The sequence below is a fragment of the Gymnodraco acuticeps genome, unplaced genomic scaffold (assembly GCF_902827175.1).
Source record: "Gymnodraco acuticeps unplaced genomic scaffold, fGymAcu1.1, whole genome shotgun sequence".
In the NCBI taxonomy this organism is placed as follows: Eukaryota; Metazoa; Chordata; class Actinopteri; order Perciformes; family Bathydraconidae; genus Gymnodraco; species Gymnodraco acuticeps.
The window spans coordinates 2992799-3235298 of record NW_022990235.1 but is presented as its reverse complement, the minus strand read 5'-3'; the positions used below and the strand labels follow the sequence as shown (position 1 = coordinate 3235298).

Genomic DNA, 242500 nt, shown 5'->3' with positions numbered 1-242500 from the left:
TTCAAGGCAAATAATAATGTTACGTAAGATAATGAAGTCTATAAATGTGACTGATCAAACAGTGTTGTAACTATATTGCAAAACATTCATATGAAAACAAACAAATGTATTTAGTCATGGGGAAATGGATATAAGTAATAGAGTTGTTTCTGGAAACACTTAAAACAATAGTGATGCAACTTCACCTAAGTGATGCCTTGCAGACATAATATATTAACCCTGTAAAACTGAATGAATGATTTGTTTGATTTTGTGTCACATTTTCAAATCTGGCTGGGGTGTGAATACATTTTTACATTATTTAATTTTCAGCTCAACATGTGACATGAAAGAAAGACGGAAAAGGGTTTTATTGGCTCTGAAGCTGGCCAGCAAGTGTAGAGTGTCAAACAGAGTTTCAAACAGCATCACTCGACCTCATTAATCATGGATTTATTTCTGGAAAAACGTGAAAAACGTATAGCAAAACGTTGTACTCCCTTTGATGTATGCTTTGACATTAATTTAAAAAAAAAGAAATTGTTTTATAGTAAGTCAAAATGGCGTCTTTTTTATCGCCTGAACAACATTCATAGTGCATTGAATGTCCTACATCTTATCTATTTAGAAAGGTTGTCCATGACTTTGCAAAAACAATTCTTCACACTCCTTTCCAAACAAAAAACCCAATGTCGCGCCTGTCTTAACTTAAAAGTAGTTGACACAGTGAAAGAAAAGTTTGTTCTTGAAACATGAAGCAAGACTAAAGCCATGCCAGCCTCTCTGTGATGCTGTACTTTCAGCTTACACAATGTAAACTTACTTTAATGCCAAGACACTTATACGCAAACCACATTTTGACACTCAAAATGTTTCATGTTACCGTGCTTAAATCTGGTAATTAGAAATGAACACAAAGTACAGAAGTGGCTGATGGGAATGTAGTTTTTCTTGTAACAAGTCATCAATTGACTTACAGGATACAATCTAAATAGATATATGAAAAGTTAGGCACCACCGTTTTTAAATCTCATTCTGAGGGCATACACTTCTTATGGACACACTCCTGTGTTTGATTTACAGTCAAATGTTTGTTGACATTTTGACTAACCGCGACACTTAATTTTTAAATAGTACATAGTATGCTCATTTTAAGGTTCACACTTGTATTTTTGGTGCATGTTTACATATACCGTATATATATTTTTCTCATGCTATGTGTCTGAACATACCTGTATTCACCCACTGTCTGAAAGGCTTAGTTTTAGTGCCTGTCTCTTTAAGCCCCCTACTGAGAAGCTCATTACAGCCGGGCAATGAGCACAGCAGTGGCACTTTCTAGATTTTGTGAAGTTGTTACATAACCACTTTGGGGATGTTTGCATTTTCTCAGTAGATTGGGCATGTTTGATACTCTTACAATATTTAGATAGCACCTACGCATGCTTCATTATAAAAAAAATTGAGATTACAATAATTCGGGTCATTTACATGTTGCAGGTTGCCTACGTTGGATGGACGTTTCTAAAAATACGAGGATAACAACAAGTGACCAATGTTTGTAACATGTGACCTGCTATAGACTCTCTTTACAAAAAGAGGAACAACAAAGAAAGACACAGAAACAGCAGGGTGCCAATGCACCTCTGGTTTTTGTGACTCCAATAAAAAGGGATATTAGTTAGTTAAAGACAGTTGAAAATTGAACTTACTCCCAGAATTCTGTTGCAGGCGTTGTTGCGTTTGCTGTCCAATTGGATGATGTGTTTGTTTTACCAAATTCAGCACAGGTCTCTGAGATAAAAACAGGAAAAAATGTAAAAGTGTAGATACATATTTGAAAGCAAAGTGCACAAAATACAAAGTAAACATATATTAGAAATTTGAATAGTGATCAGCTGATCAAGAATGCAAGCAGTTTTCAAGAAATTACCAACATTTCTGTATGCATTTCACATCAAGCTTGTGGGCTTTTTTAAATGCTGTTGAATGAAGATACAAGGTAAAGAAATAGGTACACAAAGACACACGGTTAATTTCTCTCTGCAGGTCTACCTGTGTTCCAGAAGTTCCTGCAGCTTGCCCACGGGACCTCAACGCTGAAGGAGGAGAAGAGGTAGAAGAAAGCCCACGCCTGGATGACAATGTATGACACGGCCGCATATGCAATCACAACCTGGGTAGCATAGCCAATCCCTGAGAAGAAATAAAGAGTGTGGTCAAAGTAGATAATGGATAATTATGGGCAATACAATACAAAATAAAGCAGAGATAACGTCTGAATCCTTAATAATACTCTGGTGGTTGTTGTTCTGTCAGGGTTTTGGTGGTTGGTTATGTTACTTAGATGTATTTGTGTGAGGATAAAAGGTTGAATCTTACACAATAAGTACTGCTAAAAAAAATCTGTTCACTTTTATACACAGACCTTCAAACAAGGGGCAGAAGTGGCGCCAGCAGGTGATACATCCTTGAGATGTGTACTGTCCCATGGCCGTCTCCAGGAGGAACATGGGTATACCACATGAGAGCAGAAACAATACGTATGGAACCAGAAATGCACCTGTAAAAAACATGAAAAACAACTGTTTCCTCTTTGAATCTGATAAAGAGCCACACTACACATGATCATCCCTGTTTTTGTTTATCCTTGTTTTGAAGCTCTGAGACTTTGATATCTTATGAAAGAGAGTGTTTACACAATCAATGTTTTAACAGGAAGAATGTTATTCATGTCTTTTATGGTTTTGTCCTTTCCAGGGAAACATCTGGTAACCACTAGTGGGCCACGTGGGTTCCTATAGTATTTATAACATAAATCTAAGAGGAACTAAAAGAAATCTGACACATATGTGACTTTAAAAGATCCCACACTGCTGTAATGTGGCTGCAAAGTTTAAAGAGGCATAGCAAGACTTTCTAACCAATGACATTTATAATGCCGTTTATTTTATTGGCTATCTTCCAAAAAAGAACACAAACAATGGTCTCCTTGTTGTTGCCGGAGTTGCTTTCAGTTACAGGAAGAAAAAAAGTTACTGACAACAAAAAGCTGCTATATCGCCTGAGCAATTCCTTATCAGCAAAATCTATTTTAACGTCACAGCTCTTTTTCCTCATCCCTTGACATCACTTTGATTGGGTGCAGCAGTTCCACCTTGCGGGAACAGGAAAAGTATGTATAATTTTTGTAGTTTGGAAATCCTGCTTACCTCCCCCATTTTTGTAGCATAGATACGGGAACCTCCAGAGGTTTCCCAGCCCAACAAGGGTCCCTGCTACGGCCAGAAGAAACTCTACCTTGTTTGCCCATTGACCTCGATCCAACAGCTGAGCCTTCTTCAACTGACTGTTATCCTGCATGTCAATGCTGTTTCCTTTGTGCAACTCTCTTGACATGCAAAACAAGTAGGAGATTAAAAGAAATGTCCCTCTTTCCTCCACATTAACAGGAAAAAGGACTGTCAAAGCTGTGTAGCTCTGGGTTATGCAGACACAAACCTACTCAGCTGATTGTTTCCTCATAAACTTTGTTTTTTTATTTGTTGAAGTTAATCTTGTGGGATTATCATGAATGGAAAGTTTTCACAAGCACGTGTTTATCAGAAAGCTGCACTTATCAGAAGACATTTTAGAATTAAAGTGATGCATTTAGCAGCCCAGTGCAAAACAAAAAAAGGTACTTACCCCTCCATCTCAAAGCCCCCTCTCCCAAGAGTTGCTTTCAGCAACAGCAAACTGATCAGTATTCCTCTCAGCTGGGTGCACCACAGGATCTCTACACAAACAACATGTCATGAGCAGAGCCAGAATGAGAAACAATGTAGCTATGGTTTCCTCTGTCCCCTCTATTACCTAATTATCCGTCGGATTGGTCTGCCCACCATGCCGTCTCAAGTGGTTGACAAAAAAAAGTGGTTGGCCCTGACAAAGGTCCAAGGTATACTACTTCCCTGCTGTATTTTTCCACTGAGACAGAGGCAAATGAGTCATCAAAATTAGCAGTTTCTAACAACTAAACCAAAGCAGCTGAGCCTGTTATATTAGTGCAAACAGGCTGCAGTTATGTGTAGCTTGAGCATATAGACCTGGGGTGTCAAACTCAATTTCATCGTGGGCCACATTCGCATAAAGGTTGCACTCAACGGGCCGGTTGTAACCAGTGCTTGAATTGGAATGAAAAAGGTGCCAGTACTCTAAAATCAGCAACTTTTTCAAGTCAATTTTATATATACAGCCCACAAACAAGAATTTGGCTACTATAATGCTGGTGGGTTTGTCTCTTTACTACTGTATATTTTAGAAAGGATCACTGTACTTAACATTTTTTATGATAGGCAGCGGATATGGCTAAAGCTCAGTAAAGTCAATATTAACTGAAAATATAGCAATCAAAGTCTAGATCTTCTGCTGAAGACACATGAAGCAGAGACCTTTCAGGTGAGAGCCCCTCTGGTGGTGTTCAACATTAATGACAAGGAAACAAAGCTCTGGTCAGAAGCATTTTTTATAAAAAGCTTTAACAAAATTAAGTATTTCTGTACATTTTGAATGCAATCTAACTTTCCAACTCAGAAAACGAAAAACGAAAAAGTGCCAAAAGTCTTCTCACATGGCTGAGCTGCTTTGCAATATACTTCACCACTGAAGAATACAAATACGTATAAAGTAAACTATGATGCAATCTAACTTTCCAACTCAGAAAAATGATAAAGAGCATGAACAAAGAACATGTAAAAACAAATGCAAAATTTGCACAATCTAAAATGAGAAACTGTAACTGCAAGTAACAAAGTCTGAGCCATGGTAAAGAGTTACATTGAACACCAAGCTGATCAGATAACTCCCTGGTTGGTCTGAAGTCCTTCTATCTCCAGGATCTGTACAAATCGGCACATTATGCCAAAAGTCTTCTCACTGGGTGAGCTGCTTTGCAATATACTTCACATTGTTAGAAAAGGCTCCAGAAGGCCTTGGGGACATCAGTATCAGGGGCTGGAGCTGGACAGGCTCTTTCATCAGCACTTCTCCTTCCCTTTGCCAGCCAGGACCTCACATACTGTTCCGGATTGAACTGTCCTAGTGATGGTCCATTACATTTAATGAAAACCAGGCTGGACAGTCGGCTGACAGAGAGAGCATTCCTTTTTGCAGTAAGGATATCGTTCATGCAGCTGAATGCCCGCTCACACTCACTAGTGGAGACAGCGATGGTTCGGACTGCTTTCAGTAGAGGCTCCATGGCAGCAGGTGTACGGGATGCCCTGGTTTCCTTGTATTCGCGAAAGCCCTGAACAGTCTCTCTTCTGTCCACTTTCAGCACTTCGCACAAACGTAGCACCTCTACGTCCCCATACTGTACGTCTAACTCCTCTTCAGGCCAACTTCCAGGATGGATAACTTTCATGTCCTGGATTAGCTGATTGTCCCGGGCCTCCCGGCCATGTAATGGGATTTCTCTTGTGCTGACATGAGAGGAGGTTGTGGAAGTCATTCTGTGTCTCAGATTCTCTACCATACTGCGGAAAAACTGACCTGCATGAATCTGTACAAGCCTGCCATTCTCACGCAGGGCAACACCCTTGAAGGACTTCTCAGCTAGAGCTGTATGAACTGTAGTCATGTGTGGGCCAGGCATGGTGACCATGGATTCAAAAACTCGTATTTCTCGAGTTAAGAGCCTATCTGCTGTAGGCAGTGTCATCTCTCTTTTTTGGAGTTGCCGAGAGAGGTCGCTGAGCTCTGTGAGCGCATCGTACATCAGTCCCAGATTGCTGACAAACGTTGCAGATGTGAGCACATCATCCAGGCCCTTGTACTTTGCTCTGTCTCTGGAATCCCTGCTCGTGTCGTTTGCAGCATTTGTGAAGTGATCATGAAGCACTCGGTAGTTTTCCCAGACTGCTCTGACGCTCCTTTCACTTGAAGCCACCCAGCGGATGGACAAAACACGCCCTATCACCAGGAGACGCTGTCCGACTGCTTGCGCACACTGCGCTAACTGCCTCTGATTTTTGGGGGAGGCATGGAACAAGGAATAGAGTTTGTCAAAAAAGATCTGGAAATGATTGAGCCCTGAGACCTCCTTGACCACATCCCCAACTGCCAGCTCTAGACGATGATTGGAGCAGTGCCACACAAACAGGCTTGGGAATTTACTACACAACTGGGTAGCAACGCCTGTTCTCTTCCCTAGCATGACTGAAGCCCCATCACATGCAAAAGAAACGAAACACTGACCTAAAAAGTCCTCGTTAAAATATCTTCCAAGACACTCCATTAACGCCTTTGTGATGTCATCAGCCGTTGTTCCATCCAACTCGATCAGCTCCCAAAAAAACGTTTCGGGCTCAGCATCAGCTAATGCTGAGCGTAGACACACAACAAGCACCGTTTTACCACTAATAGTGGTAGATTCATCGACCAAAACACAGAGTTTTCTTTGGTTTTCTGTAATGTCTTTTGCCATTTTTTTCTTCAGCTCATGAGCTATGTGGTCGATGATTTCGCCACAGGTTTTATTGGAGTGCAAAACCCTGCCCACGTTCAGCCCATTCAGTTTCTGTACATTCAAATCAATTGGCATGTCTGTGAATGGCCGGCTATGTTTGCCAATTTTATATGCCGTTCGAAAAACTCTGATAGTGGTGTGTAATTCAGATTTATGCATAGACTGCACTTGATGTTGAATAGTTTCACGTGAAGCAGATGTAAGGATGTCAGCAGCTTTTACATGGGCTTGCGATTCTTTATGTTCTTTGATTTTTTTTCTCAGGCTAGCTTGTTGTTTGCCCTTGTCAACACCGAAATGAGACACTGCACACTCACCCCATTCAGTTGACAGTTTCAGTCCTTGTCCAGTGTGTATTCCCAAAGATTTGACATCTCTGCATATCCGACATCCTAGCTTCTTATCTTTAAGAAGGAGCCATGCATTGGTCTTGCAAAAATATTGCACCTGGTCCGTTGTCCAGCAGTCAGGTGCATCGCTTTGCCCGGTGTTGGTGGTGGCAGTTGCGCCAGCAGCAGCTAACATTAGAGGCTCTGGAGGAGGCGGCGGAGCTAGTGCTAATGCTAATGCACTAGAACTTGGAGCAGGAGGATCAACCAAAGAAAGCTCCCCATCAGACACAATTTCCAACACAGGCACAGCATTCTCTGTATTTGAAGTTTCTTCCGGCAACAACCGCTGTCTTTTTGCACTTTTATTAATCCACGCTAACATTTTAGAAATGCTAATTTGTGACGTGACTTGCTTTCCTTCTCTCGGGGGCGTGCCTGCTCTGTTCTATCACTCTACATAGCCACCCACTGGGTGGGAGTTGCACTGCATAAACACAACACACGTGCATCTAGGTATGTAAATTGTAAAGCATTAAAACATGGTTTTACTAACAGTTTTCAGTATGTTGTTACTTCGGCATTATTATTATTATTATTTTGAAACGTGTATTACTATTAAATCACGGTCAAATAGGTTAATTTTGACATAGTCGTTTCCACCACAGTATTTACATGGAGAAGATAAGCCCCGCCCCCTCTCCAGCACGTTCTGTTTGAATGACAGGAGTAAACAGCTGACAGCCGCTGTGAAACTCCAGCGGTTAGAGCGATGAGAATGTCCGTTCGGCACCTCATGACGCATCTACTGAGTACCGGGCGGCTGTATATATATATATATGGATGTATAATAAGAACGGCGGGAGAGTGTTGAGTACTGGCACGGTGCATGAGTACCGGAGTACCGCCAGCATGCCGGTACTGAGCAAGAAGTGCCGGTACTCCATGGGTCAGAACCAGAAGTGCCGGTACTGCGTACCGGTGAGTACCGGCCCAATTCCAGCACTGGTTGTAACTATATAAATATATAATATATAAAATAATGTATTATATTACATTATTGCCTCTGAATTGGATTATTATCGGATAGGAACATAGTAATTAACTACGTCTGAAAGCAGAAGTCCAGGGCAAATAATTGCAAGTCTCTTCAGTGCGCATGTCACAAAACGAGATGCATTGTGGGACCTGCTTCTGTAAATCGGCATGTAACCATATAATAAACGTATTATATTCTTTGCAAGCTCTTGCGGGGCCACATAAAATGAAGTCGCGGGCCGGATTTGGCCCCCGGGCCTTGAGTTTGAGACCCCTGATATAGACAAAGAGTTATAGATATTGTTGTTCAGGTCTTTCCCATGCATGGCATCCTATTACTGCTCAGCTTTGAAATGTACATATGCATCTCTTGAACTCCTTCTATATCCTTGCAACATTTGCACATCTTTATTCTCAAATTACTAGGGCAAACTATTATTTATTTAGTTTGAACTGTATTTTTTTTTTTAATATTACTTATTAACATTATTCCTATTTTTTGTTTTATGTTATTGACTTATTTGTAGTTTTTATAGTCATCCACTTTACTGTACTTCTCTTTCTACTGTACCACCTTGGCATCAATAAAGCTTCCCTTATCTCAGCATTATAAATTACATCCAAAATAAAGACTGCGCTGTTGCGATAAGACTTTTTAACACTTTTACAGCAGTTGATTATAGGGAGACAGTAATGTGTTGCATTTAAACAAAGACAATAAATGGATGGATTTCATTTTTTGTTTGTTTTTACAATATACTGCATATGTTATCCAGTTTAAACATTTAAGCTAAAGTTACTCTTTGTGGATGGATCAATCAATCAATCAATCAATGTTTATTTATATAGCCCAATATCACAAATGTTACATTTGTCTCAGTGGACTTTACAGTTTGTACAAAATATCAGTATGACAATACGACACCCTCTGTCCTTAGACCCTCACATCGTACAAGGAAAAAATTCCGAAGAAAACCCACAGTTTAAAGGGAAAAATGGGAGAAACCTCAGGGAGAGCAACAGAGGAGGGATCCCTCTCCCAGGACGGACAGACGTGCAATAGATGCCGTGTGTAAATTGAAAAGATAATACATTTGCAACATAGGTAGTCCAAATGTTTGGAAATGCATGTGTGTATAATAGGAAGATGAATCCACGAGGATATCCATCCAGGACCTATGATCCAGGACCACAGCCACGACTCAAGATCCAGGGCTCGCGATCCAGGACAGAGGAGCGCAGGATCATCCATGACTCCGGATCCCGGCGTATATAGACACCAAAAAGAAAGAAATTTGGGGAAGCTGGGTTAATCGGAACATGAGAGTACACAAGTATAGACAGAGAGAAGGAAGAAGTAAGATGTCCCCCGACAAACTAAGCCTATATCAGCAAAACTAGGGGCTGAATCTAATCAGCCCTAACTATAAGCTTTATCAAAAAGGAAGGTCTTAAGCGCACTCTTAAAAACGGATAGGGTGTCTGCCGCCCTAACACAAACTGGAAGCTGATTCCACAAATGTGGAGCTTGATAAGAAAAGGCTCTGGCTCCCAATGTACTTTTAGAGACTCTAGGAACAACCAACAACCCTGCATTCTTGGAACGCAATGACCTAGTAGGACAGTAGGGTATAATGAGTTCTTTAAGGTAAGATGGCGCATGCCCATTAAGGGCTTTGTAGGCGAGAAGAAGAATTTTAAATTCTATCCTGTGTTCTATAGGGAGCCAGTGTAAGGCAGCCAGAACAGGAGTAATGTGGTCCCTTTTCCTAACTCTGGTTAGTACACGAGCTGCGGCATTTTGAATCAGCTGAAGCGACTTGACTGACTTCTTGGTACACCCTGATAATAAAGAGTTACAATAATCCAGCCTTGAAGTAACAAATGCATGGACTAGTTTCTCTGCATCGTTTTGAGGCAAGATATGCCTGATTTTTGCAATGTTACGTAGATGGAAGTAGGCGGTCCTTGAAATTGATTTTATGTGGGCGTTAAAGGATAAATCCTGATCAAATATAACACCAAGATTCCTTACAGTCTCACTGGAGGCCAAATTAATGCCATCCATAGTTAATATATCCTTAGATAATTTGTTTCGTAGATTCTTCGGGCCAAGTACAATAACTTCAGTTTTGGTCGTGTTTAACATCAAAAAGTTTAAGGTCATCCACGTTTTTAAGTCCTTAAGGCAGTCTTGAATTGTATTTAGATGATTAATTTCATTAGGCTTGATTGATAAATATAGTTGAGTATCATCCGCATAACAATGAAAATGTACAGAATGATTCCTTATAATATTGCCTAACGGAAGCATATATAATGTGAACAAAATAGGTCCGAGCACTGAGCCCTGTGGCACTCCATGGCTAACTTTGGTTTGCGTGGAAGATTCATCATTGACACGTACAAACTGAGAGCGTTCAGATAGATAGGACCTAAACCAGTCTAAAGCAGTTCCCTGTATGCCAACTAAGTGCTCTAGTCTTTGCAATAGGATATCATGGTCGATAGTATCAAATGCAGCACTGAGATCGAGCAAAACAAGAATAGAGACACGTCCCTTGTCAGAGGCTATTAGAATGTCATTTGTGACTTTAACCAGAGCTGTCTCTGTGCTATGATGTGTTCTAAAGCCAGACTGAAAATCTTCAAATAAATCATTGTTTTTTAAGTAATCACACAACTGTTTTGCGACCGCTTTCTCAAGAATTTTTGAGAGGAACGGAAGATTGGAAATAGGTCTATAATTGGCTAAAACCTCTGGATCGAGGTTGTGCTTTTTAAGAAGCGGTTTTATCACTGCTACTTTGAATGATTGTGGAACATAGCCTGATAATAAAGACATATTCATAATATTTAATAAATAAGTGCTAATTAATGGAAAAACTTCCTTCAACAGCTTAGTTGGAATTGGGTCTAACATACACGTTGATGGTTTAGAAGAGAGAATCATTAAATTTAATTGTTCAAGGTTTATGGCTGAAAAGCATTCTAGTTTACTATCTAGTGTAATATTAGAACTTACGTTTCCGGGAGCTGTTGATAACACTATACTGGTCAAAGGCAAGAGGTCATTAATTTTGTTTCTAAGAGTAACAATTTTATCATTAAAAAAGCACATAAAATCATTACTACTGAGTGCTATGGGAATAGAAGGCTCAATCGAGCTGTGGCTCTCTGTCAGCCTGGCTACAGTGCTGAAAAGAAATCTTGCATTATTCTTATTCTCATCTATTAATGAAGAGTAGTAGGCTGCTCTCGCTTTACGCAGTGCTTTCTTATATTCGTTGAGAGTAATATGCCAAATTAAACGAGATTCTTCAAGTTTAGTGGAACGCCATATCCTTTCAAGTTGTCTCGACTTTTGCTTTATTTTGCGGGTTTCGGCATTATGCCATGGAGCTAATCTATGTTGTTTTATTTTCTTCTTTTTCAAAGGAGCAACAGAGTCTAATTTTATTCGCAGCGCATCTGTAGCACTATCAACAACATGATCAATTTGGGGTGGTGTACATTTTGTATAAGTTTCCTCCCTTACATGCAGACATGCTATCGAGTTAAGTATTGGTGGAATCTCTTCCTTAAATTTGGCTATAGCACTAACAGATAGGTTTCTGCTGCAGGAGCTTTTGACTAATGCTTTGTAGTCTCGTAACAGTACTTCAAAAGTTACTAAGAAATGGTCGGATAAAGCAGGATTATGCGGTTCGACTAATAGTTGCTCAATTTCAATACCATAAGTCAGAACAAGGTCGAGAGTGTGATTATAGCAGTGGGTTGGTTTATTTACACTCTGACAAAACCAACAGAATCTAATATAGAGTTAAATGCAACATTAAGGCTATTTTTATCATCGTCAACATGAATATTAAAGTCACCTACGATAATTACTTTATCTGTTTTAAGTACCAAAGTTGATAAAAACTCAGAGAATTCAGATAAGAATTCTGAATAAGGACCTGGTGCACGGTACACTGTAACAAATAAGATTGGCTGCAAAGTTTTCCAGGTCGGACGCGTAAGACTAAAAACGAGACTTTCAAAGGAGGTATAATTTAATTTTGGTTTAGTATTGATAAGTAAACTTGAGTCAAAGATTGCTGCAACTCCACCTCCTCGGCCCGTGCCTCGGGCAATATGAGTATTGATATGGCTGGGTGGAGTGGCCTCATTTATGCTGACATATTCTTCATGTCTCAACCAAGTTTCAGTGAGACAGCATATATCAATATTATAATCTGATATTAAATCATTTACCAATATTGCTTTAGATGCTAGAGATCTTATGTTTAAGAGACCACATTTAATATTCCTGTTTTGTTGCACTGTAGTAGTTGTTACATTTACTTTTATTAGGTTATTATGTATGACACCTCTATTAGGTTTTACCTTAACTTGTCCTTGGGCAGACACACACACCGCTAATTTGTTTTTACATGATTACATCCACTTTGATTATAAGTAGTATATTCTGGGCAGGTTGTTGAGCTAGACAGCTGTAGACACTACTTTGAAAAGTGTTCACACAGTAACATAACTCCTCTCCTCAGGGTACAGTTATCCATCACAAAGCACTTTGTCTCAGAGGCTGGAGGATGATTGACTGACCACAACGGTGTGGGTATGACACACATCTAAACAGGTCACATCTGTCTTCAATGTTTCTTGAGATATTAATAAATACACCAGAGCAAACAAAGTGTTTCCGCTCTAAGTGATCAGGTTTGATCAGCCCAGAATGGACTGGTGTTCGTATATCTGTGTTGAACTGACCTGTGTGTTAAAGGATTAATAGTCTTGTTAAACAGCCTGTTCTGGTATATTCTACAAAAATATTTTACAAATACCTTAACAAAATAGCTTGTAAACCTTGTAATACATGTTACTGAAGAGGTGCATGATCCTGGAGGGGAAACCTTGGTTTTACTCAAATGCATCTATTGATTCTTTGAGGTTTGACCTAATGAACAAAATAGACACTGTTTAGTGCGCAATAAGATATTTTCATAGCTTCATTTTAATATTAGAATTACATTTACTTTTACATTTTGGACAAATCCACACTATAATTCAGGGTAAAATTCACCAAATGTCAGGCTCGCTTTGTTTTGGGACAGGGTGGGATGAAGAGTCAGATAACATATCTGTGAGGAATGATTCAAGAATGAAAATGATCCAAATGTTTCTTTTTGACACTCCAACAAATGAAGCAAATGTTTTATATTCACTGCATAATCATTTATAAGCAATGGGTAGAACCACAGAAACATACAACAAAAATGTTGGCGACAAAATAAAAAATGTTTCCCTCTTTCAGCAAAAATATTTAGCAAGATTCTACTTTCAGCTGTGCATTCGTATCACAAAAAGACTCTACAACAGCAGCGAGACTCGCATCCTCAAGGTCCATGTTTTTATCATGCTTGAGCATATTTGGCACTCAATTTGAAAATTGATATAATAGTCACAAAGATAGGCCAATGCAGACTGTATGCAAATGCACAAGCATGTACAGCTCAGACCTGTACATATGCATCACCCTCTGGTGGTGATCACATCCTCATACCAGACAAAAACAAACAAGATTTAAAAAAAACATATAATAATAAAGAGATATTACAGTTTTCTGCTACTTTCAGTATTTTAACAGAGATATATCTCAAAGCATGGGCAGGAAGTTGAGGTTTTACAATGTCACTAATAATGTTCTGTATTAAGAGAAGAAGATGGAGATGATAATGATGATGCTGATGAAGATGATGTGTTGCACTATGGTGCAAACCGAGTTGCTGGCCTTTGTTTCTGTTCTTACCATATTTTTGTCATCTGATTTATGCAAAACATTTGGAATTGTTACAAATCAGAAAAAAAAGATCTGAAAGGAATTTTATTTTCACATACTTCAGCACTGAGAAGGCAGCTGATGAGGAATCATGCTGTGCACCACAGCCACGTGACTTTATAATGAAAAACACACTGTATCACTCATCATTTATGTTATTTGCTACAGGACAAAGTGACTTAACACCTTTTCAGTCACACTGAGTTTGGCTTTTTTCACTGTATCCCCTAAACCGATTGTACCAAAGACCTTGACGCATGTAATCTCAAAAAATGAGAACTCATTGATTTTTTTTGCTAAAAACCCTTAAGGAATAGATTAACATTTTTCTCCATCTTGCAAAGACGAATGATAACACTGACATTTGGAATCAATGAAATAAAAAATGTTGTAAAGAATTCGATGTAGAGGTAGGTCTTGATAAATATTTGATCAGTATTGATATAATAAGTATGTGTAAGCCTTATTGTTGATTTAATCATTTGCTTATAGAGGAAAAACCTTTCTACCAAGACTGTCTCTTCTTTCTGTTAGCAGCGTGTTTCCTGCTGAGGAATTCTTAACGGTGACATTTCCATGTGAATGTGTACTTGGGGTGACAGAGTATAAAACCAGATATAACATGATTTACGAAAAAGTCTTGCGAGACTGGCTGGCCAATGACCACAAGGTGCGCAATTCGAGGGTTAACACCCACCCTGACTTTTCTCCTGATTCCTGTCTTTAAGTTATCCCTCTGTGAGCTGAGCCCTATATTTAGCAAAGAAACATGAGTGACATTGATTTTATCTAATGCATCAAGAAAGCATGTTTCCGAAAATGTGCAAACATTCATCTAAACTGACATTTTGAAAATACAGTATGGTGTAAAACAATCAGGTGTTGGCACTTCTTTTCCAATACAATTTAAAGTATGAAATATAGCTTGAAGCGTAAAACTACTTTGACTGAAGACTCTATTGGATTTGTCAATCTGGAAACGTTCAACAAGCGGTGTTTTGTTCTTTTAAACAGGCCGCACTCACAACCGTTTTTCGAGCTTGAATATGAAAGGCACAGTGAGACATTTCTTGATATGGACTACATGGCTTCATGTTTGTACAGTAGACACAGAGCAAGCCCTTGTGTTCAGCAACCCATTCCATAAATTCAGTTTGAGGAACATAATGACAGGAGTTGCTATCTCTACTTGTTGCTACTTGACCTGCCATGATTAACGCATGATTAATTAATCTCAGAGAAAGCCGTGTGAATAACTCCCATCAATAATAATGAGATGGGAGCGCACTTGATTTGAACTCAAGTGAAATGTCACATTTCTTTGAAAAACAATTATTTAACTATATATTTTTGATTACTTTCAGTAAACATAGGAATGTGTTAATGATGCTGTGATCACTGTTAACATGTTTGGGACGTGGTGAGGCTACTGCGTTATAACAAAGATAGTTAGCACATTTCAACATGGAATTTCTATAAAAGACCATAAAACTACATGTAACAATATTCTGAGAAACTAGATGAAACACTTTCATATTCTTGTATGAAAAATTGCCACTGATTTCAAAGGTTTAATACAATAAAATGTAATTGGATGGCACTGTTAGTGTGAGTTTAAGCAAACACAGTGTCAGACAATCAAAGAAAAAAAACAAGCATCTTTTTTTTTTTTACTTTCAAAGATGAAATTAAACGTAAAAGTAAACATCATACCTGAAAAAAAATAAGACTGCTGACTCACAGAAGAACAGGCGATTAAATACATAAAGCCCACAGTTTTATAGACTACTATTTAAATGCCACACTTTACACATTGGTCTGATTTGAAATCCACAAAAAAATAATTCACGTATTATTGCAAAAATGTAAACATCCTTCGAATGTATAATGACAATATCTCTGCAAATACAGTCATACATCTCTGCTTGAAAAAGGGCTTTTTCTTATTATAAGAGGCTTATTTCTTTAAATGTCATTTTAAAGTATGATGATCAAACCAAAATACAAACGATCAACCTTTGATTTGGGGTTATTTAAAGCTTCTGTGGGGAAGTGTCACATTGTTGTTGCCATTAAACAAGAAAGGCTAAAATAAGTCAATACTCAATTTAGTTTTTTCGCTTGTCAATTATATTTAACATTCTTGTCAATAAAATATTTTGTGATTTTGGATTGTTTGTCAGACAAAACAAGCAATATCAAAGACATCACCTTGGGTTTAGGACCCAACATTTAACCAATAAATCCACAAAGAAATTACGAGGCTATTAATTAGCACATGAACATATTTGTAATATATTGGTTTGGAAACCATCAAGCACAAACACCTGCTGGCTGCATCTTATTTATGAAGATTTCATACATTAGAAATGTACTATCTTTAGATCAGGAAACTGCTGTGCATTATGGGACATGTGATTGACTGAAAAAGTCAACTGAGATTTTAACTTTTATACCGCAAGTAGTTTTTCTAAATAAATTATCGATCAGAAGCAAGAAATCCTCTTTGATTTGCACCTGATGTAACACAGAAACCATAAAACCCTCCTTATCAGAAGTTGAGGATTTGTATTTGCGTCAACAATCTCTGCAAACTACAGCTTAATGCCACAATCTGAAAATCTAGAACATTTGGCCTTCCTCCGTCAGCTGAAAGTATCCCCTTGATATGAGCACTCGACAAAAAGATGACAGCATCAGTGCGCCTGAGCCCCTCCACTGCCACACAGCCAGTGTCAAGAAAACAATTGACAAAATTAAATATTGGCCAAAAGAAACATTCTCTGAAATGGTACATTAGATTTTTCTTCTGCTCAGAAGACAACAATGCTACCCCTATTAGCTATTAAACAACATGGTAAAAGATCTGACATCGCATAGGTTCAAACACACAAGCTTTCATTTTGACGAGTCGCTGTAGCTTAAACAGGCTACTGTTAGTATGTACATGTAGCAGCATAAAACCACCCTGGCTGTGATTATCAGACTACAAGATTTCCATTCTTATATCTCACTCCCAAATGGCTGTCGATGTGGATGAGGTGGAATGTGCAGGTTTTGTAGTTTGAATTTATCCTTTAAAGTTGGATTTCTTTCTTCTTCTTTTTTTTAAGTGTGTCTCCCGACCTCTATAACCTCATCATGCCTCTGTTATTGTTTTCTATAAATCCTAATGGCACAATTGATTTTATTTATCATACAGTTTGAAAATAAGTTTTGGCACTTAAAATATAAATAGTCTTCCTTTTTCTTTTATATATAATTAAGCACAGTTATTACAGCAATACACCAGAGCCCAGTGATAATTTGAGGTGAAACTTTGGTCTCTGTTTTACCAACTGGATTACAAAACGCTGGTCGTCACATGGATAACAAAATTATTACAATTGGAAATAAAAGAATGAATAAATAAATAAATATCTGACTATGGTTGATAAATAGCCTCACAAAAATGTTCACTGTAGACTTGATAACTCTTTAAAAAAAACACACACCTGATAACTGACAAATTATAGATTCAGCTCTTTTTATGTGAGGTTACAGCTTAATGCCACTATTTGAGGTTGTTGATGTCTCCATCAAAACACGTAAATAAATCCCATCTACGATGCTGACTAAGAATGTCCATGAAATATTTGGCCCCCTGCTTTTGGTAAAAAGGACACGATCGTTTTAGTGGCCAAGGGTCAAAAGTGCAACGTGACAAGCGTAAACCATGTGGACCCCCTGCAGGTCTGGGATGATGTGCGGGGGGGGGGGTGATCGAAGATGATATGCTACCTTTTTATTTGCTGCATGTGAATAGGAGGGAGCCAAAGCTCGTTTAATCCATGTGTGCTACTTTTACCATAGTTTAGAATAATTCTGCAAATATCACCATCTCTTTTGTCCATTTAATCCAGTTTTTCTTGGACTGGACACATCCATTCCTTAAAATATGATAAAATACAATTCCATAGGATTGTGTGCAAAATGCTCTTTAGGCATATAGTATCAAATAATGGTCTCTTCTACTAGTCACAATGTAAGACTTAGATGCTTGTGATGAGGTATGAATATTGGCCAGTACCTTGGAGGAACCATTACCCTTCCTTCATGCCAACAACTACTATTCTTCTTCTGTGAAAATAATTAAATGAGTGACTCATCATATTTAAGTAAAAACCACATGGATGTATAATACTTAAATGATATAAACACTAATGTGTGTGAGTGGAGATGGGTTAATGAATTTCAATTTGCTAAAACAATATGGCAATGACTGCTTCCGCTGAAAACAGAGATCTCTGCTTTAAGTCATAGCCAAGCACAAAATCATATTTATATTTATGATTTTATGCTTATGTATAAATATCCAGCAAACCGTATTTGCAGTCAAAACTGCCAATTTCTTGAGAGAGCTTCACACCACATATCTAATAAATAACACAGAATAAAATGGCAAATTCTCCTCAGAGATTTCTCATTTCCTTTTATATTCACAGAAGTTTCTAATTAGGTACCTGTACTGTATTAGTCAGCCCGACAGTTGAATGGATGGATGACAGTGAAGGGTCCAGTGTGCTAAGATGAGGATAAGCCTTCATCTGTCTTCGTCGCTCCTCTTCAGTTTGAACACCGTTTACAGAGGCAGGTCTGTGCTGTTGTGGCGAGTCTTTCTGGAAGTCCCATCATCCCTGGGCAGAGCTTTCTGCAGGTTGGACATAGCAGCGGTCTTCTTTAGGTCAATGACTGCGTAGCATTCACTGCGCCGGGGTGCCTGTGGGCCACATTTTTTGGGTGGTAGGCGCTGGTGCTGTGGCTGTGGCTGTGGCTGTGGCTGTGGCTGGGCACCCCCACTGCTGAGGGCTTGGCAGGGAGGTTCTCCCTCTAGGTCCACCTGGATGTAATTCAATTGCCGCGATGGAGGCATGTGGCCGTGCTCACAGCCTCCAACCCCTGACCTTGACCGTCCGCGGAAATCAAAGCTAAATATTCGCCCCCCTCTGTCTGGCTGACACGACCGCGGATGCGGGGGGCAAGCGTGTCGAAGCCGGGGCGGCTGGACCTGCTCTGTGTTGACGTAGTTCTGCAGGGCGTCTCTATGGATGCCACGACCATCCTGGTGGTACCCATTGGGTGTCCCAGGGCCTTCTGAGAACTCATACTCATCAAAGTCTTCCTCTTCCTCCTCGTATTCCTCCTCATCCTGCTCATCATCTTCCTCTTCCTGTTCATCATCCCGTTGCAGAGCTCTGTACTCCCACACCGGTGGTAGAGAGGGAAGGTTCTCGTAGTTGAGCAGAGCTGTCCGACGATGACCTCCGCCCATGCCCCTCTCACAGGGGTATCCCTGGGGGGGCAGTGACGAGGGGCCGAGGGCGTGTGGGTGCAGGAGGGAGTGGGTGTGACTGTCCCCGGTGCTGCTGCTGCTGCTCGAACCCACAGACTGCGACACGCTGCTGGGACTCAGCCGCTGCTTCCGGACGCTCCTCAGCCCGTTGATGTTCTCGTAGGTGAGCTCGCCGCTCTGGCAGCTGTCCGTGTGCTCCAGGCCCGGGTGCCGGTGTGTGTGGTGATGGAAATGGGGATAGGAGTGAGAGTTGCACATGTGCATGGTGGGCTCGTCTCCCTCCGTCTCTGAGCCTGTGGCACCCTCTGCTGGCTGAAGGCTGTGAGGATTGTGGCCATGCCTGTCCCTCTCTCTGTCCCTCTCTCTGTCCCTCTCTCTCTCCAGCAAATGACGCTGAGCCGGAGTAGGGCCCAGCATGAATTTGACCTCCTGCGAAGATGGCTGTAAGAACACCTGAGGGTCATTATGCTCCTCCAGGGGACAGCACCGCAGGTTGGGCTGCGGATTTCCTTGCACCCCGACAGGCATGGCTCCTCGGGGTGTTTCAGGGAAAGGGTTCGGTCGCACCTCGGGCAGAGAGTGCACACAGTGATGCATAGAGAGATCCCCCTCCATACTAACAGTATTTACATAGGTGTGGGTCTATTGAGGGAAATACAAACAGTAGTAAGTAAAGTTGTGAACTACCACAAATGCAGTGAACCTTAGGTAACAAGAAGAGGCCTTACCTGGTCTTCCAAACCCATGAGACCATTTCCGTGGTCGTCAGCAAGAGAGGGTTGGGAGGATTCCCCTCTGATTGGATAACCAGGGTATCCATTAGGAAAAGCCTGAACAGGGAACGCTGGAGCTAAAAAGTATTAGCATAAGTAAGTATAGCTTAATTTATGTAAGACTTCAATCAATTAATTAAGTAAAAATACAACATAAAACACAGAACAATGAGACAAACCAAACAAGAACAAATAAAAACATTAAACAGGGATGAGATCTGAAAAAGACCTGTCTATAAAGACTGGTTTTAGAAGACACAGAGGGTCTAAAGCAGTGGTTGTCAAACTTTTTCTGTCAGGCACCCCCTTTGGAGAAAAAAAAAAGTCGGCCCCCCCAACACAAATAGTCACGTAATGGGCCAAGTTAACATTTATTAAAATACATCAATATGAACGTGCGCATTCCGTTGCTAGAACAGTGATAATAAAACAATGCTCCATAAGTCTGTGTGGTCAAAAAATACATAATACAATTGTGCAATCTCTTTGCTAGAACAATAAGTTATAATACTTTGCAATCTGTGCAAAAAAATGAAAAGAAAGAAAATGCTGATATTTGGCAAATAAGTGTGTCTTATCACAGCATTAGTGGCAGCAATGAGCCTGTTTTGCACTGCACATTTCTTCAAAACGGAGTTGCAGGCTCAGTGGCGGTGCCAGAGATTTATTTTGGGGGTGCTGTGGGGTAGCTTGACGTTGAGTTGAGTTTTGTATAACTATAATGATCATATAAACGTGTGCCTCGGAAATAATTGTTTACATTAATCGTGACTAAAACGTTTGAGACCCGGCCATTAGCTCGCTAGCACCAGAAGCTAACAACAACGATTTCCGGTACCGGTGCGCTCTCTTTCTCGCTCGCGCACGCAAACAAAATGGCTCGCTACACACAGAGCCGAGCTTGAATGAAACAGAGACCCAGACGTACTTGTACTGTACTGTATCATATTATTTTTTCGAATCAATAATCTTTCAAATTAGTCTGAAGCAGCCCCCCACTTTGAGAAACACTGGTCTAAAGCAACACAGAAGCAGGGGATGGATAAAAGGCCAATATATGAGGATCAAGAGGCAGACAGAGTTACAAGGAGAACAGAAATGTATCTTGGAGCAAGATCATTTACTGCCTTATATGTAATGAACAGGATCTCAGAGTTAATTTTGAATTTCCAGGAAGCCAGTGGAAGGATGCAAAAACAGACGGCTTGTTCTTGTTAAAAACCTGGCAGCTGCATTTTGATTTAGAGCAGCTTGACTTACGCACATGTAGAGTGAATAACAATAACATAGATGGGAGAAAACCAAAGTGTGAATTCTTTCAGAGAAGATTTTCATCAGCTGCTATATGTTTTGCAATCCACCAGATGTCACTCTGTTTGCTGCATTTGAAGCCCTTAAGCTTCTAATCTCTTGCTGTACAAACAGAAAGAAAGTTCAGTGTTTTTCCAAAGCACTTGTGGACTAGAGGAGCTGGGGATCAAACCACCATCCCTAATAATATTCTCTACCTCCTGTGCCACAGCCGCTGGATACAATTCTACTTTTAAACAGGTAAGCTATAGGATCAAAAGAATCTCAAAATGAAACATTTTTACCCACACAGGGGTCCAAGACCTTCTTGAACTTTAAATGAAAAGACTTTCTAAGCCAAATCTTCTCAAATAGTAACATTTATTTTGACAGCAATCAAGGGGAATAACAGTTACAACACTGAAAAACAGTGGCACAGAGAAATAAATAACACAAATGAAATGTCCATTTTTTAAAACTTTTAACAGTCAAGGATTGTTGCAAAGGATTGTGCATGGTTCCCCATGGGAATACAACCTTCCAGAAGATATAATAGACATAGCTGCAACTTCCAAGCACGAACAGGCCATTTGAAGCGCCCATGGCCGTTTCTGCTTTACTTGGTGCTTAAGAAAACTTTTATTCCTGTGACTCAGTATATTTTGTTTGGCTGTGTTGATGAACAATTTTAAAAATTCTGCTAAATTGCTGCATTGCATGCATTACCTACAATTAATCTCAAGTTTATAATTAGCTTTTCTTGTTACTCGTGCATGTGTGTGTATGTGGGGTGTGTGTGTGTGTGTGTGTGTGTGTGTGTGTGTGTGTGTGTGTGTGTGTGTGTGTGTGTGTGTGTGTGTGTGTGTGTGTGTGTGTGTGTGTGTGTGTGACTCACTGTTGGGAGTCTGTGGTGTGCGAGACATTTCCATCTCTGGTGTGTGACCGCTGCGACTCATCATCATCGACTCTTCCACCACGTTGATGCTGTTACATTGCATCAGCTCCTGAAGTAGATTGAAGATCTCTTCTGCCCGGGAACACTTGAATGCAAATATTCCTAAAAGAAAACGGGATAAACGAGAGCATTGGTAGGTTGCACTTGACCACCAGTAACATTGAAAAAGACACGGGAAGCTATGGCTAAAGGATAGATGTTATAATAGTTCAAATAATGTCCTTAATGCTGATAACACACCATATTTGCTTTGTGTTTAGAGAGTTACAGTGGGGCAAAAAAGTATTTAGTCAGCCACCAATTGTGCAAGTTCTCCCACTTAAAAAGATGAGAGGCCTGTAATTTTCATCCTGGGTACACTTCAACTATGAGAGACAGAATGGGGGGAAAGAATCCAGGAAATCACATTGTAGGATTTTTAATGAATGAATTGGTAAATTCCTCGGTAAAATAAGTATTTGGTCACCTACAAACAAACAAGATTTCTGGCTCTCACAGACCTGTAACTTCTTCTTTAAGAACCTCCTCTGTCCTCCACTTGTTAACTGTATTAATGGCACCTGTTTGAACTTGTTATCAGTATAAAAGACACCTGTCCACAACCTCAAACAGTCACACTCCAAACTCCACTATGGCCAAGACCAAAGAGCTGTCAAAGGACACCAGAAACAAAATTGTGGACCTGCACTAGGCTGGGAAGACTGAATCTGCAATAGGTAAGCAGCTTGGTATGAAGAAATCAACTGTGGGAGCAATTATTAGAAAATGGAAGACATACAAGACCACTGATAATCTCCCTCGATCTGGGGCTCCACGCAAGATCTCACCCCGTGGGGTCAAAATGATCACAAGAACGGTGAGCAAAAATCCCAGAACCACACGGGGGGACCTAGTCAATGACCTGCAGAGAGCTGGGACCAAAGTAACAAAGGCTACCATCAGTAACACACTACGCCGCCAGGGACTCAAATCCTGCCAGTACATGTCTAGGCCCGTCTGAAGTTTGCTAGAGAGCATTTAGATGATCCAGAAGAGGACTGGGAGAATGTCATATGGTCAGATGAAACCAAAATAGAACTTTTTGGTAAAAACTCAACTAGACGTGTTTGGAGGAGAAAGAATGCTGAGTTGCATCCAAAGAACACCATACCTACTGTGAAACATGGGGGTGGAAACATCATGCTTTGGGGCTGTTTTTCTGCAAAGGGACCAGGACGACTGATCCGTGTAAAGGAAAGAATGAATGGGGCCATGTATCGTGAGATTTTGAGTGACAACCTCCTTCCATCAGCAAGGGCATTGAAGATGAAACGTGGCTGGGTCTTTCAGCATGACAATGATCCCAAACACACCGCCCGGGCAATGAAGGAGTGGCTTCGTAAGAAGCATTTCAAGGTCCTGGAGTGGCCTAGCCAGTCTCCAGATCTCAACCCCATAGAAAATCTTTGGAGGGAGTTGAAAGTCTGTGTTGCCCAGCGACAGCCCCAAAACATCACTGCTCTTGAGGAGATCTGCATGGAGGAATGGGCCAAAATACCAGCAACAGTGTGTGAAAACCTTGTGAAGACTTGAAAACGTTTGACCTCTGTCATTGCCAACAAAGGGTATATAACAAAGTATTGAGATGAACTTTTGTTATTGACCAAATACTTATTTTCCACCATAATTTGCAAATAAATTCTTTAAAAATCAGACAATGTGATATTCTGGATTTTTTTCCTCATTTTGTCTCTCATAGTTGAAGTGTACCTAGGATGAAAATTACAGGCCTCTCTCATCTTTTTAAGTGGGAGAACTTGCACAATTGGTGGCTGACTAAATACTTTTTTGCCCCACTGTATGTTAGGGCATTATACCCTAGAAAACAACATTCCTGTTGTGTCATTTAACATCTTAAATGAACATTATGTTATTTTCAGCAGCTAGCGGTCTCTCAATGAAAACAATAACAAAAGGATTTCTGTGGTGTGGTGGAGTAGCGTGGGATCATGAAATATTTGCAGAGAACTCCTCCTTGTTAGAAATCAATTGTACATGTTAAAAATCTGAATTTTTACAACTCTGTTAAGCTGTTGTGACCGTTTGCTCAGCTTGTTTCTCCAAAATCCTTTTCCTCTGTTAATTATATATCTGAAGCTGAAGACCTGCTGGCAGACAACCACAACACTACTGCATGTGCAAATGATATGCACTGTTACCTTAATTAATAAGAATTATCTACAAAGATATCAACAGACAAGCAGAGAAACAGTTGCTTACCCTGCCCAGTCTGACAGCGACGACCGCTCTCGAAAGAAAAGAGGTTGGAGTCGTAGCCGTAGCGGCGCAGGCAGAGATATGGCCACCGGATGGCGTCTCTTTTACGTGTGTGGAGAATGAGTTCTGTCTGGGTGAGCTCCATGATCCCAGATCCCAGCTCATTGCCCTCATCGTCCACATTAGTGACCTAGGACAGGGAAAGGGAATATAACATAGATCATAAGAGATTGTAAATGCAGATCATTGCATTACTATGTAAATTACAATGGGTATATTGATCTGGATTGATTAACGATGCAATATCATTGACACAAAGTGAAAACATCAATACATCTCATTATCTTTGAGATACACCTTTATTTTTAAAAGGTCCATGGCACGTCTGTGTCACCATTTCTGCCCAAACTCGTTTCCTACCTAAACATTCAAACAGTGTTAGCATCCAAGCACTAGCCAGATAATGAACAGCAGCCGTGAAAAAGACAAGGAGGATGTGTACTCCCCTCTTGGAGATAAATTAGCGGTGTGAAAACAATTGGGATTTCAGGGAAAGGGCAGCAAAGTACATGCCATATGCCAAAAATTGCCCTGTGAGATAAAATACTTAGGAACCATGACTAACCTGACCATTAAGATACAAAAGAAACATCTGTGCTTGAGTTATATAAACAGTTGTACTTAAACATTAGAAACGGTGGCAGTTTATATTAAACAACAAGGTGTCATTTTTATTCTCTTTGTTAAAAGGTAGATAGGTAGGTAACTTTCAGACCAACTTGTAGTTTGATAGCAGGCCCTTGAAATGAATTGATTCAAAAGTGCATAATATGTCCAAATATTTTATTGCTGTCCAAACATTTGATGTGATAAAATGTGTTTTCACACCCCTATCTAAATGATTAGTTCATGACAGCATTCTCGCACATGAAAATAAATGCTAAATGTAGCGGTGGTAAACAGGTGGGTACCAGACCAATGATCACAATACATGATCACGCATCAGATCCAAATAAATGCGTTGAACTTAAATTTACAGTAGGATTGTTTACCTTAAATTTGGTAAGATGGTTGTCTCGGATTGGGTCTCTGTACAGACAGCTCCAACAGCTCCCCATAGCTTCAGCAGGCCAGCTGAAACCTGACACAGAGACAAAACTCATCATCAACTGCCACCATTATCAGCAACTTAATGCCAGTTATCCATCCCAGAAAGCACTGAATGTGCAGCTTCAGGGAACAGGCACACACAAACTTCTTACTTAGTCCAGGCCATCAGTTTAAAGGGATTTACGGATCAATCCCAGGATCTTCGACTGGGCATCGTCGTTACAAGCCAGTTAGATTGTTGGACAGACATCTTCAAGAGAAGCTTCATGTTCTCCCCCCTAAAACCGTCAAAACAATTCTGCATTAGCCAAATGTACAAATACTAAATGTGTATCTTATTTTGCAAGACTATAGGTGGACACAGGGAATCCTGAACCTGTTGCATATCATCATTCCTCTTTCTCACCTATTTTACAATGTTCCTTACCTCTCTCCTATCGGATGTCAAAATACGAAAAATGATCATTAGAACAATAGCCTATCGTTTTCTTTTTTTGAATAGCCTACGGTGACTTTTTTCACAAGTGATTTATGGCAATAACAAACTATGTATTTGCATTTTTAAATGAATGAAACAAAAAAGAGCGGAATATCAGGACACATTTTCAAAACAATCTTACACACTGTGTTTTGATCTCTAAAAAACTAAAACACACACACAACAACATCTCATGTATCCTTTGCCACACCAATGACTATCCTGTGATTTATAAATCTCCTGGCCACTCGGCTCACAGAGCTATTCAAACTGATTTCAGATCAACACCGCCGCATTATGTGTGCTCTAACCTGGGCCTCCCTCCACATCTGACTGGAGATGCCAGGCAGGACTCCACACCACCAATTCACAGCTACCTTCAATCAATGTAGAAAACAAAAATAAGAATGGGATAGTTTACAGTACACACACTTATCACACAGCCCAGTGATTAAATGGGCTTTCCCTCTATCTGGGCTATTTACAGCACGAAAATCACAGCGTTTGGCTCAATTAGCCAAGCCGACGCAGAGCCCCCCAAAACAATCCGCCAGCGAGGCTCCATCTGCGGCGTCAGAGTGCGGGGAGCCCGGCTCAGCCACCGTGGAAGCAGCACACTGACACTAAATGCACAACAACACGATTCAATTACCATTTGTTCGCATTGGTGTAAGGATACAATAGCGTGTGAGCACATAGCAATCAGGACGACAGCGATGGTTTGCTACTCACATGTCTGGCACGGATTTTATATTAGCCTAATGCGAAATAAGCATTGAGACTGCGATTAGGAATCGGCGGCGGCTGCTGCTTCTGCTGCTGCTGGTAGCGGGATGTGGCACTTGCACGGCAGAGACGCGGATAAAAGATGCAGTGAGAGCAGTACAAAAATGTTGTTATTTTTTCCTCCTATTACGCCCCCCTACTGCAGCACGGGCCTCTGCCTGTATGACATTTCCCAAGCAGCTGGGGTGAGAGTTCACCGCCAGACAACGAGGCTGAGAGCCGACAAGAAGGTAGGAAACGCTGGAGGACCAGAGAGGAAAGGTGTGCCTGGCTCACTGGAGGAGGGGCGAAACAGCAACAGAGAACTGTGGGGAAATAGCCCCTCTCTCTGCCCGTGGTTTAACTGTAAATATAATCCCCTCATGAGTGTGTGCATTATATTTTTGATTCAAAGCTTTCTCTCTTAATAAAAATCTTTCCCACTTAAAATTAGGTTTTGCATATTTCTGACCTTCACTATAAGTGTTTGATGTAAAAGGCTGGTTTCCCAAGGAAATGTTTTTTTATTACCCAAAGCAACATCTGTCCCATCTCAACACCATTTAAGTCAAACAACTCTGCCCACTTCTGGTTTAAAGTCATGAGAAAACTATGTGACATTTTATATTTGTTCCTCCCTGTATGAGTCATTATTGCACTGCTCAGAGACATCTCTGCTCTACAACTTTCCATACACTTCAAAGCTTTCTCATTCATTTAACTTATCAAGATAAAATGTACAGGTTGTTTTTCTTTTAACGACAATATTCCTTAATTTCAAAAGCTTTCGTTAAAATAACCATGTAAAGTTTATTTGTTTATGTTCGTAAGGACTAGTATCAGAATCAGAATTGTATTGCAGTGGGTTTCACGTGGTTGGATGTATTGATGCCTAACTTAAACTAATTGATGAAATAAAAAAAAATCAAGATACACAATCAAGAAACAATGAATATGGATATATATAAAAAAAGAATATGCAATGTACAGAAATATAGTCACAATATGTACGATAATCTAACAAACATATGTGAATATGTAGACAATATGTGTTTTTAAATAAGCAAGAACGAGTATGTTCACAGTGTGGTTTTGGTGATTTCCCTAACGCTCTTCTTCCACCACTGCTTAACTCTGGATTAACTGTTTTGTACACCTAAAGCAAAATAATTTAGTTGCAAAATAAATATTATTGCCAAATGTTATTCTTCCTTTAGTGATGCCTCAACAGGAAGAAAAGTTGATTCACTAACAGAGTTTTACTTGAAATTTAAACAAATAACACACTCAAAGAAAATTGTTTCGTCAATTAAAGCCTTGATGCATTTGTCATGGGTTTGTCAACCGGTTGATCTTGATTTTCTAATAGGTTTTTAATACTTTAAATGTGTTTAATCCAGCAACCAATCATTACTATCAAGTATACTGTAGTGTTACATATTCTCAATCATTTGATATTTCTATGACGCTGCATAGGTAACAGATGAATCGTTTAATAAAAATACACATTTTGCAATACTATCTTATTTCAATGAATTTGTTCTTGAGACACTTGTCTTTATTGGACTGAATTAATTGTATTGTTCGTGTGAAGGGGCTCACTGTGAACAGGAGACTAAGAATCCTGCACACCTGGTCGTTAAAAAATCACTGAATTTAGATTTGTATCTTCTTAAAAGTAATTAGTAAATAAAGAAGAGCAAACCGGAATATGTTCCTCCATTTCCTTAAAATGTACACTTGATTGTTGCTTTTAAATGGTCTATTGTTTTTATGGCTGGTAATATTTTATTCACGATTACTTTAGTTTTTACCTTTTTTATTTGTATTTTTACTTATTTTACGGTTTGTGACTGGAGCTGTGTGATTTTTGTCATTTCTTTCTTTCTTTCTCTGTACAGCAATTTGGTCTTAAAGGTCCCATGCAGTGGCGTAACAAGGTTGTGATTGGCCCGGTGCAAATATTATTTTGGGGCCACCCCCCTCCATCGCCCCAAACATAAGCGCACGCTGATGCGCTCACACACGCACGGACATACACAACCACTCAGAAGCGCCACATGTATCAGGTTCAGGTTCAGGTTCAGGTTCAGGTTCAGGTTATTTATTTGTACCCGTAGGTAGATTCTGTTTTCAGAGAAAAAGACAAGGGTTCCATCCTGACACTAAAAATAAACACAAACAACAGACACATCTCTAATAAAGGACTAGTAAAAGTACAAGTACAAGTATACCCTGCTCAACCAAATCTCAAAATATTAAAAAAAAAAAAACATTTTAAGAAGGAAAAACACTAGTACAAACATGGACATTCAAAATTCACAATTAAATAAATAAATAAAAATAGGCATCTGTGTGATGCTCCTATGATGTGTTAATTTGTGCAATAGCTGCTGGGATAAAACTGTTTTTATACCGCTTCGTTCTACTCCTTGGGACAAGTAACCTCCGGCCCGAAGGAAGAAGCTTGAATTCTGAGTGCAGAGGGTGGGAGTCATCGTCTAATATGGAGCTGGATAACCGCTGTAACTGCCTGAGGTACAGGGTCTCCAGGTTTAGCTGTGGCTCACCAATCAGTCTGCTGGACCACTTTATGATCTGACTCAGAGAGTTTCTGCTCTTTAAAGTCAGGTTACCAAACCATGACATTAGTGAAAAAGACAGAATTGACTCGATAAAAGCACGATAAAACATGATCATCATGGTTTTGTCAATGTTAAAATAGGACAATTTCCTAAGACAGTACAAACGCTGGTGCCCCCTTTTGCACACAGCCTCACAGTTTGGATCAGAGCTCAATTTTGAGTCAATAATTGTCCCGAGATATTTGTATGATTGCACAAATTCTACTTTCTGATTCTGGATTGTTAAGACTTCATGTATGTGGGGATGTCTTCTAAAATCAATGATCATGTCCTTGGTTTTGCTTATGTTCAGTTGTAGATAGGACTCCTCACACCACCTGACAAAGTCATCAATGACAGGGCCGTGGCTGGTCTCATTGTCCTGGAGCCTACTAACAATTACAGAGTCATCTGCATACTTTAAAATAGTCCTATTTTCCCACCTACTTTGACACATGTTAGTGTAAAGTATAAATAATAGTGGTGAAAGGACACATCCTTGTGGGGAGCCAGTGGAGGAGCGGACTTGATCAGATAAGGTCCCATTCACCCTCACTCTTTGTGTCCTATTGGTTAAAAAATTAAGAATCCAGCCCATAAGATTATTGCTTATTTCAAATTGTTCTAAAAGTCTGCCAATTAGAATATGAGGTTGAATTGTGTTAAAAGCAGAGGAAAAATCAACAAATAAAAGTCTAGCATGAGATCCAATTCCCTCCAAGTGTTTAAAAAGTAAGTCAGATAAGGTGACCGTGGCATCCTCCACTCCTCTGTGTGGCCTGTAAGCAAACTGCATGGGATCGAGTGCATGCTCAGTCTTCCTTAACATTTCTGCTCTGACTAGTTTTTCCAATGTCTTCATTAGAATGTATGTCAGTGCAACTGGTCTAAAATTGTTAAGAGTTTTTGGGCCTCTGGATTTGGGGACAGGGACTACCACAGCATCCTTCCAAACCTTTGGCACATGCTGTGTCTGTAAAGACATATTAAAAATGTAGTGGAACACAGGGCTAAGTTCTTTTGAGCAAAGTTTAAGTAAACGACCGCAGATGTTGTCAGGTCCATGACTCTTATTTATTTTTACTAAACGAAAGGCCTTTTCCACTTCCCTCTGATCTATGTTAAAATGCTTATTGTCTTCAAGTTTGAGCTTCAGTTCAGATATATTATTACTGAAATCAAATGTGTCAAATCGAGAAAAAAAGTGATTTAGGGCATTTGCAAACTCAACATCTTAATTAAAGCCATCCAGAGTCACATGGCAGCTATTCTTTGTTTCCCGGAGGCCTGTTATGGTTTTCATGCTACTCCAGACTGAGCCAAGGTTGTTTGCAGCCATTTTGTTTTGTAGTTCAGATTTAAAATTCTGTTTAGCTTTCAGAATTTCTATTTTAAGTTCCCTATTAGCATCATGCAGATCAGAGGCACTTCCCTGTTTAAAAGCTTGTTTCTTTTTCTGAATGCTGGACTTAACCGCCTTGGTCACCCATGGTTTGTTATTAGGGTATATTTTAACTTGTTTACACGGAATAATCATGTCTTTACAAAAGGCTGTATATGAGCATGTTACATCAACAACTTCATCCAAGTCGGCACCACAAGACTCTTTGAACATATCCCAATCAGTGCAGTCATAACATTCCTGCAAACAGGCTATAGATTCTTCTGTCCAGACATTTATGTCCTTTGTCAATGTTTTCTCTCGCTTCAAAACTGTAGTGTATATGGGCAGTAAATGCACACAGTTATGATCAGCAGAGCCCAGTGGGGGTAATGGGACTGACTTATAGGCTTCCTTTACTGACCCATAACACAGGTCTAATGTTTTATCCCGCCTGGTTGGACAGGAGACATATTGATAAAAGTTAGTGAGTGTCTTTTTAAGGGTCACATGGTTAAAATCCCCAAGTATAAAGTTTGGTGCGTCAGGTGAAATTGACTGCAGTTTTTGCACCAAATCAAAGATAGTGCTGGAGGCAGAGGTGGCATTTGCCCTGGGATGGATGTACACTATTGTTATAAAAACTTGGGGAAACTCACGGGGCAGGTAGAAGGGACGCAATGAAACAGATAAAAGTTCAACATCTGGGGTGCAAATGCGTTCTCTGACAGTCACAGAGCTACAGTACTGTTTGTTTACGTACAAACATACTCCGCCCCCTTGAGTTTTTCCTGTCACTTCTGCCTTTCGATCCAGACGAAAGGGAGCTCCAAAACCGTCAATAAACAGATCGTTGTCCTGGTTACAGTCTGTGAGCCATGTCTCAGTGAAGGCCAAAACACAGCAGTCCCTGAAATTCTTCTGAAACCGAACACTACCCTGAAGCTCGTCAACATTGTTCCTCAGCGATTGAACGTTCCCCCACTGATTCGCTAGCTGAATAGCCAATCAGAGTGATTGTTTGGTCCGACTGCCAGACCCGATGCATGGCCGATTCATGTTGAATCGGCCATGCATCGGGTCTGGCAGTCCAAATAAGGCGTGTCACGGTCGACGGTTCGGGACACACCAAATTGAGTTTGGGCGACAGGACACGCTTCGTCTCCCGACTTACGAAAACAGCCGAAATCGGCCTGGTGTGTCAGGGCCTTTACGCCGCCGCGTTTACCCCGCTTCCTCCTCTGGTGCCCCGTTGCACCAAAGGTTTCATTTGGATTCCTCCGAATAATGTCCGGTAACTGTAACGTGGTATCTATCACACGAGCCAGACTTGCCATGTTCAGTTGTAGCAGCACATCTCTGGTGTACTGTGTCCTCTCCCGGATGACAGCCCCATTGACATCACATGCCAAACATTGAAGGAATACGATCCACAGAATCACAGAATAAAGAATGTCCATTTTGACTAGCGGCGCAGGGAGCATTCAATCATACAGACGCTTTATCGAATAGGTCGGTGGCGCATTAAAAACCTTTAAAACAAACACAAAACAAACAAAACGGAGGACACCAAACTTTTCCCTGCCGATCGCAGCGTGCGCATGCGCCCAAAGCCAAAGTTTATATAGGCTATCAACAACAGCCTGCCCTGGCCTCAGACTACCACATCCTGACAAAGGCACAGCAAACTAAGAAGAGGATTAAACCTGTTTCCTTGATGTTTGTTTCTGGGGAATGGGCCGGTAGGCCTACATAGACCGGTTGCTATAGCTTTTGATCTTGGCGTTGGGGGTCTCAATAGCGCCATAGTGTCCCCTATCCGTTGGGGCCCTTTACTGTTGGACCACCGCCGGGCACAGCCAAATCCAGCCTCTCCTCCTGGCTGGCTGGAGAAGAAGGTTGCACAGCCACGACCACGGATACAGCTTCACTTGTGGAGCTAGATGGCAATGATGGTGGTGAGGCAGGTGAGCTATCGTTAGCCTCCGGCTCCGGCTGCCGCTGCACTTCAACATTGCTAACGTTAGCGCTCGATGTAGCCTATGACAAAAAAAAAGAAAGGGAAAAGCGCTGGTGTGAAAGCCGCAACAGATGCGGCTTTCACACCAGCGCTTTTCCCTTTCTAGCTCCGAGCTAGAACTTTTCTGGTTCAGCTCCGGTTTCCCTTTTCTGCTCCCGCTCTGTTCACACCGCCCAGCACCCGACTGGTGCTGTCGCTGCTGCGTCATGGCGTCACCGTTTACATCGCTGATTTGCTCCCCAACGGCATTACGGCGCTCACAACAACGGGGAACTGCGTCGGGTCGATGATCGTGTTGCTTTTAATCACACGAAGCGAGAATAAATTGAATAACGACTTCTCCAAACTTATACTTTGCTCCAGAGTGCCGTGGTTCATTGTTTATTAATGTGTTTCTGCAGCATTTACCGACCGCTGTAGTGTTGGCTGCTCTTCCACGGGAGTTTATTCTCCTCCGTTAGCTCCCGGTTAGCTCACACTGCAGCGGCCGCTCTAAAGTATTCACTGTCCGACTCACACAAGCAGCTGATACATATCCCCAGTTCCCCTTAGCCTAAGTGAATGTGTGTCAGTCTGAATTGACGCTGTTTGGCATCACAACGCTGTTATGAAAGTTTCTCTGGTATAAAATGGGTGATGTTAGCATAGCAACCGAAGCTAAACTGACTACTTGCTATTGCTATCCTATTGTGGCATAAACCGTTTTCTACAGGCGCATTTTACCGGCGTATTTGTATTATGATTCTACTTGTGATAGTCGGACACGACAACCTGTGCAGCCCATGTATTGATTCCATCCGATAGCTGCTATAATACAAAACAAAACGTCTGCCTCTCTCCACAATGATCAATAACAGTGAACGGATGGTCAAAGTAAGGTACAAATAAACAGAATCACACGAAGCCTGGTTAGTGTTGCCTGACTTTATAAAGTGTGTTTATTAAGCACTACTGCTTGTAGGCAGGCATGACAGTCGACCCATGTTCAGGGGAGGTGGGTTTAGTTTCCTGCACGCCTCGACGTAAGAGAGACGTAAGCGACGCCACCTCTTAGCTCCGAAGCTCTTGCCTCAAGACCGACAATTTTTTGGAGCTGGAAGTGAACCGGATTCCGGAGCTAAGAGCCGGCGCCGCTGCGGTGTGAACAGGAAAAACCGGCGCTTTTCAGGCTCCAGCTCCGAGCCGGAGCTGAAAAAGCGCTGATGTGAAAGGGGCACAAGGTATCACATGACATGAAAGGGAGCAAGGTCATTTGACAGACAAATTACAAATTAATTTAGGTTGCTTGGTTACTTTGAAGACTGTGTGAACCGGTCAATGCCATTGGGGCCCCAACAAAAAAATATCTAAAAAGAATATTTAAAAAATATATTTAATTCTTTTTTTGCATGGGCCGGCTGCACCGTCGATACGCCACTGGTCCCATGTCATGCTTTTCCGGTTATTACCGGGTCTGTGTGTGGCCCGGTCCGAGCACACACACAGACCCACAGCCAGGCTGCGGGTGTGTGAGTATGCTGCGGCCGAGATCGGGCCGGGCCTCGCCATGTCCCGCCGTCCCGCAGACCTCACGCAGCAACCAGGAAACAACACCAAGCCAGCTCATGCTGTCCGCTCCAGCAGCGAGCCCCGCAACGTCCCGCCAACACGGCACCCAGACCCCACGCAGCATTCTCATCTGTTTGTCCTTACTGGTGTCATTTTCTGGTTGCTAACGCCATTGTAACACATAATCACTGATGTTCCGCTGTAACAGTGGTGGACTCATCAGAACAGAGTGGGCGAGCTGACCAATCAGAGCACACTGGGCTCACAAGGAGGGGGGGGGGGGGCAGGAGCTCCAACAAGCCGTTTAGGACAGAGAGTGAATACACATGCTATACAGCAGTGTTTCTCAAACTTTTTCATACCAAGGACCACTTAACCAATAAAAAAATACTCGCGGACCACCTAACTCCACAAATATCCAAAAACACATTGTTTTTTACAAATCGCCTGAAAATGGTACAAACAAGTGGCCACATGTGTGATGAAGGTGTTGCGCTGGGCTATATCATGCAATCGAAAGTGAAACTTAAGCTCGCTCCATTGCGGAGATATTCCCGCGAGAGTGCGGAAAACTTTAATTTATTTATTTATTTCAAATGTGAAATGTTACCAATATACTCACGGACCACTAGGGGGCGCTCACGGACCACCAGTGGTCCGCGGACCACACTTTGAGAAGCACTGAGAGATGCTGTATGAGAAACCAATGTGAGTTTGGAAAATTGCACAATATAAATCTATTCTAGTAGACCTCAACAATGGAATTATGATCAGTAGAAATGGCCATGTCATGGGACCTTTTAAATGCTTTACAAATAAAGCTGTATTATATTGTATTGTAAAATAAAAAAACTCAAGTGAATTACAATTTCTTTAAAGTTGAGCACAGTACTTGAGTAAATGTTAGTTACTTCTTACAAATGGTCATTGGATGCAGGGGCGGACTGGCCATTGGGAATACCGGGAGTTTCCCCGGTGGGCCGGTGCTGTGTGTGGGCCGGAGGGCCAAAAAAAAAAAAAAAAAGTTCTTTTTTTTTTGCCTAAATCCTACCGGCCCACATTTGTATGTGTTCCGGCCCAGCCCAGCCCAGTGGGGTGTGGCCAGGGTTGGGTTGTAACGGAATACATATAACGGTGTTACGTAATCAGAATACAAAAATCAAGTAACTGTATTCAGCTCGCGGTAATCTGATTACAGTTACTTTCGTAAACCTGAAGTGAATACATTTTGGATTACTTATTGGAATTATTGGTGGAAAGATTTCCTCACAACATTTAATATTCATTACTAAAGGTACAGCCGAATCATCACAGCGCACAAAACCGAGCAGATGGAGCAAAAAGGGGAGCGTTTGAAAAAATTGTGCGGGTCCGCTCAGTGAAACAATAACAACGTAACATGGAGGAACAAAAGTCTGTGTTTAAATCGTGTGTGTGTGTGTGTGTGTAGAGGTGTGTGTGGTTAAAACACATCAGCCACACCGCTCTTTAGCCTTTCTAATGATTCTGAAGGTAAACACAGTGAAGGCGGTGCGTGAAAGGCGGTGCGTGAAAGGCACTGCGCGCTCCTCTTCTCAGAGGCTGAGTTAACCCTCCCGCTGCCTCCTGGTGCTGCAGAGATTTCATGAAGTGAAGGAGGTTTTCCTTCTATAAAACAGCTGCGGGCAGCAGATACTGTGAGAGTCACAGACATGAATACATAGATCAAGGCAGACTGGTGCACACACTCTCCTGTTTTGCCAATCCGGTGCTTAAACAAATATAGCTCTACACCCCTGGCCGAAATGTCCTTAAAATGAAGTCCGAGTTCGACATTTTAATTAATGTCCTGCCAACACTGGCAGGACAGAAGGCGACACGCCCTTTCTAAGCCATGTCCTCACATCCCAAGCTGCATCCCCAAAATGTGTATTATGTTGTTACAACAGGGTTCAGGGGGAGTGGCTGTACGGCTGTACCCGTAGGATAGAAAAGGGGGAAGTGATGTCTGACTCAGAGGTCGCACGGCTGTGGAGAAGAACATGTTGCCCACATTCTGTTACTGAGTTTAGGCTAGTTAGCTAGCAGGTTTATTGTTTTGGGTGCAGTCACTTTTGCCTCGACTTGCTGTTCAAATACATGTTGAAAGAAAAAGTTAATCTGTTTACAGTTCTGTTTTATATGGGTGTTGAAGAAGAAGAAGAATTGGGAGGGATGAAACCCTCTTTAATGGTCACACATGCAGAGCACACAGCACACACAGTGAAATGTGTTCTCTGCTTTTAACCCATCCTAGTACCAGGAGTCTAGTACTAGGAGCAGTGGGCAGCTATTGCACAGCGCCCGTTGAGCAATGGGAGTGAGGGGGGAAGGGGGATGTCTGGTGCCTTGCTCAAGGGCACCACGGCAGGAGGTGAACTGGGACCTCTCCAAGTAGAAGTCTACACTCCAAATAGGTCTGGTCAGGGACTTGAACCGGCGACCCTACGGCTCACAGTCCAAGTCCCTACTGACTGCCATAGATTTAGTCCCTAATTTTGCTCTCAAAATGGACCAGATTGATGCATTTAACTTCAACATTTAAAAAAAAATCTTCCTTGCCCCCGGACCCCCCTAGAGGAGGTGAGGTCCACCACCTGCCCACACCCCCTGTTAAATTGTCTCACCCACATTGAGGATGCCCTCCTACGCCCATGTTTTATTCCATGTGTCAAGTCAGGCAAATTGGGTCAAAATGTTATTGCATCAATTATCTGTTAACATTAAAATCACTAAATATTATGCCGTAACTATTTTGCTCTAGGCAACTCAAGGGCTCAGGTAATGTGATTACTATATGAATAATTGTCCAAAATAACATAAAATGCATAGGGTTTTTTGTTAAGTAACATACTTTCGTCGCCGGCCGGCCAATACATGCCGCGCATTAAGTGGGCCTGTCTGTCAATTAATCCCCGGGCCACTTTTTCCTCCCAGTCCGCCCCTGATTGGATGCATTGTTGAAATAAACATGTTTATGAGAGCAGCTTTAAGTGAAAGAAAAGATCCAAATTCAGTAGGGGCTTGGACTGTGAGCCGTAGGGTCGCCGGTTCAAGTCCCCGAACAGACTTAAATATAGAGTGTGGACTGCTATTTGGAGAGGTCCCAGTTCACCTCCTGGGCCCTGCCGTGGTGCCCTTGAGCAAGGCATCAGCCAATGGTGGAACTGAGTACATACACAAATATCCAGCATAAGTACATGTATACTGTATATAAGATTACATTCTAGGTTACCCAGCATACAAAGTTACTAAAATTCACCCCGCATTAAAGTACTACCACAATAAAATGCCCTCATATCAGAATCAGAATCAGAAACGGGTTTATTGCCAGGTAGGTTCACACAAACGAGGAATTTGACTTGATGTCATGGTGCATACATAAAATATAAAACAAAGAATCTCCATATAAAACAAGAAATCTAATATAAAACAAAAAATCTTTAAGGACACTGTAATACAATAGTTAAATAGCAATAATATAAAGCAGTAATTTACAGCAAAATGGAATGCAATGAGTTATAGAATATAAAATATGAAATAAGAATATGTATAGCAGTGTTTTTCCTACAGAATTTGATTATATTTGTGGGGGCACCGCACCAAGTAAAGGCCCCTCAACCTATTCGGGTGGCCCACGCATCAACCCCCCCCCCCTCAAATAAGTAAATACATGCAAGTTCATGGCTACTGTAGACAACGTTCTTGTTGCTCTGTGTTGCATTGTTAATGAGTGAGACACACCGGAGTTGAGGATCTGTGGGGTTTATTCTCCCAAAAATATAATTTAGGCATTAAGCAGACGCCTTATTCCAAAGCAATTTACAATGACTGATTACAGGGACATTCTCCCTGGAGTAACTGAGGGCTAAGTGCCTTACTCAAGGGCACACTAGTAGTGGTGTTCCAGGCGGGATTTGAACTCGCAACCTTCCCATCATCGGCCCACCTCACTATCCATTAGACCACCAAAAAAAGAAAAATAATCAATGTATGGGAAACGCTGAGTAGGCCTATGCAGTATTTGAACATTATGTGCATTAATGTAATGCATAATAGTCTACGTGGTGTCAGTGGGGGGGCCGGGCCGTGTTTAAGAGGCCGGTAGCGGAGGGGAAGAAACTGTTCAGGTGGCGAGAGGTTTTGGTCCTGATGGAGCGCAGCCTCCAGCCAGAGGGGAGGGGGGTCAACAGTTTGTGTCCAGGGTGGGAGGGGTCGGCCACTATCTTCCCTGCCTGCCTCAGGGTTCTGGAGGCGTGCAGGTTGTGGAGGGATGGCAGATTACAGCCAATGACCTTCTCTGCAGAGCGGATGAGCCGCTGCAGCCTGCCCTTATCCTTGGCTGTGGCTGCAGCGTACCAGATGGTGATGGAGGAGGTGAGGATGGACTCGATGATGGAGGTGTAGAAGTTCACCATCATTGTCTTTGGCAGGTGAATTTCTTCAGCTGCCCTCAGGAAGAACATCCTCTGCTGTGCTTTTTTGATGAGGGAGCAGATGTTCTGCTCCCATTTGAGGTCCTGGGCGATGATGGTGCCCAGGAATCGGAATTACTCCACAGCAGTTACTGCAGTCACACAGAGTGATGGAGCTCCAGGTGGTTGTCCCTACACCAGGTCACCAGATGGTCCATCTCCCACCTGTAGGCAGACTCGTCCCCACCAGAGATGAGTCCGATGAGGGTGGTGTCGTCTGCGAACTTCAGGAGCTTGACAGACTGGTGACTGGAGGTGCAGCTGTTGGTGTGCAGGGAGAAGAGCAGAGGGGAAAGAACGCAGCCTTGAGGGGAACCGGTGCTGATGGTCCGGGATCAGAGACATGTTTCCCCAGCCTCACGTGCTGCTTCCTGTCAGACAGGAAGTCTGTGATCCACCTATGTATTTGTTTGCGATAAAAAGAGAATACAAAATAACTATACATAATAGCCTACATAACACATGACATATTGAAAATACTATAGGCTACACCTAGTTTTTCATATAGACTAGCTCTACTTGTGAAGCACTTGTGTAACACAAGTGGGGGAAACTGGAGGCTATTATGTATCCAAATTGTGTAATACTGTGACGAAGGTAACTTCGTCACTGTGGACTGACGGCTTCAGGCCTTGTAATATTGCACATGTGGTTTGGTTTGGGAGTGTTCCCCAAACCCGTTTTGTCTGTTGTTCCTGATTGTGTTCACCTGGTGCCCTGTGTTGTCTCCTCCCCCCTCACCTGTGTCTTGTTGGGTTAATTAGTGTGGGTAGGCTCTGTGTTTCCTGTTTTGTTTGGTGTGTGAGATCCTTGTGTGGCTGGTGACTGTGCTCACGTGAACAGCAAGATTGAGGCTGTGTCATGTGCCCGTGAGTAATAAATGCCCACACCGGGTTGTATTTTGGACGTTCAGCCTCTGCCTCCTTGCTTGGTCGGGCCGCTCAACGGTCAGCTTCACAAATACACTTACACAACTTTTGTTATAATAATTACAATTATACAAATAGTCTTGTCTATTTCTTTAGCAGGATATGTCCAATTTTTTTGTTCTAATTGTTATGTCCATTTTTTCTTTACAGAATAGGCCTACATTAAGAAATTCTAATTGAGTCAACTTCATGATACCTTTTCCACTATAGTTGTGTGCATAATTATCATTCTAGTGACCTCACATGTTTGTACGTTTGCTTACTATTTTAACATATTTTTAAATGTTACTAGCAAGAGGCATATTTTATTAAAGCTTTCCATATAACCTGAGATTTTTTGTTTTATATTAGATTTCTTGTTTTTTATATTTGATGTATGCACCATGACATCAAGTCAAATTCCTAGTATGTGCGAACCTACCTGGCAATAAACCTGTTTCTGATTCTGATAAACTTAGTACACACTGGAACAAAAAGCTACCCATGAAAAGAACACCCCGGAACTATCTCGACGCTTTCATAATCTTTGCTGTCCATCCCGGTATCCAGACCAGTTGGGTGTGTGTTTTGTAATTTTTGTGTAATTGTGTAACCGCTCGAAGAGGAAGGACGGTAAGCTAGTGTGTTTTGTGACCTTATTGGGACTTTCTACAACTTAATTATTTAGCTACCGAAACACTTCACCACCAACCGTCAATCTTCTCTCTCGTCCTTTCGACCAATACCACACTGTGACGTCACGGTGTTTGTCTTTGCACGGGGAGTGTCAGTAGTACTGACCCCACTGATAAGATAACACACAGCCCAGCCTGCTACACAAACTAATATCACAATACAGCAGCATGCATGAGGTGTTCACTGTCAGTGTATAGTATAAGTCAACGTTAGTCCGATACAATAATACATTAGCTTTGCTGTGCTGAGGAGAAGGCAACTGAGTGAGAGGTGAGTAGCTTGTTATATTTAAACTGCATATTTGACCTAACGTTAGCTAGAGCTTATCAGTCCTGTGACATTATTACTGCTACAAAGCGAAACACTACATATTTGCTTTAAACCTACGATAGCATGTCTTGCTGTTGTTCTGAAACATTCGGATATTTTGTCGCATGTTGACCCTCAGTCGTGACTCGTGACTCTGTAAAGTGTTGCCAAACAACCATGCATGTTAACTGTTTGATTGAATCTAGGTTAATGGTTGCAGTTTTACACCTTAATTAGCCAACGTTTTCCTTTAAGGCAGCATGAAAATAAACTTCAGGAAACACGAAACAAAATTCGCAATTTGTTAACATCATGTGATTTTGAATCAAACAAAAAACGCGTTTGAAGGATGATGCTGAAATTGCTATGCATTCCACTGCACTGCTGCAAACACTGGCAGAATTAGAAGATGATCTGCTTAAAGTTACCTGAAGAAGCTTAGAGCTGAATTACATTGCTAGTAAAGCTGGAAGATAGGTCATTTGAGTTTATACACACATTAATGTACTTAAAAGGCTTTTTTTATTGGGTAAACTGCCAGTCATGTAGCTCTGTCAAGTTTTGCTAAACTGCCATATCTGTACCTGTTGTATACGGCTTATAAGTAACCCTAGGTTTATGACTGCAATTGTACATGTTGTTATCTTTATGCCATTGGACGTTATGCTTTTTAGGACAGGGATTTTTCAAGAAAGTCTGCTTGCAGTAATAACTGACAAAAAAATGACCTTAATCATCCTAAAGGTACCTAATACCTTAAGCACCAATTTTGGATTACTGAGGCAGATACTGATATAGGTATTTGAGGGTTTAAAGCATCTGTAACATACATCTCTCATATTAACAATGGATCACGTAAACACTTGTATGTGAATGGTTTCCCAAAGAGTATTATCACCTGACTCTGCAGTTCTCCTCATCTCTTTGGTGCTTTCAGTGTGTCCATAATGTTTTCCCGTTCTTATCACAGAACATGTGGCTGCCCATGATTGGGATGACCGCCCTGCCGCACCTGGGGGGGCTTTACGGTGGTTTCATCACACGCAAAGAGGTGAAGAGCTGGTACCCAACCCTGAAGAAACCCTCATGGCGCCCACCAAATGCTGCATTCCCTGTAGTGTGGACCTGTCTGTACACAGGCATGGGGTAAGCATCGCGTTGACAGACTCCTACAGCTGCAGTCTTTCAAGCTCCTTTCCCACCAAAACCTGTCTTTGTACTCTTTCCACTTTTCAAACTAGTCTTCCAGTGCTAGTCTGCACGTCTGTGAAGTCGAAAGTGACCAACCTAATTAACATAGGGCATACTTGTCTATACTGGCAATGTTTAAGGAGTCAATCGCCTACTTTTCCCGTGTTTAAAAACCCTCAAATAACATCGTATCTTAAAGGTGGGGTATGTAATTTATTTCAGAAACACTTTTTGTTATATTCCATGGAATGCGATAGCAATGAATATATTAAATGCTTTGACCCCTGGAAGCCGTGGCGCTGTAAAAAGCACGACCAATCATTTTAGCCGGCCCGGCTAAAATAACTGGATGCCTACCTGCCTGTCTGCCTTCCATCTGTGCACAAACTTATCTCGTGCCCTCATTGGTCATGTGCGCATTCGTGTGTGTTGGAGGAGGGGCTCTGGAAGGAAGTCTGAAGGAAAAGGCAGATTTTTTCCGGTTGTGTACTTTCAAATTCTAGCGCACTCGAGCTGGTTTCTCCAAAATTACATACCCCACCTTTAATAATCGTTTTTACATGTTATGTAGGTATAGCTCCTACCTGGTGTGGAAGGAGCTGGGCGGTTTCACTGAGGAAGCGCTGGTTCCTCTGGGACTTTATGGGCTGCAGCTTGCTCTCAACTGGATCTGGACTCCCATCTTCTTTGGTGCACATAAGCTGAAATTGGTAAGTTTCACACATAAATGTAATTATTTATTTACACTGCGAGATAACAGCTCAACGGCCCTCTCTCTGCCCATATAGGCACTCGTAGACATTGTGCTTCTCACTGGGACTGTGGGGGCCACCATGGTGTCTTGGTATCCTATCAGCAGAACGGCCACTCTGCTGATGGCCCCCTACCTGGCCTGGCTTTGCCTCGCCACCTGCCTCAACTACCGCATATGGAGAGACAACAGAGAGGAGAAGGAAGAGTAGCTTTTTTTTTATTTGAAAAAAAGGGCTTTTTTTGTATGCATTCATGATTAAGAGTTTTGTGTTGTAGTAACTGCTATAACTGAATTAAAAATAAAGATTTATATCCAATCTATCACTCTTGAATACATTCCTTCTCGCACAACAGGCCAACAACTCAAGTTTTATTTTTTTAAAGCTTGGAGGCTTTAAATGCTGCTGTGTAATGTGTTGAGCACCAAGCCTTTCCTCAGACACTTTAAAGGGGACCTATCATGCAAAATGCACTTTTATACATAAATATGTGTGTCGGGGAACTCACACAGCGTCAGAAAATAAAACCCTCTCTCTTTTCCTCCGTACCCAAATCTCTAAAAACAGGGGTACAACAGAGCTGATCCAGATTTGCGTTCGATATTACGTCAAATCGGCAATGCAGACCCACAGCACTATCAAACGTTGCTATCAGAAACAATGCCCGACTGTTTTGGACGTAATATGGTCGGTGTTTACGTTAGCATCGCTAACACTCAGAGCTAACCTGTACTGGAGAGAGCATGTGTGTGAAGAAGCAGGAAATAAAAAGGAACTCACCTTGTGGTATAACCGGCAAGAGAGAAAGCCTTTGAGTTCCATACTGTTTCAGAAATAATCCTTGATAATCCATGATATGGCATTTCATCACGGCAGTATCTGCCGGTAGAATCTCCCGTATGAGCAGGCTTAAGCTCAGCCCCTCTTTTATCATTTAAAAAAAAAAAGCTTTATACCCAAAATCAGCACTTTTGAAACAGGAAGTGAAATAGAGGGATATGAGGCATGGCTAGAATGGGTGATCTGTTTGGTATTTTGAGCAAAACACTTCTTAGACATGTTTTTTATATATTTGTATATATCTGAGACCTATTGCCTAAAAATAGCATGATAGGTGACCCTTAAATAACATACTTATAGTCATTGGTGTTGAGACTTATGTTCCCAAATTTGTCACCCAGTCCACGACTAAAAGTTGGAGACAATTATAGGATACATTTGCAATTTTTTTCCTTTAAGTGTATTCTGTAGGGCATGAGAACATAATGAAAAAAAGCAAAGAACATCCTCAACAAGGCGGAAAAAACAACTATTTAGTCCAAGGGCCACAACTAATAAAAGATTTAAAAAACTGCTAACACATGTGAACAAACTAAAGAAAATGAACAGACAAACTTTCTTGGTGAAAGTAGAAATTATGTATCTATTTAAAAGTATTTAGAATGTTATTTATGTTTTTGGAGAGACTTTCTTGTTGAAGTGTTTTGATCCCTTCAAATGTGAAACCATTACCATCTACATAGTTAAACGTTTGTAATAACGAACAACATGGATAGTAAAAACATAAGAATCCATAAAGATATGAACAATAAGCTTTATTTATTATACATGCATGAGACAAGAAAGGAACAGTCAGAAAAGATTAAGGGAAGTTATTTTTCAGGGGCTTTCTCTGGAACCTCTTCGGGGGATTTGGAAAATCTCTCCAATAGTTTCTTCCACAATCCCTTTTTCTCCTCATCCATCTGGTGCAGATTTCCTGTAAGTAAATATAAAGTTAACTGTAATAAAAATTTCTTTCATAATTAGTTATAAAGATAAATGCGATATTGTGGATTCTTACCCGACAAAAGCAATTTACATTCTTCAACCGTAACGCCAGTAAAGCTTGTGTCTCTTACACGAGGAAACTGAGAAGATAAAGACATGTTTGCATAAAATAAGGGTAGGTTGGATACATAAAGTTTTCACCCAGAAATACACACTCATAATGTAATAATCACAAATATCTTTTTTGAAAGGAGTATTTTTTAAATGTGACTATGGTATTGGTAATACGTAACAACCTCTGGACTAATCATAAAGCATATTATTATCCGCATTAAAGAATAAAAAATGTTGTGGTTGGTTTTTCTTTATAGTATCGAAGATGACAGAAACATGTTTCCTCAGCTGATACACTTCATGCTACACACAGATGTTTTCAGGCAAGACATTTTTTTATTTATAGATGCTGTATAGTTTGGCATTAAACCAGGTAAAGTGTGTTTAAGATTATGGAGTTTTTATGTTTGAAAATGATCATAAAGAGAACCTAAGACAAACGTAATACAAATTATGTTAGACTTGCACACAGAAACACTTTGTACTAAATGTTTTCAATTGGTTGTGTAAAATTTTTTTTTGTTGTAACGGGCATCTTTGGATAACGGAGGGTTGCTCCGTTATCCAAAGATGCCTGTTACAAAAAAATATATTTTTTAGACCAGTTGTTTTACTTCTTAGAAACTTGCCAAAATAAAAATGGAGTAACTTCAGTCCTATCCGTCCTACTTGTTCAGTGTAGTTCACTCAATTTCGCAGTGATTTGTCACTGGGTTACTTGCAATTGAAAACAATGAAATTATATTATATTAAAATGTGTTTTATAAACAAATTGATGACAGCATTTTTTTAGACCAGTTGTTTTACTTCTTAGAAACTTGCCAAAATAAAAATGGTTTACTAAACAACATTTAAAACTGGTAGATTATTGTGGGATGTGTAGATAAATCAGTCAATAATTGTGGACACAACTTTGGAGTAATATAGTTTCTCAGTAGCAATATTTAGGTTATATTGTAGGGAAAAAAGCATTTTAAATAACCGTTTTTTGGAAGTTGTGAATCAATTATACTGTACTTACTCGTTGTCTGTAGTAGTTGCTGTTAATGCGCGCCAAACTTTCATACATCTGGTCACACTTCTCTGGATCTGAGATCTGGCGGGAAGCATGGATAAATTGGACAAGTTTCAAATGCTAGGTACAAAACAATGTATTATTGATAACAATGAGAAGGCTGGTATAAATTCATTTTACAAGACAATTGACCAATAAATAATATTTTTTGGCAAAACACTAAAAGCAGTTAATTGAAAATAATCAGCTGATCAATAATCAAAATATTAGTTATTTGTAGTCCTACTATAAGTGTTAACTTAACAGATCAGATATCAGTAGTATTATAATCAATTTGGTGAATACAAAGTATAAACATTTTTTATGAAATGAAATAAAGGATATATTTTAAAGTTACAACCAAACAGAACTAGTAGGATACTTTGAAATAGACCACAGTGATGTTGGTTTTAGGTTGGATATTTGACAAACAGCTGTATTAATTTGAGGTCACATGACACGGAAACTACTGAAAAAGTATCAGAAATGTCAACAAAACAAATGCTTAATCTCAATAACATTTATAAAAAAATAGGAAAGGGACTACAATTCTAAAAATAAAAAGAGATGTGTTCAACTGAAGCCATTGGGTCACATGACATGGAACATGATGAAAAAGAGGCATTTAATGTTCACAAAAGATCCTCCTTGTCCTGTGTGGTTACACAATTCTACATTGATATGGAGTAATTACATCACTAGATATGGAAGCTATTGAAAGGAAATATATGTTTCAATAAAGAAACGGCTGAATTGTCATAGCAGTGTATTCATATCAAATCAAAATAGCAGTCAAGTCCTATCTTCAGTCCTATCCGTCCTACTTGTTCAGTGTAGTTACTCAATTTCGCAGTGATTTGTCACTGGGTTACTTGCAATTGAAAACAATGAAATTATATTATATTAAAATATGTTTTATAAACAAATTGATGACAGAAAAGGTTTGCCACATAATACACATTTAAGCATAATTATTTTACCATCATTTGAACCAATATGGGAAAGTTAACCAGGAGGACTTGGAAATAAAATTGCTTATGAGTCTGTCATTTGGTGATGGTTCCTAAATGGAACCCGGAGGTTAAGAGCAGAACTTCACCATAAAAGTGTACTTGTACCACTGATACAACACTGTTTACATAATGACAGCTTTTCTAGCTGTCCTATCAAAGTTATGTGATGAGGTACAAACTTAAGCCCAGATAAGTATTGCCTTGCAGAGCTGCATGTATAATGTTAAATACAATAAATAGAGGCTCAATCCACGATCTGTGCAGACAAGGTCGGCAGCGGTTAGCCTTGTTATCCAATTAGCTTAGCTTGCTGTGTTTTTGTCTGTAAAACTAACCTGTGTGTTTTCACCCTCACGGAAGGCAGAAGCTACTCTCTGCCGCAGAAACGTTCCCAAATCCCGGGCCTTCTTGCCCTCGTCACGGGGCCATTCCTCACACAGCTTCAGGAACCGACGGTACCTGGTGGTAGCCATCTTTGGATTTTAATGAATATCGCCTTTGGGAAATTTGAGCTTTATCGCACTCCGTACTTCTTGTGTTACATCTAAAGTGTTCCCCCTGCTGTCGGTGTCCCTTGCTTTTTCTGCTTCTCTCGTTACGTTCCACCGCACGTTATCTGCAAGATGAGCGGAGTAGGCGCCAAAAAGGGTCCCACCGCCAGTGTGGTGGAGTGGGTCGGTTCAGCTTGTAAATTCGCAACAGACAGAACCGACTTCAGAAGGTGAGATAATGTGGATATTAAAAAATGAGTTTAAATGTGTGGTCATTAGCTGTGTTGCTAACGTTAGCACACGCTGCGTCCGTCAGGGAGATTTGCCCTTGCCTCGTCCAGTCCTGCTTTCGGGTTTCTGGACCAGTCAACCCGCTTTATTTTTGCCTGTTTTGTACCGACCAAGGCTGGGTTGAAAAGTAAACTTAGTGGGGAAAGCCCCAGGGACCCAGTAGTACCAGGGCCACCTAAAAGCTCCTGGCCTACTGTATGTAGACTGGTACTTTATGGATTTGAAAGGGAAAGCTGCACCACTAGGTGAACTACCACTAATTTGTTCAACATGATACAGATTCACTATACAGTTGACAGCTTACAGAAATAACAATAACAACAGATACAGTGGCAAATCACACTAGATAAAGATACTATAAAACAAATACATTTTTAAGTTTCTTGATAGCCTCATAGTTGGGTTTGAAAGCAGTTTAACATTATGCTGGATATCATTGTATTTATGAATACCTTGCCAACTCCTTTATCAATTTAAAAAATAACATGTATCTTCTTTTCATTTAGTTTTTGAATAAACCAATCACGAAATGTTCCCATAATAAGGTGAGCTCATTAAATATGATGCATCACAAGGTATTTGACATCATTTCTTTGTGGGAAGTATATTCAAATGCTTTATTACTTCGATCTTATGTACCCTGTTTCTATATCTACAGTGAGACATTATCTCTCTGGGTTCATCTTCAAATTAGTGACTGTATTCTGATGTATCATTGTTTTTATTTTGCCTCAAATACCCAGTACTGTTCAAGCTATGGCATTTATAAATGAATGTGTTTTTAAAGCTTTAATCTTGTAAGAATAAATTGTAACTCAGTGCATATCTTATCATATTCATCTTTCAGGAATCTTCTGGTCAACCTGGGTCTGTTTGTGGCGGGTGTCTGGGTTGCGAGAAACCTCTCAGATTTCGACCTGCTGGTTCCTCAGCCCTTGGCATAACTTACATAACTTACAACCAGGATAATGGTGAGATCATCTTTATCAAAGACAGAGGAATGTGTTGATACGTTTACAAAATGATGTGTATTAAGGTGCACTTCTTCCATCATGAAAATCTCTGCTTAAAAGTTACAATTGTTATATTTCATATGCAAAGTGATAATTAGCTTCAAGAGATGCGTGTTTGTAATTAACATAATCTATATGTTCCTTTAGGCGCCTTCGACCAACAGAGAAGAAACAAGGGATTTAAATGACAAGACTTTTCCATTACTAGTTTTATTTTGAAAACAAATCATCTTATCAAACCAAATCAGCTTCACCTTTATGTCGATCTTTTTTTGTTATTGTTGAATCAGTACCTCCTTACTTTGTCCCATAGATTGTGAAATAGCTCTTATTTAACTTTCACATTTGAATCTTGTGAGAGGTGATTTCAGCAGCTATGTCCACTCGGGAGCTCTTTGTGGCTGCTGCTCGTAAACATCTGTCTGCTGGTAGAAAATCTCTCTCCGTCCCTCAGAGTCTGGACCTGGCGGCTCAGGTCTTGGCTGTTGATCTGGGATTGAAGCCCGCTTTGTTGTATGACAGCAACGGCGCCGGTGCAGATCAGCTGCAGCAGTATTTGAGCTCTTTGCAGTGTTCCCAGCTTGTTTCTAAATCACTTCTCACACTGGATTTAAATGGAAACACTCTCATTGTTAACCCTCTTACTGTCAGGGCGAAAGTAGAACAGATTATTCATGATAAAAACGTGGCTATTATTGACATCTGCCACTCCCTGGAGAAGCCCACCATCGTAGACCCGCTCAGAGGAGAGCTGAGGAGCCTGACACACGATATACTGCTCCTCCTAAAGAGGTTGGAACAACTGAAGGAGGCTGAGAAACCGTGTTATGTTGGAGAGAAGTCAGAGGAGTGGAACCTGTGCACAGTGTTTGGTATTTTATTGGGTTTCCCCGTCACTTACTGGTTTGATCAGACGAAGAGCTTTGAGAACTGCCTGTCTCTGACTCCCCTGATGGTGACTGCAGCGTCAGCATCATGGCAGGGCGACTCCTCCGAGCACAGATGTTGTCTTTACTCCTTCAGCGTCCCGGCTGCTCTGCTCCAAGCTGTGCAGTCCAGCCTGGAAAACTGGAAGCGGTCTTTACAAGAAAGATTTCAGCAGCAAAATGTCTTTAAGGATCTTACAGTTCGTCAATCTACAGTCACTCTGCCCTCTGTCTGTTTGTGATGCTACCATGATGTTTGTCTTAAAAATAAACAGTTAAAAAATGATGTGGGTTTTTACTTTATCACTGCATTAAACATCAAAATAGCAGATTAGTTCTTAACGTCAGTGTTATTCAAACTTGGGTTAACCAATACCACTGGTCAAGACAGTACACACACACACAGCCTGTCTGTGTGGGAAAATCGAAACATTTAGGAGGACACATTTGCTTAACTTTGGGCATTTACAAGATTGTTGAGGGGTGCTATTAATAAAAACAATTGGTCTACTCAATAGAGTGGTGCGGTGACGCATCCTAAAACCCGGAAGTAAGCTTCTTCCGGTTCCCTCGACAAAAAAGCAATGCAATTTCTCCATAGGATTTTGGAAAATAGCTCGAAATAAGGTCTGGTTGACACACATTTAAGAGACTGATCATGTTTTGTTCATTCAGATAATCTCCACATTACTACCCTACTTTTATAATTTTCTAATCATAAATCTATCGATTAGATTTATGATCCGGGTTTTAGGATGCGTCACTGCACCACTCTATAACGTTACTTTTTTTAATATGAAAGTATCCCAGTTTTAGAAACATACAGGATACCTTGTGCCACATGAATACATAGACATATTTCTGGTGTCCCAAAGATACGTGTTTGAGAAAGAAAGCAGAAGAAAGTCATGGCAATTTCAACTTTTTGAGAATAATAAAAAAGATAATGGAATCGATATATTGAACATTGCATTGTTGGTTATTGGCCTGACTTTTCTGCCAGGTATCGTCACAACAGCGAAGTGTGAAGAACAGCGCTGTTTGAGTCAAACATATGTATTTTAAAATCTTTGCCCCTTTTATACAGTTTTTAGGAGCATTCCGATATTTATTTGAGCATTTTTGCCATACCACATTACTGACAGTTCATTTTGACTGAAGTAACAGTTGAAAGTGGCCAACTACATTTCAATCTCTTTCAATGTGTGAATTTAAGATACAATGCTTTAAAATGAATTATTTAAAAAGAACATTGTCTATTTTTGTAGTTACATAACACGTTACATTTGCATCAGTTGAAACATAAGCCTTGCATTGTTAAACAAATTGATAAAAGGTCAATTCTATTGATTGTTAGTTTAAAATGTACACCTGTCAATGTTAGCACCATTATATAAAAACATGAGTATAAATCATTCCAGGATAGCACAGATTACACCTTTTAAAATCAGCTGATTGCAGTACATTATGTATCTTTTAAATATGTTTCCAAAAACATTGTCGAATAACCTTGTTGGGTTTAATGCAAACCAGAAAGCATATTTAAATTGTCACGTTTAGATGATTTAATTTAAATCAAAACAGCATTAGGGCACAACAGTGCCTGGGCTTCCAGATGTCACGACACATACTTTGTGATCTACTGCACATTTTGTATTATGCCAAAAACCCACAGCAGCAATACTCACAACAGACTTTCTGTTTATCTTGGCTGAGACATTGATCGTGTGACACCAATCTGATATGTGCAGAGAAATCGAATCTTAAAGACAACTAGACTTTCCTTTTACTTGTAAACTGCATAAAATAGCTGATAAGAAGTTTCAGGTTTTACTGTACTGATGTACTAGCAGATGTAATAGCAGCAATTTCCTTTGGAGGAGAAGTGGAAATGCCTCTTTCTCCTTTGACATTACACAAAAAAACATTCAAACCCGTTTATGAAGTGAATTATGTTGTTGACATGTTTAAGTCTGAGGTAGTTCTGACCAGCTGAAAGTAGCAACAGACAATGTGGTTGCAGGGGGGTTGAAAAGTAGTTCATTGCCATTTTAACGTAGAATATCCAAACTGCATGTCCACGACAGTCAGACAGAATGAATAGCTGACAGCACTTCACCGCAGCGGCCGCTCACTTTCAGTTCAGCCAGGTGATCTGCCCTCGTAGGCCCGATGTTCAAGATGGCGACCGACATCTTACGATCACCCGCTGCCAGTAAAAACCTGTATCCTGAATATACCTTAAACATAACAGAGAGGGTCACAATTAAATAAAAAAAAGTCCAGAAGAATTGTGTTGTAAACTGGTGATATTTCAACCAATCCTACCTGTAACGATGACCCTGCGACGAGCACCGCATCTGACTCTGCCAGCCGGTCGCGCACAAACTGTACTGTTGCTTTGTTCACATTGTCTCCAAAAAAGGTGACCTCGGGCTTCAGTATCCCTCCACATGCCTCACAGGAGGGGACTCTGAAATGGAGCACCTGCTCGTCCTCGATGAACACATCCCCGTCCGGAGCCACGCCGCTCGTCTGCGCCCTCCATTCTGGGTTTAGTGCAATGAATCTCGCCTGCAACTCCTCCCTCTCTGAGACTGCTCCACAGCCAAGACACATCACCCTTTGGAGGAAGAATATCAACACAAAAGGTCAAACAATGGTAACAAAAACATCCATCCCAGTTACTGACAGTTTAGTACAATAACATTATGTTTTTGTTTAAACCAAATCCTTAGATTTATAATGTACCTTAAAGTTACAATTATTCCTTTTCCACTTTCCTGGAGCAAATAGGAAGACCACAACCTTGATTATTATGTATGGAAGACTTTAAGGGCCCGGCACATAGTAAGGGGAAATAATTATGTTGTTGCTTTGATATATAATTTGGAGTGTTAAGTCTTATGAATTCAACCTAGTAGTTCCACATTTATTATCAACATTTCTACCTATCCTCAAAAATAAGAAACTAATCGTCCTCCCCTAATTTTTCCACTTATGCCTGACCCTAATACTCTTCCGTAACTCTCAGAGCAGGTTGATGTGTCAGGTGTTTTCTCACCTGTGAGCACAGCCATGTAGCTCAGTCAGTCTTTTTTGTCCGGCCTTAGAATGAAGAGAATCCACATTCTGTGTCACCAGCCAGTGCAGCTTCCCCCTCTCCTCCCACCGCTGCAGGGCCCTATGTGCAGAATTTGGCAGATGTGAAGAGAACTGCGGCCACCCGACAAAGTTTCTGGCCCAGTAGCGTTGGCGGGCCTTTGCACTGCGGACAAACTCTGAATACTGCATGGGTCTTCTGTCAGTCCGAGCATACAGGCCCACACCCTCTGAGCGGTAATCAGGGATCCCCGACTCGGTGGACAGTCCTGCTCCGGTGATGACAAACAGGCGTCTGGCTCGGGACACAAAGTCCTGCAGGAGCTCCAGGGAGTGGGCGTCAGCCGTGCTGCAGGCCGGGACAAAGCTCACCATCCCTGCAGGGACCGAGGAGGCCCTCCTCACAGCGTGCATTGTGAGGATCTGCCGTGGCAATCTCATCTGGACAGGCAAACAGATGATTAGAAATAAAAACAAACATGTTCTGTACACCTCCTGCTCCATTTTCCTCTGCTATAGGTGTTGCCAGAGCACAAATGGAAAACTAAGACATTTAGAGACATCACCTTGGACATTGAGAAAATTGAAAGGATATTTTTCATTTTTTTTAAACATTTGACTAACCACACAATTTATAATTAATGTAATCAAAAAAGAAATAACTATAATGACAACACAAAATCTACCGAAATGAAAATATGAAAGTATGTTAAAATAACATGAATGGATCTTAATAGGATACAAGAAGGCAGCCTATGATTAACAATATTAAAAAAAGGTTACACTACAAGTGAATGCTAGTCTGACAGCTAAGAAGCTACATACAGCAAACACACTTTGTATGAGGGTCAATAACGAATAGTGCACTGTGTCACCGGTAAATTAGCATTAGCCGGTTTAAGTAACAGTCACTATGAAAGATTGTTTTTCTATTATAATATTACCTTGTCTACCGGGAGTTACGGTGGTGGCCACACGTTGTTGTTATTGTTAATAACTGGAGCAACAACAAACAGTCGGCAGCTCCACGGCGTGGGTTAAATAACAGACTGATATAAGATGGGAACCTTTGTCCGAGGGACAGAAACAGGAAACACCATGTTTTACGTAACACCAAACACACACGCGCTGCAGTCTGGGAGTAGTAGTCAACAACTGAAATATCAGGATGGTTTTCAGCTTTATTTGCTTAAAATAAACTCGTTTTTAAAAAAACATATAAGGTATACCTGCAATTCTCATCGATACATCAGCTCTGGCTTGAATTATACCTTTAGTAAGTTGATAATGTTCAGTTCTTGTTGACTTTGTCGGGATATAGTAAATTATTGCCATTTCAATACAACTCCACCACTTTGACCACAGTGGTTTCACATTGTATTTGTTTTTAGGTAACACATTGACAGTATAAGAAACACACATTGTAAGCATAATAAAAGTAGATTCATTTATTTATGTTTTTTTTGTTGTTGACATACTGTGGCACAAAGATGACTGAATAACCTTGCACCACCTTAACTACATTACATACACCGCATTACATGTTAGTACAAAACATAGATTGTGTTAACTAATTTGTGCAAAATGATGTATACATTTCTATATATATATATTGCAGTAGTCTTAGATGTTTCAGCTGTTTTTATATTCTACACACACTGTTCTATCGTATTATCTTAACTTTGTTGTTTGAGCCTTTATGATTGCAAGATGCTGTGTTAATGATTAGATGTGTGGGAACCACGTGTTACAACAGTAACAGAGTACACAACCTGTATGTTTATAATATATTTTTCACATTTTGGTAAGGTACATTTCGATTCTATATTTGTGTTCTCTACTTTTCTGTATATCCTACTTAAACCATATTTTGATTTTAATTATTTTCAGGCCTTAAAAGTGTTTTGTGTTTTTGAAAGACACAGATGATTCACAACATTTGATGTTGAATTGGCATCTAAACGCTCAAATTCATCGGTTCAGTCAGGCAACAGTGTTTTGAAATTCATGTCGGCTGTCAACCAGGGATGGTTTGTAGTTGAGATTCTGGATGAAGTATTGATCCACTGAGCAGCAGAGAGAAATGTGTCCTTTAGAATATGCTGCACACGTCCCGATTACAAAACTCCAAGATATCTGTTGAAAGGGAAATTAATGTGAACACATTAGCATTATCAACAGGAATGAGGTTTAAAATCATCTAGTGATTCATCAGAGTAGTACCAGAGTGTGTGCAGTTGAAAGCCGCTTCCGCCTGACTGTAAAACTCCTCTCCTAGGATGGAGCGGGGGTCCATGTGGCCCGTGTGGACGAAACACTGAGTAGCGTCTTTGAAAAGCAGATCACTCTCTCCATATTCCTGAGACTGAAAGAGCTTGAACTCTGCGTTTGGGTTGGCGGATAAAGTTTCCTATAAGGATACAAAAAAAGTAAATATGCGGTGGAAAGTAAATATAAAAGTAAGCAAATATACTTAAATATAATTTTCGATACTTGTCCTATACTCAAGTAATACCATTTTATAAGTTTTAATCCTCTATATTTATGTGTCAGTCACTTGGATATTTCAAAATAAGGTAATTTTGTCAGTGTCCAAAATGCCATTTACTTTAGATTTTACCTGACTATGAATGAGTATTTATTCCAATTCCACTTCAAACGATCCAAACTGTCCCTTTGAATTGGGGGTGCAGCTGAGCAACAATGCGAGACAACTTGAAACATACGTCTTCATGCAAAGTCCCATGTCTTCATTGTGTAAACGTAAAACCTGATTTAAAACAGTGTTCACAGAAGCTGACCTGTGACTTCATGAGGAAGTCGTACACTCGTGCTGTGAGCACCGGCCGCGTCATGACGCTGTTCGGGGGGATGACTCCCAGGTTGCAGCTCTCCCACTCTGCCAGCGGGGCCCGACGACCGTCCCCACACAGCAGCTCGTAGTCTGACAGCGTCCAGCCCTCTGCCCAACCGCTGGAGTTCAAACCTGAAGAACAACATGACGAACAATATAATGAAGAATACTAAACATAGAGTTCATGTCTGCACAAGTGTGTGTGTGTGTGTGTGTCAAAACGTTATCTTATATATCTCACTGAGGATGTTGTCAAGAAGGGTGTGTTGCTCGAGGAAGGCCACGTCACCATAGCTTTTCCCACTGGGATCTCCAACCAGACACCTTTAATAACAAGTCAAGATTAAAGATTAAAAATGGAGGTGGAGGCTGGACAATTCATATTGAAACTACTTTATATGAAAAAAATAGTCCTATGGCATCATAGGACTATTGAATGAATGAACGTCAACATTCCTTCATTGAATACATGTTGAAGTTACTCTGAGGCTGATTCTTTGCCTACTATTTATACAGTATATACAAAGGAAGCGAAAAAATGTCAAGTCCTGTGTTTACAGGTTCCCCAATGTTGCCAAAAAAAGCTGGTATTTTGAGTTTACATGCCATTTAATAAAGGCTCTGAGCACCAACCAAATTCCCTTTATATCAATTCTACTAGGCGAGTGTCATATATCAACAAAAATGTCTTACAACCAGGTTGAATAAACCAAAACGATCTTAATGTTCCCATTTTCTTGTACTTAACCTCTGACTACAGGCTGAGTTCAGCATCTGGCTGCCACCTGCAGATGATTCCTCATTCCCTCAAGTATTTCATATTGAGTTGCTCAAAAAAGAAGGGAAAATATAAGCTTTCCACTTCAGCAAACCCAGATGAACAGAAACTAGTTCAGGGGAGAGACTCCACGTACCTTAATGCCCCAGTGTTGCCATAGTAACGCTCATTGTGGTTGTCAGCGCAGCGTTTGGTGGCGGCCTCCCCCGTGCCTCCCAGACACACTTTACACAGATTCCCCTGAGAGCCCGGGAGGCAGCCTTTCCAAAACACGTCGTTGTACACTGAGGAAACACAAAGCATGACACAGCAGCTGAGGCCTGTCAGAACAACCACTTCGTTGGATGATATATTGTCCTAGAAATAATTGCGGATAACTATCTTGTTTTATTTAAGTACCATTATATTTCACTGATATAATGATAAAATAATGGCATATTATTGCAAGTTAACAGAACAATTGACAAAACAATGAATAAAGTGGACTCTCAGAATCTGTTCAAACGGTGCAATAAGTGCACAATGCACATTTCCAAAAGATAGATGTCATTATTTAAAAAAATCCAAATATATAACATAAAGTTCTGCTTCACTCGATATTTGTTGTCGGCCCTTGTCCTTGCTGCACTTAAAGGAAAGCATGCATTTATCCATTAAAGAAAGCTACTTTTGTTTTGTCTTACCGGCTTGTGTCTGCTCTTGTACTTATATGTGACACTGTTTTTTTTGTACCTGTCCTGAAATTAATATATCACTCAATAAAAAGAAAGTTGATTTAATAAAAAAAGATTGATTAATTTAATTCAGTTAATCAATTTATTCATACAAAAATAGAGATTCAAAACGTTATTCTAAAACCTCAGCAAAAGCTTTGAAAGTACGAAAGAAAAGGAGACATTGGGCTCAGCATTAGTTCTGGTTTAGTAAAGTGCAGCCCTGCTTCCTGTGGTTGTCTGTACTGCACTGCTCCTAACACTAGGAACCGGTCAATTGCAGAATGTATATTTCCCCTCTGTGGGACGATTAAGGGTAGCCTTAATGGCTTAAGGTTTAATATATTAAAAAAAAGTATATATGTGAGCAGTACCTTGGTCGGGGCCACAGGGGGCGCTGCTGTTGTGCTCCAGGCTCAGCGGGTGTCTGTAGGGCAGCAGCCAGCCGGCCGGGCTGTACATGTGTCCGTGACAGGAGCGCCGGCCCCCCAGGTTCCCCATGAAAACACTTTTGCTCGAGCGCCTCGCCACGGCCACGGCAACCACTGAGGGCAACACTGAGGGGAGAGAGGGGGGAGGTTTTAAAGACAACACTCACATCAGATACAAAGATTATTTCATGCAGTTTGTAAAATGTGCTGTGTTACCGTCCGTCTCCAAGTGGGTCGATCCCTCAGCAGGCACACACCTTTCTCCTGAGAGTCCAAGAGAACACAGAGGAAACTGATCAATGTTTATTTTTAATGAATGAAGACTTGTACTGCAACAAATGCACTATATTTTTTATTATTTAATCAATTTATTTATAAAATGTCAGAGAATTATAGAGAATCAAAAGTGAATACCGTATCATATCCTTATTTTGGATCTGAATGATTAACTATCTCTACAACAATGCAAGAGAAGAGTTTTTGTTAGGGACAAGTTGAAATACCTTTTGAAATTAAAAGAGAATACATTCAAATAAAAAATATATTTGTACGGAGCACTCCACACACTAAATGATGCCTAACTAAATATATTTTTGTTACAATATTGTTATACTCCCAGACTACTTATTTTGATTGCTTTTCATTTATTCATATCTATTTTTGGGGTTTTATTTGTATTGGTATGATTGTTGTGTAAATGTTGTTGTGCTTGCTTAGATCTCCTACTTGAAAAGCCTTAAATATGTTTTGAGAATGCTCACAGTCTTACCATAATATTCTGTAACTACCGGAACAAGACCACATTTTCCTGCGATGAAAGAGTGAGTAGCATCCAGCGAGACGCCGTCCACCTCGTCCCTCTGTGGGAGACACAGGCGGGTACTTGTTGTCTTTAAGAGTGATGGAACTTTAATATTACTAACAGTCTGTAATTATACTTCTTGAATGACTTACCTTGATTTTCTCGATACAGTCACGCATTGACACCGCTCTGACACACACCAGAGGGTCCGACTTTATATTGAGAGCCCACTGCTCACATTTCTTCTGCTCTGCATGGCTAATACAGCACCATCGCACGACACTGTCCTCCAGGGAGCTTCCTGCACACAATCACGCTGTAAGAGGTCCCGCTTAATGAGTTTTGAATATACAACAGAACAATGTGGGTGTAAGCACCTTCATGTCCAAGACCTTTGAGCAGCGCCACATAATCCAGCCCCAGCAGCTGGCTGACGTCCATGTCGTCTTGCAGAACGGCCAGTTTATCCGTCGCATCTTTGAAGAGAAGGTCGTTTTCTCCAAAAGAAGAGGAGTTGAAGAGTTGGAAACGCTGCCTCTCTTTTCCTCGTTTACCAAACAGCATCTAAACAACAATAAAGAATCCCTTACGAATCTTATATTCAGGCACTATGGGCACGTGAATCTGAAACAAAGTGAGTGATGTGTGCAGACAAATGTGGGAAATGATTGAACAAATGAATATAAAGCTACCTGCACCGTCGATAGGAATTTGCGAGCAGTCTTGCGCAAGTTTAATCTGGTGACCATGCCGCCTCCTGGACCCCGGCCCAGGTTACAGATCCTGTAGTGGCTGAGAGGAGCCTGTGAGCCGTCTGCACACAGCAGCCTGAACTCATCTCTATCACTGTCTGAGAGAACAAACTGAATATTAGGAGGGAGCTGATATATTTTCTACTAAATGTTGATTTTAAAGTGTTTTCAGGGCATTTTTCATTATTAAATAGGCAGAAAAATAAAAACTAAAGAGAGGTGAGGGGCATTTAACACAAAAATCCCTGCTGGTTGCCCTCAGAAAATATCATTAAACAGCAGAATATATGAAATGGAAAACATTCTAGAAGTCTATGACAAGAAAGCTTACCTTCAATACTTTCAAGAGCTAAATGATCCACAAATGCAACATCCCCGGCCCCCCTCCTGAGACATCTGTGACAGGGCGAAAGATGTAATAGGAGAAAGGAATGTCTATGCTGTTCAGACCGTGTACATATTATAGAATATAGAGAATAGGTTTAAAGTGAAGTTGTTGAGTTCGACCTGAGGGCCCCCTGGTTGTTGTAGAAGGGCTCATTATGGGATGTTTCGCAGTGGTAATTCTTCTGGCGAATATATGACTTCTGGCCTTGGCACAGAGCGCACAGAGGAGGGGCAATGGCAGCAGCTCCGGGAACACAGCTGGCACTAAAAAAAGTACTGACGTCTGCTCGAGAGGGGAAAAACAAATCAGGCACCATAAAACCATTAGACCATAAATGCCAAAATATAAAACATTATGAAACACCCCTCACACGGCTCTGTTTTCTCTGGGAGCTCATAATAATAATGTGTTTACCCTGACTGAGCGGCTGCTCCTTGGACCAGCTCAGGTAGTTTCTGGAGAGCAGGAAGCCGAGGGGGAGACTCCAGCCGGCCGTCCACCGGACCCCGCTGTGGCAGCTCCTGAGGCCCTTCAGGGACCGGACGTCCAGACTGATGTTCCTCACCACAGCTACAGATAGAACACAGCCTCCTGCAGACACACACAGCTCACTGACACTCTGACACTCTGAAGTCTCTCAGAAAGCTGAAGGGAAACCTACCGTCGCTGTATATCTCCTTGGCGATGGCTCTAAGGCCAAACTGCTTCACAGCAGAATACACTTCTCCTGCATCCAACGTCACGATATCAGCACGGTTCGCCTGCAGTAAATATGAGTCTTTATGAACAGGTGGTAGCCAGTGTTGGGAAGGTTACTTTTCAAATGTAATGGGTTAAAGATGAACTGGTACTCTGTCAAATATGTTGAGGAATTTTATTTATTTTGAATTTCCTCATCAAAGTAATGTATTTATTACGTTTGATTATTTTTGATCAAGCTAAAAACTTCTAACCTAAACCAGGCAGTGTTAAACTCAAAACACTGATTATTGTAAAAGAAATAAAAAAGTGTTTGCACTGTGCCTCATCCAAACAATCATTCGTGGTCTATTCAATCGATGAAAGTCTCTTTTTATGCATTTGTTAAGCCATTGTTATTATTTATTTTATGAATATAAGCTGTATTTCACATGCAGAAACACACATTAACATGAACTCATGTGAGTGCACTCTGCTAGTTAGTTGTTTTGCTTGTTTTACAGGTTATAAACCAGAGCTAAAGTCACGACACTGCATTTAAGGTAAAGGTTGCTCACCCTGATCCGATCGATGCAGTCGGTCGTGCTGGACGCTCGGATGCAGGAGAGTCTGGCGAAAGCTGCCACAGCGGCCGGCGGCAGCACGGCCACCAGAGCTTTAGCCAGCTCTGCACACTTCCTCTGCTCAGGATCTGACACTGTGCACCACCGCATCTTCTTAGCTAACATGGAAGACATCATTCAGAAGATCAGATGAGGAATGAATATTTTCTATTGAATTTCATTTGTGAACATCTTAGTTAATGATGTAATGAATTTCTATTCACTCTTAACAATTAAGAACATCTAAAACCAACTTTGCATTTTGTTAAACTTTGAAAGGATTTTACAACGCTTAAATTCTTTGTTTCAGTTTTAATAATGTCCACAAAAAGCTCCAGAAAGACAGCAGCAATCTTTCCAAAAACAACCAAAAAGGATAAAACACTCAACAACACAAACAGTCAGAATATGAACAAGAAATAACTTAACAATGGACATAAATAAAGTAATTCAGAAACATAACTCACCCCTGATGCAGTTGATTAAGAGTAAAAAGAGGAAAATGGCATAAACTCCACGCATTCTGACCTGATGTTGATCAAATATCTGGACACATCTATTGAATATAGCCTGCAGAGCTCAACAGACAGCAGTCCTTCCTTTGAGTCTGAATCCCTGAAACTCCTGCAAGGAAGTATTACAGCCGCTGGTACCAACGGATAAATAGAAAGACTCTTGTGCAAGGGCAGTCTCTCTGAAAACTGTAAAGTGACTACACATGGAAAATAATTATCACCATCTGTCTCAAGGACGACCCCTATCCAGTGTTTTCGCAGATTTCAGGTGTGGAAGTAGCCGTGAAAGCAGCTGCTGTAAGGAACTTTGCTTTAGTGCTTTTGGATTTGCTCTGTCAATTTTACAACCATTTACATGATAGTCAACAGGAACACAAATTCATACGTGTATTTAAGGATATCAGTCTTTTCCTCAAAGCTGAGTAGAAGTTGGGTCCAAAATATGTATCGGCCGGTGAGCTGTTCTCTCATTCAATTCTGAGGTGAGTCTTAGTGTTGTTTTAAGAGATGTGATCCAGGCAGATGAACGACAATCAGCAGGTTGAATCCGTTGTGAGTGTGAAGCTCTATTTCTTCATGTTGTAAACACAGAGGGATCGGTGTCCGTCTCGTCTGCTCTCCGACGGAGGAAAGAAACTCCTGAGTCCTGGAGGGCGGTCTGTAAATGGCGGATCCTCTCCGCATGCAGCCGCATCGAGGGTTTACGCTTTGCCAGTTCAGCGGACAGCCTGTCAATGCGTTCCTCCAACTGTTAACATTAAAAACATTGACTGTGATACATGTCAAATTACTTTGAGTTTTATACTGCTTCCCCTCATGTGGCCTCTGTTTGCAGAATTGTTCACAGCCCATCACTTATCATTTAAACGAGACCTCCAAAGAATGCATGCCAAACCTAAGCCACCAGTGTCAGAAAGTTACCTTTAAATAACTTGTTTTAAGATCAGGACCGAGCCCTGTCTCTTTCCTTAATATAAGAAACATGTACTATTACAATTACTACAATAGAGCTGCATCCATTGAGGCTCATCTCCTTTGTTTGGATACAACATGTATTTCTCTAATCTACTGTTAAGTATTTGTTACTCAGTTGGTTGTAGTTATAAGTGGTCTAACACTTTACATAAACATGTTATAAATCATGCTGAAAGAACCGTAATAACCATGAGATAATAATGTAGTAAAAAATAAATGTTTGAACAAAATGAAGACACACTTTATTAATGTTCTCTTTCTGGAGATTCAAGTTGTTGCACCTAAATCAGTACATCAATCATCAATACAGTATCTTCACTCAAGTGTTAATACTAACTTACCAGTTTACCATGATGTGAGTGCTGAAACGTTACGTTTTGATTTAATATAAATACAATGACAGAATTCTCTTCACTTCTTACCTCCTTCAACTCTTCACAAACTGCAATTCTTTCCATTTGTTCACCCGCTCCACTGGTCTGCACCCAACTCTGTAATACTTCTTTCAGTTTTTGCCATGCCCTGAGTTCAAACACACAATCAAACATTATGTTAACGGAGGGCTGTGTTCAAGAACGTGAGAACAAATGGATACCACAGAATTTGTACCGGAGCTGTTTCCTGTCCCGTTGGTATGTCATCATGTCCAGCTGGATGCCGAGCAGCTCTTCAGTGAGAGCGGAAGCTGAATCTGTCGCTGCATCTTCTAAAGATCCTCCACCGGTTGCTCTCTGACATACGTCTTGATAAAGCAAAACAAATACAAATCTTGTCATTTGTGATGTTCTGAGTAATCCAAGCTGGACAGGCATCATGTTTTAAAGTCAATTTGTACAATAACACATGCAGGTGAAGAAAAGTGCAGGTAACATACCTGAATGAGCTGACGAGTGTTCAAACGGAGGAACAAACTGATGAAGTGAAGCATCTCCAAAACCTGAGCAGTTACTCTTCCCCAACTTTTGAAAAAAAAGAAGCCCAAGTCAAGTTATTAAATGTAGCTTTTATCACATTGCTGATATCTGGTGAAATCGAACAGGTGATTATTACCGTTTCTTCGGCCCCAGTAGTCATGAAGGCAGAGGGGGGTAGAAGAACGTCTTTATTTTGGGTTCGGTGTTCACAGGGTGACACATTAGATATGATGGTGCTCTGATGTGTGGAGGGAAAAGAGACGGGAGGAGGATGGAGGCAAGACAACGCAGTTTGATGGCCTTCTGGTGCAGGAAGGCTGAGAAGTGAGGGGTTTGGAGCTTTGGTGACGGCCATCTTCCTTTGGGTGCTAGGAAAAAAAGACAAAAAGCTTCTGTTAGGGCTTCCTGCTGAGTTTATTCTCATTTGAAATAAATGCTTAGTTTAAAAAAAATGAATGGTGTATTGATTATATTGAAAATGTACTTTATTGTTATTGTAGACTCAAACAGTTCCTTGCAGCGTCGTGGCTGACGTCGATGCCCGCGGCTGAGTGCAAAGATAAAGAAACAATCTGTCAGACCGAGGCTCACTGAGGAACACAGGTCCCCGGCCTGAGAGGGAGTCAGACTCACAGCTCGCTACGCCCTCCATCTTCAGCTTCCTGCCCCTCTGAGTGAGACGGGGAAACCCTCTTCAGTCCAGATGTAGTCAAACAGAAGCTAACACTCTTCTTCGGTGGTTGATCTTTGACCTCTTGCTCTCTTCGGGGTGTACACAGCGCCCGCTGCTTCCACCGCATCGCACAACGCCTCACCACTCTCTGGAGGTGGCGGGACCGCTGCAGGACGCAGGCAGACATGATGATCAGAATCAGAAACGGGTTTATTACCAGGTAGGTTGACACGTACGAGGAATTTGACTAGCTGTCGTGGTGCACACATAAAAGTAAAACAACAATTAAAAACACAGATAGAAAACTATTTTAAAGGTGCCCTATTATACTGTTTTTCATCGATATATTATAGGTCTCAGATAGGTCTGAAGTGTTATAACAAAACAAAAAAATACCAAACAGATCATTGCAGCATCCCATGATCCCTCTGTTTCAGCCCTGTTTCAAAAGTGCTGATTCTGTGTCTGTTACTTTAGATGAAAATAAGGAGCTACCCCCCACGCCCCTCTGAGAGAGATTTGGTTAAAAATAACACAATGGTGCTCTAGGAGGAGATTCAGGTGATAAGGTGGGGGGGGGGGTTACCTTGGTTGGCTTGTTATTGGCTAATGGTGACACAAGCCAAAACACCGTTATGACATCATAAAGTGGCCAAAATCTGATCAGCTCATTTTCAGACAAGTTTTTATATAAAAAGATCAGGACAAAAAGAGAGCGAATCTTTTTTCCTGAAACTTTCAGAATCTCTTTCCACAGAGGGGACACATGTTTATGTATAAAAGACATGACAAAGTGGATTTTGCATAATAGGTGACATTTAAGAAAACTATAATAACATTAAAAAATATAGTAAAATACTGCGGTATTTACATTGAAATGGAATTGGAATAAAATATGTGCAGTAATAAAAAAACAAGTTATTTGTAATGATACTCAATGTAATATCTGAAATAACACAAAATGAACTCCCACCTGCTCTTGGCTGTGCTGTGTTAGGCTCGTTGTGAGGTTGTTCATGTGAGCAGCGTATGTGAGGATACATGTCACGCCCTCCCTCAGCAGCTGGTCTCTGTACACCTCTGCAGCTCTGACCGCCTGCTCTTGTTTTCTGCGCTGCTCTGTCACCGTCTGCCTCCACCCGTACAACACCTATAGCAAGTTCACAAAACAACATCAAGACCATGAGTAGGGCTGCTCAATTAATCATATTTTAATCGCAATTACGATTTTGGCTTGCAACGATTATGAAAACAACATAATCGAAATAAAACGATTTTATTTATTTTTTATTTCAGTTGAATTATACTTAAAGTTCAGGGTAATCAACTGTTAAAAACATACAGTTCACATTTTGTTTTTCAATAAATTGATGTTTTTAAAGTAAATGGATAATCGTTTTTAATAATCGTGATATCAATTATTGACCCAAATAATCGAGATTATGATTTTTGCCATAGTCGAGCAGCCCTAACCATGAGGACCAACGGTTTATTTTTCAAAGGTAGAAAAGGTTGCATAGGCAAGTGTTACCTTGGCCTGAAGAGAAAGGGACCAGTGCCAGAGCGCTCGCTCCGTCTGCTTCGCTTCTCTCCGTCTGTGCTGCAGCTGTTTAGTGGGAAGGAAACCAGATTCAATGCCAGTTTAAACTGAACTAAATCAAACAACATATATTGTACATTTGTTTTATCTCCATGTGTAGCAGCGATAAAGAAGCTTAAATGTTTAGGTGTTAAAAAGAGACAAACCTTTATTCTCCACTGCTCAAAGTACGTCTGATACATCTTCAACCTCAGCAGGAAGATTCCCTGTCTTCTCATTACCTATGAGGTAATCACATTTTTTTTAAAAGCCCGACAAAACAGATTGGCTTTATATAACAGTTGAGGGATAATAAAGTAACAACCTTATTTTTATGATGTTGATTGTGATGCTCATTCCAGACTTTCAGTGCTTTAGAAAGGAGTTTGGATTCATGGTACCTCCTGGCTCTTTCCATGCATCGCCTCTCTCTCCGAGCCTCCCTGGTCTGCGTCCTCCAGTGTCTGAAAGACCGCAGCAGCCGCACTACACACAGAAAACATCAAGCTAAAAGTCTAGAACAATTTAGCAACACGTGCCTAATCTTAACAATATTTTTGACACAATATCTTAATGTCAAATCTGAGGTGTAATGCTATGACAGCAGTGATACAATGGACACAAGTCGATGACTTTGACTGGCATTTGGTTTTGGATACAAGAAAGAAATTAATGAAGAATTGAATTATTTAGAGAAAATAAAGACATTTTGTATTACATGTTTAAACCTTCAAGTTTCATTTGTAATACACTGTTTTAGGGGTCTTTATGATTTGAGTTTCCTTGTGTGAGAGTCTCTCTTAAATGTAACCTTGTGTTGTGTATTATTTTTCAGCTTTCGGACAAAAAAGTAAGAGCAAATCAAATCACTTAAAACTAACACTTTCCAACTGTCAAGCTGTAGGTGTAAGAAATATACATTACGACCAATAATCTTATTAAACAGTAACATTCAGGGAGCTGAAGGGACATTAACATAAAACATGATCTGCTAACAGAAAATAAATGTTAAAATGACCTGAAACAAACAGCATATGGAGTTTTGATGTTACCTTGATTGATGGACCTCTGAGCCTTGTCGACTGCTTCCCCCTGCTGGTGGCGCTTGGACACTGAACATGCTGCTGCCTCCCTCCACGCCAGAAACACCTTAGAAGATTTAGTGAAAAGACAGCGATGAGCAAAGTCTCCCACAAATGTAAAACTATGATATTTAGGGATATGAGGGAAATGGACTGCTGAACAACCTTAAGTAGAAGAAAATGCTGGAAGTGATTTTGTGCTCGTTGCTCCTGGAGCCTGACCTCTGTCAGCAGCACGGCGTTCTCCCTCCAAACACACAGGGCTGTCCTGGAGAGACAGCATTGAGACAGAGAAGAGAAAGGTGACACGGGTCATATGGAAGGAAAAAGTAAACGGGAGCACATGCAGATGTAAGAGAATGTCAGGGGGTGTCTTTCTAATTCTTAATCGACTTGCACATGTCAAATTGATTTTCTGTACCAAAAAAAAGAAATGTAACATGAAAGCAGTTTAGGGGACTAAGACCATACAATTAGCTAGTCAACTAATTGACAAAGAGGGGGTAGTCATAGAGAATATAAACAACATTTTGTGTTTGTTACCTGAGAAAGTTCCGTTTTTGTTGTCTGTGAAGTCCCTCTGCTTGTCGATAGGTCTGAGACATCTGCAGGTGGTGCTTCTGTGAATGCAGCATCAGCCTTATATGTATTACTCCTCATCTTAAGAAATCCTGCGATAACAAATGCTGACGTACCTTCCAGGCCACAAACGTGCGGTTCAAAAGTTTAACTTCATAGATTTGCTGCATCTGCTTCAGTCTGCTTTTCTTCTCTCTCTGGCTCTGAACATACTGACCGAACACACAAGTGATTATTTCATTATTTTCTTTGAGCTGTTTAACTGAGTATCTCGATATAGTTGGACTTGTTGTTATTAGTCATTTTCTACACATACACACCATTTGTATTTCAATAAATACAAAAATTGGATTATAAACCCATGTGAGCTGTGTTACAGTCCAGTGATGAGCTTTCAAATGAGCTGCATGTGTAGGTCATTTGACAAACAAAAAAGAGAATGGTTTCAAGTCTACAAGTTTCCAGACCTAAACAGGTTTGTCCCTCTTTACACCTTGAAGCCAAAACAACAGACGCCTCAGATATTGTGTGAACAGATGTGAACAATAACCACCTTTTTCCAATTTTCCACAGCCCATCTCAAGCAGCGCATGTCACCCCGACGATAAGCCTGCTGCTCACGATTTCTCCTGACATGCAAACAAACGTGTTCAGCAGTAAGTGTTAGCCAACAGATCGGCAGGTTACATCACTCTACTCAAACTTCTGTATCCTTTCACCTGTCTTGCATCTCAGTGCTGTTGTCCTTCAGCTGTTTCATGGTCTTGTCAAGAAGTCTGTGTCTGTAGAGAAGCTCTGAAGCTTTCCATTTCTGCTCTTCGTCCATTTGCTGCTCTGTCCGCAGCTTCCAGCGACTCCAGGCTCTCTGCAGGAGGCAGCGCTCCTCGTGTAGGATAGCCTGACAACAGCAAGTTCACAGTCAGTATGGGATACAGAGCAGCCCTCCTCATTAACGACATGCAGCAGTTTGTGTTTCTCTTTACAGCCGACATACCAAACGCTCAGAAAGCATCTGCCCTTTGTGTTTCTCCGATTCCCCCCACCAGGTGTAAAACACCAACGAGTACTGACGCTGCCTGAAAACACAGGAAGAGACGACACACAGTTAGTTTGTTGCTGGTTTGGAAATGACTAGCTGATTAAATTATAGTCACTCCACAGAATTATTTTGCTAAAAATCCTATTTATATTAAACGGAATACCTGTTGGTTTTGGACCAAAGACTTACGAATATAAATATATATATATATAAATATTTCTCTATTTTTTACATTTTATAGAACTAATGACTAAAACAAAAGATAATCATCGGATTTTTTTATAATTAAAATATGTGTTATTAGCAGCCCAAAAGTCATGGGGTTGGTAACTCACCGATTATAGACTTCTGCCTTGTGTTTCCTCTGTTTATGGAGTCTTCTCTGCAGAGTAAACTCAACCCACGAGTTGAAACAGTGAGGCAACATGCGTTCAGCAAACCAAATGTCTGCACGGTGCTCCAATACCTGCAGAAAAGCATGGTGCGTTTGAGTTGGCAATTCAACTGTGTTTTAAGAGATAGCATCACACAGATACAACCCATATTCTCACCTATTGTTTCCTACAGTTTGAACTGATTTATACGTTTTCACATTAGGTTTCGTTTTCTCTATTCTGTTATTGGATCCCAAACAAATACCTGCATGCGTTGCAGTTTGGCAAGTTTCTCTCTCCAGCGTTGTAAACAGCTGCTCAACAGGGACGTGCTGTAGAGAGAAGTCCAAATGCATACACCAATCATGCAACAGGAAAAATCTTTACATCAAATAAGCAACATGTTTGAAGCTCGGAAGCAACAACTACAAAGCATTTCATATATGCAAAAACACGTGGGTTTGCTATCCTGGCTCCAAAATGGTGGAATGAGCTCCCCATTGAAATCAGGACAGCAGAAAGCCTGCACATCTTCCGGCGCAGACTGAAAACTCATCTCTTTCCACTCCACTTCGAGCGATATAACTATTAACAAGAACTGCTAAAGCACTTATATACTAATAAAGGACTGGCTTACCTAAAGCCAGTTGAGTAGCACTTGAAATGTTTGGCTCTATGAAACCTGATGTACTTATATGATTCTGTTTTCTTCAAGGTTGTGTCTTCCTGGTCGAATGTACTTATTGTAAGTCGCTTTGGATAAAAGCGTCAGCTAAATGTAATGTAATGTAATGTAATGTTCCACTCATATGTAAAGCACCTGTATTTAGTCAACGCCATTTTTGTTAGTGGTTGAAAACTCTTGTCTTCAGCCTCCTCCTGATGGTCCCGCCACAGATTCCAATACCTACATGTCATCTAGGAAAAACAGAAGCATTACATCTTTGCAAACGTTAGTTAATGTTTGGCATTGACACTGTTGTTGTAGGGATGATTGTTTGTTTATTAGTTACAGTTTGATGGCAATGTTGGACCGCCATGTTGTTGTTCAGACGGTGTGTTCTGTTCCTGATGATGTTAACAGAAAGGCCCTGCAATCCAGCGCGCTGCAAAAAGAGCGCACGATGAACAACACAATGAATGATTGCACACTCTATTCACATGCAGTTGCTTAATTTACTCTTTTTCTTACCAGTAGCTGATGATGATGATGTTGACTTGCAGTCCTGTGTCTTTCAGCCTCTTCTCTACACAACGACACATCTGCTGACAGGCTCAAGTATCAAACTACTTTACTGAGAATCATAAACACTTACTAGTCTACTCATAATGCAGTAGCTGGATGAAAATGAAAGGTATGTTTATTTTAGGTTTGGACTAGGATACAAGCTCTCCAGCGCTTCAATGTTCTTCGCTGGGTGCTCCGTATGGCCAAATGCTCTGCGGTTTGCAAACGTCCCTCCTCATTCCGTTTACGATCCAACGCACTGCTCCATTCACACCAACATGTCATCATCAGGCGGAGATCAAAGGCACGCTGAGCCAAAGCTAAAACAAAAAGACAATGTAGTTATCACGTTTAAAAAAGAAAAATGTGAACATGAGACATATCGATTGAATGTGCTTGTGGTTATTGTGAAATGAAGAAAGACCTTGTGATGTTTTCTTGGTTTGGAGACACAACACATCACTTTTCCAACGAGCTAGTGTTTTTCTTTTCAGTCTGAGGATGAAGTGAAGTGCCGCTTTGGATTCTTTCTCTTTCTGGCAACAAGCAGCTCTGTGCATGTCTTTCCACTGAAGCCAAGTCTATAACAAAAAAGGCACATTGCCACATGAAACACAAAAGAAGGAGACCAGCCTCGTCAAAATGTTGAGAGTATGTGATTCATGGATGCCTTTACCCTGCTCTGTAAAGTTAGTGCCCTCTGTTTCAGAGCTTGATCCTCTAAAGTGTGAAGGTCCTGATATCGCCGCAGCAGAGCCTGCCACAAGCTCCACGCTGAACTGAAGAGGTGAAAGACACACAAAAGCATTACAATCAATAATCCACAAAGCATTACAAGTCTGAGTCAGGTTTGTAAATCAAATGATCTTACTGCAGGCTTGCGAGTCTGTTCCGCTCAACGGCCGATTCAAGCATCTTTCTCTTCTGTCGTCTCGTTTCTACGAAAACCTTCCATCGTTCCCAGACCAGACTCATCTGCTGCCGGTCAGCTAGTTAAGGAAATCATAATGATAAACAGCTGCTTCTGATATCTTACAAAACATAAATCTGTCATGATAAGTAATTTTGCTGCATGGTATTAGGGATTTTTTTATCCTAAAGAAATAGAAGATAAATCGCATAACACAAAAATGTTATTAAAAGGACTCTCTGTTAACAACATTTGCAGATAAATACATAGTTTACATTTGGCCCATTTGGGTTTAGAGAAACATTCATTCCTTAACAAACAATTAACTTCCATTCAAGTGAAATATTAGTTAGACATATGGTATCCCTCCCATTTTTTTTAAACCGAAAATGTTCCCACAGCAGGACTGTGTATATAACAAAAGATTGAGGTCATGATCATATACTGCTGCCATAAGTCCAATAAAGTAATTATCGTGAGAGGCCTACTTTTAGAAATCCTTTCATTTTATGTGCATACCAAAAGATTGAGCTTTTTGGACTTTGCTTTTCTTTTCCCTCTGCAGCGACAAAAACCTTCGCCAGCTATGGAATACCAGGTTATACAGATAATACCTGAAACAAAAATGGCATGATTAGAAGACAAAACTACAATCTATATCTGTGATCAGCAGACAGTGTACCTGTACCTGTAGTGACACTCAGCCCGCACTGAAAGACTCCACTCCCTCCTGGAGGTCCACCACTCGTCTCTCCATCCCTCAAAGGCCCGTCGCAAAACCACGCTGTCACAGTGGGACCTGCAGCGTGTCATAAAGAATATTAACTTGGATTAGAGAACTCAGAGTCAGAAAGGACATTTGATATCAAAATAAGAATCTGGTTAGTTGCAAAGTAGTTTTTTACAACTTATGGAATGGCAAAACGTTACATTATAGATATTTAAAATGACAATTTAAACTAAAAATAATGCACAATCTAACTGTTTGGAAAGAAAATAGCCCAGCATTAATGTACAAACATATAGGCCGATATACACAGGTTCACAGTATTAAGAATGAAAATAAAGTGGGAAACAGACTGTGCTCCTATTGTTAAACAATACAATTATTTCTTATTTTAATGACACTAGTTTTCAAAATGAATGTTACTTGGCTTTATGAGGAAGAATTCGGCCAAAGGTGTTCTGCATCCATATCCTTAGAAACTTCCTTGCCAAGTGCCTGCAATACATGAAAAATAATTGTTCATTATAAAATAAGGAATGGATCATAATTAAATGTACTGTCTATGTATGTTTCAATTTGTATATGTTGTTATATAAGATTATATAAACATTTATTGATTGAGAAATGTAGTTGTAGCAGTGACAATACAACAAAGTTAGGTAAGATCACAAACCAAACAAAGAAATTAGAAATTACGATAAAGTTAAAACAGTGAGTAGCTGGTCCTAAATATATGTATTTAAAATGTAAATAAGTGAACACGTGTACAGTCCATCAAAACATAGCTGTAGGTTTCTGTCATGGACTAACAAACATTCCTCTGGAACAATATGTAATTGAATAGAAGTGGTAATAAAGTAAATTGCACCTTATTCTCAGCTCTTTGAGTCTTCCGCCTTTGTTCCAGCTGTATCCCACTCTGTATGGTATCTTTCTGGTATGAACTTTGCGGACTTGTTTTCTTTCAGCACCAGAGCTAACACGGCTGCTCGTATCTCGCTTTCTGCCAACGGAACTCTGCATGATATTCACTCAGACCTGTGGCTTACAGAACGAAAGAAACCCGACATCACATCTGAATTTTTTTTTGGAATACTAACACATTGCGGAGTGATTATTATTTAGGTAACTGCCGCGCATTTGTTTTTCCTTGTCACATGACAGGGGGTGTGGCGTGTGGGTCGTCAACGGCAACAGTTGTACACTGCGCTGAGTTCACTTGGTGGTCGTTAAATGTGTGTTTTCACACTGTTTAATAATATTTCCTTCTGAATACAAGGCAGTGGCTATATGAACTTATTCTATAAACAATACTATTTTAATTACAAGATATCTATATTGTCGCTGCCCCCGGGGTCCTTCCATAGTAAGGTCCACTCGTAATGTCAGTCCTGGACAGCTCGCAAGGGCGGGTTATCACAACTACACATTTATTTGAGTTATAGAAAGCACAAATTAAAAGAAGTATGAAACAGATGCATATCTAGACTACATGGAAATACAAATATTTAAAACAAATTGTAATGTCTATTAAATTGAATGTAAAGCTTTTTAAAACATTTTTGTTTGTCTTTTCTCTGTTGGCATATCATATGGTTCAATATATTTTCAGGTGAGACCCTACTTACCCTACCCTACCCTACCTACAAATTAATATATAACAATGTAAACATTTTCAAACATTTTCAAACACTTAAATGTGGTTGATTAGAACGATTAGAACGTGCAGTATTTATTTGTGTTGTTGTTGTTGAACCTAGCTTAAAAAACAACCCATTTCTCAAAAACAAAACACAAAATGACAGACAGTAAATTCAAGATAAATGTGCAACTATGTTGCCTCAGCAAACAGGTAATGACTGTGTATATTTCCAGAGCAGACGGAATTTTTTTTCACAAAGAATCACCGCAGACGGATATTACTGAGTAACAAATCAGGCAAACAATGAGAGGCTGCCCAAAACAATGCCTTTTTAATGTCCTTACATTTAGTGTGAGTTGTACTCCTTCAAAGCAAATCCGACTTATTTTACCAATTTTTATCAAGACTAACACAATTATCTTACTCGTAACATACAATTTATATATCACAGTGTTAATATTAAAATACAACAAGGCCAATGCACACCACAGCATATACAATTATACACAGGCGCGAAGGACACAATGTAATCTTTCCGAGGACCTTCTTAAAGCGGTGATCAGAGGAAAATTGGTGCTACGACTTAGAAAACATAGATAGAGCAGACAATACTTTGAGATTACACAGTGTAAATTAATTTGTTATTTTGACCTGTTTTGTTTAGTTACCCCAGTTAAGTGTGCTTTTACTGAAATAACTGAAACAACTCGGCCGGCTTCGTATTTGGTACTCGCTGGGTGGGCTTTATCCCCATTTCCCAGCTAGTTAGCTAGCTAGCTGGAGGTGCTAGGTTAGCTAGCTAGCTAACTAACTAACCGTGAACTGCAGCTGCTCGACCGTTATCAGCCTGTATTCAACGCATCATTTGAACTGAGTGAGTTGACTGTGTTTGTTATCAATATGTTTGCAAGCCAGTCGATTGTACACAGTTTACATTGATGTATAGAGTTAACTGTGTGGGACGCTAGCTTAGCTTTCCAATGTTGTAGCTAATTGTTAGCTCATATTTCCCTTGAACGGTAAACAAAATATTAATTCAGCAGAATTAACAATAACTGTCTGTAATTTTTCTAGCCGGAGATGTATCTCTAACGGTTTTATTCACAGCCCGGATATTAACTTTGCTGGCAATTAACGCTAAGGCTAGGTATATTATTTTAATTGACGTGTCACTTCTCTTGTCACCGGTCTCTGGCTGTTGTCAATTAACTTCCTAATTAGTATACAGCGTCCCAGTTTAAGTTAGCTCGACGTTGTATAAGTGTATTAATCATTTGTGTATAATTGTTTGCTTTTTGTTCACGTTTGAGGCATTAACTTATCCTCTTTGTTTTCGTCTTTCCATGCAAAAAGTAAAAAAATATCGGCTCTTTTTTTCCGCAGCAAAACGTTGATTTAAATGAGACGTTCTGGTGCGTTATTTAAAGACTGCTTGTATTGAAATATCAATTTACGTTTTTAAAGACTTTAATCTAACACACACTAACACAACAAAAGAGCTAGTGGAGCAATTGTATTAACCTAGAAACGTTGCATGTGTTTCCAACAGGAACAGAGTCATTGTTGGTCTGGAGAAAGTTTGTTCTGTGTCTGAAATCAGTCATGGAGAGCGATGCTGGCTTAGAACAGAAGAATGGAGATGTTGCCGTGGATAAAGTTGAACAGTCAGCAGCCACGACTCCTTTCAGATACTCCAAGGTGATGAGACATGACTAAAATGACAACAAAATAACCATGCAGAATTTTTCCTAACACAAATAAACCAATATTAATTATTATACAGGAGGAGCTTTTGGAAATAAAAGAACTGCCAGTATCCAATGAACGGCCAGACTGTCTCTCTGATAAATATGACAGGTAAGAATGTATTTTCTGGATGCATTCCATATCATAAAAAAATCCACACCGTGTTGTTTGGCTAATTATGTAAAATGAGGCTGCCTCGATTTGCATCAATAGTATATCATAGCGTGTTTAGTTTTTACAGTAAATGACTTAAATAGGTATGTGGTGAGCTGATTAGAATACAAACCCTACAGCAGGGGTCACCAACCTTTTTGAGGATGAGGGCTACTTTCAAAAAATAAAACAAGTCGGGGGCTACTTTTTTTTGCATTTTGCAGTGTATATATTTAGCACATTTTAACATTATGATATGCTGACCTTTAACCTTTGTGTGCTGTTTGGGTCTGTGGGACCCGTTTTCAGTGTTTACTAAAAGAACATGTATGCAATTTAATTATTTTAACCTGCTTTATTTGGGGGTGGGCTTCACCTCCTCTAGGGGGGTCCGGGGGCATGCACTCCCGGGAAGATTTTATTTTTTAAATGTTGAAGTGAAATGCATCAATCTGGTGCACTTTGAGCACAAAAGGAATTTATGGATACAGCTCTCAACACTCATATGAAAGGGAGCTGTATACTTTTCACTAACCCAAACATCTTTAGAATATCACAACCAATAACAAATCATTTAAACTTGTTTATTCATATCTTGTGTTACCTAGTTAGTGTTCTTTCTTTTTATTTATGCATATTTTTACTAATCACTCCCCTTTTAAACAGTTTTCTGTACTGTCCTATTGTACACATTGGAATTATCTCTCTCTCTCTGAGTGCTTCTCCGTGGCGATGACGGCTTGCGTTAAAAAAAAATTATAAACATATTTGTAAAGTGGGGGAACACAAACGGGATTTCGAAAAGTGCTGGGGACATGTCCCCAGTGGAGTTTACGCCGTGTGTGTGCGTCAAGTGGAATACATATATATATGCAAGTTACAACACACAGAGTAAAACTCTGGCCCTCATGTGCTGTATAGGCTGGCATGATAGGCTGTTCAATGGGGCTGATGTGTTGTGTAGATTCTGCCAGAAGGGAAATCAGCGGGGAGGTGCCACATTGCTTTTCTTCCCGACTGCAACCTGGTCCCGCAAATCAAGCAAGAACGTGATAGGTCGATATTCATTGTGGGGGTGGGGGGAGGAGGGGTGTTAGATAGATATAGAGTTGTAGATAGAGTTCACTATGATTTAGGTTTCGTTTATGCATGGGGTAGATTCTTTTAATTACATTCCCTTTTTTGTTTTGTGTATTTTCTACATTTTGGATTTTCTTGGCGAGCTATTTTTAGAACGTGCCCGGAGGGCGCCTCACGTTGCCCCTGCGGGCGACTGAGTGACCGCGGGCACCGTGTTGGCTACCCCTGCCCTACAGCATTCATTCAGAATGTACAACATCAGTATCTTTTCTTGGCCTGAGTGTGCTGGAAAGCCATATTGATGGACAAATCATTTGTAATTCTGGGACAAGTTTGATTATTAAAAACTAACAGATTCCATTACAAGATTTATGTTGCTTTTCTGGGGAAAATAGCCCATGTTCTCACATGCTTGAGGTTCACTACGTCTCAGCATGGAGATCAAATTATGTATATGCAAGTAAAGATTTGTCTAGTTGTATATGCCTTTAGAAGTGTGTAAAGGGTATAGGAGCAACATTTGTCTTATTCAATTAACTTGTAATCAATGGTTTTATGAGGTAAAGCTGTTAGGTTTCTTACACACGTCCGAAATAATTAATACACAAAAAAATGAATACCGTCGGGACCAGCTGTTTTAGTTTCATTAACTTCTGAAAATATTGACCACGCAGTGCTACAAGTAGTTAGACAAAGATGTGTTCTGATGTTAGCTGTTGGGATTTCTTTAAAAATAATGTCACACACAAAGCAAGTCTTTGGTCTGCATATCACTTGTATTAATGTAGTTTTATGTGCTCTAAAAGCTGTTTAAGATAAAAACATCACTTAACAAATGCTGTCTTTCACAATTTTGTATTTAAAGAAAGCATTGCGTAGCTTTCAGATATGGAGCAGATTTTCAGGACATCTGCTGATAAAATTCAATATTCTGACCTTCCAAGTCTAGCAGTTTGAAATGCCAAGCAAAGCTCTGCTTATGTGGCAATCTGAGAAGTACTTGTAGTCTTGTCTAACACCTAATCATCACCCGATTTGTGTTTTCTACTGAAATGATTGTCCTTTCTGCAAAGACCTTATTTTTTGAATGAGTGTTTAACACATGATTAATATTAACACTTAAGTCAAATGCATATCAGAACTGCCTTCAATAGAATGATACAGAACACAAGAAATGCAGCGTTAACTGTTTTGTTTTGAACTTTGTTTTTTGAAATGGTCTTTTGGTACAGTGAAGGTGTCTGGGATCCTGAGAAGTGGCATGCCTCCCTGTATCCCACGTCAGGGCGTAGCTCTCCAGTGGAAGGTTTTAAGAAGGACTATGTGGATGACAGAGTTCCTTTGAAACGAAGAATCCCAGGTAAATTACAGAGAGCTAGAAACTTGACGATTAAGGTTCAAAACCAAACATGGTGCATAAAATGATACTACTTTCCATTAGAGGAAGTTTGTCAGAAGTGATCTACTGATATGTTATGAAGCAGTACAATTATCAAGAAAAGTTTCTGTTACTGTTATTTTCAGACCTCCTAATCATTCAGCAGCCTCGAATGATACTTTAACACATATTTGAATAAGAAGACAATATAATAGAGGCAGGAATTAAATGAACAATTTCTCTTGAGAAAGTATTTTATGTAGGCTGACTTTGGATTGTTGGTTATGTGACGGAGTGTTAAACGAGTACATCATCTAAAGCCGAGCCATTTTGCTGCCCTGTTTTCAGATCCTCGTGAGCGGTTAAAGGAGGATGATCTGGATGTCATACTGAGCCCACAGCGGCGCAGCTTTGGAGGTGGATGTCAAGGCAACGCTGCACTTGCACCCCATGTCCGTCGCCCAATCAGCCCCCTGGAAAATAAGGAGAATGAGAGTCTCCGTCTAGGAGGAGCACGCAGGATCGGCAGCGGCCGCATAATTGCTGCACGCGCATTTGAGAGAGAAGCCCGGGTAGAGAAAGAGAGGGAACGAGAGAGAGACTTCAAAGATAAAAGATTCCGGGTTGGTGTTCTTTGCTTTTAGACAAACATTTGTTCCCAGTTGATTGAGATTAGCATTTCTTATAAATGCTAATGTAAGTACGATTGCTCATAGATATTTCAAGATAAATTCACATTTCAAAATGTGCTCTCTACTTAAGAGGAACTCAACAGTCCTGCTTCATGAGTGTGCTTGGTTCATGCAAAAAGTTTATTTCAGCAGACGTCCCTATAACAAGCTTGTGGGAGTTTAACAGTCATTATGTTTCTCTTGTCTCATCCTTAGCAGAGGGATTTTGGGGACAAACGTGTGTTCAGTGAAAGGAGAAGGAATGACTCTTATGCAGAGGAGGAGCCCGAGTGGTTTTCAGCTGGTCCCACCAGCCAGTCGGAGACAATTGAGCTCATTGGATTTGACGACAAAATCCTTGAGGATGATAGGCGCAATAAGTCCAAGCGATCAAGAAAGCGGGCAGAGTCCATCAGAGAAGGCATGAGTTTTCAGAAGTTATTTAATTGCATGGTACTATTTGGATAACTAGCATACTTCAGATGGATATTTAAGATTTTGATTTTTGTTGTACAGCTGTGGAATGTAACGGTGGACAGTCAGAAGAGCAAGATTCAGGATTGCGTCCTACTGCCGATCAGGAGGTTCCCCACCCTGATGTCCTGCCTGAGCAGACCACTGGAGACTTTGACTTCAATGAGTTCTTCAATCTGGAGAAGACCATGCCAGGATTGGCCTCTGTAAGTACTGGGGTGCACTGTGTGGAATGTTGGGTGATTTTATATTCAGTGTGTGAACATCACAGATGGGATGGCATTTATAACTCCTGTATCCTGTTGTAGTCTTCCAGTAAGTTGAACTTTAACAGTAGAGGTTTTCAAGCTACCCCCACACAAATCTGACCTCACAAATTACATGATCTTATCATACGGTCTTCTATAATTTTAAAATAAGTAATCGAAGTATTGTGCAGATTCTTGTGAGCACAGCATTACCTCTGCTGCACCGGCTTCAACTCACTAAACCTGATCTGTGGTGGTGGGTTATGTCACTTAAGGGTTAACTTTTCTAAATATTTTAGTCGGCAAACTATTGCATGGGGGTTTAAAAGGTATCATCAATCCAAATGTATGCCCATCATGATAGCTACATTAGACCTGCAAATGAGCCAGTATAGAATCTAAATAAGAAAGGATTCGTGGCATTAAATCAACACAAGGCCAAACAGCAGTGTTTTGAAAGTCTTCTATCTTCTGGCACATTTTGTGCTAAATCGATGGAAAAACGCCCAAACGTAAGTGCCAGCTCTGTCCTTGTACCGTTCGGCCTTCAGTTATTTGTGTTTCTCACTCTGTTTCACAGGCGCCTTTTTCTGTCTTGCAGATGATCGAGGATGTTTTGGGGGATGGACCTGTATCGGCTAGCCGCTTCAGTCAGTGGTTCTCCAGCAACCTGAGTCCTTCAGGCAGCCGGTCCAGCAGCCTGAGGTCCACTCCCCACGAGGAGCTGGAAAAACTTGCAGGTAAATGATTCGATTTTTGCCAAAGAAGCTAAATCTCATTATGTCGATTCCATCTCACTGTGTAGCTCAAAATGGCTATTGGTTGAAACTAGGGCTGCTCAATTAATCATATTTTAATCGCAATTACGATTTTGGCTTGCATCGATTATGAAAACAACATAATCGAAATAAAACGATTATATATTTTTTATTTTACTTTTTGTTTTTCAGTTGAATTATACTTAAAGTTCAGGGTAATCAACTGTTAAAAACATACTGTTCCATTTTTTTCTTTTCAATAAATGGATGTTTTCAAAGTAAATGGATAATTGTTTTTAATAATCGTGATATCAATTATTGACCCAAATAATCGAGATTATGATTTTTGCCATAATCGAGCAGCCCTAGTTGAAACTGTGTTTTGACATGCAAGTTATGAAAACATTAACATCAGAGACCCTGGTAACCCTAGTTACATTTCAGGGGGCAGTAATGCTGCTTGCTACTCTACTTGTGTTTCTGAAACATTTTAATTTTCAAATAATGCAGTAACTTACTCACTGTTCATAGTCTCAATCACCAGGGGGTCAAACTAAATGCCCTTTCAAATCTTATTGTGTGGACACCAAACTCCAGTTCTATGTGATTACTGGCTTTGTGGACGTAATGTTCATGCCCCAAACCCTGTTTCTGTGTCAAATGTACTGAATGTTTGGACTATTTGCTCCTCTGAAGGGCTGGAGCCACGTGGCCCGTCCTCTAGCCAAGGCCCCGTCTCATACTTCACACCTATTCAATCATCGGAGTGCAAGGAGAAGGTGGACATCCTGGAGCTGCTGCACAAGGCCAAAATAGACCTGAAGCCTCTTCTTTCCACCCTGTCTGTGAACAAGGCGCGACTACGGGAAAGCAGTGAGTGAAACTTAACTTAAACATGTTCACAGTAGAGTTATACCCTCACACAATTTAGCTAGAACTATAATGTGCACTAGACATCTTGTTCATGTATAGTTGGGTAGTATTGAATACGTGGCTAATATGGTACACAATTGTAAACACTTGGATGAATAAAAAAAAAAAGTCTTTGCAGCTGTTTAGCTGAAAACTGGACTAAGAAGACAATCACTTTGAATATTGTGGATTGCAAGGCTGGCCAAGACACTGTCACTTCTCTTGAAAGTGAAATGCTATATATCTGTCCCCAGCTAACTGTGGAGCGGTGCTCTCTCTGGAGGAAGTGGAGGGAGGGATGAAGGGGATGAAGCTGAGCTCAGAACCCCAGGTGCGAAAGGTGCCGCCTCCGCAGAGAGGAAACGGCACGCCCTTCATGGCGCAGCATCTAGAGGAGGCTTTGACAGGGGCCCCCAGCGTCCGGCCCCGCTCACGTGACACGGACATGTCAGCCTTTAATAATCTGGTCAGCAGCATGAAGGCAAGTGGAACTCTGCCAACTCACCCCAAAACCAACACAAACAACGTAAGTATTTTATTGATATGGTTTTATCTTAACACAGGCTTTCCCTGGATTCGTAACAGACAAATCTGTCTGAAGCTGCATGCAAGCTTTTCCAGCTCAACTTGGATAGGTCACATTTATAACAAATAAACTGACAATCTACAGAGTGATGGGCATACATTTGTTTACATATCCTTTGTTTGAGTGATGTATACAAGCTGGAGGTTTCCTTTATCTCTAATCTAGTTTTGTCTTTATACTGGGACAAGAAGTGTCAGCTGTGTCATTGTGCAAAGATGAAAATATTGGGTATCCGAAGGCAGATCCGACTTGGCTGAGGGACATTTGGATTACAACTCTTGTGTACAAATCCATCGCAGTGGGTTTGCAGTTGAAAGGGTTTCACCAAATTCTGTAATTGATACAGTTCCACATTTGATCAGTTGATACCTGAAGGCCTCTATTCCAATTTGTGTTTTGACACTTCTAAATGTCCACCACGAGCTCTTTCTGGGATGGATTTTTGCAGGGAAACTGTTGTTTTGGCTTGCATTGCACGTGCCACTAATTGTTTCTCCCCTGTGTAAAGCAGCAACATTCAGACCCAGCTGTGATTACACTGTCTGAAGCTCAAGTGCAGCAGCAGCAGCAGCAGCAGCAGCAGCAGCAGCAGCAGCAGCAGCAGCAGCAGCAGCAGCAGCAGCAGCAGCAGCAGCAGCAGCAGCAGCAGCAGCAGCAGCAGAAGAACATATTCCAGGTGTGTATGTTCACTGTCCTCAGGCCAGGGCTGTTAAATGTTTAGTTTGCTAGAGGTGCTCAATGTCCAGTAGGTAACTATATACAAGAACAGAGCCAGGTGCAATTATATTCAGTCCAATCTGGTCTCAGTAGGGACACGCTGTATTTAAGGTCCCTCTTCCTGTGATTATTATTCCTGTTCCCAAACTAAATAGTTTTTGCAGTAGATGAAGTCTACATGCATTCAAGAGTCAACTTGAATGCATGTAGATGAAGTCTACATGCATTCAAGAGTCAACTTGAATGCATGTAGATGAAGTCTACCTGCATTCAAGAGTCAACTTGAATGCAGGGGGAAATGCTGCGTGTTGTGGCCCTTTTCAACAGCGGCTGCTCAATGAATTGTGGCTCAATTATTCTGCTCCCAGTGTTTTTGTATTTGAAACTTTTGTATTGGGTCCTCGAGACTATTTTCCAATTTCCAACCTTACTACAGGCTGCCTAAGATGTCCAATTGTTGTGCAGTTGAAATGATTGTATGTTCCCTGCTGGGAAGACGGCTATATGCACTGAGGACGGCAGGTGTACTAGCCATTAGATGCTGCCACATTTTGTGAAGCGCTCTGTAGACTCTCAAAACTTTGTCAGCAGCTGACAGAAAAGTGTAAAAAGTCCTATAGCGGTCAGACAGAAACTCATTAATACTGTTGTAAAAATGATGTAAACGCATGAATCCACCTTATTGCTGAATACAGTAATGGTCAGAAGAGAATGAATAAGAAACTATAAATGCACTTGTTCTCTTTGTGTGTGCTGTATCTAAAAGGGTTCCTTCACCTGAGCTCTTGGGGGAAGTTGGCACATAATATATAGGTTATATTTAATGGGGCGGGGGGAAAATTCCTTCCTACATTTGTATAGCTCATAGTTTGGCTGTTGATGCTCAATGCTGGATTAATCACATTAAAGTGAATTGTGACATTTTGAAATGTGTTTATATTGTAGGAGCTCCTGGGAGGGCCTCCTCGTAGTAACTCCCCTATACTACTTGGACATCTATTGGGAAACTCTCAGGGCCCAACTGCACCGCCCCCTCTACATGGCCTGCTGCACAAAGGCCCATCACCCCCTCTCTTTCCACAGAGGGCCCCCTCACCTGAATACTACACCAGTCACCTGCATCCTTCAGGAGGTAAGTGCATTGCATGTTGCAGCCTCTTTCTATCAATGGGCTTTAATCCATCCAACATGTGTTGGTCCAGTAGATAATATCTGTCAGACCAGCAGAGTGATTCTTTTTTTCCCCTCAAATCCAAGGCTTCTCTGTTAGTCACCAGCCCATGCTGCCAGAACACTTTGATGTACACAGGTCTATCAGTCCGGGATCTGCTGTACAGCAACAGGTAATTTTAACAATGGAAATTGGTTGATAGTTACTGAAAGAGCCAATTAGAGCTCATGATACAAAAGTAAGAACCACTGTTTGATTGTTGACTCTAGTTCCGTAAACAGTTTTTGACCACATACACACATACGATGTGGTAAAGTTCGCCTACTGAAGTTATTGTGGTGTTTTTTTCTGTATGATAGAAATCTGATTCAAGTTTAATGGACTAGTTAATGCCGAAACAATTTTCATTGGACTTTCATTTACCTGGCAAGCTAAAGCTTGCACATAGCAGCAACTTCTGTTCTTTGTTGTTGCTATAATAAAAATCAAACATTTTCAAGAAAAGTATCCCTTCAGCAGTGTTTTATTCGTTTGACCAGATGAGGGCGCTCTCCATGCCGGTGAATCAGGCGGATCTGGAAGCTCTGGCCTATCAACAGGACCTTGCTCTACATGGCCACCACTCCTTCCATCCTGGCTACAAGCAACAACAGGATAAATTATTTCGCAATAGGTATGTTTAAAAAAATATATATATATTTTGCATTCTATGTATTTAAAGTGAAATGATGAAGGTCTGAATATAGTTTCTTTGTTTCCGTCAAAGAGATTTTAGTTTCTTCAACAGTGGAAATGTTTTTTTGTTTCTTTAAAGACAAAATGGCAACCAATATAGATTGAGGCTAGAGTTTCATTTTAAACAAACTTATTTTTAATAATATGGCAGTTTTATAAGTGTTGCAGTGCTCGCGGAGTCGATGAAGGACAAGGTGGACTATTGCACTCATTCATTAATAACATAAATGAAGCTTCAACAAGTTGGTGAAGCCCTGAGCCACACGACACCTTTCCAGCGAGGAAAAGGCCTTCAGATGAGGCAGTGTGGCTGAGGAGGAATAACTGGCACAAGCGGCCGAGATGGGTTTTCTCCGCAGGGTGGCTGGTGTCTCCCTTAGGGATAAGGTGAGAAGTTCGGTCATCAGGGAGGGACTCGGAGTTGAGCCGCTCCTCCTTCGCGTCGAAAGGAGCCAGGGAAAAGAAAGTTTGGGGCTCTCTGCTGGAACTGCTACCCCCGCGACCCGACCACGGATAAGCGGAAGAAGATGGATGGATGCTAATGTCGTGAAGGAACACTGACTGGAGACTAGTACAGGGGTTTTACTTCAGACATGAACAATCTTTCTCCGGAATAGCAGACTTCAGCTTTACAATGCCTCCTTAGCTAATCAGTGATATTGATACTCTATAAAGAACTCATTCATATTGAGCCGAGTGTCTTGCTTGTTAATTTCAGCAACTGTTATGAATCGCAAATACAGCTTGGTGTATTTCATGTTATTGCTGATGTGCTTGTCCTTCACAGACTGCAGCATGTCACTCGCTCCCCTGGTCCAGGCCCTCAGCCTGCTGGAAGAAACTCTCCAGGCAACCCTGTCACCAGCATGGTGAGCACACACTTTATCTGTCCAGCTCTCCTGGGAAGTTGGACTTTTCAAACCGTTTTTTTGTAACCTTTACACTTCTTGGCATTGCAAGTATTATTGTTTTTGTTCACTTATTTTTGTTTTTCTTACTACAGCTGTCTCCATCATTTACACCAACATCTGTGATCCGCAAAATGTACGCTACAAAAGAGAAAAACAGAGATGAACAATCGTGTCGTTCGGATAACAAGGAGGACCAGGCAGGACACTCTCTGGAAGGTACGAATAAACCATTTCCTAATTTGAACATGCGTCAAAGTTCTACAACACTAACGCTGATAATTGGTTCTATGATTACAGACTGCAGCTCCCCAAATCTATACCTGGAGGCGATGGACAGGAACAATTCCCATTCTGGGGATTCAAAGGTGGGCTCGCATAACATGCCAAGCAAGGACCAGGATCGTCTCAGGCCTGGCTCCGCTGGACACCATCCTCACAGCATGGCTCCACCAGGACCCTCATCTTTCCCTCGTCCTATTTATTCGGTACCGCTGCTCCCCCATGTACCGATGGCGCGCCCTCCTCCCCAGCTCCACCCAAACGTGGTTCAAAGGATGCTGGCACAAGGTATCCAGCCCCAGCAGCTTGGACCTGCTCTTGTTCAAGCAGGTAATTGTTGGTTTGTATTTTTCCCTGTACTTTATTCTTAATTGTAAATAAAATGATGTTAAGACTCTTTTTGTTCCCACCAGGTATATTCCCACAACACATTGACCTTGCCCAACTCCAAGGCTTGCCTCCTGCCCTGCTTGGACAACAGCTGTACCCTCTAAGTGCAACAGGGCATCCCCTTCTACCTCCCAGAACCAATACTCAGATGCAGTTAGCAGCAATGCAGCTTCAGCAACAGAGACCAAGTGAGTGGAAGTCAATTGTTACGACTGAGTGTGGGCATGTATTTGTGGCAGCCTTACCTCCCCTCATAGGTATAAGTCACTGAAAACTGCCACAGGAGTAACCTAAAATAAAAGGTCCGGGAAAAAGTAACGAGTGTTCCAGGACAAATATATATATATATATATATATATATATATATATATATCCCATTTCTAGCCTATATATATATATATATATATATATATATATATATATATATATATATATATATATATATATATATATATATATATATATATATATATATATTCTAGCCTATATATATATATATATTCTAGCCTATATATATATATATATTCTAGCCTATATTTATATATATATCCTGGAACATTCTTTACTTTTTTCCGGACCTTTTATTTTAGGTTACTTACTAATCTATGTTTTTGTCTCATCCTGCAGTGCATCATGGTGTCCCAGGCTCTCAGACACAGAGCCATGGCCCTCACCGGACAAATGGCCCCCAGCAGCACGGAGGCCCTCCCCCTCCAGGCCTCGCCCAGTGGTTTGGGTCAGACATGCTGGAACAGCCACTCCCTTCCATGCCGGCCAAGGTCATAAGCGTAGATGAATTGGAGTTCCGGCCATAAGAAAATAAACACTGCTGGATAGCAAGATCTTTTTTTTCCTTTTTGCCCGTCTCCACCTCCTCGTTATCGTAAAAATGTGAACTTTAATTTGAATGACGGTGCACAGACCATGACAGTCTAACCATGCCATGCTTTGTCTTCAACCTTGAAGTCACTGCTTTTTGAAGAAGCTTATCTGCAGGAAAGGGAAGACGAGTGATGGCCATTTGCTTTGCCGACTGAGTGAACATTTTTCTTTTGTATTAGGCTTTGCGCGGTAAATAATGTATAGGCCCAATTGTACAGACCATGGGAAAGAACCTTATTCTCCCTGTATATAGATTTTTTTTTTTTTTTTTCTTGAAATGGGGAAGGTGAAACTGTCTCTCACAGGTTCCAGTTGAACTGCAGGATAGAGTCCCCAAGAGTTGGTAGCATTCCTTTGTCTTGTCCAACTTGAACTGCACTGAGGAAGGGCTACTGCTAGTGAAACATGTTGGATTGATGAGTAACTCCAGTGTATACTCTTCCCCTTTTGTGGCATGGCTAGTGGCCCTTTTCTGTAGATGTGACTGGCTGGAGCGTTTCAAGACAACTCCGCGGGATGCAGCGAGCGCTGGTTGTGCCTTTCTTTGTGTTTTTTTTTTTTCTTCCGTTTAAACTGTATCCTCTCCCATCCATCCTGTCACTGAGGGGAGCAGCATTTGCTCACATTGTCAATTTTTTGAGGGTGGTTGGGATTCAGTTTGTTTATGTGCTATTAAGTTATAAAAAGCACAAATAGAATTAATAAATAAATTCAGTAAACACAATTTGCTTTTTTCTTTTAAATGATTTTGAATTCCCGATATATGTACCCTCAGTGGCCACTTTGTTAGGTATCGTGTACAATCCAATATATAACAGCTCTCGCATACATTGGGACTTTCCCTTGTTGTGCTTGTTACAACATGTTTAGTAAAAATGTATTTTAGTACAAAATCAGACTACCGCTGCATTAATAACAAAGTGGCCACTTTGTGTTAATCTAAACTGTACAAACTAGACGTGCTCGACAGTAGAAAATAGACTGGTCAAATGCACAGGAGAAATACAAAAAAGTAGTCTTGCTCGCTTTCTAATATCAAAATGAGCCACTTATTGCTTGAATGTAAAGGTACTCTGCACTTATCCTTGAGCTGCTCAAGACATTTAACAAAGTAAGTTACTTGGTTGTTTGGCAATGTTTTATGTAGAGTGCGAAAAATGTATTTGGAAGCCAGTATTGGCTTGTTTGAGATTCTACATCATCGGAACACATTTGGGTCAAAAGGGCATGTCCGTGCAGTAATATCAAAGGGAAATATTGTCTACTTAAAAAATGAACATATTTGTGATCGTGATCTGTTTTCCATTGGCATCTCCTTCAAAAACCTGTTTGATCAGGCAAGTCTTGAGCCGAAACAGTAAGTTGATAAATGGACAAAAAACATAATTGGTAACATAATTGGCAACTTTTGTGTATTTCAGTCTCTTTAATTTTTTTTGCAGTATTGGGACTTTTGGCCAAGCAAAACAGCATATTTGAAATGTCATGTTTGCCTCTGTGCACCTGTGGTGGTAATACCTTTTTTACTATAGGTTAAATTATATATTTTTTAAATATGGATAATGAAAACAATTAGTTGTTGCAGCCTTAATCTAGTTCAATACAATGGGCTGCAATAAGGCATATCTCAGTGAAGGTAGTTGTGTTCAGAATGTGTTGATACTGACAGGTGTTGATTCACTTATTTTCTAGCCTGTGTCACACCTCGGGTTAAGTTTATAATATTCTGCCCACCCCCTCCTTAGATGGGAATGGACCAAGTGTAATCTCTATCTTGTTATAGACACATACGTGTATATATATATATATATATATATATATATATATATATATATATATATATATATATATATATATATATACACATACACATATACACTAACAAGTGGATCTGAACCCTGTTCAAAAAGCCCAAAATCTCAATTTATTGAAGCATTATTTTAATTTTTACAATAATGCTGGATCGAGCGTTTGCATTGATTTTCTTGTCTCGTCAAACCACAACTTGACTCTAGTGACTTGTACAATACAATGATGCTTGCAGAATGCACTCGTACAGAGGAAGGTTTTTTCCTCTTGGTATTACTGTTTGGTTGGGGGAGGGGTTTTATAAACAGAACAGACAGGAAGAGACCTGCGTGTTAACGTTTTGTAAAGAAGATGCGAGAGGCCCCTGCTTTGCTGGGGCGCTACTCCTCTGACAGTCATTACAAAGAGAGAAATACAACAAAAAAAACATATTCAATATCAAACCCAAGAGAAATATTTTCCACCGAACAAGAGCGACCCCCACCCCTCAAGAAACCAGGGTCAAAGTTCACAGGAAGCTGGGGGGCTGCCATTTTCCCCCGCTGCTACTGCTAACGTTTAACGTTAGATGCTAAAACGACGGGGAGGGGCAGTTGGTTTTGTATTTTGTAGCTAACTGCTCGAGACATCACACACGAATCTGCTGTTTCTCCGACCTTTGACGCTAACAACCATTGTTATTGGATGAATTCGGCATGGAGAAGGTAGCGGAGCCGTCTTGGACTTCTTCGTACACCTATCAGGTGAGCAAGCACAGTGCGGAGATGCTACACAACCTCAACGTTCAGAGGAAAGATGGAGGCAGGTTCTGCGATGTGATCCTACGCGTCGGCGAGGAGAGCTTCCCGGCACACAAAGCTGTGTTAGCGGCGTGCAGCGAGTATTTCGAGTCGGTATTCAGTCGCCAGACGGATGGCGAAGGCGACGCCAGAGAGCTGGAGATGCACACAATCAGCCCCAAAGTTTTTAAAGACGTTTTGGACTTCGCCTACACCTCCAGGATCGTGGTGCGACTCGAGTGCTTCCCGGAGTTGATGACAGCTGCCAAGTTCCTGCTGATGCGGTCCGTTATTGAGATATGTCAGGAGGTAATCAAACAATCAAACGTCCAGATCATGGTCCCCACGTCGCGGGGAGGAGACGCCAGCCTCTTCCAGGCCACAGCGGCCGCGGAGCTGGGTTTCCCGGTGGCGCAGCAGGATCTGGTGAACGGCACGGGGCTGCTGGTGAACGGGCAAAGCTTTGCTAACAATGCACAGATGCATGTGGACGGGAGTGAAGACCCCCGTATTGTGTTATTGGAGGACGGTGGCGATCCTTCGATGCCACTGTTGGAGCCTGTCGATGGACTGTCCGTTTCCCCATCAACGGAAATACCGGGGAACACGTTCCAGCACGACGCTGCATCCCCAGGGTCGAAAAGAAACCGGGGGAGAGCAAAGAAAGCTAGCGGGGTTATGGAGGCTGTACACTTTAATCACAGCACTCCAAAAGACATTGGGCTGTTTCCATGTGGGACATGCGGTAAAGCGTTTACAGAGGCTTCCCGGTTAAAGAACCACGAAGCGCAACACGGAGCACACCTCGGTGTAAACAACGTCAGTGACAGCCTGTCAACAGCGGGCGGCATTTCTTTAATGTCTCCGTCTGCTCTGGAGGAAAACGGCGTGCAGTTACACGGAGGGCTGGACAACGGTCGCAAACGGGAGAGGACCAGGCGGCATGTTGGCTGTGACATTTGCGGTAAAGTTTTCCGCGACGTTTACCACCTGAACCGACACAAGCTCTCCCATTCCGGGGAGAAGCCGTACGCATGCCATGTGTGCGGACTCCGGTTCAAACGTAAGGACAGGATGTCATACCATGTTCGCTCCCATGACGGCTCGGTCGGCAAACCTTATGTGTGCCAAAGCTGTGGTAAAGGTTTTTCAAGGTGAGTTTAACTTTATTCACATTGACAGCATTTCCTGTACAGTGTTGCTGTCACAATTATTAAATCCCCCTACCTGGACATTGTTTGTTACTATGCAGCTCTGTGTATCTGTATATAATACCTAAAGGACAGTACTAGCAGGCATAACGTGAGTACTCACAATCACAAAACTGTAAAACCACATATTTGCAACAAAGCAGAAACTAATGAAAGCTGACAGCCTTGCTGTTCAGAAAGCGGTTAATCTGCTTTTCAGGTATACACAGAAATACAAATTATGCTACTTTAAACTTTAGAATAGATCCAGATCTTAGGTCCAAACACAGCAAAATTAGTTAAGCAATAAGAAGTCATTGTGTGTTGATGCCAGTAGAGGTTGGGGTTCAGTCTCTGAAAGGGTCTGAGTGAAAGGCTGTATTATTAGCTAGTTTAAGACCACTAACTGCAAACCCTGACACTCTTAAGTATTGTCATACATACACATTTTGGTTAGTGTTGCTAGAAAGCTGCACATCCGTTACAGTGACCTGTGGTCTGAGTCATTAGTCTTCAACCACACAAACCAGTTTCCCAGCTCTCAGGCCCTGCTTTAAACTCACTGTCACCACCTACTGATTAGGAGGTTAAAATGCATGCAGCTAATGGGCTAAATCATTCTCAAATTGTTGTAATGATGTAGCAAAAAGTCCAAAAATGAGATGAGGGACAGTTTCGAAATATACATTTATGACAATGTGGACATCATTCTATGCTCACAAAGCCGACATGAATTACTAACAATTGGTAATAGATGGGAGTTTTCACAAGATTATAAACTTGCACAAAAGTAGTGCATGAATACATGCTTGCTAATGTTGAGTAATTAATACTTATTTCCTACAATTTGAAAGGTGGGATGCTTATGATAAGACACCGCACGTTGAGCTGTGTAGAAATATCTTAGAAATGGTTCATATCTTGACAACACAGACATAACTTTTGTTCTTTTGTCTCCAGACCAGACCACCTGAATGGACATATCAAACAGGTTCACACAACAGAGAGACCCCACAAGTGCCAGGTAACAATCAGGATCTATATGTCAGTTCATGTCAAAGCTAGTGATGCTTTTTAAAAGATGATATTTGAGTGTTAATGTCTTACCAATTTCTATATTACAGATTTGTAATGCCTCTTTTGCTACAAGAGATCGCCTCCGGTCACACCTTGCATGCCATGAGGACAAAATCCCCTGCAAGGTTTGCGGCAAGTTTCTGCGTGCTGCCTACATGACAGACCACCTCAAAAAACACAGCGAAGGGACGCATAACTACTGTGGCATTTGCAACAAAGGTAGTCATTTAAAATACTTCAACATACTCATACGTTGCTCAGAGGATACAAATGTGTAACATCCAGTTTTGGTATTTAACTGGCTTTGCTATGTCTCTGTGTTGGCGCCTCAATTCTGTCTATTTTCTGCCGAACACAGGAGGAAGCCCCTGAGACTTACTAAAGCCTTGTCCAGGGTCTGTTGTCTCATTTCAGGGTCCTGTGCTACCTGATTTGATGGTGGCCCTCAAATCTATTGTTGTGTCTTTAAGGGATAGGTTGCATTAAGGTGTACAACATATGTATTATAAGTTGTTTGTTTGGTCTGTGGGAAAGTTGAAATGCACATGCTGAATGTGACAAATCCTTCAGAAAGATGGCTTTTACCTTGTTCATACAGAGTCCAATACCGTTGGCTGGTGTTGACATCTTGTGGACCTGCACATGCCTCAAAAAGTACTATGATTGGTTCTTAAAGGACATGTCTAATGTGCACCTCCCTTTGTTTGCTTTAAACTGGAATTTAGATTGATGCTGTCTTGTCTATTAGAAAAGTAATGCTCTTCAATGTTGAGAAATAACACCCCCTACAGTAATCTCTAGTGTTCAAGACTTATTCTGGTCAAACCATTTAAGGTATCTGTCAGATCATTAATAACAAATAGCCAGGGTTCCCTTCGACATAGTCAAGGCCTTGAGTTTGTCAAACCACTGCCTTGTTCTTTGTTCTTCTGGTCCCAGGTTTCTCCACTGCGTCCTACCTTAAGGTGCATATAAAGACACACCATGGCTCTCCACTGCCCCCCTCCGCCACAATGCACGTCTTCCCTGAACCACGGGGGGAGCTGCAGATGCACAACGGCACCCCTTACCACATGGGACGCCAGTGCTCGGTGGAAGGCAAGCAGCCGCCCGCCCCATCCCAAAACTTCATGTTTCTGGCTTTCATTTGCTCTGCTGCTATTTGGAGAAACATGCTGCTGCATCTTTGGTATAAAGCACAAGCATATCACAACCTCTGCTGCCAAGCTTTGCGCTCACACTATTGGTGCAATTTCATGTGCTTGTTGTCTTTCTGCTAGCTGTCAATGTCTTTCAGGTGGTGGCTGTATATACAGAACCTTCCTTTGGTAATCATATAGAAGTTGAAGTGTTCCTCACCTCTGAGGGAATTTTTCTAATTATTCTCGTAATCTGCAGATTTAGTTATATATCATAAATCCATCTGTTGTTCCACACGCTTTTGTGAAAAAGCTATAAAAAAAATTGACTTATTGAACGGGAAATTAAAATGTAATGCAGACAAATTCTTAGTGCCTATCTTCACGCACAGTATTTTAACACATAGACGTTGTCTGGAGACTTCAAAGTTGACAGTTCTGCATGTAGGAGCAGTAAAAAGTCACTTGATTTGGTGTGTGTCTGTCGAGCATGGCCATGGCGTCATATGGTGTCTGTTTCTGTTTGGCTGGTCCATCAGCAGTTGTTCAGCAATGCATAGTGCTGCATGAGTGTCATAGTTTGCTCCGTTTGCCCTGAATTCATCATCTTTGTAAAATCAGTACCATAAATACAGTGAGCCACAGTTGATTTCATGGAAGACAATATTTAAATCTGTAGAATTGCTCTGGTATCTAAAATCCTGTTATCATAATAATAATCAGAAAAGCTCATGTGTACAGCGATTAAAACATATACTGTTTGGCTAATTCCCAAACTGACATTGACTATCAAAACAACTGAAATTAATCACTTTTTCCATCTGCAATCAACAAAATATTAACAAATATAAATATGTATTAATTTTCCTTTTTTTATGTATTCAAAAAAATCTACAAGCCTTTTTCTATGTAGTGGTAATATCGTTTAATCAATAAGGATTTATAACCACCATATTTGGGATTAAGTTGAGAAATCACCTTTAGCTTTTGATGTTAAATGTTTCTCTGTAGTTTTTCTCTTACACAACAAATACATGAATACAAATAATGAACCTTCTGGCCTTGCAGGTGAAAATAAATTAACTTTTTAGGAATCAGTACATTTCCTTTGAATTCAGGAATGTTAAAATCAATATTGTTTGCCAGCAGGGTTTTGATATGTCATGTCACTAAGCAATGGCCGCCGGTCCTCTGGGCAGCATTTTGGTGTTATCTGCGTGCTCAGATTATGGCTGGTTAGAGGACCTTTGATACCTCATTCTCTGCTTATTCCCCCCAATCCTTCACTGGTATAAGTATCACTAAATGAACACACCGCTCTTTGCAGTGATATCAATTATTGTTCCATCAGCAATGCGACAGTTTAACTGATTGTCAAATGGCACGTCACATATATATATATGTATTATCTCAGCAGTTATCAAAGTGCTGCTCATGTTCCAGCAAAGCTAATTACTGAAATTGAAAAAGACTGAATATTTGAGTAGAAACAAGAGACACCAATAACTAATAAAAGTACACCTTCTTTGTGAGCAAGCTTGCAAAGTAGCAGTTAATATACCCATACGTAATGGAAATAACTTAGTTGCTGTATGCTTGGTATTACATTTTTGCATCTCATAAAATACACCAAGTTGATAATAATAATAATGATAAACAAGTTACAAGACGCATGAGTTTCTAAACTTAAAAAGTGGCTAATAGCTTAAATTATTTGTTATTGTCTGCGCACTCTGTCCGCTGTGCACTTGTTTAAAATAAATTGATTAAAAATAAATGTCCACAGGAAGTAATATAGAAATACTTAACTTTCTAAAAACAAAAAGCCGATTATCTCAAATAGCTTTTTTGGCATTAGTCTTCCATAACCTTGCTCTTACAATCTAACACACAATTTATAGATCTTTATAAAAGAAAATATTTAGTTATATGAAGGATTTTCTTCCTATAGATTTTTGCAAATATCTAATAGCTGTTTCAGTAATTAATTACACCGCAAGCTACTTGAATCAGGAATGTGGCATTTGCTAGAAGGGAAAGGAGAAAACCTGTCTCGGTTAGTTCACCAACAGCATTTCAAGTACTATCAATGAAAATAAGGTAATTCTGTCCGTATGGTTTCCGCCGGCCTCTGATGTCCCCCCCCCCTCCTTTCTCCCTGGCCGGGTGTTGTGTAGACCTGTGCGCCAGTCGCCAGCTGCTTCTCACCTCCACTGAGGCAGAGGGTCGCTTTCATGGGCTCTCTGGACCCCCAGTGCTCCCCCAGCCTGGCCCTCTGCAGCCTGAGCTCATGGGGAAGGCAGGTGGGGCTCCGTATTTCTGGGATTGTCGCTCTGGCGGGGTGCCTGGCTTCCCCGTCCATGGGCCTGCTGCAGGTCAGTATAGTCCAGCAGGAGGGTGGGTGGGCGGGGGCTTGGTGCTAGCGCGGCCCACTGGCTGGCTGATCTCGGCAGTCTGTGGACACTGTGCAAATGGACTGAGATGGATGATTGTATAGTTTAAAGCTGTGGCCACATTTTTGGTTTACAACTGATTGGTCAACTAATTGATGTAAACTGCCCTGCTTGTACCAGGTGCCTTCTCACTAAACTTCTCCAGTCAAATGTTTTAAATATTTCAGGTGCCAACAAACTACTGGATTAAAATTGTATGTGACAAACCTGTTAAATAATTCATTTGTCGTAATCCATTCCTTCCTTTCCTCCCATTTCCTTTTTTCTCTCTGTCTCACTCTCCTTTGCTATCCATGCTCTGTTTGCCACAGACGGGCAGGAAAACACTGGGAAGTGTCCTCATCTGGAATCAGAAGAATCCGATCCTTCATTTGGGGAATTGTCTAACGGTGACGAGCTTAAATCTCCTCAGAAACCTGACGAGCCGGAGCTGGAGATGCCCTCTTTGGCCTGTAATGGGGCCTCTACCGGGGCCCTCAGCTCCCCCGAGGGATCTAAAGCCAAGACGGACCCTGAGAAGAAGTTTATCTGCAGCATTTGCGGTCAGGCTTTCCGCACCAAGTCCTACCTCAACAAGCACCAGCACAGAGTTCACAAAGCCCAGAAGGCCCAGGGGACCTCAGGGCCGGCCTTAAATGAGCTGGGCCCCTCCCTGACCTCTCCCTTCTCCCCCCAACAGAACATGTCTCTGCTCGAGTCTTTTGGCTTTCAGATAGTCCAGTCTGCTTTTGCCTCTTCTCTGGTGGATGCTGAGGCGGGTCAGAGTGGAATTGACTTTGGAGCGAAGTGACTTATTTGCTAACGTTCATTTCAGGACAAAGAAGATGCTCTGTATTTGGGAATAACTTTGCCTCAAGGTAACTCTTTCAGTTTGTTACGTCGCTTAATGTGTATCTTATATTTTTGTCACAGACTGCCATACGATTCCTACTTTTTCTACTTTTTCCAAGTATGAAAAGTGCGTGCACGGTGTTTAAAACGTTCTTTTAAAAGAAATGACATGAAGGTTTTATTTCCTTTATCTGATGTGGATCTGTTGAAGTCATGTTTGGTATTCTTATATTTGTTTCTTCGCTGGTGTGTTATTGAGCTTTCTTAGCTGCACAACATTTACTTGACATGAGATGTTTTATTTACTGCAAGCTTAAAACAAGTAATTGTCTGTACTCCCACTTTAACTGCTCTGATGTACTCGGTAAATTGACCTTTGGCCCTTACAGTGATTTTTATGTTTCATATTCCTCTTTCTCTTGAAGGCTGTAAACAGATGTATTTACCTCAGATCAACCAGAGGGCTGAGTTATGTATCTATGTTGTTCTCTACTTCTTTTGAGGAGGATTGTGATTTTCTTAAGGACAGGGATTTAATTGGTCCTCAATTTTGGTGGCAGATCTTCTTTAATCTATTAACTTTTCCCAAAAAAATCATAACAGGCCCACGGCATTTTTTATGACACGTTTATTCTAACCAACTCTCTTCAGCTTCATTCCCGAAAGTTTCCACACTTAAATGAATTACTATTGAAAGGATTACAGTTAGAGCCGGAGATAAATGTACTTTTACTACAAATGCACATAATCATCAGTGTTTCCCCTAGGTTTTTTAGGGGGTGGCATCAGGGCTCTCGACTAACTTTTTTCACCATCCTCCCGGAACCGTCCCGAAATACAATCTAAGCCGTCCCGAAATTAATGTGGACCGTCCCGAATATAAAATGTTACTTTTTCTACATTATCATTAGTTAAAATCATTCAAAGTGACCTTTAACATGAATAAAACATCATACAAATCATTAGATGATAATTCATCAACCTTTTTATTTGAGTAAATCATTCAATCACATAAACAAAGGCCACATATAATTAAACAAACACACAAACGAGAAAATTACTCTAATATTGAATCCAATCAAGTCCCATCCGATTAACAAAACAATCCAATACTGTCCTGAAGACAGAACCCAGAGTAACCACTAACCAGGATGACAGTCTGTCAGTCAGGAGACCTTTACAAACGGCCCCGCCCCCTCGCACACAGACGGGAGAGAGATCTCGTCTGGATTGGAAAGCTCGAAAATACATCATAGACGCATGTTGTAGTCTTATTGCATATTAGAAACGGAGTTAGTGAAACTAAAACTGCGATATAATGTGTATGTAGCAATAATACATATGACATATATTTTTTAAATGTCTCCAGTACCGTTAAAAAGTCCGATAACGTCGGAGCTTAACGTTACCACTGTCTTTAATAATTCCGGCCCGGGGCCCGTTTAATACCTTGGCTCGGTACCCATCCCTACATGGGGAGAGGCGCATCATATTGCTAAGGACTAAATACGATGGAGGGTTCTCGTCTCAGCCTTATTACCCATAGGGGATGAAGAGGAGTAAGTAAATAAAGAGGCCGGCGCTCCAGGGTCTGGTTCTGCTGTGCGTTTTTGTGATGTAACGGTAAAACATTTCAGAATTCCTCCACGGGATGCCATTGTCATTGTACATCACTCAACCCGCGAAATACACACACTCACTCAGTACATAGCTAGACCCGCGAATTTGCGGGCCAGGAATTCACGGGCACAGCCAGCTGGGCGGCTGGCTGACAGCCAGCGGCACAGCTGTAGCTACATGTGTGTGTATTTCGCGGGTTGCTAAATGTTTTGGGCGTGTGTTTATGTTGACAAGGAGGTTTAATAACTGTGCTACACAAAACGTGCAGTCGGTTTCATTTTCATTGCCGTTTGTAGTAGAGTTAGCAGGGTATTTTTATTTTAACTTTCGTCCCAAAATTATTTTGTATCCTCCCCGACACTATTTTTTTCGGCCCCGGGACGACGGGACGTCCTTAAGCTCGAGCCCTGGGTGGCATTGGGATATATATTTTGTTTTAATCCTCTGGAGCAGAGAGAGGAGCTGTGGATTATTGTTATTGATTAATGCATCGGTGTTTGTTAGGGTCAAAAACACTAAACTCACAACTTAAAATGAAAGCGTTTAGTTTATTTAATAAAAGAGCACATGTTCAATGTGAAAAGTGACAGTAGATATAGATTAGTTGCTATTTGTTGCTATATATATATATATATATATATATATATATAGCGCACAGCGCCCCTCCAAGACAATGGTAGGGGAAACACTGATCATGATAACTCCTTCACGTTTTCTTTGTCTGTTGCATTGATGGTTGTGCCGGTCGTCAGAAATGAATGTGACGTACCCTCTAGAATGCCTGGTTAAAAAGCAGGATCGTGTCCGTCCTAAGAAGCACTTTTTAATCACGTCCTATTTGAACTCTTGCAGCACCCACACGAAGCTTATAATTTATTGTTAAACCATCATGAGATTTTAATAGAGAGCAAACCAACCCTTTGTACTAACAGAAAATTGAAATGCCTACGACATGCAAGGGGAACAAACTGATTTTAAAGCTCTAATAGCACCTCATATTTCTTTCTTTTAGTTTGTATTTCTATATCCAAGTCTTTAAAAAAGCTGGTAGAAGCATATTTTTTCATTATTTGAAGCCTTTGGTGTTTCTATTCACTATTAACCTGAGCGATTATAAGTCTTAACCACAGAGCACAGTATATACCCTGATGCCATAGCTGATCTGAAGATATCTCTAATCTAAATGAATAAAATCTGCTAGCAGCTTGACATCAAAAGCTCTTAGTACGTTTCTGATTTGAACATTTGAACATTATTTATTTAAAAAAAGCTGGAGACAAAAGATAATGAAATACATTTTCCAAGGATAAAATGTATTTAAACCTGCAAAATGTGTCTGGAAACATGCCTTGCGCTTGTTAGGGATGAGCTTTGTATCCCCCCTACACTAACAATGTTTTAACGCTGTGGTGATTAGTCATTGATCAGCTGTTTACATTCAACAGGGACCAAGGTCAGGTATATATTTTCAGTATATATTTTGAGAAATGTAGATTATATTTTATTAACTTATTCATGCCCTGGTTTCGTGTACAGTTGTTTTTTTATTGTCAATCAAAAATCTTGTGATTTGCTTGTTTTGATAATTTTTCACTCTAAATTATGTTAAATAGAAATGTGTGGTGATGTGTGTTGTGCAACAGCTGGTGGGGTTAGGAGGAGCCTGATCCACCAGCCTCTGGACCGACCAAACAAAATGCTAGTTTTATAGTCAAGTTATTAAGCTCACTTTCTTTGTGCGCCTTCCTTTTCATCGCCTGCACTTTTAGTTATTGCTCACTCACATCCTGTCAGATACACTTGTGCTGTTAGAAGAAGACGAGTCTTGGGTTTGCGCTAATGGCTACATCCAAGCTATCCATTTTTTGTAGTCAAATTGTGTTTCATTCAAAATGTTGGACAAAGATATTCCTGTAATGAGGACAGACTAGATTGGATGGTTCCTCAAATTGAAACGTCCCCTGTTTCTGGTTTGCTTTGTGTAATTTGACCCCACTGTAAAGAGGATAATTTTAGGCTGCTGAATTAGTTTTGCATCTTAAGAAGTCCGATTGGAGGTTACTGATAAGAAGAAACCAGGTCTGGAGATCAATTCCCTGTTAGTTAATATGAATATAGTTTTGGTTAAACAATCAGAATCGAAATTGCAGACGCTTTACAGACTCATACTTCCTCTGTATATACTGAAACACAAAATAAGCCATCACAGTCCGAAAATCTAATCAGTGTCTTTTGTAAGAAGAGATCCAAACGAAAAGGATAAGATTGAGGAATAAAATGCAATCATCTTTTATCTTATTGACCTCTCACAGAAATAACACATCAGGTGATTAACATGTATCCCAAATGTCTGTTGTTTTTTTCCTTATGTTGAAAAATCTGCATTACGACGCAAAACCCAATCCAACAGTGCAGTAGCTAGCAGTGTCTGTGTGTGGTTAGAAAAGAGTACATACATGCGTGTCTTTTTCTGTGTTATATTCTGTGTTTCCTGCTTTGCTTAATTATTATTTGTGCATAATTTAGCCTCTTAAAATCCAATACATTCCTATATTATTTATGGTTATTTTGTGATTGTAACAAGTGTATATACCATTCATATACACATTCTATAAATATATATATAAATATATATGAACCAACCAATATGAGCAGTGTTTGTCATGGTGGTCCTGTACATATATAGATTTAGTTTTTCTTGTCCATCATGTGGAGGGATGTTAAGTTATGGCAATTTGATTGAAAGTGTAAACTGCATGTTCTGGCATGCGAGCCGAGCTTCGGACTGAATGTCGATCACTGGTTGGTGGCAGCGATGGTTTCCCTGCTCACCGCTCTGTCACTGGGCTCTGGTAGCGCTCACACTGCCAGTCGCACGATTCAAGTCTCTGACCAAGTGTTTTTTCTCCTTTTTTGATCCACTCTGCACTAGTATTTACTCCTTTAAAAGGTGATAAGGGTTGTTTTTATTATTGATTAAAAAGAAGTGGAAGATGCTGTAAGGAAATAATGTTCCTTTGTTTGTGTTCTCTACTAGGATTGTATGATTTGTTTTGTTTCACTCATGTTGGTACTCGAGTGTAAAAGGTGTTTTCATTGAGTATTTAGGCCTAAATGTTTTTGCTTTTCTGCTTTTGGTCTGTTGCAAAGTGCCTTCCAAATACTGATTGTGCACAGCAGTGGATTAAAAAAGGTCCTCTTTTCTAAAGGTTAGGAATTGTACAGAGTGACTTGCATTGACACTTTTGTATAAAAACACACAGAAAATGTACAATATGTTAACTTGGTATTTTATCATCGTACTCAACAGGATAGCTCTTATGACGTGTGAGCTACTTGATTTGTTATTTGGACATATTTCAATATACGCATAATTTTCTATAGATATTTGTTTTTGTACTCTGTTATTGAGTCTCATCTCTCTTGTTGGTACAGAGATGAGCAACAAATAAATTGCAATTGAAAAAGAGCCTAACTTTTGTCTTGTAGTTATTCATGTTAGATAATGAAACAACCAATCCATTCATGTAATTTTACAACTAATCAATCAGATATTATTTATCTAGCCCAATATCACAAATTACAAACGTGTCTCTGGGGGTTTACAGTTTTTACAGAATATGACCCTTAGATCCTTAGACCCTTGCATGGAACAAGGAACAAGGAAAAACTCCCCCAAAAAATACGATTAATGTGGAAAAAACTGAAGAAGCCTCGGGAAGAGCAACAAATAGCGTTCCCTCTCCCAGGATGGAAATATGTGCAGTAGGTTTCGTGAGTATAAATTACATTTATAATACACTTAAGTCAGTCCAAATGTCAAATGATTATGTGTGTATACACTAAAGTTAGTTGTGCTGCAATTCCGTTGTTGTGGTAAACTGGTTGACAAATATGTCAACTACTAATCGAGCAAGTACCGGTAATGTGATGTGAATCATTAATTGGGTAAAACCTGGGGGTTACATTTGTGGCCATAGAGAATAATGACACCATATTTTCATATAAACCTTGCTTTAAAATGTGGTTTGCGATTCCCTTTTACAATAAAAGCCGTATTGCAGGAGTGGCCAACCCGCGGATCTTTGCCGAGTCTCATGCGGCTCCTCAGTATATCGAATTGTAATTGTGTGGTTTTTTTTGTTTGTTGCGCATATGTATCCCAGTTCACAAAGGGTTAACAACACACAAGTTCCAGCCCAATCGTTACACAGAGTTTTCAACAAATAAGTGCTTTAGCCAATCAGAATACAGATCCTGCAGTACTGGAGGCGGGCTTCACTGCACTCGCGATGTGACAGTGAAGGGAGAGATCTGCTTCCGATCGGCAGAAATATAACTCAGATAAAACCGTAATAACTCAATATAATGTTGTCAAATCAAAACGGTAACAATTTGCAGTTGTATATGTGTAGCCTATGTGAGATACAGACAGAATAAAGGCCAGGCATATTTTTATTAAATGATGTGCCCTTTCGTGCATTTGAGCCCCTTCCACATCCTCTACACGTTTCAAAGAAGCAACATGTCATGCATAGTAAGATATCTACTTTTTTCAAATGTTTTGAACTGAGAGTTTGTGTGTGAGACACAATATTAATGATTGACAATAACTGGCCTCTGGACTTACTACTAGGTGTAAGTCCATTTCTGTCAATATCATGGACTGTGACATTTATAGGAAATCTGGCTGAGCAGAGGTATATTTTTGTGTGTGTGTGTGTGTGTGTGTGTGTGTGTGTGTGTGTGTGTGTGTGTGTGTGTGTGTGTGTGTGTGTGTGTGTGTGTGTGTGTGTGTGTGTGTGTGTGTGTGTGTGTGTGTGTGTGTGTGTGTGTGTGTGTGTGTGTGTGTGTGTGTGTGTGTGTGTGTGTGTGTGTGTGTGTGTGTGTGTGTGTGTCACAATTATTGTTCATTTTTAGATTTTCATTTTGTATGTGTGAGAGATAGAGAGGGGCACACAGAAAGGCTGAGAGCAAAAGAGAGAAGGAGAGAGAGAGGTCGGGGACATACACCCAGCATGTGTGCCTGTGTATGATGTGGCTCTTTGCAGTATCACAGTAAAATGATTGGCTCTTTACATTACATTGCATTTAGCTGACGCTTTTGTCCAAAGCGACTTACAATAAGTACATTCGACCAGGAAGACACAACCTTGAAGAAAACAGAATCATATAAGTACATCAGGTTTCATAGAGCCAACATTTCAAGTGCTACTCAACTGGCTTTAGGTAAGCCAGTCCTTTATTAGTATAAAAGTGCTTCGTTAATAGTTCTAACGCTCGAAGTGGAGTCGAAAGAGATGAGTTTTCAGTTTGCGCCGGAAGATGTGCAAGCTATCTGCCGTCCTGATGTCAATGGGGAGCTCATTCCACCATCTTGGAGCCAGGACAGCAAACCCACGTGTTTTTGCCGATGGGAACTTAGGTCCCCCTCGCAGCGAGGGCGCAGCGAGTCGTTTGGCTGATGCAGAGCGTAGTGCTTTACCTATGAGGGGCCGTGTAGGCCAAAATTCAAACTCACCTCACACACACACTACTGAAAACATCTGGCCTTGCACACACACTACTGAAATACTCTCACATTCACTACTGAACACCTCACACACACACTACTGAAAATTAAGCCTCACACACACACTATTGAAATCCTCTCACATTCACTACTGAACACCTCACACACACTACTGAAAATTAAGCCTCACACACACACTACTGAAAACATCTGGCCTTGCACACACACTACTGAAATCCTCTCACATTCACTACTGAACACCTCACACACACAATACTGAAAATTAATCTCACACACACACTCCTGAAAAGCATTTTACTGAAAGGTTCTCAGTAGGGAATGTGCATGTGTTTCACCTATGTGTGTGTGAGGGGATTCTTGCTGTAACGGAAGTCATTCTAATGTAACGGAAGTCATCTGCTAGTGGTCTCTTTGCTAGCCCCGTTAGCTTCATTAGCTCCAGGCTACTACTCGGACGTGTTTGTTGTGTTGATGCCTGGTGGAGTATTCTTCATTGAAATATCGCACTTATCTTATGGCTCTGCGGTTCAAACAGACCGTCTATGAATGCAGTTTATTCGGTAAGTGAAATTCAAGCACTTTATTTCTTACTTGTCTTTTTATTCAGCTAACAAGCGAGACGAAGCTACATCTGTGCTAACGATGCTATCCGTAGCATACAAGTTAAAACATAATGGAGAAGTGTAAAACATTAAGAAGGATTATACTGTAAAACATAAGGCTTCTCGGTGAGGTTGGTAAAATAAGGTCATGCTTGTACATTAGTTATATTTGCTAGTTAGGTAACTGCATTGTTATTGTTAATTTAAAATAGCTATGCTCGACGATGCAGACAGCTAGCGTCACATTAGTGTTGAAGAGCAGAGTACGAGATTAACCCATAGATTAACCTCACTATAAGATCTGTGTATCTGAAAAATATGAATCTCACATTTCCAGTTGGTTCCAGAAATAACGTTGACGTAGATATTGCAATATGGTTTGTTGAGCTGGAGTTGATTGTTGAAGCTTACTGGTTAACGTTCATCATATTAAACGAACGAACCCAAACGTTGTTGTTTTTATTAATATTATTACCAATACTTACTTAGCATTTTATTATCATTACACTGGAGAAACCGATTTATTGTGGCAGCAGAACGTGAACATGTAACTTAATGCCTGCATTTGAGGACGAAAAATAGCTCAGTCAATGCTTTAGGGACAAGGAAATGATTTGTTTAAATATTAGATATGACGTTATGTGTGCTTCTGTGACAATGAAGCTTATTCATTGCATTACATTTGTTGAAGATGTTTGTCTTTTACCCTTACGTGTGTGTTACAAATGAATGTGAATATGGCATAGTACAAATATTTAAATTGACTGTCTCATGAAAAACGATTCTAAAATAAAAAGGACCCCAAAGTGAGTCAACAAAACTTTCAATAATAATCTAAGGTATTGAGTTTTGGGATGTTACTTGCATACAAATCTATAAATGCCTTAAGGTTTCTAAAACATACAATATGTGGTAAATTCAACAGTGGATCCAGCAAAGATTCACATTTTTGCATGATTTGTTATTGATTTGTTGCTGTTACTTAATTTTAATAAATTCAAGTCAAGCTTAGTTACATGTGATGGTAGCTATATGCTCTTACCTGTGTGCCTCCTCCGCAACCAGACTGTATTCAAACTCTTAAGTACCAGTTCTATCTACTTTAAACAATTAAAAAGACAAAATCAACTACATTTATTGATATACCAATCTTTATTTTTGGGGCCTCTTCTTCTTTTAAATTAAACTTTCAGACATGAGATATTGAAATACAGTAATAGTTTTGTCTATTTAAAAAAGAATGAGCCATTCCTTACAGTTAACTTCATATTTCTTATTGTCTAAAGCATTTATGACACACATTTCCCCCTCATATTCACAGTGTGGATCAATTGAGACAGCGTGCAGAGACTTTGGGAGAAACCTCAGCATGACGGATGTCCTGTCTGTGGGTTTGGCTGGAGAGGACTGAGGTGGAGAGGTCTTTCTCTGGGAGGAGGCCCAGGCCTGATGAAGAAACCCCCTAACTGCATCTGTGAGCACATACTAGGCTCAGCTGTCACAAACAAATGATGGTCCTGTTTGACTTTGTGTTCACAATAAAAGTGTAGTTTCTTAGTGAATGTCCTGTATTGGTCTTTAATCTGAAATCAGCTTTTCATTTTCTTCTTGTCCCTCTGAGAAAACGGTGAGGCAGTTGTGTCCTTCAGGTATGTCCTTTCCTAACAGAAATGACAAGAAACATATGACATTATTGCAGAGCAAGTGTGTTATTTATGAAAGGTTTGTTTATTTAGCGGCTGTAGAAATAATGTATTTTTTTAATTCATCACTTTGTACTACAAAGATAATCAGATTATGAATGAACAGTCTGCAGTTAATCAACATTAAAATATCTTATTATTAAATAATATTCAACTGCTCGGTTGTCTCACTGCAAGAACCACTTTTACCACGTCTTTTACAGACAATATGTAGAGACAAATGGTAGCAATTCTCACAATGTAAAATGATAATTGCCTTAAATACATTGAAATGTGAAAGCTGATTATAGTTGTTACTTTATCTATTTAAACCAGAACGTTTCTCGATTCTTTGTACAGTATGAAAGGAGTCTTTGTACCTTTGAGTCCATGCTGAAGTTCACTGATGTTAGGAATAGGTCTGTCTCTCGTGGTCAGCATCCTCTGGTCTGTCTGCATCACCTGGAAACTTTAAACAAACAGATGTATATGTAAAGTAACAATGTGTTGGTTACAGACTTGTTTTTACATGCAAATGTCATGTGATAATCTTTTTGTTATCCTTAAAAAAAAGTGCTGGATATCAAAGCCCACACACACGTAAGGGTAAAAGACAAACATCTTCAACAAATGTAATCATTTCCTTGTCCCTAAAGCATTGACTGAGCTATTTTTCGTCCTCAAATGCAGGCATTAAGTTACATGTTCACGTTCTGCTGCCACAATAAATCGGTTTCTCCAGTGTAATGATAATAAAATGCTAAGTAAGTATTGGTAATAATATTAATAAAAACAACAACGTTTGGGTTCGTTCGTTTAATATGATGAACGTTAACCAGTAAGCTTCAACAATCAACTCCAGCTCAACAAACCATATTGCAATATCTACGTTAACGTTATTTCTGGAACCAACTGGAAATGTGAGATTCATATTTTTCAGATACACAGATTTTATAGTGAGGTTAATCTATGGGTTAATCTCATACTCTGCTCTTCAACACTAATGTGACGCAAGCTGTCTGCATCGTCGAGCATAGCTATTTTAAATTAACAATAACAATGCAGTTACCTAACTAGCAAACTAACTAATGTACAAGCATGACCTTATTTTACCAACCTCACCGAGAAGCCTTATGTTTTACAGTATAATCCTTCTTAATGTTTTACACTTCTCCATTATGTTTTAACTTGTATGCTACGGATAGCATCGTTAGCACAGATGTAGCTTCGTCTCGCTTGTTAGCTGAATAAAAAGACAAGTAAGAAATAAAGTGCTTGAATTTCACTTACCGAATAAACTGCATTCATAGACGGTCTGTTTGAACCGCAGAGCCATAAGATAAGTGCGATATTTCAATGAAGAATACTCCACCAGGCATCAACACAACAAACACGTCCGAGTAGTAGCCTGGAGCTAATGAAGCTAACGGGGCTAGCAAAGAGACCACTAGCAGATTACTTCCGTTACATTAGAATGACTTCCGTTACAGCAAGAATCCCCTCACACACACATAGGTGAAACACATGCACATTCCCTACTGAGAACCTTTCAGTAAAATGTTTTTCAGTAGTGTGTGTGTGAGGTTAATTTTCAGTAGTGTGTGTGCGAGGTGTTCAGTAATGAATGTGAGAGGATTTCAATAGTGTGTGTATGACGTTAATTTTCAGTAGCGTGTGTGTGAGTTGTTCAGTAGTGAATGTGAGAGTATTTCAGTAGTATGTGTGCAAGGCCAGATGTTTTCAGTAGTGTGTGTGTGAGGATTCAGTAGTATGTGTGCAAGGCCAGATGTTTTCAGTAGTGTGTGTGTGAGGTGTTCAGTAGTGAATGTGAGAGTATTTCAGTAGTGTGTGTGCAAGGCCAGATGTTTTCAGTAGTGTGTGTGTGAGGTGTTCAGTAGTGAATGTGAGAGGATTTCAGTAGTGTGTGTGCAAGGCCAGATGTTTTCAGTAGTGTGTGTGTGAGGTGTTCAGTAGTGAATGTGAGAGTATTTCAGTAGTGTGTGTGCAAGGCCAGATGTTTTCAGTAGTGTGTGTGCGAGGTGAGTTTGAATTTTGGCCTACACGGCCCTTCATATTTACCTCTGATTGGTTGGCCACCCCTGCCCTATTGGATCACTGCCTATACCAGAGATAATTGTGCTAAGATGCAAGTCAACAGAATAGCTTCCCTTTGCTATCTCCAGGTACCACAAGAGTATTTGTAACTGTGGATACCCTGTAAAAGATTCCCGTTAAAGGAGGAGGCAAGAAGGTGAAAAAGGAGTAATACAAAACTTACTTTTAATATATAGAAGTGCAATTGAGATGTCAAAAGTAAATCTAAATACAATATCCTTGAAGATTTGGTGAGGCTTTGATTCATGTTGGATGAATGAGGTGCTGCAATTATTTCTAGCAGTAAATATAATTTATTTATACGTTTAAAACTGCTATTTCCCATATTATAGGGCAGGAGAACATATAACGCAAACAACCAAAACAAAAAGGTAATTTGATATTTTTTATACATCCAAAAATATATTTACAGATTTCACATTCAGCTCTCTGTATATAATGTGTCTTATGTCTTGTGTTTAATAATCTGTCTCATGGTCGAAATAAGAGGTAATATGATTGTGTTGATGACATGGTTTATTTTTAAAATACAGTTTCACATTTTAACTGCAAAGTGAATGTTCAAAGCTTCATGCAGAACAATTTGCAGCTGATAAATAAAGTATAAAAAAAACATGTTAACATTTAGTAGCAAGATCAATGTCAGTCCTTTCAGTGTCAGCGCCCCTGTTCTTGTAATTCAGCTTGTTGAAATCCTCCATAATCTCTACCATTGTCTTTCCTTTGGTCTCTGGGACAAAATATAACAGGAACGCTGCACTGCAAATGCTGTAAGCAACGAAAATCAGGAAGCAGAACTGTCCTAGTGCATCCTGTTGGATACACAAAAAACATAGTCAAAATAGAGATATAATATATATTAATTATTTGAAATAACAAATGATACATAGTAGGTTTCTCACCACAATGTAGCCGAACAACATCGCCACGAGGAACATGCTAATCCAGTTGACAGTCCCACTGATCACATAAGCAGAAGGACGCCATGCTTGTAGGAAGAGGTCAGCAGGAAGAGCCATAGACACTCCAGCTTAAATAAGATAAAAGAAACATTTATAAAAACAATATTTAAAAGCTTTTTCTCAGGAGGAGAACTGGTAACAGGAAACTTACATGGTCCAAGTCCATAAATGCAGATGACACAGAATATCAGGCCGATGTTCACATAGGGGATCCAGGGATTCAGATCCTGTAGGAAAAGAGAAAGAAATATACATTTGATGTTCTACAAAACATTTAATTTGGAGAAATGTGCACTGTTATAGTGCTTGTACCTTGATGGACAGCATGACAGTGAGTACACACATGGTGATACCCATCAGTAGATAGCCGTAGCCCATCAGCTTCTTTCTGCCTGCACGGTCTATCAAGAAGGACTGAGACACAACAGAAAGTCAATAAAGTATTGTATTTCTACAGTTATCTTAATATAATACATTCTAACTTATAAAGTTTTTCAAGTGATGTACACATGTGGAACCTCAACATATAGAAAGAAAAGGCCCAAAATAATGCACAGAATATTTTTCCTCCAGTAGAAAAGAATATTTATTTTTTTCCATTATCCTCTTGTCAGATCATGTGTACACTACATTATAGGAAACGTTCATAACCTAAAAACGTTTTTCGCGTGTCCATATTAAAACCTGGATTATTTTAACATCCTTCATGTGTCAGTGTATTTTCATGAGTCAGTTTCATTCTCCTTTGAAGAGATACTCACACACAGTGTCACTGTGAAGAGCTCTGTGGCTCCAAGGCCAATGGCCAAGTAATGCATCTGGTTCTCAGGCACTCCAGACTCACGGAAGATGTCAAAGGCGTAAAAATACAGCTGGAGGAGAGAAAGAAATATGAGAGGCCATTAACCGGATCAAGCTGTGTGTGAAAAAGAGATGCCAATGTATTTGTTAGGGGGAAAGCTGAGCTGAACATACAGCGTTGATGCCGCAGAACTGAACCCCGGCACAGGGGATGATGAGAGTCAGAAGCTGCCATCTCACACAGCGAGAGCAGAGGACATCCTTCACAGTCTTCGCCTTCTCTCCCTGAGTGCTCTCTCTCTCTTTCTTCATGTCGTCCAGCTCCAGTTTTAAGTCGTCCTCCTGCCACAGCCACTGCAAAGCTTTCACATAAACACACATCACGCATCATGCTAGAGTTTTAATACTGTGACTAAAACTACTAAACCTGTCTGTGCTTGACATGTTGGACAGTTCACCCAAAGAAAGAACAAATGTTCACACATCTGCCCTGGGTTGCTACTTATTAATGTAGATAGAACTAGTGCAAGTGGCTAGTTGTAGTAGTTGGGATATCTGCTATAGTAATAATGGGAATAAGAAGCACTTGTTTGTGGTGGTCAAAGTGCAAAAACAGTTAATTTGAAAAACACAACAGCAATATCTCTTTCCAGGAATCATGACCCAAGATAATTAACAGACCTTGTTTTGAGCTGTTTCATGTAGGAAGAGTTTGCAAATATTATTAGCAACATTCATTCATGCCACGATTTTTTTTTGCTACCATGGTTTCAACTCTATTACAGCGTTCAACAACACATCCTTGAATGCAACAGGATGTGTTTGTGGCTGTTTTTTTATTTATTTGGATGAGGCAATGGATGAAAGCTCAGTTCACTGTGTCTAAACTTTAAAGGGTATCAGTAAACTTTAGAATCCAGAATGGACACAGAGTCCACTCACCTTTTATGCTGCCTTCAGTGTCTCCTTTGTCAATGTAAAGGTATCTGGGTGACTCAGGGAAGAAAAGCAGCGTCACAAGCTGCAGGATGGCAGGAATACCACTGACAGCTAAGAGGTATGGCCACATGTCTTCTGTTCCCATTATCTCCCTAAACAGTGAATAACAAAGGAAATCTGTTAAGTAGCAGGAAAAAGGAAATACTGTAGATATTCGAATTGGCCCTTACGTTACAGAAATTAAGATAGCTTACTACATCACTTTTGCTGTTCTAATGCTGACTAATTATTAAAACAAAGTTGAAAAGTTATTGCGCTTTAGTCCGTTAATGAACAACTCATGGCATTTGACTGCGTAGGCAAATTTTTTATATAGGTATTCATTTTCTTTCTTTCTTGAAAATATGTTTTTCTCATAAATATTAGAGTACCATAAATCAGTTCTTACTTGATGCCAATTATTTGACCAATGACCTTTCCAAATCCAATGAATATTGAGCCTGTGAGAGTCATGAAACCCCTGAGTTTCTTTGGAGAACTCTCTCCGAGGTACATGAGGTGCACACTCAAGCCAAGACCTGTGGGGAGAGACAAGGAGAAAATAGCTATAAAACAATCTGACCAAAAATGCCAACTATACTTTTGATTCAATTAAAAGAGTAGGTCAAATAAATGAAAACTCTTGTAATAATTGTTCCCATTATGCCTGACACTCTTTCTCATAATCAGAACATACCAACATTATATCCGTAGAGGAATCTGCCCAGCAAGATCATCTCAAAAGACTTGGCCATTCGACTGAAGAGCATGAGAATGGCAGCCACAATCGCCACTACATTGTTGAACAAGAGAGCTTTTTTCCTGCAAAAACAAAAGAAACAATAAAGATTGGTAACTTATGTCACTGCTGACATAAGTTACCTTATGTGTGGCCAAATCTGGTCTGGTTAGCATATTCATGTAGCTTTTGCACAGAGCAAACTACATTTTCAACTTTTGTAGCTGAAGAAGTGTGATTCTGGGCAATTGTATCGTGTATAAATAGATTCAGTGGAAGAACAATCCAGAACTTTTATTAAGACTGCCACTCAGTCACTTTAAGATGCAATTTATTTTTTGATTGTATGTTGTACTGTGTATGGTGAGTGTTGTTTTATCAAAATGTGTCAGTACCAAACACACATTTCTGAATCTAATTGTCTTATTAAACATGAACCTGAATGTTGGCCAACTCTTTCTTTTGGCTCTCTGAGTCAGAGAGGTTTTAAAACCAGACATTTTAGCAAACATTCTGACGATCTATCTCACCCAACAGATGTCTTTCAGATAATATAATTGTATAAAAGTGTGTATCTCTATACCTGCCGTAAGTGACGGGAATGCTGCCGCTGTGAACGGCCCCGGCCACGGCCCCAAGACTCAACACGGCCACGATGAAGGACCAGATGAGCTGGTTGGAGGAGTCATCCACTGGAGCTCCGTACCTCCACAACCAGGTGTGGTTCACAAAACTCTGAACATGCTGCAGAAAGGTCAGAAAGGTCAGGGGACATGTTAAGGTGGTCTACTGATCAACCCTGTTTAAAAAAAAAATGCAATTTACAGTAAAAATAAGATTAAAAATACCATCATTTTTCTAATACAATTGCAACACTGAGTTAACGTTTCCGTAACCACAACAACAACAAAAAAACGAATATAAATCTTACCACTGCTGGAGAAGCGATGACAGAAACTTGAATCCCATACTGAAACGATCCCCCAATTCCCAACACCATCGACAGCAGATAAAGTCTCCAGTACTGAAGCTAAAACGGTAAATGGAAAATCATATATACAAATTAACCTCCTCTGTTTTTCAACTCGACAACTATAACTGTATTGATTTATCAAGACATATAAATGATGTATGAAATATAATGAGTAGGTATAGATTAAAATACTCAAACTTTATTCAACATGTTACGGTCACTTTCACCTTGACCAACTAGTGTCTTATGTGATATGTAAATGAACACTAAGAGAGATAAAATGTACTCTTTCATGATTTGTTTACTGTTGATAATTCAAGTAAATGTGTGCTTACTAGGTAAAATATTAGGACTTTTACTATTATGTTGCCGTGTTATTACTTTTACTTTATTAAATAATCTGAATGCTTCCTTCACCACTGCATGTAAGTGCACATTATTGCTATATACATTATTGTAATGAATGATATATAATTTAAAAAACAAATTAAATTGCATGTATTTAGTAATACTGTGGATTACAGGCAAAAATAATCTTAATTCACAAACAGCGCTGAAATCTAAGAAAATGCACCTACCTTTCCTGATGCATCTTCCATCTTTAGTGCTGGCTCCCTGGATGTTGGCTACAGGACAGAGCATGAGAGGACCAGGTTATATACAGTATGGAAGTCAAGTTACACATAAACTCTGGTTGTCCATTCAGGATGTTAGATCAACATTGTCTTGTTCATGACGTGTGCGATAGGGATGAGCAGACGCTGAACTAGATCCTCCTGGCATGTCTGTGATTGTTATAAGAAATATTTTCTCGAAAGTTTAGGCTTTAGTGGGAGGGGATTTTGTTGGAGGACAGAAGTCCAAGTCTGGGCCAGATTATAGGTGTGGGTCTATATAACAAATCCTGACCTCTGCACCAAGATGAATTCCTTAAACTCAGTTAAGCAGCAATTGATGTCATCACACACATTTCTTTGACGTCCTTATCTCTGACTTATAACAACAACTTAATTTCTCTTCTAAATGCATGCTAGAACACAATTATCTCCTTAAAATAAGAAATAATCCTCTTGTTAAAGAAGGCCCTATTGTGCTATTGGGGGTTTTCCCTTTACTGGTGAGTGTGCGAAAAAGCACACGTCCGTTCGTCCGGGACGTGTTATTTACAATATCGGACAAGTAGGCTACATATTTCCATTGACTTGTCCGATGGACAAGTGACGTTTTTCGCCCATATTTATTAACAAATTATTGATAAATTCAGCTTACAAAAGGCAGAACTCATTCGCAAATTGTCCGTGTCCCCGCGGACCGCAGCTCTCTCTCTCTCTATTTTCCGGATCAGCTGATCTGTGTCCTCGCACTGTCCTCACAACCCCGGACCCCCAGACTCGGAGGAGCACAGGGATGTCAGTATTGTTTATTTATTGTTTTAAATTGAAGTTGTCTGAAGTCCTTACCACCAGCTGCTCTTGCAGTAATAAGTAGTGTACCTTTCTTACTGTCCAAATGTGCACAATGTAGAGACTGCTTTTTCGTCTTTTGTTTTCTTAGTTATATTCTCTGTATTTTATATGTTTGTGTTATGTGTAACATTGCTGCCTTCTTGGCCAGGTCAGCATTGTAAATGAAATTGTATCTCAATGCTTTTTTATCTGGTTAAATAAAGGTTAAATAAATACAATAAATTATGAAGCAGGGTATAGAAAGTACATTATTGAAATTAAAATACTATTTAGGCCTATTTACTTTTACAAACAGTGAGCAGCTGGGCAGACTGTATGGTTGGACTCTGTCTCACAGGCAGGATGCAGTGTAACATCAGAGGAGACTGGGCCAGTTGTACATTCACCACTTAGAACTAACTAAACAATGCAGAGATTATTTTTATATAATTGTATTCAATAACCGTAACAACATTTTACGGTTGAAGTGATTTGTAAATAGGAATAGGCTACAGATTTGACTTAATGTTTTCATATATATATTTTTCTCCCAGTGAAATTGGCATGGGACTTATTTGTACCCTCTACAAGAACTGGAATCAAGAACTGAAAAGCATAACCGGAATCGAAAAGTATAACCGGAATCGTTAAAATCCAAAGATACCCAACTAGTGTTGTCACGATACCAACATTTTGGTTTCGATACCAATACCAAGTCAAGAATTGCGATTCCGATTCTTTTCTAAAAAAAGGGAAACAGTCTTAAATGTAATTATTGTGCTTTATTTCACACCAGAACCATAACCATAGCACAAACTTTTAAACAATGAGAACAATAAACTAAATAAATGACAATAATTCGTATTAAATAAAATTAAGCATCATCTCAAACAACTTTTTTGTTTTATAAAATATAATTTTGTTCATATTTTATTAACATGTACAGTAATATAAATAATTATTGACAAAATGTATATTGCAGATGTTAGCCGCATTGGAAAGTTAGCTAAACAGATAGCCATATTAGACAGTTATCATTGCCATTAATTGCCTCGTCAAACTACGAAAACGTTCGTTTGTCACAAAATAAATTACTCTTGTTTGACTTAGATTTGAGGGCATGGGCTTGATCATGATGTAATTATGTTATCTATCACATTCGCTAACCTGTCTGTCTTTAAATTCTTTAAACAGCTCTGGATGCCGGTCGGCGAGGTGCTTAGCCAAGTCTGATGTGTTGGCTCCCTTGGTTTGCAGGGATCTAAAACATTTCTCACAGACAGGCCTGGTGGTGTCCGTAGGCGTGCCCTCACTGTCAGAGATATAGCTAAAATACTTCCAAATTTCGCTTCTGGCGTCTTTTTTGTCAACAAGCCGAGGCGCAGCGGAAGTTGCACTCCCACTTGCAGCCATGCTTCTCGTTTTCTCACATGCTCTGGCAGCTAGAGCGTGGCCGCGTGCACGAGAGAGGGGAGGGACTTAGAGCGTGCTTGAGAGGGGCGGGACTGCAGGCACGGCTGCAGTGCACGCAGGGAGTGGAAGCAGAGCGCTGAACACACACGGCTCTTATTAAAACGGCGCTTTCTCACCGGAGTACTTTTCCCCGTCATTCTTAAAGTACCGATACTAATGAAACGGAGGAATCGTACCGTTTTTAACGGCAGGGTATCGCGGTACCTTTCAAGTATCGGTACACCGTGCAACACTATACCCAACCATGGATCTATAATAAGAACCCAACCCTATGTGTGATGCTGTAAAATCGTACCGCTCACTTACGTTAGCGGTGTCGTAAAACCGTGGGAAAATGTAAAATACGATGGCGAAGAAGAAGATTCCAGTGGCCCCAATGTTTCACTTGTCCAGATTGGACAAGTGAAAAATTCATTCGGACAAGTACTCTCTAAAAACTTGTTCTTACACTGTGTGTTATGTAGGCTTTTGTGCATGTAAAAGACACTTGTTGATAAAAGCATTGAAAAACTGTAAAAGCCATGTTAAAGGTCCCATGTCATGGCCATTTCTACTGATCATAATTCCATTGTTGAGGTCTACTAGAATAGATTTAAATCGTGCAATGTTCCAAAATGACATTGGTTTCTCATACAGCATCTCTGTATAGTATGTGTATTCACTCTCTGTCCTACACCGCTTGTTGGAGCTCCTGCCCCCCTTCCTATAAGCCCACTGTGCTCTGATTGGTCAGCTCTCCCACTCTGTTCCGATGAGTACACCACCGTTACAGCGGAACATCAGTGATTATGTGTTATAATGGCATTAGCAACCAGAAAATGACACCAGTAATGACAAACAGATGAGAATGCTGCGTGGGGTCTGGGTGCCGTGGCGGGTCGTTGCGCGGCTCGCTGCTGTGAGGAGCGGACAGTGTGAGCTGGATTACTGGTGTCGTTTCCTGGTTGCTGCGTGGGGTCTGCGAGACAGCGAGACATCGTGAAACTCAGCCTGAACTCAGCCTGAGCGACATGGACGTGGGAATGGGGGGTGTTGAGGGGGCTGCAGCACCCCCATCTGCGAGGCTCCACCCGCACCCCCAAACGCGGCACACCTACAGTGTAAGCGCGCCACATTTTCGCCGTTGCGAGGCTCCACTAGCACCACCCCCCCCAGCGCGTCACAGTTTCGCCGCTGAGAGAGTGTGTGCGTGTGAGGAGCTCCACGGATTGGTCCATTTGGACCAATTGGTCCATTGGGTCGTCGTTACGTCACTTGCGTTCTGGGGCAGCATAGACAGGTATTTTCTGTGTTCGAGTTTTACTCGCTACAGGGTGTACTTTGAGGGTTTGTGACTCTGCAGACCGTTTACATGCATAAAAAGCTACATAACACACAAGTTGACGGGTAATAACCGGAAAAGCATGACACGGGACCTTTAATACAAGACTTTAATTGGCTCAGGGTTAGATCATGAAAACAAAAATGTCGACATTCAACATAACTATTGCACATATTTCAGTCATGTAAATACAGTAGATATCAGTACAAACTAAATGCATGAACGCTTTACATTATTACATTGTTTTTTTGAATGAGGTATACTGATGCATTCAGTTTATAATACAAATGTTGAACTTAGCTCTTTATTCTTATTTTAAGAGATTTATTTTGTTCTAGATTTATGTGCTGCTTTATTTAGCTAGAAGGCCTGATGTGCAACTCAGTCTGACCTTTGACCCATGAAAAGAGAAAAAAAGGTCTGCCATGGTTGTTTATAACTCTAAATATATTGGTGTTTATTAGTTTAAAAACAAGAAACAACTAAAGAAAAGGCTTTATTTGTTAACTAAAAACAAGTGTTTTGTCTTCAGAAGGAGCAGATGACTTATATTCTGTGGATATACAGTGATTTTAATTACAATAAACAATAAAGAAATCAAAGAGCAGCACAGGATACTAGGATAGACACTATCTAGTCTTATTGATTTAGATGTAATAGATAGATGGTGTCTATCCTAGTTTTCAAGTACTGCTTTGTATGCAGTGTCTTCATGTTCAGTGGTTTTTGAGTAGCTTTTTTAACGTCATCAATGAGTGAACAATGTGAAGATATCATAGGAATAGAACATACATTCAAGATAAAGGAGTAATAATTGCTCCAAGTTGTTTGTGGGGATGTGATAGTTCAGACATTCATGGGTTCTCCCAGCTCAAGCAGCTCGAGTCTCACAGTGGGCCATTTGTGTTTGATTTTCAGCAGTCAGTCTACAAGGCCGTTGAGAGACACACTTCACCCAACTGATACTGAGTCGTAGTTTGCGACAAACACTTTTCGTCCTGGCCTTTGAAGTTGAGCTTGTGAAATTCACTTGTGATGGCTGACAGAGACTTCCCCTTTGTCTCAGGCAGGAAGAGGCCGACAAACAGCGCAGACAGCAGGCAGACGGCTCCGAAAGGCACAAAGCAGAACTCGCTCAACTCACTCTGTAAAAGAAAGTAGCAGAGAGCCATCAGACTGATGTGAAGATATATCAATGACTACTGAAATGTCTGATGGTGTGCTACAATTTGAAACAAGTTTGCCTGTTCTTTTGTTGTTTATGTATTCAATTACAAAACATTATATTATTGGGAATGTTTGAACTAAAAGCTTAACTTCAAATTCCATAAAGCCTCAGTTTTAGACTATGAACTCTGGGTGGCGCTATAAGATGCCTTTTGTTATTTATAAGAAGTTAATCATTGGGCATTTTACACTGCTTGTAGTCTTAAGTCACTTAATCATTAGATAAATCAACCCCCCCCCCCCCCCCCATCTCAAGAAAGGCGATTGAAGAGGTTATGTTTCATTTAATTCTATAATAAATAGATTAACCATAAACCCTTTTTTTCTTTAAGCATGTTTGCTTGTTATTTTATATGGAAGTTATAATTACATTTGGTCTGACAATGACAATATTACAAAATGATATTAAAAAAAACAATGAAGCATTCAATTTAAAGGAAACAACCAATAAATAATTCACCAAAAAAGGACTAGACTGAAAGTACAGCATACAATATCTTAATAATCTTTCACTACTAGGTGTTATGTGTTTACCACCTTCTTTGCTCATTTTCATTTAATCATTTTTTTATTTGTTAATTGACCTACACACTCATCGTCTATCACATTCCAGCAGTAAACTCCTTTGACAGATATTGTTTATGTAAATATAGTAGAGTTGGAGATGGGAAACAAACAAGGAGCATGTTTAAAATAATGCTTTAATTTTCTCTTTTGATAATGTTGCACTCTACTTTTTAATTTCCTCAACGTGTGCATATGCATTTATTGTCTTTACATGTGATGTGGATGTGAAGTGACAGACTGACCATTATAAAGGGAAAGATCATCCCCATGATGAAGAGGTTGAGCCACATCATGGAGCCCGCGATCATGTAGGCGGCCGGCCGAGCCGTCTGATCGAAGAGCTCCGTCGGCAGAATGCCAGTCACTCCAGCTAAGGAAAAACAAAAACATATAGAACAGAGCTTCATACCACCTATATATTATTAACAGTATAAATATAATCTGTCTTTTATAGCCTGACCCGTACTGGTTTTTGATAACACATAATAGTGATAAGTTGCTTCATTACAGTAGAACTCGAAATTGTCATTAAAGAAAACATTTGTATTCAAAACATAATATGGACATTTCTTATATAGTATTAGTAGTTAATTTATTTATCTGGAAGGCTGTGATTATTTTAATTTCATGAATGCATCTTGATGTGAAATTGTATTTATTTATTTGTTTATTCCACACATGGCAGTTATTTTAAAACAAAACATGTACAACTTTACAAAACATGTACACTTATACTGGTTTATTTTTATAGCGCATGATGGAAAGGAGCTGGGAGAAGAACATCTTATTTTACCTATCCCTTCTTACAACAAAATAACAACAAAAAGAAAATGAAATAACAATTAAAAAGTCAAATAAAAGCAATATTCTTTCAGTCGCTTACAAATACTGAAACATAAAACCTGAAGACAATCAAAAGTCAATTTCATACTTTCTAATTGTGTTTGTATGTTTTAGATTTTACCATAGTATATAAAAAAAGGCTTCAAACAGACCTGGTCCCATGCCAAAGCTGAGGATGTATGTGAATATGCAGGCCATGCTCAGGTACGGCATCCAGGATGTATAGTGCTGTTTGCATGTGTACAGAAAAGAGAAAAATAAACAGTGAGACTCTCAGAAAAAGAAACCAGATCCCTTTCAAATTTCATAAATTAATGATAGACTTGTGATGCTCAGTTCACTGCCGAAACCTCATATAATAATCACAACTATGAATTAGCATTGGACTAGTATAACATATAGGTTATGTGGGTAGGTTAAGTGATGTTAAATACCTCAAATGACAGAGCAATTGTGAAGACCACAGCCCAGATGGTCATGAAGATGTAACCTCCCATCAGCATGAACCTCCGACCTTTACGCTCAATCAGCAGGTTCTGAAAAACATCAAAGAATGGACATCACTCTGCCATTCACATACAAAATAAATCATATTTAAGATTTTAAAACACTAAAAAACACTTATTCAGCAACCAATGAACTTTTGGAAGAACATACATAACATTCATCTGTTTGCAACTCATATATCAATATTCCAATTACTGTATATAGACTATTCTGCACTGTTTCTATTATATTATATTTGATTTACTTGAACTATTTCATCTGTGTTATTGTGTTGCACTGTTGGAGGAGCCTGTGACCAGAGATTTTCATCGTCATAAATACACTCAAGCTATGTACGAATGACAATAAAAGCCTTCAATCTTGAAAAAAATAATCATACTTTAATAAATATATAATACTAACGCATGGCAAACATTGTCTGCATATTAGAATACATATTTGTTTCTTGCTTGTGTAATTTATGAAAGTATGGTAACTTTTGCAGGAAAAACATAGAAGATGCTTGTCAGTTTTTATGTGATGATTTATATGATGAATTGGAAATGGGGGACCCTGATGTAAACCCTGATGTAAACAAGACGAAAGTCTTTCTCTGGTCTGCATCCCCTTAACAATTGTATGTTTTGAGCTGTACTGTACTGTACCCAATATACAAGCTGTTAATAAACTTTTCAATCAATCAATCAATGTAATTCCGGTACAAATCATTATTCACTAGACACTGCTTTTATTTATTGAACGAGTATTTATATATATTAGACCAGTGGTTCTCAACCTGTGGTACCACTGGTGGTACGCCAGCTCCCGCTAGTGGTACGCGGGGGAATATAAAATATAAAAAATATCTATCTTTTAAAAAAAAAAAGTATTTAACCTTTATTTAACCAGATGAAAACATTGAGACAAAATCTCATTTACAATGCTGACCTGGCCAAGAAGGCAGCAACTTTACACGTTCTTACCATATACCATATTTACCATACTTGTTTGATTTACAACTTTTTTTAAGCACAGTTAGTATATGTTTATAAAACGGACAAGCCAAACCAAGCAATCTGATGTTTCTTAGCCGTGATATAATGAGCGTATATCCAGGGAATAGTTGTTGTTACTTTTCACAAATCAGTATCCCTCCGCGTCTGAGAACCGTTACAACTGTTACATTACGTCCGTCACGAAACTAACTAACTAACTAACTAACTAACAAAGCTTAAGATGGAAATATTTAAGGTTAACTTCGACCTCCGGGGTGGCCTTACTATGGAGTGGATTGAGAAGTGCCTATCTCCAGAAAAAAAAGCACCTAAACGACGACATTCGCTATCTGTTATTGTTGTTGCATAGCAACCACCTCGCACTATGTTCTGTGCAGAAGGCAACGGAGGGACGATTTTATTTTATTCCCGGGCTGATTTTTAGTCCCAGTCAGCCACTGAACGTAGCTATTATGTAAGGTAGTTGTAAATCAAACAAGTGCAGTACATGCTATGTTATAAAGCCGTGGAGGGCGGGAGTTTATAAACCAAAGAGTAACCGCCCTTACGGGACGCTGTAATAAGTAAAGCGAACGCACCCGCAAGGACACCTGGCCTCCTATTGGTTGAGGGATTTTGACAGGATTGTTGCACAAAAGTTTCGAGCGCGCACAGAATAAATCTGAGAGCAGAACAAATCTGTAATCAGCAATATATCTGAGTGCAAGCGTACAGTTTGAGCAGAAGCAGAGCACATCTAAGTGCAAGCAGGCACTATTTGAGTGCGAGGACAGGGTTTGAGGGAAATAAATCAATAAAGTATGCTCACAAATTTAAATACCACGCTCTTGAATAAAGATAGGGAATAACCCCCATACCCATACAGCTGCGGGAGATGCAGTTTACGCCTCCCCCTCCGCAGGCGTAACGTATTTACGTATTTTGAAACTGACACTTGATTCGATTGGCTCTAACGATTCAAAAAAGGTGTCAATCACCCAAATCGACCAATGGGTTTCAGAGATAGGATCTTGCGTAAGTATAAATAAAGGCAATATAGCGCACACGCACACGCCCACTCTTTTTACGCAGCATAGCGTAGCATAGCATAGCATGTCATAGCATAGCATAGCATGTCATAGCATGTCCCGCGGCTACAGGAGAGCAGAGAACGGCAGATCGATCAGCGAAACAGCAGGATTTGTTTTCTTTGTCTTCATTGTAACAATGGCAGCCAGAAAGAATACTTTTTTGTCCGTCAAGGAGGCATTGGACATCGTATTTCAGGACTCTCCGTCGGAAGATAGTGATCTCGTCACGCATAAAGGGTAATGACTCTGATGTCTATAAGCTTCTGCAGTGAGGTTCATGGCTGGTGAGGCACTGGCACTGACTCTTCAGGTTTACAAATATTATATTTTGACCTAAATCAAAATATAATATTATTTTGCTTCAATTAATTTTAAACAGACAGTTCAACAGAAGGATACCCAAAAAATGTAATTTTATCATTTAAATATTGAATTGTTCTCTCTTAGTAAGATCCCATTTTCAATAAAATTGCAGTCTTACCTTGACTTGTAGTTTCAAAAGTATATCATAAATCTAATCTAATCAATAGATTTATGATTCGAAAATTATAAAAGTAGGGTAGACATGTGGATATTATCCGGCTGAACAAAACGTGCATTTATCTAACAGGTTTGTTTCCCACAGATCTTATTTGGAGCTATTTTCTAAAATCCTATGGAGAAATCTCATTGCTTTTTTGTCGAGGGAAGCCATGCGCAGCTTACTTCCGGGTTTTAGGACGCGTCACTGCAGCTCTCCTCTTCACACACCATACTTTTCGCGGCACACGTACTTACAGCCAATCAGCTCTGAATTATGTGAGATGACGTATGGTGGGGATGGCAGCTCTATGCCCCTATGGTCATTATTTTTTTGCCACACACATTAAATAGGAAAATATTCTGAGCATGCGCAGTGTAGTTTTTACAGTCACCATTGACTTAGACCAGGGGTGCCCAACCTTTTTTGAACCGAGAGCTACTTTTAAAGTTGCCAGTCTGCCGAGATCTACCAGTCCAAATAGAGAGGCGTAGCCATTACTGACAGCCTACTACCAGGTAAATACACACTTCTACCTGTATAAAACTGACCTTTGTACGATGAATACTTCATAAAATACTGCAGATCCTTTATCTTACCTCTTTCTAATCTACACACATACAAGTATTTAACTGAAGTTACACAACAGTGTTGTTGATACAGAGTTGGAGTTTATTCACACGTCACATACTACAGTGGGTAATGTTTTCAAGAAACATTGAACAGTGCTGCCACATATGACACAGGGAAAAAAGAAAAGACTCGAACCCTTTCTTTGCCATTATATAAAAATAGTGTTGCTACAAAAGTATAAATGAGGCTTACTAATAAGACAACTCAGATCTGAAGCTACACAGGAATCTGCTGCCAAAGTGCAATAAAAAAGACAAAATTAATAGAATCAAACCCTTTTTTGTTGCATTTTAGTAGAGTATAAAAAGAAACGCCTTTTAAAATAGGATGCAAGCAACACTAGTTTCTTAACCTGAATTGATAATAGACTATAATCAATGTAAACAGAACAGATCTTAATGTTTGCATTCTTATACCATGTTGTACAATAATTATAATGAATAAGTTCAAACAAACTCAAACTTACAGCTGATTAATAACGGTATCTAACTTGAGTTTTTATTATATCAAAAGCCTGTTGAAATGCTACTGTTATTTTTACTGTCCCCCAAAAGCGCATCGGCAGCCTCCAGGAAAGCTTCTTTCACAACTTCGCCGTCTTTGAAAGACTTCATGTGTTTCGCAAGAACGTGACTGACACGATAAGATGCTCTGGGAGCAGCCTTGCTCTTGTTGTTGGGCCTGGTGGAAATGGACTGCTGTGCATTTAGCTGTCCTTTCAGGCCCCTCCCCTTTTGGGAGCGTAGGGCAGAATTAGATGGGAATTCCGTCTCGTAGCGTTTGTGCACTGTTTTGAAATGCCGCTCCTAAATTACCTTTCTTCGATAAAGCCACGCTCGCATTGCAGATGAGACAGATGGACTTTGAATTGGAATAGATACAAAAATAATCATCCTCCCACTCGGAGTGAAAATTATATATTTTGGGCTTTTTTGCTTCTGCCGTAATTGCGGTCTTGTGTGTGTGCGGACTGTCACTCCTGTTGACACGGACAACGTCAGCGAAATAGTGCCAACTGCCCACCAGCCACGCCCCGACACATGGGGTCACGCCGGCCAATCACAAAGCTTTGATGCGTTCAAGTGCATTATTCTGGCACAGGAAGATTATGTTACAGGACATTAACGATAAAACAGAATGTTGTTGTTCTATTTTTAGAGACATCTCGCGATCGACTGGGAATCTCCCCGCGATCGACCGGTCGATCGCGATCGACTGGTTGGGCACCCCTGACTTAGACGGTAAGAGGGAGGGGCAGGATCGGGTTTTGTCCCACATGGCTCTAAACAGCTCAATAGGCACACACTGTAGACACTAATTAGAAGAACACAGACTAAAACAGCAATGTACAGACGAATCAGATGATTAAACATGCTTTTTTTGGTAATCATTATTTTGAATACTTTCTGATGACACTAGGTGGGGCTGTGCCACACCTGCCCCTAATGCAGGGTCGGCTCTAGAACAAATCAAATGGGGGGGCAATCATTTACCAAGGGGGGGCACATACTGCCGTCAACAACCAACACACAAACACCAACGCAACTTCAATTAAAAAAAACATGCTGTAAAGTGTATTGTCTTTCACACACATTGCAGGGTGTAGTGCTATTTTATAGCGCACCTATGACCTGTGCATACATGCACGGTTGTGGCACGACCACCAAAACAGAAACATATGGACATAGGCCACCATATGAAAAGTGTTTAGTATTTAGTATCCTATCCATGTGAACATGTTTTAGGTGGGGAGTAGACCTAACCTCCTCTAGGAGGGTCCGGGGGCATGCTCCCCCGGGAAGATTATTTTTAAAATATTGAAGTTAAATGCATCAATCTGGTGCACTTTGAGAGCAACATGAAGATCTATGGATACATCTCTCAACATCCATATGAAACAGAACTGTACACAGATTTACTTTTTCTTTATGGATATTTTACTAATCACTCCCCTTTCAACTGTATTCTTGTGTTACTGTCCTATAGTATTTCATACCCGTTTTTCATTTATTCTCTTATTCTTTAATGACTATAATGATCATATAAAGGTAGCCTATTCCTCGCAAATACTTGTTTACATAAATGGTCACCAAACCGTTTGAGACCCACTGAGATAACTTACACTAAAGTGAACTATCTAAACACTGAGAGTCCTTACCTCACTGAGCTGACGTTATAAGATCCTCTCAGTCTGACAGGAGAGGACTCTCCTCCACCTTGGTGTAGAAACAGCTCTTTATATCCGTTAGCATAGCTAGCTAACCAGATGCTAACAACAATATTCCACGTTACCGCTCGCGCACTGACAAAATGCGCTCGTGCCACACACAGAGAGCCGAGCTTGAATGAAACACAGAGACCCATGTACTTGTACTGTACTGTATATCATATTATTTTCGATGGCTTTACTGTATAATCAGTGTAACAGATGGACAGATCGCCACTGGGCTTTCATCTAAACACACAGCCACGTAATGATAACAAAACAAAAGTCGGGGTCATTGGTCAAGCAACACACCAATCAGAGAGCAGCAGTGAGCACACCTCAGGCTGTGTTTCATATAAAGAATAAATAAAGAATACAAATGTGTATTCTTTATTTCTGATGTATTTCACACAAAAAACTTTTGGTGGAAACGTTTTAACTTATATGATTAAAAAAAAAAAAAACGGCAAAGTGGCAATAAGGCTTGCCCACCCTGCGTTGGGGGGGCACAGTGACTCATTTGGGGGGGCATGGCCCGCGAATGACCCCCCATGACGCCGACCCTGCCCTAATGACCAGTCGCCACTGGAACCTCGGTCACCGGAAAGGTATGTAATCTCTCTGTTTGTATCTATTACTTATTTATTTGGTGTAAGAGTATTCATCTATAGTAATTTCACACACGTGACAATAACACGACGGCATCCATCTTGTGATATAATGTTCTTTCCTATGGTTCTTTCACACACTCGACAACAAACAAAGAAGATGGATGCCGTTTCTTGTTCTTGTTGTTGAAATAAACAAGATATACATGTTGAATTTAACACGGTATTACATTTCATTTAGCTGACGCTTTTATCCAAAGCGACTTACAATTATTACTTATATTATATATATATATATATATATATATATACATGTGTGTATATATATAATGTATGATATAATGTTATTTCACACACTCAAAATTGGTGTTCTGCTGTTGTAGAGAAATTATTTCTGATTTGAGTTACATTTTTGAAAGTACAAGCCAGAGAATTAATCTATTTGTTTTTTCCACATTTGTTTTCACAGTGAGGAAGGCGGTGAGGATATGGCTTCTGGATGCCCGAGTATTATGGGGAAGATGCCACCAAGGTCAGGAGGTACTGCAGGAGGTGCTCTGATGCTGGCAACAGAAGGGTGAAGACACCTGTGTACTGCAGGAAGTGTCAGGTCCCTCTGTGCTTCACTACCAAAAATAACTGTTACAGGGCATGGCATGACTTACTGGAGTAATACTGTAACATTCAGGGTTTGTATAAAGTTTTTTTTTTTTTACCCAAAAAATGCTTGTTGTATAGTGTGTTGCTAATTTTTTTTAATAAATCTGCTCAGTCAAATGTTTCCTAATTTTTATTGTGCAAGTAACATGCATCTCATGCAAAGAGGGAACTTTCCACACACTCCACACACACACACACACACACACACACACACACACACACACTTATTTATTATATATATATATATATATATATATATATATATATATAGCACTTTGGCTCGACCACAAAAAGTTTATAAATGTGCTATATAAATAAAATGTTTTTTTATTTTTTTTTATGGAATGAATACCTATAGTGATTAAATGTTATACAATAATTTTTACAGTCTGGTACCTGAAAAAGGTTAAATGGCACTGATGGAACCAAATGTGCCCAAAGCTTAGTCCGCTTTGACTTTTTTTGCTAAATCTCTCTAAAAGGTCAATTCTCACTTGTTTTGCCTCAATCTTGATACAGGGTACTTATTATATGTTATACTTTGGATTCCTAAAGCGTTTAGGCTACTAACCCATCATTCAAGGGTGGTTTTCACTATAAGTAATGGGTTTTATTTGGGCGGAGACAAGAATTTACACTTTTTGACTATGTTCCATCTGGATTTACTCTGACACCGAAACATCTTTATTGATTCTGACACTTCTACATCCAACTCACAGATGTGACCTTGCTTTGATAAAAGAAATTATTCATATAACCCTTTTTAGAAGTTAAGTTATAGTCCTTTGTTTTGGGCATGTCATTTTCGAGCCTGAAACCTGAAAAACAGGCTTGGGGCTTAAGAGGTTGGGCCCGGACCATGGCCCGGACGCGTCTATCGTTTTTCCAACCCAGTACACCGCGCAAAATAAATCAATCTGATTGGCTGTTCAGCTTAGCGAATCAGTGCATGAGAAGCAAAACGGAAGTGACGGACCCAAACAAACGATTAAGAAGGCAAATCTGAGATTTCATTTCACTCCAGCTCTCGACACAGGTTCGGGAAAGCCCCATGAGCTTCTCACTGTAGAGTGAAAATGGAACGCACCCGCTATTTGTTGTTTGTTTATAGTTTATATCACGCATTCTGTTCTTCTTCTCTCTGTGTATCACGCTACCGCCGCCTGCTGGTAAGGAGAGTTATTGCCACTCACGCATGCGCAGTGCGTACGTGCTACTTGGCCGTCGGCTGAAGTCTTTGTGGTTTGTTCCAGTGAGGCGACACAACAATCGGGTCCGTCGGGACGTGTTCTTTGGTGTCAGTTTGGTGTGTCTGGGCCTTTAGGCTCATCTGCTCCTGGAGGCTTTCATTATTATTGTGGAACTGAATTCCCAAGAAGACATTTTCTGTTACAATGTAGGTTGTAGCAGGAGGCCTACATTCAAACTTTGGTATAGGAAATGACATGTATGTACAGTTGTCATTTGTTGTGTGAGAACAAGTTATTATTTTGTTCTTTATCGTGTGTGTGTGTGTGTGTGTGTGTGTGTGTGTGTGTGTGTGTGTGTGTGTGTGTGTGTGTGTGTGTGTGTGTGTGTGTGTGTGTGTGTGTGTGTGTGCTGTAGCTGTGGCTGACAATAAATAATGTTATGAATACATTTGCCTCCGAGTCCTGCATGATCTGTGCATAGACTGTATTTTAACATTGGTCATATGGTGGTACTTGGAGAGCCAACTATTTTCTCAGGTGGTACTTGGTGTAAAAAGGTTAAGAACCACTGTATTAGAGATTAGACAATATGCTTTCTTGCATAGAGTTGGATTAAAAGATTGACTCAAGTCTCAGCAGTAAATATGTAGCTTGAGCATCCGGCTAAAATGACAAACAGTGACACTGTCTAAGGGTAACACATTTGGCTTTTTGACACATTACTGTAATAAATTATTTATGTTTTGTACTAATAAACTAAATCTACAAAGTATTTGAAACTGTCAGAACAATTTAGTGGAGTACAAGAACATGTAAAAAGCCCTTTAATAAAAATAAATTCTCCATGGTCTATTTAAATATATACACTACTTTTTTTCTATTCTCTACTTAGTTTAAAATCCTAACATTTTTTAATTCCTTGGTACTGTAGCTAATCTAAGAATTACTACTAAAAAAGCCAAACATATGTGTAAGTGTGGTCAACTGTTAAATAATATGTAACGGCTGTTGTTTTCACAGTACGCTACATGGGGCTGTTCTTAGTCCTTAGTCAGCATTAAAGCTTTAAGAGTAAACAAAAGTCTCTGGTTGCCTTTGGCGACTTATATAACCTGTTCTTGTTACTGATACTTACACACAATATACATGCTGTGAATTCACATGTACCAGTGCCAATAGTGATATATTGGATTTTATCAGCAGATACTCCAGCCTCTTTAAAAACATATGATGCATAGAAGTAAATCTGAAAGAGAAAGAACATGAGAAAATGTAAGAGTGCTGCAGAGCTTCACTACAACTGCTTCAACTGTTACAGTAATAAGCGGATTAAGCCAGCATTTTGTAAAATTACTAACTATGTTAATACCCTGCCTGCTCCATAGAACTGTTAAGCATTTGGTTAAAAGCTTTAAAACAAAGCAGTACTTGCTCAGCATTTTCTGATGAGAACAGACTTGTAGCTGCTCTGTAGGGTTAGACATTTCATCGATACTTAGTGAAAATGACAGACAAGACAAAGCCTTATAGTCAAAACAATAATTGGTCTTCCCACATTATTCAATGCACATTAAAGCTTCATCATCAACATACATTATTAATACAACCTGCGGGAACACAAAGAGACACACACACAAGTCATCTCAAATTTCTAATCAACCTTCAACAGAGAACATCTGATACCTACTAACTGCAGCTTGGTATCGATTACACAGATCCTTGTGTGTTGTATGTTAATATTTTCTGCACACACCCACCCTCGCGTTCAGAGACACACAACTTTTGTCCTTCTTACCGAGTCGTTCCCACAGAGCTGCATGGCACTGCTGATGACCATGACAGTGATGAGCTGCCAGCGCACTGAGCGATCAGTAAGCAGCTCCCAGGGTCCACGGGGCCTCATGCCTTTAGTCGCAGCTTGTTCCTGCAGGATCTCGTCGAGCTCGCTGCTCTGGACCTCGCAGCCTCGCAGCCGTCTCAAAGCTAACCAGGAAGAAAAAAATAAATAAAATTAAACGACCTGAAAATGCTTTCTTCTGGTATTCTCTGGCTCTGGCTTTATTCTATGGCTCTGAAATATTATCCTATGTGTCTCTTATAAAGATATTTCATATTGTTTATTGTGCTGGGTTCACAGCAGTGGCGGAACAGCACTAAAAGGTCTCCTATTATACTATCTTTAGGCCTATATAGGTCTCAGATATATACAAATATTTAAAAAACATGTCTATGAAGTGTTTTGCTCAAAATACCAAACAGATCACCCATTCTAGCCATGCCTCATATCCCTCTATTTCAGCCCTGTTACTAAAGTGCTGATTCTGGGTCAGTAGATTTAAAAGAAAAAAGAAGAGAGTAGAGCTCATGCAGGAGAATTCTACAGCAAGGATTATTCCTGAAATAGTATGAAGCTCAAATGCTTTTTCTCTCGCAGGTTTACCACAAGGTGAGTACCTTTTTATATCCAGTTTTTTTACACATACTCTCTCCAGTACAGCATTAGCTCTGAGTGTTAGCGATGCTTGCTAATGTAATCACAGACCATATAACTTCCAAAACACGTTGCGCATTGTTTCTGATACAGCAACGTTTCTGATAGGGCTGTGGGCGTAAAGCCAGCTCACATTTCCGATATTACGTCATATTGGCAGGAAATCTGGATCAGCTCCGTTGCACCCCCATTTTTAGAGATGGGTAAGGAGGAAAAGAGAGGGTTGTATTTTCAGACACTTTGTGAGTCTCCTGACACACCAAGGACATATATTTATGTGTAAAAGACATCAAAAAGTGCATTTTGCATGATAGGGGACCTTTAACTGAAGGTACTAGTGCGGTTTCAGTTTGGGATGTGCTAAGCTACTGTCTCTTGGGTTTCACAAATACTATTCAACTATGTTGTTCAGGGAGCCTTTTCTTAGAAAGCTATCCCAAATGACATAGCACCGCACCCACCGTTAATACAAGCCTCTTTGTCCCCCCTGTCAATGAGTAGGTATCTGGGACTCTCAGGGAACCAGGGCAGGGTAAGGAGCTGGATGACGCCAGGAATGGCATTACTGGCAAGAAGATACTGCCAATATGGCTCGCTGCCCAGAATCTCTCTGTAAATAAATAATCCCAAGTGTTACTGTGGATATCTTTGACATTTTTGAATAAAGGAAGAGCCTGTTTTGAGAAGAAATTGGACAATGTGCATACCTGATACCAACCACCTGTCCTAATACGACACCAAATGCTGTGAAAACAGCTGATGACAAAGAGACAGCCCCTCTTAAGTGCTTTGGTGCACTTTCTCCAAAATACATGGGTTGCACATTCATGCTGACCCCTGCAAAACAAACGGGGGCTTTTTTAGTTAATCTAAAGTTATTTAGAGTTAATTTAATGAAAACATATACACATTTACTGGCACTGACACACACAAATGACATACCAGCATTTATTCCTACCAAGACACGTGCGATAATGATCATCTCAAAAGACTTGGCAGCTCTGCTTGTCACAGCTAGGAGTGCTCCAGTCATGAGGAAAATGTTGTTCAGCAACAGACATTTCTTCCTTGAGAAGGGGAACAAGGACAAAATTAATAGACCACCACTGTTGGTGGTCAACCAATTTCAGTCTTAGAAACACACAATCGTTAACTTTCTGTTTGGTCACAGGGATAAGTAGAGTTGTATTATGGAAATCATTAAAATAATTCTAAAACCATGTCCTTTTAATATTTTCTGTGCAGTGAACGCCTCATACAGATGTTTCCCATGTGCCTTAGAGTTCCTTTATTGTAGAAAAACGTAATTGACACTGTGTTACCTGTTTTGTTTATTCATTACAATGACCATGGGCCATGTAGTTTATGTAGAGGGTCAATCCTTCTGCTATAAGATCTCATGAGAGCATCAAATGTGTCTTCATCCACATTCCAAAATAGTGCCCTACTCCTGTTTGAAAAGCATTTGCTAAAAACTACAGAGTGCATCTAATGTAGGAAATGATTTAGCCTTTTTAAAAATTAAAGTTCATATGTATGTACATATATGTACAGGTGATAGATTAAAGTAAGTCAATGATCTCTTTATTCATTGATACAGCCAGACAATAAAATACAGCAGCTTAATGCGTCATCTTATTTTACCTCCCGAAGCGTATGGTCAAAGGTCCTGCGATGAGGGCCCCTGCAAAGCCCCCCAACGAGAAGATGGAGACAATGATTGTCCAGACCAGAGTCACCTGGTAGTCCTCCAGCTGCATGTCCCAGCGCTCCAGGAATGTCTCATTGACAAAGGCTTGAATAAACTGGGAGAAATAACATCACAATCAGCCATACAAGTATTTTTCAGTTCGCAAAACCAAGGCAAGTTAGCAAAGCAGTGGTTATTGCTGACACTTATTACCTCAGTTTATCTGTTTATCCAAAGTTTATCGCTCAAATGTATCTTAAACAAGATCCTACTTCCAGAATAAGTTTCTACCCAACAATAAATGTTGATGTGAGAATGACTTATCAAAGACACAATGAGCCCAATGTTTGTTACTTATCTGCATAGATCTACAGGGAGAGCTCACAACACAGACATAAGTAAGTATACATTTACCACAGTGTTAATGTAAACACTGGGAGACTTATTAACACTTTCTAAACCCTCCAGCACCTCATTAGCTTTGCATTGAAGTCAATATTAATATACCTACATGGCTAAATCACACACACACACACACACACACACACACACACACACACACACACACACACACACACACACACACACACACACACACACACACACACACACACACACACACACACACACACACACACACACACACACACACACACACACACACACACACACACACACACACACACACACACACACACACACACACAGAGCAATTTTGCAGTTAGACTAAATAACTTACAACTGCTGGAGTATTCATTATAGCGAGGTTGTAGCCATATTGAAGAGTTCCTCCACTGGCTGCAGAAGCAACCATTAGCACCAATGTCAGAGAACTGCTCTGTTCATACAAACAGATAAATATATTAGATTACACACATGTATTAATACTTAGCTAATACTTATAACGTAGCTCACAAAGGGACATATACAAAGATACAAATTATGTAAACGATAATACAAAAAGACAGAATGTTTTTTATTTTATAAATGTAGTCACATTTTGTTGTTATTTTGCAGGATCACCAGAGGTGCAAGAATTAAGCTACCCTAATATTTTACTTAAGTAAAAGTAGCAGTAGCCTACTGATGTGTAAAAGTAGTCAGTAACATAATATTATTGGATTATAGTGATAAATGTGTCCATCAATTTAGTTAAGCATTTCAACTACTGTACTGTATACTGCGGGGTAGTTTAGCCTATAATAGTAGCCTACGTTATTAGCTGGTACTCTTACTAACCCTAAACCACCAAAGTAACTGAAGCTGTCAGATGGATGTAGTGGAGTACAAAGTACAACATTTGCCATTGAGATGTAGTGGAGTAGCAGTATGAAGTAGCATAAAATGAAAATATTAAGTATGTAATCAAAATTACAGGACTTGAGAAAATATAGTTAATTTCCACCACTGAGAGTGATAGTTGTTTCAAATAGCACAGCAACTGGTAAGATTTACTCAACCGCCAAGTTATTCCGTTTTTTCTGCAGGAAAGTCCAGCATAAAGACCTCTCAGTCAACAAATCCTAGAAGAAGGGGAATGAACTCTAATTTAAAATCCGCATCGGAAATATATAATGTGCTTATTTACCTTCTGTGCACCAGCTGGCGACATGTTTGACGAAGTGAAAACGTTTTTTAAAAAAGTAATTTGATGTCAGAGTCAAAGTCAAATACAAAACCACACAGCTCAGCCCACCTCCGATACAGTTCAACACAATCTCGTGCACTCGCGTAGAGCGTGCGTATGGCGAACTCTGATGATTGGCTGCAGAAATCAACCAGTTGACACATATTAGGTGACCAGGGGCGGCGGGTGCTGTAGGCTAGGGAAGGCTAAGCCTTCCCAAATAGTTGTGTAACTGAATCCTGGTAAAATAAAAAAATAATGTGTTTGACATTAGCGCTGCTATGCAGCCACCTGTGCCCTGTACCACGAAGCCAGTTCAACAGACCCTGGATATGCTTGAGTTATCTTAACTAACCCTAACAAACGAGATCTCGCTAAACTGTCCTACGGCGCTGGTTATCAACTCGGTAAATCAAGCCAGGGTTTCTCTCTCCAGCTGAGAACGCGTTCACATGAAAGGGGCGGGGTTAGCTACATTTGACCAATCACAAACAGGGACAAGTGTACTGACGGCGCAGCGTCATACTTCATTAATGAAAAGTAAACTAATATTAGACAAATATGAACTTTAAACATCCATGATGACTTAAACATATAATCCAGGATACAAGCCACATAGGAGCCACATTCTCCTGCAAGGAGAATACAGAACAACTCGTTAAAAAATAAACTACCGAGTGTTTGAAAGCGTACAACAGTTTTATGATACTGCCCCATCTAAAACACGAGGGGATCTGACTTTATTACATTTGAGTTGAGTGTTTCGTCAACTTAATGTGTTGCTTAAAATAATACGTCTGCATACAGTAGCCTATATGTGACAATGTAACTAAGTGTTGCACGGCCAGATACGGCTCGAGAAGCTGACTCAGATAAGGAAATATTGTGATATCGATGTGAGATCGATGATCTGATTGATGATGTGATGTCAGTGTGATATGAATGATAAGTGTGACATGTCGGCGTCTTCTCTGCATACGGCAGTTTAAACTGCATTTCCTTTTTCCTGTAATATGACTTGATAGATTTAAACTCCGCACACTGAGCTCTGATCGGTCAGCAGGCGGTGCTTTCACTAAGTTGATCTCTTTTATATAGACGCCGGAGGCGGGCAGCGTAAGATGAAAAAAAAAGTTATTTAGCCTTCCCAAACCTGAGCCTCACGCGCCGCCTATGTAGGTGACCAGGTGGTTAGCATACTGCATCTTCTTATACACTCAGGATCCCACATTGATTGACTTCGGTGGGAACAGTGTGACAATAATGAATCTCACTGACGTCTTCAGGTGATGTTACTCAGTTAGTCAGTTCTACTATCCAGGAGCAGGGAGGTGCATGCTGACACGTGGGGTTTCATTTCATAAATATATCGATGCATAAAGTATGTAAATACATAAATCGCTAGCACACATTACGCGTTACAGGCAGGTTTTAATGCACTATTTCACCCCTCAATTAATGTATATTTCATGAAAAAAACTGTTATGCAATTTCAGACTTTAATACAAAAACAATTGATTTCACAACTATTCAATTTAAAATACTATGTTTTACAATTTAGCACAAGTTTTACTTTTTTATAATAAGAAATATCAATAAAGAATACACTTATTGCACTATATAATTAAGAGTCACAATAGATATTACATGCCCTATTGACCCCTCAGCAACCACTAGATGCCCCAAGTGTTTTATATTTCTTTAAGGAATAGGCACAGTTAAAAAGTAAACATCTTAAATCGAGATTTGGACACAGGACCACAACATTAGATAGTGATGCAGGACTTTCCTTTATTAATATGTACTTAAGGCAAACATATTTTAACTTATTCAATGACATGCAGTGATCCTGGATATTCTCACGTGCACCTCTGTGAGGGTTTATACATTAACTGGATTGGTGTAATAATGTCCTAACTATTCTTCTGGACAAAATATTGTGTAAGATAGATCTTTAAAAAAGATTTAAGGAAACCTGTGCTTGGTAATGTCCAGCAGATGGAGCTAGTTTAAAATGTTCACTCTTGTTTGATTTTTTTTCAGGTTGTGCATCTCAACAACATAAATGTAATCTATAAAACAACACACCAAACTGCATTGGCAATTGCTTGATTACAATTAAAGTAAGTGTCCTCATAAATGTAATTTGAATTTTAAACTTTAAAACCATCTCGATTCACCAAGGGAGATGTTGCTGCATCACATAACTGCCAGCTAAGTGATACAAACTAGGAGGAGTAGAGAGTAAAGAGGATGTTTTAGCTTCAAGGCCACAGATAAAAAAGGTAAAGAAGACTATACACTCTGTTGGATTTTGAGAACAATTGTGAGTAGAGTGATCTACCTCTATTATTGAAAGCCAGTGTTAGAAGACATGCTGTGCACAGTTTGGAAATGTAAATAATTCCCTGCTGCACTTTCCTGGAAAGTCTATCGGCTTTCATGAACCATGAGACTTAGTGGCACTATTAAGTTTACAAAAGGTAAGAGAATCACCAACGCATACTATACAAATTATGAATATCAGACCAAGTTTCATGGACATTTGGTGAATGAACAGACAGACCAGCTATGCTTTTCTTATGCTTCACAGCTTTAAATAAATAAAATAAAATAATTAGTTACAATTGTAATATATATAGCCAGTTGATTAATGAGACTTCTATATCTGCAAGCTTTTTGTATTTGAAATACAATTGATATATTTATACCAAAACAACGGTGTGTTGCACATTATTGCACTATGTCAAATGCTGCAAATGGATTTAAAAATACCAAGAATAACTCTAAGATAAATACTTTGATTATATAAAAATATCCCTTAAATGTAATGATTTAAATCATCAGATATAGGCTTAAATGCACTTAATAAATACAAGTGTAATATTGAGGTCAAATTGAGAGGACACCCCTCCCTCGCTGCCTCTAATTGGTCAGCCTCTGACAGGATTACACTAGTTTCCTCAATTGAACACAGAGAAGTTAAACGCTCGGACATCCTCCTGGAGACTCTCTTGCTTTTGGCTGAAAAAACTCAGTTACTTTTCTACGACCGTGGTTCAGATGTGTGTAATTGACATTTGTCGACACATCCGCGCAGTGATAACGAGATTACATTATGTTCCGCGCTGCTGCAACACTCATGAGTAATGTGGTTTCTTAGCACACGCTCGCATTTAAACCATCCCGCACGTCACTTTACTTTAGTTTAGACCACAAACCGTCACGATGACTCGGATTTTCTGGGATACAATTTTTCTCATAAGCGGTGAGTTTCTTGATTTTTGCAAAAAATATATAATTTTTGTGGGTCTCATTCTGAAACATCTGTATAAATGCTTTAGTTAATGATAACAGTTCGCCATTATTGCCCCCTGTTGAATTGTATTATTTGATATGAATTCACTTGCAATAACAACCAATACAATATTACTATCAAACGTTTTTTATATACTCCATATGCATTTTGTTATTTGTTTTGATGTGCTTGATGGTGTTTTGTTTATCCTTTATGGTGTCCCTGATTCTTTTTTTGTTTGTTGGTTAAAATAAAGCCAGAAAAGCTGAATTCTTCATAGTATGCCTATGAGTATAATACCAAATATATATTTAAACCAACCTGACATTTTGATGGATTTCTTTTTTATATATTTGTATGGCTTGAATTTTTTTTAACATTATTACATTTCTTATAATATCTTCTTGTTACAACAAAAAACACAATTTCTGTGATCATCAGCTGGTTTCAGCCTGTACTGTTTGCGTGTCTTCAGAGGACTCCCGTATATATTTATAGAGCTTTTGTCTCATCCTTTTAGTGGATGCTTGACCCTGTTACTATTATTGGGTACAAGTTACTCAATGAAGCATCAATATTACAATGAAGACACAAACAGGGCGGACCACTGGGACTAACCCATATATCAGGATATGTGACACCTGGTTTTCCTTATGTTAGAAGTAAAGAAAGTAATATATATGTTTTATATTCCTATAGGTACTTTTACTTTTACTTCTGTGATACTCAATGGTGAGTTTACAGTGAGCTTCTTTTTGGCATTTATTTTGCTTTTTTGTGGTTAGTTCTATACATAACAGATTGTTATTTTCCTCTCTGCAGGTTCCTTCTTTACATTTGGAGCAGGACCGAGCAATTCCACAATAATTGAAGCCAGCATTTCTATCGATACAAACTCCACTGCTGCTCCTAACACCTCAACAAGCAGCTCTGCAACAACAACTCTCACTTCTATCGCCCCTGCTACAACAACTAACACGCCTCAAGTTGAAAGTAAGTCCCAGCACAGTCACGTCTTGCCAGAAAGCAATCCATTATGGTAGTAAATCATTTGAAAAATGTTTTGCATTCTGTTTGCTCTTGTATGTTTTTAAACTATAACATGTAATTTTAATATCTTGAACTTTCAATGCCCATTAAGGGACAGGTGTCGTACCTTTAGCAGGTACAACTGTCAATGTTTCTCTGTACTTGTGTCTTACAAATGAAATAATTCAAAATGTAATAGGTGAAGGTTCAAGCTCATGTATTTCATATTTCTAAATGCTCTCAAGACCTTGTTCAGCTATCACTGCAATATTCTTAAGCGGGTGTCATATTCCTGCAGTTATTTGTTTTCATTAGTATATTTTCTCACATTGTGACCAAATGACATGTTAACAGCCTATTTTCCTCTCTGCAGATTCCCTCTTTACATTCGAAGCAGGACTGATTGATTCGATAAACATAGAAGCCAGCATTACCATCCATACAAATTCCACTGCTGCTCCAAACGACACAACAAGCAGCTCTGCAACAACCAACAGCAGAAACACAACTACCACTATCACACATGCTACAACAACTACCGTCCATCCAGTTAAAAGTAAGTCAAGATGCAGGGGAAGGTTTGGCTTATCGTCAAGCTGTCTCCAGTAAAATAAATCACTGTACTTCAGATACATCACATCCTCATTGCAGCCACTCTCACATCAGCTTTGCATCACAGCAGGGGTTGTCAACACTGTAAAGCTTCCCATTGAGCTGCAGTGTATCAACACATGCAGACTGAGTGGTGCTTGCTGATAATTGATCCTCTTAGCGTGAGTTAGGGCAGCAATTGTGGTAAATTAAAGATAATGGGCAGAATATACAGTATGAGCTTTACATTTAGCATTTTCACAAAAGCTGCCTGCACTCACTGGCCAAAATCACATGTAAAGGGAGAGGGTTTGTTAGGCAGATGCCTCAGGGACAACAGAGGGCTTTCACAGAGTCTGAATGAAGGAGACAATACATGTAGGCTGCAGTCCAAAAGCCCATTTACCGTTGGAATGGAGTGTGTGACGAAGGCTGTAATGCAGCTATCTGTCTGCATGCTCATCCTCCTTCCCATCCCTGAATGCAACACTGTGCATCTGTTTCTGTGGGGGAAACACTGACTTGTGTTGGACTCGGTTACGTAGGAATTTGTCTGACTGTACAGTTAACATGGAAGTAATGTCCTGATTTTGATTGGGTGTGCATTTAATGTGATATTTTGCACTGTTGTTTTGTCAAAGTGAAAGCTGAGATAGTTGCAAAACCTAGAGAAAATAAATCAATTTTAAACGCTTTAATTTCTGCATAGAGGAAAGTGCTTGCAGCAATGTGCTCTCTGTGGAGTCTCAATGTTGGTTGATGGATGGAGCTTTTTGTTTGCAGCGTCTCACTCACCAGGACTTTTCTTGACTCTAATTGTCCCTCCCAGGTACAGTGTGAGATGTAAGCCACAGCGAATCCACACGCAACTCGTAACAAAAGGCTTCAGTCTGCCGCTGGTGGCGTGGGTGTCAGCTTTAGGATTTAGTACATGCTGTACATGCTGCAGGCTTAGGTTATTTTGAGACGTATGATATTCACCTGTATCATGTTATGTACTTGGCGTATATTTGATATTGTAATTAAGGAAAGAGTTCATGCGATAAATGACTTGATTCATGGTTCTCAAAGTGTTTCTTGTAGCTAACGACTTTACTGTAACCTAGCTGAATGTGAGTAAGTGGTTTCATGGAGGAAAGGCAGTGATTCTTGTTCTTTTAAAGGTTTCCTATCATACGCTTTTTCATCAATATATTACAGGTCTCGGATATATACAAAACATGTCTCTGAAGTGTTTGGCTCAAAATACCAAACAGATCATGCAGTGTAGCATCCCATAAACACCTCTGTTTCAGCCCTGTTTCAAAAGTGCTGATTCTGTGTCTTTTACTTTAGATGAAAATAAGGAGCCACTCCCCACGCCCCTCTGAGAGAGATTTGGTTAAAAAGAACACAAAGGTGCTCTAGGAGGAGATTCAGGTGATAAGGTGGGGGGGGGGGGGGGGGGGGGGGGGTTACCTTGGTTGGTTATCGGCTAATGGTTACACAAGCCAAAAAATCGTTATGACATCATAAAGTGGCCAAAATCTGATCAGTTTAGGGCTGCTCGATTATGGCAAAAATCATAATCTCGATTATTTGGGTCAATAATTTATATCACGATTATTAAAAAACGATTATCCATTTACTTTGAAAACATCAATTTATTGGAGAAACAAAATGTGAACAGTATGTTTTTAACAGTTGATTACCCTGAACATGTAGAAAATGAAAAAAATAAATATATAATAATAAAAAAATAATCGTATTATTTCGATTACGTTGTTTTTGTAATCGTTGCAAGCCATAATCGTAATTGCGATTTAAATACGATTAATTGAGCAGCCCTAGATCAGCTGATATTCAGACATAGATCAGGACAAAAAGAGAGTGAATAATTTTTCCTGAAACTTTCAGAATCTCTTAACGCAGAGGGGACACATGTTTATGTATGAAAGACATGAAAAAGTGGATTTTGCATAATAGGTGACCTTTAACAAACCTTTGTACGTCTCTCTGAAAATGTCAACTCTTGTCCCACAGAGTTTGTGGCAGCCGCTGTCCGGTATCATTTCGATGACTGTCCAGACTCACATCGCCATTTCTGCTTCCACGGCACATGTCGCTTCCTGATATTAGAGGAAACACCTGCATGTGTGTAAGTTGTTACTGTTTTTACTTTCAAGTAACCGTCTGTTATGTCACTAACTATTCCAGAATAACCTTGCAGTATTACAAAATGGGTGTCTATGGAAATTAAAAAAATCTACTAAACTGTATTGTAAAGTTACAGTAATGACAGTTATTTTAATTCACAGGTACATGAAATCAACATGGGTGTATATGATAATTGCAAAAGAATAGAACAACATGGGATTTTTACAAGAGTTGGGACTCCCCCAATCAGACAATAGTACTCAAATGTCAATGAAACCCCTAAACTGCTGTTTTTAAATCTAACTCTTTGCATATCCAATTTGGTTTTCCGTCCTTGTTGCAGGTGTCACGAAGGCTTTGTTGGGATGAGGTGTGAGCATGCAGACCTGCTGGCTGTCGTAGCAACCAATCACAGACAGCAGACCGTTGCCACAGTGCTGGTGTTGTGTGTGATTGGGTGTGTGCTGATCATGGTGATGTGTACACTTTTACAGTAAGTACAATTTGGCAAATCTTACATATTACAGTATCTGTTCACTGCATTATAAAGAATAATATGTACAGTGTATTGGATAACTATCATGTAAGCTAAAAGATGTTTCTTATCAGGGAAGAAATTATGAACTTTGAGGAGTTTCAGGATTTTGGTAACTTGAGTTTTCTCCTGTGCAGCTGCTGGTGGAGGCAGGACTATCGCAGGCAGAGCCGTGCACATCACCACATGACAGAGAAGCAAGGAGCATCTTGCCATCCTTCTGAGAGCGGTACATTACTTATGTCATGTTTATCTTATACTATCTTATAAACAATAAGGTACAAGTGACTGGCTTTCAGTCACATGTTATATGGTTGTCTGCAAATTCCATGAGAAAAGCAAAATGAACAATGTATTTTTCTTAATACAAATTTCAAAGAATTTTTACTTTTGTGTTTTATCATTTTTTTTAAATTTATTCTAAAAGCAACCGTTATGAATTTAAATTTCCTTCTGTGATTAATTTTGTTTAATTGTGTGGCTAAGAAAGGTTTAAAAAAGACTTGGATACACAAATGAGATTTGATGAAAGTAGTTAAAATACCATCAGTTTTATCGCAAGAGATAGTGATCCTCACAAGGAAAGAAACATCTAAACTGTTTACTATTTCTCTATCAGTGGTTTGAGAAGACATCTTGCTGGATGGAGAGCTCTCTGCATCCGTCCGGCCCACCAATCCTCAGGATTGCATCCAAAGACTCGTCCAGAGGCAAAGCAGCGTTATCGTCCATGTGGCTGAGCGAGGCCAGCTGGATGTGGGAGGATAAATGTTCAGGGCCATTTTTCCCACTGACTGGGCCCTTTGACCTACAGCACGGTAGGACGTGTTTACTTCTCTCTTCGAACCTGTAGACGTACACACAGAACTGCAACAGTCTGTTTGAAGCTCTGAGGATGAAGTGGCTGCCTACATGGGGAGGGTCCCATGTGTCCTGATGTCGGTTTGTGGCCTAGAGGACCCGGGAATGATCTACGAGGCCAATAAGCATCCTGTGTGGAAGTCCATTTGGAAAAGTGATATGTCTGGGCTGTGGGAGAACAATAATCCATTTCAATCAGAAAACTCTGATTCCCATTTCTGTCTTTTAATAACTTTGAGCACTTTTCATCAGAACTCTACAAGCACATAGGACATTTAAAAAAAAATGGTGGTGTTGGAAAACTGATGCTTAAGAAAAAGTTTTAGTTTTAGTGTCCATTTTTAAAGAAGGAACTCACTTCACATGACGGAATGGTAATAAGGAAAGACTGCTAATGGATTTAAAGCCCTGGACTTCAATCAGTAATAATACACACAGGACATACAAAATGATTTGATGACTCCGGTTTGTCTACTGAAGCTGAAATATTAGTTTTATTTTTTAATCCTGAGCTGTACTTGAAGGTGTTCATGCATCAGAGGTGTTTTAATTTGCAAGCTATAACTGTACCACATTCCTATTGTATTGTTGCACTTTTCTACATGCTTGCTTAATGTTCATAAAAAAACTGCACTTACTGTACAATGTAGTCGCTTGAAAAAGTGTCAACATATAGAGAGATGCCAAATACACTTTGCCTGAATGAGCACTAAAGGGACAGGCCCTCAGTTTGTACACATAAACCTGCATGCATGCTCTTAAATCACTGCTTGTATTTTTAAAAACACTAAACACTTTTTATTTGAAAAGTGGTGTTTTATAGCATTGCGTCTGCTTTGAATTTAAATACTTTTAAAGAGAAAGCGCCTCTGAGGGTTAATTTAAAACAAGATATTTAAGATCTTCTTTAAAAAACTGGAATAATACATAATATTGTTGCTAACTGACTCCAATGTAAAGTTTGTATGCGTTTTTTGTGTTATAAAAGTAACAACAAAATGAATGTGATGTGGTATTTATATGCCAAATCGAGGGGAGGACACTTTGTTTACAGTACGCGGTGACATTTCCATTCAGAATATGTTAAAGTTTGTTATTATGAGTAGATGTGTAAATGTATGGTGTCGGTATAAAGTCATGGAAAAAGTTGATCTTCTAATCCAATATCAATTAATTTAGTGAGATTTATGTTTTCACAGTTGGAAAGCCTTTATTATCTGCTGTCGTTTTCCAATTAAGAATAAAAAATGCAAATGTCTATGTGTGCATATTTCTTATTTATGTGATCATTGCCTGCTGCTCCATCTCTCTAGTCTGATTCATCGCGTGACCTTCTTTTCATTTCTGAAGCTCTTTCATTTTTTTTTCTCTTTCTCTGTAAATACCCCGATTTTCTGTCCCTCTGCTCCTCTAGTTTTCTCTTCCAATGAATATTTCAAGACATAGAAATGGCAACTATATAAACTATAAACTATATAAATAGCCTGAACCCCAGGCCAAATTCAACAAAGGGCTGAACTCTTGAGTGCGTTTATAGCTGAGGGAAACGTTTCAGCCCTCTTCTGTATTTCCATTCAGTTTATTTATTTGTCTTTTTGAGTTTACAGAAATCTACACCCATTCATGTTAAAGCCTTTATTCGATGTGCAAGAATGCGTCGCATACATCCTGTTTTTTTATTTCCATTGTATGTCATTGTGTTGCCATCTTTCCTCTTAACGTGCTGCATCTCACCGGCTCTTTCCTTTCGCTCGCCGTATGAAGAGCTTAGTTTTGTTTTACAATCCCATTATGTCTGCAATTGGATTTCAGTGGAGCCCTTCAGAGCCGTCTGGCTGAGCCACTAAACCAGCTTTGAATTAAGGAGCTCTTGTGGGTGCTTTCCTATAGATAAACAATACACTTTAACATAGGGAGAAGCGCAAGTCGAAACGCATTAAATGTAATGGAAAAAAAGGGCAAAGACAATGTAAAATAATATTTCGTAGATTTAAATGTTGTAATACAAATGGTGTCAACTTGGGACATTCCCTTTAACTCTTTAAATCTGATTTGGAAACATGTCAATCCTAATTTCCCATAAGAGGCTGAAGCTCTGCTTTGAATGCAATGCCATGTGGGTCTTTTCCCTCTTACTGCTCTTTTGACCCTCAGCCCAACATATCTTCCTCTGACCAGATGGTTTGAAATAAGAGTATTTACAGTGGCATTAGGGTTAAGCAACCAGACTTTTTTGCTGCTAAGCACTAAAAACAAATCATTAGAAATGATGAAAGCTCAGAGCTTCAGTTAAAGGGTCAGTTAACTTAAACACATGAACAAATGATTGTACACCGGACAGCTTAATGTGATGTCTTGATATTTATATTCATGTTTGTTAGTTGATGATTGAAGTTTACATGTTTGTAGAGAGTTTGACATACATTCTGTCTCCATTATCTTGTTTAAATGGACGGGTTTACCCCAAGGTTTTTGGATTATCTTCAGTAATCAAGTTACTATTGAAAAAGTGCATTTCTTTCGGTACTTTAAACATCAAAGGTGAAGCACCATCTAGTCCCATTTGATTCAAGGGAAGGCAGCTGTTTTTGATTGAAAAGTCTTGATTTTTTTTCAATAGCTCATGTCATGTGACCCTGTGACTCAATGCAGCATTGTAATGCACTAGAAAAGGAGGACACATTGGTTTTTGTCGGATTCCAGTGTTTTTTATTTTAATATTTCAATGAAAATTCAGTAGTTTCTTTATCTACAAATCTCAACATTCTAAATATTTAAAAAAATTGCAAAATTAAATACAAATAGATGTATCCTACTAGTCCATGGTATGAATAAGTGTTTGCATCAATTTGGTGTGAATGGGTCACAGGACATTGAAGCTATTGAAATAATTATTCATGACACAATAATAATCAAATAAAGTCTGCCACAAAATAGATTGTTCCATCAATTCATTGTTGATACTGAACATGTGTATTCACTGGTAATAGATGTTGAGTGACAGATGTTTTCAGTCATATTAGTTGTACATTAGTTATTTAAAGCCTGACGGTTCACCCTTTTCAGTAAACTGGGGCTGATATAGGGCCAAGAGCTCAGTATTTATCTTATCTCTATACACTTGCTCCTTATTTGTTTTATTAATTATTCATATTTATCTTGTGTTCTTTACTCTTACTTGTACATCTTTTGGTTTTATTCTAAGACACCTCAATCTCCTTACAGGATAAAAACGTTTTTTTCTAATATTAAACTGTCCATACTGGCCCTGAGGAGGTCCCTTCCTAATGTGATTCCGATGTTAGCAATGAGAGGCAAAATTCTAAATCCTTTCTTGTATTTTCTATAACAAAAATATATTGTCAAGTTAATCTCTCCCTAATGTGACTTGATAAGACTGTCATTGTGAAACCAAGAGTTTATTTTCCACAAAGAAACTCAGCATTCAACACTGTTCCAGGGAAACGCAAAGAGGGAAGTTCGTACTTATAAATGCTGCAAGTCTTGATTAGTCTAACTCAGACTGCTGAAGCAGCATGTGTCACTACCAACAAACATTAACGTAATCATCTTAATCACTATTATATCATGTTGAAACCTGTCTGTCAGGATGGGAGTGGTCTCTTTTCAGGATAACCAAAGTTCAGTTGACCAGGGGTAGATTTTGACGTTTTTTTTTCCAATTATGAGATAATATCTTTCAAGCAAAATGTGTTCTCCAGGGATGGTTGGCCAACACCTTACATAACAATACATGCTTGTTTTTTATTTAAGTTGCCCCCATCTGTAAGTCCCCAACTTTTTTGTTGACTAATCCTCGCATTGCGCTGTTGTCAATATGTCAGATTGATGTCAGATGAAAAAAGTAGAACTCATAGACAATTTGTTTATATTTATATATTAATTCCTTCCAGTTTATTTAAAGAAAAAGTACATGATAAAACACAATAAATAGTTTTTATTTACTGACAACGCGTGCCCCCCATTCAATTTATTTCAGGCGCATTTAATTTGAACTCTAAAGTGGTTGATTCCACTCAGGTCACCATGGCTACATCTCAATTAGTTCCCTAACTGAACCCCATTTAGTCTCAGTAGCTTTGCACTTGACCCTGTGATCTTTTGACATTAGTTAATGTGTTGCTGGAGCTGTGACGGCAGCTCCTCCAGGGAGCTGAGCCGATGCTCTGCAGGAAGGTCAGGGTGTTTATGCTTGTTGTCTCTGTCTAACAGGAACCCGTGGAGGCCCACAGAGCGAGAGGCCAGATAATCGTTCAGGTAGTGGTCCCCAATATGAGCTACGTTAGCAGCTGGTACTCCACATTTCTGCAGCGCCTGTTCAAAGATGGCTGGACTTGGCTTTGCTATTCCTGCTTTCTCTGAAGTTATTAAAAAGCTGAAGTGAGACAGCAGGCCACAAACACGTAAAATCTCTTTTAGGCGGTTGTCAAAGTTTGATACCACGCCAAGCTCCAGTCCTAGAGAAGAGCAACTCTCCAGGGTCTTCTTTGAGTCTGGAAATACCTGAAGCAGAGCGACAAAATACCAGTAAGTTAAAATGTTATGTGGTAATTAAGTCACTGCTGTTAACATTAATATAAAAAGCAAACAGTAGTAGCTTTACAAAGCAACAAGCTAGAAACTGATCCTAAAAGGCTTTTGATGATGACTGTGATTGCATACAAAAACCTTTACACATTTAGTTTTGCCTAATCTATGTTTTCAAACAAATAAGAAGCTGTATTTCCGGTTACAGCTGCATCTGTCAGACAACTAAAAAAACATTCAACTATTTTGATGCAATAACATACCAATCTAAATTGTAATTAAAATGGTAGAAAAATATGTTTTCAGATATCTCAAATATGGATATTCCTTGTATTTCTTCGTTTTATATCATATTAGACTAAATATATGTTTGGACTGAAAAAGACAAGAAATTAAAGACATCAATTTGCACCTTGCGATACTGGGATGGGCATTTCCACTATTTACTCACATTTTACAGATGAAACAATTGAGAAATAAAATGGAAGATAAATAACGATTGTATATTCTTTAGCTGCATCCATATTTCTGATGCATTGGAGAAGGAGTTTGTGTACATTTAACATTTTCAATTATTATTAAGTCTGTGTGTATGCAAGGTGTGTGATCAGTCCTTCACCTCCCAATTCTCTGCATCACAGAAGCTATAATAAAGGTTGTGAGCCATTGCATTGAGCAGGGCCGGGTCCTGCACCCTGCACTGGGAGAAAGTGTCCCGCACCACCCTGATCCACCAGGACCGTCCATCCAGGCCCTGACTGATGCCATAATTTGGGCTTCTGCTAGAATGATGTTGATATGCCTTAAGGAATGCAGCTTCGACCTCCACAGGATTGAGGTTCAGGCCCACTCGTTTAGCCTCCTTGCAGTACTGCTCTCCGACAGACGCACGCACCTTCAGCAGGGTGTCTTTCACATCCCATAGCACCCAGCGCAGGGGAGCTCGCATCACACCTACAGAGGAAACACCACAGACACAGGACAGATTCATGTCTAAGCTAAACACGAGAAATCATTCAGTAATCTCTATACTTACTAGACAAAGGCCTGTCATGTCAATCACATTATTGATTTATTGTAGAATATATGGACATGACCTCAAACTTTCTGTCTGACCTCAATATTGACCATTGTGGTTACATAAGTGTTTGTTTACATAGACATGTAGACATCATTTGACCCAACATGTTGCCAAAATAAGCAGTAAGGTTTGCCGTACCATAATAACACTTGGGCATTGTGCAGACAATGCATCATTTAATTGAGTCGAGGATTCATTTTATTTTAATTTTTTTGGTTTTGTTGTTTTATTTAATGTATTGAGTATCATTTTCACATTCTTATTGCAATTTTGGACTGTGTAGGGTGTACTTGCATTATTACGCTGTTATATTATAACATTTGTTGAACAATGTTCTTAAAATCATAAAAATATAATTTATTGCAATCATTTCTTGAAAAATATAATTTCCAACAAAAGTAGTTATGACCCGCATTACAATACTGTAATTGCCTTTTTGAAATGTTTTAAATTGAAGTGGTAATAATCAAATCCTTCTATATCTAGGTCAAATATGCCAATATAACGCAAAAGAGGTCTAGAGCAGGTCTTTTTATAGCTGACATTTTGATTTGTCATAGTGGGATAAGCATGAGTGTTACTATCATTAAAGCACCCACAAAGGTGTTTTAAATTACTCTGATTGGACCATTGCCTAGGTTAATAGGTGTGTTAGTAATTATAAGGGCATCAGACTTGGAAAAGTGCCAATGAAAATGATAAAGATGTACATTTGCCACGCCTTAAAAGGATATATATGTTCAGGTAGACTAACTCAAAATAGTCTGGGTAAACCTTTTACACAGCAGACATTTTTGACATACGAAAACCAGTAAAGCACATTTGTGTTTATTATGACAGTAAACCAGCATTTACAAGCACCCTGAAACTGCCTACTGTCACATGTTCAAATGTCCAGATAGAAATGTGCTTTGGTTGACATGGAAACAGGGCTGCCAACACTCACGCATTGAGCGTGAGAGTCACGCAATTAACCCATATCTCACGCACTCACGCCACACTTGCCTTTCCTCACGCTAAGTTTTCGTCCAAAATAAATGTATATAAATATAAAAATAAAGTGACGGAACAGCAAACCGAGCGGTCTACGAAATGAGACGGTCTTCTGGCTTAGTTCAGTAAAGTTGGAACGATATTGAGAGATTCTGATTTCACGGATCAATAACTCATGAACAAAACGTTGTTCAGACACAAATGACGTCTCCTAAGTACCGTGGTAAGGTTGACAACGAATTACAATCACATTTTGATCAAAAAAAGCCAATACGCGCCGTCCTCCGAGCTGGACACATTACATTGGTCCAGGGGCGGACTGGCCATTGGGAATACCGGGAGTTTCCCCGGTGGGCCGGTGCTGTGTGTGGGCCGGAGGGCCAAAAAAAAAAAAAGTTTATAAAAAAAAGAAAACAAATCTTTTTTTTTTACCTAAATCCTACCGGCCCACATTTGTAAGTGTTCCGGCCCAGCCCAGCCCAGTGTGGTGTGGCCAGGGTTGGGTTGTAACGGAATACATGTAACGGTGTTACGTAATCAGAATACAAAAATCAAGTAACTGTATTCAGCTCGCGTTACATTTGAAAAACGAGTAATCTGATTACAGTTAGGCCTACTTTCGTAAACCTGAAGTGAATACATTTTTATTGGAATTATTGGTGGAAAGATTTCCTCACAACATTTAATATTCATTACTAAAGGTACAGCCGAATCATCACAGCGCACAGATGGACCAAAAAGGGGAGCGTTTGAAAAAAATGTGCGGGTCCGCTCAGTGAAACGATAACAACGTAACATGGAGGAACAAAAGTCTGCATTTAAATCGTGTGTGTGTGTGTGTGTGTGTGTGTGTGTGTGTGTGTGTGTGTGTGTGTGTGTGTGTGTGTGTGTGTGTGTGTGTGTGTGTGTGTGTGTGGTTAAAACACATCAGCCACACCACTCTTTAGCCTTTCTAATGATTCTGAAGGTAAACACAGCGAAGGCAGTGAATGAAAGGCGGTGCGTGAAAGGCACTGCGCGCTCCTCTTCTCAGAGGTTGAGTTAACCCTCCCGCTGCCTCCTGGTGCCGCAGAGATTTCATGAAGTGAAGGAGGTTTTCCTTCTATAAAACAGCTGCGGGCTGCAGATACTGTGAGTGTCACAGACATGAATACATAGATCAAGGCAGACTGGTGCACACACTCTCCTGTTTTGCCAATCCGGTGCTTAAACAAATATAGCTCTACACCCCTGGCCGAAATGTCCTTAAAATGAAGTCCGAGTTCGACATTTTAATTCATGTCCTGCCAACACTGGCAGGACAGAAGGCGACACGCCCGTTCTAAGTCATGACATCCCAAGCTGCATCCCCAAAAAGTGTATTATGTTGTTACAACAGGGTTCAGGGGGAGTGGCTGTACGGCTGTACCCGTAGGATAGAAAAGGGGGAAGTGATGTCTGACTCAGAGGTGGCGCGGCTGTGGAGAAGAACGTGTTGCCCACATTCTGTTACTGAGTTTAGGCTAGTTAGCCAGCAGGTTTATTGTTTTGGGTGCAGTCACTTTTGCCTCCACTTGCTGTTCAAATAAATGTTGAAAGAAAAAGTTAATCTGTGTACAGTTCTGTTTTATATGGGTGTTGAAGAAGAAGAAGAATTGGGAGGGATGAAACCCTCGTTAATGGTCACACATGCAGAGCACACAGCACACACAGTGAAATGTGTTCTCTGCTTTTAACCCATCCTAGTACCAGGAGTCTAGTACTAGGAGCAGTGGGCAGCTATTGTACAGCGCCCGGGGAGCAATGGGAGTGAGGGGGGAAGGGGGATGTCCGGTGCCTTGCTCAAGGGCACCACGGCAGGAGGTGAACTGGGACCTCTCCAAGTAGAAGTCCACACTCCAAATAGGTCTGGTCGTGGACTTGAACCGGCGACCTTACGGCTCACAGTCCAAGTCCCTACTGACTGCCATAGATTTAGTCCCTAATTTTGCTCTCAAAATGGACCAGATTGATGCATTTAACTTCAACATTTAAAAAAAAATCTTCCCGGGGGAGCATGCCCCCGGACCCCCCTAGAGGAGGTGAGGTCCACCACCTGCCCACACCCCCTGTTAAATTGTCTCACCCACATTGAGGATGCTTCCTACGCCCATGTTTTATTCCATGTGTCAAGTCAGGCAAATTGGGTCCAAATGTTATTGCATCAAAGATCTGTTAACATTAAAATCGCTAAATATATGCCGTAACTACTTTGCTCTGGCAACTCAAGGGCTCAGGTAATGTGATTACTATATGAATAATGGTCCAAAATAACATAAAATGCATAGGGTTTTTTGTTAAGTAACATACTTTCGTCGCCGGCCGGCCGATACATGCCGCGCATTAAGTGGGCCTGTCTGTCAATTAATCCCCGGGCCACTTTTTCCCCCCAGTCCGCCCCTGCATTGGTCTCTATCTGCAGCCGGAGAAGAAACGAGTGCTCAGGGACCGTCTGCAAAGTGCAACTCCGAAAAAAGAGAATACAATAATATTCAATCACTATTATACAGCTTATTTCTACCAAACTCACTACACACATCAATAGTCTCCTGGTGGTCATACTACAGCAAGGAGTTTGGAAGAATATGCTTTGGAATCATTTTGGGGAATATAAAAATAGCACTTGATTGTAAGAGTCGCGGGTACACTGTGTATGTGCGTATTCCACTGGAGCACCCGGTACATTAATGGGAATCCCTAGTTTGTACATGTTCAATACATTTGTAACAGTGCACACATGAACGTTTTTTTTTTCGGTTCACCAAAAATAAAATCTCACTCCAAGCCATACTTGCCAACCCTCCCGATTTTCGCGGGAGACTCCCGATTTCACTGCCCTCTCCCGGTTTCCTCCCGGGTTTATATTTCTCCCGCATTTCTCCCGATTTCTGACAAAATCAGATTTACTCAGGACTGTTTCCACTCGGACTTTAATACAGCTACACCATTGTTTGGTTTCCATGGTAGCGCGTCTCTTTAGTAGCACGCGCAACTGAAAGTCTGAGAGGGTGAGGAAGATAGTCACAGCAAACAGAACAAGAATCGACAACTCGACCTTCTGCTCACTCCTTTCCTGTAAAATACAGGTCCAGCCCACACGCTCCATCAAGGATGATGCTTCAGGCCGCAAGGCAGTGCACTTATAACTACAATAAGCATGTTAAGCTCCGGCGATCCACTAGCACCCCCCCCCGTTTTGGAAATGCTCCCGATTTCTGAGGTCTCAAGGTTGGCAAGTATGCTGAACTCAAATGTTGGCAGCCCTGATGGAAATGTTTTGCTGTATTGTTAATGTCATTAAGAGTAGTTTGGGGGTACATTCATTGACTGAAATGTACTTAATGTCAATGTTAAAGATTATCTCTGAAAGATCATTTTCAATCCCTGCTGACAATGAAGCTTTGTGAGTAACTACTAAAGCTTTCGTCACTGTCAAAATACAATATACAAAAAACGTTGTTAATCAATACCTGCCTTATACCTCATACACTTATTAAAGTTATAGGATTAGAATATTGAAATACATTATATTTTCATATTATATTTAAATATAAAAACAGGAGTACATTTGTTAAAAACAAGTATCAGGTTTGAGGGAAGAAGAGTTTTTCCGAACTATTGAGAAGAAAATTCAGAAAAACCTAATATAGTGATAAAAATGTATGCTTGTGAATAAAATATTTTTGGCATATAGAACAATTAAATGAATTAGATATTCAAGAGCGCCGTCATCTTGACCATGATAGTAGAAACCGGGTGAAATAGCCACATTTTTTTTTTTTTAAATTAAAAAACCGGGGAAAAGTGAAAAAAAGTGTCCGAAAATAGGCACTCGTGAGGCGGGCAGAGTCTGATTGATTGAAAAGTTTATTAACAGCTTATATATTGGGTACAGTACAGTACAGCTCAAAACATACAATTGTTAAGGGGATGCAGACCAGAGAAAGACTTTCGTCTTGTTTACATCAGGGTCCCCCATTTCCAATTCATCATGTCATTTAAGACATATAAGACATATTTGACATACAGATGGCTTATTTACAATTTACATACAGGTGGTTTTTTACATACAGATTGCTTATTTACAATTTTCATTTTAGATTACGTTCTAATACATCCTAACCGGACATTTAAGACATACCAAGTCTACAGATATACAGTTAGTAACAGAGTCTAAAATGCGAGTATATACATAGATGGGGGGGGGGGGAAGCTGTCCATTGTACGACAGGTTGAGATTTGTACCATTACCGGGGCCAGTTTTGCAATGCTCTCCCCCGAAGGTGCTCTTTAAGAGAGGTTTTGAAGGTAAGTATAGTTTTACTTTCCTTTACAGTTGTGGGAAGAGTTTGTGGAGCTCCCTCTGGTGTTATGATCATGGTATTCCTTGACCTTTGGGAAGAATTTTGACATGTACATGGGTACCATAGAGGTGTAGTGGATCTTGTAGACCAGGCCCATTGCAAGTAGCTGTACTCTGTCGTCTACTCTAAGCCATCCTTGATTGATTGATTGAAAAGTTTATTAACAGCTTGTATATTGGGTACAGTACAGTACAGCTCAAAACATACAATTGTTAAGGGGATGCAGACCAGAGAAAGACTTTCGTCTTGTTTACATCAGGGTCCCCCATTTCCAATTCATCATATCATTTAAGACATATAAGACGTATTTTACACATCCTAGGTAGTCTCCTGTCAACTCCCGTTACATTCTTCCATGGTGTCATTTGAGCGAAAAACTTTTACGAGAACCAGGCTGGGGGGGTCAAAAGGGCTTGACCAAGGCCGACCCAAAGTGCACGGTGGGCGGACTCATCACCTCCGTGATGAGTCTCCATTGTGATTTGAAAACTTCCATCAAACGAGTCCTTCGGTGGGCGGGGAAAAACGCGTCAGAATCGTCACTTCCTGTACTGACAGTGGAGGTGTCCTGAGACTGGAGGTCTGCACCGGAACTGTCCTGAGAGTGGAGGTCTGCAGGCAGGCTCCCATGAATTAAAAGGGGATGTCACTAATGAATAGCTATTCTAAAACTGGTCATGACCTAGGTCCTATGCTATGTAACGTTGAAACTACCGTAACGCTACCTAGCTGCGCAATAATTATGTAGGCCTACTTGCAGGCTGTTAGCTAACACTACACTCGTTGATTTAGTATCATACTCGTTTATTTTCAGGCTTACGTTAATACACGAAGCTATGTAAGAAAGATACTCCAGCAAACACAGTACACAAGTTGTGACAGTTTAAACGTACCGTAGTCAACCCTTCGCCACTGTTGTCAACACTGAGCAGTGAGCTACGGTCAGCAGCCTGTCTTCTTCTGCGGTGTTTTTATTTTTTACAGGAGCTTCTTCTTCTTGGTTTTTAGAGGCGGTTGGCATCCAGTCGTTGCATTACCGGCCTCTACTGGATTAATAATACAACTACATTTTACATTTACCTAAACTAAGTACTCTCACACACATCTCTGTCAGGTCTCCTGTTGTTGTGGGGTCCACGGTTACTGTATGATAATAGCCATATTTAACAGCACTTATTTTATTGTTTCTGACCTTAAACTTAAGGAAACATCATGTTTGACATGTGTACTCTAACTTCAGCTCAGTTTGCTTTGTACCAGTCATACCAACTGATGGTGAGAGGTCAATTCATACCGCCAGACTTCACCTATACTTATTTTTAATGGTTTAAGTTACATGAGAATTTATAACTTCAGCTCATTTGTTATATGCCAGTTGAGGTGGTTTGGGCCCCTTATAGGCCGCCTAGGGTCGTGATCCAGGCACGTCCAGCTGGTAGGAGACCAAGGGGCAGACCCAGGATCAGTTGGAGGGATTATATCTCATATTTCCACGCTGGCCTGGGAATGCCTTGGAACCCCCCAGTCAGAGCTGGTTGATGAGGCGATGGAAATATACATTTGAGGCCATTTGCTGGAAATGCTATCTCCGTGACCCGACTCCAGATACGCGTTAAAAGATGGATGGATGGATACCTTGTATGTCTTAGAAATGTCTATAAGCGTAACGCTAGTAAGCTAATATCTAAGAAAGTGTGTGTGTCTAAAAATAAGAAAGTTAATTAATGTGAACCGTCACATTATCATATGTGTTTATTTGTTATGTACATGTGGAATGTTTGACCAGTTGATGGAACAATGACGGCCCAACTTCGGCATCTTTCCCAAGGAGAAAAAAGAACGGTGTATCTAAAGTGTTGATCTTATTGTTTATCATTAAGCTATGCAAATTATTTAAAGGTACTACATAAATGTATTATAGTATAAGTACCATATTTACCTCTGAATTAATAGTGGAGTAGAATTACAAAGCAGCATAAAATGGAAATGCTCAAGTAAAGTACCTCAAAATTGTACTTCGTTTCTTATCACCACTGCACCTCAGTATATTTCCATACATCTTAACCAACATTTATGCAAGAGAGTGGACAAAACAACTTGATCTTTTCAAATGAAAACTTTTATACTTAAGAAAAAACAATAAAGAAACAAGGTAAATAACAATACAATGAAATCTGTAAGATCTGGATTTAAAGCTGCTGTTTTTAGCAGACGGACCAGTCCAACAGTTCATTCAGCAGGGATTGCTGGGGGCCATGGCTCTTGGAGGCGATGTATTCTTCGCGTTGAGCGTCTGCTTTCAGCCGGCGTTTCTCCCTCTTCTTCTCGCGGTTCTGCTGGTACTTTCCAACCCAATGTCCAACTGAGAGTCTGTCCTTCTGCATGGACTGCAGGGTCTCTCTGGCCTCAGCTGTTTTTCCTTCAGATAAAAGAAGATACAAAGTTTACTTGCATGTTAATAAACAATTCAACACAAGGCCTCAATAGAGGAATCTGACACACATGCATGTGGAGTATCTGATTACATGTAACCACATTATTTTAGGGAGGCTGTGGCGCAGTGGACTAGTGCATTGGTGTTCGGATCAGGGGAGCACAGGTTCAAACCCCACTGCAGTCAGCATGTCGTTGTGTCCCTGGGCAAGACACTTCACCCCAAATTGCTCCTGTGGGGATTGTCCACAGTATTGAGTATGTAAGTCGCTTTGGATAAAAGCGTCTAACAAGTAACATGTAATGTTAGGACTGTCTTAGGGAAGACAGCTTTTAGATGTGCAGCGCCACTGTCTTGGAATAGTCTGCAACTGAAATGGAAACTGAGCAATCTGGTGCCACTAAATGTTTTTAAAGCTCGGTTGGATGCTACTCAATCGGAAGCTGTTGGTACCTGTACATGTGGATAGTTATGTAAATTGTAATCCCTGTGATGATGATGTAAGATGTCCTTTTGTTGTTCTGTTAATGTTTTTATGTTTCATGTGGAACCTACTTGAGCAGGTCTCCCTTGTAAAAGAGTTCAATGATCTCAATGGAATTTATCTGGATAAATAAAGGTTTGAAATGAAATGAAATGAATGTAATAATTTAAACAGGATAAAAAATGTATGTATTCGATTACAAACTAAAAGAAGTAACCATATTACTGTTACATTTTTAATACACATTTCACATAACTGTATACGGTTTGTTGAAAGCAATAATATTACGTTGAACCTAATAATTGTTATTTAAGGTGAGACACTACAGATGAATAGGGTAATTTTTTTTACTTAAAGATATCAGCTAGGAATTTCTCCAGTTAATTACTTACATTAAGACAATTGTTTTTTGTATTACAAGTTTTCTGAAATAGCATGTTTAAATATGCAAATTCGCCATACTCTCATTAAATATGCACATATTTTAACACATTTCAGGAACACAAATCTGTACATTGGATAAAGCCAGGTTCAAAATTATTGTTTCATTTTGTAGTCAGCATCTAAGGATGTTACAGAAGGGATTTTGGATATCTCTTTCTATCACTCCATAAATCAGAAAATACTGTCAACAGCCCTAAAATATAAATGTTTGCCATGTTTTTAGGTATAACATTGATAACATATAACAATGATATATGAACAAACCCTTCTGTAAAAGCCTTCAGAATATTGATAGGAATATAACTGGAAGGTTTGGTGTATGGAAGTGCTACTGAAGTGGACATTTCTATGGAAGCCTGTTTGCGCCACAGGAACAAAACAAAAAAAAATCCTGTAAGTCATTATGATGACTTAGTTATCTCATTATATTGACTTACTATCTCATTATATTGACTTACTATCTCATTATATTCTAGGCGTAGAAAGCTGGGTCGCTGTGCTGCGACGTGGGGACGGGCAGCAGGAAGAAGCGAAGGAGCGAAGGAGCGCAGCCCGCCCGCAGGCGAGCGTGCAGCGGCGGCGGGCACGAAGTCCTCGGGAGGAATGAGCGGTATCCCCGGGAGGCAGGAGCAGTCTCCCCGGGAGGAAGGAGCTGTGGACAGGGGAGAGGCCAAATGGGGTCCAGAAGTGCGCCACCCAGGCGCCGATGACAGCGTGGGCGACGTCCGAAGCCGACGTCGAGGCAAACCGTTAGCCGAACCGTGAGCCGCGGTTAGAGGAGAGGCCAGGCAGGGTCCAGAAGTGCGCCACCCACGGGCCGATGAAAGCGTGGGCGACGTCCGAAGCTGTTGCCAAAGCGAGGGAAGAGGCCAGACAGGGTGCCGAAGCGCGCTACCCATGGGCCGATGAAAGCATGGGCGACGTCCTAAACTGTCGAGGCGATAGGGAAGAGGCCAGACAGGGTCCCGAAGCGCGCCATCCATGGGCCGATGAAAGCATGGGCGATGTCCAAAACTGCCGAGGCGAAAGGGGAGAGGCCAGACAAGGTCCCGAAGCGCGCCACCCATGGGCCGATGAAAGCATGGGCGACGTCCGAAACTTTCGAGACGAGACGGGGTCCAGAAGTGCGCCACCCAGGCGCCGATGAAAACGTGGGCGACGTCCGAAACCGCCGTCGAGGTGGTGAAAAAGCGAGAGTGTCCACACGAGGTCGACCGTCTGATCGAACCTCCTCTCAGGCACCGGAAAAAGCTCAAAAGGGTCGTCCTGTCCACGATCAAAAACAGGTGGGTGAAATTGTGAGAGGATCCACACAAGGTCAACCAGGCTTGGTCGAACCTCCTCTCCGGCACCACCAAAAAGGGTTAACAGTCAGATGTTAACATATGGAAGCAGTCAGCTGTTAGCTGCTAGCCATCAGTCGTCGTTGTTAGCTGTTAGCCGTTGCTAGCCATTGTTAGCCGTTAGCTGCCGTTGTTAGCCGTTAGCTGTCAGCCGTTACTAGCCGTTGTTAGTCGTTAGCTGTCGTTGTTATCCGTCAGTCGTCGTTGTTAGCCGTTAGCTCTTAGCCGCTGTCTACGGCCGTTAGCTGCAAGCCGGTAGCCGTTATTCGATGTCGTCGGCCCCGGAGTCTCTGCCAGGCGGCGTGCCTCTACCAGGGAAGGTGCCGCTGCGTGTAATGGCCAGCACCCCAGGGGTAAATCGCCGGGCGGCCAGGAAGAACCGGTCAGCTTCTTCGGTTAAAGCGCGAGGCTCAACACTAGCCGTGTTAGCAAGCGCATGTCCCGAAGAAACAGTCCCATGAACAAATATCCGCCATGTTGTTAGCCACCCTGCTAGCATATCAACGGCTAAAGCTACAACAGAGCCTCCCTCCCCCCACCACCACCCCACCTCTCCAAACACCACGGCAGGCCGCAAGCCGGTTGCTGTAACGGACAAAGACAAATATCTGCAAGCTGACGACATTGTGCATTTAAGCAACAAAAATTTACTACATATTTTTCCTCTGAACACTAACAACCTGAGACACAAACTGGCTGAACTCAGGCAGCTATTCATGAACGGTAAGGCAAGCATATTATGCTTTTCTGAGACCAAATTGGACAATTCCATTACAGATTCAGAGATTGAAATTGAAGATTATCTTGTAGTGAGAAGGGACAGGAACGTGAATGGAGGTGGTGTCTGCATGTACATACATAAAGACACCAATTTCAAAAACCGTACTGACCTGCATCATGAAAATATTGAATCTGTGTGGGTTGAAATTCTTTTTGACAATGCTAAATCTGTAATAGTCGGGACAATCTATAGACCACCGGAACAGAGTGACTTTTATGATACATTAGATGGGTGTTTGGCTGATGTGGGGGGTGTAGAGACAATTATTATTGGAGACTGGAACACGGATATGCAACGTAAAGACAGGTCCGTCCTCAAGTCCTTCAGTAGGATTTGTGATCTGCACGGCTTCAGCCAGCTAATCACCCAACCCACCCGGGTATGTGAAACAACACAAACTACCATTGATCTCATTCTGACCTCTGACAAGTCCAGGATCTCCAGTAAAGGGGTTATAGCATGCGGTTTAAGTGATCATTATATGATATTCTGTACCCGCAAAAAGCTAAAACAAAGGGCCGGCTGTCACAAAACAGTCATATCTAGAGACCTCAAAAACTACTCTAGCGAGGTCTTTAACCTAGAACTGGAGAGCCTGGACTGGTCAGATGAGCTCAGTGGTACACAAGTTGAAGAAACATGGCTTGGTTTCAAAAACAAATTCTCTGCAATACTCAATGATTTGGCCCCCCTAAGAACAACCAGGGTAACAAATCGCGCTGAGCCGTGAATGCACTCCGGCCTACTGACCACCATGAAAACCAGAGACAAAAAATACTCTGAGTTTCATAAAAGTCAGTCAATGCTTTCCAAAAGCACGAGCAGTGAACTCCAGGCCCACGTGACTGAACTAAAAATTGAAAGAAACAGACTAAGAAATGACGTAAGCTCCATGATCAAAACTGCCAAAAAGAATTTCATCAATGTCAAAACTGAAGAAAACAAAAATAAACCCCGTGAACTTTGGAAATTACTCAACCAGCTTGGCTGCAGTAAAAAACTCAAAATGAGATTTTCTAACTTAAACATAAAGACAGATAACAGGCTCATCACAGACAAACTGGATGTGGCCAAGTACTTGAACATTTTTTTCACAAACATAGCCACAACTCTTGTAAATAAATTACCCTCCCACTCAGGGCTTTTTGGAGTGGATCACATCATGACCTACTACAAAAACCTAGGAGTATGCAAAGATGATTTCAGTCTAGCAAGGGTAACAACAGCAGAGGTACTCATTAAACTGAGCGCCCTCCAACCTAACAAGGCCACTGGCCACGACAATATCCCCTCCAAATTCCTCAGAGACACAGCAACCGCCATCTCACCAGTCATAACTCACATAATTAACCTCTCCATAAAACAGGGGAAAGTACCCAAAGACTTCAAAATTGCAAGAGTAACCCCCCTGCACAAAAAGGGCAGCAAATTGGACCAGGCAACTACCGCCCTGTTTCTATACTTACCTCCATCTCGAAAGTCATGGAAAAAATAGTATATGAACAGGTCGAAAAGTACCTCGCGGAAAAGAAACTAATCTATGAATTTCAATCTGGCTTTAGAACATCCCACTCCACTGACACATGCCTTCTTTATTTGAGCGACCACATCAAACAAAAGGTGGACGAGGGCAAATACTGCGGCATGGTGATGCTGGACCTACAAAAGGCTTTCGACACTGTCAATCACCCCATTCTGATTGACAAGCTAAAAGCAATTGGTTTTGATAAACTATCTGTGAGCTGAATGCAATCCTACCTGGAGGGGAGAGAACAGATGGTGGAGGTAAACGGTACTCTGTCCCCCCCCCTCCCAGTGAGCTGTGGTGTTCCACAAGGAAGCATATTAGGTCCGTTACTGTTCCTAATTTATGTAAATGAAATGTCATCAGCATGTGACTGCAACTTGTTACTGTTCGCGGACGACTCAGCCCTGCTGGTCTCTGACAGGAGCAGATTGCAGGTTGAAAAAACCCTCAGCTCTGAGTTCGGCAGAATCTGCACCTGGCTCGCCGATAATAAATTATCATTACACCTGGGTAAAACAGAGTCCATTCTCTTCGGTTCGAAACATAATCTCAGCAAATCCGACGACTTCTCAGTTGCAGTGGGCGACATTATTGTCACAAGTAAGAAGGAAATTACATACCTAGGATCTATTCTTGAGGCAAACCTCTCCTGTGACAAAATGGCTTCCAATGTAATAAAAAAAGTCAATCAAAGAACTAGATTCCTATACCGGATCTCCTCTCTGGTAAACAAAAACACCCTGAAAACTCTGGCAGGAGCACTCATTCAAGGGTACTATGACTATGCTTGCACGTCATGGTACCATAGCACCTCCAAGGCGCTAAAAATAAAACTTCAAACATCGCAAAATAAACTGGTCAGACTACTGCTTGACCTTTCATCTAGAACCCACCTCACCTCTGCCCACTTTGACAACCTAGGATGGCTTAGAGTAGACGACAGAGTACAGCTACTTGCAATGGGCCTAGTCTACAAGATCCACTACACCTCTATGGTACCCATGTACATGTCAAAATTCTTCCCAAAGGTCAAGGAATACCATGATCATAACACCAGAGGGAGCTCCACAAATCATGTGAAACCCAGATTTGGCACAAAAAAGGGGGAATACACGTTTCGAAATTATGCCACATCAAGGTGGAACGCTCTTCCCACAACTGTAAAGGAAAGTAAAACTATACTTACCTTCAAAACCTCTCTTAAAGAGCACCTTCGGGGGAGAGCATTGCAAAACTGGCCCCGGTAATGGTACAAATCTCAACCTGTCGTTCAATGGACAGCTTCCCCCCCCCATCTATGTATATACTCGCATTTTAGACTCTGTTACTAACTGTATATCTGTAGACTTGGTATGTCTTAAATGTCCGGTTAGGATGTATTAGAACGAAATCTAAAATGAAAATTGTAAATAAGCAATCTGTATGTAAAAAACCACCTGTATGTAAATTGTAAATAAGCCATCTGTATGTCAAATATGTCTTATATGTCTTAAATGATATGATGAATTGGAAATGGGGGACCCTGATATAAACAAGACGAAAGTCTTTCTCTGGTCTGCATCCCCTTAACAATTGTATGTTTTGAGCTGTACTGTACTGTACCCAATATACAAGCTGTTAATAAACTTTTCAATCAATCAATCAATCAAGTCTGGTTCTTCCGTACCTAGTAGGTCGCGTATCGTCTCCATGTGGTCGGAAGGTTTGCTGTCTCCCAGTGCCGAAACGATGTGGGAATGGCGAGCGACGTCCTCGGCCATTCCGCGGAGGGCGCACCGAGCCTCAGTCCGTGTGCACGAGGCAGCCACGGACGTCTCCAAAAATCTCCGGCAGTTGAAGAAAAACTGCGTTTCTAGCCATGTTCGGTTCAGTCTCGGAAACTTCTGCGAGACTGATGTCGGGGTCACCAGTGTAGTGCCTAGAGAAGGGAGTCAGAGGCCTTGCATCGAAGGTGCAAAGTTGGCTTTATTAAGCAGCAGAAAACCACATGTTGCTGGCTTGAAGCCCGGGAAGCAAAGAGGAAGAAGTAAGGAGGGCACACAATAAGTACAGTCAACAACACATATGTCCATGCGGAAACAATACCCCCAACCTGTATTTCCATGAGTGAATTATGTAACCTAATTATGGTCACTACAATGTTTCAGTTTCTTCAGTGTAACGGATTGCATTAAAAAAAAAAAAACACCCCAACCCTGATGATACATAGGCTACCGTCAGACTTTGGATTTGGTTTGGCAGCAAACTGGAGATAGGTGGCATCAACGACAGGCCTGTCCATTTCTTTCTCTGCAACCCAGTTGTTGTGGAGAGTTTTCTTCTTTCTCTCAGGTGACTTCAGGTCGGGGATCTGAAGGTTTTTTTGTCTCTGTAGGTTTTCTAATGCTCTCTCTCAAGTAGGTTTGTGTGCAATGACCAGCAGTGAGGCCTCAGTTGGTTTGGAGATCTAGCAGAGTTCTATGTTCATGTGAAGTTCTGGAGCAGAATTCCAAATGTACCAAGGTAATACTGTTTAACTACTATAATGTTCTTCTGCCTATGTGTTATTCTGTCTGTTATTTTGTTATGTTAAGTCCCTGTTTGACATTTTTTTGTTTCTTTCTGAAGAGTTTATTTGCATTTTTCTAATAATTATTCTCATTTTGACCCCTGTTCTGGTTGCTAAATGTCCCTTTATGTAATGTTTTGCAGGTGAACGGGCCAAAAGTGTAACTAAATTAACATCATGGTTAATCAGCTGTGTGTGTGTGTGTGTGTGTGTGTGTGTGTGTGTGTGTGTGTGTGTGTGTGTGTGTGTGTGTGTGTGTGTGTGTGTGGTTTACAGGTTTTTAATAATTTAAATGACTTGTAATTAGGGATGCACGATAATTATCGGCCCGATAATTATCGGTCCGATATTAGGAATTATGACATAAACCTGATACCAGTATTAATAGCCCCGATAATATACAATATATTTTTTGGGTAAAAAAAAGAAAAAAATACTGCGGTGTGGGTGGAGGGGCGCTTGTTTTTCACTCGGCTCCTCCCGTTTTGCCAGTACTGTGGTATTAGTGGTTTAGGAAGAGGGGAGTTCTTCACAAATCCAGCGCTCCCTAACTCATGCCTGGCTGTGACGTAAATGGTGTGCGGCCGTGAAGCTAGGACAGTAAACAAACATGTCGTCGGTGGTATGGGCGTTGGAGCTATGTGCAACTCAAGGCATATGCTCGAACCGGAGCTGCCTGGACGCTGCAATCATGTTGCGCACTATCCGTGCTGAGTGTGCTGACTTTTCGTACAATGTCCCACTGTCTGGCTTCCTGCATAAAGTCAAGTGCTCGGCGCAGTTGTGGCGAAATGTCGCTCCTCTGTTTTCATTTAAACAGCTCCTTATATCCGTTAGCGCAGCTAGCTAGCACCAGATGCTAACAACAATAATGCACGTAAGGTCTCTCTCTCGCTCGCTCGGGCCACACATACATACACACACCCTCCCGGTCCTCCAGATGGCCAGTCGGTGCCTGCCGGTGAGCGTGGAAGTGTGGTCTGCCACAAGCGGGCGGCAGGCTGTCAGCATCAGCTTGTAGATGGTATTTTAAACTCGATGCACTCTGAAACTACGGGGCGGCCAAGGAAAAAAAATACACATGCGTTAATCGCGTTAAAATAATTAGTGGCGTAACATTTTTTTTATTATCGGTATCGGTCTTGAGAAGCAGGAAGTTATCGGTATCGGTTTCAAAAAACCAATATCGTGCATCCCTACTTGTAATGTCCTCTTCGCGCGGGGACCGGGTATAGGAAGGACCAGAGCCATATAATAGAAGAATTACGACATCTCCGTTCACTCCAATGGACCACTTTTTTACAGCAATGGCGGATCGTGGAGCCTCTCAATCGTTCCCCGGAAATTAGCGCCAAGGCTAGCAGAGCTGTAGAGTTGCAGCATAATAGACCGTTCGTGACGGACTTTTAAAGGTAAGAAGAAGTTTAAAGATTTATATTGCGGATATTATCAGTACATCTGATTCAAATTAACATGTGTATTAAAGGATGTCAGTGGATTATCCCTAAATTAGTAGATTTAGGGAACGTTTACAGATAACAGATTAAGCTAGGATACCGAAGCAAGTTAGCAACAGACGTTGAACAGCCTTTTAATTGTAAATTCCGTTCTCTTAATGTCATTTCGTCCAACGTTGTTGAATTAGAGAAGAGGGGCTTCTAAACGGGATTGTATGCGGGGTTTGGAGGGAGTTAAATATTAGATAAATATAACTTTGGTGCGTGTAAGAGTGAGTGTTTTTAGCAGAGCCATATTGTGTCCTTGTGATTATGTTGATTATTACCTGGCTGTCTGTATAATGTTGCAGCTCAGCTGATTTTGGATTGATGGCAAAGGGAGAGGGACTTAAGTGAGAGTGAACACACAAGGTAAGTTTAATAATACTGTTTTATATAAGTAAGCATACTAAACATGTATTCTATCACTGTATTATATAAGTAATCGTGTTAGTAACCTACTGTATGGCAGGTGGAGGGGCAGTGATGTTACAGGTGGAGGAGCAAAACTGCAAGACTGCAAACTCACAAGACAGAGAAATCAAAGTTTGTTCTCCAGAGAAGAAGTTGATTTCACTTCAATTTTTTATTTCATATTTTCTAAAGATGTGGAAATGGCAAAAAATAATAATTGAGAGCTGTAACCAAGACAACTGTAACAACATGAGTAGAGAGCCACCAAGGTTTTTCAAGTCCCTCTCTTACTCCATTTTGCCAACCCAAACTTCCAGGTACATGACGGGACACCTTGCTTGTTTTTGTTGTTTGCGCTCCTCTGGCTGGGTGCTGGCAGGTGGAGGGCAGTGATGTTGGCAGGTGGAGGGGCAGTGATGTTACGGGTGGAGAAGCAGTGATGTTAGCTGGGTGCTGGCAGGTGGAAGAGCAATGTTTAGTCCAAATATTTCCATTGCAACGGCTAATGGAAATGATTGCAGCTGTGGATCTGTTTGGGGGTTGCTGGATGTGGTAGCTTGGCTGCTGTTGTTCCTTTTCACCTTTTTGGATTGGCTCTTGCTTCCAAAATAGCCATCTTTTAATTTTATTTTTTTTCTGTCATTTCTGATTTGTTTGGCCTCAATTCTCAGCCTCAGCCGTATGAATCTTTTTACGAGTTTTTGTTGTACTCCACAGCATGACGGAAGCCTGAGCTTCTTTCTCCAAGACACCCAATGCGTTGGGGAGCTGCATGAGGGAGGAACCAGTCTTGGTCCTAAATAGTTCCTCAATTTGGTGAATGAAGTCAAAGGCTTCTTGGGAGGGACGACAAAGAGCACCTGCCTTGGAGTCTTTCAAGTCCACTAACAAGCTGTTGTCACCAGAAGGACTCTCATCATGGTGCTCTGTTGCAATTTTGCATTTTTCACAGATGCTGGCAAACTTGATGATTTTGTGGACGATGTAGCCTGCAAGATGGAAGATAATACATTTCTCAGTTTTTGTGAGGTCAGGTGCTGCTCTGTTCACCGCCATCAGCTGTTCCACTCTGACTGATGGAGTGATTTTTGGCTCCCCTGTGTCCAGGAAGTCTGCCAAAAAGCTACTGTGGTCTTCCTCGTAGCTCCCAGAGCTGATGGTGGTGAGGAACTGCCCCACAGATATGATTCTCAGTGCATGATGGAATTCCACTGGAGTTGGGACAGGATTTTTAGACCTCACACAGCTGAATGTATTTTCAAGGCAGTCTTATGTGAACCTTGACATTAACACAAACCTGTGTCCTTGTGTAAGCATCTCCTCTTGTATGGCCAAAATTGATGTTGTTGCCATTATCACCCCTGTTTGAACAGGCTTCCAACCTCCCTTTTGACCTATCTTTATCCCACGAAACAGATGGACGATGTTCTGGAGGAAGGTGATGGCCTTTTGGTACTCCTCCATCTTGAGCCTCCTCAGGGCTGTAATTGGATGGCGAGATGACATCAGATCAAACCAACGATCAACCTGTTCCAGGAACCACGCTGTCGTCAGGTATGACAGAGGGCGGTTTTCTTGCTGCACCATGTATTTCAGCCCAGCACTTGTAGCCTTACTGAACACATTTAGAGCAAAACCAACCTTCATCTTATCAAAGTGACTTGGCTCGATGGCTGCAGCTGAAAGATGGGGAGCTATTTTTAAGGCCATCCCTTCCTGAAAGGTCAATAAGTCCTTAATGGGGACCACAGAAACCTCGTTAGAGGGGAGGTTCTCTCTGTTAACAACATCCTCAGGAATTATGAAGACCTGCCCACGGACAAGGGCACTTTTTAAAAATGTTACCAGATGTGGGACATCGGGCATGAAATAGAGCTGCCTGTCTGGTTTTGCTGGATGTGGCACCGATGTTTTATTTTGGTCCACCCCAAAGGATTTCCACATGGCTCGGTTAGGGCTACCCATGTCGGTGGTGACATCAAGCACATTTAGCCCTATGGATGCTGCCCTTATATCAATAATGATTGGCCTGTACTCTGCTCCATTGGTAGAATTGCCAGTGTAATGATATGCCACTACTTGCTTCCACCGTGTTGTGTTTCCAGCCAACATAAACACACAAGCATGTGTTGCCACCCCTGTGTGACCTGGTTAAGTCACATCACCGTACAGTTTGCCTGGAATCATGTCTAACTCCACACTTGGTGTGATTGCCATTTCATCCAATGTCAACACACACTCCCTTTCAAGGTCTGTCAATCTATCTGCCTTCAATTTTAGGAAATCAAAGACCTCTGTCAACACACCAGGCTCAAACTTAACACATTGCATCCTTCTTTGCAGTGTCCTTATTCCTGGAAGGGGAATCTTCAATTCCTGCAGAGTTTTGTAACCTGTTGGTCCGCTTGCAAAGCGAATTTTTAAAGCCTTCTTAATTGTCTCATTGCTCCATTTCATCCCCTTTGTGGTGAGTCTGTCTAATGCCTTCAGTTGGTCTTTTGAAAACGTTTTCTTATATTTCTTGTCTCTAATTTTCATTGTTTTCTTGAGAGCTGCATTTTCCTTCCTGATTTTTCTTAGTGCAGCCTTTGCTTTTTTGGTGATTCCTTCTTGGCTCTTTAATTTTCGAACATTTTAAATATTATACCACTTAAAAATAACAAATATTACTTTTCTTACTAAGAGTTCATACTTATTATACCTGTGTCACCTTTCACACTATAGCTGTGATCATGAGCTATGGGCTTTGTAGATACAGGTCCCGGGGTGAATCGTGGTGCAGGGGCCCTTCTCTTTTTGACCACAGGGCGATGCACGAAGATGGTGGGTATAGCCTCTGCTCTCAGCCTAGTCTTGCCCTTTTTTGTCTTGACAAACTGGTCTGCATCAAAATGTGCCTGCGGAGTGACTTGAGGTTACTTCACACACAGAACAACTGTGTCTGAATCTTGTCTGCCCACATACATATTCCATAGTGGTTGAATACACAATATTAGGAAACACTTTATACTTACTGGACATGTTATACTCATTACATACTGTATATAAAATATGACCAAGAATGTGAGACAACTTTATAGAAATTCATATCACATCTGTTACTGATGCCATTTGTCATACTTTGTTAAACTCACAAATAATAAAGTTCCATAACTTCAGTTGGGAACAAAGACCACACCTTATCTCCCCAAGGCAATTTCCCATCCAATAGCTGTGCTATATAGGTGTGTATAACCCTTTCTCCTGTCTGTTACTCCCTCTTTCAGCACAAGAACCAGAGGGGGATTCAATGGAGCCTGAATACCTGCACTGAGACCCTCACCCTGCACCCTGAGTCTCAACTCTGTGTTTTTCAAGCCTTTCCCTGTTTTTTTATATTAAACAAAACATTAAGCTTTCCCAATGGTGTGGTTTTCGTTTTGTGAAAAAGTGCAAATGCAGTGTTTGTATATAATTACATCACATATTTTGTTGCTGTTGGTCGTGAAATTGCTCCTGCTGACTTGAGCCAGCCATTTTTTCCTCCGCTCTGTGTCAGTGGGGAAGCCGTACATTCGTACTCCTTTCTCGGAGCGATTTGAGCATCCCCAGGCAGCACAGCAAACCATGGGGGAGACTAGGAGGCAGCACAGCAAACCAGGACAACACGGAGGAAAAGGCACCGACAAACTGCATGATATGCTATTCAATGTTTATTGAATTCCATGTATTTGCAATGGATGTTCCTAAAACAACACATTTAACATCATCATCATGCTGCTGCTGCTAGTCCTTTGATAGTCACCTGTCGGTCTCCTGTCCTTTCTGAAAGCCATAAAGATGACATTAGTCATTTAGATAACTTGTGTCCTCAATTACCATGGGATTACTGAAACTACCATGAATTTAAGAAAATGGTAGACATTAATCTAATCTGAATTTTAAAGCATTACTTTAAATATATCAATAAACATTAGAAAGTGATGCTCCTGACTACCATACAAGTTTAAGAAGATAATATTGGTTTTAAAGAATTCAAAGCTATAAATAAACAGCAACAGGCTCTTTAACCAAGGCACTGTTAGCCTAACATGTAAACTAGTTGTTCACACTAATCCTAATATTATCACTTAATATTAGCAAATTCTATTTTATTTTTTAAAACATATTGATGTAAATACATACACATATCGATTTGTTGTATAAATATTGCAAATCAAAACCTTTATTCACTAATAATTACCAAAAATCGTAGTTCTATCTCCTGTTATCAATGCATTCACATTGCCCGCCATGAACTTCCGGGGAACGATCCTCTTCTACATGAACCACGTGACGATAACCGTTTTAGGACTTCCGTTGTCGTAACTCTTCTATTATATGGCTCTGGTAAGGACTAACTCTCTTAACTTTTACCATTCATTCTCTATGGTAGTTCTTACACTGTGATGCAATATATTTCTGGCCACAAGCGAGAGATTGGGGGCGCTGTTGCACCCTTTTGGTAGAAGTAAGGAGACCCGTTTCCAGTGACAGAGCAGAGAGACGGAGCAACAGCAGCAGCATTTTACAGATAGAGAGACGACATGAGCGACACAATTCGACTTCTAGTTCTAACATCACGTTAAACTTATCAAACGTAAGTGGGGCTTATTTTTCTACGACTGAATTAACACTTATGATATTGTTACACTGGTTTTGCAATAGTTGTTAGTTTGTCTTTAACTCTGTGTGTTGTTAGCGCTGAAGTACTGTAACTTTTGTTAGCTCACGCTATCGTCATGTATTTACAGTAAATGTCAGCGTTAACAGCAGCTGATTTATTACTCATTACACATGGCAAAATAGCTGTCAAATGTGTTTTACAGGTGTATCTTGTTAACACTGATCCAAAATACTGCATAATTTGACTCTTTTCATTGCTGCAGCTCTACTTACTACAGTACATTTTAATCGGGTAAATACTACAGTATTCAGTCTTAAAACTTTTGTTTTGCTATCTTCTATTATACTTTTGTTATTATTTTATGGCTAAAGATGTTACCCATCTGCTTTTCAGTCTGTCTATTCATGTAATAGAAAAGTTGTTACCTAGTCATTACAAATCCCAATTAATGTAAACATGAAATAAAGTGAGTTCACTCACATTGACAGGGCAATACATAATACATCTTCCTGCCCACCTGCCCCTCTGTTTGTTTGTTTGTCTGCCTGTCTGATCATGTAATATAACATGTGTTACCTATACAAATCCTGGTTAACGTGAATGAATGAAATGAATAACTCTGCTAATATAACATATGATGATTTGTGCACTTCTTAATATATATTTTGCATTGTGTTTTGCTGTGTGCAGGAGATAATGAAGAAAACCATATTCTTCCCAGGAAAGATGAGAGTGTCTTTCAGGAAGGGTCCATCTGGCCACCTGAGACATGACCCTTCAGAGGAGGGTATGATAATTTAAAAAAATCCTTCCCTTCAGGACAAGTCTGCCGCTCAGAAGCATGAGCATGTGAGGACAAATGCTCTCACTGAGGTCCTTCAGAGGGGAGGGGATGTATCCGACCGACTCGAGGTGATGGGGGAGTACGTGCTACAGTTCGGAAAATATAAGGGGAAACTGTACAGGTGGCTCCTAGAGAATGACGTCGGCTACACCCTCTACCTGATGGACAAGGTGGACGAGGAGGAGAGAGGTGGGACCTTCAACCCCCAAGGGCCTAGCAAGGACAGCCTGCTGTCGTTTCTGGACTACGCCAGGAGCTTCCAGGAAATTAAGGATCTGAGGAAGTACCTGTGCTCCAGGAAGCCTGCCCCACCAGTGGCGTCAGAGGGGGAACATACTGTCGGCTTTGGAGCCAGGGCCAAAGACACCTGGAAGCAGATCTGGGATAGCAGGTCTGATGGTTATGCTGCCTTTGTTTTAGGAGTGAAGTGCATCACTAACAGCAAGATGTACAACCTTCAGCAGTATATCCTCAAGCAGCAGAGGGCTGAGTCCTGTCCACCACCTGCTGAAGGCTGCATTGCATCAGCTACCTCCACTCTGACATCCAGCACTCCAGGTCAGCTCACAGTAATATGCAAATACTGCTTTAAGGTGAACATGACATTGACATAATACATGTTATTGTTTAATCTCCTAGTGATGGAGGAGGACGAGGAGCTGGAGAGGGCGATGTTGAATCTGTCTCCTTCACAACTCTACACTGAACGAAGTAGGTGGATCCAGTTAGATACACAGTGATTATATAAACTTACTGTACATGTTAAAACTTTGTTCATTGTCACCTGTGCTTTATAGGGCCACCAGCAGCAGTCTCCAGAGCCCCGGCTGTGTCTACACCAACAGGTTTTTCTCCAGCAGTGTGGAGGGTTAACTGTTTCCAACAGATTTTCCCTGATATTATTATTCTCAACTAGTTTGTTATTTTGGCCGTGTTCTGGTCTGTTCTGATGCTTGTGTTATTCTGTTCTCCAACTAACTGAAGGAATTAACATGTCAGCAATGATGGTAAGTGTTTTTCCGTTTTTGCATGCTTTTTTTTAGACTGTCATACAAGGATTTGGCATTTTAAATATTGCAGTGGCTTAGAACACCTATAGCTTCTTACCCTCTAAGATATCATGCCACACCTTTGAATGAAAGATGTGCTTGCTATATATGTATACTGTTTCTCTGCTTTACCTGTTTCCAAACACATATAGACATTATGTTTTTCTATTTCAAATAATTGGGATTCACAAGTTAATACAACAGGGTATTTTCATTCTGCTAAAGAGACGACAGGTAAAGACAGATTGTGAAGCTTGAAACAACTTAACACTTGAGGAAAGTGACACAGGATTGTTTCTACAGTCCAACTGCCACTGTGTCCAGACCCGATGGACCTGCTCCTCTGAAAGGTTATTGGGTTTTTATACTCCTCACTTGGATCCATCTTGAATCTTTTTCATACATATTATGTATATATACCCTCATGTTTGTTTCCGCCTTTCATCCTTCAGCCACAGTGAAGGCACCGCTGCCGGTCCCTCCTCAGCTGCTCGCCATTGCCCCAAAGCTCGGGATAGAAGTGCAGCCGCCAAATGTGTTGAGACAAAGTATGTGTTCTTCTTATACCAGCAGTGTATCTCACAAAAACTTACATTTCATTCTGACAAATCACATTGTCACGGTGTCATACAGTATAGTGCTCACGTTTGAGGTAAAGTTAAGTAATGATATCATCGTCTGTTTTCATTTTTCACAACTTCTTAAATGCTGCTTCTTAATTTCGATGTATAATGTGTATACGTCACTTGCCTGTTTGTATCACATCATCCCAGATTCATCACCACATAATATGGCCCCTGTGGAAGCGCAGGGAGACACTGTCCTCGATGAAGGTATGGATATCTGTGACACTGTATTATAGCAGTCATTTATATAGAGCTTTATTCAATTTGATCTGATGTAACTATGATGTTTTACAGCTCTGACTTGCCCAGCGCCTCCTGTTCCCTTAGCTCTGACTTGCCCAGGGAAGTACATCTACTGCCCCTCCAGAGTCTTCTCCTTATATAATGCACAGGGCATGGAGAAGGAGATGACGTGGCCGGAGTTCCAGCAGTCGGACTTCTATGATGATGAAAGGGACAGATGTATTGCAGACAAAAGGAAGCCCTAACCTACCCTCACATACTCACATGCACACACCACTTCCTGGGTCTACTAAGTTGCATACTAACTAAGACGTTTTGCCTGCTACAAAAACGAGACCCCTATCAGCCTTTTCACCAGTCCTGACAATCCTGCCAATAACAAAACAGTTTTGGTTAATGCCCTCAAAAAACTCAATTCATAATAATACAAGAGCATGAGGTGAAAAACATTTCAGATAATGGATGGTGGTGAGATCAAATAAATCTATAACAAAACAATACTCTATCTTCTGCTAAATTATAATATTATATTAAATATGAAGGTGCAATACAACATATCATATAGTCCAAAAATACAAAGAATATAATATGGTTCAATCCTTTTTTCAGGATCTGATTGTTCTCTCTGTATTGTGTTTTCAGTGTTTTTTATATATTAAGTTCTATTTGTATTATTTCCTATATTTGATTCAGCTGTTTTTGAATAAATGATCTTGAATGCATCACTGGCTGTCTTTACTTGATGGAGGAAGTGATAGAAAGAAGAATGAAGCACACTCATGCTCAATGTAAACATCTGTACAATCAACATATTTAAAAATATTGCTTATAAGTAAAATGTAAAATACAAAATAATTATATAAAACATTATTATTACTAATATTAAGATATCATTATTTGTGTTATTGTTATGATTGCTATATATTAAGGTTAAAATAACCATTATAAAAGCAGCAAGGAAAGAATAATTCATTTCTAACTCCAAATATCTGTTTCAACTCTAACTCTAAACGTTTGAAAAGATAAATGTAGTGTTTGTGTATGATGAGCAACATTTTGAAACTGAATGTGGGGATTTTGTTTAGGTCAGGTGGGATTCGAACCGTCGTTCTTTTGAAGAGGCTTCTGGCCAATAGAAAGTATTCTATGGGTATACACGGCTTACCTTCGCGCACAACCAGGCCTTGGTGTTTCTTACTCTGTGAATAATGTAGTCACGAGAGTTTGTTTCCACAGAAAGAAATTATAACACTGCTTCTGCCAGTCTTCTTCATTAAATGAGAAGGAATATATGAACTCACACTCACAAGCTGGGAGTTAGGTAACTTTTTATGCACAAAACTATCCATCCATCCATCTTCTCCCGCTTATCCGTGGTCGGATCGCGGGGGTAGCAGTTCCAGCAGAGAGCCCCAAACTTTCTTTTCCCTGGCCACATCAACCTGTCGTTCAATGGCTCAACCTGTCGTTCAATGGACAGCTTCCCCCCTCCCCCCCATCTATGTATATACTCGCATGTTAGACTCTGTTACTAACTGTATATCTGTAGACTTGGTATGTCTTAAATGTCCGGTTAGGATGTATTAGAACGAAATCTAAAATGAAAATTGTAAACAAGCAATCTGTATGTAAAAAAAAAAAAAACACCTGTATGTAAATTGTAAATAAGCCATCTGTATGTCAAATATGTCTTATATGTCTTAAATGACATGATGAATTGGAAATGGGGGACCCTGATGTAAACAAGACGAAAGTCTTTCTCTGGTCTGCATCCCCTTAACAATTGTATGTTTTGAGCTGTACTGTACTGTACCCAATATACAAGCTGTTAATAAACTTTTCAATCAATCAATCAATCAATCAATCAATCAATCAATCTCTGACTGGGGGCTCCCAAGGCGCTCCCAGGCCAGCGAAGAGATATAATCCCACCTGGTCCTACCCCTTGGTCTCTTCCCAGCTGGACGTGCCTGAAACACCTCCAGGGAGGCGCCCAGGTGGCGGTGCCCGAACCACCTCAACTGGCTCCTTTTGACGCTTTTTTTTGAACACTTTTAGGTTGAAGTACATGCAGTTACATGTACAAAGTGACAGTTATAGGAAGCTGTTACTGACGTAAACCTCTTAGTCTTGACTAAATATGCTTACTTGAAAAACAAAGCTGTGTCGGCTCCCTGCCTCTGCCGCACATACACATTATATTGAACACACACACAGTACAATAATTACATTTTAACATTTTTTTTCTAAGACTGACCGCTGTCATCATGAACATGATCTCTAAAAGTTGGAGTAAAAATTTGAGTTTGAGGTTTTTTGTTTAGTTTTATCATTAATGGCAAGGTAAGCGTTCAATCAATCAATCAATGTTTATTTATATAGCCCAATATCACAAATGTTACATTTGTCTCAGTGGACTTTACAGTTTGTACAAAATATCAGTATGACAATACGACACCCTCTGTCCTTAGACCCTCACATCGTACAAGGAAAAACTTCCGAAGAAAACCCACAGTTTAAAGGGAAAAATGGGAGAAACCTCAGGGAGAGCAACAGAGGAGGGATCCCTCTCCCAGGACGGACAGACGTGCAATAGATGCCGTGTGTAAATTGAAAAGATAATACATTTGCAACATAGGTTGCACCAAAAAGTCTCATAGCTTATGGCTCCTTCAAAGTCAATTCCTTTGTATAACTTTCAATCAACCTTCCCAAAAAATAGTCAACTATATTCTGCCTTTCCTATTTCCTACTCAATATAAAGCCGTTCATTATTTATCCTGGTGTTTTCATTTCGCACGGCTTGTCGTCAGCTTGTTCTGCCAGTTATAGGCCTACCTCCAGTACCGCAGGGGGCAGTGTGTTCAGAGAGGGCTAGCTACACATAAGTAATACATTTGAAAGACATCTACGCATGCGCTAAGGTTACCATGCAATGGATGTAGTAAAGTCAAATGGAGAAAAATCAACCGAAAAGTAACTACCTTTATCCGTGAAAAAGCCTCAAGGTTACTCTGGTTCTATATATTTAGAGACCGGGATGACCTGATGTTATTAACATAATGGCAACTCCAGCTATTCGGATGTTTCGGAAAATAGAGGGTTTGTTTTGTGTTTACAAACCCGCTGGTGTCCACTGGAAACTAGTACGTGGTAGCATCGAGACAAGTCTTCTAAAAGGTGAGGATAACGCATCCTGAAAAACGTAGTCCATCAAACACACTAACAATTGTACATGTCTGCTGTTAGGAATGAATAGAATATAATTCCTTTATTGTCATCGCACCAGGTACAACGAAATTTAAAAAAGCAATCCTGGCAGTGCATTTCCACATAAAACGAATAAATATATAAACATATACACACATAAATATATGCTCACACATCCATACCAACATGCATACATGCCCGCACATAATTTAAATACAGTTTACAATATAAAAAACACAGGGATGATATTTTGCATCTCTGATGTCGATCAGTTAATAAAACTATTAAAAAGTAGTGCAGTTGTAACTGTTCAGTTCAGCGTTTGACGGTGTTCAGTTCTCGTATGGCTCTGGGGTAGAAACTAGGCTTGTTTGAGACGCGTTGCGGCTCGCCTCGAAAGTAGACGAGAATAGCCGATCGCAGCCGGGGGAGGTCTCAAAAAGCTCGCCTGAAGTCGGACAGCTCGGAGTCGGCTTCGTCTTCTTCTTCTCTCGGTTTTTTTTGGCGGATTACAAACAACTTTAAGGTGCATACCGCCACCTCCGGAGTCGGCTTGACTCGGTTTGCATTTATAAAGAATGCACACATGTGTTTAATCGTTAATGTCAGATATGTACTAAGTAAATACATTTGTTCCTGCTCAAGATTAGATTCAACTTTATTGTTATTGCACATATTACAGGTACTGAGACAACGAAATGCAGTTTAGCTTCTAACCAGGTGCAACAAGCGGTAAAGTGAAAAGTAATGTACACAATAGACAGAATAAAATATAGAATGAATTGAATGATGAATAAACAGTGAGGGGTATGAATACACTAGATATACACAGCAGCCTGAGAGCAGTATGAACAGTGTGTATGAATATGCTAAGATATATAAAGTATGAAAACGGTAAGCAGTGCAAGTATAGTATAAAATATATAGATATTAATTTAATTATGATAAACATTGTGGAACAATGATGAAAAATGGGAATGGATGTGGCTACGTAAAACTGACACAAAACAACAACAAACTTTTACCGAGCCAATTGGAGAGTTTCATCAGCAGCACGGGGTAAAAACCACCAATGAGCGCTCAGCTCGAGATACCAGCGAGTCGTTTCCCATCAAGCATTTCGCTTCCGCAGCCCGTGGAGAGGAACTGCGCCGCCTCGCCGCACCTCGCTCTCAAGGCTGCGGGCGTCTTTGTCCCGCGAGATTTCAACGTCTCATGTAGGCGAGCCTCCAGAGCAAGTCGGACAAAATGACTAACCATCATGCAACGCATTAGCAAGACGTTGATCGCAACTGCGCAGGTCTCGCCTACTGTTTTTCAGTCGGTTTGTCCTTGATTGAATTGACTTGTAGCGTCTACCGGAGGGCAGAAGAGCAAACAGGAAGTGTCCAGGGTGTGAAGAGTCTGCAATTATTTTTTGCCTGCTCTGTTGAGGCAACATTGGCTGAAGAGTTCCTCCAGAGAAGGCAGTGAGCAGCCGATGACCTTCTGGGCTGTGTTGATGACCCTCTGAAGGGATTTCCTGTCCTTTTCTGAGCATCTGGCACACCACGTGGTTAGGCAATATGCCAGCACACTCTCTATGGAGCAGCGGTAGAAAGACACCAGAAGCTTCTCCTCCAGGTTGTTTTTCCTGAGGATCCTCAGGAAGTGGAATTGCTGCTGGGCCTATTTTTACAGATGTTGTGGTGTCGATAGACCAGGATAGATCTTCAGCAATGTGTGTGCCGAGGAACCTGAAGGCGGGAACCCTTTCCACACAGTTGCCGTTGATGTACGATACGATACGATATACTTTATTGTCCCCGTAAGGAAATTCGTTCTGGGCTCCGTCCAGCAGTTCCGCATACATGTACATAATATACAAACATAGTGGACATTTAAGAGACATACACATATCATCAATCATACACCGTTTGAACAAACACAATACACGCAGACGCACATACTGACAATGGCGACCTATTGCACAACCCTCATGGCCAACATTTAAAAAAAGTACATTTCATTACATTTGACTTCGACTACATTTCATTTCCTGTCAATGTTAAGAAGTTTAACGGACATTGGTAGGAATGAGTGCTTATAGCGGTTCAGCCTGCTCTTGGGAACCCTGAATCTTCTACCAGAAGGTAGGAGCTGGAATTCTGGGTGGAGTATGTGGGTGGGATCAGACACTATTTTGTTTGCCTGTCTGATAATGGACTGCTCATATATGTTTTGGAGAGATGGGTGTTTTTTAACCCCCATAATTTTCATAGCCGTCTGTACCAGGCGAGCGATCTGTGACTTTGACTGCACTGTCAAGTTACCGTACCAGGCAGTGATACCATACCTAATGATGCTCTCCAACACTGCATGATAAAACAGTAACATGAACTTCTGGTCGACTCCGAAAGCCCGGAGTCGACGCAGAAAGTACAATCGCTGTTGAAGTCTAGAGCACAGACCTTGAACATGCGCCTTCCAGCTGAGTGTATTATCTAGATGGACACCAAGGTACTTATAGGAGCTGACCTGAGTTATGGGTTCATTGTGGATAACCACCGGGCTAAGGTCACCCACTGCCTTTGGGTCCCACACCATCTCCTCAGTCTTCTTCACATTCAGCACTAGATGGCTAGAATCACACCACTGCACAAATCTCTCTATTTCAGAGTGATAAGCCGATGAACTGCTGCCTTTGTGCATTAAGCCAAGGATGGCTGTATCATCAGAGAATTTGATGATATAATTCTCCGGGTGGGCTCTTGTACAGTCGTTTGTGTACAGTGTGAAGAGAACCGGGGAGCTCACACAACCCTGGGGGGCTCCTGTACTGATGGTCCGGGGCTCTGAGAGGGCATTGTTGACCCTGACTTGCTGAGTGCGATTGGTTAAAAACGAAAAATACCATTTCAAGATGAAAGGATTTATATTGATCTTTATCAGTTTTTGAAGCAAGATGTGAGGCTGCAGTGTGTTAAAAGCCGAGCTGAAATCCACAAACAGTAGGCGTACATATGACTTAGGGTCTTCCAGGTGTTTAGTGACCAGGTGTGTGATGCTATTTAGAGCATCGTCTATGCCACGCCCTTGCTTGTAGGCAAACTGAAAAGGGTCTAAATGTACATCAACCTCCATTTTTAGCAGCGGCACCATGATCCTCTCAAAACATTTCATGACAATGGATGTCAATGCAACAGGCCTAAAATCATTGTTTACCTTTGGACAAGGTTTTTTGGGGACAGGTTTTATTATTGATTTTTTCCAGAGGGTGGGGATGGTGTGAAGATCAACAGATTTTTGAAATATGGGACACCATGCTGGTGTCAGTTCTTCTGCAAATGTCTTGAGGAGGAATGCAGAGATGCCATCTGGCCCTGTGGCCTTCTTAGTACAGGTGTGTTTGAAAAGTGATTGGACCTTTAAAGGGTCAATCACCACCCTTTCATCCTGGTCACTAGCAGGGATTGTCTCTACGATGTCTGTACATTCAGAGTACAGTGGATCTGGTGTTGTGCTGTTTTTCCTGAAGTCTATAATGAGTTATTTTGTTTTTATGGAGTTCAGAACAAGGTTATTATCTGAACACCACACTGCCAGTCTCTGGATTTCATCCCTGTAGGCTGACTCATCTCCTCTTGTGATCAGTCCAACCACAGTTCTGTCGTCCGCGAACTTGACAATGGTGTTGGTGGGGTGAGTGGGGGCACAGTCATAGGTGTACAGGGAGTAGAGCATGGGGCTAAGCACACAGCCCTGTGGTGAACCGGTGCTGAGTGTGAGGGTGGAGGAGAGGTGAGGGCCTATTCTCACTGTCTGGGGGCGGTTAGTTAGGAAGTCCTTAATCCATTGGCAGATGTTTGGGGGAAATCCTAGATACAGTTTATTACAGATGAACAATTAACAACAAGTGACTCAGCCTTGTCTTTAACCTTGTGGACCAACAGAGATGATTGGACAATTCTCTCAGCTTTACTCTCATGGGAAAGTCCTTTTCTCATTTATTGTGTGTCTGTACTCGTTCCTTTTGAACTCAAAATGATTTTCAATCTGGCAGAACTGTAACTTCTTGGTCCCTATTACAGAAAGTTTGTTGTTATTTTTGAATTTAGAGTCTACTCTAACAACAATGAAGTAGATAACTTGATGTTTTATATAAGCCAACTGCATGTCCACAACGCTAGATTTTTTTCAGTTTCTCATAAAAACATGTTTTTTTATTGTCTTTAAATCATGTACAAACAAAACAAGCTTTACAAACGTCTGAACTCTTGAGAAACATATTGTACTTCATTGACCAATGATTTTAATTGGTATTCAATTGAGCTTTTTTCACTTTTTTAAGCTGTTGTCTTTTTGTATTGCTCTCTCTAGGATTGAATGCTACACCGTCCCAGCCACTTCCTACGGAGGTGCGCTTCTTGGCACTCCCAGTCAGTGAGGCTGAAGCACCCAAAGGACTCACCCTGTCTGCAGCCTTTATGCCAGTACTGTCCAAGCATCCTCTGGGTACGTGTGTCCACTTGACCTCCCAGGTCAACTGGGTTGATTCAAATCAACACACAAGTATTATAGGTTAATTATAGGTTAATGCTGTCTGCTCTCAAATAATTTATATTTGTCACTACAGTGCTCCCAAAAAACACTGTGTTTATATTTACAAACTCAGCCTTTGTAGTTTACTTACTCAATAATCTTAATTTGATTTTAGTATAAATCATGACTTGGTTAAAAGTATCTTCTGCTAGGGAGCTGGGTTTCTGATTATAATCTTCTTTCCTACCTTAATGCTGGTCCGAATAAAGTCTGTAACTCAACAGGGAGATGTCATTTTTGTCATCACATTTTACCCATTCCCCCCTGTTCATCACATTTTACCCATTCCCCCCTGTTCATCACATTTTACCCATTCCCCCTGTTCATCACATTTTACCCATTCCCCCCTGTTAATTTCCAAACAAACCATAGAGACTGGCCTGATGGCTCATTAGTGACTTGAGTAAATAAAATGCGTTTCTTCTGTGTGTGTTAGTGACGGGACCTGAATTTCAGAGTATAAAAGTTGGAGTAGGACATCGCCTGGATGCATCCTCTTCTGGCGTTCTGGGTATGATTTAATCTGTTTCAGATCATGTTATATTTAATATATGACATCTCTCAAAGTATTCCTTCCTTTTTTTTAACTTCAGTTCTTGCTGTTGGTAATGGAAGCAAGACCCTGAATAATCTCTACAATACACGAGTCACAAGGGTAATTTATCATTCCTGCTGGTTTTACATCGGATGCAATACAGATACTATATACACAGGTTTAATGTTGTCTGATGTGTTTCAGGATTACACGTTGGAGGGGGAATTTGGGACTGCAACAGATGATTTCTCTCACACAGGCAGGATTGTGGAAAGATCAACATACGGTAGGATAACGTAATTGTTCCTGTACGGTTTCAGTTTCAATAGTAAATGTACGTTACATACCGGGATAGATTTAAGATCATTACAAGTGAGAACGTGTTGAATACAATTTTCCATCAGCCAATCGCCCTGTAGTATGTTACTGTGAAGCATTTTATGATCACCAGTTGATATATTTCGAGCATTATATAATATGTGACCTTTCCTTTGTGTCATTTCCACCTTTTGAATGTAGGAGATGTCATGTTTTAATCACTGGCCAAACAAAACTAAAGGTGATTGCATCAATTATTGTGCATTTGACTATATCTGACTCTAAAATATTGTTGCTTTCAACAGGTCACATCACAAAGGATAAGCTGGAAAGAGTCTTGGCAATGCTGCAGGGAGCCAATCAAAAGGCCTTGTTATTGTATTCAAACGTAGACATGCGTTCACAGGAAGCCTATGAGATGGCTGTGCGAGGTTTACTTGGTCCAGATGGGAAATCGCTGCCTATTCTGACAGGCTTACGCTGCATTAACTTCGTGCCCCCCAACTTCACTTTAGGTAAATGCCATTTAATTTGACACACAACAAATCAAATTTCACAATTGTAAATATGCAAATAATTAAAATACTAACTAATAGTTTTCCCTGTTCTTACAGAGGTGCAGTGTATTAATGAAACTCAGAATTATTTGCGCAAAGTTGTGCATGAGATAGGACTGGAGCTGCGCAGCACAGCACTGTGTAGGGGAGTTAGGCGGACCAGAGACGGCCTCTTCACCCTGCAGGATGCGCTGACCCGGGACCACTGGGCGGCTTCTGATGTTATACAGGCCATCGGGAAAAAACGCTCCTCTAAAAAAAAATCTAAAACACAGACCAAGGACTCGCCGTTGCAACCATCAGAAGAGAGTACGACAGTCAACCAAATGAAACCAGTGAAGGAGCAACAGTAGAAGACTGCAAATAACCTGTTGCTGTGAGCAGCAGGTTATACAAGTCAAAGAACTGCTTCACTGTGACTCTATGAGCCTGGCCTTCAGTAGGAAAGAGATATGAAAGACCACAGATCCTGGTTCCTAAAAGAAGTAGTAAATTGGACATAATAACTCATTACACTATGCTTTTGTTTAACATTCAAAAGTCCATCCATCTACAGACACACTTGCTGGATCTCAAATATGAACTGTCTAATGTTTTCACCATTGTTAAGTGTAAGTTATTCCCAAATCATTTGCTTTATTTTTGTCATGAAATAAATAATAAAAATAATTATTTGACTAACATTTTTAAAAGATGTTGTTCGGTTATGATATTATTTGATAACTTGAGCTTATGTCTGTAGACGAGATATACAACTTTGTATTTTTACAAAGTCGTTGGTGCCATGAAAATATGCATTTTTATAACAAGTGAAGTTAAAAAGACACTCATGATCAGAACACAATGTCATTCCTTTAGAAAATATTATTTTAAATCAGCTTAAGGCAAATGTTGACACAACCTGGTCATATCCTGATCTCATTTTGAACAACCTCCTGCTGTGGTTGAGTGTCTCCGAAAAACAAAGTAAAATCAACAGGCAACTACCAGCCGGCTTTCCCAATGTCAACAATATTTCATCTGTAGTAAAGGAGAAAGAAAGGATGACCCCAATAGCAACTTTAACAGTTCACTAGGCCGGTTTAAAATACAAAATCTACATGTGGCATTTGTTTTTGTCCATAACCTCCCCATAACATTTTGGTGGTTTACTGGATTTTCTTATTTTTATTAAATAAAATCAAAATAAGTATAGGTTTTCTTGAAGAAAGTTGAAATTAAATTATAATTATAGTATTCTTCATTTCTGTTCTTATACAGTTACATATTTAGCTTGTTAAGCTGACCTGCTTGGCAATCAAAGGTATGTTACTTGCAGAAGCAATTCATGGAATATTTCGAATTGAACGCCTACATGTCTGCATGTAATTAGTACCAAACTATATTGTTCATTAAATTAAATGTATCGGAAATTATTTTGAATATATTCTGAATAACTTCCTGGTGAAAAGAAGGAAAGTAGGGCTGTCATGTCTTCTGATTACTGCAAGTTTAAGGTTTAAATGTTCCAGTCTAAAAGTGAATTATCTGATTAAATGGCAGCAGCAAGATTTATTCTCCTGGAGGGTCATGTAACCTGTGAGGTCAAAACCAATTACTAATATCGGTTTTGGTGCTGGCTCAGCATTTGTTTCCTACAAAAACGCTCTTTTGGGTTGTTATGAGGTTATTGCAGTGGCGCCATTGTTGGCATGTTCTTCAAACCAAAGAAGGACTTGTTGTTCCTGCAGGAACAGTGTTGTCATTGTCAGCCTGGAAACACAAAATGCATCCTGAGGACACAAATATAATAAATGTAAGGAATTATTATTTATTATTTACAAATGAACTACGTGAACATGCTGTCCTCATTCTGGGGATTTTATTATGCACATATTGATTTAAGATATTAAGCCATGCACATTTTAGGGAGAAACAAAAACACTATACAAAATAATCAAATAATGATTTTACAACATCTGATTTTAATTATAGAGGCATTACATGTATTTTTGGTTATCTGGTTATCATGCCATTTCCTGGGGGCTTGCTCTTCCCCTCCTCCGGGACTTGACCCGGAAATTGATCAAGACACGCCATTTTGAAGGACGTCCCAATCATGGATGTATAATAAGAACTGGATACAGCGTGGGAGGCGGGGCCTCATTAATTCCTATGAGAGCTGTTCATTAGCGCATGATGATAAAATGGCCCAACTTTTGAGAGAGTGAAACGTCACAGATTACCCAGCATGCCTGAGAAGTACCCGTATGTGCACTCATAGAGCATGCGCAACTTTAACCAAAATGCTCGTTCACATCAAGCACGTCAATTTGCGTACACGTAACAGCACCGCGCGTTCATGACGGCATGTTATCATGGATTTGATATGAACGAGGCGGCAGTTAGCAGCTAGCGGCTAGCTAGTAATGATGCTAATGTACACATCAATCGTTATGTACTTATATTACGCTGTAACAGGATCTAGTGATATCCAACAGAGCTTCATTTAGCATGAAATAATTATTGCACTGTATATATATATATATATATATATATTTATATATAGCCTATTTATATACAGTGCAATAAGCTTCTTAGTGCAATACGAAGCTACAGGGACGTTAATAATGTCGGTAATATTAACTTTATTTAATACAACATTTACGGTACAAGATTTAATCATACAGCCCATGTAGTATGATAATGAATTACAGCAAACATGTGCAATATATCCATTATTACAGCTCCGTGGGATGGCAGTAAGACGATATGGATCCGTTCTTATCCATGGGTAAAGATAAACGCAACTCACATTGGTTTCTCATACAGCATCTCTGTAAACTACGTGTATTCACTGAATTTCACTCTGCCTTTAACGGCTCGTTGTAGCTGCAATAGCTCCAGCCCCACCCTCCCTGTGAGCACAGTGTGCTCTGATTGGTCGGGACACGTAACATGAACGTGCCGGGTGGCGCGGTCCCGTGGGTTAGATGCGCGTTCATAATGCAGAGGGAAATAACTCTCAGAATAACGTTATTAGCACATTTTTACAACTTGAGGAACGAATGTTTTTAATAAGGGCTATACAAGTGTTCATACTGGGTAGTTTATTTAGTTTTTAAAAAATGATCCAACGAGTTACAGACCACTCTTTCCCCATGTAAGTCAATGGGAAAAAGTGTTTCCGGGCCTGGCAACCAAACGGAAGTGTAGTACCGCCGTTTGGCCAGCACGAATATTTTCATCTGAGTCCGGCGCACTTCCTGGGGGCTTGTTCCAATAGCTGAAATGCACACGGAGGAGTCGAGGAAGGGTGAGGGAGGAGGGGTGCGGGAGGAGACGAAAGGGAGGATACCAAGCCCCCAGGAAGTGCGCCGGAGTCTGATGAGAATATTCGTTGTGGCCAAACGGCGGTACTACACTTCCTTTAGGTTGCTGGGACCGGAAACACTTTTTCCCATTGACTTACATGGGGAAAGAGTGGTCTGTAACTCGTTGGATAATTTTTTTTAAACTAAATAAACAACCCAGTATGAACACTTGTATAGCCCTTATTAAAAACATTCGTTCCTCAAGTTGTAAAAATGTGCTAATAACGTTATTCTGAGAGTTATTTCCCTCTGCATTATGAACGCGCATCTAACCCACGGGGCCGCGCCGCCCGGCACGTTCATGTTACGTGTTCAGCACTACTACATGCGTTTATCTTTACCCATGGATGCACAATAAGAACGGACCCATATCGCCTTACTGCCATCCCACGGAGCTGTAATAATGGATATATTGCACATGTTTGCTGTAATTCATAATTTGTAAAATATTATACTACATGGGCTCTATGATAAATCTTGTACCGTAAATGTTGTATTAAATAAAGTTAATATTACCGACGTTAGATTAACGTCCCTGTAGCTTATTATTGCACTAAGAAGCGTATTGCACTGTGTATATATATATATATTAGGGCTGTCAAACGATTACAAATTTTAATCAGATTAATCACAGCTTAAAAATGAATTAATCATGATTAATCACCATTCGAAGTATGTCCAAAATATGCCATTTATTTATGTATATTGTTGTGGGAATGGAAAGATAAATGAAAGAAGGCGGATATATCCATTTAACATACAGTATCTATGTTTATTATAACATTTTTCTGCGTGTCAAAATGAAAGACAACCCACACACCTATATCAATCATCAAACCGTGGGGTCTTAATTCATTACGTGTTGATTTCTATCAACAGGGGAGTACTTCAGGAAAGTCGACAGAGGGGGGGGGGGGGGGGGGGGCGGCGGCGGCTAGTGGAGTACTTCGTGACCACAGAGTGTGAACGTTGTGATCAGCTGTTTTAGCGCAGTTCTCCAGTGAAGGGGGGGGGGGGAGTTTCCCTCCGCAGCCGGTTGGCGTAGTTTTGGCACAATTCCGTTGTAGGCTACAGACCGACGTTAACAGCAGCCCTGTCTGTGCACACGGAGACCGACTCTGTCGTCCGGTGAAAAGCTTCACAAGTACGTCGGTACGCAAATGCGCTGTGACACAAGTGACGGTACGCATTTCAGATTACGCACATAACCTGCGTACCAGTTATGTGCACCCCTGTACTACAGCAAAAGTATTCTCCGTCGGGACTTCCTGCAACAACACCACGCCGTTATCAAAGATGTTCTATTGAGAAAACGATCACTACGTGACAAAAGTTTTCAAAACCGTGGCTACTGAAATCAATCTTACTAACTGCTGTCTGTGCAATTTACTCCGCGCGAGTTGGCAGACTTTATTTTGCTTACTTTAACATCATTTTTCATGGTGGGGCTAAGCCATTTCTTGGTATGGGTGTAGCCTACCCCAGCCATACCCTGGCGCTGCCACTGGTGGCACGTATGGGGCGGGCCATTCTGCACATGCGTTAAATGCGTTAAATATTTTAACGCAATTAATTCAAAAAATTAATTACCGCCGTTAACGCGATAATTTTGACAGCACTAATATATATATATATACGGTGCAATAACTCTTTCATGCTAAATGAAGCGCTGTTGGATATCACTAGATCCTGTTACAGCGTAATATAAGTACATATCCCAGATAGCAAAAGATGTTAAATCAATGTTGAATTATGGTCAAAAATGTTGATTTTTGGTTAAGGTTGAAGATTGATGGTGGATCAACCTTAAATGTTGAAAATATGTCATTGAATCAACGTTGTATTGTGGTCGAATTTAATGATTGAAATGCCAACATTGAATCAATGTTGAATCTATGCTGTTTGCCTTTTCTTTTCTTTTTTTCTTGATGGGGGAGGGAGGGGTGTTGTCTGTAGGGGGGGGGGGGGTGTTGTCTGTGTGTGGGGGTGGGGGGTGGGATGTGGGAGTGGGAGAAATATCCCACATAAATCCGAAAAATTGTTGAGGCCAAAACTGACCACCCAAAAAACAGTTAGGAGCACGTTTCAGGCAATTTGGATTCGATTGGTAGTACTTTGTAGTGACACTATTTTGGGTCCCTAACATTCATTGAGCTAGGGATTTGACGCTGAATTCAACGGTGCCAGTCTCGAAGCTGTACGACCCCTAGTGGCCAATATAATCATAAATAACTGTCTCAAAGGCTTGGAAAAATATTTTTTCAAAATCAAACACCATATTCTGGGTCAGCGCACTGCCCATATAACTTTAGTCACACACGGCCTTACGGTTCTCCTTAATTGGCTGGGGTCAAGGGGCTTTCTATTTTGCGTTATATCTCGATGTTATCCTGTCAAAATCGAGTTGCACACTGGCAGGTCAGTGACCAGGATGAGATTAAGGCCCCGGCCACACGAGGACGAAAACGGCTAAACGCATAGGATTAACGCAAACGCAATCGCAAAAAAGCTTCCGTCCACACGCAATATTCACCGGATAGTGCCTGTCCACACGAGACAGCTCCGTTTTGCTCCAACCACTGGAGAAGCTGCAGTACATATGCAGGAGCCTGTACGTGGCGCTGTAACTTCCTCCGCAAAAGCAGCGAAGAAGCATGGTTGTCATGGTTACCCTTCTGTTTATTCTCCGCGGTGGGGGCCGAGGGAACCGGGCAGAGTTTTTCGCCAGTCAACGTGTATTAAAGTTGAAATCTTCCGGACAAAATTATAAAAGTGCCGGTCAAAGGTCTTCTTTGTTATTTATTGAGCTTTAAAACAAATAAATAACGAATCTATATAATATAATAATAAAATACATGGAGCCTCTCTTTTTCCTCCCTCTCTTCGGACAGCGTTAGTGTCTGTTTTATGCAGCAGCTGATCCAGTAATGAGTGACCCGGCCGACAGTAAAAATAAACATATGTATAACTAGTTTAGGTAGTTTGAGAGGTGTCTCCGTCCTGTCAGATTAGACTTCACTCGCGTTTATGTCCATATCGAGAGAAAGATAAATAATCTGAATTCAGTGTGCAGTTTACTTTGACGCGGGGGTGAGCAGCAGAGGTGGGGAGAGGCGGGGCTATCGCCTCATCATTATCAGAAAATGATCGTATAGGGCGTACACACGGAGCCGTTTGACCCCCCAGAGCGTTGCGTATGCCGTTCTATCCACCTTGGGACCCGTTATCGTTTACGCAGTCGTTTAGTGCCGTATGCGGTCGTCCTCGTGTGGCCGAACGGTCTATATGACACTAAACAGTAACGCAAACGACCGTTTTCGTCCTCGTGTGGCCGGGGCCTTAAATACTTTTTCTGGGGGGGAAGTGGCCGCAGATCAGAGCTGATGGGCCTCAATCGAGACTGGCTCCCTCCTGAGTTGTTATTGTATCTTTTCAGTGGCCCAATGGTTTTACAATTACATTAAACCCTAAGTTATAAAGTTATGAGTTTAACCCTTAATACAGTTACACCTCAATAAAGCTCTTAGTATTCTACAAATGTTTAAATCAAAGTTAACCCTAGCAGTCAGTTAGTTAAGTTTTAAGGTTTCAGTCAAATTACTTGTCCCAAGTTTCTGCCTGACAGATACTGTAGCGGTTTTGAGATTTAAAATCACAATTTCAGTCAGATCAACTACAGAGCATTTATACAGAGTACACACACTGAAACAGAGAAGTCTAAAAACAGAATGTTACTCACAATTCTAGAAGTCACCAGTTGTTATCCTGTCAAAATCGAGTTGCACACTGGCAGGTCAGTGACCAGGATGAGATTAAGGCCCCGGCCACACGAGGACGAAAACGGCTAAACGCATAGGATTAACGCAAACGCAATCGCAAAAAAGCTTTCGTCCACACGCAATATTCACCGGATAGTGCCTGTCCACACGAGACAGCTCCGTTTTGCTCCAACCACTGGAGAAGCTGCAGTACATATGCAGGAGCCTGTACGTGGCGCTCAATCGAGACTGGCTCCCTCCTGAGCCAGTCTCCTCCTGAGTTGTGACACTATCGGACAACGGATTCTTAATCAGCTCTTCAGCCATACCTGCCAACCTCACACCTTCCGATAAAAGGAGATTTTTTTCCAGGGGTGGGAGGGGCATACTGAACACGCCCCCAAGCGGGGGGTCTGGGGGTCCCCCCAGGACATTTTTAACAGAGTAGATGTAATTTCCAGTATTCTGGTGGATTTCGGGAGTTTGACACTTTTATCAGGCTTTACTTACATAGGATCCATTAAAAAGTTAAAAGTAGCAATAAAAGAGCCATATTTAATAATAACCACTAATTACTTAAAAACGACTATCTCTTTAAAATTGCATTGGACTGGAGTTTATCCAGACATAAAAGTAAAAGTAAAAGAGTAACATTCCCATTCTTTCAGAAAGAGAGTTTTTTTTTGGGGTGTGTGTGCCAGAATCAAAGTGTGTGTGTGTGTGTGTGTGTGTGTGTGTGTGTGTGTGGTGTGTGTGTGTGTGTGTGTGTGTGTGTGTGTGTGTGTGTGTGTGTGTGAGCGTGTGTGTGTGTGTGTGCGTGCACGTGTGCATGCCCACTCTGGGTGAGAGCATTTTATGGGAGGGGGGTCTCACATTTTAAATTAAGCATTGTTGAGGACAATGGGTTGTGATTTTTTTTAAAATTATTATTATGTGTAAATCTTCTTAAGTTTGTGCATAATCACAAAAACATCAAATAGTTACCTTTGGACAGAGACTACAAGGAGTGGAGCAGTCCAAATGTCCCATAATATCCTATTTTAACCTAGTGGTACACTATAAAAAAATGTATTGTACTGTATTATTTTACAGACCTTTCTTGTTTTTCTATATTATGTGTAAATACCATAAAAGTTAAATACTTTTATTTAAAATAAATAAAGGTTTTATTCTGTAAATTGGTTTGATGAGAAATTATCGTTTTTTTACAGGATAATTCCATTGTTTAATTGTCTTGAATGTTAAATTACATATAATTTTATGTAAAAACACATAAAATACACATAATTTTACTGCATGTAAAATGAAGGCAAGTTTATTTTTTTTGTTGCAGTAAAACCTTACATTTAATGTAACAAAATGTAAAAAAACAAAAAATAACTGTATTCTGTACTGTTGTAGAATAAAAAGAAATCTTATTATAAAACATCTCTAAAATGTTAAATAAATATATTGCAGAAATACCCAAAAATGATTTTGTGTAAATAAAGTAGTTTTCATAGTATACTAAAATAGTTAACTGTAAAAAAAATAAGTGTCAAATAAAAAAAAAGTAAAATCTATGTAAAAATCTATGGCACTTGAAATGGAATCCAGCCATACAACGGCAGACAAGACAAGCAGGATTGGAATGAGTCCACAACACTCCTGATTGGTTGATATAAACGTCAGATAAACGTCAGATTGAGCGGCTCTCCTGCGGAGCTACAGCTGTCTGTATGTCTGCTCACGAGTTTATGGACTAATATCGGAATAGTTTTACATCTACACGTTAAATATGAGCATCGGGACGTCAACAGAGAACAGAAGACTTGAGATCTGGTGAGTCCTGCAACTGTAATGGAGTTAAACATGTATTTAGATAATCCTTAGTTTGTGAATGTTTAATTGTGTATTTAAGGTTTTTTGATTGATTGATTGAAAAGTTTATTAACAGCTTGTATATTGGGTACAGTACAGTACAGCTCAAAACATACAATTGTTAAGGGGATGCAGACCAGAGAAAGACTTTCGTCTTGTTTACATCAGGGTCCCCCATTTCCAATTCATCATGTCATTTAAGACATATAAGACATATTTGACATACAGATGGCTTATTTACAATTTACATACAGGTGGTTTTTTTACATACAGATTGCTTGTTTACAATTTTCATTTTAGATTTCGTTCTAATACATCCTAACCGGACATTTAAGACATACCAAGTCTACAGATATACAGTTAGTAACAGAGTCTAAAATGCGAGTATATACATAGATGGGGGGGGGGGGAAGCTGTCCATTGAACGACAGGTTGAGATTTGTACCATTACCGGGGCCAGTTTTGCAATGCTCTCCCCGAAGGTGCTCTTTAAGAGAGGTTTTGAAGGTAAGTATAGTTTTACTTTCCTTTACAGTTGTGGGAAGAGCGTTCCACCGTGATGTGGCATAATTGCGAAACGTGTATTCCCCCTTTTTTGTGCCAAATCTGGGTTTCACATGATTTGTGGAGCTCCCTCTGGTGTTATGATCATGGTATTCCTTGACCTTTGGGAAGAATTTTGACATGTACATGGGTACCATAGAGGTGTAGTGGATCTTGTAGACCAGGCCCATTGCAAGTAGCTGTACTCTGTCGTCTACTCTAAGCCATCCTAGGTTGTCAAAGTGGGCAGAGGTGAGGTGGGTTCTAGATGAAAGGTCAAGCAGTAGTCTGACCAGTTTATTTAGCGATGTTTGAAGTTTTATTTTTAGCGCCTTGGAGGTGCTATGGTACCATGACGTGCAAGCATAGTCATAGTACCCTTGAATGAGTGCTCCTGCCAGAGTTTTCAGGGTGTTTTTGTTTACCAGAGAGGAGATCCGGTATAGGAATCTAGTTCTTTGATTGACTTTTTTTATTACATTGGATGCCATTTTGTCACAAGAGAGGTTTGCCTCAAGAATAGATCCTAGGTATGTAATTTCCTTCTTACTTGTGACAATAATGTCGCCCACTGCAACTGAGAAGTCGTCGGATTTGCTGAGATTATGTTTTGAACCGAAGAGAATGGACTCTGTTTTACCCAGGTGTAATGATAATTTATTATCGGCGAGCCAGGTGCAGATTCTGCCGAGCTCGGAGCTGAGGGTTTTTTCAACCTGCAACCTGTTCCTGTCAGAGACCAGCAGGGCTGAGTCGTCCGCGAACAGGAACAAGTTGCAGTCACATGCTGATGACATGCCATTTACATAAATTAGGAACAGTAACGGACCTAATATGCTTCCTTGTGGAACACCACAGCTCACTGGGAGGGGGGGGGGGGACAGAGTACCGTTTACCTCCACCATCTGTTCTCTCCCCTCCAGGTAGGATTGCATCCAGCTCACCGATAGTTTATCAACACCAATTGCTTTTAGCTTGTCAATCAGAATGGGGTGAATGACAGTGTCGAAAGCCTTTTGTAGGTCCAGCATCACCATGCCGCAGTACTTGCCCTCGTCCACCTCTTGTTTGATGTGGTCGCTCAAATAAAGAAGGCATGTGTCAGTGGAGTGGGATGTTCTAAAGCCAGATTGAAATTCATAGATTAGTTTCTTTTCCGCGAGGTACTTTTCGAGGTTACGTTTCTTCTTCTAGTTCAGTGAGTTTTGAGTGATGAGACATATATTTTAAGGGAATCTGGAATCTCAGCTTTCATATGATAGATAGCATGAAGTAAAAAAGATCGTTTTTGCCAGTTATGTGCTAAAGTAGCGTTAGCCCCGTTAGCTGTTAGACTTGTGTTTCGTTTAGTTAAAAATGGTTAATATCGTCAGTTAGCTGAGTTTCTTCCCGTTAAGTGGGTAAGCATCATTAATAGGTTGTTACATTTTAAGAAGTCCTGAGATGCTGTTTCTTGCAAGATGTCCCACCGGTGGGACAATCGGGATATACAGGTTAACAAGGTGGCTGCTAACGTTAGCTGCCGCCATCCTCTTGTCTCCAACGCGGGACGATTACACATAAACGTGCAGCAGGGTGTCACAGTGTTGTCGCCTATCTTATTGTAAAGTTTCACAGCTTTTTTACTGCGGAATCCAGTTTGTTAATGTTCAGTAGCCAACAGCTATCATAGCATAAACTGCTAACCACTAGTTTGGCTAACTTGCTAGTTAGCTCTGCTCTATATATTACAAGCTAACATGACTAGCTAATGTCACACTGTGTGAACTAAAATAGTTGTTGTATTACTACATCATACATGCTTGGTCCAAATCTCTGCTAAAATGATTATTTTTAACAAAATTATCATTAAAGTATCTTTATTTTTTTGCATTTGTATCACACTTGGCTTAAACTATTTTAGTTCATCAATTAGAACTGGAGAATTAAAATAATGATTTGTGGTAATCAAAAACAATGTATGAAACACTAGGAATAACATAGGAAATAATACGGATAATTTTTTACCCATGTTGTGCCTTAGAAGTGTAGTGATACAAACATGATTTTTATTAAAGAAAGTTAAAGGTCACATGTCATGCTTTTCCGGTTATTACCCGTCCCCTTGTGTGTTATGAAGGTTTTTATGCATATAAACGGTGTGCAGCAGAGGTGGGACCAAGTCATTGTTTTGCAAGTCCGAGAGTCAAGTCTCAAGTCTTAGCGCTCAAGTCTCAAGTCATTGTTTTGCAAGTCCAAGTCAAGTCTCAAGTCAGGATGGGCAAGTTCAAGTCAAGTCCTAAACTTTGACAAAACGAGTCATAAACAAGTCATTATGTGTTTTTCACCAAATGTAATGACATCGATCAACAGAATAATACTTAATAATCAAATTGCTCTTTATTAGTCACATTAATAATTTAATAATCCATTTTCTCTCTACTGCAACACTCCCCACGCACATACACTATGTACCCGCGATCAAGTCTCGGCATATAGGTGTAAGCAGGGGTAAAGTGCTATTTTTATAGGTGGTGTGTGGACCTCACATAGGGGGGTCCGGGGGCAAGCTCCCCCGGGAAGATTTTTAAATATTGAAGTTAAAAGCATCAATCTGGTGCACTTTGAGAGCAAAATGAAGAGATCTATGGATACATCTCTCAACACCCAGATGAAACAGAATTGTAAACAGATTTACTATTTCTTTATGGATATTTTATAAATCACTCTTTTAAACTTTATTCTTGTTTTACTGTCATATAGTATTTCATAGCTGTTTTTCATGTATTCTCTTATTTTTTTATAACTATAATGATCATATAAACGTGTGCCTCGGAAATAATTGTTTACATTAATGGTGACCAAAACGTTTGAGACCCACTGAGATAACACTGAGAGTCCTTTAGCTCACTGAGACTCTCAGTCTGACAGGAGAGGACTCTCCTCCACTTTGTTGTTAAAAAAACTCCTTATACCCGTTAGCGTAGCTCGCTAGCACCAGAAGCTAACATCAACGATCTCCGGTACCGGTGCGCTATCTCTCTCTCTCGCTCACGCACGCACACAAAATGGCTCATTCCACACACACACACCCACACACACACACACACACACACACACACACACACACACACACACACACACACACACACACACACACACACACACACACACACACACACACACACACACACACACACACACACACACACACACACACACACACACACACACACACACACACACACACACACAGAGCCGAGCTTTAATGAAACACAGAGACCCAGACGTAATAGTACTGTATCATATTATTTTCGAATCAATAATTTTTCAAAATATGATTTTTTATTTTTTTTTTATAATCTTTTTTTATTTTTTAATAACCATTTTTCCTCCTGCTCTCTCGCGCCCCCCCTGTCATGCCTCTGCGCCCCCCACTTTGAGAACCACTGAATTAAGGTGATGTTTAGTAGGCCTACATGGTTTTAATAATACTTTTGCTTTTCAATGTTTGCCATTTCAAACCATGAGCTGGTTTAAATAATATGTGCCTTAATTTACAATATGTTCTCATTTGTTTTATCAGTACAGTTTTGAAGCTTTTGTGCTTTTCCTTGCCATAGTCCACTTTGGACTATATGAAATATTTCAGGATTGCACTTTTAACTCACTTGAAATGTTCTCACTTGCTTGGTTTCAAAACATAACAAATGCCATAATCTGTTCATTGGGGATCATCAATGCTATTTTTCATTGCTGTTGCCGGCCACTATTGCTCATGTAAACCTACTACTGCTGCGCCCCCTGTAATCTCAGAGGCACCCTGAGTCATTTTGTTCTGGAACCGGGCCTGTACATGGCCATATACTAAACAAACTACAGAGCCCATTCCGTGTCCTGTTAGTGTTTACTTCCTCTCTGCCTTCTTCTGGTGATTTATCTGACGTCCAGCGCTCCGTCTTTTAACCTCTTTTCCTTTCTCTTTCTTGATCCTCCTTAGCAACCTTCATTATAGTCCTTGACAGTGGTCTGTACTGTATTAACAACGTGTCACATGTTAAGAAGTTACAATCAAAATTGAGTATTCAACTAAGCCGTGTAATACAAGTTGTTAGTAGCCTTAAGGGCCTACACAGTTGTTATGCTATACCACATTGCCCTTCACTGGATGTATAATGAGCTGCACTAAACCACATTTTAGCATTTAAAATAACTAGCCATTCTTTTGCGGTTATTTTGGTGAAAGTAACTAAAAAGTAACTAAAGTAGTGTAACTCATTACATTTCAGAGACAGTAATATTGTAATGTAACTTATTACTTTCAAAAGAGAGTAATAAGTAATATGTAATATATTACATTTTGGAAGTGACTTGCCCAACACTGGTGAAATATAACAGGGGGTTACGTATTGTAACCCTAGTTATATAAGCACAGGCGGAGCCCTCTACCTGGGGGCCCTGTCTTTCCTAGTCCGCTCGCTGAAGAGTGTATAGGATAGTGGGCGGCGGGGGTAGCCGCCTTATATACTGTGGGCCTGCACGCGCATTCAGGTAGGCTCGCCCCGATTGGCCGGCTACATTTACGTAAACTCAGTAGGTGAAAGCACGCACAGCATGATCGAGAGTAGTACCCATAGAGTCCAGTAGAGGGCTCCGTCTGTGCTTATATAACTAGGGTTACAATGTTACAATACGTAACCCCCTGTTATGTACACATCATTAATAATCCTATGTGTGGAGCCGAAATGCGGAAGGAATAGACATGTAGGAATTTATAAATTTTTCGTTTACTTAACTTATCTTTTTTGTAAAAGAGTTTGAAACACATTGCTTTTTACATTGCTGTTTTTAAATTTGAAATAATGTTAAAAAAAACAAGAAATTAAATGAGCATTTTTTTCATGGCATTGTTTTTTTAGCTTTGTGTCTAAAGCCTCTGTTGTACAGATTTATAACTTACCCTATCTCATTTGTTCCGTGTGTTTGACACATAGAAGGACGATTTTGGAAGTAGCAAACTGAGTTTCACAGACGTCAGAAAGTCTACCGCCCTAATTTGAATGAAGACAAGATGACTACATTGAGTCATCACAGAAGAATTTCAACGACACTTTTGTATGCCAGAAAGGGTGCATGTACTAGCATAACATTTTTTATTTATCTGCATAATAAGAGGAAAACCTATCTCCAAAAATCAAGACAATTATCATCTGTAGTTTTTGGCGTTGGGTTTGAGTTGTTCTGGTTCCACATTTTAATCTTAAATTACCTTTTTCTATCTGGTCTTGACTGTAAAAGGGAGGTTTAATACAAGACGTCAACGATGACCTTGACTATAGCTGCCTGTGACTTTTTAAATGTATCATATCCCATTACAGTTCTCTGTTTAATTTACTGCATGCATCCCCTCATTCCTTGTCTTCAGCTCGGCATGTCTTGATAACCCTTGTGCGCTTTCCCTTAGTTTGTCGCCACCAGAAAACCCTCCACCATGGCCGTCCATATACCAGGCCTGATAATGATGTTCCTCTTCTACCTTCTGGTGTTGGGAATCGGTATCTGGGCATCCATTAAATCAAAGAAGATGGAGAAAAACACACACAGTGGACAGCTGGAAGTTTCTTTTCTGGCTAACCGGAAGGTAGGCTTGGCAATGGGAGTCTTCACAATGACGGGTGAGTTTTGAAAGAGCAGACACATAATTTACTATTCAAACTAGATCTTCATGAATAGATTACCCAAATGTATGGAAGTTTTTGTGATGTTTATTCCCTCCTGCAGCTACTTGGGTTGGAGGTGCCTTTATCATTGGAGTTGCAGAGTCGGTTTATGACCCCACAAAGGGACTCATCTGGGCTCTTATTCCTCTGCAAATGTCAGTTTCCTTTATTATTGGTAAGATCTTAAAAATATCATTAAAATCACCAATTCAAGAGCTTATAAAAAAGACTATGGGTCTGATGGCTTTTCTAAAATATCTTAACCTTGGCCTTACTCAAGATACTGTATTATGCAATACAGAAAAACCTAAAATTGTCTTAATATTAACAAACTCCTAAATGTAAATGTTCTTACATGTTTTTGTAAACAATAAAGGAAGGAATCATTTAATGTTCCATAATAATATCATACTTTCAAAACAGCCATGGTTCATGATGGGTACTTTTCCATTTGATACTTTAAGTACATTTAAGTGGCAATACTTCTATACTTCTACTTAAGTAACATTTTGAATTCAGGACTTTCACTTGTAATTAAGTATTTCAGACCAAAGTATTTCTACTTTTACTTAAGTAAAGGAACTTCTTCCACAAAAAAAAAAGACAAAGAAGCATCAGGCACAAAATACTAAAAGCAAGATTCTTAAATGATAACTGTTTGCACCACTATGCTTGCTGTGTCTTTTTAAAGGTGGACTGTTCTTTGCAAAGCCAATGCGGGAAAATAACTACATCACTGTTACGTGCCGTAGTGTTTGTGTGGTCGTGTGGGTGTTTTTCTCTCTCCCTCTGACTCCCCAGGTGCAGCCTTGATTGTCCCCAGGTGCAGCCTCTCCCCAGGTGCTCCCAATCCTCAATCAGGGCCTCCATATAGGACAGGAGGAAGGTTGCTGCTTTCTCTCTCCTTCTCATCTGGCTGCATGTGTGCAGCATGTCTCTGTGTGAGACCCAGCATAGTTGTGTGTTGTTTACTGTAAGTTTGTTTTGTAATTGGGCTGGTGAGCCACCTTACTTATTCACTAATTCAAACCTCACTTAAACTCCTTCAGCATTCAGTTTCCTCTCCTTTTTCTCTCGTCCGGCTATCTTGTGTGTCGCTACTTCCCTTGGTACTCCTAGCTCTACAAGGGAACGTAACATGGTGGCTCGTCCAATCTTTGAGACAAAGAGTGAGTATTTGGTTGTTGGTTAGTGTTGATATGGTGTTTGGTGGTGAGCAGTAGTGTATATAAGTGTAGAATTGGCTGTGAAAGTATTTACTGTTGAACATCTTCCTCAGTTTAGAGAGGGGAGTGTCTAGCTGGACTGAATCAGTCCTTCCTTCAGGCACTCATTTTTTATTTTGCCTTTTTTATTTTCGGGGTAATCCTGGGTGGGGATTTATTCCCTGTTGGGGGCAGGCGATTCAGGGTTTCGGCCGCTGATGTTTGCCTTTAAAGTCGCCTCGAGCCCGGCACGCCCCAGAAGATAGTTAGGTAAGTTTGGTAGGCAGGATCTGGGGAAGTTTGTAAATAGATAAATAATAATATTGTAAGTAGCCGTTGCTGAGGATGGTTTTTGTGTTGGAGCAGTTTGTGGCCAGTCCTACTGTGGGTCAGCTAGACGGGTGCAGGAAGGTTGATTTGCGGTTAGTTGCTGACCATTATCATGTTTCTGTCTCCTCGGTTCTGGTAAAAAGTGAACTCAAGGCTACTTTGATAACTGGACTAGTTGAACAGGGGGTTTTGAGGCGGCCTGCTTTAGTGGAATCTCCTGGCACGGTGGTTCAGAGTGCTACGGAACAGGCAAACATTTTCACCATACCTCAGTTTGACTCGTTTTCGGCAGGATCCTCACCTACGGGGTCTAAATTAGATGCCAGGGTAAAAGTGCGTATGGCTCGTCTCCAGTGTGAGAGGGAGGAGCGTGAGCGAGAGTTTCAGCTCAGGAGGGAGCTGGAGATCAGGAAGCAAGAGCTGGAGATCAGGAAGCAGGAGCTGGAGGCAGACACTGCTGTCCGGATGCGTCAGCTAGAGCTCCAAGCAGCTGGGATGGGTGATTCTGCAGTTACACCTTCTGGTCCTGCTGCCTCCTTTGACGTGAGCAGGCATATTTCTTTGGTCCCTGTGTTTCGTGAATCAGAGGTCGATGTCTATTTTGGTGCATTTGAGCGCATTGCTGCTGCCCTGCACTGGCCAGAAGATGTGTGGGCTATTCTTTTACAGTGCAAGCTAGTCGGCAAGGCTCAAGAGGCTTGCTCTTCTCTTTCTGTCGAGGATAGTTTGGTGTATGACAAGGTGAAAGGTGCTATTCTCAGGGCATATGAGCTTGTGCCTGAGGCCTACAGGCAGCGTTTTCGCAGCATGAAGAAAGCTTCTGGCCAAATGTACGTGGACTTCGCGAGGGAGAAGAAAGCCCTCTTTGACAGGTGGTGTAGAGCGTGTAAAGCTGATGACATTGCTTCAGTGTGCGAGCTAATGATGTTAGAGGAGTTTAAACACTGTGTACCGGAGCGTACGGTAGTCTATCTGAATGAGCAGAAAGTGACTACCCTTCAGCAGGCTGCCATTATGGCAGACGAGTTTGCGCTGATACACAAGAGCGTTTTTTTCAGCGGGACACTTATCATAGAGCTCCTGATAATTACGTTCCCGGTGCCAGTGTTCCATTGTTAGGTCCCAGGATAAACAGAGCTTGTCATTTTTGTCTGGACCCAGGTCATATGATAGCAGACTGTGCAGCTTGGAAGAGAAAGCAGACAGTGGATGGCAAGCGCCCAGAAGGGGTGGGTTTGGTTACAACAGTGTGTCCTAGTGGACGGGCCACTGGTAACAAAGGGCCTGATGAGTGCTTGAAACCGTTCATTTCTACTACCTTTGTCTCTCTGTCAGGAAAGGTGGAGGACCAGCGGCAGGTCACGGTGTTGCGAGACAGTGGTGGCTCACAGTCATTCATCCTTGCCGGTGCCCTGCCCCTGAGTGCTGAGTCTGCCTGTGATGCGAATATGGTGGTGAGAGGTATTGGGATGGGTTCTGTGCCCGCACATCTTCACCATGTCCAGTCTGAACTGGCTACTGGTTTCTTTCCAGTTGCTGTGCTCCCCAAATTTCCTGTCGACGGTGTGGATGTCATAATGGGTAACGATATAGCCGGGGGTAAAGTGTATCCTCAGGGCAGTTATCCTCACTGTAGGGCTCGTAACAGACGTGTCACACGTGCTCAGTCTGTTTCTCTCCCAGGTCCCGACACTAGGAGATTGTGTTTCTTTTGTCTTGACCCTGGTCATTTGGCAGTGGAGTGTGATGCTTGGAAGCAGCAGGTGGCAGCTTCCAAGCATCCAATGGTATGCTGGTGAACTGGGTGATGGGTGTTGTTGGTAACTGTGACCAAACACTTGTTTGGTTTTATGGGGGGAAGTGTTACGTGCCGTAGTGGTCGTGTGGGTGTTTTTCTCTCTCTCCCTCTGACTCCCCAGGTGCAGCCTTGATTGTCCCCAGGTGCAGCCTCTCCCCAGGTGCTCCCAATCCTCAATCGGGGCCTCCATATAGGACAGGAGGAAGGTTGCTGCTTTCTCTCTCCTTCTCATCTGGCTGCATGTGTGCAGCATGTCTCTGTGTGAGACCCAGCATAGTTGTGTGTTGTTTACTGTAAGTTTGTTTTGTAATTGGGCTGGTGAGCCGCCTTACTTATTCACTAATTAAAACCTCACTTAAACTCCTTCAGCATTCAGTTTCCTCTCCTTTTTCTCTCGTCCGGCTATCTTGTGTGTCGCTACTTCCCTTGGTACCCCTAGCTCTACAAGGGAACGTAACAATCACCATGATGGATCCATTTCAGAGGAAGTATGGGAAAACTCTGACCGCAGTTCTTGCCATTATTCCTTTCATCAGTGAATTGATGTGGGTTCCAGTCACATTGATCTCCTTGGGTAACATGAACACATTTATATCCAAAGGTTCTAATCAAGTGTTGTCAAATTTGAAGGTCACCTATTATACAAAATCTAATTTTTCATGCATTTAAACATAAACATGTGTCCCCACTGTGTTAAGAGATTCTGAAAGTTTCAGGACAAAAACTATTCTCTCTTTTTGTCCTGATACATCTTTTATAAAAACCTGTCTGAAAATGAGCTGATAAGATTTTGGCCACTTTGTGATGTCACAATGTTTGGTGAAAAGAATGAGTTGTGTGCATCCATCCATTGGCCAATAACCAACCAAGGTACCTTATCACTTGAATCTCCTCCTAGAGCACCATTCAGTTTTTTCAAACCAAACATCTCTCAGAGGGGCGTTGGGAGTGGCTCCTTATTTTCATTTAAAGCTACGGATACAGAATCAGCACTTTTGAAACGGGGCTGAAACAGAGGGGATTATGGGATGCTACAATGCATGATCCCTTGATATTTCAAGCGAAACACTTCAGATACATGTTTTGTATATATCTGAGGCCTATAATATATTGATGAAAAAGAGTATAATAGGGGACCTTTAATGTGTGTTTTGTGTGTCTCCAACAGGGGTCACTGTTAGCGTTTTCTCCGATCTACCTTTAAGTCTTTGCATATGGATCGCCGCTGCAGTAGCCATCACCTACACTCTTCTTGGAGGTCTCTATTCCGTTGTTTTCACCAATATCGTCCAGCTGTCATTGGTATTTTGTAGCTTGGTGAGTTCAACACTAACACAGCAGTTTTTTCCAATACAATGAATGTTTTTCTCTTCAAGGTTTTACTGTATAATTTCCTCTTTTCACAGTGGCTGTGTAACCCCTTTGTTCTGGCTAGTGATGTTTATACTGACATCACTAAAACAGCTTTCAACAACACCTCTCAGGCCTCCTGGATTGGCCACATTGAACCTGATGACGTGTGGAGATGGATTGATAATTTCCTAGCAATGGTAAGGCATATTATATATGTACTTAGTCATACATTCTGGAGTTATAAATGAGCTACATAAAATAAAGAACATTTGAAAAACCATCAGATAGATATTATTTTTCAAAGCAAAGTATTTTTTTATGTTTGAAATAATGTCTAGCAGCACTCTTTAAGAACGCACCTTTTTTTACTTAGTTTAAGCCCAAATAATAAAGTAATTTGATCAAGATATAGACATGAAATAAGTGCATTAGAAGCATGTATGAAGGATGTAGGCGCAGATAGAATAATGCATGTAATAAAATAAGACAGTATACCTCTGACTCTGCATTGTTGATTTGCACAAAGAAATGAAGATAACTCATTGTTTCTTCCAGAGTGTTGGAAATCTGGCATTTCAAGACTTCCACCAAAGGATCCTTTCCTCCAGCTCCACGTCTACAGCCAGGATGATCTGTTTTATAGCGGCAGGTGTCGTCCTCATTACTGGAATTCCACCTGTGCTGATCGGTGCTGTTGCAGCCTCAACAGGTACATCTCACACACTGGACAGCAGCAGCGCAGTGTTGAATGGGACCATTATTAGGCAGCAATTGACCAATATCTGGGAAAGGGTCAGGAAAAATAACCCTGAAAATGAATTGGTCATTGGTAGAAATAACAATACAAGTAAAAATTGGCAAGCATACTCACAATACCAATACATCTTCACACAAATATAACTGCACAAAGATAAAGAATGTTGGGGAGAGAAACTCCCTCTGGAGGGAACTTTTGGATTTGGGCCTTTGTAGACCATTTAAATGCACCAAGACCTTTGTAACACACTGAACCCCAAAAAGCATATTTGGGCCCCTTTTTAAACAGCTACTTCCTATCAATATGCACTTATTGGGATTATATATGTTATTAAACTCTTGCTTAATGTGTTAATAGTATTTGTAGAATGTTGTTATGCAGAATGATGCATTAATAAGGGTTTTATGAGGACTAATAAAGAGCTAAAATGCTACTTGTTGGGAAAATACTGAATGTACTCTTCCAATATCAGAGTAGCACATGATAACAAAGGCCCTACGTAGCTGTGTACGTAACCGGATGTATGATTACATAGAAGAAGCTCATGAGACACTGTGTTGAACATACGATAGCTATGTTCCTACGATTAACATGATGACACAGCCCCTAGGGAGATAGGCATATGACTGTCATGTTTATTGCTCACGCAGGCCTTAGCTAATCTGAACTAAGAACAGAATACTGCTTTGAACCGGTATTCTGCATATTGTGACTGTAACACCCTCTCTTATATATAAACATGTGAAGGGTCTGGGAACTATTTTGTCCCATGCAGCTCTGTATGTGATCATTACTTCCATTCTTGCAAGGATAATAAATACATGTATCCTGATATTGAAGCGCAAGCCAGTGACGAGTGATATTTTTCCTAACACTACTAATATGCATGCTATTAAGCAAATACTTTATGATTTACATGTGTATCCTAAAATGTTGCCATACAATGTAAGTATACTTTAGCATTTAGTCACTTTAGTTAGATAGTAAATCATACCAAGATACACTTAAGTGAACCTTCTCAATAGCTTTACAATATCTCTATCTTATGTTGCAGACTGGAACTCCACCACATATGGTTCTCCTTCTCCGTATGAGCGAGGAGAGGCGGCCATGGTGTTGCCCATCATCCTTCTGCATCTTACCTCAACGACCATTTTTGTTGTTGGTATGGGAGCCATCGCCGGTGCTGCAATGTCATCCACCGACTCGTGCCTGTTGGCAGCAACCTCCATCTTCACCACCAACATCTACAAGATCATCAGACATAAGGTACTAAAAAAAGGTGGAGAGAAAAGTGTGGTCATTCAACATTTTTAACAAAATTAAGATTTGCTTCTTCTCCAGGCATCGCACAGAGAGCTGCAGTGGGTGATTCGCGTCTCCATAGCGGTGGTAGGGATTGTGGGAACTTCCCTCACCCACCTGGACAGCAGCATCTTGGCGTTCTGGATCCTGAGCTCAGACCTGACTTACACCATAATGCTCCCTCAACTAATCTGCATCCTCTTCATCAGGGTTTCCAACGGCTACGGGGCCATTACAGGCTATGTCGTTTCTTTTGTGATGAGAGTTCTGTGTGGAGAACCCGTGTTCAATCTTCCTGTCATCCTGCATTTCCCAGGTTGCACATGGAAGGACGGGGTTTACATTCAGCACTGGCCTTTTAAGACTATTTGCATGCTGTCCGCCTTGATCTCCATTGTGATGATTTCCTATGTGGCTTCATTCCTGTTCAACAAGGATATCCTTCCTGAGAGGTGGGACGTGTTCAAGGTGAAACACCAGAAAACACCAACAGATGGCGCCAAAGGGTGCGATGGAGAAAAGGCTGCTGCTACTAATGAAAATGAGCCAATGCTTGAAAGAGATTGCTAATTTTCAATTTCTATTGACTTTGTCTTGTTTTATTTTTGTAACATTGTTTTTGGCGTAAAAGTTTTCATAATCAAACACCAATCGCTTTTTAAGAATGTTTCAGTAATGACTACATTTCTATTCATTCTGCACTTCGGCTTCCACACATGGGATTATTAATGATGTGTGCATAATTCTGATACACAATAGAGATGCCAATATATCTGATTTACAAATAATTGTTATGGTATTATTTTGTTATGTTAAATACAATACAAAAAAGTCACAGATCAAAAACATTTTCCAATTGATTGCAGGGTCACAAAATGTGCATAGATCACATAATAGAATAATTATAGTTACAAAATACCTACAAAAGATATCAATCACATTTTTTTAATCAATTTAATTTCAAATGATTTTCAATTTGTATTCCCAAAATGGGGGGGGAAATACAATTGCATAATTAACAGTAGCATCACAACTCACACAGGTAGTTAAGTTAGAAATTATTTGAAATAAGAAAGCAAGTCATGGAAAGAAATCAACCTAAACCAGTTATCATATAAAAAAGCAAACATTTTTTTAAATAAATTGTTCATGTGATAAGTATTTCCTGGATAAATTACAACTGTTCATTGAGTTGCCTCTAAAGAAATACCACAACAGCTATGCAGTGTAGTATATACATAAAGTAAACATTGAACATTAATAAGCTTATCTGAAAATGCTATATTTTCCGTATATTTTATGTAACAACAGGATTGTTTTGTTTACTCTTCAATTAACCTCTTAAACAATAATGTACTTTAAAGAGCCTGTGACACGAGTTTTCTTTCCCCCATCATCCAAACCCATCAATTTGAGTAAATATTGTCCCCTTGAAAACCGTTACTGAACTGATTTTGGATATTTGTACTTTGATAACCATTCCCCTTCAATGTTGACCATTTTCTGGATCTTCTCGGGGATTCTTCAAATCCCGCCAAATTATGTGTGACGTCATTGCGGGCACAGCGCTCCAGCTGCACCGTTCAGGATCCCAGCATCTGCCTGTAAACGCACGATGGCGCACACAGCAGCAAGCTCAGACAGCTCAGACAGTTTAATTTTGAACGTGTCTGAGAGCTCATATGAGGCTGAAGGATCGGTTTATGTTGTATCTGTTAGAAGTTTAGGAATTAGGTGCGTCAATATGGGCGATAATACGGTCATGTAGCTAGTGGTGGAATGGGACTAAAAATCATCCCGGGACTCTCGACCGGCCCACTTCGGTACCGCTAGTAAGTTGTCAACGGGGGCAGTGGGGGATGTGCTAGGGATTTATCCGACCGGCCCACTTCGGTACCGGTGTTATGCCGTAGGTTGAAGCCTTGACGTGGATTGAAGCCCTGTTCGCGGGGACGCGCAAAGGTGACGTCATCGCCTGTATTGAGCGTTCGCCGTTTTCTAAGCTTTTTTCACCCTTTTCTAAGCTTTTTTCTCTCTTTTGAATGATATATCAGATTAAACAGCAAACGGCTGAATAAATAATGTGCATACAATTGCGAGGAGGCTCGTTTTAAGGACACGTTTTTCAGATCTGTCACAATCTTCGTATTGGAATAAACTTACGTTTTTGAGTGTATAGTGACAGTCCCACTCTGTTATATTCCTCCTTTCTACAGAACAGACAATGACAGGATAATATGTGATTTGTCAGTATAGTCCTATTTCTTAAAACCTTCTCTGTTGTTTAAGTGTCTGATAACCACGAATAGTAAGCAATGATATAACAGTAATGATATCACATATATGATCATGTCAGACACTGTGTTATTTTCAATCAAGCCTAAAAGATAATGTGTTCAAACTGACTTCACTCACTTGAATTGCTCCTTTGAATATCATTTTTATATATTCCTACTCAACACATGTTTGTATTGTAATGCCACTCATATTTTTTTAATTGTATTTTAAAGTGACATTGAATGCTTTGAAAGGTGCCCTAAAATAAAGTGTATTATTGATCTTATATCTGTGCCTCTATTACATTACATTTCATTTTCTATCACACTATTAATGTTCTTTAGACTAGGTTAATCCTGGTGTCAATAGGGAAGATCTGCACTGTTCTCTACATAACATGTTCAGAGCAGGTATTTCTCCTGCCGGATTTGGAACCCCCCCTATATCTTTGTCCAGGATAGTCACAGACTCACCAAAATCACACTGGTACTTGCTGTTCCCCTCTAGTTTGTGCTCACAAAAGCATTTTACTCTGGGCCCTGCAGGTGAAAAACTAAAGAGGGGCTTCAAAATCCGGCAGATCAGGTGTTGGTGCTGCCGGATTTGGAAGCCCCTCTTTAGTTTTGTACCTGTGTGATTTTGGTGACATTGTGACTATCCTGGCCAAAATTACAGGGGGCGCTTCAAAATCCGGCAGCTCTAACAACTGCACTGCCGGATATGGAAGCCCCTCTTTATTTTTGTACCTGCTGGGCCCAGAGTGAAATGCTTTTGTGAGCATACACTAGAGGGGAACATGCAACACCAGTGTGATTTTGGTGAAGTTGTGACTGTCCTGGACAAAGTTGTAGGGGGGGGGGTGCCATATCTGGCAGGAGAAATACCTGCTCTGCTGAACATGTTATAGAGAACAGTGCAGATCTAAAATAAGGAACATTAATAGTGTGATATAGGCACAGATATAAGATCAATAATACACTTTATTTTAGGGCACCTTTCAAAGCATTCAATGTCACCTTAAAATACAATAAAAAATAAAATATCAGTGGCATTACAATACAAACATGTGTTGAGTAGGAAACCCCAGAGGAAAATTACATTCAAAGGAGCAATTAAAGCGAGTGAAGCCAGTTTGAACACATTATCTTTTGGGCTTGCTTGAAAATAACACAGTGTCTGACATATGTTATATCATTACTGTCATATAATTGCTTACTATTCGTGGTTATCAGACACTTAAACAAGGTTTTAAGAAATAGGACTATACTGACAAATGACATATTATCCTGTCATTGTCTGTTCTGTGGAGGAACATAGCAGAGTGGGACTGCACTCAAAAACGGAAGTTTGTTCCAATACGAAGATTGTGACTATCTGAAAAGTGTCCTTAAAACGACCCTTCTCGCAATTGTATGCACACTATTTATTCAGCCGTTTGCTGTTTAATCTGATGGGAAATATATCATTCAAAAGAGAGAGAAAAGCTTATTAAACTAGACGAACGCTCAATACAGGCGATGACGTCACGTTTGCGCGTCCCCGCGAACAGGGCTTCAATCTACGGCAAGAGGCGCATTCACACTGCGGTACTTTTCCCACAAAGGTTCATGTGAACTTAGTTCATGAGAACTCTTTAGTTCGCATGAACTAAGTACAGATCGCGTTCACACTGGAAAAAGTCCCTGGGGGTGGATTGAGATGGGTCTGGCTGCAGACCGCAGCAAGGAGGCGGATCGTATAGGGGCGGATCGTATAGGGGCGTTTCCTAACTTTTTTTATCCAATAGAATGACACTCAGCAGAAATACATACTGTAGATTGCAGTAATGCAATTTAAGGGATTCCAGTTGCTTTTATAAATCCTCGCATTCGTTCTTTCACGATGGCCGAACAACAAGTTGAAACAGCGGTAATAGTATTTTCCAGAGATGCATGTTTATATTTATTGTAATGTCATTTTTCTTAACACACAATTGTCTCGTTATCAAAGTACAACATCGACTGTCCAACCTCGTTAAGCGTTAATAAAGTAAATAATAGTTGTATGTGGTAAAAATGTTTGTGGTATTAAATGCTAACTTAGCATGATGCTATAAACACGTTGGCCTATAGTCCCGTTTGCAACCAGGCCTACTCTACTGTTGTAATAACGTTAAGCTTTGATAGGTCAGTAGATTATCAGGCTCGGTAACAATACTGATTTGTGTTACCAAAGCTGATCATCTAATTGACCTAAGGTTAGCGTATATGCTGTGATGCTAACCAGCACTTAGCATGATGCTAGTGTACTCTTGTATTATCTTGGAAATATAAGTAGGCCTGCCCTACATACTGTAACTTAATCAAATAATATGGTATGGATTCGGATAGACAACATGGCTAGCTTGGTTGGTTGAATTGAGTAATAAGATGTGCGGTACTGATTAAGGTTGTAACTGTAACAGTTTGTAACTACTAGTTGTAATGAACCAGACGAGAGACGGACGTATCCTTTCAGTAAATGTCGGCTGCTAATCAATATGTAAAAATAACACTTCGGATGTGTCTTCTACAGTGGCGTTTCTAGGTGTACAAAACTGGGGGGGGCAGAAAGAGGTCGGGGGAGAGAGAGAGAGAGAGAGAGAGAGAGGGGGGGGGACAGAGAGAGGGAGGAGAGAGAGAGGGGGGAGGAGAGAGAGAGGGGGGGGAGGAGAGAGAGAGGGGGGAGTGTCAAATTACATACTGAAGACCACAGGAGCAACACTGTGAGCGCATACATTTACGTACACAGCATGGGGATGTCATAGTAATGCACCTTCATACATGGAGTAAAGGTCACCATCACAAAGTAATTCTTAACAATAACAACAACCGTAATGCTTTAGCATTAAAACACCATAGACTGTAAATATAAGGAAAACACAGACACTCATCATCGAGGTCACAATATCAATCGATCCAGCAGAGGCAAAACACAGAAGATCAACAAAATATATGACATAAATGAACTTACCAAAGCTGAAGGCTCACTTGAAAAGAAAAGCGACACGGCGGTCCTTCCTCTGACAGAATGTGTCCATCACTTTGGGGATGAAGTCCTGTAGTTGCTGGATCAACTGGCTTTCAATTGAAAGCATGGCCAATGTGTTAAGTCGCGTCTGTCCCATGGTGTTGCGAGTGAAAGTCTTTATCCTTTTGAGGGTGGAAAAGTTCCTCTCTGACTCGGATGTCGTCATCGGAGTTGTCACTATTATTTTGACCAAAATAACAGTCTCAGCAAACGTTTCCTCCAAGTTGTTCTCGTGAATGGATTTCAACAGAGACAGGGCAGTGTTTCCAGTGTGAAGCTCACTGTGGCGGTAGAGCGTGGTCAGCTCAGACTTCAACTTCTCCTTGTTTCCCAACGCAGGCCACAGTTTCACGGCGCAGTCAAGCTCAGGTGTAGGAAATGACAGGACATGCTGTGGGAAGAATGAGCTGTCAACAAGCTTTGCAGCAATCAAATGGTCACTCTGTGAGAACCTCTGTTCCACCTGTGAGATGACTGTGTCACAAGCCTCCTTCATCACCGGCGCTGTGCTGCTGACTCGTCGGCCTGGCTCGTCTGTTCCATCATGAGCAGTGGCGGCCAATGCATCAGTTTTCTGCCTCATTTTCTGAAGCAGTTAGATCTGCAAAAAACACCTTCAGGATGCTCATCCTTGCTGAACACAGTTGCTGCAGGGTCAGGTTCAGTTGGTGGGCGTAGCAGTGAACAAACTGAGCGTTTGGGTACGTCTCCTTCATCACCGTCTGTACCCCGCGCACGTTACCGCTCATGACGGCCGCCCCGTCATAGGTCTGAGCGATTAGCTTTTCTTTCAGCTTCAGGGGTTCCAGAACAGCCTTGATGCTGTTAGAGAGACCTACACCAGTTTTGTCCTTTACTTCCACAAACTCCAAAAAACGCTCTGTAACTGTGAGGTCAGGCATAATGTATCGCAGCACAATCACCATTTGCGATTTACAGGAGACATCGGTTGTCTCGTCGGCCTGAACGGCAACAAATGATGTGTTGTCCACTTGCTTGGCTATTTCCTCCCTGTACACATCATACATGCAGTCCAAGAGTTCATTCTGTATGGTGCTTGATGTCCCTTTGAAAACAAGCTGAGCTTCGTAGTGCCGTTGAAGCCTGGAATCGTCCTCACACATTGTCTCGAAAATTGACCTGAATATCCCTGGATTCAGAGAGTCCGCCGACTCGTTGTGGCCCCGCAGTGCTGTCTCACATTTCCCACACAGTTTAATACAGGTGATGATCCGACCAAGCACGTACCTGTTTTCTTCCACCTTCCTATTATGAGAATCAATGCCGCGTCTGTAGGCGCTGTCAATCTGAGCTGCAACATTCACCCTTCCAAGTAATCCCAATTTTACGGCATTTTCCAAATGACTGTTGCTGCTCTCATGCTTCATTGTCCTCTCCGAAAGATGCTTTAAGTCCTTGTAACCTGTCCTCGACCAAGTACCTTGATCTTCACCAAAAAGCAGGCAAGGAAAGCAAAAGAGGGAATTCTTCTGGATGCTCGCCGTTAGCCATTTCTTTTTAGCAAACCACTCAGCGTTAAACCCACGTTTAACTTTGCCCGCAGTCTGGACCATTTGGAAATCCGGTGGATGGTGGGCACCGAGGCGCTTTACCTCCAGTTTCTCTCCGAGACTAAGTGTCTCAAATGTGTGCTCCAGTAAATGGTCAACTTCATTCATTTTCTTTCAGTTTTTTACTTCTTTTAATCGCTGGTGATGTTAGCTATATGCTGCTCTCTCGTCTCCTCTTCAAACTACACGTGACGTTTCGCAGCACTGCACACGTGAGTACTTACAGCCAATCAATTCTGAATTATGTGAGATGACGTATGGTGGGGATGGGAGCACTATGCCCCTACGGCAGGGGTGCCCAACCAGTCGATCGCGATCGACCGGTCGATCGCGGGGAGATTCCCAGTCGATCGCGAGATGTGTCTAAAAATAGAACAACAATATTCTGTTTTATCGTTAATGTCTTATAACATAATCTTCCCGTGCCAGAATAATGCACTTGAACGCACCAAAGCTTTGTGATTGGCCGGCGTGACCCCATGTGTGGGGGCGTGGCTGGTGGGCAGTGGGCATTATTTCGCTGACAGTCCGGCGCGCACACACAAGACCGTAATTATGGCAGAAGCAAAAAAGCCCAAAATATATAATTTTCACTCCGAGTGGGAGGATGATTATTTTTGTATCTATTCCAATTCAAAGTCCATCTGTCTCATTTGCAATGCGAGCGTGGCTTTATCGAAGAAGGGTAATTTAGGAGCGACATTTCCAAACAGTGCACAAACGCTACGAGACGGAATTCTCTCTTAATTCTGCCCTACGCTCCAAAAGGGGAGGGGCTTGAAAGGACAGCTAATGCAGTCAATTTTCACCAGGCCCAACAACAAGAGCAAGGCTGCTACCATAGAATCTTATCGTGTCTGTCACGTTCTTGCGAAACACATGAAGTATTTCAAAGACGGCGAAGTTGTGAAAGAAGCATTCATGGAGGCTGCCGACGTGCTTTTTGGGGACAGTAAAAATAACAGTAGCATTTCAACAGGTTTTTGATATAATAAAAACTCAAGTTGGATACCGTTATTAATCAGCTGTGAGTTTTAGTTTGTTTGAACTTATTCATTATAATTATTGTACAAAATGGTATAAGAATGCAAACTTAAATTGATTATATCAATTCAGGTTAAGAAACTAGTGTTGCTTGCATCCTATTTTAAAGGCATTTATTTTTATACTCTACTAAAATTCAACAAAAAAAGGGTTTGATTCTATTAATTTTGTCTTTTTTATTGCACTTTGGCAGCAGATTCCTGTGTAGCTTCAGATCTGAGTTGTCTTATTAGTAAGCCTAATTTATACTTTTGTAGCAACACTATTTTTATATAATGGCAAAGAAAGGGTTCAGAGTCTTTTCTTTTTTCCCTGTGTCATATGTGGCAGCACTGTTCAATGTTTCTTGAATACATTACCCACTGTAGTAAGTGACGTGTGAATAAACTCCAACTCTGTATCAACAACACTGTTGTGTAACTTCAGTTAGATACTTGTATGTGTGTAGACTAGAAAGAGGTAAGATAAAGGATCTGCAGTATTTTATGAAGTATTAATCGTACAAAGGTCAGTTTTATACAAGTAGAAGTGTGTATTTACCTGGTACCTGGCTGTCAGTAATGGCTACGCCTCTCTATTTGGACTGGTAGATCTCGGCAGACTGGCAACTTTAAAAGTAGCTCTCGGTTCAAAAAAGGTTGGGCACCCCTGCCCTACGGTCATTATTTTTTTGCCACACACATTAAATAGAAAAATACTCTGAGCATGCGCAGTGTAGTTTTTACAATCACCGTTCACTTAGACTGTGAGAGGGAGGGGCAGGATCGGGTTTTGTCCCACATGGCTCTAAACAGCTCAAAACGGCATTCTAGACACTAATTAGAAGAACACAGACTAAAACAGAAATGTACAGACGAATCAGATTATTAAACATGACCTTAAAATATATTTTATATGTTTTTTTATTTATTTTTTAGTATTTTTTTGTAATCATTATTTGTAATACTTTCTTCTGACACTAGGTGGGGCTGTGCCCCACCTGCCCCTAATGACCCGCCGCCACTGGTCTTCTATAATTATGTAACATTAGTTATGGTATCATCAGAAAAGATGAGCTGGCAGGATTCTGCAGCATTGACTGTTTCTATGATGCTGGAGGCACCTTCCAAGAATAAAATGTTTGTTTAATAAAGACTTTCCTCTTTGTATGTACTGTATATATTTTTTATTTTTTTATTAATCTTACCACCAGACACAACATGAACAAATGAATGATACACATCAGGACAGTAACTTAAACTTCAGTATTTTAGGTGTACAGAAACCTCTACTCATGTTGTTAAATGATATACAGCAATATCTTCCATAAAACGTAGTTGATTGATTTGAATAATAATTACTACCACTGCACAAACAGTGAAAAATGATATGCCTACAATTTATGAATTTGTCTTCTCTGTGGGTTGTATACTCTTCATTCTTTATGCAAATTGATTATAATTATTATTTTTCAACGTTCGTTTATGATTCATTCAAAGCATTAAAATAAATGAGAAGCAGAGAGCGTCCTATACCTTTAAGAAATACGTGGGGGCGGGGTTCATAACCCTTTAGGAAACGCCCCTATACGATCCGCCTCCTTGCTACGGTCTGCAGCCAGACTCTATTGGGTGGATTAGGCAAATGAAGCCGCTGACGTCACTTGTTCTTCTTCTGCTTTGGGTTTACTGGCAGGCCGCAAACCACTTCACGGCGTATACTGCCGCCCAAAGTCCCCGGCCGGAAGTCCCCGGAGTTAGGGACTTGCTTCAGTAGAAGCTGCTGGGACTCCCAGCAGCTTCTACTGAAGCCTTCCGAGTAAATCGCCAGAACGCCGACACCTCCTCATCTCCACCACTCCCATGTTTTATTTTGTGTTGCCATAAGTTAGTCTCTCTGCGTTTCTGCGCTGGGCTAATGCTAATGCTAATAATGCTAATGCGAGGATAATAAAATGGCGGCTTCACAACACTTTTTGGGAGTTTTGCGGGGCGTGGTTTGCAATCCTTCCAGCCAATCATAAATTTAGCTATTTTCTCACAAAAGAGCCGGGACTTTCAAGGGGGGGGGGGTAAAAAGGTTCACATGAACTAATTTTAGTACCGGCTCTTTTTGGTGTGAACGCGATAAAAGAGTTCACATGAACTAAGTTCACATGAACCTTTGTGGGAAAAGTACCGCAGTGTGAATGCGCCTATTGCTTCAATCTATGGCACAACAATGTTACAGGGTGGTTTAGGCTAGGTTGCAGCTCCACCCTGTGGACGTATTGTGCCTGTGTTATATATCTGCCTCACGTAATATACCTCCGTTGTATGATTGCCTGCTCAGTGTGAATACACGGCGTTGAGACACAGCCTGACTTGCCTTGTTTATTAATGCACATACATCTACAAACAAACAACGGCCCATCGGGATTCGTCCCGATGGCCAGTCCGCCACTGCACCCAGCCCACGTAAACTGTCAATAGGGGGAGCCTCGCTGCGGGGAAACGGTGGACCTAGTGTCCCGATTGGAGTGGGAATAATAATAATAATAATAATCCGTGCATTTTATCCATTCATTTCCCCAACATTGTGGTAAAAAAACAACACGTTTAATACATGTTGGTGTACTACAACTACAAAAAGCATCGGTTTGTTTTCTCATCAGGAAATGCAGACCGGCTCAAACAAACGATTTTTAATCATCATCCTCACGATCATTTAATGTAGGCCTATCATATGTTCGCCGAATTGACATGAAAGCACTAATAAATGTAGTTTAATCCACTTGAGTTTACAACTACAAAAATAATCGATTTGTTTTTATATCACATCCTACGGGAGGAAATTCAGCAGCTCTCACTACCGATTTGTAATCCTAATTTAATCATCATCTTCACCACAATCATTTATGTTTATGTTCACCGAATTGACATGAAAGCACTGACAAATATGAATATACTGTAGTCAACTTCATTATAACGTTATTAACGTGCCTAAACTCAGTAATTCACCATTTCTACGCATGACAACACACTTTGTCCGTGTTTGGCTCTCTCGCCGCACAGTGAAGCGTTCCCGCATTGACGTCACTTCGGTTTCCCCCAAAACTTCAAAATGAGTCGAAGGAATTTCCCCGCGATGTTCGAAATTATTGATATTTATCGGAACGGTATCGCTTTTTCTTTTTTAAACTGACAGTTCGAGATGACTAGTAGCCCAATATTTCATTGCACAACAGTTGTTGGGATGCTGTCACAGGCTCTTTAAGGCTTGGTAGACATAATAAAACAGCTGAAGATAGTTGTGAAAAGGAAACACAACATGTATATAAATCAATACAGTTTGGAATACAACTGAAAAAATCATTAAATATGTTTTAGTTGTGAAAAACCCTCTAAAGAGCCAGTCCAGAGTTTCCACTGTGTGCAGGATCCCTCCTCTCTGCAGACGCACATCTTGTTCAGCAACATCCTGAGGATTTTTTCTGCGGGGGCTCTTTGTGTAACACCATGGCTTCCTCTCTCGTGTCATGCTTTTGACTCAACATCCTGTCAGCAACAACACAATCAGTTTCATGGAGGGCAATCAACATTAAAGGACATGTTTTTAATACAGGTGTGGTAAACGGGAAAGTGAAATGTGTTACCTGGCCACAGTTTCCAAACCCTGAACCACATTTTCCCCTGTGGCAGCGCTGCACTCCATGAATTCAAAGTTATATTCCTGTGAAAGCAATCCTGCTGTTTTAATGTGAATGTTTAATGATTAAAGCAACCACAGTATTTTGTTTTTATCTGAGCTAAAAGTGTATGAAGATGTAATGCCACAGATCCAAACCTTAGCAAGATTCTCCGCCTCCTGAGTTTTAATCTGCCGCTCTGCACGATCACTCTTATTGCCCACAAGTAAAATATTCACGTCTTCGTCAGCCCCTTCCTGCATAACAAAGATTGGATCTATTATTGTTTGGATTTCAATTAAACTCTTAAAAGTCTCTCTACAAACTACCAATCTGACTTTTATTGCTATACATCCAATAAATAATCTTTGCTAAACCAAGTTTTAACTACTTTGCTCTCACATAAATAACTACATACTGATATGAAAACCATTTTCAAATATCAATATTGGAAGACAAAGAATTGTTCATGCATATTTGACATTTTTCTAACATGGATGTCATCAACGTGGGTATTGTTTGTTGTTCCTGTAAGTATGTGCTGCTGTTTTAAATACAGAATCCACCATGTTTGTAATTTTCTAGTTTAAGACAACATTTAAGATTTTGAATTTATATAATATATAAGCGGATAATGATTTAATTATAGACTGGGTATCAAATTAAAATTATGTCATGCGGCTCTAGTAGTAGCAACAAATACCTGGTCAGATTTCTACTTGTGACATTTTTTCTTTCTTTTGATATTTGTTAAGGCAACACATTCTGCCTTCAAGTGAGTGTCTTTAAAAAATACTTCACACTTTTATCAGTGTGAAGAAAAGTATCAGTGTGAAAAAAAGGAGAGCAGTATTACAACTTAACAGTATGCCTGGCCTTGAATACAAATGTAACGTTTCCACATCTGTAAAAAAGAAACATTATGAACAAAGCGAGTATTACAACATACCTGAATACAGTTTGCCCAGTAGCTAACTGCAGAAAAAGTCTCAGAGGAAGTGATGTCATACATCAACAGAAATGCGTGGGCTTTGTGGAAAATCTGCCTCGTGATGCTGTGAAACCTTTATAATCAGAAAGCATGTAATCAGACACAGACACCTTTTTAAATTAGGCCACTCAGAGCGAGCAACACCAATCTGTGACTAAAGTGTTTGGGAGTGGGCCTCTGACAGTTTAATGACACTTGTCAGTTGAGTTTTCAGACATTCCTCAAAACATTCTGCACATTTTTCTTTGAAAGACAGTGGTTGCACAACTACTACCTCAATGAAACACACAATGCAAGAGTCAATCTCTTTCCCAGACAACCTTATCACAGTCACCATTCCTGTTTAGCTAATTCCTAACTAAACACTGCGGAAATGTGTGAAACCAGTTCAGAAACAAGTTACAACCTGGCCTGAGGGAGACTTGTCGGGTTTTGCCTGTGGTAACTTAGATTTACAGTTTCCGTTCCTGCTCTACAATAGCAAGTGCTCATCAAAAGTCTTGGCCTACAGCCAAGGTATCTGACAACACTTTCCAACATTTGGGCCGTCATAAACCACAAAATTATACTCTGCACCTTTGACAGTGATGCCTCCCTCTCAGATAATGATGTCTAGCTTTCCTAGCAAAGAGCAGATACAGTGCGTACCCGCAGCAGACATCTGGAGGAGCTCGTAAAGTATGGTTTATACTCGCTGCAGTGTCCCCTCTCCTCGTGAGGGTGACAGAAGTAACATCATCACAAATTGTGCGTATCGTGTGAAAGCTCTACAATTTTCCGTATACCTAGGCATGACAAAAAAAGCCTACTGATAAAAGAAAATTACTTTCATTATGAAAAAAAATGATGTATTCCTTTTTACTATTCTCCTGAGTCTATTAAGAATAGTCTCAGGAGAATAGTAGAAATCAATAAAAACATGTTTTAATCGATAGCCCATTAATTTCAATTGCTTGAGAAACATGGGATCCTACACTTTTACATTTGAATACAAATGTCCAGTAAAATCGAAATATTTACAATATATTTAAACTTGTAAGCGTTATATATTATAAAACATGTATTGTTAAGGTGGATGTAATTGACAGTGTACCTCATCATATGGTCATGGAAATTATAACTCCTCACAGACATCTCTCAGCTAGACCAGGGTCATCGTCATTAGACAAAATATGTTTGTCCAACAACAAACGTTATACTTCAAATGTATTCTCATGCATATTGCAAGTGAGTGTTCCCAGCCACGTCACGGTTTGTGACAAACACACTGAGTCCCTTGCTTCTTTTTGATCTCTTCTTCAAACTGCTATTTATGAAAGCTTGGAAATGCCAGCCAATAAATTGTTTTCTTTTTTTAGAGCAGCTTCTGAATGCAACCACATCTACCTTAACAGGGAAAGACTGACGGGACTCAAAGCACCTGTATAGGTATTATTAATGCTGGCTGTAGTTAGTGGTAACAATTCCACACCTCAATGATTTTCTTATAGTAGATGTATTATTTATTATGAAACATGTATTCTTTGCGATTTAAAAGTGAGTGCATATTTATGATTACTTGGTACAAGTGCCTCAGAAATGTACTGTTAAGAAAAACATACCTTTCTTGTCCCGCTGTATCCCACAGCTGTAGCACCACAGGCTTTCCTTCCACTACCACAGTCCACATGCAGGAATCAAGTCCTACAAAATGTGTATATGTTACATTATTATGTATATTTACACACTTTCATGTTATTAAAGTAGTGTGAAGATCAGATCTTACCAACTGAGGCGGGTAAATCTAAAGAAAACTTTCCACTCTGAGCTCTTTTCATGAAGGAGGTTTTTCCCACGCTGCTGTCTCCAACCATCATCACATTGTAAGCATTTGCTTTATGATCTGCTATTCTGGAATTACCCTCTGAAAACAAAAGCATTATTGGTCACACATTATATTTATTTATCTCCATATTAAACTTCCCTCTCTCATTATCTTTAGCAGCTGTGTGTAAGTATTAATGCTCTGTTCACCCAGAGAAAACTTCTGTTGGCTCAGCCCGACTTCAGCATAAAGATGTTGAACCGTCTTCTCACTGTTGAACAGACAACAATAACGACTTTAAACAACACACAGAAAAAGATCAGCATACAAAAAGTTATTCACATTTTAAATGTTCAGACATCAGCATCCCCAAATGAATCATCTCATTGACTAATATTAGAAGTGGATACACTACAAGGATGTGGTCAAGGTTTCTTTCATTGTCATAGGAAACTATCTTGGATTGAAGGAATTTGAGCAAAACATTAGGCAAATCACAAAAGAAACGCAAATAGCAGACATGTTAGAAGCAGTAGCAGACATGTTAAAAATGCATCCCTCCAGGATAAGCATACTTGAATAATTGACAAGCCTAGAAAACCGACTTCTCAATTGACATGCCTACAACTGAACACACAATAATAACATTCCACCCTACATTATACTCCTGAGCCCTATCCTTGTGTCTGTCCTCCATTAGCTGGCTTTCAAAAAGTACATCTTTAACTTATGTGCTTGCTTTTCCTTTTATTCTTATCACTCCCTCCAGACTTCTGCCTGTTATGAAGCTAAATGCAAATCAACAATGTTGCCACTGTACTGATGACTCAAACCTGCTCGTATGGAGTTTGTGGCCTACTGCAGATTCTCTATGCATGAGGATCAGTTTAGATGATTCAGAGGAAACACGACTTCAACAGTTCAATTTTAGGTTTCATTTTGAATTGATAACAGGATACTGATTATGTGTCTTTGTTCTGAATGCTAACTGCTTACAATTCAACTCTATGGTCTCACAATGTTTTTACTGGGAAAGGAAAATGTTAGTGTAACAGAATTAAACTGATCTTGTTCAGTAACGTTTGGAAAACTCTTACAATGATATATTTTAGGTTATAGGTGATTTTTCAATGCTGTACATTTATACTTATTGAGATCTAATGTGCTTGTAAATTAAATTATTCACTTTAACACAGTTACAATTTGAACCATGTTGATATGAATGAGGCTTCATATCTGGTAGTTTTTCAGGAAGATCATAACTGCTGTTTTTAGCTCATCAGATCAACAAGCCTTTGCAGGGTCTTTTATACACTGAACACAAATATAAACGCAACACTTTTGTTTTTGCGCCCATTTTTCATGAGATGAACTCAAAGATCTAAAAACAATTTCTATATACACAAAATAACCATTTCTCTCAAATATTGTTCACAAATCTGAAGAAATCTGTGATAGTGAGCACTTCTCATTTGCCGAGATAATCCATCCCACCTCACAGGTGTGGCATATCAAGATGCTGATTAGACAGCATGATTATTGCACAGGTGTTCCTTAGAATGGCCACAATAAAAGGCCACTCTGAAACATGCATTTTTGCTTTATTGGGGGGGGTCTGGGGGGGTCAGAAAACCAGTCAGTATCTGGTGTGAGGGGTAGGGTTAGGGTTAGGGTAATGTTGTGAATCGAGTGGCCCATGGTGATGGTGGGGTTATGGTATGGGCAGGCGTATGTTATGGACGACAAACACAGGCCACTCGATTCACAACATTACCCTAACCCTACCCCTCACACCAGATACTGACTGGTTTTCAGACCCCCCCCACACCTGTGAGGTGGGATGGATTATCTCGGCAAAGGAGAAGTGCTCACTATCACAGATTTCTTCAGATTTGTGAACAATATTTGAGAGAAATGGTTATTTTGTGTATATAGAAATTGTTTTAGATCTTTGAGTTCATCTCATGAAAAATGGGAGCAAAAACAAAAGTGTTGCGTTTATATTTTTGTTCAGTGTATCTCTGTTCCTCAGCGCCACTTACCTCACAGTCTTTGGGGCAATTTCTTCCTTTGAGATGCTGATGTTCGATGGTTTCTTCTCACTTTTACCTGCCTGCACAGACAAAAGCATCCCAATCACAAGATGACAGCAGGGCAGATTTTATTTTGAATGTAGATCTCATATTCAATATATGGCATTTTGATAATATGTCATGTTTTCTGTTTTGTTTCACAAAGACAAAAGAGAATCTTCATTTGTAATTATAATATCCGCTCATCCAAACGTTTTTGACAGGTTTTCCAGAAATAATCCTCTAGCACACAGAAAGTGAAGCATGAAGTTTTACAGGATATTTTAAGAATGTGAGGAATTTATATTATTTGTCCAACAATGTAATGATACAAATAGGAGAATTACATTTTATAGAAAGGAACAATAACAGGGCTTTTATATATATGCATTTTTCATAAATGTGACGTGACATACAAGTAAGATCTTTTTTATGAGGCCTCTATATTGTTAGAAGTCAATAAAAAGCAGCTAAATGCTTTATAGAGTACACCCCACCATTAAGATCAAGGCACATGAGGATTTATGCAAACAGGAGTAACAGCACGACATACAATAACTGTGCCAAATAACAAATGTCCATTAATTCACTTCAAGATAAAGGCCCAACGTAAAAAAAATACATGATAATGCAATGTTTAGAAAGTACACTAAGGAACGGATGATAACTTGTAAACACTCAAAGCTAAAGATAAAAATGACTCTGCTGCTTACCTCTGATATTTGGACCAGGCTCAAAGATTCTTCTCTCAGCTCTTCAGGTGTATTGATGGCACTTTCATCTGTATTACTTCTGACATCTCTCTCATGTTGTGTATCTTGTATTTTGTCTCCACTTGCGGTTTGATTTTCATATCTTTTGAGTCCATGTGACTTCCTGCTGGATCCCATTTTTCTTCTTCTCCCACCAGAAGCTGTTTCTGACATTAAATCTTCTTTTGGGGAAGTGGAAGGTATTGCAGCAAGAGAATTGGGAGTACGTTGATGCTCTGTTTCTATGAGTTGACCAGGAGGAACAGGATTATCTTCCAATGGCTGGTGAGGTTTAATGTGAGAGTCACCAATCTGGCTGTACTCCACTGTTTCAAATACATTTTCTTTCCTTTGCTCAGAGCCCGTGTCTTTGTGTTTTAAGTTAAGCTGAAGCTCATCTTCTGTGATGTTGGAGAAAAGTTCAGTCTTTACATCTCCAACATTGGATGCAGTCTCTGTTGCTTCATCATCCACATCCTGTTCTTGATGCAAGTCTTCCCTTTTGTGTCTTGATCCAAAATTCCTGCGGGTTGAGCCCATCTTTTTCCTCCTATTTGGACTTGGATTCTTCATCTCGATATTTGTATCGTGAACTACTTCAGTGGGGTTGTCCAACTGTTGTTTACTAAACTGGGCACTGATATGTTCATGTTCTGCTCCTTCTCTTACCACATATGTCAATATTTCCAAATCTGCCACAACAGGCGCTTCGGCTGATTTCAAAGTTTGGTCCTCAATTATGCTTACACTTTCCTCATCATTTTGCATACTCTGTGTGATCTCACAGAAAGACACAAAGCTCTCTCCTATGATAACTGTGTTTCTATTCTCTTCAGTATTTTCAGACAGTAAAGGACTGGGGATTTGCCTCTCAGTGGTTGTAAAATCATCTATCCGTGGTGGTTCCACACAAACATTTAAATTCCTCTCACTCTCCCTTTCATCAGCTACATGAACAAATATAGCAGGATTAACAACTTGCAAGTCAGAGCTTGGTATGTTTTGTCTGTTGTTGTGCACTGTGCTGGTTTCATTGGCTTCTTGTTCTTTATTCATAGGACTATGTGATGCTTTTGCATGTTCACTCTGTGATACCTCTGCAGTCATAAGCATATGTAACTCTTCCAGTCCTTCTATCTTTTCAAGATGTCTCATGTCAGCTTCTGTTTTAAAGTCACTTTCTCTTTCATCCCTCTTTTCCTCTGGTTTCCTATTGAGTTGAGACCGGCGAGTAGAGCCCATCTTTCTCCTCTTCTGTTTCGATGTTCCCTGCACATTTTCACTGTTGTCTGAATGAGATTCTTCTTGTTCCTTTAGATGGCTGGAAATGTTACTTTCCTCAAACATATCTGGCTCTGCTCTGAAGTTTTCCTTAAGACCTGTGTGAAATGGAGCCAAGCTGTCTGATACGTTCTTTGTAATCTTTTCTGAAATATTAATTTCTTGGGCTTTGTGTTCCGACTTCAAAGGATCCTCTGATTGTTCTCCATCTGCATCCTGGTTAGAAACTTGCATATACATTGAACTCTCCGGTCCTGATTTAAAGTATTTTACTGTGACATCGCCCACAGTTGGTGATGTATCATTTGTCTGTTGATCATTAAAGTCTTTGTCAAAAGATAAAGCTTCAGAGCTTTGGAATTGAAAAGTCTCTTCTTGCTCAAGAACATCAAAAGCAATTGGTCGTGAGGAGACATTGTCCCCATGATATGAGATAGTTTGTATGTCTGAATCAGCTTTCCAAACTGAGACTTCTGGTGGTTGCGAGTCTGTTTTAACTGTGTAATGTCCTCCAAGCTGGCATACATTTTCAGTCTCTTTCTTTTGTTTATTTTTTTCCTCATCAACATCCTTGACGAATACATCATTGCTAGGGCTTAAATGAATGTCTGTTTTCATAATTGCACTGTTGTCCTTCTCATTCTGTGACAAAATGATGCCTTCCTCTAAGAAAATGTCTGTGTTTTCTTCGTCACTTACGTTTGAACTTAAGTCTAGGTCGGACTTTTTTTTTAATTCTTCCTGCTTTATTGTCTCTGTTACTAATGACATTCTTGTAGTGTCCTTGATGTGCAGTGGTCCTTTGTTTCTTCTGCTTGATCCAAATTTTCGTCTGTTCCCTGTGGGGTTTGTGGTGCATTCAGGTTCTGAGTTCTCTCTGAGGTCTTGTTCTTCTGTGGTTATCTCTGATGTGATAGAGGACTCATTATTTTCGGATGTTATCGGAGACTCACTCATCAAATAGTTGGTCTGTACATTTTCAGTGTGCCTGAACAATTCTGTGTCATTGTCATTTTCCTTGCTTTCTTTTTCTGTTACAGTACAAACATTTGGGAATTCTTCCTCTGGCATCTCCCCAACATTTGATTGGACATTTGTCTTTTGATCTTCTGTTAAACGTGCATGTACATTTGAACCAGTAAGCTCAGAGATGCCAACAAGTGAATTTTCTTTAACAAGCTCACCAACATCAGTTGGAGCAGTGTCAAATATTTCAATTCCCATCAACATGATTTCCTTCGTTTGTTCCTGCACTACTGGCTCTATTGGTAATGACAATTCTATTTCAAGAGATGTATTTTCCCTGGTGTTTCCAGAATCTTCCCCTGCAGGTTCATGGTACAATTCAGCAACAGAGTCCTTGACATGCTGTCTTCCTTTATTTCTACGGCTAGACCCCAGTTTTCTTCTGTTCCCAATGGGGTTAAAGTCAATGTTTTGTTGTGGTTGGGAGTCAGAAGTCACAGTTATTCCTGATTGCACAGCTTGTGAAGAGGATTCACCCTCCTCCATTTCAGAGAAAAGTTCTTCCTCATGACCCTTTGGTTCAGCACTGGGTTTCATAGCATACTGTACTTGGCCTTCAATCTCCTTCACCTGACCTAGAGCAGAGTCTACTCCTTCAATGTAGCTGATCGGTGGTTCCTTGGTAGCATATAAATGATGATCCTCCTTTTTCTGCTCTAAATCCTCAAAAATGCTTTCTTCATTAAGATACTCATCCTGCTTGTTGTCAGGAACTGACATTTTCTGACTGGTAGGATAATCATCAGGTATTTTCACAACCATCTCAAATGGGTTTGTCTCTCTGATTTCAGCTTGGTCCATTGTGTTACCAGAAATTATTTGAGAATTTTCTGTGGCAGCGTGAATCGCATGGTCAGATGAGAAATCTATTTGAGGTATTTCTTGAATTTCTGTTGGCTTACCCTCCTGTTCATGGAGTTTGTTATCACCATCATCTGACTGATGAGCACCTTTGACTTCAGATACATTGAACAACTCATGTGTTTCCTCATTTGTTGTAGACTCCTCTTTTGATGATGCAAATGCTTTTTGTTCAACACTGCATTCAGCTTCTGAGTTCTCTCTGAGGTCTTGTTCTTCTGTGGTTATCTCTGATGTGATAGAGGACTCATTATTTTCTGTTGTTATCTGAGACTCACTCATCAAATAGTTGGTCTGTACATTTTCAGCGTGCCTGAACATTTCTGTGACATTGTCCTTTGCCATGCTTTCTTTTTCTGTTACGGTACAAACATTTGGGAATTCTTCCTCTGGCATCTCCCCAACATTTGATTGGACATTTGTCTTTTGATCTTCTCTTAAATGTGCATGTACATTTGAACCAGTAAGCTCAGAGATGCCAACAAGTGAATTTTCTTTAACAAGCTCACCAACATATTCAGTTGGAGCAGTGTCAAATATTTCCATTCCCTTCAACATGGTTTCCTTCGTTTGTTCCTGCACTACTGGCTCTATTGGTAATGACAATTCTGTTTCAAGAGATGTATTTTCCCTGGTGTTTCCAGAATCTTCCCCTGCAGGTTCATGGTACGATTCAGCAACAGAATCCTTGACATGCTGTCTTCCTTTATTTCTACGGCTAGACCCCAGTTTTCTTCTGTTCCCAATGGGGTTAAAGTCAATGTTTTGTTGTGGTTGGGAGTCAGAAGTCACAGTTATTCCTGATTGTACAGCTTGTGAAGAGGATTCACCCTCCTCCATTTCAGAGAAAAGTCCTTCCTCATGACCCTTTGGTTCAGCACTGGGTTTCATAGCATACTGTACTTGGCCTTCAATCTCCTTCACCTGACCTAGAGCAGAGTCTACTCCTTCAATGTAGCTGATCGGTGGTTCCTTGGTATCATAGAAATGATGATCCTCATTTTTCTGCTCTAAATCCTCAAAAATGCTTTCTTCATTAAGATACTCATCCTGCTTGTTGTCAGGAACTGACATTTTCTGACTGGTAGGAGAATCATCAGGTATTTTCACAACCATCTCAAATGGGTTTGTCTCTCTGATTTCAGCTTGGTCCATTGTGTTACCAGAAATTATTTGAGAATTTTCTGTGGCAGCGTGAATCGCATGGTCAGATGAGAAATCTATTTGAGGTATTTCTTGAATTTCTGTTGGCTTACCCTCCTGTTCATGGAGTTTGTTATCACCATCATCTGACTGATGAGCACCTTTGACTTCAGATACATTGAACAACTCATGTGTTTCCTCATTTGTTGTAGACTCCTCTTTTGATGATGCAAATGCTTTTTGTTCAACACTGCATTCAGGTTCTGAGTTCTCTCTGAGGTCTTGTTCTTCTGTGGTTATCTCTGATGTGATAGAGGACTCATTATTTTCTGTTGTTATCTGAGACTCACTCATCAAATAGTTGGTCTGTACATTTTCAGCGTGCCTGAACATTTCTGTGACATTGTCCTTTGCCATGCTTTCTTTTTCTGTTACGGTACAAACATTTGGGAATTCTTCCTCAGGCATCTCCCCAACATTTGATTGGACATTTGTCTTTTGATCTTCTCTCAAATGTGCATGTACATTTGAACCAGTAAGCTCAGAGATGCCAACAAGTGAATTTTCTTTAACAAGCTCACCAACATCAGTTGGAGCAGTGTCAAATATTTCAATTTCCATCAACATGATTTCCTTTGTTTGTTCCTGCACTACTGGCTCTATTGGTAATGACAATTCTGTTTCAAGAGATGTATTTTCCCTGGTGTTTCCAGAATCTTCCCCTGCAGGTTCATGGTACAATTCAGCAACAGAGTCCTTGACATGCTGTCTTCCTTTATTTCTACGGCTAGACCCCAGTTTTCTTCTGTTCCCAATGGGGTTAAAGTCAATGTTTTGTTGTGGTTGGGAGTCAGAAGTCACAGTTATTCCTGATTGCACAGCTTGTGAAGAGGATTCACCCTCCTCCATTTCAGAGAAAAGTTCTTCCTCATGACCCTTTGGTTCAGCACTGGGTTTCATAGCATACTGTACTTGGCCTTCAATCTCCTTCACCTGACCTAGAGCAGAGTCTACTCCTTCAATGTAGCTGATCGGTGGTTCCTTGGTAGCATATAAATGATGATCCTCATTTTTCTGCTCTAAATCCTCAAAAATGCTTTCTTCATTAAGATACTCATCCTGCTTGTTGTCAGGAACTGACATTTTCTGACTGGTAGGAGAATCATCAGGTATTTTCACAACCATCTCAAATGGGTTTGTCTCTCTGATTTCAGCTTGGTCCATTGTGTTACCAGACATTATTTGAGAATTTTCTGTGGCAGCGTGAATCGCATGGTCAGATGAGAAATCTATTTGAGGTATTTCTTGAATTTCTGTTGGCTTACCCTCCTGTTCATGGAGTTTGTTATCACCATCATCTGACTGATGAGCACCTTTGACTTCAGATACATTGAACAACTCATGTGTTTCCTCATTTGTTGTAGACTCCTCTTTTGATGATGCAAATGCTTTTTGTTCAACACTGCATTCAGGTTCTGAGTTCTCTCTGAGGTCTTGTTCTTCTGTGGTTATCTCTGATGTGATAGAGGACTCATTATTTTCTGTTGTTATCTGAGACTCACTCATCAAATAGTTGGTCTGTACATTTTCAGCGTGCCTGAACATTTCTGTGACATTGTCCTTTGCCATGCTTTCTTTTTCTGTTACGGTACAAACATTTGGGAATTCTTCCTCTGGCATCTCCCCAACATTTGATTGGACATTTGTCTTTTGATCTTCTCTCAAATGTGCATGTACATTTGAACCAGTAAGCTCAGAGATGCCAACAAGTGAATTTTCTTTAACAAGCTCACCAACATATTCAGTTGGAGCAGTGTCAAATATTTCCATTCCCTTCAACATGGTTTCCTTCGTTTGTTCCTGCACTACTGGCTCTATTGGTAATGACAATTCTGTTTCAAGAGATGTATTTTCCCTGGTGTTTCCAGAATCTTCCCCTGCAGGTTCATGGTACGATTCAGCAACAGAATCCTTGACATGCTGTCTTCCTTTATTTCTACGGCTAGACCCCAGTTTTCTTCTGTTCCCAATGGGGTTAAAGTCAATGTTTTGTTGTGGTTGGGAGTCAGAAGTCACAGTTATTCCTGATTGCACAGCTTGTGAAGAGGATTCACCCTCCTCCATTTCAGAGAAAAGTCCTTCCTCATGACCCTTTGGTTCAGCACTGGGTTTCATAGCATACTGTACTTGGCCTTCAATCTCCTTCACCTGACCTAGAGCAGAGTCTACTCCTTCAATGTAGCTGATCGGTGGTTCCTTGGTATCATAGAAATGATGATCCTCATTTTTCTGCTCTAAATCCTCAAAAATGCTTTCTTCATTAAGATACTCATCCTGCTTGTTGTCAGGAACTGACATTTTCTGACTGGTAGGAGAATCATCAGGTATTTTCACAACCATCTCAAATGGGTTTGTCTCTCTGATTTCAGCTTGGTCCATTGTGTTACCAGACATTATTTGAGAATTTTCTGTGGCAGCGTGAATCGCATGGTCAGATGAGAAATCTATTTGAGGTATTTCTTGAATTTCTGTTGGCTTACCCTCCTGTTCATGGAATTTGTTATCACCATCATCTGACTGATGAGCACCTTTGACTTCAGATACATTGAACAACTCATGTGTTTCCTCATTTGTTGTAGACTCCTCTTTTGATGCAAATGCTTCTTGTTCAACACTGCATTCAGGTTCTGAGTTCTCTCTGAGGTCTTGTTCTTCTGTGGTTATCTCTGATGTGATAGAGGACTCATTATTTTCTGTTGTCATCTGAGACTCACTCATCAAATAGTTGGTCTGTACATTTTCAGCGTGCCTGAACATTTCTGTGACATTGTCCTTTGCCATGCTTTCTTTTTCTGTTACGGTACAAACATTTGGGAATTCTTCCTCTGGCATCTCCCCAACATTTGATTGGACATTTGTCTTTTGATCTTCTCTTAAATGTGCATGTACATTTGAACCAGTAAGCTCAGAGATGCCAACAAGTGAATTTTCTTTAACAAGCTCACCAACATATTCAGTTGGAGCAGTGTCAAATATTTCCATTCCCTTCAACATGGTTTCCTTCGTTTGTTCCTGCACTACTGGCTCTATTGGTAATGACAATTCTGTTTCAAGAGATGTATTTTCCCTGGTGTTTCCAGAATCTTCCCCTGCAGGTTCATGGTACAATTCAGCAACAGAGTCCTTGACATGCTGTCTTCCTTTATTTCTACGGCTAGACCCCAGTTTTCTTCTGTTCCCAATGGGGTTAAAGTCAATGTTTTGTTGTGGTTGGGAGTCAGAAGTCACAGTTATTCCTGATTGCACAGCTTGTGAAGAGGATTCACCCTCCTCCATTTCAGAGAAAAGTCCTTCCTCATGACCCTTTGGTTCAGCACTGGGTTTCATAGCATACTGTACTTGGCCTTCAATCTCCTTCACCTGACCTAGAGCAGAGTCTACTCCTTCAATGTAGCTGATCGGTGGTTCCTTGGTATCATAGAAATGATGATCCTCATTTTTCTGCTCTAAATCCTCAAAAATGCTTTCTTCATTAAGATACTCATCCTGCTTGTTGTCAGGAACTGACATTTTCTGACTGGTAGGAGAATCATCAGGTATTTTCACAACCATCTCAAATGGGTTTGTCTCTCTGATTTCAGCTTGGTCCATTGTGTTACCAGACATTATTTGAGAATTTTCTGTGGCAGCGTGAATCGCATGGTCAGATGAGAAATCTATTTGAGGTATTTCTTGAATTTCTGTTGGCTTACCCTCCTGTTCATGGAATTTGTTATCACCATCATCTGACTGATGAGCACCTTTGACTTCAGATACATTGAACAACTCATGTGTTTCCTCATTTGTTGTAGACTCCTCTTTTGATGCAAATGCTTCTTGTTCAACACTGCATTCAGGTTCTGAGTTCTCTCTGAGGTCTTGTTCTTCTGTGGTTATCTCTGATGTGATAGAGGACTCATTATTTTCTGTTGTCATCTGAGACTCACTCATCAAATAGTTGGTCTGTACATTTTCAGCGTGCCTGAACATTTCTGTGACATTGTCCTTTGCCATGCTTTCTTTTCTGTTACGGTACAAACATTTGGGAATTCTTCCTCTGGCATCTCCCCAACATTTGATTGGACATTTGTCTTTTGATCTTCTCTTAAATGTGCATGTACATTTGAACCAGTAAGCTCAGAGATGCCAACAAGTGAATTTTCTTTAACAAGCTCACCAACATATTCAGTTGGAGCAGTGTCAAATATTTCCATTCCCTTCAACATGGTTTCCTTCATTTGTTCCTGCACTACTGGCTCTATTGGTAATGACAATTCTGTTTCAAGAGATGTATTTTCCCTGGTGTTTCCAGAATCTTCCCCTGCAGGTTCATGGTACAATTCAGCAACAGAGTCCTTGACATGCTGTCTTCCTTTATTTCTACGGCTAGACCCCAGTTTTCTTCTGTTCCCAATGGGGTTAAAGTCAATGTTTTGTTGTGGTTGGGAGTCAGAAGTCACAGTTATTCCTGATTGCACAGCTTGTGAAGAGGATTCACCCTCCTCCATTTCAGAGAAAAGTCCTTCCTCATGACCCTTTGGTTCAGCACTGGGTTTCATAGCATACTGTACTTGGCCTTCAATCTCCTTCACCTGACCTAGAGCAGAGTCTACTCCTTCAATGTCGCTGATCGGTGGTTCCTTGGTATCATAGAAATAATGATCCTCATTTTTCTGCTCTAAATCCTCAAAAATGCTTTCTTCATTAAGATACTCATCCTGCTTGTTGTCAGGAATTGAAATGTCCTGATAGGTAGGAGAATCATAAGTTATTTTCACAACATTCTCACATTGGTTTGTGTCTCTGATTTCATATGGGTCCATTGGGTTACAAGAAATTATTTCAGACTCTTCTGTGGCAGCATGAATCACACTGACAGATGTATTATCTTGTTGCGGCAGATCTTCAATTTCAGTTGGCTTTTGTTCCTCATCTGTAAGCATTTTCTCTTTTGGTGATGACATTGTAGCTGGCTCATCATCGGACTCATTTTCAGTATTTTCTCTTCGAATGGTTTCTTCTGTGGTTATCTCGGGTGTGGTGGCAAATGGCAAAACTACAGACTCACTAACCAAATAATTGCCCTGTGAGTTTCCATCCTTCCTTAACAACTCTGTCTCATCATCTATTTCTTTGCATTCTTTTTCTCTTTCAGTACACACATCAGGAAGCTTTTGTTCTGACATTTCCCTAACATTTGTGTGATCTACACTTGGAAGTGAAGCAAGACTTAACCTTGTTAACTCAGAGTTGCTTACACAGTGTGCACTTTCCTTGTCTTCCTCGCAGTAAAGAGTTTCAGATGTGTTCACTCTTTCCTCCATGGTTTGCACAAATGTAAAGGAGTCTGATACAATTTTAGAGTTTGTCACATTTTCATAAAGGCGTGTTTGCAGATTTTCGCTTTTGGGAATAACACTGTCCAGGTCAGCCTCTGGATAGTTTGTTACAGTAGCATTCTGAAGTTCAGGAAAATAATCATGTTCGGAATCTGAATAAAGATAACTCTCATGTGTTGCAGACATATTGTCACTCTCTTGAATCAATACTTCCTCTGTGACATGTTGCATTGTAAGTGACATTTGTTTTGTTGCAATGGTTTCCTTAACTTCCTCTTTAGTTTCATGGCAAGATTCAGTTTCATGGTGTCCTTTATTTTTGCGACTAGACCCCAGTTTCCTTCTGTTACCTGAAAATGCAGATGGACTCTGAGTTTCATATAGTGAATTATCAGGTTCAGCTAATACTTTCAATGATTCAGTATCATCTACGGTCAAGTGGCGTTGATCTTCAGAGGTACTGTCCGTTATTTGGAACTCATCAGCCTTAGTTTTTTCATTTTGGTTTAATCCTCTGCGGCGTGAGCCAAGCCTTTTCTTCTTTGCGCTTTGAGCAGACATACCTTCCTTTCTTCCCTCTTAAAATCATGAAACATTTAGACATGCAAATTGTCAGTATATCAACATATATACCCTTAAAGATGAACAAGGTCATCAAAATGCATATTGATTTAGGATCTTAACTACCATAATTCAAACAGCCAATTAGTTTATTTTAAACAGAAAATCTGCAGAAATAAATTGCATTTGTTTATTTTGATCAATAACCTCAATCTACTTCATTGTCATGACGCCACATGTACTCACCACCCAAATCTGGCACCTGTCGTCTCTCAACACGAGCTGCTTTGTAAAGTCAAGAGTGTATGCTGCACAGTTAATATATTTCACTCGTTGGGGGGGGGGGGGGGTGTGGGTTGTTCCTTTGTGGCCGCCATGACAGAGAACTTCCTGTGTGGGTTGCACTTGCAGCATGCCATAAGGCAACAGAAACGGTAGTTCCTGATCTGAATAAAGCTTATATTTTTACATTTGCCAAATGTCATTTGATTATGGTACATGGTTAGTTTAATATAATACTTCCAAACAAAAAAAGGCAACGAAGAAATAGGCTTCACCTTGGAAAACCATTTATTGAACACATTTTCTTAACTGCAGCAGAAATTGTCAAGAGTCAAGCAAAGTTGAATAGAGCATTTTGTTGCAAAAATGACAAGTAAAATACAGAATTACAGATTATGTTTTTGGCTTCAAGGATAGCCTGCAAATAACAGCACCAGTATTTAACATTTTGTTGCCAGTCTGATTTCTGTCATAACATAAGCCCCTCTAATGGTATGTCTCACATTAACCCATTGCCAGTAATTAAAGAGTCAACCAAGAATAAAAAAAGGAAACAAAAACAAATAAAAACATCACATGAGTTTTAATTCAACAGTTAAAAAACAGGATGGCAATGTAAAAACTAAATCCAGTATTCCATAACATGCGGGGGAAGAGAATTCGCTTTAGGAGAAAAAGACATCAGACTGTTGTTAATTCAACAGACTGGTATTACACAATAAGTAACTTGGCCAACCCTAGAGAAAAGAAAGACATGACTATAAAAATTGGTATTTTCCCCAACCATAGCTAGATCCCGCACACGAACCATCGCCTTGGGGTCCTCATTTTCTGTCGTTAGACCTGGAACGACTGTAAAACAAACAAACAAGTTAACAAAATGAGTCTCAAAAGTACAAAGTAATAAGTATAGTGATATTTTTTAACTTGCCTCCTTGACCGGGAGATTGATCTTGGGCCCTTCTTGTTGTCTCTGGACACAGAGCGCTGTCTGCCTCTATCTCTTGAAAGAGACCTGATGCAACAAAGCATAACAAAAATGAATATGATTATCATTGATTATTAACAAAAGCAGAGTGTAAATAAAACTGTAGTTGCTTGCTTACCTGCTGCGACTGCGGCTCCTCCTCCTATAGTGTATGTGAAGTAAAAAATGAAGCAAAAAAACATTAGGGAAGAGATTTTTTCTAGTGAAACCTTTGGTATTCTTGATCCTTAGACACGGATTAGACGTGGTTACACGTAGTTCCTTGTCTGTTAATAGAAGGATCATCTGCATCCATGAACTGCATCAAGATCAACTTGATAAAGAAGGAATCTTTGTCAAATGAGCACCAATAGGGGGGCCAGATTTCAGAACAAAGCCAGGGCTCGACATTAAAGCTTTCCTTTGAAATAAACAAATAATATGTCACAATTTAACAATGGTCTGTCTGTTGCTATTGATTTGTGTTTCCACCACACAGCTTGTGCACAATGACCTCCGAGGGTCCACACGGGACCTGAACAGAGACGGGTCATTTTCATTTTTAGTTAAAAAAAAACCCATTAAAAGTGTTTTTGTTTTTCTATTAAGACACTGGAGCACACTAGGAGCGTGGATATTTTCATGGAAAAAAGGGGGGAACATTTACCTAAAAAAAAGGTAGTGGTTTAATGTCGAGCCATGAAAATGCCCTTGGTAGCCCAATTATATGGTGAACCTCTAATAACTGTAGTTAATATCGGCAAATATAAGTTAAAGACTGATGACAAAGTTCCTTGACCACAACTTTTGATCTGTAGATTTTTGCAGCTCTGGACTGATCTTGCTCTAAGTTACATAACTGCTGAGGGCAAACGGTCAAGCACCTTTGAAAGTTAGAGTAAGCATAAAAACTACAAAGAGCAGGATTAAAAGCAACTTACTATTTTGGGGGAATTGGACAAGATAGAAATGACGCAAGGAAGCCAGACTGATGGTGAGGGAAGTCGAATTGCAGAGAGGATTTGCCACATGATGCAAATGTTGGAGATATGAAGTTGCTTGGTGGCTGGTTGGAAGGGGTAGTTGTAGATTTTCCCTGCCTTTTTTGGGGGGGATGATGGGAAGGGATGTAAGCCATGGGCTGTTCCCGTTGATACAGTAGTTGTGTGGCAAATAGAGAGTAAAGATGCTGATTGGTTGATAATGTGAAGTGGGCCGCTGTCGATTGGATTAAGGTTGGAGGAAGAAGAGGAGGATGCTGGGAGCTGCATGCTCAGGAACCAATAGGTTGGTGGAACCTGACGACTGGCGGTGCGCCTTGGTCATGTGACAACACCACCCAAGCTGATTGGGGCTCCCTGGTCAGCAGTCACATGATGCTGAAAGAAGACTAGTTGACTGACTCAGATGGTGAGAAGCGTGGTGGTGACTCTGTAACGGGGTTCAGTTTTATTAATATATGGCAACTGAACTCAGAAAGAAAACAAAATGTAAACCTGCAAGAAAGTAATTCTAGAAAGTACCTATGAAAATGTTTGATGGAGTGCAAACTATGCCCCTTGAAGCAATATCACTCTGTTAGAGCTTGGTCTTTTATAAGACAACCCATTATTAGAGTTCATAAATAGTCAAGTGCTGACATAGGCTGCATTTGGAGTTGGATGTCAAACTAGGCAAAACTGGCAAAGACAAAAATATTTTTGCAACAATTTCTTTTAAAAGCATCACTAGTGTAGATTTGTTTTTGAACACCTAAAAAGCAACATCAGTATGTTAAATCCTGAAGCAGGCCAATTCACAGATTATCTATTTATGAACTCATTTTGTATGTAAACTACATGATTTAAAGCACTAAGAGTGCTAACGATAACATTTAGGCCATTATGACAAATGATCAGAAACTTACCCCTACTTGGTTTTGGCTTAAAAAGATTGACTACGCTTTAATTGGTCTATGATATAAAGATATGATTATTTGTCAGTGTGGGAGGTAAAAAAAATAATGGTTACAGTGTGTTGGGAATGTAAATATGCCTTTTCAGTTGTTTAAAAAATAAAACGCTGCAAATGAGACAGTAAATAAAAGAGTAAAGTGGTCCAAAAGAAAAACCATACCTGCGTCTGACTGGAGGACTACGTCGTCTAAAATCATCTCGAGGGCGTCTGCTACCGCCATGGGACGGAGGATGGCCACGGCTCCTTGAGCGCTTTTCCCCATTGGATAACTCGACACGCACTCGGCAGCCACACATAGTTCTAAAGAAAAAAATCACACGAGTGAGAAATTCTAACATGTAATGCAAAAAGTACAACTGAAAACTGTGTTAAAGGATTTACCTTCCATCCAGTTCTTTCACAGCATCGGATGCATCTCTGGGGTCTTCAAACTCTACAAAAGCAAAGCCTGGGGGATTCCTAGCGACCCAAACACTTCTTAAAGGGCCATAGTACCCAAAGGAACTTTCCAACTCTGTCTTGTTTCCATTGTTTCCTAGATTCCCAACATAAACCTTGCAGTCAAGGGGAAACTGGTCACTTTGGCCTAAAAGAAAGGGCAAAACATAGGATGAGCGTTCAGACTTGTAAGAAGTATAGACAGTGAGTGTACCTCAGCTTTAATACAATTCCATAAACAATTATTTAATATTAACTCTTATTTTGGTGTCAAATGCTTAATGCATATATATAGTGCAGATATAAATAAAACAAATACAAAAGCATTAATGTCCTGTCCAGTAAATGCAAACTGTTAAGTTAAAATATAAAATTCAAATAAGAGTAAAGCTTTATCTGAGGGTGTTTATTTCACACACAAAATGCCATATTTGTTATGAGAATAACTCCTGCATGGGCAGTCATCCAGTCCCTTAACTAATAATGGAGCTGGATGTGTCCAGATGTAGGTGGCAATGTAATCTCATCTAAAGAATGTCACTGTGGAAACAAACACCCGGTAGTGAAATAAATTGGAGCCAAAAGTAGCACCAGAAACTCAGTAGAAAATAATCACAACTTACTCATTTCACCAGATTTAAATCTGATCTTCTTTTTACAGTCAAACAATCAGATGTGCCTGAAAAGAAAGACAAAAAGTGTTACAACGACATACCTGGACATCTTGGTATCAGTGATTGACTAACGTTATGGGGATAACATCGAGAGCATTAGGAAATGCTTGTGATTTTCTAAAACAACGACATGAGTCCAACTATATTTAAAATCACAAAATTAAAACACCCCGTGCTGTTGACCCTTTTAATCACTTGCATAAAGTGGACGCCATCGTGTATTTTATCATTCTACTTAAATGTTAACGTCGACTGCACATTATCAAGCTGATGCTAGCTAGCGCTAGCTAGCAACCACTAGCATTTGTGATTTGCTAGCTTGTGCGTAACAACCACCGGGGTATAGTTACTCATATTTTCACCCCTTTGGATAGATCAAGACGAGTATCTGCGTGATTTACACAATCAGGTCGCATTGATCAGGTTTAGTGTAATTTGTCCACCAAATAGTAACGTTCACGGGATTCCCAACCCCCACAAATAGCCGTGCAAACATTAGCTGTTAGCACAATGTAGTTGTGATAGCATACATATTTAGCATTTACCACGACGGGGAAAATATTTAGCCCATCCACATACTAATCACTATCACATGTAACAACAATGGAATAAACACAGGAGATAGATATAGATGGAGAGATAAATATATATATATATAAATATATATATATATATGGTATGTAACGTTGGCTCACCTTTTCGTAGCTGCAGTTCGACAAATGTGTGGAGCAGAAAACACGCCGTCCGGTTCAGCTACTAGCTTAACATGTCCTCGACTTTTTCTTTGGTGTTTATTGGCGGGTGGAAGCCATGGTGGAAGCCCAGTGTCCAGAGGAATCACCGCCACCGCCACCACCTGGCCTGGCGTGTGAAATAAAAAAGGATGCTGGAATTATCAGAATCAGAATTCCTTTATTTGTCCAACAAATACAAAGGAAGTAGAGATTGTTATAGCAAAAGTAATGGTACAAAAATAAAACACTCTTAGATAAAGGGCATGCACATACTATTTAAAACTCCATAGTTTCTCTTTTGTTAACTGGAATTCATAACTGGACATTTTACATTTATATTTAATGTAATATGCCATTCCTTGCACACTTCATGTAAATGATATACTTTGAAATTGTGTTAGCTGTAATTTGGACCTTCGAAGTGTAGCTAGGCTATATTTGTAGGATATTCTACAGATATGTATATTTCACAGTTAACTTAATTATATATGAGTGACTTATAGATTATTGTTACAATATTACAATTGTCAAACTATTAAAATGGTCAAATTTGATTATTTTAGTTTAATCTGTTCCATTGAAACATTACATCAAGTTGCCTGACATTTTCTATTAAAGGTAGGGTAGGTAATTCACTTCAGAAACACTTTTTGTTATATCCCATGGAATGCTCTTAACATCCCGATAGCAATGAATACATTAAATGCTTTGACAATAAATACGTGTGGAAGCCGTGGCGCTGTAAAAAGCAAATCCAATTACTGCCTCGGCCCGCGGTAGATTATTGGAGGGGCTACCTGCCTGTCAGCCTTCATCTCCTGCACAAATGTATCTCGTGCCCTCATTGGTCATGTGCGCGTTCGTGTGTTGGAGGAGGGGCTCTGTGAGGAAGTCTGAAGGAAGGAGCAAATTTTTTTCGGTGGTGTACTTTCAAATTCTAGTTTACGCGAGCTGGTTTCTCCATTCTTACCTACCTACCTTTAAAACAAGATTATAGGCCATCATGTTTTTCATCTATATCAACAGAAGAAGGTCATTTGACTTGATGTTGTATTTTCAATATATAAATAATACATGTTTATATTTTTCTTATTGTGTCGCTGGAATACCCAATACATTTCCATTTCATTAGAGAATAAAGCTTTCTTGTCTCCTCTTATCCAACCGTTTCTGGTTGGCTACTTGGTATGATCCGGTTGGGTGCATGCCTATTTCATATTATGTGTGATTGAGACCCTGCATGACCTACTCTCAGACAAGTGATGATATTTTCCCCCTCGTTTCTAAGCCACCGCCCTCCAAATAAACACAGAGATAACATTAATTATTTTTTTAAATAAACATTGACTGTACACAAAAATCCCAGTATTTGTATAGTTCTCATTACCTTCAAAACATGTTAAATGTAATCATTCTGAAAATAAATATTTTTGTCAATTTTTTTCACCTTTAATAATATTGGATTTCATTGATCAAAATGGCTACTTGGCTAAAGGAAACCTCTTTAACTTGGTTAAAAACAAAATGTGTCCCTAACCAGCAACATGTGGATGTAATAGTTTAAAGCAGATCTCTAAAGACTGTGAAAGCATTTGAAAACCATTTCATATTATTTGATTGGAAAACCGGTAACCTGAATTCAGAAACAAATGCATTATGTAACTGTCCAGCATTTCAGCATTAACAAGTCGTTTAAACAATTCAATACCATTGCCCATCCACATTTCACAACATAGTATATTTTTTATATTGAATATTTTTGTTAATCCAAATATAGTCCTTCACTAACATGAAAAGGAACCATGACCAGGAAGCAGTACCACCCACGTAGATATACAGCATATGGCATATACACATAGAAATGGCATCCGGTTTGACAAAAGGGTTCTCAAAACTAGAAGAAAAATGACATGCCCCAAGGCGCGTTGTTAGTCAAATATTATTCTCATTCTTTATAAATAACATACAGCACATACCGTCAGGAATGGAAAAGTCGTTGTTTGGAGATGAGGGGGCTCTGTGAAAGAGGGGAAGGGACGTAAAAGCCACAAGGAACTGTGTGATTACCCGTTACTTGTATTGTGCTTGTGCAATGGGATACAGCTCTAGCCCCCTTTCATTGCCCCTGACTGCACAGACCTCATCTGTTGTTGCATACTGGCTGCTGCATCAATTTTCATTTAGAGGATTGGGACCTATGATTGGGACAGATCATCTCTGGAAGCAGAAGAAATAGTGGGATAATGGTTAGTGGTGAGTTGGGAGAGGGCCCGGCCAACTAGCTGAACAATAAATCATCAGGTCTCGTTAACTCTTGTGCAACATTTCCACGGGATGTTGGTTTGATGTAAGCATCAAATCGGTGATACTTTACTCATGGAAAAACTTTTTTAAATTCACAATTAAATGTGTGAAAAAAGTTCCAAAATTGTATTATTATTAAAGGTGGGGTAGGCAATTTTGGAGAAACCAGCTCGAGTGCGCTAGAATTCGAAAATACACAGCCGGAAAAAATCTGCCACTTCCTTACAGAGCCCCTCCTCCAACACACACGAACGCGCACATGACCAATGAGGGCACGAGATAAATTTGTGCACAGATGGAAGGCTGACAGGCAGGTAGGCCATCCAGTTATTTTAGCCGGGCCGGCTAAAATGATTGGTCGTGCTTTTTACAGTACTACTGCTTCCACAGATGAAATTTTTTTATGGATTTTTTAAGATATTCATTGCTATCGGGATGTTAAGAGCATTCCATGGAATATAACAAAAAGTGTATCTCGAGCCGGTTTCTCAAACTTACCTACCCCACCTTTAATAGTTAATATTTTTAATAAATTAGGTGCCCGATTGAATAAAAAGCATGATATCGGATGACTATTTCCTTGATCACTTTATAATCAGTTACGAACAGTTGTAGGATTACTTGTCCAGCACATTTAATTTAAACAAGTGTGAGGTATAATAAATACAATTCTGCCTTTTTTTAAAACCAAACTCCTGGAAAACGTTTTTGATGATTTTAAGTGTGGATAAACTTCCTGAATGAGTAGCACTTGTATGAACATATCGCCATCTACTGTAGGGAGTGTAAACACTCACAAGGCAGTATTGTATTTTCTACTCTACTACACTAAAGTACAAAAATTGTATCAGCAAAATGTATTTAAAGTATGAAAAGTAAAAGGTATCATTGTTCAAATAGGGCCTTTATGTGTGTATATAATTATGTGACTTTTCTCCATAACATTGTTGCATCAAGTAGCACGTTACTGTTAGACAAACAAAGTTCTGATTGTCTTTTTGCAAAATATTGAAATAATTTCACTCTTTTGTGACTTAAAGAGTACGTTTTCTAGTTTAATTATTAAGGATTCATTTTTTAAAGTAACTAAAGCTGCAATTAAATGTAGTGTAATTTCCTTTTTAAATGTAGTGGAGTATAAGTATAAAGCAGCAATACAAGGAAATACTCAAGTAAAGAATAGTACCTCAAAATTGTACTTGAGTGAACGTACTTAGTTACTTCCTACCTCTAATTTTTGGGGGCCCTTGTTATGTTTCAGATGTCTATAAGATAAAAATAAACTTCTCTCATTGTTTCATATAAATCATTGTTTAGGATTCATATATGGTAAAACTATCCAACATTTCCCATGAAAAGCTGAATTTAGAGACAATAGGGAAAATGAATCTCAATTTATGGAGCAGAACTAAAGTATGACCCCCAGATGTTGTGAGCCGTTGTGAGGAGCATGTGACCCTTGTTTGTATTTTAAACACATTTTCCCCTTAAAATATGTTATTTTTTAATATCAGGGCAAATGGAATTCAGCTTATAATATATATTATTGTCTCTTCTTCAAATTAATAACTTTTTAAAAACATTTTTGTACTGATTCTTTTATCCAAGTTAATGATCTAAAAACTTTTCCCAACGTCCATCTGGAGAGGTTTTAATTGTTGAGATTTTAAATATCCAATCACTAATATCCATGGTCTAAATAGTGAGCCTGATAAAAAAAATTCACAGCCATATTTATATGATTTTGCAAAAAGGCAGCCAGTACATCAATAAGCTGTACTGTTTCACATTGACAGGAAACCCAAACTTTATTCTTGAAGTTTTACAGTTACTGCCTGCCATTTAGTGATTACTGCAGGAAACACAAGTAAATCAAGAGAGCAAGACGGTTATTGCTCAACATGAGAAAACACCACAAATGACCCTTTGTGAGTGTTCAGGTGGGTGGTTAGATACTTTATGTACACTTCCCGTATAGAGGCATATTCAACAAGCAGGGGAAGAGGTGTGAAAAGCAGAAGTATTTTTACCTCTCTGACCCTGAAGTTCTCAACCCTAATATCACAAAATTGAAAAATTAGACGAGGAAATTGTTTATTTAATCTTCAATTCCATGTTGAAGGGACACCTGCATATAGTTGTAGTTGATAGTGATTTGTTACTCTCACCTTTTAATTTCCATCTAATACTACAGCAATAGCCTTGAATATATCTTTAATCACACACATTGTAGAGTTGGTAATGGTGCGGATGACTTTGTTTTGAAGGATCCTCTTTTAGTAAACCAAAGATATGTGTCTCTTGTTTGTTGTTATTACTTTGCAATGTCACCCTTTGATAAGTTTGGATAAGGCACACTATGCCATTGTGTGTGGTATGTCAAATTAGTTATCATGCTTTCACTCAAACTTGCCTCAGCCGTTTTTGAATGATTAGTATGGAATTGCAATGTGATAGACTTTTGTGTGACTGATGAAAGGTAATTTAATGATGAATCGTTACACTGAATATGGCAGGGTAGGTGAAAGAGCTGTGAAATGAAAGAGAGCTGTTACAGTTTAAAGTAAAGCCCTTGTGTTTTGATTAAATTGTCTAATAATCAAATTCAAGTTTGAAACCAGCATGTTTTCTTTCCTTTGAAATTTCCAATATCTGACTTTAATTTGTAATGCCGTATTTTTCCAAGTTGTTATTGCAACACTACCTATCTAAATATCTGAATATCTTTTTTCACCACTGACAAGTCATTCATCATAACTGATTGTTCAAGGGAATAAAATGAGCAATAACTCTTGTCCAAATATAAATATTTAGGGTTTAACTGTTTCAACAATATGTTCTTTTAGTCTCTGTTACACTGTGTTTCTCTTCATCAGCGGCAGTGAGAAATCATTTATTTAAGGTCCTTGGCAGACACGGCAGTACTTGCTTCAGGGGGTAAAAGTTCAGGGATAAAAGGGATCACTCAGGAGATTACTGCCATGTACGCAACACGGATGCCTAGAACACAAACAAAGAGCATTAGGTTGCCCAGCCTTATTTTAGTTTCAGTGTTTGTGTGCTTTTCTTACCTGATCCTCACCACTTGTCTTTTATATCACCAAATGAAGAATCAAGCTCATTTGTTGTCTTTGTAGACATGCTCCTGCTGCCAAATGATTCCCCTTTAAGCTGTTTAAATGAAACGTCTTTTCTTTTTTTCATGCCTCCACTCAGGGCTGTGTTTTTCAATCAGATTAGTACAGCACATTCTGTTCTGTTTCACTTCCTGATGACTGTGCAGCTTGTATCCCTAAATGAACTCACCCACGTGCTTCTGGTTACACCAAGACACTCATTCAGAGACACACACTTTCTTGCAACTGCCTCTCAGATTTGAGTACTTATACAATATTTAGTAAATGTAAATGATCAAGAAAGACCTGCTGTTTATTTGTTAATACATTTAGCAAATACTTTTTCAGAGAGTATTTACTTTATTAAGAGCAATAGGAGACTCTAAAGCTGAAAAAAGAAATAGGTATGTAAATATGTTCATTACTTAAAAAGGTTGACTTAACTATTAACTTCATCATTTTCTGACGTTCTTGTTTACTAGGTTGCTGCTTTCATCACAACATAAACAAGATGTTCATGATGTTTCAGGAAGAATGACAACATCAGGCCTTGAGTCAATAAAGAAATGTATTCATACATTTCAGTTCAGCTCAGGTCAGCTGAGTTCCTTTTTAACCTCCTCTTGCACATACAAGACAAGAGGAAGTGCAAACAAAGCAGGACACCGCAGCACAGACACGGTTTGGGAAAACAAACAAATCTCTGCTTGCCTGAGCTAGAGCCCTGATGAGCTTTTTATAAAATATTTTTGTATTTTATTGTGAATACTTTGTTGCATTATGAGGGCTTATTATGTTATCGGCTCAACACAGCTGTTAATATGTGACTGTACTATCTCTTCTAATGTGAAAGAAATGTTCTAAAAAGACAGTGTGTGAAATCTGTTTTCTTCAGATAACTGATTGTTCGAGAGATTACTCAGCCTGTTGATAACATCCCTGTGGGTTTGCACAATCGGGTTCACCTGTGTTATGTAACCTTTATAATCATGATGTTCCCTTCTATAGCTGCCTGGCTGTCTGCCAGCAGTGTGGTCAGACAGTGTCCTGACCACCTCTTGACTGCAGGATTCACCCACCAGAAGCCTGCAATACATATTTAACCATCCGTGCAGACCAATAAACTGTGCCACATGTTCAAGTTGTTTTGTTATTTTAATGCAACAATATGCTGAACATAAACAGCAGCTGTAAAGTGGGCGGTATTGCAAACATCTTATGAGTACATAATAATATAGCAGTATCCTCAGAATACATTCTGAACATATTTTTAATTTTTTTAACATCTCATGCTCTTCATTTATACAAAAGCAGACACATGAGCAGATTCAAATATTTTCATGTTGTATTATACATTTCATATTTGAACTGACAGAATAATTGATATTAGGATTTGATCAATACTTATATATTCAGCTTTTTTCTGTTGAGACAAGCTGTGTTCTGTAACTCACATCTTCCTCCAGGCCTCCTTTGTCTTATTACTACATTGGCATATTGACAACCCTCTGGTGCCAGGTGTGTTTGTCAGAGAATAACCTTGAAAAGTCAACAATCCTTGGATCATGATAGGGGATTAAAGCAAAAATACAACCCAAACCTGCTGTGTGGAACTTAACCTTATACGAAATAAACAACATTTACAATTTAAGTTGTCTTCTTAAAAAACTCTTAAAAAACTGTGATACATTTTTTCTGGAAGTAAGAGCAACTAAAGGGGGTAAAGAGGCTATGAGGCCATTGACCATTGACCAAATGAAACGGACCATTGAAACCTTGAAAAATAGTACATGTTTATCTGTGTTTGTAAATTATTGGCAACATTTGGGATCATTTAATTACACAGCTCAAATAGGTCACAGGTCCAGCCATTTTTAGACATATTAATGAAAGTTGCATATTATTAGTCTAAATTAAAATTGTGTAAAATGTGAATTTCATATAGGTCTCATATCTGATATCAATTTGAGGCAAATATCCTCAATAACAGATGTAAAGTCCTCTGTTTGGAAATATTAACTTTGAGTAATATTTGGCTAACTTGAAATATTTATTTTTGATTTAACATATTACATTGTGGAAATGACATCTACATCTACACAAAACTCATCCACTGTTTTTGTATCATGTTCCAATATACTGTATATTTGTTGGCATCACTGGGTAACTTGAGCAGAGTTACAGAGTCCCTGTGAGGTAGTAACATTTATGGAGTCTTTATTATGTTATATCCTTTATACTACCAGTTTAAATTAAATGAAAATATAGTTGTATAAATAAAAATTGTAAAGAAAAATTGAAGCCTTCCATCATGTGTATGTAAAAGGCCTACTAACAGCAAAACGGGTGCTTGCCACTATTTGTAAAATGTGATGACTTCCCTTTTCATCATAGTGTTTCTCAATGTACATTTAGGCTTACATATTTAACACCGCAGTACTTTTAAGTGTTAACACTGTAACACGGCCGTAGACAAACGATCTTCACCTAGTGAAAATCACAATAATGGTAAAAAAGGACCATAGGCAATTATATAAGCATACATTTGTGATAATTTTTCGAAATCACCATTTTCAAATAAGTTATAGTAACGTAACAGTAATAGTTACATCCTAAAAAAAACCGGTACACAAAATGAAAAGGTGGGGTTTTACCGTCTCTTACAGAAACAGTAATCCGTCTCAGCGCGCGTCTTATCGGGCAGTGGATGTGCTTTTATTTCGATGCTTTACACATCCCGTGTGTGACTAAGGCTCGGCTATTACACAGCAGTGTTGATGATATGTGTTGTCAGCTGAGCGGGAAGGACAGCCTGCTGCGGTACACGCTGTTCCCAGCCTGGCTCGGCACGGAACGGGTTACAGGTCAGGGTGTCTATTGGAACACAGTGTTCTCGTCAGCAGAGGCAGCGGTACAGCTACAGTACAGCCGGAACATTGTGTTACTTTGTGGCTGCTTTCCAAGACCTGCCCCTTAATTTTACACTAAACGCCCTCCCACAACTCTACGCTATACTACTCTC

General features: G+C 40.2%; 20 protein-coding genes across 44 annotated transcripts in view; 8 read left to right on the top strand and 12 right to left on the bottom strand.

Moving 5' to 3' along the window:
* LOC117548143 (sodium- and chloride-dependent GABA transporter 2-like) overlaps positions 1-3959 on the bottom strand; it is a 42442-nt gene extending 38483 nt beyond the window's left edge. Inside the window, exons 1-6 of the mRNA XM_034219184.1 lie at positions 3835-3959; positions 3667-3757; positions 3192-3370; positions 2408-2542; positions 2035-2175; positions 1692-1773 (exon numbers count right to left, since the gene is read on the bottom strand). Coding sequence (XP_034075075.1) covers positions 1692-1773; positions 2035-2175; positions 2408-2542; positions 3192-3370; positions 3667-3674 — 545 coding nt within the window. The 5' untranslated portion in view covers positions 3675-3757; positions 3835-3959. The remainder of the gene's footprint in view (positions 1-1691; positions 1774-2034; positions 2176-2407; positions 2543-3191; positions 3371-3666; positions 3758-3834) is intronic.
* An 8897-nt stretch (positions 3960-12856) lies between these two features.
* Positions 12857-26907, bottom strand: frs3 (fibroblast growth factor receptor substrate 3). 3 transcript variants are annotated; one of them, XM_034219306.1, is made up of 8 exons: positions 26626-26907; positions 26205-26270; positions 25568-25693; positions 25358-25446; positions 24309-24495; positions 21990-22151; positions 19760-19881; positions 12857-19673 (listed from the first exon to the last, which is right to left on the bottom strand). In XM_034219306.1, exons 4-8 carry the CDS (start codon positions 25421-25423, stop codon positions 18321-18323), a joined length of 1890 nt encoding a protein of 629 aa, XP_034075197.1. In that variant the 5' UTR covers positions 25424-25446; positions 25568-25693; positions 26205-26270; positions 26626-26907; the 3' UTR covers positions 12857-18320. The 3 variants fall into 3 exon arrangements, with proteins under 3 accessions (XP_034075197.1, XP_034075198.1, XP_034075199.1); XM_034219307.1 differs by having other exon boundaries at positions 26205-26266; XM_034219308.1 differs by lacking the exon at positions 26205-26270.
* A 13335-nt stretch (positions 26908-40242) lies between these two features.
* Positions 40243-42902, top strand: tspo (translocator protein). Of its 2 annotated transcripts, none has more exons than XM_034219220.1 (4): positions 40243-40265; positions 41608-41783; positions 42400-42538; positions 42617-42902. In XM_034219220.1, exons 2-4 carry the CDS (start codon positions 41611-41613, stop codon positions 42788-42790), a joined length of 486 nt encoding a protein of 161 aa, XP_034075111.1. In that variant the 5' UTR covers positions 40243-40265; positions 41608-41610; the 3' UTR covers positions 42791-42902. The 2 variants fall into 2 exon arrangements, with proteins under 2 accessions (XP_034075111.1, XP_034075110.1); XM_034219219.1 differs by lacking the exon at positions 40243-40265 and adding an exon at positions 40344-40598.
* A 1252-nt stretch (positions 42903-44154) lies between these two features.
* LOC117548177 (ubiquinol-cytochrome-c reductase complex assembly factor 2) lies at positions 44155-47056 on the bottom strand. The gene is made up of 4 exons (XM_034219245.1): positions 46867-47056; positions 45486-45560; positions 44424-44490; positions 44155-44339 (listed from the first exon to the last, which is right to left on the bottom strand). Exons 1-4 carry the CDS (start codon positions 47002-47004, stop codon positions 44233-44235), a joined length of 387 nt encoding a protein of 128 aa, XP_034075136.1. The 5' UTR covers positions 47005-47056; the 3' UTR covers positions 44155-44232.
* Positions 47057-47068: 12 nt separating this feature from the next.
* Positions 47069-49538, top strand: LOC117548176 (mitochondrial import receptor subunit TOM6 homolog). Of its 2 annotated transcripts, XM_034219244.1 has the most exons (3): positions 47069-47252; positions 48161-48284; positions 48474-48765. In XM_034219244.1, the coding sequence occupies exons 1-2, from the start codon at positions 47155-47157 to the stop codon at positions 48255-48257; spliced, it is 195 nt and encodes a 64-aa protein (XP_034075135.1). In that variant the 5' UTR covers positions 47069-47154; the 3' UTR covers positions 48258-48284; positions 48474-48765. The 2 variants fall into 2 exon arrangements, with proteins under 2 accessions (XP_034075135.1, XP_034075134.1); XM_034219243.1 differs by lacking the exon at positions 47069-47252 and having other exon boundaries at positions 48474-49538.
* Positions 49539-50486: 948 nt separating this feature from the next.
* sirt4 (sirtuin 4) lies at positions 50487-53426 on the bottom strand. The gene is made up of 4 exons (XM_034219242.1): positions 53299-53426; positions 52317-52795; positions 51581-51875; positions 50487-51492 (listed from the first exon to the last, which is right to left on the bottom strand). The coding sequence occupies exons 2-4, from the start codon at positions 52793-52795 to the stop codon at positions 51340-51342; spliced, it is 927 nt and encodes a 308-aa protein (XP_034075133.1). The 5' UTR covers positions 53299-53426; the 3' UTR covers positions 50487-51339.
* Positions 53427-53787: 361 nt separating this feature from the next.
* On the bottom strand, positions 53788-61316 carry zgc:172271 (uncharacterized protein LOC100000381 homolog). The gene is made up of 16 exons (XM_034219305.1): positions 60329-61316; positions 59734-59833; positions 59487-59663; positions 59192-59354; positions 59016-59080; positions 58625-58782; positions 58310-58496; positions 58085-58233; positions 57900-57990; positions 57347-57394; positions 57074-57256; positions 56123-56270; positions 55450-55532; positions 55156-55340; positions 54578-54764; positions 53788-54490 (listed from the first exon to the last, which is right to left on the bottom strand). Exons 1-16 carry the CDS (start codon positions 60509-60511, stop codon positions 54447-54449), a joined length of 2151 nt encoding a protein of 716 aa, XP_034075196.1. The 5' UTR covers positions 60512-61316; the 3' UTR covers positions 53788-54446.
* A 28-nt stretch (positions 61317-61344) lies between these two features.
* sfi1 (SFI1 centrin binding protein) lies at positions 61345-72324 on the bottom strand. 2 transcript variants are annotated; one of them, XM_034219303.1, is made up of 31 exons: positions 71837-72324; positions 71392-71463; positions 70930-71040; positions 70761-70855; positions 70203-70320; positions 70008-70110; positions 69756-69912; positions 69490-69651; positions 69296-69366; positions 69117-69209; positions 68924-69021; positions 68369-68435; positions 68065-68195; positions 67685-67766; positions 67410-67588; positions 67244-67319; positions 66807-66902; positions 66655-66731; positions 66277-66379; positions 66082-66178; positions 65355-65515; positions 65197-65271; positions 64982-65056; positions 64424-64600; positions 63411-63616; positions 63262-63324; positions 62914-63145; positions 62738-62822; positions 62473-62605; positions 62286-62385; positions 61345-61636 (listed from the first exon to the last, which is right to left on the bottom strand). In XM_034219303.1, the coding sequence occupies exons 1-31, from the start codon at positions 71989-71991 to the stop codon at positions 61463-61465; spliced, it is 3624 nt and encodes a 1207-aa protein (XP_034075194.1). In that variant the 5' UTR covers positions 71992-72324; the 3' UTR covers positions 61345-61462. The 2 variants fall into 2 exon arrangements, with proteins under 2 accessions (XP_034075194.1, XP_034075195.1); XM_034219304.1 differs by lacking the exons at positions 70761-70855; positions 71837-72324.
* An 821-nt stretch (positions 72325-73145) lies between these two features.
* Positions 73146-86425, top strand: eif4enif1 (eukaryotic translation initiation factor 4E nuclear import factor 1). Of its 12 annotated transcripts, none has more exons than XM_034219284.1 (20): positions 73146-73484; positions 74160-74308; positions 74394-74467; positions 76822-76949; positions 77316-77590; positions 77855-78059; positions 78155-78318; positions 78941-79100; positions 79815-79991; positions 80285-80556; positions 81125-81209; positions 81258-81292; positions 82279-82465; positions 82591-82676; positions 83044-83177; positions 84027-84108; positions 84243-84366; positions 84448-84759; positions 84843-85007; positions 85447-85735. In XM_034219284.1, the coding sequence occupies exons 2-20, from the start codon at positions 74213-74215 to the stop codon at positions 85632-85634; spliced, it is 2949 nt and encodes a 982-aa protein (XP_034075175.1). In that variant the 5' UTR covers positions 73146-73484; positions 74160-74212; the 3' UTR covers positions 85635-85735. The 12 variants fall into 12 exon arrangements, with proteins under 12 accessions (XP_034075175.1, XP_034075172.1, XP_034075170.1 ...); XM_034219281.1 differs by having other exon boundaries at positions 81125-81218; XM_034219279.1 differs by having other exon boundaries at positions 81125-81224.
* A 1418-nt stretch (positions 86426-87843) lies between these two features.
* On the top strand, positions 87844-118989 carry patz1 (POZ/BTB and AT hook containing zinc finger 1). 6 transcript variants are annotated; one of them, XR_004569284.1, is made up of 9 exons: positions 87844-89443; positions 90440-90503; positions 90604-90775; positions 91496-91654; positions 93873-94070; positions 94460-95005; positions 106864-106902; positions 108446-110729; positions 116290-118989. XR_004569284.1 is itself a non-coding variant. In XM_034218969.1 (6 exons), the coding sequence occupies exons 1-6, from the start codon at positions 88206-88208 to the stop codon at positions 94936-94938; spliced, it is 2310 nt and encodes a 769-aa protein (XP_034074860.1). In that variant the 5' UTR covers positions 87845-88205; the 3' UTR covers positions 94939-95918. The 6 variants fall into 6 exon arrangements, 3 of the variants coding, with proteins under 3 accessions (XP_034074860.1, XP_034074861.1, XP_034074862.1); XR_004569285.1 differs by lacking the exons at positions 106864-106902; positions 108446-110729 and having other exon boundaries at positions 116142-116290; XR_004569283.1 differs by lacking the exons at positions 108446-110729; positions 116290-118989 and having other exon boundaries at positions 106864-108195.
* On the bottom strand, positions 107030-113682 carry LOC117548040 (solute carrier family 2, facilitated glucose transporter member 11-like). The gene is made up of 13 exons (XM_034218973.1): positions 113597-113682; positions 111563-111610; positions 110943-111041; positions 110595-110755; positions 109970-110094; positions 109682-109811; positions 109237-109385; positions 108469-108656; positions 108255-108365; positions 107806-107907; positions 107645-107720; positions 107434-107561; positions 107030-107343 (listed from the first exon to the last, which is right to left on the bottom strand). Exons 2-13 carry the CDS (start codon positions 111581-111583, stop codon positions 107149-107151), a joined length of 1485 nt encoding a protein of 494 aa, XP_034074864.1. The 5' UTR covers positions 111584-111610; positions 113597-113682; the 3' UTR covers positions 107030-107148.
* slc2a11a (solute carrier family 2 member 11a) lies at positions 115319-132152 on the bottom strand. Its single transcript, XM_034218972.1, has 12 exons — positions 132019-132152; positions 131170-131268; positions 130385-130545; positions 129683-129807; positions 129448-129577; positions 129202-129350; positions 128045-128232; positions 127385-127495; positions 118295-118396; positions 118013-118088; positions 117260-117387; positions 115319-116368 (listed from the first exon to the last, which is right to left on the bottom strand). The coding sequence occupies exons 1-12, from the start codon at positions 132040-132042 to the stop codon at positions 116150-116152; spliced, it is 1512 nt and encodes a 503-aa protein (XP_034074863.1). The 5' UTR covers positions 132043-132152; the 3' UTR covers positions 115319-116149.
* A 2931-nt stretch (positions 132153-135083) lies between these two features.
* tgfa (transforming growth factor, alpha) lies at positions 135084-141636 on the top strand. 2 transcript variants are annotated; one of them, XM_034219373.1, is made up of 8 exons: positions 135084-135325; positions 136055-136087; positions 136178-136348; positions 136758-136940; positions 138998-139112; positions 139455-139604; positions 139784-139875; positions 140266-141636. In XM_034219373.1, the coding sequence occupies exons 1-8, from the start codon at positions 135286-135288 to the stop codon at positions 140271-140273; spliced, it is 792 nt and encodes a 263-aa protein (XP_034075264.1). In that variant the 5' UTR covers positions 135084-135285; the 3' UTR covers positions 140274-141636. The 2 variants fall into 2 exon arrangements, with proteins under 2 accessions (XP_034075264.1, XP_034075265.1); XM_034219374.1 differs by lacking the exon at positions 136055-136087 and having other exon boundaries at positions 135139-135325.
* A 2753-nt stretch (positions 141637-144389) lies between these two features.
* On the bottom strand, positions 144390-152486 carry hdhd3 (haloacid dehalogenase-like hydrolase domain containing 3). Its single transcript, XM_034218966.1, has 3 exons — positions 152405-152486; positions 145675-146009; positions 144390-145031 (listed from the first exon to the last, which is right to left on the bottom strand). Exons 2-3 carry the CDS (start codon positions 146002-146004, stop codon positions 144636-144638), a joined length of 726 nt encoding a protein of 241 aa, XP_034074857.1. The 5' UTR covers positions 146005-146009; positions 152405-152486; the 3' UTR covers positions 144390-144635.
* A 14951-nt stretch (positions 152487-167437) lies between these two features.
* On the top strand, positions 167438-171127 carry LOC117548203. 2 transcript variants are annotated; one of them, XM_034219331.1, is made up of 9 exons: positions 167438-167601; positions 168319-169030; positions 169112-169183; positions 169270-169317; positions 169457-169479; positions 169825-169871; positions 169974-170069; positions 170295-170354; positions 170442-171127. In XM_034219331.1, the coding sequence occupies exons 2-8, from the start codon at positions 168544-168546 to the stop codon at positions 170308-170310; spliced, it is 789 nt and encodes a 262-aa protein (XP_034075222.1). In that variant the 5' UTR covers positions 167438-167601; positions 168319-168543; the 3' UTR covers positions 170311-170354; positions 170442-171127. The 2 variants fall into 2 exon arrangements, with proteins under 2 accessions (XP_034075222.1, XP_034075223.1); XM_034219332.1 differs by lacking the exon at positions 167438-167601 and having other exon boundaries at positions 168158-169030.
* A 2174-nt stretch (positions 171128-173301) lies between these two features.
* Positions 173302-180283, top strand: trub2 (TruB pseudouridine (psi) synthase family member 2). The gene is made up of 7 exons (XM_034219330.1): positions 173302-173570; positions 177960-178094; positions 178618-178692; positions 178775-178836; positions 178921-179002; positions 179340-179549; positions 179649-180283. The coding sequence occupies exons 1-7, from the start codon at positions 173453-173455 to the stop codon at positions 179942-179944; spliced, it is 978 nt and encodes a 325-aa protein (XP_034075221.1). The 5' UTR covers positions 173302-173452; the 3' UTR covers positions 179945-180283.
* Positions 180284-193761: 13478 nt separating this feature from the next.
* Positions 193762-202197, top strand: LOC117548031 (high-affinity choline transporter 1-like). Of its 2 annotated transcripts, XM_034218961.1 has the most exons (9): positions 193762-194759; positions 194866-194979; positions 195496-195552; positions 198586-198711; positions 199306-199454; positions 199544-199687; positions 200046-200199; positions 201302-201516; positions 201592-202197. In XM_034218961.1, the coding sequence occupies exons 1-9, from the start codon at positions 194576-194578 to the stop codon at positions 202120-202122; spliced, it is 1674 nt and encodes a 557-aa protein (XP_034074852.1). In that variant the 5' UTR covers positions 193762-194575; the 3' UTR covers positions 202123-202197. The 2 variants fall into 2 exon arrangements, with proteins under 2 accessions (XP_034074852.1, XP_034074851.1); XM_034218960.1 differs by lacking the exons at positions 194866-194979; positions 195496-195552; positions 198586-198711.
* A 10332-nt stretch (positions 202198-212529) lies between these two features.
* rab44 (RAB44, member RAS oncogene family) lies at positions 212530-225609 on the bottom strand. The gene is made up of 9 exons (XM_034219171.1): positions 218719-225609; positions 217976-218046; positions 216143-216204; positions 215895-216032; positions 215731-215812; positions 214088-214202; positions 213297-213395; positions 213106-213182; positions 212530-213007 (listed from the first exon to the last, which is right to left on the bottom strand). The coding sequence occupies exons 1-9, from the start codon at positions 225520-225522 to the stop codon at positions 212920-212922; spliced, it is 7536 nt and encodes a 2511-aa protein (XP_034075062.1). The 5' UTR covers positions 225523-225609; the 3' UTR covers positions 212530-212919.
* A 1448-nt stretch (positions 225610-227057) lies between these two features.
* Positions 227058-229286, bottom strand: LOC117548165 (titin-like). Its single transcript, XM_034219217.1, has 2 exons — positions 229254-229286; positions 227058-229024 (listed from the first exon to the last, which is right to left on the bottom strand). Exon 2 carries the CDS (start codon positions 229005-229007, stop codon positions 227058-227060), a length of 1950 nt encoding a protein of 649 aa, XP_034075108.1. The 5' UTR covers positions 229008-229024; positions 229254-229286.
* Positions 229287-229554: 268 nt separating this feature from the next.
* On the bottom strand, positions 229555-234208 carry srsf3a (serine and arginine rich splicing factor 3a). Its single transcript, XM_034219163.1, has 7 exons — positions 234020-234208; positions 233274-233329; positions 232594-232798; positions 232372-232512; positions 230396-230419; positions 230221-230304; positions 229555-230141 (listed from the first exon to the last, which is right to left on the bottom strand). The coding sequence occupies exons 2-7, from the start codon at positions 233275-233277 to the stop codon at positions 230114-230116; spliced, it is 486 nt and encodes a 161-aa protein (XP_034075054.1). The 5' UTR covers positions 233278-233329; positions 234020-234208; the 3' UTR covers positions 229555-230113.
* Between the last annotated feature and the right edge of the window lie 8292 nt (positions 234209-242500).

Excerpts from the sequence above, each read along its gene's own strand:
- frs3 (XM_034219306.1), bottom strand. The coding sequence starts at position 25,423 with ATGGGGAGCTGTTGGAGCTGTCTGTACAGAGACCCAATCCGAGACAAC. Across the intron at positions 22,152-24,308 it reads TCGCTGTCAGACTGGGCAGG|GAATATTTGCATTCAAGTGT; the intron begins GTAAGCAACTGT and ends GTTTTCTTTTAG. Across the intron at positions 19,674-19,759 it reads TCATGGGTTTGGAAGACCAG|ACCCACACCTATGTAAATAC; the intron begins GTAAGGCCTCTT and ends TTCCCTCAATAG.
- tspo (XM_034219220.1), top strand. The coding sequence starts at position 41,611 with ATGTGGCTGCCCATGATTGGGATGACCGCCCTGCCGCACCTGGGGGGG. Across the intron at positions 41,784-42,399 it reads TGTCTGTACACAGGCATGGG|GTATAGCTCCTACCTGGTGT; the intron begins GTAAGCATCGCG and ends CATGTTATGTAG. Across the intron at positions 42,539-42,616 it reads GTGCACATAAGCTGAAATTG|GCACTCGTAGACATTGTGCT; the intron begins GTAAGTTTCACA and ends CTGCCCATATAG.
- LOC117548177 (XM_034219245.1), bottom strand. The coding sequence starts at position 47,004 with ATGGCTACCACCAGGTACCGTCGGTTCCTGAAGCTGTGTGAGGAATGG. Across the intron at positions 44,491-45,485 it reads GCAACTACTACAGACAACGA|TTTCCTCGTGTAAGAGACAC; the intron begins GTAAGTACAGTA and ends TTATCTTCTCAG. Across the intron at positions 44,340-44,423 it reads ATGTAAATTGCTTTTGTCGG|GAAATCTGCACCAGATGGAT; the intron begins GTAAGAATCCAC and ends ATTTACTTACAG.
- LOC117548176 (XM_034219243.1), top strand. The coding sequence starts at position 48,703 with ATGTCCACTCGGGAGCTCTTTGTGGCTGCTGCTCGTAAACATCTGTCT.
- sirt4 (XM_034219242.1), bottom strand. The coding sequence starts at position 52,795 with ATGAGATTGCCACGGCAGATCCTCACAATGCACGCTGTGAGGAGGGCC. Across the intron at positions 51,876-52,316 it reads CTACATGGCTGTGCTCACAG|GGTGATGTGTCTTGGCTGTG; the intron begins GTGAGAAAACAC and ends CTTCCTCCAAAG. Across the intron at positions 51,493-51,580 it reads TCGCAGGGTCATCGTTACAG|GTATATTCAGGATACAGGTT; the intron begins GTAGGATTGGTT and ends GTTATGTTTAAG.
- zgc:172271 (XM_034219305.1), bottom strand. The coding sequence starts at position 60,511 with ATGATGTCTTCCATGTTAGCTAAGAAGATGCGGTGGTGCACAGTGTCA. Across the intron at positions 59,355-59,486 it reads GGAGCAGCCGCTCAGTCAGG|ACGTCAGTACTTTTTTTAGT; the intron begins GTAAACACATTA and ends CCTCTCGAGCAG. Across the intron at positions 57,257-57,346 it reads GACCCACTTGGAGACGGACG|TGTTGCCCTCAGTGGTTGCC; the intron begins GTAACACAGCAC and ends CTCTCCCCTCAG.
- sfi1 (XM_034219303.1), bottom strand. The coding sequence starts at position 71,991 with ATGCAGAGTTCCGTTGGCAGAAAGCGAGATACGAGCAGCCGTGTTAGC. Across the intron at positions 71,464-71,836 it reads CTCAAAGAGCTGAGAATAAG|GCACTTGGCAAGGAAGTTTC; the intron begins GTGCAATTTACT and ends CATGTATTGCAG. Across the intron at positions 67,589-67,684 it reads AGATGCTTTCTGAGCGTTTG|GCTATCCTACACGAGGAGCG; the intron begins GTATGTCGGCTG and ends TGCTGTTGTCAG.
- eif4enif1 (XM_034219275.1), top strand. The coding sequence starts at position 74,213 with ATGGAGAGCGATGCTGGCTTAGAACAGAAGAATGGAGATGTTGCCGTG. Across the intron at positions 79,101-79,814 it reads GGAGCTGGAAAAACTTGCAG|GGCTGGAGCCACGTGGCCCG; the intron begins GTAAATGATTCG and ends GCTCCTCTGAAG. Across the intron at positions 84,367-84,447 it reads GGCAGGACACTCTCTGGAAG|ACTGCAGCTCCCCAAATCTA; the intron begins GTACGAATAAAC and ends CTATGATTACAG.
- patz1 (XM_034218969.1), top strand. The coding sequence starts at position 88,206 with ATGGAGAAGGTAGCGGAGCCGTCTTGGACTTCTTCGTACACCTATCAG. Across the intron at positions 90,504-90,603 it reads AGAGACCCCACAAGTGCCAG|ATTTGTAATGCCTCTTTTGC; the intron begins GTAACAATCAGG and ends TCTATATTACAG. Across the intron at positions 90,776-91,495 it reads CTGTGGCATTTGCAACAAAG|GTTTCTCCACTGCGTCCTAC; the intron begins GTAGTCATTTAA and ends TTCTGGTCCCAG.
- LOC117548040 (XM_034218973.1), bottom strand. The coding sequence starts at position 111,583 with ATGGAAGATGCATCAGGAAAG. Across the intron at positions 111,042-111,562 it reads TGGAAGATGCATCAGGAAAG|CTTCAGTACTGGAGACTTTA; the intron begins GTAGGTGCATTT and ends TTACCGTTTTAG. Across the intron at positions 109,386-109,681 it reads GGTCAAATAATTGGCATCAA|GGAGATAATGGGAACAGAAG; the intron begins GTAAGAACTGAT and ends TTCACTGTTTAG.
- slc2a11a (XM_034218972.1), bottom strand. The coding sequence starts at position 132,042 with ATGTCGCCAGCTGGTGCACAGAAG. Across the intron at positions 129,808-130,384 it reads TTGACCATACGCTTCGGGAG|GAAGAAATGTCTGTTGCTGA; the intron begins GTAAAATAAGAT and ends CCCCTTCTCAAG. Across the intron at positions 129,578-129,682 it reads CTTGGTAGGAATAAATGCTG|GGGTCAGCATGAATGTGCAA; the intron begins GTATGTCATTTG and ends TTTGTTTTGCAG.
- tgfa (XM_034219373.1), top strand. The coding sequence starts at position 135,286 with ATGACTCGGATTTTCTGGGATACAATTTTTCTCATAAGCG. Across the intron at positions 136,088-136,177 it reads TACTTCTGTGATACTCAATG|GTTCCTTCTTTACATTTGGA; the intron begins GTGAGTTTACAG and ends TCCTCTCTGCAG. Across the intron at positions 136,941-138,997 it reads TACCGTCCATCCAGTTAAAA|AGTTTGTGGCAGCCGCTGTC; the intron begins GTAAGTCAAGAT and ends CTTGTCCCACAG.
- hdhd3 (XM_034218966.1), bottom strand. The coding sequence starts at position 146,004 with ATGCGAGCTCCCCTGCGCTGGGTGCTATGGGATGTGAAAGACACCCTG. Across the intron at positions 145,032-145,674 it reads GTGATGCAGAGAATTGGGAG|GTATTTCCAGACTCAAAGAA; the intron begins GTGAAGGACTGA and ends GCTCTGCTTCAG.
- LOC117548203 (XM_034219331.1), top strand. The coding sequence starts at position 168,544 with ATGGGGGAGTACGTGCTACAGTTCGGAAAATATAAGGGGAAACTGTAC. Across the intron at positions 169,031-169,111 it reads TCTGACATCCAGCACTCCAG|TGATGGAGGAGGACGAGGAG; the intron begins GTCAGCTCACAG and ends TTAATCTCCTAG. Across the intron at positions 169,480-169,824 it reads TTAACATGTCAGCAATGATG|TCCAACTGCCACTGTGTCCA; the intron begins GTAAGTGTTTTT and ends TTGTTTCTACAG.
- trub2 (XM_034219330.1), top strand. The coding sequence starts at position 173,453 with ATGGCAACTCCAGCTATTCGGATGTTTCGGAAAATAGAGGGTTTGTTT. Across the intron at positions 173,571-177,959 it reads CGAGACAAGTCTTCTAAAAG|GATTGAATGCTACACCGTCC; the intron begins GTGAGGATAACG and ends TGCTCTCTCTAG. Across the intron at positions 179,003-179,339 it reads TGTGGAAAGATCAACATACG|GTCACATCACAAAGGATAAG; the intron begins GTAGGATAACGT and ends TGCTTTCAACAG.
- LOC117548031 (XM_034218961.1), top strand. The coding sequence starts at position 194,576 with ATGGCCGTCCATATACCAGGCCTGATAATGATGTTCCTCTTCTACCTT. Across the intron at positions 194,760-194,865 it reads GGGAGTCTTCACAATGACGG|CTACTTGGGTTGGAGGTGCC; the intron begins GTGAGTTTTGAA and ends TCCCTCCTGCAG. Across the intron at positions 200,200-201,301 it reads TGCTGTTGCAGCCTCAACAG|ACTGGAACTCCACCACATAT; the intron begins GTACATCTCACA and ends CTTATGTTGCAG.
- rab44 (XM_034219171.1), bottom strand. The coding sequence starts at position 225,522 with ATGTCTGGTAACACAATGGACCAAGCTGAAATCAGAGAGACAAACCCA. Across the intron at positions 216,033-216,142 it reads CCAACAGAAGTTTTCTCTGG|AGGGTAATTCCAGAATAGCA; the intron begins GTGAACAGAGCA and ends TTTTGTTTTCAG. Across the intron at positions 214,203-215,730 it reads GATACAGCGGGACAAGAAAG|GTTTCACAGCATCACGAGGC; the intron begins GTATGTTTTTCT and ends CTGATTATAAAG.
- LOC117548165 (XM_034219217.1), bottom strand. The coding sequence starts at position 229,007 with ATGTCTGCTCAAAGCGCAAAGAAGAAAAGGCTTGGCTCACGCCGCAGA.
- srsf3a (XM_034219163.1), bottom strand. Across the intron at positions 232,513-232,593 it reads GTGAAAGAACTGGATGGAAG|AACTATGTGTGGCTGCCGAG; the intron begins GTAAATCCTTTA and ends TTTTTTCTTTAG. Across the intron at positions 230,142-230,220 it reads TCAATCTCCCGGTCAAGGAG|TCGTTCCAGGTCTAACGACA; the intron begins GCAAGTTAAAAA and ends TTTGTTTTACAG.